At 42.2% G+C, this 286,803-nt stretch overlaps 14 protein-coding genes and 1 long non-coding RNA gene across 47 annotated transcripts; 8 read left to right on the top strand and 7 right to left on the bottom strand.

Annotated features, from left to right (window-relative positions):
• Window positions 1-8,148: 8,148 nt before the first annotated feature.
• Window positions 8,149-13,504, bottom strand: foxj1a (forkhead box J1a). Of its 2 annotated transcripts, none has more exons than XM_023819467.2 (3): window positions 13,305-13,504; window positions 12,016-12,622; window positions 8,149-10,970 (listed from the first exon to the last, which is right to left on the bottom strand). In XM_023819467.2, exons 2-3 carry the CDS (start codon window positions 12,583-12,585, stop codon window positions 10,101-10,103), a joined length of 1,440 nt encoding a protein of 479 aa, XP_023675235.1. In that variant the 5' UTR covers window positions 12,586-12,622; window positions 13,305-13,504; the 3' UTR covers window positions 8,149-10,100. The 2 variants fall into 2 exon arrangements, with proteins under 2 accessions (XP_023675235.1, XP_023675227.1); XM_023819459.2 differs by having other exon boundaries at window positions 12,016-12,657.
• A 1,694-nt stretch (window positions 13,505-15,198) lies between these two features.
• rnf157 (ring finger protein 157) lies at window positions 15,199-35,718 on the bottom strand. Of its 4 annotated transcripts, XM_023820432.2 has the most exons (20): window positions 35,586-35,718; window positions 34,983-35,050; window positions 33,575-33,693; window positions 29,236-29,324; window positions 28,116-28,262; window positions 27,037-27,154; window positions 26,424-26,490; window positions 26,199-26,242; window positions 25,935-25,982; window positions 25,151-25,222; window positions 24,897-25,056; window positions 24,540-24,652; window positions 24,220-24,455; window positions 23,716-23,824; window positions 22,582-22,690; window positions 22,268-22,446; window positions 22,096-22,161; window positions 21,950-21,995; window positions 20,110-20,229; window positions 15,199-17,481 (listed from the first exon to the last, which is right to left on the bottom strand). In XM_023820432.2, exons 3-20 carry the CDS (start codon window positions 33,665-33,667, stop codon window positions 17,354-17,356), a joined length of 1,944 nt encoding a protein of 647 aa, XP_023676200.1. In that variant the 5' UTR covers window positions 33,668-33,693; window positions 34,983-35,050; window positions 35,586-35,718; the 3' UTR covers window positions 15,199-17,353. The 4 variants fall into 4 exon arrangements, with proteins under 4 accessions (XP_023676200.1, XP_023676189.1, XP_023676169.1 ...); XM_023820421.2 differs by lacking the exon at window positions 35,586-35,718 and having other exon boundaries at window positions 22,268-22,347; window positions 34,983-35,577; XM_023820401.2 differs by lacking the exon at window positions 35,586-35,718 and having other exon boundaries at window positions 34,983-35,577.
• Window positions 35,719-36,350: 632 nt separating this feature from the next.
• Window positions 36,351-48,753, top strand: ubald2 (UBA-like domain containing 2). The gene is made up of 3 exons (XM_023820273.2): window positions 36,351-36,675; window positions 40,641-40,697; window positions 43,743-48,753. The coding sequence occupies exons 1-3, from the start codon at window positions 36,556-36,558 to the stop codon at window positions 44,067-44,069; spliced, it is 504 nt and encodes a 167-aa protein (XP_023676041.1). The 5' UTR covers window positions 36,351-36,555; the 3' UTR covers window positions 44,070-48,753.
• A 149-nt stretch (window positions 48,754-48,902) lies between these two features.
• On the bottom strand, window positions 48,903-66,446 carry LOC111848321 (glutamine-rich protein 2-like). 2 transcript variants are annotated; one of them, XM_023820225.2, is made up of 16 exons: window positions 66,017-66,446; window positions 60,286-60,390; window positions 59,616-59,696; window positions 59,367-59,480; window positions 59,016-59,280; window positions 57,846-57,931; window positions 57,269-57,391; window positions 56,733-56,807; window positions 56,052-56,216; window positions 55,224-55,342; window positions 54,782-54,847; window positions 54,592-54,693; window positions 52,929-53,103; window positions 52,688-52,799; window positions 52,120-52,239; window positions 48,903-51,707 (listed from the first exon to the last, which is right to left on the bottom strand). In XM_023820225.2, exons 2-16 carry the CDS (start codon window positions 60,385-60,387, stop codon window positions 51,529-51,531), a joined length of 1,884 nt encoding a protein of 627 aa, XP_023675993.2. In that variant the 5' UTR covers window positions 60,388-60,390; window positions 66,017-66,446; the 3' UTR covers window positions 48,903-51,528. The 2 variants fall into 2 exon arrangements, with proteins under 2 accessions (XP_023675993.2, XP_023675984.2); XM_023820216.2 differs by lacking the exon at window positions 66,017-66,446 and adding an exon at window positions 64,683-65,716.
• A 295-nt stretch (window positions 66,447-66,741) lies between these two features.
• On the top strand, window positions 66,742-70,594 carry LOC111848343 (uncharacterized). 4 transcript variants are annotated; one of them, XR_002839283.2, is made up of 4 exons: window positions 66,743-67,332; window positions 67,912-68,507; window positions 69,578-69,670; window positions 70,182-70,594. XR_002839283.2 is itself a non-coding variant. In XM_023820258.2 (3 exons), exons 1-2 carry the CDS (start codon window positions 67,007-67,009, stop codon window positions 68,495-68,497), a joined length of 912 nt encoding a protein of 303 aa, XP_023676026.1. In that variant the 5' UTR covers window positions 66,742-67,006; the 3' UTR covers window positions 68,498-68,507; window positions 68,991-70,594. The 4 variants fall into 4 exon arrangements, 3 of the variants coding, with proteins under 3 accessions (XP_023676026.1, XP_023676017.1, XP_072568291.1); XM_023820258.2 differs by having other exon boundaries at window positions 66,742-67,332; window positions 68,991-70,594; XM_023820249.2 differs by having other exon boundaries at window positions 69,578-70,594.
• Window positions 70,595-71,602: 1,008 nt separating this feature from the next.
• Window positions 71,603-80,243, top strand: jmjd6 (jumonji domain containing 6, arginine demethylase and lysine hydroxylase). Its single transcript, XM_023820239.2, has 6 exons — window positions 71,603-72,052; window positions 72,544-72,932; window positions 73,020-73,306; window positions 75,123-75,258; window positions 75,847-75,985; window positions 78,740-80,243. The coding sequence occupies exons 1-6, from the start codon at window positions 71,924-71,926 to the stop codon at window positions 78,869-78,871; spliced, it is 1,212 nt and encodes a 403-aa protein (XP_023676007.1). The 5' UTR covers window positions 71,603-71,923; the 3' UTR covers window positions 78,872-80,243.
• Window positions 80,244-80,539: 296 nt separating this feature from the next.
• Window positions 80,540-97,619, top strand: LOC111848274 (uncharacterized). Of its 5 annotated transcripts, none has more exons than XM_023820154.2 (5): window positions 80,543-81,322; window positions 86,639-86,930; window positions 89,104-89,224; window positions 90,676-90,746; window positions 97,436-97,619. In XM_023820154.2, the coding sequence occupies exons 1-4, from the start codon at window positions 80,906-80,908 to the stop codon at window positions 90,707-90,709; spliced, it is 864 nt and encodes a 287-aa protein (XP_023675922.1). In that variant the 5' UTR covers window positions 80,543-80,905; the 3' UTR covers window positions 90,710-90,746; window positions 97,436-97,619. The 5 variants fall into 5 exon arrangements, with proteins under 5 accessions (XP_072568293.1, XP_023675922.1, XP_023675930.1 ...); XM_023820162.2 differs by lacking the exon at window positions 97,436-97,619 and adding an exon at window positions 94,754-95,303; XM_023820143.2 differs by lacking the exon at window positions 97,436-97,619 and adding an exon at window positions 94,749-95,303 and having other exon boundaries at window positions 80,544-81,322.
• Window positions 97,620-97,765: 146 nt separating this feature from the next.
• On the top strand, window positions 97,766-110,045 carry LOC111848248 (alpha-N-acetylgalactosaminide alpha-2,6-sialyltransferase 2-like). Of its 6 annotated transcripts, none has more exons than XM_023820096.2 (11): window positions 97,766-98,072; window positions 98,990-99,060; window positions 99,211-99,359; window positions 100,037-100,445; window positions 100,564-100,726; window positions 101,097-101,256; window positions 105,021-105,159; window positions 105,512-105,615; window positions 109,107-109,190; window positions 109,515-109,614; window positions 109,727-110,045. In XM_023820096.2, the coding sequence occupies exons 3-11, from the start codon at window positions 99,262-99,264 to the stop codon at window positions 109,925-109,927; spliced, it is 1,458 nt and encodes a 485-aa protein (XP_023675864.2). In that variant the 5' UTR covers window positions 97,766-98,072; window positions 98,990-99,060; window positions 99,211-99,261; the 3' UTR covers window positions 109,928-110,045. The 6 variants fall into 6 exon arrangements, with proteins under 6 accessions (XP_023675864.2, XP_023675873.2, XP_023675881.2 ...); XM_023820105.2 differs by having other exon boundaries at window positions 98,990-99,036; window positions 99,167-99,359; XM_023820113.2 differs by having other exon boundaries at window positions 98,990-99,036; window positions 99,200-99,359.
• A 9,014-nt stretch (window positions 110,046-119,059) lies between these two features.
• LOC111848524 (caskin-2-like) lies at window positions 119,060-174,615 on the top strand. 9 transcript variants are annotated; one of them, XM_072712193.1, is made up of 24 exons: window positions 119,060-119,152; window positions 119,237-119,418; window positions 121,358-121,781; window positions 147,061-147,112; window positions 153,745-153,842; window positions 154,392-154,537; window positions 156,591-156,686; window positions 157,196-157,326; window positions 159,720-159,828; window positions 160,055-160,163; window positions 160,364-160,435; window positions 161,249-161,343; window positions 162,920-163,037; window positions 166,843-167,016; window positions 167,248-167,331; window positions 167,895-168,028; window positions 168,223-168,304; window positions 168,526-168,620; window positions 168,826-168,936; window positions 169,152-169,253; window positions 169,427-169,565; window positions 169,687-171,465; window positions 171,729-171,987; window positions 172,182-174,615. In XM_072712193.1, exons 3-24 carry the CDS (start codon window positions 121,688-121,690, stop codon window positions 172,276-172,278), a joined length of 4,176 nt encoding a protein of 1,391 aa, XP_072568294.1. In that variant the 5' UTR covers window positions 119,060-119,152; window positions 119,237-119,418; window positions 121,358-121,687; the 3' UTR covers window positions 172,279-174,615. The 9 variants fall into 9 exon arrangements, with proteins under 9 accessions (XP_072568294.1, XP_072568296.1, XP_072568298.1 ...); XM_072712195.1 differs by having other exon boundaries at window positions 119,098-119,418; window positions 168,226-168,304; XM_072712194.1 differs by lacking the exons at window positions 119,060-119,152; window positions 119,237-119,418 and adding an exon at window positions 121,096-121,182.
• Window positions 174,616-174,714: 99 nt separating this feature from the next.
• On the bottom strand, window positions 174,715-205,402 carry LOC111848569 (Na(+)/H(+) exchange regulatory cofactor NHE-RF1-like). 2 transcript variants are annotated; one of them, XM_023820705.2, is made up of 6 exons: window positions 204,677-205,402; window positions 186,799-186,969; window positions 181,680-181,833; window positions 179,319-179,362; window positions 176,913-177,023; window positions 174,715-176,519 (listed from the first exon to the last, which is right to left on the bottom strand). In XM_023820705.2, exons 1-6 carry the CDS (start codon window positions 205,133-205,135, stop codon window positions 176,343-176,345), a joined length of 1,116 nt encoding a protein of 371 aa, XP_023676473.1. In that variant the 5' UTR covers window positions 205,136-205,402; the 3' UTR covers window positions 174,715-176,342. The 2 variants fall into 2 exon arrangements, with proteins under 2 accessions (XP_023676473.1, XP_023676466.1); XM_023820698.2 differs by having other exon boundaries at window positions 174,715-176,522.
• Window positions 205,403-205,945: 543 nt separating this feature from the next.
• Window positions 205,946-227,399, bottom strand: LOC111848000 (ras-related protein Rab-37). 5 transcript variants are annotated; one of them, XM_072712200.1, is made up of 9 exons: window positions 227,133-227,399; window positions 221,804-221,914; window positions 212,753-212,794; window positions 212,575-212,641; window positions 212,315-212,367; window positions 212,094-212,159; window positions 211,378-211,434; window positions 211,136-211,212; window positions 205,946-207,530 (listed from the first exon to the last, which is right to left on the bottom strand). In XM_072712200.1, the coding sequence occupies exons 1-9, from the start codon at window positions 227,271-227,273 to the stop codon at window positions 207,425-207,427; spliced, it is 720 nt and encodes a 239-aa protein (XP_072568301.1). In that variant the 5' UTR covers window positions 227,274-227,399; the 3' UTR covers window positions 205,946-207,424. The 5 variants fall into 5 exon arrangements, with proteins under 5 accessions (XP_072568301.1, XP_023675449.1, XP_023675429.1 ...); XM_023819681.2 differs by lacking the exons at window positions 221,804-221,914; window positions 227,133-227,399 and adding exons at window positions 217,454-217,564; window positions 218,530-218,840; XM_023819661.2 differs by lacking the exon at window positions 221,804-221,914 and having other exon boundaries at window positions 227,133-227,397.
• Window positions 227,400-229,032: 1,633 nt separating this feature from the next.
• xylt2 (xylosyltransferase II) lies at window positions 229,033-242,987 on the bottom strand. Its single transcript, XM_023819651.2, has 11 exons — window positions 242,643-242,987; window positions 240,524-241,022; window positions 238,762-238,937; window positions 236,986-237,188; window positions 235,958-236,038; window positions 234,256-234,472; window positions 233,273-233,449; window positions 232,760-233,016; window positions 231,858-232,053; window positions 231,418-231,751; window positions 229,033-230,988 (listed from the first exon to the last, which is right to left on the bottom strand). Exons 1-11 carry the CDS (start codon window positions 242,772-242,774, stop codon window positions 230,666-230,668), a joined length of 2,595 nt encoding a protein of 864 aa, XP_023675419.1. The 5' UTR covers window positions 242,775-242,987; the 3' UTR covers window positions 229,033-230,665.
• Window positions 242,988-244,356: 1,369 nt separating this feature from the next.
• Window positions 244,357-248,684, top strand: LOC111847974 (uncharacterized). Of its 3 annotated transcripts, none has more exons than XR_002839200.2 (4): window positions 244,357-244,566; window positions 244,688-247,863; window positions 248,300-248,368; window positions 248,487-248,684. It is a non-coding gene; the product is annotated as an uncharacterized lncRNA (long non-coding RNA). The 3 variants fall into 3 exon arrangements; XR_002839202.2 differs by having other exon boundaries at window positions 244,688-246,094; window positions 247,683-248,368; XR_002839199.2 differs by having other exon boundaries at window positions 244,688-248,368.
• Window positions 248,685-250,208: 1,524 nt separating this feature from the next.
• mrpl27 (mitochondrial ribosomal protein L27) lies at window positions 250,209-251,431 on the bottom strand. Its single transcript, XM_023845121.2, has 4 exons — window positions 251,320-251,431; window positions 250,969-251,097; window positions 250,653-250,720; window positions 250,209-250,567 (listed from the first exon to the last, which is right to left on the bottom strand). Exons 1-4 carry the CDS (start codon window positions 251,354-251,356, stop codon window positions 250,361-250,363), a joined length of 441 nt encoding a protein of 146 aa, XP_023700889.1. The 5' UTR covers window positions 251,357-251,431; the 3' UTR covers window positions 250,209-250,360.
• Window positions 251,432-251,443: 12 nt separating this feature from the next.
• Window positions 251,444-256,619, top strand: eme1 (essential meiotic structure-specific endonuclease 1). The gene is made up of 9 exons (XM_023845119.2): window positions 251,444-251,617; window positions 251,914-252,668; window positions 253,275-253,402; window positions 253,599-253,688; window positions 253,924-254,042; window positions 254,443-254,581; window positions 255,095-255,210; window positions 255,406-255,595; window positions 256,293-256,619. Exons 2-9 carry the CDS (start codon window positions 251,942-251,944, stop codon window positions 256,467-256,469), a joined length of 1,686 nt encoding a protein of 561 aa, XP_023700887.2. The 5' UTR covers window positions 251,444-251,617; window positions 251,914-251,941; the 3' UTR covers window positions 256,470-256,619.
• Window positions 256,620-286,803: the final 30,184 nt, after the last annotated feature.

Consider the following 286,803-nt stretch of genomic DNA (forward strand, 5'->3'; position numbering starts at 1 on the left):
AAGGCACAGGGAGAAGGTAAATGCAGGAAATGTCACGTCCCTGTCTCTTCTTCGTGCTCTCACCTCATCACCTTAACATTCCCGTCCAACCTCATAGGCATCAATGCTCGAGAAATATTTAAAATGGTGAGAAGAATATCGTCTCTAGGTACATTCTTTATTATTTTATATTTAACCTATGAATTTGGTTAGACTTAGCTAGTTAACTTAAACAAATATCAAACAGATTTCCTCAACATATATATATATATGTATATATAAAACAAAAACAGCATCCAGTGTATCCTGGAGAAAATGGCGCAATTTCAGAATTTAAATGAAAATAGATTGTGGATTACATAGCTGAAGGTACCTGAACCTGAAAATACAAAACAGCAGTAGTGCTGGAAAAAAAATCTGGGACACTAAATGCATGTGTAATATAAATGAATGCAGAACTAATGTTGGCAGTGTTGCTCTCGCTGGGGGTTTGCCCTGCATAGTGAGGCTTGGCTCCTGCTTAAACCCAGTGTTACTAACTGTCCATATTAATGAATTGGCCACAATGTGGCTGTGCCTGGACTTGCTCGGAACCATAAAGGAGTAAAATTCCTTTCCTTTTTAGAGAACCAGTTGCCGCTGTCACCCAGGGAACCGGGGCTGCAGCCCGGGGAGATACAACGGAACCGGCGGTAACCCACGCGTTCCTTGTCACAAATTCGATATTGTTTTGATTAATGAGCCCCCCCACCTCCCTTTGCTTTACGGTAAGGTTCTGGTCTGTTTGTTAACGTTGTGATAGCCATATCCACGTTTCTCTTCGAGTCGTTGGGGCTACAGATGATGCTCACTGGTTGATTGATGAGGCAATTGAACGTAACACAGAGTAACGTAAAGAACATAGTGGAACAACTGAATTAAAAAAAAAAAAAAAAAATTCTCAATCAATATGCCTAGTGCAACTGACTTCTTGTAAACAGGTTACCATGACAGAGTTAGTTATAGGTGTATTTCTAAATTATAATTAAATTTAAAGGAATCTTTACTTTTCTTGTATATTGAAACTGTCAGATGTTTAATGGATGCATAATGACAAGGGGAAAGTTAAGCACATTTATGCAGATTGTCTGCCACGAGATTAAAAAATTGTAATAATAATAGAATATTTTCTTAAAACAGTGTACATGCCTTATTCCTTTCGTTTCTTACACTCAGTAAGCTGCTGGTCCAAAAATAATAACATGCATTTGCAAACAAACGTTACATGTATGACCTGCCAGTGGGAGAATTAGATTTTAAGAGAGCAGAATGGCGGGGTCAGAAGAATTCGTCCCACCATGACGGCAATATTCCCGCCCTGCTGGAGAGCTGCTGCATGGCCAGATCCCTGCTGACTCCCGCTTGTTTGCATTCCTTGCAGTTAATAAATGTTTGTCTGATTTCTGACAGGGTCTAACGGTCACCGCAAGTAAACACATGCGAATGCACGAAAAACTCTTGCGCTCCTAACTATGAAAAGAGCCACGGCAGCACATTTGCGCAGTTTCATAAACGAAGCAGCCAACGCCATCCGTCTAGCATGTTAGCTCATAATTATGATATAACTCAAATATTTCAATTTTGGTCTTTCACACTTAAGAGAAAATGGACTAATGATTTGTGTATAAGTATTTTTATGTAGCTTTGTCAAAAAATCATACACGACTCAGTCATCATATTGTAACCCCTGTCACAAAAAGACTTTCAAAATTCATAATACTCAAGGTGTTTTCGTTTTGTTCTGTGATAGGCCTAATATCCAGTTAGACATACAACTCTGGAAAAAAATTAGTACAACAATTTTCAGTTTCATTCATTTCTCAATTTATGTGTATTCGCCTGTGTAAAATATACATATTTTTTTTTTGCAAACTGCAGCCTGGTTCTTCGCTGCTTCTCATTGATGAAGGGCTACTTCCTTGTTTTATGGGTCTGCAGTCCTGCTTCTAAGAGCCTGTTATGAATTGTTCTACCAGTGCACTTCACACCGTTTAATGTTTCCCATTCTTTTTGAAGGTCACTTGAGGTCATCCTCTGATTTATGAGGCACTGCTGGATAAGTTGACGGTCATCTCTGGCATTAGAAAGCTGCTTCTGCCCTCTACCAGGCTGGTTTTTGGTTGTTGCCAGTGTCTCCTGCTTCACCTTGTTCTTGTGTACTGCTGTATTAGAAACTTTGAACCTGGAAGCAGCCTGCCAGACAGTGTAGCCTCTGCCAGCAGAACCAGGATTAAAAAATGCAGATTTTTTAAATATATTTATAGTGGTCTCCATATTCTAATTGCTTATCCATATATGGTCATGGGTAGTGAATAGGTTAGTACATGTTATTGTTATTGCTAGTCTACAAGTAACTTTATTTGTAAACAAGTGAGCATTGTTTGGACTACAATGTACAATGACTACTGCTTGTGGGGGCCTACATGTTCATGACTCTGTTCAGACAGTCCTCTGTTCTCATGCAGGCTGACAGCAGACCGAGCCATAATGCAAATTCCCCCATAAAAGGCCATGAATGAGATCAAAGCACAAGCACTGAATTGACAAAAGACACATAAAAAGAAGTGAAGATGATCACAATTTCCTATGTTTCTGTCACAACTTTGGGGATGAAGGACTCGAGGGCAGGCGTTGTACTAAAACAAAAAGGGCTTATTTGAATTAAAGACTAGAAACATGCTCATCAAGAGGGACCAAAACAAGAGAACTGGACAATAGGAAGGCCACTGGAAACAGGAAGGTTCAACGTCGGTGATTGAACTGGGGAACATCGAAGTGAGAAGCACATATATGGAACTAACGAGGGAACTAACAAGGGAGCTAACGAGAGGCAGCTGGGAGTGACTAACACGAGGGTTAGGAACGAGAGGTAAGATAAATGAGTAACAGGCATGGCTTGTTAGGGCCTCACTAGGGAGGAGACAGGAGTGTCAGCTGGATGTGGCAGGCAGGATGTGACACTTTCTTCATTTTGTCAGGTTTTTGTTTTTTGGTGCACAAAATATAACAAGAAGTGCTATAGTGACAGTAAAACCTGAAAGCCACACTTTTGTGTGCAATAAGTTTGTGCAGGTCACTTGTTCTGTTCGGTACAGTGGTTCGCTCAGCATGAGGACGTGTGAAGCTGGGACTTTTTGAAGTTAGTATCCTCACTCCCATAAAATGCAAGGAAGCTTGAAACAGCAAGACAGAAAAGAATATAAAAAGAAAATAATCGCTCATGATGAATAAGCAAAGCTCTGCCAGGACATCTACTAAAAGCCAAGGGGGGTGAAAAATAAAGGAATAAAATGCTTACTGTGTCCTTATTTGTTTGCAGCGTTTACAATGGTGCAGGGGGGCGACTGGGGGTGTCATGTCAACTCATTGAATCAAGCCAAGTCTTCCTCCTCACTGAGGGCTGCTTAGTTTCAGGATTTGCTTCGTTTACCCCGCCCTCTATTCTCAGGCAGGCCTGAGCTTGCCCACTGAACACACAGATCACAGCGTCAGGCCAGGCCGTTGGTGAACGCGCACAGCTTCGTGACGTTTGTTTACCTCTCATTTCTCAGTTGTCCTCTAGAGCAATGCGGCAGGGCCACATGCCGATGCATTATTCACTCACCTGTGCAGCTGTGAAGGACAGGCTAATTGGTGGCAGTGGGTGTTACAGCCATTTTGGTACCTGTAGCTAGAGACCTGTCTAGAAAGAAGTCAGCTTCTTGAACAATTGCATTGCTCAACGATTTTGGACAGTTATGTTTTTTCAGATTGCTATGACATTAGGACACCATTCTCAATAAAGGGATTATATAAAGTATTCCAGTGGATGTCCAAAGTTCACCTATCTGTGATTTAATGCATGCTGCCAAAAAGGCCGTTCAGAACTTTGAAATGACTAATGGAATTTAAAAAGTACAGTGTACAATGTTAGCGTCACGGAAAACCGGCAGCACGCATTTTGGATGCATACATACACAAAGCCTACTGAATGTCAGACAGGAAGAGAAGAGCTTTAGAAGAAGCTCGTAGACCTTAGGATTCTGGGGAGAATTCAGCATGGTATCTGTGATCACTGCAATATTCATCACACAACCACCCAATGATCTCAGACTTCCTGTCATCACCAGCGCGCCCTGGAGCACCTGATACACCAGAAGAACCTTATCAAATCTCCCGCCTACCTGCTGTCCCTCCTTCCACTGAGTACGAAGGAGGTGACATATGTTTGCAAGGAATTAATGACGCTAGTCACTCACCCACCTGGACTGGGGGGGGGGGGGCAGCAAAGGGGGCTCAAGAAGACATTCAGAGAGGTTCCACTGCCCAGACCTCTCATACAACTCTTTCCGGAATGCCATTGTTATTTCCCAACAAGACTGAGTGTTTGGTTAGATCGGCCAGTAATGGCAAAGTTAAAACAGTGCAGTGTTTCACAGCTCCAGGCAGCTGTTGTGTAGTGGAATTTCACTGAGAGATAGTTGGATAGTGAATTGGGACTTTGAGAAACACAAAGAAAACAGTCATGGTGAACTATAGTTCCCAGAATGGCTTTTTCCCACTTTTATTTCATTTCCAATCATCTGCCCCTAAAAACACTGAGAGCAGAATAATGGACCTTCTCGCCAAGCTGTGCTCACTGGCTGCTTGTTCCCTTTGCCGGTGACGCACATCAGGAAACTTTCTCGCTTCTGTCTCCCAGGAAGACTCGTCAGCTCATGCTGCTGTAATGAGCAGCCTCTCCGCAGCCTCTCCGCCAACCACATCCCAGTGTTGGCTCAAAGGTTCCCAGTGTCCCAACAGGTCACATTCACCACTGTCCCGCAATCAGCTCTGTCACCACGTTTTTCTGTAACTTTGTACGATATCATCACAGATACTGAAAATGCAAGTAATACTTGTTATAAAGACAAAATTCTTTCCAATTATGAGTTAGTGCCTCTGCCAAGGCATGGATACTTACGAATCAGCCGACTTGCCTAAGTTCCCTTTAAAGGCCAATGATAAGATACAGGATTGCATCTTCCTTGATTTATCCTTGGAGATTAATGAAGTTATCTCTCTATGGAGAGTTACTCATTTCATCTATCAGAAACAATGAAGCCATATCCATTGAAATGTCGGTTAATACGTTGATATATATATCTAAAAATTAGGTCTGTTTTTTTTCTATAGCAGTTTTCTTAAATCTCGATAAACGGGTCTAATTATCATTAGGCCTTCACCTCCCGTGGAGCGAAAAGGCCCAGCATATCACAGAGCACTGGAGGATCTAGCTCCCCTGCCTAGTAGCACTTAATGCGGAGGAAGACCTGGCAGCCCCTGCTTGCATCTTGCTGTTGTTTCATTCTATGCAGCACATCGCTTCTTACACCCAAAAACCACAACAAACACATTCCGCGTCTTTGAATCGCCTAGACGGTGTGAGGGGCTTATTCCGGTGTATTATACCAGAAACACACACTGTTTCAAAAACCTACTTTGAATATACCCCTGCTGATTGGGGTTATTAAAAGTTCACTTTGGTGAAGCAAATGCACCTTTACAAAGACGTGCGTGGCGGCTGTAATTAATCTCAACCGCCAGCGACTTCTCCCTCTCCACAGTCACTGTTCCCTCCGCAAGCTACCCTAACCCTCCCGGGCCCAGAGGATCAACAGTGGAGGCTCTCGCATTCTCCTTGCCGTCTACATGACAAAAGGACTGGCAGTTGTCTGGGAGACTGCCTTTCATTAGCCATGTGATAAAAAAGATGGATTCCCTGTTTCCCCTGTGCCTCTCCCCCAGTCCGAGCCTCCCCCCTCCCTTTCTGAAACGTCGGGACAAGCTGAACTCCCGAGGCTTCCAACCACCAGAGGCCTGACCACCCTCCCTGTCTGCGCTCAGGCCAGAATACCAATAGGGTTGTGGGGCAACTGTGAAAAATACGTCCTAAAGGCAGCCTTGTTATTCCTTGGTGACGCCGCCAAGCTAATATTTTCACAAGGCCCGAAAATCCTAAGGATCAGCACGTCACAGTTGGCTGAGCAGACACTCGTGCCTCTCCGGGTCACTTTCTGTCTTGGTCCAGCCCCTCTTGTCTTTTTTTCAATCAGTCGTTGTTTTCTCATTGGGCTCATGGGGGGGGGGGAGGGGTATGGGGGTGCAAGTATGAAGCTGTGCATGAACATATGCTTTGTGTGCTGTTGACAACTTTAATTTATAAAAGTTTCAGAAACAAATGGATGTTTACAGAAGTATATCACATAAAACTAAACTTAAATGCACATGCATCCATCTATCCATCCATCCTCAAACTGCTAATCCTGGACAGGGTCGCAGGGATAAATGCATATCATAAACAGTAATGCAGATCCAAAATGTTATCTGGAACATACAGGAAATCATAGACTTGTTTGTTTCTAAAATACTTCTGTGGACCTTAAAATTTATTTTCTATTAAGTAGCTGGGGAAGGAAAACCTTACTTTTTATAATATGCCACCTGACATAGAAAAGACACAGATGAGAAGTCGCAAGTTTGCAGGGAAATTGAGTTTTCCTTTATTGAAATGGTCCGTTCCGTTTTGTACGCATGTTTGTACCGACATGCGAGTGTCTTTCTGTGCCTGTTATTGATTCAAGCTGTTTCTGAACCGAAAATCAAAGCTCTTCATTTTTGTTATAATTGCACAGCATCAATAACACCACCAAGCATTTCTTTTTCACAGTGTTTCTGAAATGTATCTAAAAAATTCACATGAATATCACAGTATCACACAATAATGTGCTATATCCTGATGTCTAACAAAGCGTGCAGCTTTTAAAGAAATTAAGTAACTTTTTTGCTGACATATTGAGCTTTGAGTCTTAAAGTGTTCCTTGGATGACACGGGCAGGGTTACCACCTAAGCATGGGTATCTCCTTACACAAAGCTGTCAGTGAGGTTGGGAAATAATGCTGGCATCATATTACGGTAGCTTCTCTTCTAACAAACCTACCTAATAATTATAGATCGGTCCTGAGCGTGAGCACTTGCCTGAGAGAAACAGGACATCTTCTCAATAGGTGCGTGTCTACCTAAAGTATGACCTCAGGCTGCTAATGCCGGTCAGCCACCCTATCCGCTTAGAGGACGTCCTCGCAGAGCATGAAGACACAGTTCATCTAATCTCACCTGAAAGCCATTATACCATGTAAGGAGTTCATACATTATTGATAAGGTTCCATGTCAGGCTTAAACTGCTCCCCTCAGCATTAGTTTTTAACTCTAACATTATTTTGCACTTCCTCATTTGTTGCAGCTGCCCAGCAGTCCTTCCCTGAAATCGCCGTGTGAGAGGAGCGTTCGGCAAGAAGGACATTTAATCGCAAACAGAAGTCCACAAGTATTCATCAGAAATCATAAAACACCCCTGCGAAAGGGAATTTGTCCGCGGGAATTTGTCCAAAGTCAAAAAGAGACGTTTCCTATCGACAGGTCCTTGATGTAATGCCACATAAATCCATCACTATAAGTTGTGGGACAATGGAGACACAGAAAGCTGACAGAGAAAGCCCCTAAGGTTGAGTAAGGCTGAACAAAAAGAGACGTCCAAACAGAGTACACATCTATTTAGACCCCACACGGACCCAGCGGGGGGGAGGGGGGGGGAGGCGACCCTGGGAGACAATGATCTGACTGAGCACAGACAAAGGTGGATACAGAAGCACATCCCTGACTACTGAGGCTCACCCGCAGGACACATGACACAGGAAACAGGACATTTTTTAGCAAATACAGGCTAGCTAATAAATAGCACCTTGAAAACATTCCCTTTTACTAACTAATCTCTAAGGAGCAAACCAAAGTACATTATTATTCTTTGGTTTTTCTTTTTATTATTGTTATTATTATTGTTGTTGTTGTCATGTTGTTCTTGTTGTTGTTATTATCATACCTGCGGCATGTTTCAGGAAGTTGTCAGATTTAAGGTAGTCTGGGCTAAATGAACTTTATCTTTATTCACTTATATTTACCCCAGGCTACCTTAAATCCAACAAGTTATCCGGCTAAGCAAGAAACCCTGCTTTGTGGAACTGGCCCCTGGGTAACAACCAATAAACATACTGAGAAAATTAAACACTCGGAGTAAACGAGAAGTAATCGAGAAACACCAAAGAATCACCCAGCAAATTTAAAGAATTTTATTGAAAATAAAACATTAAAACACGACAGGGGTTGTTGCACCAGCACTCCTGAACTGCATATTTCAGCGTCACAAAACAAAAAGTTACAGACAAAGATAAAAAAACAAACACAACACGCTCTCAGGTATTATGTATACAGGACATAGAACAGCAGAGTCTGGTTTGGGCTGCGCTTTAGGGACAAGTTGTTCATAATGGTCCTTTGTGTGTACATACTGAGTCACTAAGAAGGAAAACATCTTTTTATTTTTCTTTAAAATGGAGCTAGAACATTATTCATAATCAACATCAGCTTGGTGACTGCTGATGGTTCCTGAAAGAGACCGCAACTAGTGTGTCATGCAATAACATGTAAAATGAGAAATAAACAATTTCTCCTAAGGAGGTGACTGCGGCTTGTTCTCAAATTTTGCTACCTTTGCCAACAGGAAACAGCAGCCTCTGCACGTCAAAAATTTAAGCACACCTGTTGTTCTATACTCCAAAATAATCCAGATATAACAGTTCTCACTTCTCCTACAGCAATGGATATTACCCAATAAATATAAAACATCCCAAAGACCTAATGATTATATTCCAATACCTTTATCTAAATTCTCCAAAAAATAGCAAAGCTTATATTAATCACTAGAGTCCTAATTTTGGTCTTTGCACCCAAAAAGTAGTTAAATTGTAACATTTTGTATGTGAGCACTTATCTAAGACCACTTCATTAAGGAATTTATCTTTAATTTTATGTTAAACAGATGAGATTATTACAATAAAACTACTGCTCAGTGATCAACAGAAGCTGCCTTGCCGTTTTATGCTTTAATATCTGACATGCGATTATCTGGTCTGAACTTGGAAAAAAAAAGAAAGAAATCAGTACAAACATTTCTGGTAATAAATTTATATTAAAAAAATCCTATTTTCTTCTGTTTTGTGTGCATAGTAGAAGAACAGTGATCATTTGAACCAGTTTACTTCAAAAGCAGGGAAGTCCAAACAAAAACAAGCTTCATGATTAATCCACCTTAAAACTATGATCATTTGGCACATAAGTCTCATCTATTTATTAGAGAGTTTTATATTTTGTTATAGACAAAAACACTTAACCTGTTATCTCCCCAGTTGCCTGTTTGAGTCAGTCTAAGGGATCAGAATTAGCTCCAGTCCGCTAGATGAGAGACAGTTAGGAGTGACGCCTGGTGCTCAGTGATACCCAACTAACAATCAGGTCTTCATAAGACTTACGTATGAAGATCTAGCTTTTAGTGCGTCCTGTTTCTTCTCATTACATGGCCTCTGCTTCCCATTATCTAAGGGATATTGAAGCCCAGAATGAATGATCTGACAGATCAAACACAGCAGAATTGATGTTCATCCATTTTTTTATCGCCTGTGTTTAATTTCTACACAATGCTGTATGATTTTGTTGACTGCTGTCAAGTAGGCATGACTATGAATCATGATCAGAAATTGGAGGTGAATCAACGGTGTCTGAACTGCAAGAAAACTGACTTAGTTGTTAAAAAAAACATGAAACCTTACTGCACATATTTCTAACATAGGATTATTTTCCAAAGTCAGAATTTGATGCTTTTTGTGGAAGCCCTTATTTTAGCATTCACAAAGTCTGACCAAGTGTTAAAGTTTTTAAAAGGTCACATTGCTGTTCTCTGTGGCAGTTTTTGGCCTGTGTTGATGTTGCATTTTGAGATTCCATACAATTTGCTCAATGCTTATTAAGGGTTATTCAAAGAAAGCTACCATTTGACAATATTTCGAACATGACAGTATCATAAAAGGTTCCACACCTCTGCATGCTAGGCCAAAGTTTGGAATGAAAGCTCAATGTCCTTAGAGGTAAAAACAGTCTCCTCACTCTTTAAATGAGTTGATTCTTCCCTAAATCACCTGCTTCCAGCTCAGGAACAGAGAATACACCTTATTCAAAGCATGGATTCGATCTTACTGCTGAGATCACCATTAAGGGAGTCTCCAAGGTCGAATAGCTGGTCGATGTTCACAGCTGAATTGCAGAGAAAGTCAGCCCGCTTGTCCTGCCCCTCTTCATCATCCTGTTCAGGCCAGGGACTCTGCAGGAAAGCGGTGGTCAGAAACGTCCCCTCGTCGAAATCCAAGCTGCTCTCCTGCGTCTCGGATAAAACATGGCTGCTTGAAGCATCACCAGATGTCTCCAGAGGGCTCCACTGCTCCGGACGGCCAATATGTATGCCGTGTATTGTCAGGTCCTCGTCGTGCTCTATGGGGCTCAGCTGGCTGGTGCTGTCCAGGATGAGGTCGCCGGTCAAGGCTGAGTCCAGCAGGGCATCCCAGTCAAAGTCCCCCTTCAGAGATCCCAGCTCCTTCTGCTCGTCAGGAGATAGCAAGGGCGAACTGCAGCGCCGAAGACCTTTAACTCCCGTGATCCTGAGCTGTTGGGCTTGCTTCCTCTTGGAACCACACCTCTTTCCCCTGCCGGATGTAGCAATCTCCCTGTTGGACGGGTCCCAATTCTGGTCCACTGCCGTAGCCGCTTCAAAGTCCCGCAGCAGCTGTTGAGACTCTGGGCTGACCAGCAGCTCGCTGTGTCCAGCAGGGAGGGGGCTCGATAGCCCCAGGGGTGCTGCTCTCACCCTGGCCTGCAGCACGGGGTTGATCTGCACAGGCGGATGCCGATGCTTCTTGTAAACGCCGCTCATCAGTCGGTCTGCATACTGGGGGTCGATCTTCCAGAAGCCTCCTTTTCCAGGTTCATCCTTCTGCCTTGGGACTTTTATGAAGCACTTGTTCAATGACAGGTTGTGCCGGATTGAGTTCTGCAAAGATTCGTTGAGAAAACGCCAATCGATGACAGTAATTAATGCGTTCTTCTGAAGCTCAAAACAGTCAAAATAACTAACAATTAATCATTCTAATCATGAAAGCAAAAATGATTATGAAAGTCAACAGCATATGCAACAGTACAGACTGTTACGTTGCTCCAGCTCACGTTAACTTATAAAGACTATGGTCTTCTTCTACAGGTTAAATATTACTGAACCTGTGCTTTGGTTTAGAAAACCAAAATTGTGTAGGAATGCACCTAATTAGTCTTAGCAAAACGTTACAATAAGGAGGCTAAATAGATTCAGCAATGATTTATCAAGTTCCCTAACCATCTGGATCTGATTGCTTTTAAGTATAAAAACATTCTCTTAACATTAAGCCATCACAATATAACCCTTTGCTTTTTTTAGCCCAATTAACTTTTTTTCCTGTCTGATTATCTCTCTGCTGAAGCAAAAAGGCAACAAAAAAAAATCCAGAATACTTATTAAATATGATGTCAGAAAGTGGTGAATATGGATTGGCTATGACTGGCACAGCTGTGACGGCTGACGTGAATGCACTTGATTACACACAATGCTCCAGTCCTAACACTTCTCAAATATGGCAGCTCGCCCAGAGCTCTCGAAAATATCCAGCCTAACAAAAAAGTCTGACTCCTTCCCTTAAAACAGAACCGTGCCCAGCTGCAACTTGCCCCCCCCCAAAATACACAGAGCTCACCAAGGGCTACATCAACTGCTGCAGGGAGTACTTCCCCGCCTGGCATGTTAAAAAAAACAAGGAAGGAAGAAATGCTGGCATGATTTTGATTCAAAAGAGCTCCAACTTATCAGTTTGACTAACTGCAAGCTTATAGTGTGTAATGGGTGGCCAAATGTATTCTGTCAGATACACACTCAATACTACTGTTCCCTGTCTCTGACTGTATTTGTGTCCACTATCTCTCACAAATATAAAGTAAAACACAGTCAATAAATGACAGCTGTACAGTTCATAAATCCGTATAAATACAACAAAATACATCCCACTCACCTGCCAAGTGGGGTCAGCATATCGGAAGTAGCAGAAATTGTCTGTGATCCACTTGTAGATGCAGGAGAGCGTGATCTTGGTCTTTTTGCTGGCCTGCATCGCCATGCAGATCAGCGTGGCGTAAGAATAGGGTGGCTTAATGTGTGGGTTGGTCTTGTAGTCTACCTCCTCTGGGCTGTGGCCGTACGTGGTAAAAGCGGACGAGGGGAGGCCCCTACAGAAGGCCGCAGCTGTTGGCTTGCCCGGGGTGTGTGGCATGCCCATGGATGCCGGATCTGCTGCCATGGGAGATGCGGGGGCCTCAGATCCCACTAATCGCTGGTGTCCATAGAGGCTGTGGTGCTGGGCGGACAGGGGTGCCACCTGGCCTCCGCTGGCGTTGATGATGGAGAATTCCTGGAGCCACTGCAGGCTGGTCAGGCTGTCGTCCAGGTTGACCGAGCCTCCGCAGCTGCTGCCGGTACGGCCCATGTTCTCATCCCGCTCCTCTGCCTCTGCAGCTGCAGTCACCACCACCTCCTCCAGGCCCATAGAGCCCTCGAGCCAGGAGTCTGCACTGCTCAGAGACATGACCACTTCTCTCTCCTTCCCACCAGCTGTCTAACTGCTGTTGGCAGGTACAATGCAAGAGCTAGCAAAGACCTGACAGCAAAAAAGGACAGTAAGGATTCACATATGGCCATATCTGTAGTATATTTCACTCCTGCCCATCATATATCAGTTACTTATATTAGTAAATTAACTGGGTAAACCGGATCTGTCAAATCTAAAACATTTTTCATTGAAAAGAAATTTTTCATTACGATTATAATTCAAATGCTCAAAACATACACTACTAAGAAACAGAGTCCCGTGACGCCAAGACTGAGGCAGCGTAATATGCAGGACGGTCATAGAACTTTCCTGAAATTCTCGCGGTCGCTCTCAGAAGCTACAGCTGCTCTGTTAATGATTGCGATGGAGTTGCGTGCCGACATCAAGCAACGGAGATGCAGGTACCAATTTATTTATAGGCCTTTTTCAAATAAATTAAATTAGTGATATTTTTGAAAATATCGATAATGATAGTATTCACTACAGAAAAAAAAATATATAATTTATTTTTCGTGTGTGGGTGCGTATTAAAAATTGCAGTACATCATGCATATTAAATGATATGGCAATTTGTACATTTATGTATATTGTATACGAAATGAACGCTGCTTTCACGTTAACATTCAATAATTGCCATGCAAATATTTTTTAGTAGTATTATAATAAAATATTCTTATTAGTACTGAACAACTCACCTTCTCAATACGAAAGAGAATTATAAATATTTTAAATCCTTGACAAAACTCCTGATGCTCTACGTTGATGAAATCCTTGCACATACACCTGCTACCAGCTCTCACTCTCCTGTAAAGAAACCCAAAGTAGGCAGTTTCGACCGCTTCGCAATGTTGTGTCCGGAAATTTGGTATCTTGTCAACGGTGGCAGCAACAGGAAAGCTCTTGGGGGCAGTTTAATACCTGCACCAAGAGGTTTGCCTGAACACCATAGAAACGGCACACCCCCTTGTAAACAGCTTCCTCGTCTCCCATTGGTCGAGGGGTTGCTATAGCATTCCATTTTAATCATTTTCTCACTTCGGGTTTGACTACCTCAAAGTTAATTCAGACTGATAATAGAGAAAGGAGTTGGGGGTGGGGCGGTTTTCAGGGTGAACTTTACCTTTTTTCCATGCAAATCAGTTGGATATGTAGCCTGGCAGTCGGAAGGATCGAAAAAAATATGTAAAATGATGCCTTGTGATGATATACTATAGTAACGTTTTAGACGAGCTCTTTAAATGACTGTCCTCATGATTTCCGCGTGCCATTCTAGATAAACTGGGACTTAAGCCCCACAATGTTGAAAATGCATCTGTCATGAGCGAGACATTTGAAAATATTTGGCTGGATAAACAAATTCGGAGAAAAAAAAAGGATACGTTTTACTGATGTGAACATGGTGGATCACGTAAAAGCTTTTGCTCTCGCAGAAACTATGTCTATCTGTTTATTTGGTATCCATTACTGAACATTTTAGGTGAAAATGTTATCTTAATTAACATACTGCAGGTATCAGCAGTTAAGTAATGTAAATTGGACGATATATTAATAGAGTTTAGCTTGACTTTCATTATCGTTATATTGATCAAAGTACCTGTCAAGTTCAATATCCATAGGCAAAAGGCTATAGAAATTATAACTATGATACCACGTAATTTTTATTTAGTTTGCTACCAGTTTACAATAGATGCACCAAGTGAATAAAGCTGCACAAATAAATAAATAAATCGTTTAAACCCAGGTGACCTATTATTTATTATGTTTTGTGTGCTGTTCAGCAATAAGATTGTAAACAAACCCGCTGAAACGGGAACTACACGAGTCTGGTGAAACAACCTCTTAAACCAAAAATGGTTTTCTTTTGTTTTGATAACACACATTTTAAATGATTTTCATTCCAAACCGCGTATTAATGGAGGCACCTACAGTAGGAGCAGGCGAATATAGCTAGTATATGATTGAAATGTAATTCTTCAGACTACAGTATTCAAACATGTTAAAATCGCAGTCTTCAAAATACCACTTCTAGAGACGCATGTCTGAACAATGTGCATCATTTGCATTAACAAATAACAACGTGATAAATCAAAAGAAGCGTTTTTGCACAATCCGTGATATTTAAGATAGTCCCTATAATTATAAAATGATTTCAAAATTACAGAAAAGCAGAAATCACAATTAGGTAGCTAAAATAATAGTCATTTATGCATCGATGATCAATTTGGCAACGAATTTATACTAGGGGAAAAAAAAGAAAAACGGGCGTTTAAAAAGTTTATTTTGTATCGAAATTGAATAAAATCAACCAATTTCCTATTTCCCTAAAGATAACATGACAGAGACAATTATTCCACTTTAATTGTTCATATAGGATTGTGTTTAAAGACATAACTGGAGAAGGGTATGGCGAACTGCTGTGAATGAGTAGTTGGATTATAGTATAGTGTAACTATAAGACAGCCCTGGATAGGAGACATCCTACTCACTGGACTGGCCTGAACTACCATGCTCACCACACTGGTCACATGCACTACGGTTCTGGCCAAATGAGGAATACTGCACTTGGTATTAGTACTGCATTACCGTTCCTTTAAAGAGGTACACTGCTTTTTATTCATTGTACATATTACCATCCAGTATAATAAACATGTTCAACAGCTAAACACATAACGTCACAATGACAATAGTAACAATAAGTTATGCTAACAAAACATAAAAACTAAAAAGCAAATAATAACTTCACAAATATTTATGAAAATGGGCACAATTCATTCATGTATAATCAGCACAAACATGTAAGAGTGAACTACCTGCACCTTCAGAACAGTCAATGTCTGGTATTTTCTTTTGGATGACAGAGGGGAAAAAAGAAAGGTGCAATTTAACTAAGAGTAAGTATTTGTTGGGTGTCGGGGAGTAGCTTATCTGTGGTGTTGGATAGAAAGATATCCGCGAAGACTTGTCACCTTCATTGTAACAGTACAGGCAGTCCACAGAGCTCTTACGACGTCATATTACACAGCTGATTCATTGACATTTAAATGGCACAAGGAGACCTTGTGAAGGAACCTCACGTTATCCTACAAGTAACATTTTTGGAGCAATAAATACAAAACAGGCATTCTGTGCAATTCCCATACGTCAACGATGCTGATTCAGTGACTCTTTGGCTCCATGTCTACATATGTGAGAAGACAGACAGAGAGCACCATGCATGTTGTCCAAGAACTGTGGAAAGCAGGCACCTATTCCCCTCCAGTCATTTCTCATGTCAACCCTTCTCATTTTTCTGCCATGGGTAGGAAAAGAGGAATGGTCGACATCCATAGCAACACAGCGTGTTCACAATGGGCAGCTGAATTCTCACTGGAATTAACGTTACGATCTGGCATTGCTTTCAGTTTCCTTGGGTATGAGATGCACATCAAACCAGTGCTTAAAAAAAAAAAATAATAATAATAAAAAAAAAAAAACACACACAGAGCCACGTGCAGGATCTCTCGTGATCTTATGAGAGACATTCCAGTTAGCAAGTTCAGGAGAGCACCTCAGACTGCAAAAACCCACTTTGTTGCGAGGGGGGGGGGGTTCTGTACTCAAGTCGACAGCAACAGAGCTATAGAGGATGCAGAGCCTTCTTATTGCTTTAGTGTTTCTTTTGTGTACTGAACTTCTAAAAGCCAGCTAGGAGGCCATAGAGTCACATGAACAGAATGCTGAAAAGTCAATGGCGGAAATGAAACTGGGCAGTAAATTTTCTTTTACCCCTAGTTAGGACTTCGACACCTTGACGTGTCCCATTTTCATGAACAACCTTTCATTTTTCCAGGGTCTTCCAGCCTTTTATATTACATCTCATGTATCAAAAACATAAATAACTTATGTAGTAAATTCAGATGGCGTGGTCAGTTGTAGAGTTGGAGATGCATGCAATTCTCGGTGTAGGTTAGATCCTTGAGATCTATAATATGGACATTATTTAATTGCTTCACATACGCAACTGACAAGGAAAAACAATTTAACGGAAAAGTGTAATACATTAAGTGACTTAATTGAAATGCATTTCCTTGGGTCCCCCACATGTTCTGGGAACATTAAACTTTATCACACAAAGAATAGTCCTTCAAGCCATGATGTCACTGACCAAAAGTTAATAGACTATTGTCTCTCCCACTTTGGGGGCTGGGTAGGAGCAGCCATGCAAGGACTATCATGGAGATAATTCCATGTCTACCTAAGGAAATGACTGAAGACAAAAAGCATGACCATGACCACCATCCTCTTGTCCCTCTGTGGAGGACATCAATCTGTCAAGCCATCATATTTAACTCATTAGTTCCCAGGGCAAAGGCTGATGCATGTCGGTACCCTAAATCAGAGGCCCACAGGGTCGTGGTCTTGGTGGGGGGTCAGACTGGTTGAGGTCAATCCAGAGTAGAAAAGAAAAAAAAGGCAACTGTTCCAGGACTGTTAATGTGGAAAATGGACCAACAGCATTAAAAAAGCCAAGGGCATTGGGTGCTTCTATCATCAACCTCTGATCAAAGAACCTGCCTTTATTTTACACAAACACTTTAAATCTTACACCCTTTTAAAGTTAGCGAGAATACTGTACTTTTTTCCCCTTTGGAACATTTGGCCCAGGTTCCTACCTAAGTAGACACTGTCCATCAATGCTAAAAGGTTGGCCTGTGGGTTTGGGGAGGGGGAGGACTGGGGCTCAGAGGTTGAGAGTCGGGGCGAGTTATATAGCGAGGGGTCCATGACAGGGCGAGCTGTCGGACCCTTTCTCCTCCAGGTTAATGTTGCTCGTGGAGACATGCTGAGTCAGGGCTTGTCGTCCTTGTTGGCTGAATCCCAGGTACAGTAGGCCTGCGGAACATGGGAACCCAGCATGAACCGTGAAGGGAGCAGAGACAGAAAGTGACAGCCTTGTGGCTGATAGCTGCTGCTTTAAGCTTTGCACAGACTGGGCTTTGCACGCATAAATCTGTGGAGATGCTGCAGTACCTTACAGCAAAAGCACCAGTTTGACAGCAGCCTTTATCTCAAATCTTTAAACTCTTCGAGCAGTTCATGATGGAAGCCATTTCACATTGTGGCATTACTGCAATGCTGGCAGGAAAAGTAATATTTTTAACACACAGCAATAATACATCCCGTGGCTGGGAAGTAATAGGATTAACTCAGACTGCTCTCCAAGCAAATAAACCTTTAGCTTTTACATAGCTTATAAAGCAAAGATTATGGTGAAAGAATTTAACTAGTGTCAAAAAGACCTCCACAATAGTAAACCCCTAAGCTACCCCCAGCATTCCTTCCCATTTTGATCAATCATGGTGTGTTTTTCACACAATCAGTTACGGGGTTCAAGTTGTTCAAGTTCATAATTAAAGGTGCAAAAACTATGGACACATTTACAGAATGAGAATAGTGAGAAATCAATTAAATTTTCACATCTCATTACCTTAAAAAACAGGCTATTAATTATGTCTCAGCTGGCATCATACCAGGGGTACCCAATAAAAAAATGCAATGATATGGGCACATAGACACATATCCAAAGCAAATTCTCATATTGCTGTGTGGCTGTTTAAATATTACATAAACACAGATGGAAGAGGGGTATCACATCATGGGGGGAACAGAAGCTCTACTGGCAATGATACATGCAAAATAAACATTCCTAAAGATAAAAGCACCCATCTCATGCACAATTTCTAAGTCTTAACTTCATATTTTCAGGAAAAGTGTGAAATACAATGCAGAGCAGCCCCCGTGACTAAGCACATTTTCTAGTTTGCACATTTTCTTGAGCGCTACAGTGCCATACCTATTCCTCAACGTGAACAGGACACGAGTCCACGGCTGTCCGTCCCCCAGAAAGCAAACGGAGAGAGGGAGGTACACAGAGAGAGCAGAGGAGGACAGAGTGATGAGGTAGAGAGACAAAGGAGATAACACAGCACACTTAGATCACGCACAGGGACAGCCTATTGGTAATGACTGCAGAGTGAAGATTGGTGCAGATCATGGGGGGGGGGGGGGGGGCTGGAATAGAAGGGGCAGCATCTCTGCAGTTAGTTCACACATTTTCACCATGGTGTGCTTCACAGAGGTGAACGATCACCTGCCCTACAGGCCACAGCCAGCCAATCAGTTACTTCCCCACTACTATTAAAGGACGATTCTCAGAATTCATATTTCATCTATTTCCCATGGACGACAAAAAATAAACAAACAGGAAAACTAGGTACATTAAGGAATCTGTAAGGTTGATTGATAAAAATGACAAAAACTACAATAAACACATTAAAAAGCAAACATTAATGGAAATGTGTTAATTTTACACCTAAATTTTAATAAATGTATCAAGGGAAAATTTCAAAATATCATTTGCCGCCTTTTTTTGAATTTGTGTCCTTTAACATCAGATATGTTCCCCAATCACGCCTAACAACACTTAATTTGAATGAAGCATTTTCATTTTTATATAGGGGCTTCTCCAAGGCCCCTCCTCAGAAATTGGAATTATGATGAAATTAAAGTAAGTCACACGTACTTTTTCCACGTTAGTCAACCCGAGCTACTGCGGTCGGGTTGGCGTAAAACCGACTGCTTGCCTCCACTTCACATAAACATTTTATTCTGGGATCACCAGAGACCCGGCTAGAAAAAGTAACAGTTTTATAGGTGAGATTTTCAGGTGGTAAAACTCAGCCGCGCAGCCACTGTGAAGCAGAGCCATTAACGAGTGCGGAAGAAACGTCCTGACAAAGACGGGGCCGCGCGGAGAAAGGAGGCCGCGCATTCCATTCCAGCAGCAACTACAATGAGCCGCCAAGAGCCAGCTCTTTATTGGGAAGGTGAGGGGGGTGGGGGGGGCAGCTGAGAAATAGAGAAATAAAATGCTGAAGGTGGAGCAAAGCCACTTGGAGCTGGCAGACACTGAACATGAACTTGACTCTGGGATGGACCGAACACAGACACCCAGATACAGAAAGTCACACGGAGAACACAAACTTTCAGTAGAGAGGGGTGGGGGAGGGGCACGATACTACAGACTGATTCCTAACGGGGGCAGAAAGATAGCAATGAATAGAAAAATAGGATTTGGGAACACAATGGGTTTTATTTTGCAACAACGTTTATATTTGTAACTTCAAAAATTGATCCCCTTCCCTAATATACCACTTCCCCCCACAAAGGAGTGGATTGAGTACTGAAATTAATGTCAAATTTTCTATGTGGGCTTAGATGACATCAAATATGCAAAACCCCCAATGTTCCTCAGGCTATATCTAAGGTAGATACACACAGCCTCACAGGCACTGAAGGCAATCCAATCAGGAGGGAAGCATATCACATTACACAATGCTTAATTTTTGTAGGGACTAAGTGTTAAATTTATCCTCCCCATTCTACAGTGCAACTCGGCTCTCATCCATCCAGGTTCCCCTTCTTCTCAGGAAAGTCCATGTTCAAGAGGTCGCCACTCACCAGTGAATCGGCTTTCAGGACACTGCTCATTGTCCAGCCCTGTCAAGCAGGGGGTGTCAGACCGGCCCTGATTGTTATTGTCAAACTCTGGACAAGGCATCTCGCTTCTCCTTCGCCCACCTGCAAGCGAGGTCAGAGGTTAAACAAGAGCAGCCGGCCACAGCGGGATGGACGGGGAGGCAGGCAGCACAGAAGAGGCTGAGCGAACACGAGGACAGGTGGGAGGCCAAGACAGACGCACGACATGAGCGGCCACGCAAATGGTGAGGGCACGTGTGTTTGTGTGGCTGAACCAATATCCACATCTACAACTGAGAAAATCCATATCGATTTTCCAGGTAATCGCCATTCTCTCTCCATATGTATAACCTACCGCCCCAAAGGATTAAAAGTCGTCTTTCAAGATACAGTTGGATCCATATAAACAGGTGCATTCAGAAAGGTCACGGGCCTGAATCCCGATCTCGGCGTTTCAAGCAAATGCAATTGTGTGCGTGAGCAAAGCAAAAGGCTGCTGCATGAGCACTACAGCACGGTAAGAGTGTGATTAATGGGGGCGGCAGGGACAAACACTCAATAAGCCTCTTAAAACACCTCAAGCCAATCCCTGAGGCCAGTGTGAGGGGCCTGAAGCAAACCAGGGACGAGCAAGACCGACGCTGCCTCGTGTACCACAGCTGAGCTATGAGGTACTCTGACACGAAAAAGGTGTGCACAGCAAAGTACTCCAGGTAGTACTCTGGTTAGTACTCCAGGTAGTACTCTGGTTAGTACTCTGGTTAGTACTCTGGTTAGTACTCTGGTTAGTTCTCCGGTTAGTACTCCGGTTAACCTGGCCTATGCCGGAGGGTGAGAATAAAGACATACTGCTATGCACACTGAAGTAAACAAATAATTATTTCATCCATTTTAAATTGTTTTTTTGCTGTGAACAGTCTGACACTGCCGGGCATTAGTCCTTGTCACGTCCTCATGATGGTTTGAGGACTATAAGCTTATGTTCAAACGCTGTGGAAAATGCATCCATTTTTGGGAAGGCAGCGCCACCTAGTGAAAGAATAATTAACATGACAGGCCAAAACAGGATTCCAAGGCCATTAATGATGATGTAACCGATTTCACATAATTACGTTATAGGGCATTTTTAATCGGATCATGTGGAACAGTACTCGGTTTCAACAAAGCGTTTTCATTTTCAGTTCAGGGCTTCTCCGAAGGTCTGTAACTGAAGCTATGTTGAAATTCAAGTAAGAGCAAATTCAGAGTCTTTCCCATTTTGAGGAACATAAGCTGTCCTTGGTATAAATCAAACTACTGTGGAGAGCTCACTGAGTTCACACAAACATGTTATTTTGGAATTATCACGGGCAAGACCAGAATAAGTAACAGCATCACACCTGTCATTGCTCTTTTATTTGGTTAAATGACTTGTTTAAATACTTTCCACAGTTTACAAAAACTACATTCTGAAGCCACATGGTAAAAACTTCATGATTGGGAAGGTACTTTTTATTTATTGCATTTTATCTGCAATAAATTGTAATGTCAAAAATAGGGTTTTTCCTGATATAATGACATTTTCTCAACTCCATAATTTGGTGAATGTGTCTCAAAAATTAAACCTCAAATGGTTACATTAAACCTGAAATGGTTACATTAAACCTCGCCCGCTGCCTGGGAATCGATTTAAAAGAAGACAGCAACAGGACATTTGGATGGCCATGGCATGGCCTCGATAATCAGCAGGAAAAAAGAAAAACAAAAGACGAGGCACTGCAAGAGGAATAGTCAGTCTAGCAGGAAGTAAAACAACCAATCACTGATGAAGGTTTATAGTTACCCGGATCCTGGGTGGGTGAGCAGTCTTCTTCTGTGACATCATTACCCTGAGAGAAGCAAATGTCCAATCAGATCAGTCGGTTCTACACAGAAAGCATAAATCCCGATAGCAATAATGGCTGTGAAAAGAATAGGGCTCAGATTTACCTCAGAGTCCTGCTCTTCTGCAAGAGCGGCGGCAAAATTTTGCTCCTTCACATCAAGGGGTGTTTCCTGCATCAGAGCTCACAATGAACTGAACTGTCACAGGAAGTGACGATACGGATGACATGCTGTCCAGAGCTCACAGGCACACAGATGCGTGGCTCCGCCCTCTCACCTCGCCCTCCTGCTGAGATGGCCCCCTGCTCTCACTGGAGTTCTCCAGGGCCTCCGCCTCAGCCCCGGGCAAATAGGAGCCTGATATGGAGGACATGGTGTCGGTGCTGAGCTGGGAGTGCTGGCTCTGTGAGGACGCCATCGACATCACGGACTGGGCCAGACTGCTGCTAACAGGATCTGGGCCCAGAAGAGACAAGCAGCCAAATGGGGCAGGTGGGGTCCACGTGCAGTCTGTGCACCACCACCCCCCACCCCCCAAATATGACCCAGTACCAGTACATTACAGGACTACAGCATGACGCCCAATCATACCTTCAGGGGAGGTGATGGTGGAGGACAGGGGCGTGCCAGTGCAGGACGACCGGTCAATAGCTCCAGAGGACGACAGGGTGAAGTTCTCGCTGTCTGGTGTTACGCCACACTGCACACAACACGGCAAATGCAACAAACCTTCGGTACAGCTGGCTACTAATTTAATTTTGAAGACAAATATAATATAAATACCAGTCATCCATCCATCATCCAACTGCTTATCCTGCTCAGAGTCACTGGGGGTCCTGGAGTCTATCCCAGGCAGCACAGGGCACAGACCTGGGGGGTGGGGGGTTACCCTGAACGGGATGCCATCCCAGAATACACACCCACTATGTGCCCCTAAAAGCCCGGCATTTGATTGAATGTTTTCCTTAGCATTACAGGGATGGCATGGTGGCTCGATAAATATCACTGTTCCTTCTCACCTTCAGGGTTGGGTTTGAATCCCGCCTCTGCTCAGTGTGTGTGGGATTCTTCCCGGATTTCTTACCCTAGTCCAAACACATGCCGTCAGGCTAACCGGAGTTTCTAAACCGCTCATCAAGGCGGCCAGTGCTTAGGCGGCCAGAGGCAGACTGGCATCACTTCAGGTCTCATTATTATCCAATGACATGTTTTGAATCATGAGTGACAGTAGGGGGAGCACTCCAGGGCCAATCAGCTTTCAGCTGGGGCCAGTGCCCCGCCCCTGTATAAACCCTGTGCTGCATGCCACTGGCTCCACGCCACCCTATGATCATGACTAACATAAGCAGTTAGAAGACGACTTTACCACAACACTCCAAAGCAAAAGAGAAAATCTCCTCCATTCAAATTTTGCAAGCTTTTTAGAAGCCGAATTTTCTAAATAAAAACTATACTAAATATTGCATGTGAACAGAAAAGCTTGGCTCAGCAGTCAGCACTTTCACACATAAAGACTTAAAGTTTTACGTTTACTGAATGGACATGTAAAAAAAAAAAACACGGAATCCTGGTTGATTGACAGTGAACAGGCATCTGCAGAACACCTGCAGAACACCTGCAGAACACCTGCAGAACACCTGCAGGGGTAAATCCCAAACAGATGTAATGCTGCGAATGCTACAGCGCGCTCCTGAAGTGGGTCACTGACTCCCGCCATGTCGCTACCTCTTGCTGACCGACCGCCATCTTCCTCCGACACGCCTGCACCTCCGACTCGCTACATGACTTCTCGTCGTCCTCTTCTGGCAGCACAGAGGAATTCTGGGAGAGGGACCTGCCAGGTTCACGGGATACATCAGCACTGGGACCAGCAGGACACGGCTTTGCCAAAATCAGCCTTTATTTGGAGATTTAAGCTAGTTGAAACATTTTCTAAAGTTGTCCTACCCTACTTGCAGGGGCGATTCTAAAATTTAAGATGAAGGGCATAAGGTCAACTAAAATTCATACAGAAGGACCAATCTCATTATTAGCCAATGACATGTTTTGAATCATGAGTGACTGTAGAGGGAGCACTCCGGGGGCCAATCAGCTTTCAGCTGGGGCCAGGACCCCGCCCCTGTATATAACCCTGCCCACTCACTAAAACTCATTTTCCAAGCAGGTATGTTTTTTTCAGATGAATATAAAGTAGGAAACAGAATCAGACAGTGAAGAAGAAAAACTCACTTAGAGCCGCTCTTCTTGAGCTTAAGACCCGGAGTGGGGTCCAGGTATCGCTCAAGGGGGGAGAGGGACCGCGCAGTGGGGGGGTGAGTCTCAGTGCCGTAGGACAGCAAGGTCCCAGAGACGTGGCCCGGGGTCAGATTCGGCAGGGGGGGAGCCGATGTGGAGGGGCTCAGCGGGCCGTTCAGGGCCTCCAGCAGGGATACGGCCTCGTACCCAGGGGGTATGCGCTCCGAGGCCTGGGGACGAGGCACAGTGTCAGACACGGACGTCCTGGGAGCTAGAAGGCACGGTGGTAATGGCACCGCAGAGATGCTGCATACCGAATGCTCCTCCGAGTCAGAGGTCTGGGACGTGATGACAGGATTGAATCCTGTGGGCGACAGCGGACTCAGCTTCTTCCGCATGGCTCGGATCTGCAGCAGAGCTCGGAATGCTGGGACAAAAAAAGGGGGACTGACAATAAGGCCAGGAATGCAAGGGAATCACCATTTTCCAACCGTGGTCATGGCGCTGATTCTTTAGAGCGCTTTGCGCTTCCCGCTTTGGCCGCAAGCCCTGCAACGCCAAGGCGAGGCACGGTGCAGAGCGCAGCCCCGCGGGTGGCGCAGCAGAAGATGCAAAGCGGGCATTTTGCAGGAAGGCGACTGGCAGGAGAGGCCTCTGGCACGGGTCCTTACGCAGTCGACAGATGGGGCAGCAGTTGGCCTGGTAGCGCAGCGTGTCTGCGCAGGCGTTGCAAAGGCACAGGTGTCTGCACGGCAGGATGAGGGTGTCACGCACGTCCGAGAGACACACCACACACTCTGCGCTGTTGTCGCTGATCTCGTCGTCCGCTGCCTGGGAATTGATTTGGAAAAAAGGCAACGGGATATTTGGATGACCGTGACATGGCTTTGACAGTCAGCAGGGGAAAAAAAACAATAGACTTTACCTTGTTTTCATGGCTGTTGTACTTGTTCTCGATGCCATAAATCTCCTGTAGGAGGTAACTGACTCCATCAACCTGGAGATTTCAAAGACGACAGGATAAGGGCCACATAAGTGCATGGTATTTCATTGTGTAGTTATAGTGCTGTTAGAAATAACCAAAAATTTAGCTAAATAAATCCTGTGTCAGGCATGGAAGCTCCAACTTGCACACGCGAATTTCAATATAACTAAATAGGCAGTGGTCCAGGAGGATTCATACATACAGTGCATGAAAAATAAGATTTTATCACTAAAATAAATGAAATTTATTGGCTGCACAAACCATTTATTTAATATCTTTATGCTCCAGAATGACAGCAATCACATGATTAGCCTGGAAAAAGAATTCAAAACAACCCTTTCAAAGGTCATTCTGCTGGATTTAAAAGTAATTGTAAACCATTATAAATTGCTCTCTTCTATTTGGTATATTTCAGATTAGTGGGGATAAATAAAATCCGCCGCGTCGGCATTCCACACAAATTGAATATAAAGCCTCCTCCCAATTTCCTTCGAATGATGTGAAATATTTAGCGCAGCGCACTGGCTGGAGCGGGCTGGCTGAGGTCCTGTTACATTTGCCCCGCTGTCCGTGTCCGCTTCTCGTGTTCAACTTATGTTACTGAAAGGAGACGACAAGCACGGCCGGCATTGAAAGAAGCCGTCGCCGCTGCCTGCATCTCACCGGCCTGACAGCTGCCTACCCAGAATGCACCAGAACAATGACACAAGACTGTGGGACTCACCACTTGTTTCTGCTTCAGGGGTTTCACACAATAGCTGCCATCCATGTGCTGTGGAGAGAATAACTCGCTTTAAAAACAAGTATTAAGGAAAGTTACACTGTTGCCATATTTCTGCTTTTAATCAGCACTAAGGTGTGTTTTTTTTTTTTTTGCTTCACTGAACGTTACACCTCTAAGTCTTACTCAATTTTTTTTAAGCGCTCTCTTTAAACAATTCCTTCATACATGATGCAGTGAACAGCTCCACCACGGCCCACTTCTTACCCTCTCGAAGGAGGCCAGCAGCACATGGGAGTGGCCTAAATGCTCTAAAGAACACAACAAAACAAAGAAAGGGAGCATTAAATGCTGAAGAAGGGCTTCAGCCCCTGCAGGCCACCACTGCTCAGCAGCTGGCTTGCAGAGACGCCGTAACGGCTGTCTCATGGCTGCCTTCTGAAAACGAGAACGATGAGCTTCTCTCTGGGATTAATAACATGTCAAACTCACCTTCGCCTTCATCTACCACGGCCTGCACCACCATGGGGTAGACGTCTCTGTCCATGTCAAAGACAAGCTACAAAACAACAGATTTGGGGCGTCAAACTTACACTGTCAGAATAAAGAGTGCCAATTTGTACCTTAACTTGTTACATGGGGCTGTACCCTTAAGGGTCTGCCAGTTGTACCCTTAGCTGTAGGTAAATGTACCTTTTAAGATACAGAAATGGACTACGAGGAACATTTTTGTACCATTGGGGTACATTAATGTTGTTTGTATCTTGGGGATGTTCCTCAGAGTCCATTTCTGTACCTTAAGTTAGACTAAAAGGTACATTTACCAACAGGTAGGATACAGCTGGCAGACCCTACACTGGGGTACAGCCCCTGTGACAAGCAAAGGCACAAATTGGTGCTCTCTTTTTATGACAGTGCAGCATTTCCTTTTCAGACAGCTATACATGCGTGTAACAGTCCACGCCCCTAAATGTTTCACTTTCTTAAAAAGCGGCAATGAGTAAATGGGCAACCCTTTATCGCTTTTTAGTCAGCACATAGTTCCTGCCTCAATTTCTAGCAGATTCTGCAGCATGAATGATGCACATCCCACAATTCCCTGTACCTCTTCGTCGCTCCACTCTGAGAGGTTGACAGAATGGGAGGGCAGACAGAAATGCTGGCAAACGCCCCTCTTAAAGTGCACCGTCTCAGATTGCAGTGAGCTGTCCTGGGGCAGGTACCTGCATTCAAACAAAACATACACGGATGAACATAATGACAGAAGTCTTCAGTACTACATTAATTTCACACACACCACCTGTTAATTTACATTTATTTCCCGCACAATACTCCATTTGCACTATGTGTCCTGTCTTTGCACTTTGTCTTGCACTATATGTCTGTATCTGTGCACTGTATGTACGTCACTGCTGTGAGTGACAGAATTTCCGCCTGAGATCGATAAAGGACAGCCCAGTAAAAGCCCAGAACGTACAGTCAGGTGTGCTGACGTGTATTGTGAGTGCGTGCCCAGAGATGGACGGACATCATATCCAGGGTCTTCCCTGCCCTACGCCTCATGCTTCCTGGGACAGGCTCCAGTTACATTCGGTTCACGGTGACCCTGAACCGTATTTATGGATAATGGAAGGATATGATAGACTCGGTGTATATTATAGATTACAAGATACACCGGATGGTCAGTGCCCAAACATCAGCAATGAAAACAAACACCGTCCCACATTTCCAGAAATCTATTTATTATAGCTTTAGCTGTTCAGATGTGTTACAATACAACATCATTGCTTACAAATACTGCTTTTGTTTTAAATTGATACCAATTTTAGCCTATAAAATGGGGGGAAACTAACACCCCTAGACAAAGCAACCGACAATCGCTTAATGAAGAATTAACATGACGTGAGGGATGGATAAGCAGGCATGAAGGGACACTTCAGAAGGTCTGAGGATGAGCCCATCTCTCAGTAGCACAATCAGCATAAATAATCAGCACTGGAACTGAATGATACTTAAGGGAAAGACATAAGGATCACAGTGTTTTTCATGGTTCTTTGTATAAAATATGTCTGGCTATAAAACAGAGACAATGGGGGATCTCAGGGGCAGATACAGAGGCTTAGTTATGGTCCTTTTAGGGGCAATAACAAATGAAGAAGTCTAGCTTCTGGTGCCCGTACTCACATGGGAACACCGTTGTGGAACTCCTCGATGGCCTGGTAGAAGATGGTGATGGCGACCTGAGCGTCAGCGTCGAAGGTAAACTCCACGTTGTAGCTGGCGGGACTCTTTCCCTCCTCATCCCGGAGCAGCTTCATGTCCTCGCTGCACCTGCAATTCCGACGATGAACGTCAAATGCCACGCCGTTCAGTACATTACAGCAGTGTTTCCCAATCCGGTTCTTGGGGACCCCGAGGAATTTCACATTTTTGCTCCCTCCCATCCCCCAATGGGGAGCTGCGAAGGAGCCAAAATGTGCACTGTCTGGTAGGGAGCAAAAACATGGACCGTCTCAGGGTCCCCAAGGACTGCGTTGGGAAACACTGCCTTAGAGCATGGATGCACAATGAGAAGCACAATGAAACTTAGAACAACACATTCATTTGTTATATACTGGTTTCATGTGAAATACTTCCTAAACGACGATTTCCGTATCCTACATATTCTACCCTTAATTTTAGTCCTCTTCCACTGTCAGATGGCCTCCTGTGCCATCTGACATCGGCTGCCTGACACTTTCAGCCAACCTGGAAGCGGATGACATCTGACGGGGACCCAGGTGATTCACACCCGTCAAGTCACACCACGCTTTACAAGGTGAGAAACATTTGGAGCAGGAGAGCTCACCACACACTGGAACAGCAGCAAGCAAGTCTGCGAGCGTCTGACAGGTAAATGGAAGCGCTGTGTATAGCAGACAGCCCAAAAAAAACACACTGGGCTATTTTAAACCCTCCTTCTTCAGGAGGATGAAAATCCAATTCTGTTCTGCTTCTAGAGAATGTCTGTCAGAGGCAAGTGCATTGTCCTACTGTAAAAACCAGCCTGTGTAACCCTAATTAATTTTTTTAATACTTCACATTCTTGATTTTTAAATTAACTTAATCTAGTTTATCTTTGCTCCCTAAATATTCATCGCTGGGTAATCACACACATTAAGTTTCATTGTAACTTGTTACAGTGACAATAAAAGCATTCTAGTTCTAATGATTTGCTCGCTATGCTCCTAGATATCGTACATTGCATAGAGGTGCATCTACCCTCTACTGTATCCCTGAGCGAGGAGCAGCCAGCGGCACCCACCTGACTAATCTCAGTGTGTCTTTGCGGATGTTGATGAGGCTGCGGAGAGTCTTCACGGGCTCATGGGGGGGTGGGGCAGCGTACGGGAACTGAGAGCAAAAAGCAGGAAAAAAACAGCAAATAACACTTCGTCATCCAGCTTCCGTCAGAACAGATTAAGGTAATAAAGGCCGGAGGCGGAGGGAGGAACCAACAACGCGCTGATTAAAAGGACACACAAAATGCACATGTTATTGTGTTTGTTTACTCTTCCATTGAAAGAGAACCCGTGAGTAAAGAGGGAATTAATCTCCGGCATGAAATCCAGAGGCAGGAAGTGGTGAAATCAGACCCAGGGCTAAGAGCCGCAGGGAGGGAAGGTGCGGGGTGACCTCAGTGGGGTGACACTCCTGAGGCTTAAAAGCCCAGACACCAGCAGAACTCTAGCCGTGTGAAGAACTCCGTTTGTCACCGTGCCATGGGCCACAGTGTGGCTCAGGCAGTCCTCTGCCACTCCTGTGGCCTGTGTCAGGCTCTCCTTTGTTTAAGGGGAGAGAAGAATGAGCTTTGCAAAAAAAATAAAAACACACCTCGGGAAGGACGGCTTAAATCGCCTAGGAGAGGGAAGCGTTTGACAGGCTAATCCGCCCGTCAGAGAGCGAAGGCAAAGCACCCTGGGAGCGCTAAACTGTTCTAATTTGCCGTAGCAGCAGGCCATGTCCCAGGGTGGTCAGGTGATTAGCATGTTGCTCCGACACTGAGAGGTGCGTAACCGAGGAGACGCAGTCATCCTGCCGCTGTCCCCGCTAACGGGCTAACAGCCCTGCAAAAAGAACACCCACAACTATTCAGATTTATGCAACTCAACCAAACTCAACCAAAACAACAGGAATATCTTACTAAACCCTCTGTAATTAAAATAAACTGCTTCCGCTGCCACTCTGTTCTCAGCTGTCTGTGTTACTGATTAACTCAAGGGTTCAAATTTATAATTTCAAAAAAAAAAAGAAAAAAAAAGCCATACATGACCAGCTCAGGGTACAGGGGCAGCTAGAAGAACCAAGTTCCATTTTTAATGGCCCTGTTTACATATCGCCTTCTTCCTTCCCTTCTCCGCAGTAACGTTTTTCATGGATTTAATTAAAGGACCTAAAGAAATGAGAGGAAATATATAATATAATGTTTGTGCCCTCCATCCTGGGGATGTGGGTACATGGGTATCAGGAAAAGGAGATGTTCAGGCCCATGGTCTAACGAGTGGCGAGTCGTGTATCGACAAGGGAGAGAAACAAACAAGCCTCTGGAGGCCTCAGTGGCAGAAAAGCAGTCAGTCTCTTTCTGACTACAGATCAAAGCGCAGTGAACACCTGCCCTTTTCTGCCGCAGGCTACCCCCCCCTGCCCCCCCCGCCCCCCATACAGAAGCTTAACATGCGAGCTGCGTACAGTCCCACGTAAGCCGAAGCCTAAATCTGAGCCACTAACAAACTGCCTGCTTTAACTGAGAGGAAGCCGATGGGGGAGGTGAAAGCATCCAGGTCTTTCCGTGGCATTTTGTATCCGAGCTAATTGAGCTGCTATGGAAATTAGCAGATAAATGAAGGCCCAGACACACAAGACCTGACATGTAGACCCTTCCCGCTGCTGATGCCGTGCCACTGCTGTACCTAAGAGAGGCATCTGACTCTCCAAATGCTGATGGGGTGGGGTCGGGGGAGTATTCTAGTTTAAACACCAACTCTACGCACAACTGTCTGAATCGTCACTGCCTACCCTCACCTCCACGCAAGAGACTCGGAAAAAACGTGGGATTCCAGGATCCACTGAGCCAAAAGATGACCCGCTGTGCGCAAAGCACATCCAGGCTCTCATTTTGTTTCTTTAAATAGACGACAGCCTTCCCAAAGCATGCAATTTTCTCAGGGTGACAACACCGGGCGAGCCTGGGCACGGGACCGCCATGCCATCGCAGGGCCCGAGACGTCCTTCATGCTCCAGTGCTCCAGTAGCAGGAAAACGGGCTTTCCTAGCAGGTGCCAAAAAAGTTCCTTCAGCTAGTAAATAGCACACATTTCATGGGAGGAATCACAAAAGTAGGTCGATCGCATATTATTTGTTGAATAGGGAGTAGGGAACGGAGATAATTTAATGTAGATTTGGAATGAATACAAAGCACATTAAAAGCTCAAAAGGGGAAAAATTAATTTCACGCGCATTTGCAATGAGCTCTGCTCCCAAACTGAGGTCACTTCTGTTCACCCTCACCTCCCAGTTACTCACTGTTGCAAAAACCTGAATAATTTCAGACCTGGTGTTATGAATGTCACAAAACACAAAGAAAATATGCATGCAGTATAGGAGAGCTAGGCAGCCATGGCATGAGAACTTCAAAAACAAACAAAAAAAATCACTATGAATTGTATTGGGGCAGAATGAGCTGCTGGCAAACAGATCTGTTTGTTTCATTGTGTTAAAAGCCCAGTGCCGACGTCCCACAACAAATCTGAGAATCCCGCATGTCTATATAGCTGGCAGAATTAGAATACAGAGGATGAGATAGCATGGGAGGAGGAAAGTGCCTTTAAAAGCATTGCAACTTTACTGGATGCCAAGGCACCCATTCAGACAGATGCGTCAGCCTCCCATCTAATGGCCTCCTTGATAAAAAAATAATGGGACATTGTTGGGAAAGGATTTTAAATCCTAAACATTTACTAACATCCTTTCTCTAGATTCTATTACACAATAATTCTCCTATATTTCTAAGAGTAATTTATTGTAAAGTCTCTATCAGTCACATGAAAAGGACTTGTGTTCAAAATTATTCTACTGACTGCAACCCTAGGCTGTAGATCAACTCCGGTCCTGGAGAGCTACCGTCCAGTAGGTTTTCTATCCTACCCGGCTTCTGATGAGCCACACCTGTTCTCAGTTAAACACTAGGAACAGGTGTGGCTCATCAGAAGCCAAGTGGGACAGAAAACCTACTGGATAGTAGCTCTCCAGGACCAGACTTGGAGACCCCTGCTGTAGAGACATCCCAATGTTTGGATTTGTATTGTACTATGATCCAGGGCTTGGCAACATCCAGGATATACAAAGAATACAAATATGATCTGCAGGTTTCCCAATATCATACTCACGTCAGTTTCCAATAAGACGTCTCTGTTCACAATTTAACAAATATATCAATTTGAATAGTCTAAGAAAATTACTTTTTTAAAATGGATGGTGACGCAGTGGCTCAGTGGGTGGCACTGCAGGGGCTCGACTCCTGCTTTCCTCCCATGTGCGTAGAGCTGCCATGTTCTCACTATGTAGCATGTGCTTCCACCAGATACATCCCTTGCACCTGTGGGCTTCCTCACTCAGTCCAAAGACGTGCAGTTTGAATAACATCCATCCGTCCGATTTCTATACTTGCTTTCCCTATGCATGATTGTGGGGGTCCGGAACCAACCCCGAACCTTATGGGCTTTGCAAGATGGGGTGCCAACCAGTTTGAATAACAAACTGCCCACTGCCAATGGTTTTGTGTATGGATGTGAGCTCTACAAACGACTGGCATTCTATCCAGGGTGCACCCCTGTTGTGTCTCCTGTGTTACATGGGATAGGCTCCAGGCCCCTCCTATGACCCTCACCAGGATAAGTGGGTGGGTGGGTGGATGGATGGATGGATGTTTAAAACTGAAACATACAATCAGTTGCCGATATACTTCCAGTAAATAAAGAGCTGCTTTTTTCCCTCTAGTACATTTGTATTTGTCATATTCTATGTTCCAATTACTCATTTTGTCATCTGTAATATAGTCAATGGAGTGTGAAGCTTTACAAATCTTTATTAATTTCTTAATCCCTTTACTGAAAAACATCAATATGTCTTTCAGCCAGGCAGCATAATTTCACAGGGCTGTTGCTTTCAGTAACTGAACATTTGTCCTGTGCTGAGACACACACACTGCAGATGCAAACAGCAATGACGCCTATATTGCAACATCCCACGTCTGAGAAAGGCCATTTGTCAACAAGCAGTTGATTGTTACTCTGTAGATGCTCACGTTTACCAAATAACACCCCTGCACTTAATGCACCAGTATGGGAAACACACGAAGAAGGGCTGACTTCTGGAAGAGCAGCACGGGACTGACATCTCATCGATAACATGCGCATGACACTGCTGAAAAAGCCATTAAACTCCACGGCTGACAAATCGATGAATCCTATCACAAAAAGAAAAAAAAATTACACAATCAATCAACTGGAGTATCCTGTCCGTTCGTAACCCCCGCATGGCCTGAGACGACTTGACCCTGATGGAATCAGACAGAATGGCCGACAGGTGAAGGAGCACCTACACACCGCTACTGGTCTGTTGCCAAGGAAATTCAGGTCTGTGTTTTCCCCGAAGAGGTACCCTTCTGGGTGAGTGGAGTCAAACTTTTCTCCTCCCATGATGAAATGGCTGGCAAAGTAACTACCTGTAAAGGAGAGAGAGAGTGGTAAGGACAGTGATCGAGCAAAGAGCATGTAAGGTCATGGTTAAGGACATGTAATTGTATGCTTGGGGTGTATATTTGGGGTACTGTTTCCGGCAGCGTATATTTTTAGTAGCTTTTACGTGCTGCTACATTTCACTCCACCCATGACTTTTCGGCCTCCGTGAATCACCCCTCTTTTGTTACAAGCAAAGCTGTGTGCACTTATAAACTGCATCGAATGTGTTAGTACAAAATAAATAAATGCATAAATAAGACCCTGTTTGTGATCTGTGTATGCAATTGGTCCTGGGTTTACTTTCAGTAGTATTACAATACATTCTGGCACTGCTGCTAGTTCCCCACAGCCTGATAATTGACATCTTATCTGACATAAATGACATAACAACTGACCTAAACGAGCACTACCAGCTATACAAGCCTGTGTCGTAATGAAACTCGTTACTGATCAGTTATGTCACCTAGCATGGCTGCAGTTTTTTTACCCTCCAGACTACCATTCAGCTGTGCACACCTAGCAGGTACCTTTATGTAATCCATAATAGATGGGCCTCTCTGCCATAAGCTTTCCCTTCTGCACAGCTGAATAATTCAGTGCTGAACTCAGGAGGTCAGGCTATCCTGTGCCAGTGGCGCGCTTCACCTGTGCTCAAATGAGCTTAATCTTTAGGGTGAACACATGGAGAACATCTACTTGTTAAGATATAAACCTGCAGAACACAGTAATTAATATTTATATTGTACGAAACATGGTAGATGATTCAGTCACTAAAGCATACTGTCATAATCAATGTTCAATATCATGCATATTCTTTAATATTTTTATTTTGTTTTTTAATTTTGCTGCATCCTCCACACTTACACAAATATTTTATGCGTTACTTATCAATAAGGGGACACCATCCGGGTTTAATTGCTTTTGGTAGACACTGAGATCCTGATCCTACTCTTGATAGGTGGAGACCCTTGAGGGGCTCCCTATCATACCCTGTACAACCAAAACGAATTATTTTACACATGCGATTCATGGTAAGATAACGATTACTATTTTTCAAGCAATATATCCTAAAAATCAATTAACAGCATTCGACTACACAACTGTCACGGTTTCCTTAAAATATCCGTAATGTAACGTAAATGTTATATATGCGTTTACGTACACATGCATGCAGTGACACGAAGCGTAGCGCGAACAAGCAGTAACGTTACGTATATAAAGCAGGTACAGTGCGCTCATATTACGATTCATGCGAGTGCTTGGTCGCACTTACCGGATTTCGGTGGGTATCGGTAGACCGAATTAGAGGGGATGTCGACCTCCTCCACTCCCGCATTTTGTCTACTTGTCAAAGATCCCATTTCCAGATGAATTTGGAAAAATATATCATAAAATCAAGCAAGCATCACCACACCAAGTTCACCATGAGAACCCGTATTTCTTTCCTTCCTTTAATACCACATGCGCCGTAATTTAACTGGTAAAATATTTTGTATTATTACACATTTTGTTTTGCCCTATATTGGTGTTTCTATTAAACCTTATTAAATTTATGGTATCGTAAGCTAACACCTAAACGGCCCTTGCTTACTGTTTTACATAAGGATGTAACACCACCGACAAGCGGCTAAGATATAAACCTGCAGCGGTTTTTACCGCAGGGCTCGAACTGCGTCTTTTTTTTTTCTCTTTAAGCTCTTTATTATCCTTCCTGCACTTGACTGCTCCGCTTTCTGACTCCTTCAGACAAAAGGGGGAAAAAAGCGCACGGCTGCGGGAGAGCTACGGCATCTTGTGAGACCTACTTCCATTAGGTTTGGGTTTCTCGGTACCCTATCACAAGCCCCGGCTGTCACAGAACGCCTCTAATGGCTACCTCTGACGTCAGGTCTCGGTCCAGACTACGGGGTTTTGCGCAGTACGATCCAGCTCCCGCTTTGCTAATATGACCTTCCCATCACTGGCATCGCTCACTGCAGTGCGGGACTTTAACCATGGCCGACAGAGCGCGGTCTGGGCACGGAATCTTCACCCAATGCTTATCATTTATTTTCACTTTTAATATAACAATAAGGTATAGTATTACATAACGGTAACGTTTGGCCACACTGGATTAAAGTTTAATGATTTAAAATATTAATGTGTAGGTATACATTGTCATTATGCATCATTTCCACACACGTTCATTATAAGCTATTCAGTAATAATTATCCTCAACGTTACATAGCGCTAGCTGTCAGTAGCCTGTAACCACGTGAAAATCTGGCAAACTACATAAAAAGTCTTTACAGTCAGCTTTCTATTTCCAATGATTATTACTGACGTCTCAATGGAATTAATCTACAAAAATGTAACCTTCCGATAGCTTCTTATACCCCATCGGACCACTACCCTTTCAAGCCGTAATTGCATAAATTAATTTTTCAAACGAAAAAATAACTACCAATGCAAAGTCGTGTGACTGTTGACCAATGATATATCGCCTTTTAGGTGCCGTGCAGTTAGAGAAACCAATAAGAATAGTTCTAGTTTTTTCCGGTCTCCAATCCAGACTGACTAGTCAATGAGAGTTACGTTTCTTCAGCCTAGGGGACGTTCCCTTGAAGGCCAATGATATTTTCGTGCGTTTGAGTGCTCTTTCACAACTGTCCAATCACTGAGCTTGAACGACTTGGTTGTTGGTGGTGACGCTGGAAAATATTTTTGTTGCTGCTGGAAGGCGAGACGCCTGAGTTGGGAGGATTAATGGGGATTGCATGACCTAGAATTCGCCGATGCGTTAGTGTTTTCTCCTTTTTTTAACCGATCATTAACGTTGAGTGAAATCTACGTGTTTCACGTCGACGATGTCGGTGAACATGGATGAGCTCCGGCACCAAGTGATGATCAACCAGTTTGTTTTGACCGCTGGTTGTGCCGCTGACCAAGCAAAGCAGCTCCTCCAAGCAGCTCACTGGCAGTTCGAGGTATGTTTACATCATGATCGTGAGTGTGCTTGGTGTTAGCTCTGTGCTGCTACTCCACTTAGCTTTGCTTTGTATTATGATGTCGATACAAGCTGCGGACACAATTTCTTCAGCCGGAGTAATCTTGCCAGTATTGTTAGCTACCTAGCTAACAACACTGGGAACGACCATTGGGAAAATAACGTGTCCACAGATCGATTATCTTGGTTCTTATTTTTCATGGTAGTTGTTATATGTATTTTAGTATGATATGCCAGTTAGCCCCTGGTATGGAGTAAACAAATCGTCCAGCGCTAATGGACACGATGTACCCGTGTAACAAGACTGCGGTTTGGCTGCTGACTAGCTAATCCGGAAGACCAGCAACTGGGTGCTATGCTAGGTAGCTCCTTGTCCAACAGAATAATACGCGTTTATTCTTCCGCGTTGGGGGTGCAGTTAGCCATCTAATGCAGGAAACCAGACGTATTTTTTTATTTCATTCGGTATGAGATATGTATACTGTTTGGTGTCTATAGCTAGATAATATGACATCAGGCCGATTCTGATCGTATATGGAGAAGTCCAAGTGCACATTCAAATGTTTAGAAGGTAGTTCGTAGGTGGTTCCTATTATAAGTGAAGTGATATACGTCTGTGCGGCTATCTATCTAATCTCCAATGTTTGTTTACATTCAGTTGCTGGTTACTGGCGGTTTGTAGTAGTATCCGGTCAGTCGTTTTCCGCCACGTTTGTATTGACAAAATGAAAATGCTCAGCAGTTAAGACATGTTTTTTAAGTGGCGATTTTATGATTAAAAGGAAAGTGTTTTTAAACTGTACCTCTAAGTATCCCCTGCTATAATGTGAAACGTATAAACGCTTTAAACATTCCAGTCCCTCATCTTTGGCAGCTTGACGGCGTATTTATGACGAAAAATCGATCTTAAAACTACCAGTGAACCTTAATTGATCGTATTGATTTAGAGCTGAAGAGGTTTGCTATATGTCGCATGTAGCAAATACACGTAAAACAGACTTATTGTGGGTTTTTGAGTAGACAGAAAAATAGATCCCATAGTTTTGCATTTTGTTTGGACTTAGATGTTCTTAAGCACGACCTAAATGTAAACGTTCACATTTTTAAACTTCTCAACAAGACGTTCAGATAATTTTAAATTCATTAACTTTATTTCCAGTTATTTTCTGTGTAACATAATATCCATGCTAGCACAGTGTACATGAACATTTTAATTCGTGTATATGTAAAGTTAGTTATTAATTAGATTCAAGATTCTTTATTTGTCACATGTAGTTATAGCTGGTACAACATACAGTGAAATGTGTTTCCCTGGCTGAACTCCGACTGTGCTAGACGTAGGATAAGTATATAAGTACTAACAGAGGAATTACATCTATGTTTTTTAAATTGGGATGATTTAAGAATCACTCTAAGAATCTGTTTTATTCGGTTAGTTTAGACACTTCCTTAAATTTGTTTTAAAGGAAATGTACAACAGTAATTACAGGAATAACTGGTGTGGCTTGTTTTTCATGTAAACAATACTAAATATTAATGCCCTGTAATATGTAATGAAATACATTTTTGTCAAGATGTATTCAGTATATAACTAATACATTTGCATATAATTACGGGGATTCTCCGTTTAGTAAGGTAATTCAGTGGCATAACAGAATTGTTGCTCTAGTTGAAATCACATGTATCATTCATAAAGATCATGAAGATCTGTTTACGTTCTACCTTGAAACTAAAGCTGTGGTTGAGCCATGAGACTGAATTTCCCCATGAGACATCCCAGGTAATGCTGATCATGATGAGATTTTGCTTGTATAACTAGTGCAAATTGATGTTGTCATCTCAGAATCAAGCTGACGATTGTCATCCCTTTCTGGTACTGGAATAAGGACGACTCAGGTCCAAAACCCAGTTTCTTCACCACTAGACCATCTGTTTCCTTGCGTTTTTTAACAAGACACAATTTATCCTATTAAGCTGTATTTTGTTGGACTCTTGCATAGCACACATTCCCAAACTGGAACCATATATTCCATATATTGTACTTTTACTGCTGGAACACTCATCTTTTCCCAGATGGATAGAATTTTATAGGTTTTGTTTTTTCATGTTAATTTAAAATGAACATATCTTAAGTAGTCCCCAACTTTATATAAGCCAGTATGGTCTCTTTTACCTTTTAATGTAATGTCTCATAAATTTAATTGCATTTTGTGCACCCCATTTTTGTTTTATTTTTTAACAGTCTAAACTGTATTATTGCAACACAGGATGCACTTCCCACAAACTGGCTAAGTAATCTTAACATGCCTTTACAGATGTGAGATACTATCCTTGGTTTGAACAGGAACAGCACACTCCCCCTTCATCTTGCTTAATGACTGAGCGGCATGCAAACATTGTTGAGTCATACTCAGAGGGAGCGCCACATCAGACTTATTGCCATTTCCGATCACAATAGTTCATGTTGAATCATGAATGGTGGATAGTGTCCTGTATACCCAATGCAAACTAAGATTGCTTATGACCCTCCCTTATTTGCTTATTTGGTTTTTCTCCTTTGTTTTTAGTAGCTGACAAGTTTTAGCAGACGACTACATGCTTTATTAAGATGCCTTAATAGTCTTGGGTTTTCGTTAAGCTCAGTTTTGAGAGCTGGGTGCCCCAAGTGATTGAAGTGGTTTTATTGCTGGGGCTTGTCTCTGTGCGCCACTTTTCATGCTTTGTAGTGAAGAGGACCAACAAATCATAGCATTGTTTTCAGGAGCTCTAGGTAGGTCAAAGGAAGCTATTGATTGTTCTGATGAAAACAGAGCTTCAGTAGTCAAATGTATTTTGAGAGGGCAATACTGGCTGTTGCTTGCTGTTGTAATTTCTTCCATCTTCTTTCCCTTTCTTCAACTCTAATCCATAATTTTTCCTTTCTGTTAGTCTTACCTTGGCAGGAAGCCCCAAGATCTGCTTGTATGTTGCACTGTGTTGCCATTGCGGGTCAGTTGCATCATATAGGCTTAACCAAAGGGCCAAAGCGATGATTCCCAGGGGCTGTTTGTCAGGACAGCATGCATTTTCTGAACTCTTTTGGTTCTGCCAAAATTTGTGGGGGTAAAAAGGCACGGCATCAAACACATTTTTAAATACAGAGGAGCCAAGACAAAAGAACTTGTCTGTTTTGTTCCTGTATTGTGTGTACATTTTAAAATTTGGGATCTCTGGTTTGGGTAACTGTTAATCATCCATAGCTTACCAGATTTTTATAGCATTATACTGTGGTGAGTTGTTCTGCCGCCCCCCCCCCCCTAAATAATTTCAAATTCAGTGTAAGTTTTTACACATACGCTAGCAGGCCGAGGCTGTGAGAACTCTGAATTGTAAGTGCGCTGGCTGCATGCGAACAGGGGAATAGTACAAACTCAGTGCCCTCACAGACAATGGGAGTCTGGTGTCTGAACGTTGATATGTGTGTCACGTTTAGCAGTGAGCATTCCTCCACTGCCACCACCACTGTGCGTCGTGGAGGAACGGCCAGGCATTCAGCAAGGGGGGGGGGGGGGGGCAGGGAAACAGAGAGAATGCAGTGGGCTAGTTGGGGGGGGGGCCATAGTGCAGCTCAGGGCCTTTTAATTTCCCTTCATTCAGGCTTGTTACATTGAAGTGCTTGGAAGTCTTTATACATATGTCTTGGCAAAAAAAAGTGTATAATCGTTGCCTTTGTGCCCCTTGAGGTGTAAACAGTAGATGGTACATGGCTGAAATATTAATTTGATGTTCTAGGTAAGCATGATGCAGTCTGAAAGGTATATTTTGTATGCTTATCTAAGTGTGGTATGAAAAAACAGTACTCTGCAGTTTTATTGAAACATACACCGCCTGCAGTCGTTCAGAACTGGACTATAACTCATTGTGCTCATGTGTAACGTGGTTTTGCTCTTTTTCTTTCCCATACAGACTGCTCTAAGCTCCTTTTTTCAAGAAGCCAATGTCCCCAGTCATCACCACCAGATGGTAAGAGCATTTAGTTAACAAAAAAAAAAAGATGGACTGTTTGGAAGATAGAAATTGAAATAGCTGTGGTGGTTTTGGTGTATAAATTTCTGTGCCGCGTCCAGGGGCCGTTGTTAGAGAAGCATCATTGTGAATAGTGTAGATTGTGAGCCGTAATACTCTGTTTTACAACTGCCTGACATGCATATAGTTATGTGTGTTTTCTCGGTGTCTTGGGTGGTACTTGTGCAAGTGTCTCCATGTGAGGGTTTGCTTTTATTTCGGGTGTAGCCATTACATCATTCTGGGGCAGGAAAGGAGAGGGTGGAGAGGTGGGATTTGGGAGGAGGGGTTTCCATGGCAAGCTGGCATCTGCTGATGGTCCATCCCCCCCGCCAACACACACACACACACACACACACACACTTATTCATCACACCTTCTTCTGACAGCATCTATAACTGTTTCACCGCAGTCTCCTTGAGCAGCAGCAGGCATGCAGTACAGTTCTATGGTCGCTTGGTTATTTACGAGTATGTTGAAGTTAATTTGTTTTGTCTGTTTTACTGTTTGTTTAGTCTTCCTTCATTTTGTGATGTGTGAAGTTCTGAATGTTTACTAGTGACTACCCAATGCAGTTGTTTATATTTCATTTTGGCATTTCTCTAAAGCTTGAAATTAATGCCTTTTTTTGTCTAAAGTCTGTCATGGCGGCATTCTGAAAAGGCCCGATCCAGTCAGAGGTGAAACACTATCTTTCGTTCGATTTCGACACAAAGGCATATCTGAGGCTTTCGGCTCTCCCCAGAAGCTGCTGGTGAAAAAGACGTGTGTGGTTTTGTGAGGGTAATTAGGACTTGGTTTAAGTCCTTTGTGGTGATTGTGGCACGTTGGACCAAGTTGTGGGGGCTGTGACCCCTGAGCACTTATCTGAAATCTGTTAGGAGGGACAAGCTTTTTCCTAAATGCCAGACCATGGCATTGAATGCATGTGAATTGCTGAAGTTGGATCTGCATGCCAGTCTATTAAAGACGTAATCTTAAAGTTTTTGAAGTAAGCATGTGTGCCATGAAGTGACTAAAAGGGAAGGATAAAAGAATATAAAACCCATACTCAGTCACATGGTTTTGATTTCTGACAGACCTAATTGTTTAGAGCCCCCCCCCCCCCCAAGTTCCTTGTATTTTCACCCATTTTATTGAAGTTTTTTTTTTTATCCTTGGCTTTGATCTAGCAGCCTGAAGGTTGCAAGTTTATGTACCAAAGCAGGTATACATATAGTACACTGGAGTTCTCATATCAGTGTTGAGAGTACCGAATGGGTTTTGCCTTGCGAACACCCAGTTGAACTGGCCCGTTTGGCTTCAGCCCTAAAGCTACAATGGTGACTGCGACTTCCTGTCTCGTCTGAAAGCAGTGACTCCCATCCCCCTGCCTCTGTCTGTGTTTAAGGTTAACCTCCCCCACATCACAGACATGTCGATTCTTTTCTCTCCCTGCAGTCCCGTTATCCTCCAGTAGAGGTGCACTCTGATGAGGCAGTTTCCTTGGTCCAGTCCTCTTTTTTTTTCAACTGGTCTATCATGTCATACCCAAAAATGAGCAGTTGTTTAAATGCAGTCACATGTTTTTAGGACAATTAGGTTTGGCTGACAGGTCTCTCAGGTTCTGTCTTATCAAGTACGAAAGACGAGAGGGTCTGCAGTTTAGTTTTTCTCTTGATAAACAAACATGCAATCTGGGCCTGTGAAAGACATCTCTGGGGTGTGATATTCTGGCAGTGCGAAGCCGTGTGCACTTCCCCCTCGTACTGAAACATGGAGCTGAACTGTCAGCAGATCCTGTGACACAATCTATGGCTAACATGATCAAGGGGAGGTCTCTATATAAATAGCAAATAAGAAATGATTATGTGTATAACAGAGCTGTACTTCCACAGTACACACAGTTAAATGTGTGAAAAGCCGGAGTCTTGATAAGCATTGTACACTATAATCTTACCTGAAAGTTAGAGATGTTTGCGGTGCTTTTAGCTACACGCTAGAACTTTCTGTGAACTCCTGAATAAACAATCAGCATTCCGGTTTTACACCTCTGTGACCTGTGATTGAACCTTATAGTATTGCTTACAACTGGTTATTATATAGCACAATTTTCTCAGGATAAAAAAAATTATTGCTGAGTAAATGCGATTGGAACAGCGCACAGGGAATGCGGCTGTCTGACTGTAGGATCGTTAATCTGAATCTTTCTGATATATTTCTTGCTCGAATAGATAGGTGTTCTGGCGCTGTTTTCGTTTTGACAGCATCCAAACAGAACGTTCTATACCTTTACTGACAACCATGTGACACAGTCAGCATTGTTCACAAGAACATCTTGCACTCGACTTTTGCACCGATTGCAAAACCACTTCCACCTTTTTCTGCAGTTTTCTCTGTGCTCTTTGAATTGTATGCCCACATTCGGCTCAAAATCAGCAGTGCTTTACATTTAGTCATACAAAGTGGGTTTGTCGGTCGTTTTCATAACTAGAGGTAACGTAAAAGCTGGATGAAAACACATCTATTATGTCATTACACGAGTAGCGAACATAAGAATGAAACTCAAACTTGATTGTACTCATTTCACAATGTAAGTTAGTAATGGAAAAGAATGTATAACGGTAGTACTCTGAGGTAATGGGGGTGTAAGAATAAAACCAGTGGGTGGCATATCTCCTGAATCGTTGCGTTAGTTATCTGAGTCATAAATATAGTTTGAAACCTCAGGTACTACCAGTGTCATGTATGACATGTTGTATGTGTGCTTGATTTTTACCAGTTTCTGGTTTTATTTTGCCTCCTAGTCTTTTGGTTTTTGATGTTAAAAGGATTTGGAATTCTGTGTTCAAGTCTGTCCCAGTGATTTAGTTTCGTTTTGTGTTGATGTGTGGAAACGTGCTCTGCAGCCCAAAGTGTTTAGTGTGTTTACCCTGTTTTTTATACCCAGTGGCAGTCAGGAAGGATCTCTTCATTGTAATTCAGGTTTTGATTCTGCTCTTCCTCTCCTTCTATTCCACGCAGATGTGCACACCGCGAAATACACCAGCCACCCCACCCAACTTCCCAGACGCCATCACCATGTTCTCCAAACTGCGGGCATCCGAATGCAGCGGCGGCAGCGGAAGCACTTCGGCGGTGGGCCCCACGGCCTGCTCCCCGCCTCCCTCATCCTTCTGGGCCTCCTCCCCGCCCAGCCACCAGCCAGTCTGGCTGCCCCCCTCATCCCCCACGGGCCATCACCTACACCATCACCACCACCTGCACCAGTCCCACATGTGGCCACCCGTGTCCCAGCCTGGCAAGACCCAGCAGACGCCCGTTGTGTCTGCGCTGCGCGGTCAGAGATGAGACTTGAGAGCCGGGCAGGAATTCCTGAGGGGATATAGGGGTCGAAGTATTAGCGAAAGCGGATGGTGGCGAGTGACAGAGACCCGTAGTTTTTTTCCATTTCTTGAAAAAAAAATCTTTATTAAAAAATGTTGTTTCCTACATTTTTGTCGGTAATTTAGGTACAAATATCCAAACCTGGGGAGAGACCACTACTAATATAAATCCGAAAATGTCTAAAGTGTCTTTGAAGCAGGTCTCCTAGCGCCTACTTTCAGGCATAGATCACTTTGGGAGGAAAGGCAGTTGCCACAGCAATGCAAACAAGCTTGTGACTAAGCACTGGAAACATTTGCAAGACTCTGAAGGATTTAGGGCAGGGAGGCTATATCCATATGGCCTGACCTGCCTCTGCCTGATGGGGGGAAAAAAGGACCCCTTGTGTTCAGTACCCCAAGTGTAATAAGACCCTGCTGTTGCTTCAGCTGCAGCATTTGTAGGACTGGCAGTGAAAAAAAAGTGATCCTGGAGGCTGCTGAAGGAGCCTTTGTGCTTCGTTTGTGTCGAAGGAGAACAATGTGGACCTTCGGGAACATGAAGCCTTCAAATCGGATCATTGACCCTTTGGGTTCGGTTTTTCTTCTTCATGAAGTAAAGTTGTTTCGCTTGGTTTAAGAACAAATCTATGGATTTAGTGTTTTTTTTTTTTTTTTTGGTGTGTGAACATTTCTGCTGAGCTCAAAAATAATGGAACAAAGGAATTTGACAACAGCCCAGCGTGACTCACTAAAAGGTCCTAGCGGACACGTCAGGATTGGTTGTAGTCCTGTCACTGGTTTTTGTTGACATCTAACAATCTGAGATTGCTTTTTTTATTTCAAGCTGTTTTTATGGAAAAGTTTTGATGAATCCCGTGTCTGACCACAAAGGAAGCAGTATACTAAGTGTTGAATGCATTGTTTTATGTTATCTGCATATTCTGAGTTTTCAGAATAATTTCACAAATGGTTAGTGATTTGTCTTGGGGTGCTTTTCCACCGCACCAGCACCAGCACCAGTACCATACTAATAATGTCAGGCTGGATGATGTGCGACATTAATGCCAACATTGCATGTTATGCGTGTGCGAATCTTACATTGATAGTCAGCAAGATTATGTTCAGGCTTTTTCTTACCTTCAATTCCATACGCACATTATAGCGCAGGGAATTTGTTTCACTAAAACATTTTTACTCTCTCACAGGAAAAAAAACTTGGCAAGTTTTGCAATTTTAATGATTATTCCTTTTCAAGATTATCTAGTATGTTTAAAAAATCAGTTTAAAATTTACCTCCGCTGCTTTTGCATGAGCGCTGCATGCATTCTCTGAGACAATCAATCATTTTCCTCCTTACTGTTTAAATCATTCCTGGACAGTATTGTGAAAAATTTATGTTGAACTCATTTTTTGCTTTATAAATACCCAAATATTTCATACGACAAAATTACATGGCAATATAGGGATATATTATTTTTATTTCTTGTCATGCCATCCTGATTTTGTTGTATCTGATTTTCCAAGCAAATCACAATTAAAGCTTGGGTCTCATTTGTCCTCACATCCATCATTATTACCTTTGTTAACGTTATTTTCTGAGTTTGTAACTTTTTTCAAGACGGCGGTTGTATTGTGTTTCCAGGCAGGGTATTTGCATAACCAATCCACAAAGAAAGTGTTTGCAAGTACCAAAGAAGTACTCCAGCTGGTTTGGTACTTTAGGTACTGGAATTTTTGGTACTGGTACTTGACTGGAAGTCAATGGAAAAGAGAAAGTACCAAAAGTATGGTACCTGGTGCAGTGGAAAAGCGCCCTTGGTCTCTTGCAATGGATGCTGGGAAAACTGAAGCAATTAGTTGATACTGTTCTATAAATCACATTGGAAGGTTAACAATGCAGTCAATACAAGCACTCTTCTACCTCTTCCTGGTGGGAGCAGCATTTTTCATGCACTGAATGTACTGTTGAAAATGGGCACTTGGCAAAGTGTAGAGCTGTGTTGAGCACAAAGTCAGTTGGATGATTTTAATTTATGTGCATCTTTGTCCATTCTCTAGTGGATCATAGCAGTCATTCCACCATTTTTGCTCTGTTCTGTGGCTTTTTACTGATAGAAGAGAGTTAACAGGAGTCCACTGAAATCTGGTGAATATATTTTTGGGATTCTTTTTCTCTCTTCCGTCCCGTAAAACTACTGAAGGTAATTGCCAGCTGAGCGGTGCCTGAGGCAGTGGTTCCCAAGCCGGTCCACAGCGAACCCCAGACAGTCCGAGTCTTTGTCCCTCCCAGCTTCCTGCCAGACGTTCTACATTTTTGCTCAGCTGGGAGAGAGCAAAAACGTGGACTATCTGGCGGTCGCTGTGGACCGGCTTGGGAAACACTGGACTAAGGTGTGTAGGGCCACATCTGGTAATATTTTACGAATAGTGTGTTTTAGGATTAAGATGATCTGGTATGTGAAAAGAGATGGTTGCCCTTGAGGAAGTAAGTTTTAGGTCTGCAAGCGATGGGTTTAAATGGTCTTGTGGTACAGATGTGCTTCTCAACCTCCACAGTGGTTGCATTTATGAATCTAGTAGATTAACAGTAATCTTCGCATGAGAATTAGCAGAACTGACACGCAAGAACATCCAGATCCTCTTCTTATCTGATTTGGGTTGTGTCTTGGCGGGGGGGCTGTGATGCTGATTGGAGATTTAAGTTTGCCTGTGTGTTTGTCATTTCACTTTGTGGCTCATCACAATGGTTTATGTTTCTCGTTGCATGCATTTCACTTCTTATAGAAAGTAAAATGCATTCATTCTTCACAGACATCACATTCGTCAAAAATGGTGTACTGCTTTCTTTTGACTTTTTAAGATTTTGATTCATGGGATGGTGTTTTTTAAAAAAATAATAAATGTGGAATGTCAGGACATCAGGTGGGCATTGGAATGCTGAACATGGTCATGTGATGTGAGTCATGTGAGCAGCTGTGACCCACACCAAAGTTCTGGTCTGTCATTTCAGACCCTGCTACACTAAGCCATTGTACAATCTCTGGGATCGACTTCCATCTCACAGGGACAGTAGGAGCGTGCAAATGAAACACATGCACAACTGCATTGTTCTGCTCAGAAAAGGATAATACATATGCAATGAGAAATGATTTCATTGAAATCCTACCATGACAGGAGTACTTAATTGTTGTATTATATTGATCTGATGCTTAAATCTGACTGGTGAAGTTTGCGTGAAGGCAGCCTTTGGGGATTGCTGGAAACAAGCTGATTTTCTTTTTAGAAACTTCTCATTTGGGATGTTCTTTAGAAGCAATGGGTGTTTGAGCTGGGACTGTGAGTTGTGTGTATACTGAAAAGAACAGTGGAAAAATTTTAACCATATTGTGACCACAATCACAAAATGATGTTGTCCATGGTGAAAATTGTGACTATGCTTTTGAGCAAAATGTTCATTGTTAAATAGAAATTTATACATTTAAAAAGTGAGCAAACTACATGTTGCGGTGCATCCTGGGAAGGTTAATGTGTGAACACGACCTTAGTCACTTTGGAGACGATACACTTTCTGAACCTTAGCAACCTGAAATTTCTTTTTAGCTTGTTTTATATTCCTTTTGCTTTGTACAGTTTTAGCAGCTGCTGGAAAAGGATGTATAACTTTTTTTTTTTTTTTTTTTTTTGTATGGTTAGAAAGCATGCATTGCTCAATTCCGTCATGAGATTTTTCTATCCATGCGTGACATATGTAACTATGATACTTCATATCAAAAAGGAAAACATTTTTTTATGTAGCTAAAAGAAACAGCAAATCAAGTTGTAGTTTTTGGAGTTCTTTAGTATTTTGCTACTTACACAAATACCAGCACAGTGATTTTTAAAAAGTAACAAACAAAAAAAAAAAAAACCGTTAATGATGATCTCATCCACACCAGCTACTCCAGGTTTCTCCAGTGGACTTTTCAGTTTCTCAATCCAGATCCACGTCAACAGATACCTCTCTGATATTCTCCACCACACTGGACCTTTAGTCAGTTTCTGCTTTTTCAGATGAAGCAATAAAGTAGAATCAGGCAGATTTTTTTTCCTGTCTGCGAAAAGACTCTCATGTGGATTTTGTGTGTCTTTGCTCTAGTTGATTTTTGATTAAAAAGAAAAAAGAAAAACATGGATGACTATGCTGTGGTATGATGAAAATATCAAGCAGTTTTGAACAATTTGGTTATTGTGTGATTGATCATTTCTAGCTGCATATAAATATAGCGCTGCATATTCTGTGCCTGATGGATACGCAATGCAGAAATACTGAATAGTTGAGTAGACTTTGAGATGAGTCTCTTAAAACTTAACAGTTTGAAAATATATTGTCAGAGGTAACGTTCTCTAATTTTTAAACCTGATTTTGGTTAAGCAGAGAAATGTGCATTGTTAGAAAGTGGTCAATGAATAAACCGTATGTTATGCCAATTACAATGTGGTTTTGCTATAACAAGGTTTTGATACAAATTGTTTGATCATTATCTAATGAATAAGCAGGAGGCTGTCTGGAGAGTCATCACTTAATAACGTAATTGGATGCTATTTTTTGTAATTTCATTTCTGGTTTTATTTCCCTGGTTGAAATGTGTATTTATACATTTTAAAATAACACGGTACAGTATCATTTATTACCAGTGTTTTGTTTTTATTCCTTAAGAGCAGCTGATTTACTGTCATTGCAAAAATGACAATGGACCCAAAATATGAGTCACGAAGAGCTTGAGGAAGAGAGAAATATGAAACATTTCTACTTACAATAAATAATACACCAGTTAAATTGGTTTTGTATGAATATTTTTAAAATTACACATCACACAAATAAATCAACTAAGGCAATAATAGAAGTTTGGAATTGCAACACATTAGTATCATTAGAATTTTTTTGTGTATTGAGTTTGAATATAAATATTTAAATATTAAGGTCACAGAACAAATTATTAAGACGTAGGATATTTTTGTGCCATCTATAATGAAAACAACGTTACTGCAGTTCAGGTTGTATCCCAGTGTGACCCAGCCACAAAAGCTGCAGTTATGTAGAATTACATATACACTTAATAGTAACAGGAGAAAACATTCATAGAAGGACCTACATGTGCATAACATGCAGCACGCAAGCAGCTAAAACATTGCCTGCAGTTATTTACATCTGAACTTTCATTACTAAATCCTTTTTTAGAGATAATCTAATCTAGGGTGCTCTTTGGTCAAAAAATATCTATGAAATAAATTACTTTGTCCAGTTTCCATTGAATGTATTTGCCTGTGTTTTTCACTGCAGTATTTAGAAACATCTAACATGATGATGCACAAATTATTTTGGTAATTCTCTTATTGATTATATACACACACATACACACAGCCGTGGAAAAAATTGAGACCGACCACTGTATATATTTTGAAACAAGTCTGCATTTTTAAAATCCCGGTTTAATCCTGGTTCTGCTGGCAGAAGGCTACGCTGAGCAGCAGGTTGCTCCAGGTTCAAAATTTCTAAGAGTGCAATACTCAAGAGCAAGGTGAAGCAGGAGACACTGGGAACGACCAGAAACCAGCCAGGTAAAGGGCAGAAGCAACTTTCTAATGCCAGAGATGACTGTTACCTTATTCAACAGTTTCTCATGAATTGTACGATGACTTTAAGTGACCTTCAAAAAGAATGGCAAACATTAAGTGCAGGTGTGTAATGCACTACAAGGATGGTTCGTATTAGGCTCCTAGAAGCAGGACTTAAGTCCCTTAACGCAAAGAAGAAGCCCTTCATTAATGGGAAACAGAGAAGAACCAGGCTGCAGATTGCAAAAAAATAAAAATGTTATTCGCAGACACACACATTGTCCTTTGGTCTCTTAATCTTTTCTGCAGCTGTATGTAATATATATTTGAAGTTTATTCATTTTATATGATGTGATGGAGCAAGATTTGCCCATTCCCCCTTGCAAAATCACTCAAGCTGTGCCAGGGTAAATGGGGAATTCGCTAGACAGCTTTTAGGTCTCGCCACAGATGTTCAATGAGGTTAAGGTCAGCACTCTGCCTGAGCCACTCAAGGACATCAATTTTCTTCATTTTAAGCCACTCCATTGTTGCTAGGGCAGTGTGCTTTGGGTCGGGCTCCTCTCCAGTGTAAGCTTTCTGGCAGAGAGGAGCAAGCTTTGTTTCCGAATCTCTGTATTTTGCAGAGATCCTGATTTTCCATCAATCCTGACCTGGACCCTGCTGTTGAAAAGCATCCCCACACCACGATGCTTCCACCACATATTACAGCGGGGATTGTGTTTCCTGGCTCCTGTGCACTGTTAGATTTACACCACAACACAAATGCTTTGAGTTTAAGCCAAAAGGTTACGCATTAGTCTCATTAACCCACAAGACTTTCTGCCATATCTTTCTAGTGACGTTTTGCAAATTCTTTACAGGCAAGGACATGATTTTTTCTTTTCCTTCCCCAGTCTGGGCAATGCCCAATGTTTGTGCAATGCCTAGGAGATGTGTTGATGTGTGAACTTCATCTCCAATCACGTTCACTGACTTATGCAACTCAGAGTGACAGTAGGTGTCACAGTAGCTTCTCTGACAAGTGCCATTCTTGTTGGTGTCTACAGAGGCAGCCTGGCAGTGTGGCTGTAGTTTTACATTTTCCCCACTTCCATATTACGGACTGCACTGAGCTCTGAGGGATGTTCGGGGCATTTCAGATGACCTACGTTACCCCCCATATCTCTCTCCATAATAATAGCCCCAACTTGTCTTGAAAACTCATTTGTCTTTATTCTGGTCTGCTTTGATGAAAATCCCCATCATACTGTTGGACCTCAGTAAGAAACTGCGTATTTATCTTCATTAATAAGTTGGGAACAGGTAATCCACCCATTTCCTAAACAGGTGGAGACCGTAACCAAATTGAGCGAGTTCATAAGGTAATACACTGCACCTGAGTAAAGTTATCCTCATAGTTACAAAGGTCATACATATTTTTCCTTTTTTTTGCTTTTTTTGTAAATTGTTGAAAGGTTTGTGAATTTGTTTCTTTTGGAATGATTTACACTTTTGTAGATCAGCTTGAAAAACACTGCAAGTGTAGAATCATAGACAAAACAAAAAATAGTTTAGGGTACTGACTACTTTTTCAAGGCGCTGTACAGCTAGATCTTTTCAATAGTGATTTCAAGTGCACATGTCTTTACTGAAGTTAAAAAGTACTAAATTTAGAGATTGTCACACTGTTTATCTGCCAACCTGCCTGGATTCTTATACTTTAGACCTGCACAACCTGCCATCCATGCAGCAATTTGTGTTTATTAAAATTAATGGCTGGATTGTGTGTTAATTCTGGTCTTGCGATCCTGTCATCATAAATGCATGAACCCAGTGAGCAATCAGGACAGCTTTGAGAAAGGAAATTAAGTGCGTTTTCCACCAGTCACTTCTCCCTCTTGGACTTGAAGATGGTCCATGTGAATTTCCAACCTCTGCTGGATCTCATTGGCATTATCTACTGGGAGTGTGGACTGGGACACTGTGGTGTGGGACAGACGTGCTGAGGAGGACGTAGGGCGTCCCCTTCCAGGGCAGGACAAGGCTGCAGAAAAGAAAATCTATAAGGTTTGGGTGAATTTTCATGATTGAGAGTGCAGCTACATGGAAGAGTAACTTAATTAAAAATACTATAAAATATGAAAACTCATTCATTAAGTTTAACCTAAAATATTGAGAACGATAAAATGCTATTTTGTATGGGTAAGCAACAGTGCAAATAAGGAGAACTTTGTGATTTTGATGCTTTGACAAAGGCAACAATTAGATAAAACATTTAGATGTTTTAATAAAGGTATTTCCATAGCCAGGTATTTTTGCTGGAGAAATTCAGGCTAAGTACATTGCTCAAGGGTACTACAGCAGATTTACTTACAGTAGGACTTGCCCTAAGCTACTACAGTACTTCCCACTATCAGCCACTGGAACATTAGGCCTGCACACACTACAAGACTCACCTGATTGGCTGCGATATGTCCTGGCACTGTGAGGACGTGCCATAGTCCTGGACGTTCCCTTGACAAGGTTGAGTTTTTGTGACTGTGACCTGGTCACATTCTCTGTGCCTCTGCAAGTACCTGTGATGACAGAATAAACACAGCCAAGCCCATCATCGATCCAGCTTTTTAACCACACAAAAATACCCCTATCTGTCTCTAATTTAGTAAAATAACTCATAAGTATTATCGCTTAAAGGCTGTCTTCTGTAGAAACCTTGAGTCTAACCTTAATCACTCTGCTTAATACCTGTCAATAGGTGTTTCTTTCTAATTTGACTTGGATATGATTCATGTCAGAGTGAATTGCTTTGAATCCTGTTGGGCTACATCTGTTTCAAAGAAATATATGTTATATTAATGTTTTTTTTTTCCATTTTAAATGCGGCATAAAGTGGCAGCATGACATGTAATGATCAAACTGGAAAATGTTTTTTGACACCTCCGCTAAGCTTTGTTATTTACTCTTTGAGCACCCATGTTGTTGATCTGACATTTCATGAACAGGGCATCCTTCCAAGATAATAACCTTCTTTAGGGATAATGGTTGGCAGCCCGGGATCCATGTTCTTCACTGTTCTTGTAGCCAGACGGCCCTTGTAGACTTGTCCGTTCAGGCCAAGAATATCCACCTCTTCTGCCTGACAGAAAGACACACATTCACAAAAATATCCTCAAAGGCTCGTCATCTGGTATGACAGGAGATTTGAGAGGCTTTAGCCTGAGAACAAAGAGAGTAATGCACGAGTCATGCTGGGGACAACACCCACCTGAGCAGGCAAAGTTGGTCTGGGTGAGGACTGTGCTTCAGATGATGACTGCATGAAATGGGTGATGTGTTGCAAACGGGTGTAGCGCCGGCTGGCTAGAGCGAGGGTGTGGCTGCCGCCGCAGTTTCTGGACACCGGCAGGTAGCTGTAGTCCGCCATCTCAGGAATCCGCTCACTGATGAATGAAGAAAAGAAGCCAGAAGACAGTTCCAGATGTTTACAGCCAAAACACTCTAAGGTTCTGCACTGTCAGAATAAAAGTATCAATTTGTACCTTTGAGGATGCAGAAACTTGTCAGTGGGGCTGTACCCTCAAGGGTCTGCTAATTGTACCCTAGCTTTTAGCCTAATTAATGGTACAGAATATCTCATGTCAGAACTAGCATCAAAAATGTGAAGATCAAAGGGCAGGTAGAACAGATTAATGCAGGTATAGCCCGTGCTCTGACTCTCCTTTCTGGCTTCTAGCTTGGCTGAGTACGAACATGGACTGACTGAGTGTATCAGGATGATTCATCCAGATACTGCCCACGAGCCACTTCCTGCAGACACTTCCTGGCCTGGACCATGTTGAATGCCTTAGATAATTACAGTTACATGGACTTTCTTGTGCTCAATAACTGGGACACTTCCTATGCTTGGACTTACTTGAGTTTATTAACTAGGACAAGTCCCCAACCCACAGCCTCCCACGGGCCACTGGAGCCTGGAAAGAAATTTGTCCATAGCCCAGGGTGTGGATGACAGAGACGTGCGGTGCACACACATGGTAGAGGGCATAGTTATTGCTGCCATTAACTTGAAGAGAGACAGGGGAAGGAGGTTAAGAGAGCCCACATGCTTGGCTTACAAGATCACAACTGTGATTTGGTAAGATACTATTTTAGCTTGCAGATGTCTACAATGGGGAGGCACGGTGGCCCAGGGGTAGGGGTGTAACAATGCACCGTGGTACAAAACTGTGCGTTCTGGTTAACGAAGACAGTATATGAAAAATAGTGGTTCATGCCTCCAATGAAATGCATTAATGTTAACACAAGAGGGTACAATAGTTTTGCCTTGAGATTTTATTTTTGCATTTTGCACTCGTGTCTGCAAAGTAAGGGAAAAAATGCAAGAAAAAAATGGTTTGAATACAGCTTTTTTGTAAATATACACATCTAAAAGGAACAAACAAGAAGCGTGAGATCTTAGCTTGACATCCCCTTGTTTACTTGCGTTTCCCCCAGATATGCTACTTTCATCTGTCCATAAATATGTACTTAGATTAATAGGTAGTGCTAAACTACCTATACTATGAGTAAGTGCCCTGATATGAACAAGCCTCCCATCCTGGATATTTCTGAGTGTTGGGGATTTCAGGTCCAGAAGCTACAATCCAGACCAAGATTTTGATTCTACCAACCAGGTGAGTACTCTGTGACTGTGACTCCTTATGCTCCACTGGTTGGTAGAAACAAAATCTTGGTCTGGATTTGTAACTTCTGAACCTGAAATGTCCAACACTGATGTTTCCTGGGATAGGCTCCAGATCCCCCGCAACCCTGAACAGGACAAGCAGTTACAGATGGGTGGATGGATGGATGGATGGATGGAAAATGGACACAAGAAAAGCCATATTGATTTTGATAGGTCTTGTTGCTTATTTCTCTACAGCTCTCACCTTCGGCAATGCTGACGCACTTGCTCCAGCTCGTATACAGTATACGGCCGGTTGGATTTGTGGGATGGCAGGCCAGGAGCACAGGGAATGCCGATGAGCTGCCTGTGCAGGAAGGACCAGTAAGCGTCAGACAGGAAGCACACTGGTAAAATTGGTGATGGCAGCACAATAACAGTCTGTATGGACTTACGGCCCTGGGGTCAACATGTCAACAGGTCGGTCACAGGAAATACAATGGAATCGCGCCACTAGCTGTCTGCAACAAGGAGAAAGGGAGCCATAAGCTACAAATTACTGGTCATATTCTGTTCTTTACAGCTAATTGTCAGCAAACTGGGTTGCAAGTGTCTCTACAGATGTGCAGAAAAACAGTGACTAGATGTAGACTGTTATCTATCTTTTTTAACTGACAGCTTTTTCTCACACATTTTCTTTTACATCCATTATATTTACTCTCACAGTTGCCTAAAGCCATGTAAAAATTAATTCTGGACATCAAAGTGAAGTAGAAACCCCCTCCTAAGAAAACCTTACACACAAGCACCCAGGAACCGTAAGGAGCACACACAAGTCCCACAGGGTGATTATCTCAGAAGAGGAACGAGGTGCCACTCCCTCAGAGTATTGCTCACTTCCTAAACCCAGCAGCGTCGTCCAGCTCTACCGTGGGCTGGGCCTGCAGCTGCGTCCGAATAGCCTTCCAGCGCTCCTCCAGCTGTGCTTTTAGGGGATCCAGCTCGATGCGGTTCAGCTGTGGGAAGACACGTCTAATGCAGCAGGCCCCATGGTGAGCCGTAAGGGCAATTCTTACGTATTATGCACTATATGTACAGATGGATGCTATCTGTAGTGTAGCAGTGTCTATTTTCAGCATTGCTATATCTAAATTTGTACAAACCACTGTATTTATCACCTACCTTGTGTTCAGGCCTATTTGTCGTGTATCTTATGTCTTGTACTTATTCTCAGTTTGTTTATTGCCTAGAGCAGGGGTCTCCAACTCCGGTCCTGGAGAGCTACTATCCAGTAGGTTTTCTGTCCCACTTGGCTTCTGATGAGCCACACCTGGTCTTGGTATTTACCTGAGAACAGGTGTGGCTCATCAGAAGTCAGGTAGGATAGAAAACCTACTCGATAGTCGCTCTCCAGGACCAGAGTTGGAGACCCCAGGCCTAGAGTTATGGTCTATTATCATGGTGCCTTCAACCACATGTGTGACAATGAATATTCTAATTACGCATGCTAAACTTTAACAGAGAAAGAATGCTTTAAATAAATAAATAAATAGATATCATTTGTTTCTCTTTAAAGAAGATACTTATTCTGCTGCTTAGGATAACAAAAAATAGTCCAAGAAGACATCAGACTGGTGTTTATGTGTTAAATGGGTTAGAGTATCAAGAGCTTCACCAAGTGTTGATGGGGATGTTCTCTCTATGTTACTCGGCTGTAACTCTAACCTTGCTCTCCATCTCAGCAGAGATCTTCTCCACAACATTCTGCCAGTCCTGCTCCTGGCCGGTGACTTTGCCAAGGAGCTCCTGAAACATGGAGCTGAGCTGCTCCGTCATGGTGTCAAACTGCACCCGGCTCACCGTCGACTCCAGGGCCCTCTTGTCTGCTTTCTGCAGGACATACACACATCTACATGGTAGATGACGGCTTCACACCAGTCAACTTTCATTTTCTGGGACCATTTCACAGAAATGAGGCCCACGTTTGGCTGGTCATGCTAGTCAGCAAGCCGTATCTCAATGGGCCTCCTTAGGGGCAGCCCTAGAGATTCTGGAGTCCATGAATCATATCATATCCTCCTGATTCCCCACCCATTCATTCATGTCCAATGTAGTGGACATTTTATTTTTGCATCTATCTTTTCACTGATGTAAGGAAACATATTTATTCCTGTTGTGCACTAAAGAGGACATGCTGTGAAATTAAAAATAAAAATTAATTTGAAAAAATCTAAATTGTAAGATGTCTTATTTCCTCCAAAGACAAATAACCTACAATTGAAGGACACTTTTTTCCTTGGGTCTCAGAAGGATATTGGGCCCCCAACACAGACCAATCCAATCACCCCTGGCCTTCATCACTAGAAACATAGACGGCAAGTGGGCTCACAGTTCTGGGCATCTTACAATGTCAATCTTCATTTCCACAAGGTCCTTGTCTGCTTTCTTCTCTTCCAGATGTTTCAAAGACTTGTGCATTTGCTAAAGAAAGCATAACAAAATACCTGCTGAATTCTTACCCCGAATCTTGTTCATTAATTACTGAATTAGTATGTTTTGATACATGCTGTTATGCATGATAATATACAGCTTTATGGCACAATGTTACTCTGCCTAACTACAGAGTCTATGCATGTACTCCATATGCCTCTCATGAATGTTGCTTCAGTCAAAACTGTCTGCTAAATAAATAAAGCAAATATGAGGATCCCTCCAGTAGGTTTACCAATGACTTATAGATTAATACTCATTGATACTTATAGATCTTGTATCTGACTCACATTTCCAAATATTTATGTAGTTCCATTGCTTTGTTAAGGGACTGACAAAGTATTTTAATGGGATATAAATGATGTAGATCAGGAGAATGATATTCCTTGCCAACCCTGCATCAGTCCCGGAGCACATTATTCCCCAGCTTCCCCCCCCCCCCCACCACTCACATCCATGTTAGTTTGCGTTTGGACCTGATCCTCCACTAGGTGGCAGACTGTGTCGCCTAGCTTCTTGCACTCTTTCTCCAGTTTCAGCATGACCCCTTGCGCAATGCCAATCAGCTCGGAGTTCTGGGAATTAAACAGATAAGAAGGCAGAGACGCCCAGAACTGTCAGGGTGTAATGTTACCATAACGTGTTGATGCGCTTGCTGAGCCGATGGATCCTAGGCCCCATTTAAGAGTTACATCATGCTTTTAACTAGTTTCTATTCTAAGAATAATATAAGAACAGCCACTTACTGATCAATGCTGACAATAAATAGTGGGCTTGTCTGCACTCTACTATCTGTCCTGCCCTAGATAAGTCTTACAAGATCTAATCTTTCCCTCCAGCTTCTCTGTAACAATTTAGCTTCCCTATCTCTGTTCCAGATCGGTTGCTTGCACTGTGACAGAAACAAAAAAAAATATGTTTTTGAGAAGCAGCCAATACATGTCAGTCATCTGTGGTAAAATAGTTCTGCCTTAAAAAAAATCCAAAAATCTCCTTTGCAAACCTCCTTCCTGTGTTTGGGTATCATACCTTCATTCTGTCAGTCATTAATCCATCCACTAGACCCTTCATGTAGTTCAGCTGCTCCAGGAGGTCATCATGTGCATTCTGGTTAACTAAAGGGGTATATAAAATAGGGGTATATAATGCCTCCGTTATAGGTAGCCAGTTACCTAGTCCACCTGTGAATGTCAGGAGTGATCCTACTCCATTGGGCTCTTGAGCAAGGCCCTCTTCTGACAATTGCTTCATCCTAAGCATGACGTTAATCTACATCCAGCCCTGCAAGCAGGTCCTCCAGCTTACAGTTAAAACTTGCACGGTGGTGGCAGGATTGGCACTCACCCTGTTCACCACTGTTCCATTCAGACTAGTGTGGTGCTGAGGTATCATCCGCTGCACTCGGGTTCTCATCCCTGAGGTGGTTAGTCGTGTGGTGGGTGCAGCAAAGCACTGTAATGAGTGCACGCTCCTTACCTGTCTATCTAGTCCTGTGTTTCTCAACCCAGTCCCCAGGAATCCCCAGACAGTCCATGTTTTTGTTCCCTCCCCCGGGAAGGGAGCAAAAATGTGGACTGTCTGACAGGGAGCTGGGAGGGAGCAAAAATGTGGACTGTCTGACAGGGAGCTGGGAGGGAGCAAAAATGTGGACTGTCTGTGGTCCCCAAGGACTGGATTGAGAACCACGGATCTGGTCAAAGTTATGATCTCGTGTTTATAACAGGACCATGTTTTTGGATAGTGGGAAGAAGCCAAAATGCCACAATTAGACATTAACCAAGCTGAGCTAAACAATGCCACTATCTCACTCATGTATCACTAACCTGCCAATGGTCAGGTCATACACAGAGCTTTTTATTCTTGGCAGGTTGTAGCGAATGTTGCCCCATTATATGTCAAGTCAAAGCCAAAGTGTCTTTATCGTGATCTTCAGCGATATGATACGCTGATATGATATTAAGATCCCAATGGTTATGGTGCAAGAAAACAATGATAAATAGAATATAAATATGAATATGAATGACATTTAAAAACTGAGAATTTAAACATGACATACTGAGACATGGACATAAGACAAAGATGGAAAAAATTATCATATATATAGATAAATAAAAATAGTAAAAAAAAAATAAAAAAAGACTTGTGCAAATGGGGATGAGGAGTATGGAGAGGAATGAGCAGGCAAGTGGCCGGCCGTGCCTATGCCTGTGAAGTGATCCCTCAGGTGCTGCAGGTCCGAGCGCTCAGCTTTGTCCTTCTCCACCTGGGCCACTCGTTCCTCCAGGCAGTCATGCTGCTTCTTCAGCTGGCCCACGTGCCTCAGGGCATTCACTGTCTCCGGATAGTGTTCCGCCCCCACGCTAAAGCGAGACTGCAGCCTGGCGTGGGGCTGAGGTGGGCGAGGGGAGAGCCCGTCACCATCACGCAGCGTGCAGTCAGGCGGTTCCGGGGGGGGCCCCAGCGACTGGGCGACAGCAAACATGACCGTGCTGAACACACATGCAGGTCGGGCAGCACTGAAGCGAAATAACAGCAGATAATCCAGGGTACCTTCAACAGCTGCTGGTCCTCCCTCACTAGGGTATCCTGTAGAACATCCCAGGTGATGAAGTGAGTCAGCTCCTCTGGATCAGGGTACAGTCTCACCGTCTCCTGCACCTCCCTCTTGAATGTATGTCGGCACAGAAACTTATTGATTAATACTGTCCTGGGGATAATACTCATCTAAGACAAATATGGCCTCTACAATACTTAGAAACGCGAGCGCTCGAATAAATACCACCAAACAAATGGACGCACCAATACTTTCTCCAAGTCTTCCACTTGGTGGCAGCACTGTTCCAGAATTTTCACTTTTCCCAGCAGTTCATTCATGTTCAACTAGGGGGAAAAAATCATGCATAATGAGCAGATCTGATTTATGAAGTAAGTATATCTGCAAATGTAGATATCATAGGTCATATATGCATATATGCATGTACATATGAATATTCGCCTGAACCCAGAGCTTTATTCAGCTAGACTATGGAGAGAAAAACTAAGTCAATGTGTTCAACCTTGAAATGATAATATCTATATATATAGCAGTATGTGTAGGGTATGTGTACCCTATTAGCCCTTTCAGTTTTCTAATCCTTAATTTCACAGGATTCTTTGTTGCTACAACTGGTTGAGAGAGAAATGCTCAATGTGGCTTCAAAACAACTGCAAGAAACAAAAACAAAACGCAAAAACATCCATCTGTCCATTCTGCAGTCGCTATTTCCTGACGGGGCCCTAAGGGGACCTGGAGCCAATCTCCAAAGTTCCAAGCCCCCACCCAGGGGGTGTGAAGCAGTATGTCCAACGATTGAACCATCATGCCACTCAAAACTCAACGTCTGTAGAAGTAAAGCATAACTGCACCACCTCATTACAATGTGGATTTATCTCAGAAGTCAAGTATGTGTCCGTAATTGTGCATCCTTACCTGTGACAGCTGCCCCTGCAGAGTCCTGACCTCCTCCTGTAAGTGGTTTCTGGATGCCTGAAGTTCACTAATCTCCTTCATTAAGTCCTGCATCAGAGCCATGGACTGATGATAAGCAGAGAAGGCAAAAGGACAGTGTGGTCAGGGGTCTGCTTACACACAGGGGCATTTAAACCTGACACATTCATTAAAACGGAAGCATCTCATGTTTCAGTGCTAAAAAAGAATTTTAAGTACTTTTGCTTTTGTTTTCTTCTTTTATCTGAGAAACGTAAATGCTAAGTAAATGTAGTTCATTGTTCAGTCCAGCATTCCATGGTAAAATCAGGAGTCTTGCAGCTCCTTTAAAATGGTCAAAAATATTTATAATAATACACATATAAAACGGTATAATTGCTATTATTTAGAAAAAAAATCTAAATAACTGAGTATCAAAGAACATCAATTATACGTTTGTAGTTCCACTTTAACACAAAATGCAAGCACTGTTCCACTCTGTGGTGTTGCTAGCCTGATATGACTTTAACTATGATTTCATTCAGCCTGAAAGCTCCTCCATGTCCCTCACCATGACAACAGTAACTCAGGAGTAACAGAGGAGTAACACTTGACTCCAAGGCATATGAAATAGAAAATATTTAACAAACTCCTTTGAAGACTGGCTTTGATCTTGTCATACCAGGAATGGCTCACAAATTAATCTAAAAAAATTATGATGCGCACAACTTCCAATTGCTTGAAGGCCTGGAGCCTATCCTAGTCAGCACAGGACATGAAGGATGCCAACAAACAGTACCTTACAGCTACTTGTAGTAGTGACTTCCCATAATCCAAACACATGACCTCTAAATAATGGGTATAGAATAAATGTGGGTATTAGTGCCCCACAATGGACCGAATTGGCAGGATCTCTTAAAACATTCTCATTAGACTGTGTTTAAAGGTTGTTTTCTGAAAAACATGTAGCACAGAACCAGCAACCTTCTGATCACAGAGAATCCTAACCCACCCATAAGATTAAGAACTACTGAAATATCTTCCATAAAACATCTTTTGCATACTGTACGTCTGCATACGCTAAGTTCTAAGTTTTATGAACTTAGTAGTTGAGTTTTGAGATACATGTGTCACTGCCAAACTGTTTTTGGTCATTTTTATTTTTGTTATTTTACCAGAGCAAGTATATAACTTATTTATAAGATTAGCACAAAAATTAAGTTGAATATTTTATTTTTCTGTCACTATAGTTTCCAGGCATTCAACAATAATACCTTAGAGAGCAATGATTTTATGTTTAAGAACAATACTGTTCCAAACAGAAAAATGAGATGAAGCAGAGAAAATGAGTTTCCGTGCCGGCACCAGCTTACAGTCAGTCATAGCACAGATTAGCTGCTATGTGTACTCTATCCTCCCTACGTCATTAAGAAGCTCCGTGGAAACTCTTCACTCTAAACAGAATTCCACCTCTTTAGTAGATACACTGTCACAGCACCCGTGCCACAATTGTAGTCAATGGCAACAGTGTGTGTCAATAAATATATAATCCTTAGAGGAAATACAACTCAAGCCAAACAGCTTAAGTGTACTACATTGTGACTCCGTTCTTTTTTAATGGAAAAGTTATGGGGGGGGGGGGGTCCTAGTAAGGGTGATTGTTTCCATTACTTTGAAATCCTTTAGCCATTCTGTTAGAATGACTAGTGATCCATTAACTGGCATTAATATTGATGGTTGGGGAATTACGCTCCATGACACGACAACCACAAAGAAGAAGAGTGAACGTGTGGATCATTCCACAACAGGGCGCCAGCCGTTGCAGAATAGTTGGTTACAGCATGAGTCTGCTTAACCTCACAACCATCATAATTAAGTCTCAAGAAAAAAACCCACAAGAAACAATCAAGGTTCTGTGGAAAGGCTGAAATAACCCAAACACAGCAACTCCCCAAGCTATTTCAGAAGATATCAATGAACCATGATAGAAGTATTAATATTTTTTTTTTTTTTTGGTGGACAAACAGGATTTATAAAAAGCAGAGAACCTGGAGTTACAAACCATATTCAAGTCAGAAGCAATGGTGGACATAACAAACCTGCAAGCTTTTCCAAGGTTCTGGAGAGGTTAATCATGCTGGGTCAACTAGGGGAACAAATGACACTGCTGCCCCACCAAAAGCCCAATGTGGACCATCTATTATTAAACAGCCTTTGATAGATGGTCCTATTTTCCTCCAGTCGGCTAACTTTCACATCACCTGAGACTTATTATTCTAGTGACACTGACAACCTGCTCAGGGGGTATTAATTAAAACTTCATATGGAGAATGAGTTGCACAGCACAGGACAGGTCTGGGCTTGAACCAGTAAAGAGGAATGTCATTAGAGCTCTAACTGCCCCAACCCAGTACATACTCGTACTGTACCATATTTTTAACTCTTCCCGTGAAACTCGCCAATATGCAGTACATATCCAGACAGAAACTTATCACACCAAAAAAACAGCAAAATATGGAACTCTGGACCCAAATTGAGAAACCTGAAGAGAGCCTGGGCAAAGTCATCCGAGAAGATAGAAGGCGATGTCCAGGCAGCATCAGCCATTGTCCTTTCCTGGGTTAATTGCCACTGACCTGGGGTTGAGAGGCCCCCCGCTGAGTGAACTAATTAGCTGGTGCTGGAAGGGCAGGGCTGGTAGTGCACCAGAAGATGATGCACGACTCCCTCAGCATCGTGAAGGACAGTAGCACTTTTGGTCCAAAAGTTATGTTGAACTTTTGTCACTTTTGAAATGATAAAAGGCATGTTTTAGTTTGCCAAGTCATTTACACAGATCCTTCAATAGGCTGTTCTTATTGCTAAAATTATGTATTTATATCAGTGTCATTTATTTATATTTCATATATCGCAAATTGTAGGGATAAAAATAAGGGTACAACCAGCCATAACAATTGTGGGTTTTGTTTCTTTGTCTTTTTTTTTTTATTACTATGTTGGGTAATAATTCTCCTGTATGTCGCAGTCAGTGAAGAGAAACAGGCATGAACTTCTAGGAATGGGAAAGTATTAGGGTAATTATTCCCTATTACTCATCATTTTATGAAGTATGGTAAAATTTTCTGAAGGTATATTTTGGGAAGAAAACATTCACTGTTAAAGTCCACTTATCATGTACAATGTTCAGTCAGTGATCAGTGTTGAGCTGTTACTGTAAATACTTCTAGCGACTCAGCTCTGTTCTTGCAAAGGTGTTTTAAGGATATCCTCCTTTCTTCATCCATGTCTGTGGCTAAGCCCTTTAAAGGAACAATGTTTTATTCTGATTACTCAGTTGATGGTCATTATCATAATTTAACCTTATTTTTATAGTTTTGCAGTCACTTTTAGCAAACAGCAGTTGAATGGTGAAGAGCGAACCTGTACTTGGATTTCATTATTTTCAGAGGTGGAGATTTCAGGTCCAGAGAGTACAAATCCAGACCAAGATTTTGTTTCAACCAACCACTGTGTCACTGTGACTCTTTATACTCAACTGAAACAAAATCTTGCGTTGAAACAATGCATTACTAAACTATTACATACCGTGTACATAATTATTACATGCTAAAATATATCACTTCACAAAGCCATTGGCAAACCTATCTATGATAAACAATTTTATATTATTGTATAAAATCTATGAGATTTCAGATACTCTAAGAGTATTTGACAGATATAGACATATGTTTTATAAATGTTGCACATGATATAAGGATGTATTTAGTTAGTTGCAAGCCTGACCAAGTCCTACTCTGAAATGAGTAAGAATACACCCTTTTCATGATGATGACACACACTTTGGTCTGCTTAAGTGGTATTCAGGACTGCAGGTCTGCAGAAGAAGATACTGTTGTTACAGATGCCTATTGTGTGCGGAGTGATTTACTCGTATATATAATGACAATGCTCTGGATAGGGTGCAAATATACCATGGATTGAATCTGGACTCCTTACTGATACTTGGTGAGAAGAGTTGGGTCATCTGGTCATAAAACATGAACTTATCATTCATGGTTTGATGCGAATATCCAAAGCAAATACAATTATTTATAGTCCTGACTAAAACAGGCATAAAGGCAAAGAGCAAGTGTAAATATTAAAAATAGTCCAGTCTATTACAGTGTTATTGATGTTGTATATGTTTTTTCATTCAACATTATTTACAGTAAATCTAGTCTGGCAGATTAACACAAAGAAAAAACAAAGATACCAAATCTGATAAATTGAAATCCTACAAATCTGTTTCGGTGCCTTCATAGAGAAAACGATCTTGCTGTATGTGTGTATCTCAATACGAACATATTATCTTTTATTCTCTAACTATATTGCAGTTGTAAATGTCCCTAGTATGCCGTTACCTTAGACACACCATCTTCGTTGGCTTCAACCCTTCGGCGAAGCTGCATGATCTGCCACATATCGTTGACCGGTGAGACGCCGGTACTGGTACAGGCTATGAGGTCAGCCCCGCTTGGCAGCTTCTCTAACAAGGCTAGCTTGCTCTCGATATCCCGAAGCTTGTTTTCCATGTTATGGTACTCTCTGGATTCTCCATCTGGAGATAATTGCCGCTCGGTCGGGCCATGTCCCCTCGGTTCCTCATGTGTCCACTGCGTGGTCGCATCTTGTATGTCAAGTCGGGTTATGATCGCATGCAGGAGGGTGTGCAGCGCGCTGAAGTTCACGCATCCTGTGTCTGCGATTCCGATTGATAGATTTACCAGGTCAAATAAAGTAATAACTGATGACATGGCAGCTCACAAAATTTACAAACTATAGTGACACAATTCGGAAATTTCCCTTGACTAAAATACAAGTTCAACGGTTCCGTGTTATACAAATGATCTGTTTGTATCGGAATAAATGTATAAAGTTTTCCGTTCCATCCGTTTCATGACAAAAGTACAAATTCGATTTTTTTTTACGTAAATTTTCCAAAAAACAAAGTTGATAGTATTTTGTCTGTCCCATATTATTAAATTAATAGATAAAAAATAAAAGTGATCTCAGTCAGCCTACATTCTACGACTGAAAGAAAACACGAAACGCCTGAGACTTATCGGTAATATGCAGAGCAGCCTCTGTCACTATATTGCTTTCATTTAAGTGACTTCCAAGCTCTGTGCCATCTTCGCTTAGTGAACTGCAAACTTGCGTCTTCTCATAAGGCTTCCTTGTTACCATCCCTATTATTCGGTGATTGGGCAGCCGAACTATCAATCTGTAAATGACCCCTTTATGAGCCATAGCTGGTATAGTCGCTTAGCAATACTCTCTGCAGCTCACTAACAAAGTTATTGCCATTGAGTGGTATGAACGTGCCTGAAATATTGCTTACAAGTGCAAAATACAAAGAAAAAAGAATGCACGAATAAAAGATGAAACCACACATACGTTTGCTTTGATTATATAATTCACACCCTTAACATTACTGATTATCAAAAGCCTGAAACTGAAAGAAAACTCTTTAAAAAAAAAAAAATTATACTATAAATGTCGTACGCCTTGGGCTACAATAAAGAAAGAATATTAAACCTGGAAAAAATGCGTGAACTGTTTAAAATATCTCCTTTATTAGTCCTATGCTGCTTTCATTTTATGATCCAACCAAAGATATACAGTATTTACTAACTACAAGGATTTATTTATAAAGCCCAGTGCCGGAGCCTCTCAGTGCAATATTCAGACTCACTCATGACGTCAAGCCTGGAGTACTCCAGCATCTTCTCCCATTCCATTCATTTGAGTTCGTATCACGTTGTCTTATTCCACTTTAATTTTTTCTTTAAAAAACATTCTGTTGTTCGTATTGTTAACTTGGAATTTCAAAATGTATTAAATTCAACATCTGGGAGTTTTTTTAATGTGCAAATATGTTTTTGTTCTGAATAATTATTGACATATTCTCACGTTGAAAAATGACTAGCGTTTTTCAATGCATATGTTCTTAAATTTTATATTACAGACTTCCGAACCCAACGTTAATCTTATGAACGGTGCCATTCACAAACATGTAGGGATATGCAGGTAGATATCTCGATCAGTATCGATACTTCGACATTCAATAGTTACTGATTTGCCATCGATTTGGCGCCAGCAAACCCAGTACGGGACACTTCTCTTCTACACATATCCACTTTCCCGGCAAACTGCGCCGCCTAGAATTAGCGCTCAGCATAATCAAATTTTATTCGTCCAAACAGACCATGTGATCTTTTCAGCCAATAAGAGTTGGCGACGTATTGTTCCTTGACTAAAACAATTTAACAATAAATAAATAAAAATTTGAGTTTAAGGGCAAACAAGTCGTAATGAATTATGTTTAATGTAACAGTTTTCAACATGATTTATTTGTATAAAATATCCATTCCGTTACAGACCTTACACATTTTAGGACTGCCTCCTGCGTATTATCCGCCATTTTGTGAATATTTGAGAAGCGGTAGTAACCCGGATCAGCTCCCTGGTTAGTATACGGTGCGTCTCGCTGCGTGTGGTTCTTTTAGGTGGCGCAGAGCGACCTAGTCACTTGTTAAGCTTGCAAATCTCAAGTCGATTGTGTGAAACCAACACGCCTCTTAGCATCTTTATGTTTTCAGGACTCGCTGGCTGTTTTCTCCGACTAATTAGCTTAGAGATTTAGGGAACTAAGCAGCAAGCCGAGATCGCACTGTGAGGGAAGATGAGTTACGGCAGGCCTCCGCCCGACGTCGAGGGCATGACTTCCCTGAAAGTGGACAACCTCACGTACCGAACTTCGCCCGAGACTCTACGCCGAGTCTTCGAGAAGTACGGACGGGTCGGCGACGTCTACATCCCGAGGGACCGCTACACTAAGGAGAGCCGCGGCTTCGCCTTTGTGCGCTTCCACGACAAGAGGGACGCCGAGGATGCCATGGACGCCATGGACGGCGCGGTGCTGGACGGGCGGGAACTGCGCGTTCAGATGGCACGCTATGGACGACCGCCGGACTCCTACTATGGTCGCCGCATAGGACCGCCCCGGAGGTACGGGGATATGGCCGACGAAGTCGAAGGTAGGAGCGGAGCGTTAGAGCTCTAGCTCTCATCTTCGCTTGCGTTTAAGCCATTTATCTTTTTTAGGGAGGGAGGGAGGGAGGGAGGGGGGGGCTGGGTGGACTGGCGGTAAACTCTTGCTTGTAGCACATGCGTCACCTGTAGGCCTGAAGCGTATTTTCACCGGCATATTTACAAATTCTTACCCATTTTTCTCGATTCCCAAATAAGAATAAGGAAAGTGAAGTGACAAGGCTTTTGTTAGATTTTGTTGGTCTTGTGTATTCACGAAGAATACGGTGCTTATTTCCGAGACGCGCTGTAACGGGAGCGCACCTCATGGCACACCGCCTTCACTTTTAAGATCGAATTATATCCAGTCAGCGGCTTTACTTTACACTCGGGGCTGATTTTTCGCTGTAGTTCTCTTAATAGGATTTTGTAATCACAACCGTGACTTAAGACCTAGTGTCCGCCTAGCTATTGCGACCGTTTCCCCATCAGACCAGTGGTGAGACGTTTAATGGGGTTTATTCTGATTTTGTACATGTCTGACCTTTCCCCCCTTAGCTATTCTCCTAGCCCAAGGCGGCGAAGGCGGAGTCGGAGCAGGAGCCGATCTCGGTCCCGCAGCCGTTCGCGCTACAGCCGATCCAGATCCCGATCTTACTCCCGGTCTCGTTCCCGTTCCAAGTCTCGTTCGCCCCGACGGGCCTCCAGATCCCGTTCACCCCGAAAGCCCTCGAGGTCCCGCTCTCCTAGACGCAATTCCAGATCCAGGTCTCCCCGAAGAAACTCCAGATCCAGGTCTCCCCGAAGAAACTCCAGATCCGGGTCTCCGCGAAGAAACTCCAAATCTCGCTCTCCTCAAAAGGATTCGAAGTCCCATTCACCAGGCAGAGCCTCAAAGTCCCATTCTCCACGCAAAAGTTCTAAGTCCCGTTCACCCCAGAAGAGCTCAAAGTCTCGTTCCCCTGGCAGGAATTCAAAGTCCCGCACTCCTCGCGGGAGCAAGTCTGCATCCAGATCCCGCTCCAGATCTAAGTCAAAATCCCGATCAAGGAGCCGTACACCCCCTTCTAACAGGGAATCCAAGTCCAGGTCTAGGTCCAAGAGCCCAGCAAAGTCTCCCGAGGCAGAAGGAACAGCTTCCTAATGGAGTGAGAGTGAGTATGTGAATTGAAACTGTTGGATAAATTGATTGTTTAGGGCCAGATCTCAAGCATGCTGAGATTCCACCACTAGTGAATGGTGTGCATAAGATTTGAGAGAAGGTAGGACACAAGTAGTTGGGAAGAGTGAAGGGCTCAAACGGCTTTCTACAAGCTTCAACACGTAATGGTCACTGCTCAAAATAATCAGTCAGTCATTTTTTTATTTAATACACTAATTATATAGTTATTTTTGGAACTACAGTGACCTATGAAAAGTCAGATCCAGCATTACTGGGTTTGACTCCTTTCCTGAGCACGAAAGGTTGCAGAAGGCCGCTGTGTTGCATTCTCACAGTTCTGGTGCTAATGTGTTATGCAGTTTAAACTTCATTTCAGGCTAGTTTTTATGGGGGGAGGTGGGTTGGTGTCTTTTTTGAGTGATTTATTTTTTGGGTTTAAAATATTCACCAAAAATGTGGAATTCTCTCCTCCAAGCTGCTGCTTCCTGTTTGCAAAAATGGAGTTTGGGGGCAGTTTGAGCAGTTAGTGTGTGACCCGCCCATGGGCTGCCTGCTGCTGTTGGGGGTTGCTATGGAGCAGGTCGGTCTCTGTCAGTGTTGAGGTGGTGTTGAGGTACGTCTGCAGGACAATGGACAGAAGCCTTGCACTGTCCTCCCGGGTCATGTGCTCAAACTTAGTGCACAGACTGAAGCAGGAGGGAACCAAGGTTTGTCTGCCTACTTGTCAGTGATTAAAGGACTTGCCTGACAGCTTGCCGTGCTCATTTAGAAGACTACCCCTTTAAAAATGAAGTCAGACACCACTGGATTGTTGCACTAAAACTTGGTTTCCAACTGTGGAAAATGGTACAGACATTGGTACAGTGACTAGAATTATGTTTTGCAATAAATTGGCTCCCACAAGACTGTTTCCAGTTGTAACATGGCAATAGCCAGTTGCCACATTTTATTTGACTTGAAAATATCAAGCAGACTTTAAAATTCTATGGTAATTGATAGAATATTACCAAAGAGGTTTGCTTTGCAATGATAGAATGTTCACATTGTCTTGTCTCTCTCTAGATTTTTCAGGTCGAGACGACACTGAAGACATCACATCAAAAGTAATGGCCTCAAAATGAGGACCCATCGGTTCCTCTTGATATGGATAAAAAGGTTATTATTGTAACTTGGTCTGACTTTTTATGAGTATTATTTTTGGTTTAGAATTAAGGCTTTTTTTTGTGCCATCTTCCAATTTCCTGTAACTCAATAGGATGAACAACATATAATGGACTTGTGTAAATGGGGTAAAGCAAGATTTGCAAAGTGAATGGTACAGTGCTAAGGATTTCCAGTTAATTCATGCAGTGTTCAACTAGATATTCAAACTAAAGTAGGTGATTGGACGAGGCTTAAGACAGACTTGGTAGTACCCGGGGTCTGCTGTGTTTCATTCAGAAAATACAGAGAATCAACGCTTTTGCATGCCTGTGCTGATGTCAAATAAATTTTAGCTTTTGAGGAGTGATTTCAACATTAACTGGTAAGAGGGTGTAGCGTGGTCAGAGCAGTCTTTATCCTGGTTAACTTAGCACTGATTTAAATTGCTTGCTTTATTTGTAAATGGTGGTTTTTGTTTTATTGTGATTCTAATCTCTTCTCTTGTGTATTTTTTGTGCACTAGGCGCAGTTTGTAGCAGTTGAGTATTGCTGGTTAGCTGTTAAAGGTGGCGTGTGGCAGTGCAGAGTGCTTGGCTGTTTCCAGTTTTCTCCTGATTGCTCCTGTTACGATGCCTTGGTGTGCCGATGTGTTTAAATGGCTGCCACAGATTACTTTTGGTAGGACGCCAGCTCTGAATTTCCTGACATATTTTTTTTTCTTCCCAGTACATTGGAATGTATAGTTCAGTGACCACATCTTGCAAGTAGTTACAAACCTCTGCCCCCCCCCCCCCCTTCCCCCATGTTTTGAAATAACTTTGCATTACACTGAAAACATTGTAACCAAATTCTGTAACTTGCTATTGGTGCATTCCTTTACATACTGTACTTGTAACAGCTCATGTGAATGCTAATAAACCTTTTTTTTTGGTGTAATTTGTCTGGTCTTGAAAAATAAGAAGCCCTGGTATTGGTTGACTTTGAACCGATTTGGTTTAGTGTGTGGTGTTTCTGGAAAAACTTAGTTGTTGGTGTGCATTGAAATGAAATTCATTGATGGTGAGTCTCTGAATAAAAGACCCTCGACGTTCCTGATACTAGAAGATGAACCCCATTTTGCGATACGTGAATGAACCTCAGGTAAGCTAAGATTGAAGGACTACCACAGGCAATTGGTCTCACACATGTAGTGCTGCTTTGCCTAACACATTGCTGTGGATTCTTACCATGTCGTTCTGAAACATTTTAATTCCTAGAAGCTGTAATGGGTAAATTACTGTTTGGTTTACAGATGATCTTGTAAAGTCCTGAAACTTTAAGTGTACTAACTATGTGAGGCAGGGGCATTGGTAAAGACTTTGCCCCCTCAAGGGTAGTAGTCAAAATAAGATCCTCTGGATATGTGGTACATCTAAATATCAGCAGTGAAGGGGACAATAACGAAAGTCCTTTTTTGTATGAAGCGTGGTAACCTTCGGCAATATGCATATTTAGTATATGAGCAATTGTCTGATTATTTCTGCTCTATAGTGCTGTCCTGTTCAAATCAGTTTTTGATATGACCTTAACACCCTGCGGCATCATTATCTAAACGCATCAATTCATATTTCATATCCTTTAGGTGTCTCATTACGGACACTTTTCGGTGAACACTGCTAATAGGTGGAACAAAGTATTTCAAATTTGGGCAGCTATCCAAAAAAGCAGAGTCATCGTTTCAGGGTTAGCTATTGAAAAAAATTGCGTATGTCGTTTCATTGTTTTATTTCTGGATTACAATAGAGAAGTGTCGCTCTAATACATTTAGAAATGTAACTCCGAACTATACTATTTCCCTTGACAACCAACCTTGAGTCAGGTAATGGGTTGGGCGGCTTAACATATTTGCTCATTCACTGTCAATAACATCGTTCCCAAAATGTGCGAATCGGAAGGCTCTACGCATCCAGGAGGCGGGGCTTTGGGTTTGGTTGTACCCAGGGAGGAGAACCGCGTGAATCTTCTAGAAATTTAATTAGCTTGTCTTCCTCACATTTTAGTAGGCAATGTTAGCACGTAGCCATCTTAGTTTATTGAGTCCCGAAATCACTGATCGCCACACACTTTAAGTAAAATTAACTGTATATATGTCTTGTTAATTTGATAGTGGCCTAGCAGTAAACCGAAAAAAAAACGTTACCGGTGATTCCCCCTGCGTCACTTCAAGCTAGTTGAGACTAGCAAGTAAAAGTTAGTGGAAGGCAGTTATTTGGGCAAAATCAAACGATGAACCATAAAAGCAAGAAAAGGATTAAAGAGGCGAAACGGAGTGCTAGACCCGAACTGAAGGATTCGTCAGACTGGACGAAACATGATTACTATGAGAATTTTGATTTGTCTCTTCGGACGGTGAAGGTAACTGTTGTACGAGCACGTTCTGTGTCATGCAGAGGCAATGCAGCTAGCTGGTTACATGCTGTGCGCAGTCTAACTAGCACCATGTTAGTAATACTCGATAGATTAACGAACTGTTGCCCGAAGTGGGTTTTCGATAGCAGTGTTTCAGTTAATGGAATGTAATTTAAGTAGCTGGCCGCTATCTTTCTAGGTCTGAAGTTGTGGCTAACGTTAGCATGCTAATATCCAAGAGGTCATTTAACCTGGGCTAAAATCTGAAGATTCTCGCTCAAGCCGGTGGACCCGCGAAGATTTCTCTCTGCTGAGATTCTGTTCTTGTTATAAAACGGTTGTTCTGTTGTATTTTTTTTTCGATGCCGTGATATATAAGGCGAAACGCCGGTTATGTTTCGCCAGCGACGCGGTGCGGTAGCCGTTAGCCGGATTGCGTGTGCTGTGCCGCCGCCAGTCCCTGCCGCTCGTCACAACACGGGTCTGTATATTGCCAGGATAATGTGGAGCGTGTGGACTCCCGTCACCTGAACCTGGAGGAGTTCGCGCAGCGCTACGAGAAGCCCTACAAACCGGTGGTATTGCTTAACTGCCAGGACGGCTGGCCTGCTGGCGAGAAATGGACCTTAGAGCGGCTGAAACGCAAGTACCGCAACCAGAAGTTCAAGTGCGGCGAGGACAACGACGGCTACTCGGTGAAGATGAAGATGAAGTACTACGTGGAGTACATGGAGTCGACGCAAGATGACAGCCCCCTTTATATCTTTGACAGCAGCTATGGGGAGCATGCTAAACGCAGAAAACTGTTAGATGATTATCAGGTTCCAGAATTCTTTCGTGAGGACCTGTTTCAGTTTGCTGGAGAGAAGCGCAGACCCCCTTACAGGTAATGAATACTTTGACAATAAATCGCATCCTTTGTGTCTGCATTGGCCTTCATTTTCAGTTAATTTTACATGTTCCTTCTTTATAGGTGGTTTGTGATGGGGCCCTCTCGTTCCGGAACTGGCATTCACATTGACCCTCTGGGCACCAGTGCGTGGAATGCCCTGGTGCAGGGTCACAAACGCTGGTGCTTGTTTCCCACCCACACTCCGCGGGAGCTCATTAAGGTCACCCGCGATGAGGGAGGCAACCAGCAGGACGAAGCCATCACCTGGTTCAGTGTGATCTATCCCCGGACGCAGCAGCCTACCTGGCCCGCTGAGTTCAAGCCGCTGGAGATCCTGCAGAAGCCAGGGGAGACTGTCTTCATTCCCGGTCAGTTGCGACTTGCTGTGATCTACAAAAGAGCAAGTTGAGGGAGGCGTAAAAACAATTTCCCCACGGGGATTAATAAAGTGTTCATTATTATTATTATTATTATTAATTGGGCAGAGGGGTGTGAAGAGTCAACTAAGATTAAACCGAATTGATCAAGTTATGTTGTGTGGGTTTGTACGAATTAGTACCTTACTAAGAAAGGAAACTAGTGATAGTAAGATATTTGTAAAACTCTTAAATGGGAGTGAACTGTTAGCAGGGGGCTGCTAATGATTTTGGGCCCCATGAAAGCATATTTCATTGGGCGCCCAGATCAGTCGGATTATGTTTCAAATTTTTTAGGGTCACAGTCACTCAGAGGCCCTTGTTATCGTCCTAACTTTCCTCCACTTTACAGCACCCCTGACGTATGGTGTAATTTTTGCTTTTTACCAGCAACAGTTTGGAAATTAGGGTCAGTCACTAGGGAACGATTGAGCTGCTGGCACCCCCGCCCCACCAGCAGTGCAGAAATTGTTAGCACCTCCTGAGCAAATTTGGTCATCTGGGTTGGGCCAGGACTGAGATATAAATATGTACAGGAGTGCATGAGAGATTTTTGAAGGTGGGGGGGGGGACACCAAAGGCTCTCAGCTATTACACTTATCCATCCATACTTGTTGAGGCATTTGGTGTTGTTTGTGATAATGGTTTAATACACGACACCTTTTGATCTGCACTGGCAGACAATTATACACAGTGACTTTGATATCGAGTTACCAATCACCCACAAATGGCCTGTTGGACAAAATCCTAAACAACAAATAGCCTTCTCTTCAATGTGTTGTAGGTTTAAATTCAGTGAACCCAATATACTGTAATGTGTAATGTTACACATCATACGAGGACAGTCATAGGTGTATTGTTTTATTGTAACAATTTGAGATAAGCTCAAACTTGGAGAAAGTTGTTGGCTTTGTTTCAGTAACATCAATTGGTCTATCTGAGGTTTGGCAAAAATGTTGACAATTGCGTTCAACATGTGTTTGGTATAGGTAGGGATGTCCCGATCTGCTTTTTCGGTTACCCCTGTCTGATTCACTCAATATTTATATTTATCTATAATATTTGTATGCCAATTCAGAGTTCCCTTTCAATATTTAAGTATACATAGTCATACAGTTGGTGATGGTGCATTCTGTGTAGGCCTCATGATTTACGAGTTTTCTTTGTTTCTGCAAGTGCCTAATTTGATTTGTAGTATGAAACGATACTCTGTTGCTACCTCCTTTTCAAAGGAAGCCATTATAAACATTGCATGCAATTGTTAGGCTACTTTGAGTTTACAATGTAAACAATTTCCACAAGGCTGACGTCTCAATATTTTGTAGATTCAAACAATGTAGGAAATGTTTTAAATATTTGATCATAATGGTGGCATTTCAAAATGTTGGGGGCTTTTTAAAAATATGTAGTAATTAATGCATAATTTTTCTGTTTTTAATGTGAAATGAGCCCAGATTAAAATGCATACAGGTATCATGACCTTGTGCAAACATGAATAAAAAAAACACATATGCACTATTGCTGTTTCGAGGAGAAGTGTGCCTTCATCTGTGTGTATTAAATACAAATACCATCAGTATGTGAGAGAGAGCAGGGGACAGTCATCCTATTGTGAATATCAGTCATTAAGATTTATAGAATGGAGGGGGCTTTGTTTCATTATATAACTCTTGGAGGCTGGTTTTGTCCATAGCTACTCCTTGAGAAATCTGAGAGCAATATGTAGTTTCTGGGTTGGACTTCATGTCTTCTCGTCTCCTTGGCCCAGGTGGCTGGTGGCACGTCGTACTCAACCTTGACACAACCATGGCCCTAACCCAGAATTTTGCAAGCACCGCCAACTTTCCGGTCGTGTGGCACAAAACTGTGCGTGGTCGACCAAAGCTCTCCAGGAAGTGGTACCGGTATGGATCAGAAATTGTCCATATTTAGAATCAATTGTGGATGCAGTGCTGTACCTGCATTGTGAAGCCTTGTACTTATCAGTATCTTAATATGAAATTTTAGTAATTGTTGGACAATGGAGGCAGTATCTCTGTCACATCACACTGCCAGGACTGTTGGTTTAATTTCCTCCCCAGCTCTTTGTTTGTGAATTTTGGTATTCTCTCCAGGTAATTGGGTCTCTCTTCCATTCAAAGTTCTGTGTACCTGTATTATTTTTTGTGTTTTGGTACACACTTTGATATGGGCTGGCATCCTGTTTGGGGTGTAAACGTCCTTGTGGGACAGGTTGCAGGATGTGCCCATACCTCTATAGAGACACTGGAACCTTGCACTGGATAAGTGGTTATGGATGATTGGTAAAAAATTTAACAAATGAGCAGTAAATGGGAAGGAAAAACTTCAGAAAACTCAGAGCAAATGTATAAAAAAGCTGTTAATTAGCAGTGTCTCCAGTGCCGCACAGACACAAAATGAGGATAATTTAAACACTTGTTCGATAAAAGATTGCTGTAATTGGCTGTGCTTGCTCTCTCTCTCTCTGTTAGGATCTTAAAGCAGGAGCGACCAGAGCTAGCTGCGCTAGCAGATTCTGTAGATTTGCAGGAATCGACAGGCATTGCCTCGGACAGCTCTAGTGATTCCTCATCCTCTTCTTCCTCTAGCTCTTCTGACTCGGACTCAGAGGTGAGACGTGACCCTGGTGTGTTTAAATAACTGTTTTCAGTACTCAAAGCCTTTACTGCCCACAGTTGGACACTTAATTATTTATTTTGGCAGATAGGGCCAATGTTTGATATGGAAGACACAATTGCATCAATTTAAAATGGGTGATTTATTTGCTATACTGTCTTTTAACCATACTGTTTGATGAGCTGGTAGGTGGCTATGCTCTTTTTAAGACCCTTTTTAGGAGCTTCAGTTAGGAGTTCTAATGCTTTAAATACTGCATATCACTCTAAGGAAATGTAGGTTTTTTCTTATGTTAGTGTTGTAGTGTTAATGTGTTTTATCATAGCTCCATTTAAATATTAAATATTTTTAATTATGCAAAGGTTATTTGGGACTATATAACTAACGACTAATAATGATAGTTCACCGTTTGATTTTCGACTTTGGCATTCAATTTAGGATTTAGTCCTGGAGTTATCACTTTGCATAAACCCACTAACTTTGGCACCGAATGACTGCTGTAGTCCTCAGTTCTTGTGTGCATACTGCAGGAAACTGTGAACAGAACTGAGAACCATCATTCCTGGTGTGTGAAAAAGAACAGACCCTCGCTTGCAATAATTTTTCACAGTTGAGTGTGGGTTTGGAGCCCTCCAGTGGTCATAAATAATACCGCACTGTAAGTCCTCAGATCAACTCTTAACCTACTATTTGGATCACCAGAAAACTTTTTGTTGTAGTGAGAAATATTCAAAAAAAAAAAAAAGTGGTATGTTTCAGTTCTGTTATTCTGAATTACTTGAGTGAATAAACATTCACTCTAGCAATATAGAATAGCCATATAGGCAAATATTCAAATTGCTCCTTGATGGTATCTTTTTTTCTTTTGGTGCTTCTGCTGTAAGCGTCCAAATGATACACTTCATTAGGCATACTTGATTTGGCACAACTCATTAGTTTAAACCGCTTGCTCCTCCAAGCAATAAATTGTGGCTGCAGCTGAATACATACAGCATGTAGGATGGTCAAGAAGTTCAGTTTCTGTGTGGCTAAGACATGAACCAGTGCTGCAACAAATATTTGAGATAAACAATAAAGTTTTGAGAAGAAACATTTCCATTCGAATACCTGGTTAATAACTGAAATTCCTGTTCATCTCATATTCTGTCCACATCAGAAAACAATGTACAGCCCTGGTACAGTTTTGTTTCCCAAGGTACAAACAGCATTAATGTACCCGTAATAGTACAAAAATGTTCCTCAGAGTCCATTTCTGTACCTAAAAATGTACGATTACCTACAGCTGTTGGGTATAATTGGAAGACCCATGAGAGTACGGTGATAAGTGATTGTACGCTCAAAGGTACAAATTGGTAATTTTTTTTCTGATAATGTAGCACCAGTACAACTCCTCTTACAAATAACTGATACAGAATATAGGACTAAGTAAACAGGAGAGTTTACCTAATATAGGAAAGCTGCCAACAGGAAACTGGTACGAGTCACGTCTGTCCCCCTAGCGTTGTGAGAGTGTTTTCAAAACGTCTGTAGCATTAATGCTTGAGAAAAATATAACATTTATTTGCGTTGCATCCCTGGTGTGATTTATGTGATTTTAAATATGGTGTGGTTGTTGCCGGAAGTTGTGATTGTAGCATTCCTGAAATGGCCACCTTCCGGAGCTTTTGACACACTATAGTGCCTGGGGTTTACAGAGACTGTTGTGGTAAATTAAAAAGAACATAGTCAGTCAATGGCTTTTCTGTGGCTGAAAACTCCATGTGGACAAGGCTCAGGAAGCTGGGCCCAAGTGCACAAATAATCCTCATTATAACAATGGTGTGCAGAAAAGCTTCTCTGATTGCACAACTCATCCACCTTTGAACTGGTTTGAACACAAAAGAAGTTATTACATGGTACCAAACAAAGTGGTCCTGAGTGTATATTGATGTATTTAAATACTTTTTAATGAGGACTAGGTTTTCATTAGTTTTTCTGTTTGGCATTCCTAGCACAAGGAAACCTAGACTGGCGTTCAGTAGTTTTTGGTCCAGCTACTCTATTTTAAAATTATCATAAATAGCTAAACCTTTAATAATAAGCCAAAAATATAGAGGGGTTGGCTTCACATTTTAAGATCCTAAATCACTTGATTTGCCTCAAAAGTAAATGGCACCCTCCCTCTAGAAATGGTGTTTTGATCAGCTCTCCTCTGTTAAAAGGCTGTGAGACATGAGTTATTTGCAGATAGGGGTCCCCCCTCCTGCGTAGATATTACACTTTTTCTTACAAACAGTTATGGTATCAATACAGGTCCGTTGTATGTATTGCTGTTTACATATTGCAGAACTGTAGAATATATTTAACGTTTAATTTGGAATATGGACTGGAGCCATGAATTAAGAGATGGAGCCCAGTACCTCTGGGGGCTGCGTTTATGTGAAGTGAATCTGTCATGCGGAGTGAACTGTGGCACTTGGGTCTTCTCGCTGTCACTCAGTAACACACCAAGACATTACTTTAAACATCTATATATTTACGTAATGAATTTGCTTACAGTAACTTTAATAAAGGCACCTTGCACAAGGGTACAACAAGTGTAACGACGTCTGCTTGGCTTATAGCTGTTACATTGCGTTTTGAAGATTGTTGGCATCTTAGAGTGCATGTTCTAGATAGGGATGTTTTTTTTTACTCTTGTCTGTTGATATGTCAGTGTTGTGTCCCTCTGGCCTTGCGACTCCCATAATGCCTTATCTTATCTTGCAGGGTGAGTCTGGCTCTGAGGGAGATGCCATGTCGCATCGCAGGAAGAAGAGAAGAACATGCGGCATGATGGGAAATGGCGACAGCACTACACAGGATGACTGCGTGAGCAAGGAACGCAGCTCATCTCGGTGACACACGGATCACCCCTCCCCTCCTTCTTGGTCTGCTCTTCAGGGCAGTTATTCTTCGGATTAGCGGATGCTAAATACGTCATCTTGGTCTCTACCACAATTGTGCTTTTATATATTGATATTTTGCAAGGATACTAAGTAGTATTTACTGCCCCTTAGCTTTTATCTCCTGTTTTGCCCTCAAAAAAATCTTGCTTGCCTGAGTGGATGAATAGCACGGACGATATTTAGTGGCTTTTACAAAGCTGAATTTCAGTTTGGCGCATCTTGCTCTGGGAGTAGGTGGAAAATATGTTCAAATAGGCTGATTTGTTGCCTTTTGCAAGTAGAGGTGCAAAAAGATCAGGCTGAATGAAATTCCCAGGGAGTTGGTGGACATTTTTTGCAGTGCCACTGATGTGTTGCAGGACTTCTATGGGAGTTATGCTGCTTGGTCAGTACTTCTCAAAATGACTGTTTAATAATGAAGTAATTGTTTTCTTGGAAACATCATCAGGATTCGGGTTTAACACTTGCTGCCTTAGTATCTGGGGAACCTAAAAAATGTAATGGTTATAATTATCCTTGAGGACTTAGAATTGCTGAAAAATGTTTAGGCAAACGGTTAGGCAGAGGATGGAGTTGAGTTGGTTTAAAGCTGCCATAGTTTTTTTTCTTAAGATTGCAAGGAAATTTATATAAATTTATGCGCAATATTCCTTATGATGCCCTTAAGGATATTTTTGTACAACATAATGAACTCTCCATTGCATTATATTTAATAAAAAAGTTTTCATACCCATCAAAGTCATGGATGCGCAGAAACCAAGGAAGATGTGCCTAAACATGTAAGGACATGGTAATGTGAATGAACTGTATCCCTGAGCTGTGAGTTTTGTATTGTTGCGGTTGATTGTGTTGTGGTGGCTAAAGTGATGAGAGAAACCATCTCCATAGCCACTTTTAAAATGCAGCCAGTGCTACCAGAGTTGTTTTTGTAAAGGACATAAATGTTATCTTAGGAAAGGAAATGTATTTTAAGCTAAGCTTTGAATACGTGTATGTACATGCCAATGTTTATATTTGGTTTGACGATGTGACGTATGACTGAAATTCATTGAAAGAGGGCAGGTCAGTTGTACCATTTTGGATGGTGCAATGTCTTACAATTTTTAAAGTTGTTACGAGTTTATAGCGCGGCAGCAGAAATTATGACAATGGGACGGCATTTCTGATTTAAGAGGTGCAAAATGCGTACACTCCTATTTTAATTACAGTCCTACAGCGAGCAGTTTCCGCCGTATGTGGGCCTGTCATAAATGTATTCACAGATTTGTATTGTATCAAATTTTGTTCAAATTTGTAGTGAATTAATAAATTTGTATGTTATCACACATGTGACTTGTGCTTTTTAAGTCATGAACTGGGATTTTTTTCCAGCCACATGTATTTCGGTGAACAACAGTGAATGATTTCAGGCGTAATGTTTTCCTCGCAGTTGTAGCGTTAGGCGTCTACAGAAGCAGGACTGTCCCTCACAATGTGACATCCACGTTACTCAAACAGTCAAATTCCTGTTTGTTCATGACTACTTAACGAATATTGGGAGCATATTGCTGCAAATGAATAACGTGTTCGTGCTGTGCGTGTAATTGTTTAATGTTCCCTTTTTATCATATCCGCCTCGTTCCGTATAAAAAAGATCTAACCGACCTGTTCTGAAACGCACAGTGAGGTATATTTAATCATTGTAGACATGGGGTAATATTCGTTGGGGTTATCCCTTTAAAACGAAAGGCCCTCCCGTACTGGACAGAAAAGAAAAAACGCCCTGTTAGGGGCGCAATTCAACTTAAGACGTACGACTCGGTAGGAGGTGTGAGGTCTGTGGGCTCAGCGGAGAAGGTCGCGGAGAGAACCGTCTGCATGCGTTTAGATCAGCAAACAGTTTCTAAAACAGAATCTTATATCTAATAATTAGGTCACCGCAGCCATTGTCTATAAAGTAAAATCGATAAGTATCAGCCAAAACCAGGACGATCGTATTTTAAAGGAAATGGATGTTACCGAAATGTCTTTCGCTTTACCTGCGCTTGTATTCACGCTTCTCGCAATTATTGTAGTAAATGCGATTTTCCGTAAGACGCCTGCGCCCGACTCGCCTGCCCGGGCGAAGGATGCTGATGCTCCCGGGGAGCAGAAGCCGAGCGCAGAGCAGAAGTCCGAGCCAGAAGTGGAGGTGAATGAATCCCGGGCGGTGCATCGGACAGGAGACGACAAGAGTGCCGATGGGCTGAAAATCGTCGGAGGAAAGACAATGGGAGGAGAGGAGCACGCTGTGGAGAAAGCAGGCGCACCTGTCCCAATGCCTTCTGTGGTGGAGGACGTTGGAGTCGCAGGACAGCAGCGTAGAACAGAATTTGTCAATACCCAATTTCCCTCATGTCAACCGGGTCTGGAACCAAGCATCGAGGTAAGAACAGGCAATCCATCCCGTGCATTTGGCTGATCCGCTTCGAGACGTGAATCAAAGCTCAATGTGATGTTAACATACGCGTAGTGTTTCATTTTAACCCGAGTATGTGTCTTTCTAGGCAAAGCACGTTGACAATAAGCTCCCTAGGTGAAACTGGTTTTGTCATGTGTTAACCTCCTGTAATTTTACAAGACAATAATAAACCTTTAGTTTAAATCTTAACCCATTTAAATCCTAAAGTTTATTAATAAACTTTCTATGCGTTATAACAAATTAGTTGGCGTTGTCCATAAAAGAACTGAGCCAATGACCATTTTCACGGGGGACGTTACTTAGTTTCTAGCGCACTGGAAATATATACACATGTATAAATGAGCAAAAGTGGTTTTTAAGGAAGCTTCGATCAAAAGTGGCTAATAAGCAACAGAAACATTCGTTTTACACTATTTGGGCATTAAATTAGATTCATCTACTGTACAGGGCGGCACGGACATGTTATAAAGCTTATAACATGTCGCTCTTTGCGACCCCGTTTCGCGAATTTCTGAAGCCCTGCTGTACGTCACTCTTGGGACAATAAACAGCAGCGCTTCGCTGTGTATGTGCTATCATGGCATGCTGAGAATGAGCATGCGGGCCATTCCTTCCTTAAGTAATCAAGTCCTTTGTTAAACAGCTCAGTGTTCTCACTGACTTTCTGGATTGTTCCCAGATCGCCCGGCTTTAGCTGTACTCCTTCAATCTTCGAGAAAACTACATGGGAAAAGACTCGTTCTCCAGGCATCCGTATTAAGTTGTCTAATCTCACCAGGGTGTACACTTTGTCATTTCCTGATGCTTCCCGTATTGTGTGCGAGTCTGGGTAATTCACTGCTGCTCTTGGATTTTTTTTAATCTTTATTTCATTCAGTCATAGTCTCCTGTCTTGCAAGACAGCTGATCTAGCACTACCTGCTTCTATGGGGATAATTACATGTCTCGCTAAATCAACTTTTGCTCAGGCTCCTGCCATGGTTTTTGGCCCAAAAATGACACTGGTCAATACTTTGCTATTTTTTAAATCTGCCCCAGGTACAGAATGATGGTGGAGGAGATCTGTTAAAGCCAAACACTGAAAGGCTTCTTCTCCGCCACATAAATACAATCATCCCACCGCCGGCGTTTGAATGCCACCCGCAAAATATGTCTTTGGTGTCAGATTTAGCTTTAAACCTTTATATAGCTTCAACTTTTTACTGAGGAAAACCTAGTAAAATCATTTCACATTTGGCTTAAATCATCCATTCAAGAATGTAAGTTATTCACTTGTAATTAACAAAGCCAAGTAACAATTCCACAAATGGATTTTTAAGGAGAACTCTAGAGGTGAAGTATCTACAATGCAGAAGAAGAGATTGGCCTGTTTTAGTAGGCAGTGAACGCCAGAACATTCCTTAGCCATTAGCTGACTTTAGTGTCCTATGTTAATGTCAGCCTGTAATGGTATCTGCAGTGTTCCCTGCTGATTGGTACACCGCCTCTGACCTTGTGTGACTGGAATTTCCTTGAATTCTGCTTCCCTTTCTCTCTCTCTCATGCCAGTTGACTTGGCCCTCTGTGGTTGTACTATAACTATGCAACACCCCAGTAATCAATCTGTTTAGAGACATTGCCCCAAGAGACATTTGACCTTTTCTTATCCTCTGTTCATTTTTAATTAGACCTCGAGCCATTTAAGAAAATAATTTTGATACAACTCCTCATATTTCATTTTAGAGACCTAATTTCTATAAGTAGTATATTTAATTTAAATGTTTGTGAATAAAACTCCAGTGAAGGGAATTATTATGTATGCTTGAGAGGCACAATACATCTGTTCGTACATAGAAATGGTTAATTTTATTCAGGGGACATATTTTAAGCAAATAAATGATGCAGTACATCTGGATCTGAATGTAAGAATTATTTAAGCTGGCGAGATGTTAAAATGGGCTGCTATAAAAGTTTAACCCGTTCCAGTGTTCTAAAAGGGGATCTTTGTGTCATACAGTCTCATTCAGTGTTGATGAACGTCCTCCATAAGTGCTTGGTGGAGACTTGGTCAGCACCACACAAAAAGGGTGAAAGGGTCAGATTCCATTTTTTGCTCAAGATGCAGAAATATAGGAGGTCTTTCGGTGTGCGTAGTACTTTATTCATTATTTTTATATTTTGGTGTATGAACAACGGAAAATAGCTGAAATAATTGTGTCACAAATGAGGTTTAAATCATAAGACGCTGACACTGGATTGCCACACGCCACTGCTAAGTGCCACGAGGTGACTAAAATTCATATATTGCACTGTTTAGTCTTGCACTGCTGTTTTGTTTTGTGATCGCGTCCCCATCGTGTCCCCATGCATTTGTCCCCTGCCCTGTAACTGTGGCAGAAGAATTTCACAGTGTTTTCTTTTTGGAAAACATGTAACAATAAAACTCGAAAACTGAATGTTCATTGGGCTGTACAGGATGTAGCTGGTTTGTGGGTTTTTCTTGTATCTACTAAAGGACATGGATAGCCAAATCACGAAACCACAATTTATATTGTAATTTGCTGTGAAAAATGGTTTTAAAGTGTAAGCACTTAAGTTTTTTATTAACGGAAACATCTGGAAGTGTGTTTTGTTGCAAGAAGTCCTTTGTACAAGATTTAGTTCTATTGCAACTTAACATGCAATAGCATTAGCATATGTTTCATCCATGCCTGGTTCCCTGCTTGCTTTTCCAACCCCCTACTTGTTTTCTTGATCAGGGTCAATGAAATTGCTTTTTTTTCCTGTGAGGAGAGAGTCTAAATGCAGTGACATACCAAGTTATCTGTAGAGTTGTCATGGAATTATTCTTCCATCCATTTTCCATTTTCCTATGTGGGGTGGTGTGCTGGCACAGTGGTTAGTGCTGCTGCTTCACAGCAAGAAGGTCCTGGGTTCTGTCCCGGGTCCTTTCTGTGTGGAGTTCGCACACTTTCCCTGTTTTTGCTGGGAGCTCTGGTTTCCTCCCACGGTCCAAAAGCGTGCAGGATAGGTTGATTGGTGAGTCTAAATTGGCCCTGTAGTTGTGTGAGTGTGCATGTGCATGCCCTGTGGTGTGTTGGCGACCGCCCAGGGTTGGTTCCCGCCTGAGCCCATTGTTCCCAGGATAGGCTCCGGTCCCCCCCGTGACCCCAGTTGGGATTAAGCGGTTTCAGAAAATGGATGGATGGCTTGTGCTATGCAGGGTCAGTTGTAGGATACATGTGTGATTGATCTTATTCATTGACTAATTTTTTTGGTGGGCTCTGCTAATCTAAATCAATGGCACTGCTGGGGAGCATTCGGACGGCGCTGAGTGGTAATGGCATAATGATACGGCTCATCAGTATCGCGCAAAGCCGCAGAGTTCACTCCCACTGAAAATGGGTCAGCTGCACAGATGACTGTTTCTTCCCCTCCTACTGCAGCACGCGTTGGTTCACTCACTGCACGGATGAGCTTTTGGAGTGAGTTTCCTGATGTGAAATGCACTGAACTCAGTCTGGGAGATCTACTGAGCAGTAACACAACAGATATCTGCCGTTTTAACTCAATACTTGTGGCTTTTGAGGTCTCTGGGAAGTCATACAATGGTCGTACGACTGTCTGTCTGTTTTTCAGTGCATCCCCAAAGCCCCTGAAGCTGGAGGAGGACATTACCTTTATTTTATATTTATTTTATTTAGTAGATGCTTTTCTCCAAAGGCAACATACAAGTAAGGCACATAACACATGTAGATAAGCGAAATGGCATTTGCTCGCTAGAGAACAAAAACCACTACTTGTTAACATTGAAAAGGTTTTTTATTTTTCAATATATGGGGGTGGCAAGCTGGTTTGTCCATTCACAGGGAACAGAAACACCACGTTGTCTTCCTGACGTCAGCAGAGATTGTGGGGCTGAGTCGGGCCCCTGTCTGTGTCGAGGGTCTGGCCAACGCAGGGCTCAGGAACTGCCACCACGGTCTGACAGAGAGGGTGTTTCAGCCTGAATGTGGAGCCAGAAGAGGGGGTTTGTGGTACAGTTACAGTAGCCAGCACTGGCCTGACAGGCCATGAGGCCTATTTTACACCCAGTGCATCGGCGCCAGGCACAACCCAAGTGTCTTTGAGGCATGAGCCCAACGCAGTTGTCATTTTCCCATGCAGCACCCATGTCATTTAAATAGCAAATGTACTTGTGCCCTGAGCGCCTAATGGTGTGTCAGTCAGGTGTATTGCTGGCGCACTGCCGTTTCAAGGCAGCGGAAAGTGAGAGCAGAGAAAAGCATTTCTAGCACCTGGCAAATCTGCCGTTATAGTCACAATCCGCCAAGGTGCAAGAACACCAGGCTGTTAAAGGGAATGGAAGATCATACTCTGATTGGTTTATAGCATGTTAGGCCCCAGACACACCCATGATAACCCTTTTGGACCATGCACCTGGCGTAGCGACTATTTTTCCGCTGTTAAACTAGCAGCAGTGGGTTGGCCTTCCCTAAAAGAACTTGCCAAGGCGCTTCAGACCGTGTGTGTGTTTCTGCAGCCTGAGAGTCAGGCCTCAGCACAACTGCTGCAGTCTGGAAGGTTTTCTGTGCAATTACTGTTTAAATAATTTAAAGGACACTTCTTAGAGAGTTTCTACCTTTTCACCTGTCGCTGCTGACATTTCTGTTCATGACACGCAGAGTGCTGAAGTGTAGACCTTAATCTCACTGAAAAATGGCCAGATGTGATCTGCAAGCTTAATAATACTCCACTGTAATGTCTACAGAAAAGAAACAGAGCACAGTTTAACATGATTGAGTTAGATGCATCCATCCATTTTCTATATCTGCTTGATCTCTTCATGGTCACGGGGGTCCAGAGCTTATCCCAGAAACTACAGACACAAGGCAGGGAATAATCCAGGATGGGGAGCCATGTGTGGATGCAAACTGGCAGGTGTGAGGCAATAGTGCCAATGACAATCCCTTAATACCACTGAGGAACTTCTATTACAAGAAATCATGACAGTAGTTTGTCTTGAAGCATGGGGATTGTAGTTTTCCTGTAAATATGTTCCGAATGCATGATTACATATGTGCCAGAATCAAGAGAAATTTGTAATGCTATAAATACATATAAAGTAAGTACTGGAAATTTTAAAGCCAAACAGGAAGATATCTATCAATGTCTTGTGAATCAGTGAATCTCTGTCTTCAGTGACCAGCAGGGAAGATGAATGTCAGGACAGAAGGTAACTGTGGTGAGTCAGTGTGATTCACACACAGGCTTTTTTCCCTATGTCCATTCTAACTACAGGAATGCAGTTCAGAACCCGTGTCTGAAGTCTGCGTACCAAAATCAGTGCCTGGGCCTCAACCAACCGTTTTGAAGATGGTCAGTTCCGAAACAGTCCAGGATACAGAGACCCGAAAACCTACCGATGCGAGCAAAACAACTTCTGACCGGCAGAGGGGCTTTGTTTCGGATCCCACTGGCCATATGCAAGCCCCAGTTATGGAGCCAGAACTTGTGCCTGAAAGGGAGGTAGCCCTGGCCATGCTGGAGGAGAAGCTGGCACAGTACAGCCCAGAGGATGAGGAGGATGAAGGTGTGTACTGTAATGTGAATCTGAAAATTACCCTGTGATCTCTATCCCCTGGGTTCCCCCCTTGATGTTCTTGCAAATTTGTCTAGTCATGTGTCTCATCATCATCTTTACTCAAGTACTAAAGGCTGCACAGGGGTGTGTTATTGTACAACTACTATCACTACACTGCAGTGATCGCTCTCAGAATCTCACTAAACTTTCATGCAACTGATTAGCATCATTAAGATTTTATTTACAGACCTTTCCTGTTGCAGTGAACCTCTGACCTGGAAGTCGCTTTTCTTTAGCTGTGAAATCACCTTCAGCCTTTCCAACAGATTCATGTTTTATTTGTTCAATCTATTGGAGTCTCCTGGGGTAGCACAATCGGGGTGAGGGGCAGTGGCCACTAAAAGGCAGTGAGCTGGAAAATGTTTTTTACTTTTCCATTTTTTGTTGCCCAGATTTAAGATTAATTTTGGATTGATTTCCCCTGTATTTCCTGTAAAGTTAAAATTGGCGAGCAATAGCTTTAATGTGAATAGGAACAAAATGGAGAAATGCATCAAATGCGTGGACTGGGATACTGCAGGGTCACTGGTGCTTTCAGTCGTGCACTGGGAACGTATTACATCCATCGAGCATAACTGCCTCCTCTGAAATGCCTTTTAAGCTTTATGGGATTGCCACCTCACCAGAGACTTAGAATTAATTAAAGAGAGCTATTTTTAGTACTGCCTACATAAATAAACTTTTATTTATACTTTGGTTTATAATATTTATCTCTGTAACTGTGCAGTACAGTAACCGCAGTTCACATACAGTGTCCTCCAGCATTATTGTCACCCTTGGTACATTAATGCGAAATGGGCTGTTAAAAAAGTCTTTTTTGTTTATCCTCTTGGTCTTTCATTCAAAAAATTAACAAAAAATCCAACTGTTAATTGCGGTGAAGTAACTGAAAGGAAATATATATATATATATATCATAAAACAATTGTTTTTCTCAGTGTTATGTAGAACAATTGGCATCCCTAGAAAGTCATAGAAGTAAAATGTTAAAAAAGTATATTTCCGATCATATTTTTTGTTTTTAAGTTACTCTAAGTGATTAGGAACACATTTTGCCATGACCTTGTGTTTCACTGCAGCATACATATAACATGACACATGGGTTAAATTCCCTTAGTCATCCATCACAGACTGGAGAACACGGTAATGATGTGCGACAAAAGGCTGTTGAGCTGCACATATTGAGAAATGCTTATAAAATAGCTAGATGACTATAAATACCCATTTCTGCCATCAAGTCAATAATTAATAAGTGTAAAGCAACTGGAGATGTTAAGATTTGGCCTGCTACATGACTACCCTGTACTGTATTGACCCCATGTACTGTGAAGAGGATGGTTTGAGCAGCCAAAGAATCTTGAACAATGACAGCTGGAGAATTGCAGATGGTAGTTGTGTCTTGGGGTCAGAAGGTCCCCAGAACTATGATTAGATGCCACCTACATGACCTCAAGTTGTTTGGGACATTTGCCAGAAAAAAAGCTTCTGCTGACATCAAACGAACTCAAGTGCCGACACGGTACCAGATATTACTGGAATTTTGAATGGGACAAAGTCCTATGGTCATTTGAGACAGAGTTTTTAGCAATAAACTCTAGATGTGGGTTTGGCATATACAGAATGATCTGCAGAAAAGTACCTCATCCCCTCTATGAAGTATGGTGGTGGATGTTTAATGTTGTGAGGCTGTTTGTCTGCCAAAAGCCCTGGACAACTTGTTAGGTACATGATATCATGGACTTCATCAAGTACCAAAACATATTAAATGAGTACCTGACTTCCTCTGGACTGTGATTGGATCTTCCATCAAAAACCTCAAAATCAGCACAAAAAAATCGCTCAGTGGATCTTGAAACCTGAAAGATCTAGTGAGATTCTGTGTGGAGGAATATGGGCTCATATCCCTTGCTGTGTTCTTTAATCTCATTAAGTATTATAGGAGCATAAGCAGAGGTGTTACCTTGGGGTAACACCTATTATTTTACTTCAATCTGTTATATTTTGAATAAAAAATCAAGAGAATGAGCAATAACGACTTCTTTCATTTCACTGTTATTTATCAAGGGTGCCAGTAATTCTGGGGGACACCGTAATTATGAAAATTGATTTTCTTTCTTTGTTAGATTTAGTGGCAGCAGGTCTGGAAAGTGAGGAGGACCTGCCTCTGAAGTATGCTCTCGGGAAGCTGAGAAGCAGCCAGCTGGAGGAGATGATGACCAAAGAGGAGCTGGAGGAGGAGCGGAGGTCAGTGTGAGCTGCCAGTGCTGAGGGAACAGCCACATGAGTTCAGACGATCATCCTTGCCCTTCTCCTTTCTGTTTTCAGCTGAATTTCTGTGCTGTCTTTCATCTCACCTCTAATGCAAGAACCGAGATTAGGTTGCAAAAGGCGTTTTGCTAACTGGTGCAATTCATGCTGCACATTTCACATTACCTAAGTGTTTCTTTACATGTTAGATGCTGCAGAGCTCCAAGCTAATCTGATGATTTATTGCATCTATTGCTATTTACAAAAAACTTTATTCTGACACGAGAATAGGATCAGTCACTCGAAAGAGACACTGAAGGGACATAATCCCAACAAAATGAGTACATGATTTTTGTCTCATGACCATTGACAAAGATGTCAGATGATTTCTTTGACCTTTAAATACTATGGCGCAAGCAATGTGATCCGGATAAATTCTCCTTTTAAGCTTTGCAACTTCCTCCCTTCCTTTCAGTTATCCTCTTATTTCTATTGCTTTATTAATGTAATTATGAAAACAAATACGAAGTTTTTTTGTGAGTCTGTGTTTACACACAAACCTAGGACAGAGAGTTACTCCTTCAAATGTCTCAGATTTCCTTAGTCAAATTCAAGGGAGAGACCTGGTTATTGTCTTCTGGGAACCCGTATTTGTGTTTGCAAGCTAATGAAGAGACTGGGGTATGATGTACAGACAGATATAGTCAAGCCCTAGTGGCTGGAACATGAGAGAATGATTGGAGCTTAGAACTACCAAGGGAGATTGAATCATGTACCTAAAATAACACCAGCCTTGTTGTGGAGAGGCAAGTAGAAGCCCAAGTAAGGTCAAAAGGGACTGAGCCCTTGTATTTCTGTGGAATTTCTTAATATTAACAAGCTGTGTGATGTCATCACATTTTGCTCAATAGTGGATTTAAATATCTCTTCACAGTTTTCTGCGGTAGTTAGTTAGCTTGCCTTAAATGGGTTGTTTTTCTAATTTCAAGTACAAGTCACAATTTTTGTGCATTTAAGTAGTGTTACTTTATGTGTTATTAGGTAAAAACTTCATGAATCGATTTATTTGGTAATTTGAAGAAGGCTGAAAAATTACATTACCTGATAATTTAAGAACTATCTGTGCTTTGTCCTTTCATCATTGCTGGCTCACGTCCAAGGCCTTCATCTCAACCCCTCCAAAAAGCACAGACAAAATGTCTATTGTGCTCACATTACGTTGACAGAAAGTAGAAAGGTAGAGAGATGAGACTCTTGTTAAGGTGAATTCTGAGTGTTTATATACTGGAAGTTAACATATCCTGCATTAAAGGGTGAATGTACTGTCGCATGTTGATTGGGACAAGAGGACCACTATGTTGGGAATATCTGACACTGAACACCTTCAAGCACGGTGTGACTCCACAGTGTGACCTATGTCATGACCTTTCCCTGCCTTTATTTTTCAGGATAGAGTTCACAACTGATTTTACTTCTCTTTAACCTACAAGGACAAGCAGTGTGTTTTAGAAAGCCCTTGGTAAGGTATACATTTCCTTCAATCCCGATCCTCCACATAGTTACACACTCCCAGCACGGACACTATGCCCTGGTTACCTTCCAAATGCCACCAGCCCCGTCACCCCAGCCCCCTGGCCTGGCACGGACGCTCCCTAACCGCGCTGAGCGCAGTATACTGGAGCCACGCCCATTCTCATACTTACACCATGATTGTGATGTGTCCCCTACAAACAACCAGCTCCTATTAAAACCTCATTTAATACTGCACTTGAATATTCATTTTAGTACCATGCTGGCATGAAGAAACTGCAATTCATGGACAGCGAAAAGCAACCTCTTTCCATATCATTTGGACTGCTGTACTGGACATGGGAATCAGCAGGCAAAAAACCATCCACAGGGTGGACTAGAGAGATCAGACTTGAATCTGAACTACATTCTATTATTGTTTTTCAAAAACTTATATTCCCTTATTTGTTATTTTGGAAAGGTGTTATTTTCTGTCGTGCACCATCTCTACATTAGGGTATTGACTTCTTTTTACAGTCATTTATATAATATAGGCTCTACTGGAATATTGAACTTAATTGCAGACAAATCTTCACTATTCTTGTGCCTATATTTTGATTTTCCGGGTCAAGTAAGACAAATACTGATGCATGTGGTCTGTGTCCAATACCAAGTTCACCAAAGCTGTGTTTCTCACTGCGGTGATGCCAATTCCCTTCTGTACACTGTGGCCTGTAACAGTACAGATCATATCAGCTGAAGTCCAGGGCCTACAGGCCTGGCAGAATATGGGTCAGCGCCTCCATAAACGCTGAAGGCTGTTGGTTGATGACAGGGTCCTTTGGCCTGTTTTCCACTGTCTCAGTTTGACAGCACTCAGCTATTAGGAAAATAACAGCTCAGACATATGTTAAATGCAGCACATTTCTGCTGCATTACCAGCTGCTCTTCCCTGTAGTTCTGTCTCTGGCGGATGAAGCTTTGCTTCAGGTTCCATTCCTCTCCTACTGCCTGCTGTTTTCAGTCCATTTTCAGCTCATTTTCACACTCCTGTAGCTCAGGCTTTTCTTTAAAGTGATATTTAGGCAATTACATATAGTGTGTGAATTTACTTAGCACCTGCAATATTCCCTCAAATTTAAAGTAAAAGATTTATCAAAATCTCTATTGAGTACTTCAGTGGCGTAAATTAAAGTGAGGCTGGAAGATTAAAATGATTTTTTCCTCCAAAAAAATGTGTTTCATGTTTTTACATTATAGTCAGTAATGTAAAATCACCCAACTAGACACTTTTCCAGATACATTCACCATAATATGTAATTCTGTTGCAACAGTAGTAATACACAGTTCCCTAAATATCACAGGCACATATATTACATTAAGTCTATGTAAAATTAATACAGTAGTAACAAATTTAGTGAGCTAGAGAGAAGCCAGAGGTTTCATTATGGCTGCAGGCCAGATTAGTGAACAAAAGTGGTGGTGGTCAGAAAATGTTTAAAATGTACCCTTTGTGAGACTTTTGAGTCCTTTTTCATTGTTGCACGGCCCCCTCTTCAGGCTGATGCTATGTACTGCATGGCCGCTCGTTCCTTGCGCTTTTCCCAGCTTTGATATATTATTCTCAATACTTTTTCCATGTACATATATAACACATATGTGCTTAATGTGTAGAATTAACACATTACACTTACACATGGCTTTTCAATCAGCTTGGCTATGAAATGGGTAAAGTTTTCTCATATATATTGTATAGTATGTTAATCGTTACCAAAAATTCCAGAAGAATTCGTAATCCTTATGAGCTTAGGAGTATAGTGTAAGAAGACACTGCATGATACCTTTGTTGAGAAACATGAGGTGGTACATCATCGTTACTCTGAAGGGAATTGCACATTGGTGTAATTTTTCAGGCAAGAATAGCCAGGCAAGAAACATCAGTAAAGGGCAGGTGAATAATAGCAACGCCGGCCTCCTCCACCCTTACCTGCTGTCAGATAAGCGACCTGGGGAGGGTGCTGATGGATCCTGACATGGGATTTGAGCCCAGCAGCACCATGGCTAACAGGATTTATGGAGGAATATATGCAGTGTGTTGCATTTTTATGCCTTTTCTTTAGCTTCCAGTTAACATTTTCTACTTTCACTTTATGCATCTCCTCTAATAGTCATACATTTTGTGTCCTAGCAGAAAATGCTGTTCAATCCTAAGCGTGGGGGACTTGGCATCAGTCTCTGGTCCCTTTATTTCTTTCATTTGGCTATGACCAGCCTCTCTCCTCCTTAGTCATGTGACTCTGTTAGTCATGTGACTCTGTTCCTAGAGCAGTGGTTCTCTGGTTCTCAGTCCTGTTCCAGGCACCCCACCCCTCCAAATTGTTTGCATTCCAACCCTACCTTAATCAGGTTTATATGATCTGTGTATTTGACTGGTAACCTCCCTATTGACATATATATAGAAACACAATATGTTAGGTTGCTGTATTAACCAGCTTTTATATTACATGATATTTAATTAGATTCTGTACTGTATAAGTGGTTGGAATATGGATTTTATACGGTATATTTTTCACCAAATACTCGTTAGGAAAAAGAAAACTGAGATCACTAATCTTAACCAGCTTTAACTAGTAAAGAGAAAAGATGTACAGCAGGTGGCCAAATGAAACCTGGCAAACTCTTCTGTAATAATAAGTGTATTCAGCCTGAAGGCAAGTGGGAGAGGAGTGTTATAACAGAAAACCACAGCCTCTCCTTATCATTACAAAAAAATGTACCAATCGTTATTAAAACACTGAGTTCTTGATCTGCTCTGGACTCAAGCACGTCAAAAAGAGGAGGGGTTGAAATTTCAGGGGGGCAATACTCTGCAGCTTAAATTAAGAACTATTTTAACATTGGTAAATACTATATTACTTCTGTTTTGAGTTCAGTATAAATCTGGTTAACTCTAGATTTAAACTTCAGTGTAAAATTGTCAGTACCTATGTTCTATAGACACTTTATGCCCTAAAAAAATACTTTCCTTCCAATATCAGAGTCGTTGAGGCCTACAAGTTATTGTGGAAATTAATGTCTGTAGTCTGCAAAGCAATTTGTAAGGCTTTTGTACTTAATAGTGAAACTTCTCAGGAAACTGTCCAATTGGAATAGGAAGTCTCAGAAAGCCATACAGCAACACACATGAATCTGGAGGTCCTGCTTCAGCATTCATGACTGGGAAAGCATCCAGGTTAACATTCATTACTGGGAAAAACTGGACATATATGTCTAGATAGCAAACTAAGAACCACAGCTCACAAATGCTCATTTCAGGTTTGCAAAACACCTGTAGGGCTTGGGAACAATGTCCTATAAAGAGATTAATCAAAAAATTAAGCCTAATTATATCTGGCAACAAAGCACAAATGCTGAATTTTAGAGTAATTGACAAGCAATTTACAGGTTCATCCGCTTTTTTAAAACTGAAAGTGCCAATAACTTTTATCAGCTTTTGTATATACTTGAGTTTTGTTGCTGGGCAGTTAGGAATCTGATGAAAAGTGGAAAAGGGATTTGATGAATAACAATGAAATACACGTACATTTACATGCAAACCTACACAAACTGCCCCAGCTTATGGTTTTCCGTGCTACCAGGCAGAGGCAGAGGAAGCTGAGCTGGTTCTGAGCTCAACCATCACTATTACTGAGGTATATTGCATCCCGCTCTTGTGATGCATGAATGCTCTGGAGATGAAGGTGGGTCTGGCCAGCCTGGGACAGGCATTGCTGACGGGCTGCTGTATTCCACGAAATCCATATACTCACAGCTCACCATTCTTCTGCCATATGACATGGGTAACTCAGCATGTGACACATGCCAGATTGCATTGCAGCCATGCTTGGGATGCCACCATTAACCACACCAGAGTACATTCCTGCCCCTCCATCTGAACTGTATCATTTTTCTGAGCATTTTCTTTTTTTGGTCGAATTCACTAATGCCAAAGATCAATGTTTTTTACTTTCAGAGCAGAAGAGTGAGAAGAAATCAACCAAGAACCTTTTTTTTTTTGAGAACATTTCACCTAAGAAGAACCTTGAGGACTTAAAACAAACCAAGCTCAGAATTTTTCATTGATCATCTGATTACATTCTTTTTCTTTTTTTTTTTAAATGCTGCTTATTAGACTTTTCTTCTATATAGGTGTATAAAGGTTAAGGGACAGTTTTATACATTGGTACTCAAATGACAAGCATTTTGCTGCTTTGTTAGGTAACTCTTCTTTTCCACAATAATATTTGTGGAATATATTTCCACAAAAAGCATCAGACACATGTATCATTGTATGTTAGGTGCACATTTCTGGTTCACACAGAAACATTGTTACAATATTCTGGGACCGCTCTCAGTAGTAAATTAGCAAAAAAGGTTTTAGTGATGTATGTACTGTACCTGAAATATCTCACTTCAGAATTGAGTCTCTTTTACTATTTACTTAAAACTTCAGTCCCTTTTATAAAAAAAAATGACAGAAAAACAAATGTTTCGCTTTTGCAAATACACATTAAAAGTGGTTCTATTAGCTTTTATGTTTTCTTTTTTTCATCTTATGAATTTAATACCTGCCTTGCTTGTCATGGGTAAATGCATCTTCCATTATTAAAACCACAAGACAGTCAAGACATCAGTAATAAACCATAACTGGGTCGTAGATTATAAAAATATTTATACATTTTCACTTCTATCTGGTTGCCAGAATTATTCAGGTTAGAACATCTTTGTGGTTATCAGAATGGATCTCAGTTCAAAATGCAGTCTAACTGTTTATTAGGAGTTTATTATTTAAGTAGTTTATTACATAGTAAATGAAGTACAGTCCTATAGTTAATACTATGTTTTGTATAAATTACATCAGACTTTGAAAGCCGGTGGTCTTTAGAGAAGGATTCGCCATTTACAATGAGAGCCACTTCTAAACAGAAAATAATCTGGGGAACTAGGTGCTTAGTCCAATCCAAAGTTAAATCAGCTGGGGTGGGTGGGAGAGAAGTAAAGGCTGCCAACCTGGGGGAGTTAGCAACAGGTAAAACTTGCCCACCAAATTAATTCTCCTTTCACATCCACTCTGCGACATGTCGCAACGCTCATCGTCCGAAGCAAACTGAAATTCCTTGCAGTGCTTCAATGTATACATATATGAGCAAAATACAAAACCTAAAGAAACATAACTGATCTTATTTCTAAAAAGTGTTCTGCGAGCTACTCATTGGCTCCCTGCGAACAACTGGCAGCTCATGGGCAGCACATTGGCAACAACTGCTTTAGAATATGCAGACTCAAGACAAAGCCTCTAAAAAAGCTACCCGGCCTCTTGGCAATCCAGCAGCGTTAGCAGGGGTCCAGCTGGAATTGCGAGAGATCAGGCTGGAGATCAGTCTTCAGACATGGGAGACCAAGCTTGTATCGTGTGCAAATGAATTCAGGCAGTTCGGGTCCTAGCTGATGTGGCTCCCTAGCCGAGCAGCACCGCCGGGGTCCTCTGTCCAAGGCGAGCTGAACCTGGTAGGCAAGTCGGCACCCCCTCAGAAGTTGGCGTCATAGGTGGCCATCTATGTTGCCTGTAGGATTGACAAGCCCTAAATTCAAGCATGAGCCATGACTGCCTAATATGGAATTTAAGCCCAAACCGGGATTGTTTGTGTGCTACTCTGACGTTTTTGTCAGAAGAAAATACCGCAACGATTTGAAAAAGCCTTTAAACGTTCAAGATGGAAGAAAATATATTTCCATTATAAATAAACTTCACAGTATGTATTGGAATCTTTTAGAAACTTCAGACTGGAAATTCACTCAACTGCTGCAAATGCAAGTTTCCAGTGAAATGGAGTAAATCAAACATAACTGGTCGCCAGCAGTGATACTGTAGAACTCTTGTCCGTTCTAATTGTTCAGTTACTTTTGGACTATAGACACCTGCTTCATACTGTGACATTAATATTTAAAAAACGAGTGTTACAGTGTGATTATTAACATACCATCCACTGCACTTACTCAGTATCATTTATTTAAGTTACATGACTTAACGGATGACCTGAAACCTCTTTGATTGGGTAAGCGCATCATGTAAGACTAGTTAGATTTCACACCAATTTCACTGACCAAAATTAAACGAACTTTGACATATTACATTTTTATAGGTTTGCTCTCATACCATGTCAGGCCCTGATAATGGGTTACATATCATATTTATGGATCTTGGAGTGTAAGAAAGGATAGATTGCCTCATACACCCCATATTCATCCATCTCACATCCCTCTTCCATGGCTGCTTACCTAGAAAGGAGCCTGGATGCAAGTTGCCCATATTCAGCATTAACCATTTATTGCTTAAACCTACCTCATTCATACAATATTACTGTTTGCTATAATTTACACCATTTCTCACATGAGCCATAACACTTCTGTGTCATTATGTGCTTCAATAATGCCTCATGAGGTACAGAATGCAGTTATTCGTTTACATTAATATTTAATTTGTTTCATAGCTATTGATTGTAATTCAATGGGCATGTTGCATGAAGGGAGGAGGTCTACCTCTTTCTCCCAGTGAATGAAAATAGAAATACACAGAGTGTGTGTGGACTTTTGTATTAGTGGTGGGATAAAGAAATTTAATAATAACATAAATGTAAATGATCTCTCTGTGTGTTTCAGGGTGCAGAGAGATCAGCTGGCTGGCATCTTTCAACTGCTGCGACAGAAAATGGAGATCTTTGGTCATGTGACAGAAGGAGACATAGACGAACAGCTCAAACTGTACTCCCTCTAGATACAGTGCAATATAACTTAGGGTTTTTTCTTCATTATGTATAATTATTAAAGTACGGATTTCAGATTTGCTTTTAACCTTTTTATTGATCCTCAAGCAACCTGATCACTATGTTTTTGAATTCAGTTTACAGATATATGTCAAATATAAACATGTTATATAAAAAAACTGCAGGGATCTGCAAAAGTCTAAATATTAAACAAATTTTATAATAAATAAAATCGATAAATACATAATTTTGGTTCTCGTGACTACCATTGTACCCCAGCATAAGCAAACAAGCCTTAAAATTTCCCAGATGGCAACTGAAGGACTACAGATGAAAAGTAGCTATGTTTTATGTTTTATTTCAGGCATGATGAAGAAATGCTAAATGGATACCGTATCGGATGTCACATGTTATGTTCAGTCGACGAATTGATAGAAAAAGACAATGACATTAATTTTCCAGACCAGCAGGTGGCGGCTTCGACTTAATTGATGATTTCTTTGGCAGCGTGGAAAGTTCTGCGTTTTGCGAAGGTAATTTACATGAAATGTTTTACCATTTTTAAAATAGTTTCTCGAATTATGGCAAGATCAACTTAAACGTTTCTTACTAATTACTGAATGTGTTTCAGAAACAGCTTTTTAGGCTTATTTCATAGCTAGGGTTAGCTTGACACTCAGTTGACTTTTTAATCAACTTTTGGAAGTTATTCCAATTACTCTCATATTTTAATGATGCTCTGTATGGAGAATTTAACGTGCGCTGTTTACTTAATATCAAACTGTTGCCAAGTACTTCTCAAAATCTTGTAAATCATATAAAACAAAACCACTGCGAAGATGACAGAAAATAGACCTAGGCCTATAACGAAGGAAAATAAATGACTTTGTAAATAGCTTTTAACGTGCTCTAACATAATAGGTAAATATAAACAGTTCTGTAAGTTTTCGTGAAATATTTAGACAATTTAAGTGTGTTTTATCTTCTAATTCATGCAATACGTGAAAATATGGATTTAGTTCGGATTCAGTTTTCAGTAAGATGGACTTTGTAAAAGACTTAAATTCTTGATTACATACGTGTTTTGTTAGGTAGAACTAAGTTAATATTTAAATTATGTGGCGATTATTTGGTCATTTAAAAAATAGCCATTGTGATGGTATTCTAGGCTGTGTTTAACGTTACTATAATACTATCACAGATGTAGATGGCTTATTCTTAAAGTACAAATAATGTAAATGTAGTTGTCATGGTTTTTGGTTTGGAAATTGATGGCTCTTGAGTCAGAAGTGCTACATCACCGCTGATCTGAAAACTTTGACTCCCTGCCTTTTAGACGCAAAATCCTTAGTACAACAAGCAACACGGTGATTAAACAAGTGCGATACACCATCCGGTGGTATCTGGGCGTATGCTTTCATGGTATCCTCTGTTTATTTTGGCGTTGCAGAAATTCCTGTTTGAACAGTTTTGTTTCTGAGACCCCGAGGAACTCCTGTAAGTGGCACTTGGGATCCCAGGGTATGCAGTGCTTATATGCGCCTGAATGCTTCAACTATACTGCGTAGAATAACCCACGTCGGTTCACCGCGCTCTGCACGGCGACTTGTATTTCTGGTATTTTCAGTATTAAAGCAGGTGAGGAAAGACTGATGTTTAGTTTTTTCCAAGTGGGACTGAAGATCGAAGGAATCGAGTTCACTCTTCCCCTGCACACCTGCAATGACAGCGCGGAAGGTCTTACCTCTGACCTTTGCCGTCCTTATATGCCTCCTTTTATATGCCTTTCTGTGGCAGCACATCACGACTTATAACATCAGGTAAGTTGCCTTATGTGAGTGCAGTATTTTCTATGAATGTTGATAATGCAGAGAATAGTAAAAAAAAAAAAAACAGTCATTAAATTACTTTGAACTGGTATCTGCAACATTATTTTGGTGTCAAAAGTTGGTGATTTTTTTTTCCCCCAGTATCATTCGAATCAATTTTTTCGGTAGGCCTATATGAACATGTTCTACCACATATTTTATTATTGCTTTATATTTTAACTTTATTATAATATTTTGACCTATATTGACCTAATCAAAAGTTAACACCAGTAATTTTAAGATATAAAAAGATGCAACTTATGCAACACAATCTGTATTTCCAAGTGTTATCTATTTTTTTAATAAATAATAGTATCTTGTAGTCTTATAGTTTAGCCATAAGGACAATTTATGTCAAAATCAGGAAATATGTTCTGTAAATACAAAAAAGGAAAAATTTTGTAGGCTGTTTAACAAATTCTAGACAAACTGTTTATTATATCAAAAATTATTAATTGTTTTAGATTAAAATGTGGTGCAACCCACTGAATTCTATTACTGAGAAGTACGAGTTGAGTTCCAAGTGCATGAGATGATCCTCTTACAATGCTATTCAAAAAGGAATTCCACCAGAAAAGTAATGCCAATGGTCAGTAAAAGGTGGTGTTTTTCTATTTTTGTGCACACAGACGACATTTCTACCATGCTGCTCCAGCAACTTCATTTGTTTGGAAATATGACAACCCTGCCTCAGTTACTGAACAAAGTGCCACTTTCATGCGAAGCACATGGAAAGTTGAGTCAGTAATAAAAAAAAATCAGTCTTCCAAAAGTCCTGCTGCGAGACCATCCAAAAGCCGAGGATTCAGATACACCGATACAAATGAGGTCTTTGCAAACCCTTCACTGGGCAGCAAAACTTCCCCTATACAGCAAAATACAATAAGTACAAAACTTTTCTCTAAACAAGGAATTACAGAGGGTCATCAGACGGACAGTGTTTCCCTCCAACGCCTGATGTTTAAGGAAGCTTTTGTGAAAATGCCAAAATGGGAATTTGAGGATCTCTATGTTCGAGATGCTAGCCTCAACCAAACGGTGAGTTTCTCTTTTCATCACGTGCATTACTTTTAAGACATTGTTTTTCTTCCAAAAGCATTTTCAGGAGGCATGAACAATATTACTATGCCTGATTCCTGTTTCTTCCGGCTTCCAGTCTTGCCCAAAATCATTAAGGAAAAACACAGACCCTGAGTTTAAGAAGGCCTTCATTTCCGACGTCCGGCTTTTCATGCAGCCGGAAGACCTAAACAGGAATGTTTGGAACCGGCTGTCACACTTCAACAATCCCTTTGGCTTCATGGGATACATGTACAAGGGTAAGAATGAAAGGAGTAAAATCAAACCAGTTTTTACATTTATTTAGCAGGCATTTTTATCCAAAGTGATGTGCATTTTTTGAGAGATGCCAGGTCTCTTGATTCCTGGAGCAACTGGGGATTGAGGGCCCTGCTCGGTGGACACAATGGTGAAATCACTCGGCCAGTTGTGGGATTCTAGCCAATGACCTGATCACATGCAGAGCATCCTACCTACTGAGCCACACACAAAAGTGTTATCAAGGTTGTTGTGATGTTACTAGAGATTTGGTTGTTTTTTCATAACTCATCAGTCACATAAATGTAGATGAAGTTCAATAAAACCTCAGCCTGGTTTTGCACCTTTAACATGATTCTTTTTTAAATGCAGATGTGAAAGAGGCAGTAGATCTAATCCCCAAGCTGAAAAGCCATCAGCTCCTGCCGGTTCCTAAGTCAGGCTGCATACGTTGTGCAGTCGTGGGTACTTCTGGAATTCTTAACGGTTCCCGGATGGGCCAGGAGATAGATTCTCACGATTATGTGTTTCGGTGAGTAAGAGGGGCTATTTTTGTCTATTTTTATTTGGGTCTGTTGTCTTCATTCAATCTCAGCTATAGCTGCTTGTACGTTTACATTTTTGCACTAAATCATCACGGATTTTAATAAATCTTGACATGATCATTTGGTCATATGATTAACCCATGGAACACTGTCATAAACATCTCCAGAAAATTTAGTCTTTGAGTCGTTGCTGAGATATCATGCCTTATAGGTGACATCACATGGTTTCGCATCACTAATGTGCCCTTTCATATCACTAATGTGCCCTTTCACAACAGCCTTTTTTATGTCATCAGTGACACCTGTGCCTACCGTTCTATTTCATGGCCATTAGTGATATGAAAGCATTTGTGAATTTTCTGGAAAGGTTTGTCATTATAAGCTAACTTTTAGTTAAAAAAAAAAAAAAATTGACCAATTTTAAAATATAGGTTTTTTTGCTATTCGGTTTTTAATATTAAGTCACTCAATAGATCAGATTACATCATTTTGGGGATAGCATATCAACGCAAAATATTGAGCGGATAAAGAGCTTTAAAATGATATGAGAACCATTTCTGTGCAACTTTTATTAAGCGAGATATCGCTAGTCAAAGTCCTAGTCACCCCCAGTAGATTAGCTTAAATCCCCCTTAATATTGATCCAAGGCAAGTACAATTTCAGTTCCATGGGATACTCATTTGACTAAATCAGCATGCCAAATTTAATTAAAATCTGTGATGAGGTCCAAAAGCGCTATGATTTGACATTACCCATGTTATTTGCTTATGGAAGCAAGAGAAGTCAAACGCCATACCCACATGAAGTCAAACACCATACCCACAGACAAATATATATGTCTAAAAACCACATGTATGGTTTTTAGACATATATATTTGTCTGTGGGTATGGTGTTTGACTTCTCTTGCTTTCATAAGCAAATAACAAGGGTGACAGGACAAAATGAAAAAGATATACAGTAGGGATGGCCTGATCCACAATCCGATACCGATACAGATTCGATGCAAAAGCTCTTTTTACTTTTTTGATATAATAAATGTATAAAGAATGTATAAATATGTATACTATATATAGTATTAATGGGTCTCATTCACCAATATTTTCTTAAGAATTCTCTTAAATTTGCGCAGACAGACCTACAGTATTTAAAATCCACATGATTGCCGTTACTACTATGAAATTTTTTTTTTACACTTTTAAATTATTTTTTATATTTTACTTTTATAAATTATTCAAATGCTATCATTTTATCAACTGTAGAATGAACAAAACTGCTATAATCGATTATTCTGAAGAAACTATCAATCAGATGTGCATACGAATGGTCTTGAGTGTGTGTAGATTCTGTTCTTAGCTAAGAACAAATTCAGATAAGGAAACATTGGTGAATGTCAGAATCTTCGTAAAAGAATGTGTACGTGGGGTTTAAGAACAAATTTGTTCGTAAGAACGGTTGGTGAATGAGGCCCAATATTTTTTACTAGTAAAAACGAATGAAAAAATGTATGCCAAAAAAGCTTTCATTAGGCTAGTGGTAACATGCATAACGCACTGTTGTACTTGTACTTGTTCCTGTACAACTTGTTTGAAGCGTTTGAGGCATTTGCAGTTTAATTTGAATATTAAAAAATATATTTTAATTTGAATATATTAGTTACGCAAATGGCGAATGCTTAATGTCCCCAAATTTATTACTATTTTTTTTTTACACAAACATTGCAAACCCTGTTCTACATGTTGTTAAAAGCATAAAATAGTTCCTGCTTATCTGATGTTCTTATGCTCCTCGCACCGCAAAGGGTATGTGAATGACGTCACAGCAGGCGGAAGTCACTGCGCTCACACCCACTGAGTGGCAAATAGACTGAGAGACAGTGTTAGCGTTCAGCTTGAATGTATCTAAAATGGCGAAAGGGCTGGATCGTTCACATATGGTCGATTACTCGTAGGCCTGTCGCGATAAACGATAAATCAATTAATTGCACGATAATTTAAATGAGGTCGATAATTTGGCTGGCATTACCTATAGCTTACGCTAATAGACGTTACTCCCGGACAGTGATAGTGTATGCATTTGGCAATGAAGTAACTATGAACATCCCCAGTCATTCTAGCGGAGAATGTTTAACTTAATATGTTCTATATGTGCTTAAGTACACATTGCGTTAATCTGTATTTGCTATTCTTAGTGTCAAACAGAAACACGGGAACAGGAGAGGTTGCTGCTTCAGATCCATGAAGAAGCACGACAAACATCATAGTGTAAAAGTATGGCAGCACTGGTAATTTGTCAGAGTTCTAATTAAAGCTGTTCAATATTCAGATTTGTGTTATATAGACTCATCAAAGCTTATGATAAACCACCATAAATCGAGTCACGGAGATGATGCAGCGAACGCTTTCAGACAATGTTGTGAAAATACGCTGTATAAATAAAATTGAATATTTAGGTACAGTATTATACTGTATTATATAGCGTATTTTAATTATACAGAGTTCAGTAATTTAATTTGTACAGTACTGTAATTTGAAAAGCGTTTGAAATGGTTGTACTATATTTTGCAATCAAAATTAGTGACGCTGTTCGTTTTATTACCTATTATTCATGTAAGAAATATACACGTGTCAGTTAGACTGAGACATGAAGAAGAAAAAATCGGTTATGATGATCATCTGATTATAATTATCAATTTCACCCAGGCAGACGTGTTCACTGTAAGCGGTAAAGTAAAATGTGGCAATAAATTATATGAAATGTGAGTATAAATATGTTGGATTTGCCGAATTTCCCAGAGATGTGCGTGGAAACTTAAAACTCAATTGTATTTTGAGGACGTGGTGCACTTAGGAAATTATTATTGTTTTTTTAGCTTCTGAAACACAAGTTTATACTTTCTTGAGCTCACAGTTACTCAAACCGGAAGCAAGTGAGCCGTATTTCACACTGGTGGATATGACGTCACAACAACAATATTATTGTTTATAGCAATAATTCCTGGGACAATTTATCGTCGAGCAAAATTTTGTTATCGTGACAGGCCTAATTGCTCAATCAAACTAACAGGTCTAGATCGATACCAATATGAATATTGGGCTTTACGAACGTCCAACTTGCAGACACCTCTAGCATATGAACGAACTGCCATAAAGCATATTAAATTAAACATTTTAATACAATGGTTCGTAACGAACGCACGCACTGCTTTGTGATATTCGTGATAACACTGCGCAGCTTCAGCAGTTCGACAACTCGATGTACAGAACCCTATGTAGTTGCTGTTATTACTGTATAATTATGCACTATATTATTTTTCCGACTTACCTATACATTTGGCTTAAAGACAGACTTAGGGAATGGATCTGGAGACTGCCTGTATAGGGAATTAATTTGAATTGGGCATTTTTAAATTATTTTATTAGCTGAATTAGTCAAAACTAATGTTTTTTTTCATCCAAAGAAAGCGGCGTTGAAACACAATAATTACAGTGTAGGAGGGTGTAATAGCGAACCACTTTACACCAACCCTCTGGCTTAAACATTTTTGGATGTCCAGTTCTACATTTGCACCAGCTCAGTGCATTGCAATTGTTCTGTACAAACTGACAACCTGCGTCGAGTATAGAATAGTGGGAGAAACATTCGGTGTCTTCATGACAACAGTCCACCGCTGTATTTGCACATTTTGCATGTTTGTTGTAGGAAAGATGCATGATAAAAGTCACTGTTGACTTATTTGTTCTTTCCTTTAGAATGAATGGTGCCATTATAAAAGGGTATGAAGGGGATGTAGGAAATAAGACTTCAGTGTATGTCCACACATCACATTCCATTCTTGGTACACTCTATGAGCTGGGGAAGTATGGCTTTACCAGTATCCCTACAGGTGAGGTACGTAAACCGGCAGCAGTGGATATCCCAGGACCTCCACAGGGCTTATTTCTTCATTGATGGTTTTTTTAAAAAACCGTTAGGGCTTAAATTCCAGTTAGACCTTTAATAGTGGCTGGCTGGATTGTGCCTCAGCTTAAAAGATCTATACAATAGTAGATCTGCAGGGTCTCAAGTGAATTGAAATTCTTATCTCTCCTAGAAGTTAATGCTTATGTGTGTCTCACCTGAAGTGTGAAATACACAAGTTTGACTAACATAAAATGAGAATGTATTTTGTATCCAATTTCAGTTTTCATCCAGTTCCATTCCAATCTTAGCCTTGTATTTTTTTTTCACAATTCTTGTGCAGGGCATCAAGTATGTCTTCTTACCAGAGGGGTTGCGAGATTTCCAGTGGCTCCATGGTCTGCTGAATAAGGTGGAGGTGTCCAAGGGGGAATATCAGTATCTAAAGTAAGAGGTCTTTTGCTGATTTTGTTTAGGAAGAGGATGAGAGAGATTCCAAGAGGTTGGAGCATCAAGGGTGGCAGTTTGTAAAGCTAAAACCTCCAACAATGCTTGTCTTGTGTGTTGCAGTGCCTTGAAAACATACTGAACCCCCATTAAAAAAAACCTTAGATTTGCTTAAGATCAAAAAGTAAGAATGGAAATGAACTTATTTGGATGAGCAGACATTTGAGCTTCATTTATACAGAGCTTACAGTTAAAGATCATGTACTCAAGCATATGACACCCAAAACTGACTGTCATTCTTATAATATAAATAACCTAAATTGCAGATTTGTCACAAGTAAAATGTAAGCACACCCATTGTCTCTGGTAAAAAAAAAAAGAAAGTTTTTTTTGGGCCCCATGAAAGCATATCGTAATTTTGCTTGTCCAGATATTTCATTGCCTAGTTCACTATCATTGCTGAGTAAATGAATTATGGATTTTGGTTCACAATTGCCACTTTACTTTTCCGTATCAATGAGAACAAAAAACATGACAATGCTGGGAAGAAGAGGAGCCATTGCTTTAGGTGTGGCCAGAAGTTAAATGTAGTTGGTCAGCAGTATTCTGGCGTCATATATGGCTCAGTGGGTTAGGACTCTGCTTGTGATCAGAAAGTTGCCCTTAACCCAACTTTCTCCAAGGACTGCCTGACTAGAATCTTATTAACGCTACGTTGATCGTAAGTTCTATGTGAAAAGAATGACGTAATAGGGAACGAAGTAACGTTAAGGTTTCAAGAAACCTGGTCCAGGTCATTTCATTTTAATTCAACAAATGGCCTTTGCATCATCATTTTTGATTTAGATGAAACTTGGCATGTGATTTATACCTACCTTCAGAAATGTTTTTTTTTTTTTTTTTTTTAAATAGTGAAATATACGTAACACTCTTCTGTACTCTGGATAGCAAAATCATGAGTTTGTTTTTGATCACAGCTGCATGGCTCGTTTAGCTCACTGGAAATAATAAAAAAAAGTACTTTTCATGGCATGTACAAAGAAAAGGACTGCTTGTCAGTGAGGAGGGAGGATTGTGAAAAAAACATTCACAAGATCAATTTGTATGACCTGGAAGAACAATTCCAGGCTTTTAAAGGAAGATTTTCTGAAATGAAAATAGGATTTTCAAAATTTGCCATATCATATATTCTGAAATATTTACGGTTGACTGTCTACTGTAACTTAAAATGACACACGCATATTTTGTGAAAACTAAAGTTTTTTAAGATAAACATTTACATCCTAAGGTTCTTCAATATTGGTTAAAAATACTTAAATTATCTAAACACATTCTGAGGTGAACAGAATAGCATCTTAAAACTGGCACAGTACCTAATCTGGCAGCTGATACTCATTCCTGCAGAGACGAACCTGGGCTCATTACAACATGCATACACCTGTTGGCAGTTCTAGTGAAGCATGATTGGAAATGTCATATAATCACTAAGGTGTGAAGACAGTTGTTGCAACACGTCACCCACTAACATAACCTAGGTACATTGTAAGCTATTTTTATGAAGAAAGAAAATTACATTTAGTGGACAAGTCATTCCATTTTAAACGACATTAAGATTAGTCTGTCATTTCAGTGAATTTCAGAGTCTCGTGACTCCTACATCCGTTTGAATAACGGCATTGTTTTTCATTTGAAAGCAGGTACAGTTATTAAAGGGTACAGTTATTAAATTCTAATGTGTGTTCATAATATAAACTTTTTGGGAGTCAAAACAAGATAAACTACGAGTGATTTGACCACTCCGTGACGCTTCAGGATTACATTATGATACAAACATTTTATATACTTGCGAAAATAAATGGTTCCATTTTACTTCTGATCTGAACAGTTCTTGCATCAGACAGGATATGAAATTTCAGCTGAAAGGAGTACTGCACATTTTCTGTCAACGGGATTAGAAGTGCCAGTGTGGCTTAAAAGCGCGGTACTCACTTCGCGATTCACTGTGGTGTTTACGCATGCTGCCAGTGTTTAGGCATGCTGCCAGTGTTTACATTTTGTTTTGTTGTCATGATTGAGTTGGTGTTGTCGCCGTACAGTCTGCATACCTGTCATAGCAAGGATTATCAGTTCCGTATCGCACAGTGTGATCGGTAATGATTTTATTAGATTGCTGAAATCACACAATGTGTACCGGTCATTACACTTTAGAAGTATGGTGTGGCACGCTGAAGGTAGGCATGCCTTCCCTGCCTTGTTTAATATGACTGTTTGCAGTTACGGTAAGCTGCACTTATCTCTAGATGTTTCCTTAAGTTGAACATGGACTGTTTAGGTGTCGACAACATCTTTAGAGCCGATAAACACGCACTGCATTGCACAGTTAAATTTGTGCATTTTCCCGTAATATATCGGAAATGTTTTTTTTTTTATATATTTCCAGCAATGGAATGCATTCCTTTCCTTGTCTGCTATTGCCTGCAACAGAAACTCAGACCGCTCAGGCAAGTTAATTAGCAGAATTGGCGCTGCAAGTGTGGACGCGAGAGGATAACCAATCAGAAGCATCGAATAGTTTCAATCTTTCGGCTGTGGAGGGAAATAGCAAAGGAGGATGTTTTGCATAAGAAAAACACGAAAAGCAATAAAAAATACTGTTATTAAAGATATTAGCAAGGTCTTTCATACAATCTTATGACGTAACTAAAATTGTAATCATGAATATTTCCATAAGTAACTGTAATTACACTTTTTTCTCTAGTAACTGTAACGGATTACAATTAAATTTTTTTTGTAATTAAATTACGTATCGCGGTTACATGTAACTCGTTACTCCCCAACACTGTTAGTAATATTATTATTATTGTTTTTTGTTGTTTACTATTATCACCATTATTAGTATTGTTATAGATAAAAGCAATAAATAATTTAAAATTAGTGTCAATTAAGTATCAGTATCTTATTTTTATTATTATTATACCTTTTATATTTGTATCCTATTTTGGTGCCTTCAGCCATTGAAGTGACGTGCAACCATGCAAACAACAGTTTCCATATCTTGTGGAGTGAGGGGGACTGAAGAGGCCGGGTGTAAACAGCCAAACCGATGGGCTGGTTCGATCCTGCTGCAGAGAGTCACTCCATTTTTTTTAAATAAACGCAGTGTAAAATACAATTCTCAAGGTGAACTTTTGACCTTGATATAAGAAAGTTAAATAAACTTTAAATTAAATTTGCCACAAAAATGTAAGGTAAACCATGCTGCTATAATAGTTACAGATCATAAGAAAGCACTATGAATTATAATTTGTGGCAGTGTGACGGTGCTATATCTTTTTTTTTTTTTTTTTTAACCAAAACGTTTCTGAGCTGTGGAAAGTAGGAGTAATTCACATGCTAAGATTCATCAAAATAAAAAATGGTGATGGACAATCTTTCTTGGTAATTTATAAATAAATGCATACTTCTCAAATTTTTCTCCACCTGATTTCTAGACCCTGGATGTACTACCCTAACTCACTGGATTTGAATCGATTCTATGTCCTGCACCCAGATTTTCTCAGATATGTAAAGAACAGGTGAGAACATGAAAGCTATGTTTAATGTTCTAAAAGCAAAGTAGGTTATTCGGGTGAGAAGTACATTTTCACTGGGGCTGTTGCATGGCTCGGCGAGTAAGGACTCTGTGCCTGTGATCAGAGGGTCATTGGTTCAAATCCCATGCGTGGCACAGTGATTTAACCATTGGGCCCTTTAGCAAGACCCTTAACCCCATTTTCATGAGTAACTGGCAGACCTTGCTTTCCTTCTTTCTATGTCACATTAGTGAATGTCAGTGATTAATCAGTATAATTTGTTAAATGGATTTAGGGTGCCTGCATCTGCTGTTTGTTCAATCACAGGTTCATGAGGTCTGCTCAGCTGGAGACTACTTACTGGCACTTCTACCGACCCACTAATGGAGCGTTCACCCTGTTTCTGGCCCTGCAGACATGCGATGTGGTGAGGGCACCTGCTTCTCCCCCATGCCTCGCATTGGTCAGAGCCGACCCCAGCATGGTGCCTTTCTTTGTGAGCACAAATATCTTTCTCTCTCTCTCTCTCTCTCTTTCAGGTGGATGCATATGGATTCATTACAGCCAACCACAGTCAATATCCAAACTACTATTTTGAAAAGATAAGATCATCCATTGTTTTTTATATCAACCATGATTATAATTTGGAGATTAAATTATGGGAGAAATTACATGATGCCAAGGTCATTAGATTGTATAAAAGGAAAGAAAAGGACAATACTACAGACCAGTTCTATTGAAATTGCAAAATATTTTTTTCCTTCATATGTGTTCTGTTGTTTGTGTAAATGTTTTGTAATTTTTCCTTATCCTGAGCAAGGTTTGTCTGTTTTCAATTAAATTATACTTTCAACAATACTACATTGTGTGTCAGTGTTGTCATTCCTTTTTTTCCCCTGCTTGTCCTGCCTATTTATGCACTTTATGTAGGACTACAGTCCTGGGAACATTATTTCGCATCACCATTTGCAGTGTAGCTACTGAATATGGTAGCTGTGACAATAAAACTCCATTTGACTCTTGAGCATTGAAATTCAGTTTGTAGTGAATTTATACGTCACAAGTTGGTTAAACCATTAAACAAATATTACAATGTTGTCCTTTTGTGTTAATTCTACATTAATTTGGGGACTGAATGTGTAAATATTTATATCTCGAAACTTTGAGTCCAAAGGAAATTTACGCATCCAGTAGCTTATATAAAACGCCACAATGCAAAATAATAGAAAGAAGAGATACGGAACATGCATTGAGTACAGTGCGTTGCTGCATCCACCACACGACAAACCACCTCAGGGATGAGTGCAGCTGTGTAGCGGGGTGATGCCTCAGCACCACACTAGTCCAAGTGGACCAGTGTGAGTTTTTCTTTTCAGTGGCTCGGGTGCCAATCCTGCCACCAACCCTGTAAGTTGGAGGACCTCCTTATAGGGCTGGAGGAAACCACTGTAGGGTAAGGGCCTTGCTCAAGATCCCAATGGAGTAAAATCACTCCAGGCATTCAAACCAGCAACCTTCCGAGTGACAGCACAGATCCCTATCCTCAGAGCCATCACTTCACCCAAGGAGGAAGACGAATAAAGAATAATAAGATTGACTAAACTGGCAATAGTAACAATAATTAACGATGATGATGATGAAAGGTACTAAGAATACTAATCATTACAAAGTAACTATTTAGTAGTACAGCATTTGCCGGTGGATGCAGTGGTAGTGTAGGTGCAAAGGGATGTGCACGGAATATAATTTAATTTATGGCATACTGTAAATATAAAAGTTATAATAATGCTAAGACTAATATAAATACCATAAATGCTTTAAAACTGTAAATACTATAAATACATTACACTCTCCTCAGCAGCCGGTCCAGCTGTGTAGCATCAGTCTTCTTAATGCTGCCTCCCCAGAAGACCACAGTATAGAGGAGAACACTGGTAACAACAGACTGGTAGAACATCGGCAAGATCTTCCTACAGATGTTGCTACATTAGTTTTGCACTGAAGTTTTAATGTTAGGTGGGATACTTACGATTTATCAATGAGAACTCCTTTTTTTTAATGCATCCTATGCCTTTATATATAGGGGCATAATATGATTTTAAATTGCACAATATAGCTAGAAGCAACCAGTTTGTCCTACTTCATTCCAAAATCAAGAGAATTAGCTTCTACTCTTCAAGGAAGGCTTTCCCCTGGATGTTGGAAGGTTGCTGGTGGAATTTGTTGCCATTCCGCTTAGTTATTGTCTTTTGTGATCAAGTCCCTTTATATAAGCAATTGAATTTGCTCACGGACATTTTCGCTTCACAATCATTTCACTTGTAGTTGATCAGTGCAGCTCAAGCAGTGAAGAAATTTGCTGAACTGGCTTGTTGGAGATTTTATTACTGTGTGCTTAATTATGCACCTGTATCAACAATGGCTACGGCTATGGACATCTTGATCAATTGACTTTCCCTACCAGCCCCAGGAGGATGAGCTCCTCCTCTGAGGCTGGTTCCTCCTAAGGTTTCTTCCTTCTAGGACAGGGGTGTCAAACTCCAGTCCTGGAGGGCTGGAGCCCCGCACATTTATGGATTTCCCCTCATTTAGCACATTCCTTGTGCTAATTACCACACTGCTCTTGAGTGGAATCATTTGTGGTGGAACTGGTAAAGTGCTAAGCTACACAGGGCTCCGGCCCTCCCGGACTGCAGTTTGACTCCCCTGGTATATGACATGTCATAACCGATTGTATATGTCATGACTGTTAGGTTGTGTAATCATTTTAAATGACTATTTGTCTACAGTATGATATGTTATTAAATAACATTGTAAACCATGATCTTCACTAGGAAAACTGATACAAGCTGGACTGAGATTGTTGGAATCACTAAACACAAATATTGTTTAAAATTTTGTTTTACAATGTAAAGTGTATAACAAACCTTATCAAATTAAATTCCATAAAATTTTATGCAGGAAAAAGTTCATATCAAGCAAAACCTCTTACCAACAAATATACAACCTCGTGCTTTTTAGTTTTTCCACATTTGGAAGAATAACCTTTTTACCATATTTTTCACTCACCATCTAATTTTTCTTTACAAAATTTGCAACAAACAAATAAGCTTCCATTGCAGATTTTCATACTTGTTTTTTCACAAGCTAGAACGAAATGATAAAACCACACTGGACAGTGTAAGACTTTGCACCTTCCTAAAGTATTCCTTAAAGTCAGTATTCCTGTTGGATAGATAAAATAAATAGCCGGCCGATTTATTGGTCACGAGAATTCAAGTCGTGCTTGTGTGTTTTTTGAATGTTAGATACGGAGGCTGAACAGAACCACACACACAGCAAATATTTAACCTAGTCATTGGTGTGTTCAGAGGCAAATATGGGAAGGATGCCTAATCACTCCCATTGGTTTTTCCTTATTGTTAAATATAAGTTGTAAATTATAAATTATATGAGAAATTATATGAGGCTAGTGGATGATGATATGGGTCATGCCATATTTGCCAGGTGTTTTAATCTCTTGGCATCTCATTGACATAATTCATTTAAAGCAAATCAGATCGAAAGCAGAGATGGTAAATCATCTGCATTAAGATGTGTGCTTAGTCACAGTGCTGGTCAAGACCCAAGGCTTCACTCCTACAGTAAACATATAGCTCCTCCTTTTTTTCAACTACATCGTTGTGCTGTGTTCTCTCTCTGTATTGTTTCTAATCTATCTATAGTTGTCGACCATTGTCCTACTACTATAAATAAATGAATGGCGTAAAATTTATGATGTAAGTCAAAGCATGAAATTTCCAACATAGAAACGGATTGCTTTCTGTAATCCAGCACCAAACTGGCAAGGCACCTGGCACCTGCAGTTCAAGCACAGAGCAGAAAAAAACTATGACTGACCTTTGTACAATATTGTCAATGGGACTAGCCATTTGCAAACAATTTCTATTGATGCCTGTCTTCAAGGATTGTTAAGTTACATTATATTTTTATAATCAGAAATATGGTTGTGATGATCTGAGGACAATTGTTGGCATTATGTAACAACTAATTAAATTAATAAAATAAAACGTTACTGTGTGCTTAAATAAAATTATTTTTTCTGTTATAAACTCAAAAACACTTCCTTCTGGTGCTGAAGTGCTGTTATTGCAGCCAGTTAATACAATTAATGGGTGAGGATAAAAACAAAATGGTAAACCATAGGCAGGGGCACCGTAAAAGGGAGGAGGGGGGCAGTTAGGACGGTTCCAAGGGCCCTTGTAGGTCAGGGGCCCTAAAAAATATGGAATATAATATGATTGGTCTGGGTGAGGGGGCCAGTATGATATGCTTTCATGGGGCCCGAAATGTACACCCCTGACCATGAATATAATTTTTGGTGATTTTACCAGGGATCCTTTTCCACCAGAGATATTATGTTCCATGTTCGTAGAGCCAGTTTCAGTAGCCGAGGAGGCTCTTATCTTCGACTGCCACTTGATCCACAAATTATCCAACACTCATGGTCCCCCTGCAGATGGTGGGCCTACAGGAGGGTGGGCCTACAGGAGGGTGGGCCTACAGGAGGGTGGACCTATATGGCTCTTTCGAGCTTTTCCCGATTGGGCTCCATAGGTAGAGACCCAAACCACTAGGCACTTGTCTGTGACCTCCCCCCCAGGCCTACTGATCCAGTCAAGGTTACATAGTCGAAAGGAACCAGTTGAGGTGGTTCAGGCATCTATCTAGGATGCTTCCTGGATGCCTATGTGGGGAGGTGTTTCGGACATGTCCAACTGGGAGGAAACCCCAGTGCAGACCCAGGACACGCTAGAGAGATTATAACTCTAGACTGGCCTGGGAATCAAATCAAATCAAAAAACTTTATTTGTCCCCGAGGCCAAACGCCTTGGTACTCCCCCGGAGATGCTGGAGGAAGTGGCCTGGAAGAGAGAATCCCTGCTTAGACTGCTCCCCCCACAACCAGACCCCAGATAAGTGGCAGAAAATGGATGGATGGATGGATGGTATTTGCTATTCATTTTATTTTAACAAATGTACATGTGTATCTTAGTGTGGCATAGCCTGTAATGAATGACTGGTTGGGCTTTCTCACCTTGCACCTCCTGAGAGGAACATACTCTCTCCCCTCATCGGAGAGGAGCAACCTGCTATTTTGGAAGAGCACTATGGCTTCAGATTTGGATATATTGATTCATGTCCCAACAGATCTTTCCAACACTGCTTCCTGGTATGAAAGGTTGAGGAGTTCCTCAATGTGTTCCTTCCACTGGTCAACACTACTCCACACTGGCTGCAGCCTTCCTGGCCTGTCAGCTTTCTCAGGTGACCCTGGTACACATATTGCCCTGAAGGCCTCCTCCTTCAACTCGACAGCTTTCTTCACCAGAGCTGTCCACCAGCGGGTTCTAGGGTTACTGCCAAAACAGGCAGCAACTACCTTCTGGCCACAACTCTTTGCAGCTGCTGAAACAAATGACTCCTTGAACATGGTCCATTCAGATGCAATTGACATGCACAAAAATACACTCAAGAGTTTCCATCGCTGCAACTCACAATCCACCAGGAGAAACTCCAACTGCACAGCACTTGTGAGTATCCCCACTTCGACTTGTGGTCTTTCACCATGGGGAACTCTAGAGTAGGACAGACGCCACCCCAGATTAAGACATCTGGTTCCAGAGCCCACAATGAGAGTATAAGTTGTATAGCCAATGTCTTCATATATCCAGCACTAACTCTGGCCCCTTACCCCTCAAAGAAGTAATATTCCACATTGTCCACTGGTAAGATCTAATCCATCTGTATCCTTTCTGATCATGCCTGCCGCCCCAATGACACTTCACACTGAATCCACAAGATGGCGTCATGCAGTAATTTCAGCTGAGCTCAGCCAGGTTATGCAGGTGGCCTGGCCACCAGGCATTTGCTGGCAAACATCTCCCCCAATCCCTGGCTCCAGGAATAGGCCCCAGTACAGGGTAGAGCAGGGTACACCTTTTGGTATCTTTCATTGGGCATCTGTGCTAGATTGTAGCTTTGCCTCTCCCCACATATCTGTTCACCAATGGAGGCCCTACAAGCTTCAGGTGCACAAACAAAGGTAATGATCTTTCAAAGAGAATGGATATCATACGGAGTACAGTTAATCATAAGAAGCCATTTTAAGGATTATATAATTTAGATTTTATATCCTCTTGTTTCTCGCACATTCTTCTCTATGCAATTTGTCAATGCCCAGCTACAAGACGCTTGCGTAATTTATAGTCTAATAAAAAATAAATAAATAAACATGAGAATGTTGTTTAAACTGATAAGTTGATAACTTCAAATCCTCCCGGATACCTCATTTTTTATCTTTACCTTTCTATGTGAGTTACATTTATCTAACCTAACAAGCAAATAAGCCAGTTTGCGGGGGCTTAGTCCCTTGGGAAAAATAAGGGCAAAAGTAGGAATTTAAAAAAAACAAACGCTTAGATATTTATGAGCCTATCGTTGAATGGCCTGATAGTTCATTTGATGCCATTGTGTTTTGCACTTTAATTTGAAGCAACTTTTACTGACGCAGCTGGTCCTCTTAGTAGAAGCAGATTGTAATATCTTGTGCAGGAGAACCACAGCAGACCATTTCTTAGGATTCAAGTCAGAAACCCTCAGATTACAAGCCTGAGTCCTTTATCACTGCGGTACTTTCCACCATGGTGGAGTTACATGTTTGTTCTTTCTTGTATCCATTCTAGAAGTTTTTATCCTCTCGATGATTTTTGGAAGAGACCCCATAGTCTCTGGTGGAATGTGAACAGACCACTCATCTTTCACCCACATCAGACCAAACTGTTTTGTATTGCCTCCGTCAAAAGTGGTATTAATGATTGGCATAAGAATGGGGATATAGGGTTACCACTAAAGACCTCTCTCTGAAACTGATGCACAAAACAATTGATTTTGAGCTTTTATGTCATAAAGGCTTTGACGTTAATTACAGATGCTTCTGACGCATGATTCAGCCATCAATGACGCTCAATGAAGACTAGTTGCGGGCAAAAAATGTGTTTGATTTGTTGTAAAGTGCATAGTTACTATTGACATTGCCTATTGTATGTAGGTTGTGGCATTATGTTTAAGCTACATGGGACAGCAAACTTCATTTTATATTGTTAGGTGATATTTGCATATCTCTTCAATCAGGGGAGGTGCACTATTGTTAACTGTTGCAGCAGATAAGCACACAGTAACGTTATTTTAATAGATATATTTGGTTGATTTATTGTTTCAGTCAGTATTATGTTCATTGCTGAGTTAAAATTCTTTAAGAACAAGCACATAAACACTTATTATATGTCCACGTGTTCATATCTAGACAAAACTTGTTGTAAGATATAGCTAAGTGCTTGTTTTAAAATATAAAAATCACCAACGACTAATGACAAAATTACTTCATATAGTGTGACTCGTCCCTCTACTTGTAAAATGTCAGCAAGCAAAAATATTTTAAAATGTCATAAAAACCACAGAATGACCAAGTTTCAGCTGAAGCTTGGGATAGTGTCTATCATTTGTAAATAAAAATAATTACATTTGAAAAACCCAGATTAGGTTAAGGCCTTACAGTTCAGTCTTGTTTTTATGTTAAAACTTTTTAGCATTAGAAAACCTTCTCATTTCCTCAGGAATGTTTAAGCAGAGTATGTAACAGAAGTAACTGTTCCATGTATAGAATTTTTCCTCTACCATGTGCCACACAGTTAAAACTTCTTTATATTTGTTGGATATATTCATATTATTCGCACATGTTTCAGAAATATAAAACATTCTTTCCAGTTTTTATGGCAAAGACTCAAAAGGGCAATACTTACCCAAAGCATATTATATAATAACTACAGGACATAAAAACAGTATTTATGTGTTATGCTTACTCTGAGGTTGTGTTTGCCATTTACAATAGTTTTGAGAAACATCTCTCCCTCAAGGAAAAGCACCACAGATTTGTAATATTTTATTTCCAAAAACAGAACAAAAAAATTCTGAGATAGACTGCTTCATGTGTTTTGAAGAGCTTCATCCATTTGTGAATTGTTTTTGCACCTGTCTGTTAGCTAAAGGTTGGAGAAAATTTAGAGCCAAAGAATCACTCTCATGAGCCAGATCATTTTTCATCCTTATCTTTTTTTTTGGTGAAGACAGTTCGCAAAATAAACACCACAGGCTATAGTTTTATGGCCACATCTGTAGTTTTCCTGTAGCTATTCCCCAACAGTGAATGTTTTTTTCCAGAAAAAAATCTTTATCCCAAAGACCATCTAAAAAGAAAAAAAAAATTAGTGATCTTCGTTACCGTTGTTTGTTCAGCTTTCCTTGTTCAAATATTGAAGAATGCTTGTGTGAATAAACAAGAAGCTTGTCATAAACTATTTAAGTCAGTTACTCCATCAATTCATTTTCCATTACCCACTGATACTATATTGGGTAGTAGTGATCTTGAAGCCCACCTCAGAAAACACAGCCAAGAAAGTGGACACCCTGTATGAGATGCCAGTCCATTATATATAAGGCATTCAGTCACACACTAATCAAGACACTAGATCACATAAAGCACATGTTTTGTACCAAGGCTGAAGCTGGAATACAGGAAAAAAAACTGTGTGATCACTGGGAGAACATGCAAACTCTGCAAATTCTACTTAAATACACAGAACCAAGACAGAAATTTAACCCACAGACCTGGAGGTGTGAGGCCACATGGCCATATTTTCCAGTACATTTTTCCTGGAAATGATGGTTCAGTGATTTAAGTCAGGGAACATAATCCAAGTATATAGTTATTAGACCCCAAAAGCACTATGGAGATGCATGTTTGTAAGAACCGCAGTGTTCAGAATGGTGGCCCAGCCAGTACAGTAGTCCAAAAGTTCAGCACATTATAAAAATGCAGAAAAAAATACACGCACAAAACTCAAAAACATTGAGAAAAAGTATTTTTTCTTTCTTTCGATAAAAGTACCGCGCAGCATAGTGGTTCAGTGGGTAGTGCAGCTGCCTGGATTGGGGATTCAAATCCCACCTCTGTTCTGTTTGTGTGGAGTTTGTTATCCCTGTATTGTGCAAGTTTCTTGTGGATGCTCTGGTTTCTTCCCCACAGCCCAATAACATGCAATGGCTGGGTGCCCCCCAGCTGTATGCCCTATTTTTATTTTCATTATTATCTTGATATACTGGATACCTAAATTACAAATACTGCCCGCCCCGCATGTGCTCTGTATGCTGTCTCGCCATATTGTGTTGGTTATATTCTGAAGTCTTAAAACTAATTGACGTCGCTATTTTTCTTCCGCGTCTCAGACTTTAGTCCATTGCAATTGCTGACAAGATTTGGAGTTAACCGCGATAAACATTCATCTATACCACGCAAAAACGAAACTAAAAGGCAACGATGCTGATTAACCACTAGATGTCACCAAAAGGATAGTTTCCTACATTTACTGCAAGAGATCAACTAGAATCCAACACTTTAACATAAATTATCTTGAAGTTGTTTGTTAGGTATTAATTTAGCATCAGCCTACTCAACAAAAGAAATAGTGATACAAGAATACAGAAGAATACAGAAGAAAACCTACATAGACTGCGAACTTTTGTAAATTATACCATGACAGTTAAATTTTAGGTTCATTTTTCATAGTCGCAGGCAACAAAGGGACGCTCAAGGCAGGTAGACTAACATGAAAATGTATCAAATTTCATGATATTAGAAATATCCCAAGGAATTCGATGCAGATCAAAACAGCACAACAGACAGTCCGTCAGAAAGCCCAGCTTTTACTTTTGTCAAGGTATGCCCTCTTCTTCGGGCGGAGGGGGCGGGACCTAACGGAGGGGACGCGCCTCTCTGATTGGAGGAGATACCGGGCCGGTGGCCGCTCCTGGGGTTGAACTCGGAGTTTCATCACGGCGAAGTCGTGGTTGGTTGTTGCCACTTTGTCAAATTTAATAGTTTACGGAAAAAAACGGACCTGTGATTAACGGTGTGATATTTTTTGCGTCAGAAATGATGTGACTGAACTTCCATGGATTGTTTGCGAAGCGAGCTCGCCAGAAAGCCGACCGCAGCGATTAACGAACTTGTCTCGAGCGGACGGGACGGTCCTGAAAAGCACCTTGACGCGCCTGTCTACCTTGTTAGCTCGCCGGCTAATCGGCATTTTGAAATGTCCCAGCCGACAGGAAGGTGAGACTTTCAAACAACATCTCGGGGTAGAAAACCAACGTGGCTTAAGCTTTATCCAGTGTGGACTGTACTTGTGTTGTTTTTTTAGTCGTTAAATCCCTTGGCGTTACTCTTTGAGCTAGCTGGCCGTTTTGGTGTCCACAGTCGTACTAGGGATTGCCTATGTAGACTTTTCCTTACTGCAGAAGGATGGAAAGTGTCCAAAACAGTGACTGTGACTCATTTAGTTGTTTAACAAGGTCCATAATTTTGTTCTGGATAACTTTCTCCAGGTAAAGGCTGATCTCTTCATTGGTACGCTCAGCATCTGTCGGTCCAGAAAAGCACAGTATGTTTTGTGCACATTTAGTCGCTGGAGTATGATGGATTCATATAAAAGGGTTTACATTAGCTTTGGTTTTATGGACATAAATCTTGTGGGTCACGCGGCTTTTAATTTTCTTCCCACCTGTTTGTTTGTAGTTAATTATCTCACACGTCTTGTACAGGTGATTTATAAGTTACGATACATTTACTCGTGTGGTGATTGCGACTATGATGGAAAATGAATGACATCGCTAACCAAAAATGATTTCTAATGAATCAATGTTCATTACACAGTAAATATCTGATCGTGAGCTGCATTGCAGTGTGAAGGAAGACTGCCTTCCTACTTTTATGTCTGTTTTTTCTGAGAGACTACTGTAGTCTGCTTCATTGAAAGTTACATATGATTTATTAGCAAAATGTAGCTCGGTACTAAAATCAAAACGGCAACTCTTGGTCCGATGCGTTGTGAACCTTTTTTTATAAAAGTTTTTCTTTGGTTTTTCATTTACGAAGTCGTGCACAAAATATACCAGGAACAAATACTTCAAGTAACTAACCGAAAGAACGGGGTATTATGTCCTTTTCTAACCTGTTAAATAAATAAATAAATTATATATAAAATATATTACATGAGTTTGAGCTTACTTATAAACATGCACACAATGAACGACTATATGTTAGCACTCACTACGTAGGGCATCTTTATCATGTAAATATTACAGAAAGAGGGGTAGTATTTACTCAAGGAAAGGTGGAACACAGGACTACTGTTGCTGGAAAAATTACCGATCTGGTTTTATACACTCTTTGTTCTTTTATGGGTGTGTAAGCAGACGCTGACAAGTTATATAATGTGGTAGCAGGAGATTACAAAGTGCAGCTGAGTGCAGACGCCCCGGACAGCTCCTTTTAAGTGCATAGTTAGGTCAGGCTTGATGAGCCCCATGCATCTTTGAAAAACAGAAGTCAGAGTTGTCTTGGGGCTGACTGTTGTCTGTTTTCTACTGGCTGAATGCAGGAAACTCCCAGTGAGTGACCTCCCTATATCTCCCAAAGTACTCAGGCAGTTTGTAATAGTCTTGTTTTTGAATATGTGAACTCCTGTTTTGATAGATAGGCGTGGAGGATCTGGTTCCTCCAGACCCCTGTTGCCGTGAGAACTTGATGGAGACCTTCATTTGATCTTTGATCATCTCTCTACACTAATTTGCTGACAGAATGTTGGAAACTTCAGCAGGATATTATTCTCGAACACTTTGTTCATGTTCCCCACAGTGAACAATTGAGGCTGAGTGAACTGGTCACTGCAGCGGGCTTCCTGCAGGAAAGGAGAGTGCTCTGTGCGAATGCTGGGCATGATGCCAACTTCCTTTTACAGTGATGATTACTCCTTCGGTCAATTTCCAAACAGATTGGGCAAATAGGATGGAAGTTAGCTGTGAACATGATTTCTGGGTAGTTTTTTCCCCGTTATAGTTCATGGTATTTTTAGACATTGTTTAACCTTTCATTCCATATTACAGTGGTGGAAGACATTGCAATGACTGCTGTCTGGTTCACTGCTGGTCTCATTGCTGATGTTGGATTTATGGCATTGCATTGATGGCTCTTTTTGTTTCTTTTTCTTTAGGTTTTGCCATGGATATTAAACTGCCTTGAAGGTGAGCTGAAGCAACAGTCTGGAAAGAGAAAGAAACTGAGGCCAAATCAGCATCTTTACAGTGTTATCCACATAACAGGAGGACTGAGAGCTGGCATCCACTGCTGATGTGACAGGGTGATTTCAGGCTCCACCGTCACATCCATTACAAGCTCCTCGGCAGCTGTTCTGCGATCCATAGGCGTAGTTGCCAGGCCCCGCTTCTCTGGATTTAATGAGGGGCCTATGCAAGATGGCCTCTTGAGGTGACGAGAGGGGCATCACACAACTGTGATTAGTGACCTTCAGGGAACGGGAACCATGGGCAAGGAGCAGGAGCTCCTGCAGGCGGTCAAGAATGGAGACCTGCCCTCCGCCCAGAAGCTGGTGGCAAAGGTGAAGGCCAGTCGCAGCAGTGAGTCTTCATGCTTCTTATTTTCAAAAGGAAATGACTGTTAACTTATTGGGCTATTTTGTCGTGGAAGTTTATCTTACTCTATCACATATGATAACTTTAATAGCAAGGGAATAGATTAATGTCAAAACACTTAGTTAAAGACATGTGTCCAAGACAACTAAATGAAGGACTGGACTGTTTTTACCTCTTTATTATTCTGTTCGTGCTCTTGACCTAGTTAAAACTTAGAGTGACAGAAAGTATACTAATTCCATAGTCCTGAACTAAAATCAATCTTAACTACCAGAAAGTTAATTGAATGTTGGGCGTTTGGCAGTGATTAGATATGAGATGTGTTGATTTATCACAGTGCAGACAGGTGGTCTATGTGTGGAATGTCATGCCTGCCAACTTAAATCTCTTCTGTTTGTATCCTAGGTGTATCAATACTCTTAAATCCATGTGTGAATACTTTCATTTTGTTAATTAGGCTCCTCAAGGGAAACTATAATACTCTTCCTGACAACGTTTGTCACTCATCATTGTCATGTCAGAAGTTGAGTAATGAATGTTCAGTGGGCTGCACATAAATACTTTGACAAGAGCATCTGAAATGAATGATTATGAACGTACACATGAGCAACCTAGACTGTAAATGTGAAATATTTATTCAACTTTCTATTCTCGAAAATCAGCGCGAGATTTGTGATTGGAGCCAGCCAGCCAGCAGGCATGGGGTTCCTCTTCTCGGAAACTGAGGTTGTCCTCTATCCTTTAACCTCTGATGTGCTAGCCTCGGGGAGGGCTGGACTAGGAGGGGAGTGTCCCATTTACACCACCCAGTTCCCTGAAAGGGTCGGTGGCTCTGATTGTTGCGGACTACCCTTTGATCTGCTGGTGAGGGACAGGACCCTTTATGCTCTTTGCTCACTGGCTATTGGACGGCCCCCACACACATCTGCTCCACACCCACTAGTGCAATCATCATTCCCATTCTTAAGTATACAGGGATATGCAGGATTAGAGACCTTGGTGGGATCTACATGTGTGCGCAGGAAAAGCAATTCCTGCATTATTTATGTGCCAAGGATGTGAAATTTGATAATGGTGCAAATTTATTATTAAAATCTGTAATATTACTTGTAACAATTTGATACTGACAGATTCAACAGATAGTACTGTCTGGTGTTATCTAAAAGACAAATCTCAATTTAAACTTGTATAAACTCTGAAAAGTGGCCAGATTATCAATAAATAGATGGCTGAATCCTTATCTTTGTTCTAGAAGCTTTTTTGGTTTTTGTGCCTCTGCGCTCTTCTTTCATTCTGCACTCAGAAGTTGTTCTTTTCTCAGTGTGGAGTGTTAAAGGTTAGCCATGGTCATGTGGGGAGGGGGAAAATAATCTTACTTTATTGAAGTAAGTGTTTGTAAACTCAGGTTTGCCTTTGAGCAATCATTTCCAAGGCTCCCACTTTAGAAAGCACTTAAAGTGATCTGAGTTGAGAATAAAGGCTACAAACTGGAGTATTGGTGAAAGAGGGAGTCTGAGTTTATTTTGGCAGTTGTTTCTCCATACCTGAACCAATTCCCCCACTTATGTCTCCACCTTCTGAAGGGTGCTGGTATCGTAAATGGTTGTCAGTGGCATTTGGCGCATGGCATTAAAGCCTAGTGACGGAGCAAGCAGCACTGGGGTGGGTCTGCCACCCTCAGCTATGGCCTAGGCTGAACACCTGCTGTTTGCTATTCTCAGCCTTGTAGCTGTGCCAGCTGCCCCCCTCCATCCTAACCCCCCACTTGGCCAGATGAAGGCTGATTGACAACCCAGATGAGAGGGGAAAGCAGGGGATGCAAAGAGCTAGCTTGACAAGTAGTCCTACGTGAAGTTTGTGGAAGGGGGTATCAGGTCATGAGTGGTCCTTTAAAAAGTCATTGTTTAGGGTTGGTATCTGTAATGAACTGAGGTTAATGTAGGATGACCTGCAAAAAGCTCTGCTGGAGGCCTGCCATCATGCAGCCAAAATGGGTCTGCGAGTAAAAACTAAGCCCCATGAGAAAAGTGGCCATTCAGAGGCACTGAAACCTCATCAGCAGTTAGAACCTCCACTGCAAACTGTTCTGCCATGTGTGAATGATAACTGTTTGCTGAGAAAGCACATTTTAATCCAGGATATATCACATACACTCAGTGACCACTTCATTAGATATCCTAGGGTAGGGCCACTTTCTGTCTCCAGATCCAAGCTTTGCATTTGGAGATGCCTTTCTGCACACTACTGCTGTAGTGAGTTGTTATTTTTGGACATTTGACCTTCTGTGGACAATTCTGTGGAAACACTTTAGTGGGTGAACATACTAAGGGGGTGGCTGTTTCTAAGATGCTGGAACCACCACGTGTGGCAACAATGATCACACCACAGAAATCATTTGGATCACGTCTTAGCTGAGCTAATGTATACTAACATAGTTGAACACTTCTGAAGTGTTTAACCCTGTCTGCATACTTTGTGTATATTCAATTGTAATGGCATGGTTTACCATTTGAGTTAATGAGCAGGTGCACCTAATAAAGTGGCCAATGAGTGTACAGTATGTTTATTTAGCTTTAACAATGTAAGTTCACTTGTTCCCTCACTAAGACACTGTTGCATATATTTTGATTTAGTTTAACATATTAGGAGATGGAGCTAACCCACTGCTGTTTCAATAGTCTAGTCTTGCTGCTATCAGTGTGTAACTGTATGCTTAAGATGGTTACAAAGGTCATTTGGAAAAACAACACCTGGAGGGTCTCTGCAAATAATGACTGAGCCCAGTCTTTATATCTGTCATAATTCTATATACTAACCACATATTGTGTGCCCTGCGTCATGCAATGGGTCAGCTAATGGGCACTATTTTTAACTATCCCCTTTACATTGAACACATGAAAAATATATTTTCTTAAGTGGAACTCCAAGAATGCTCATGGATTCCTTTAAATATATAAGCATCTCATATATATTTTTTTCTCTCCGTTCTCTGTAAGGTACCTGCAGTCTGACTTTAACCACCCCTCCATCTTTGTAGAGTCCCATGTTCTGATGAGAATCAGTCTGTGGTTTCATTTCAGTGTTTTGTCACACACACACACACACACACACACACACACACACACACACACACACACACACACACACACACACACACACACACACACACTCTAGATCTGCCCTGACAGTAGGAAGCCTGGCTTCTCACTTAGCCCCTTGCTCGCCCTCTCTTGGTCTCTGGAGGTCAACTCTGTTTACACCCCATGATGGACCATTATATCTCATCCAGTGAATTGCCTGACTGCTCTTCCAGTATGTCTGACACACTCTTGGCATGCTTTGTCTCCCCAACCCTCATAATCTTATCATTTATTTTGTCTAAGTCCTTGTAGAAATGATCTGATAGGACACTTAGGATGCTGGATATTGAAATTAACATGCACACTGAATATAACAGTGATCTGGCTATATATTTTTTTCTGCGAAATCAATATTCGATTACAAAACGATTCCTTTCAAAAAATTGCAAATTTCAAATGGGAGTAGTATAATTGTGTTATTTATGCAAATAAACTTTCACATTTGGATACATCATGCCTTGTTTAATGTTGTCATGGCTGTGCCCTGAATCCCAGGTGAAACTCCAGTATTACATTTTAACAGGTGAGCATAAAGCTTAGCTAATTAGTGAGGTTCATTTTATGGCCTGTTTTTAAGTTTGATGCCTTGTGTTAAGTTGCTTTTGAGTTCTGTGCTATTGACCATATTGATGTTTACTATTGGTTTGGAAGGTTAAAGCAATTGAAGTCTGGCTGATGCAGGCCACCTGGGGTCCACTTAAATATTCACATATATGCCAAAAGCTGGCCTTTCTTGCAGCTGGTGCAGGAGTTGACCTCCAGATGCAGGAATCTGCAAAAAGGTTAAAGCTTGATAAAGCTTTTGGAATCCAGCATTACTCCCCTTTTGATAAAGTCCCCAGACATAAAATGCCACAAATCCCATTGTTTTTAAATGTACACAGTAGTTTCCACACCCTGAAATTGTTTGTTGTTCTGTGAGAACAATAGCCAAATCTCAAAGGTAACAAAATGTGGAAACAAGGGCTGAGAACTTGGCACCTGACCTCACAAAAATGGAATCTTTAGTTGAAACAGAACCTACTGAAACGAAACACTAAGTTTTCCTGACATTTTCTCTGTAGCCGCAGGCTCTCGTGTCTCGCTTATATTTCTCAGACTGAAAAAGGATCCTAGTAACTTTGCACCAGCTGTTGTCATACCAATGAGCTGGTCAGAGGTGGTGCTTGCTAAAGTTTGTAAATTAGTATCATTTTTAAAAAAGTATGCCATCAAGGACAGATCATATTAAAAAGACTAGGCCAGCAATTCCGGATGCTCACCTTTCTCATAGTTCAAAAACCAAACAAATGTGATTGATGTGGTGTTGAATTGTTTTTTTTGCATGTTTTTCCCCCTAAGATACCCAGGGGTGTCTAAGGAGGGGTTTGTGAACCACTACAAAGTGTGAAGAAACAGCCTTATTGCTTCCTCAAGTTAGTGAAAAGTTTTGTGAAAATTTGATTAGGACAAGCCCTTCCATGTGTTCTTCAATAAACATAGAAGTAAGACTTAAAAAAGCTGTTATTGAGTGCTTAACTGGTTAGTGTTGTTGATCAAGGCTAATTATTTTTAGAGCCCTGAGGGAATGAGGCCCGCAAGGCCTTAGACTGTGGACTGTTGCTCCCGAGCAAGTTTTCTTGCTTTGTGGTCAGGTCTCAGAGTGATGAGTACTCACTACACCTGATTTAGTTTCTGCTCTGGTGCTGTTCGTTTCCAGCACTTTTGAACGAGATCTGCCAAGCGGACCCACCCTGCTGCTTTGCATACCTCCAGGTGCTGTTCCGGTCAGTGCCGTTGGTTATGTAATTGCAGGTATGGAGTTTTTTATGTTTAACACCATTAAAAACGGCAAGTGTAGCAGTGTGTAATTTGGCACACCCCGCATGGTCATGGCACCGCTCGTCCCCTATCCCTGGGGTGCCGTGCCAATTTCATATGAGAGCGTCCAGCAGAGTGTGGCACCGATTCCTTTATTATTAAGCACTGATGTTTAGACAGCGCTTGGACAAAGAGCTCCCTATTAATGGCTCATTAGATGCCTGTTGTGTTCCTGCGAAAGGTGGATGGTGCTGGGCTCTGCCCGGCTTTGTGTTGCTGTCCTGGGCGGGGCAGCTGCGAGATGGCTGGGCCACTGACAGGCTCAATGGCTATGAGAGCCCTTGTAAGTGCCAGTGCAGTGACCAGCCCCCCCCACCGCCGCCATTTAATTATTCATTGGTTTAGTAAGGTCTTGTTTAAGCAGTGCAGCACCCCCTTGTGCAAACTTAGCCGACACTAACCTTTGGCAAGCCCTCCGCCCCCTACTCTCTTTGTCTCCCCATCTCTGCAGCTGGCACACCTAGGGTCAGCTTTGGGTTACAAGTTCACGGTTTTCCCAGTCTGTCCAGAAGCAGTTTTAATGCTGTAAACCAGAAATAGGCTTGACGACATTTAAAATGGTACCCTCCTCCTTTTATTCTCAACACTCTACCCCCCTGACGTGGCACCCCCAGGTTTCTTCTCTGATCTCTTTTAGTGTTTCTCTGTAAATGCTTCCCACCATCACTCCATCTTCTCGAGTGAGTGGGACACTGCTGCAGAACACATTAAGTACACCTAAGATCAGGCTCTGTTTATTCATGATAACGCATGCGGTCGCCAGATCAGAATGCTTCCCATTCCCAAACTCTTGTGGAGTACAGTGAGCAAGGAGAGTTTGAAGGCCCACTGTTCTTGTTTACATATTTAATGGTCAGTGAACATGTTTAATGGACTTCTCCTTTTTTAACCAGTTTTTTTTCTTCTCTGTGTGGGAAAAAAATTAACTTCAAGTACTGGCCCCTTGCTTAGCCACTCTCTAGAGCAGAACTGACATTACATGTAAAGGTGAAAGGTGAAATAATTTTATATTTATGCTTTTCTTGAATACTCATGTTGATGTTTTAGACACTGATGTAAAAATGTTGTTTAGTGACTTTCGGTAATTGAATAAGATGATTAATCTCCCCTAAAGTTTATTTTGTACTTTTTTCATAAAGAAAACTATTTTTATTTAGATTATTTTCAGTCATCTAAACTGGTATCCACTAAGCTGAATGGTGCATTTCACTTCAGTCTCATGTAGAAACTTCACAACTGAAACACTAGACGTCTCTGAGGATGTCCAAATATGCAAATTTATTTCTCAGAACAGTAATCATATGAATGGTTATACATTTAATTTTATTTCCATATTTCATTATATTTTCCATTTTATTTCAAGATGACTAATTTATCATAGGAGCTGAAGGAAGGGTTCTCCCTATTTAACCCCATTGAGCCACTCTGCTTTTCTGGGGAGCACAGTAGCGGGCAGATGCCAACAGTGTGGGGTCTTGGATACTTTCATTATGTGCTCCCCCCTCCACCCACACACGGCCACATGCCAGATGAAGAACGGTTAATCAGTGGCAGAATTATTCTCCACTGAAGAAATTGCCTGCGATTGAGTTAAAGTCTTTATCATTAAACCACTATGGAGCTTACAACGCGAGTTATTTATTTATATGTGTATTTAATTAAAGATCTGGCAAACTCTGGATTTACAATGACTATTGTTAAAAGTGCTATATAAATACAATTGAATTGAATTGATAATTAAATGTACAGGAGTCATTCCATATCAAATCACCCAGTTTGAGAAAAAATATCCCAGGTCACCCTCTCAGATTCCCCTGAAAAAATTCACAGGTGCTCCTTATATTCATGGAGAAACCCCAAACATTAGGTCTGTATCTCTAATTATTTTGAAACTTCAGTCTTTTGATATTTTAGTTTTATGCATTTTGCCTACTCAACGTTTTGGGTCAGCTTCCAAAATTCATAGCTCCTTCAAATGCCATGTACAGCTTTGAAGCTTTGTAAATAGGCCTAACTTTCTGTAGAATTCAAAAATTCTGAAACTGAACTATGTAATATTTGTGCTTTAGTTGAATTTGTACGGAAGCAAGAGGATGACAACTCATTGGAAGCTTAGCAACAACAAATTTTTGTCAGATCATCTTTAGATATATAAGTATGCATAGTAAAAATATGAAAATGGTGGTCAAATGAGGACATGAAAATGGGCAATTTTGAAAATCAAACACATTTAAAAAAATTGTGACACTCCTGTAAAAGTAATACATATGGTTACTGCATATGCATGGCCCAATATGTGAGGAAAGAAACTGAGGGCTTTATCTAGCATTCTGTATGAACGGGAAGCTCTTAAAAGTGGTGTTGTTTTGAATTTTCAGCCATGTTCAGTGCCATGTTCAGGAGGAGAAGTACATAGGATACAGCTGATTAAATTTTTAATTTCTATTGTTAGCCATATTTGCAAAGCTTCAACTCTGTACATACTAGGGATGTCCCGATCCGATATTGATATCGGAAATAGGTCCGATATCAGCCCAAAAAAATTATATTGGATTATATCGGACTGCGTTAAAAACCTCGGATATAAGCAGTCCGTTCCGCTCTAAACTCCGTTACAGCTATTCTATCCAGCAGCGTCCAGAGCCAGCGTGCAAAGCCCACGTGATCACAACACTGCTTGCTAGCGAAGTAGCAAAGAAAAAGACTGATGTCGGCCGTGTGGCAGTATTTTTCATTAAAGTCCGAAAAAGACAGTGTGGCTCAGTGCAACACTTGTCATGCACAAGTTTCCCGTGGTGGAACAGAACCGGGAAAGTTGAATACGTCCAACCTCATCGTGCATCATACATTCCACACACCGAAATGGCTAAAAGTATTCATGATTTGTGCTGATTATTGTATCGGATTTGTATCGGTATCGGTTAGTACTGAAGGCTGCAATATCGATATCGTATCAGAAGTTAAAACGTTGTATCGGGCCATCCCTAGTACATACCATATCAAGGGAGCTATGAATCACAGTCACAGAGTACTCAACTGGTACCTGAACTATCTCCCTCTGCCCAAAATACAGTCAACAAAATGTAGAAAATTAAATACATTTTTAAAAGTCTGTGTTTTCAAAACTATTACAGATGCAGACTTAATGTTTAAGATTTCTGCATGAGATCTGTGCACCTGTGATATTTTTTTCCAGGGAAATCTAAGAGGGTGACCTAGGACCCTATGGGTGATGTGATATATGAAATGACCCACGGGTTTTAAATTCAGTAGTTCTATCTTTTTATCGTGATGCCTGAATGTCATGGTTCTTTCACAGTTTACATTTGTTTACTAGTTTTTCACTTTTGTTTTATTTTCTTCACTCTGAAGTGAATGATTGTTTTTGCAGGTATTGGAAGAGGGAGAACTTTGCCCTAATGACATGTCATCAAAGTCGTACGTTACAAACAAATTTAGATATGCATAATCTCTCCTTGTGTTCAGTCACAATCTTGTGAGAGAGAGGCCTATTTCCACAGATGTTCAAATGTATTAAGACAGGTCTGTGTGTCCTAGGAAGTTTCCATCTTCAGTGGAGGGTTTGTTTACTATAGAGCTCATGTCTGAAACTTGGGCGGTGTGTGAAATTCTGCATCTAGTTCAGTCACTGGGGTGTGAGTTCAGAACCTGATGCATGAAATGCCTCAGTTACCAGTTAAACAGTCTGGTGGTATATCTTAGTACAAGGGTCACCTTTTTCTTAAAAAAATAAAAAATAAAATTAAAAAAATGCAAAAGACTGGCAGCGTTTCATAAGCAGCTTATGCTGGTCAGGTGTGAAACCAGACTCGTTCTGGAAGAATTTTCAAACTTTGTAAAATAAAATATTAACCTTTGTTTCTTTGGAGTGATAAGTTTGTAATTCTTACCTTGTTTATTGTGAAATTTGTTAGATGGTAAGGAACGTGGAACACATTTAAGTTAATCTTCAGGAAACTTGTGTGAGCAACATGACTTCAGGTTAGTCTTCATTCATATGGTCCTTTTTTCAGCGTTTAGATCTTTTTGTGAAATGTCAAACCAGAAGACAAGCATTCACGTTTTGGGAAAAGCTTGGGTGAAGCAGCATCACAAGTGGATTTCAGAAGTAGATTGTGTGCATGCCATAGATTTGCACAATTTGTTCTGCTTGGTAGAGCAGACAGTTCTGCTTGGGAGCACTTGGAAGTGATATTGTGAACTTGGTCATCTCTGTTCTTCTGTATAGGAGTATATTCTGACTGAGGCCGGTTCCCAGCAGGCCGTTCACGCTGCTATTAATGGGCTTCTTAAGATCTGCTTTTCTTTGTGTGTGTTTTTAATATTTATCTCAGCTGCTTGGCTTTTGCTGCTTCAGTTACTTTGGAAGTATTTTTATTATTTTATGACTATATACAAAACAAGGATTTTAGTAAGTTTTACGAGAGTCTAAGTCGTATTTCTATGGGAATTCCAGCTGGAAATAATTTAATTTCAAAGTCCGATAGACTTTACAGTCAGTGTGTTTTAAGATAAGGTTTGAATTCTCATGAATTCCGCACAGGCATACACTCACGCATGTACCACACAGACGTCACTCTGCCACATAAAGAGAGGTTCACTGCCTTCTCTTATTTAACTGCCTATACATTTTTGCTTCAGCTCTAACTGGCTTTGGCTTGATCATGTTTTCTGTCTTCATGGCTTTTTGTTCTTGAAATTTTGTGGGTATGCATTGAAAATACTCAAATTTTGAAACTGGGAATATGGAATGTTCTAGAAGAAATACCTTTCTCTGCACAGAATTATGAGTTATGAAAATCCTTATAGTTATTCTTATTAAAAGCTAATACATATTATTTAAGCATTTTGCTGCATGAATTACTTCATTATCAGCCTCTACTGGGTAAGCCAATGATAGATGGATGGATGGGCTGGATACATATTGTATTTATTTTTTAAACTTAGGTAATGATTTTGATTCCCAAAATATAAAGAATGACCAAGGAAAGCAAATTTTAGTGGGGGGAAAATTAGTTTTTATGTCTGATCCCATAGCTGTTTCTTGAAAAGAGGGAATTTTCCTGTCACGCTGATTTCTCCACAGAAAAAGCCTGGAATCCTATTTCTAGTGTAATGTAATTTTGCACAGCAGGGAGACCATTACAAAGCAAAGACTACCATGAGAAAAAAGTCTGTTGTTATTATAATTAAAAAAAAAAAAAAAAAAAAAACCTCAAAGCCCTCATGGTAGCTCCCTGGTTCGCAGGTTTGAACTTTTTAAGTTCAGATTCTCTTTCACAGGCCACCTTCCAGATCATTGTTATCCTGTCCTGCAGACTGCCTGAATGGCCATATACTGTCGCAAAGGTACTTTTGAGTTGCTCTGAGAGTGGGAGGGCCAGTGTGTCAAAAGTATTCCACCTGATCTTGCTGTGTTGTGTTGGCCTGCATGCCGTGTTCAGGGGGTGAACAAGTACACCAAAAGTTGATAAAGCAAGAAGAAGTAGAAGAATGGAAGAGATTGATTCTGTGCTCCGGGTCGGTGGGAGTGCGTGTGTCTCTTTCCGCCGTCTGTACTCTCGGCTGTCCCCTGGAGCCATGGCTCAGGCGGTAGCCCCACGGAGGGTGCTGCATCACGCTGAATGAGTGCTTCCTCCCCGATCCCACGCCTTGCCAGTCCAAGGCTGGGCCAGTGCTGGCAGACAAAAGGAGAAGGGCCAGATAAGGAGAGAGGCCTGATGCCATCCCCTCTCCTTTGTGCGGCTCAAAAAAAAAGACAGGGTTTCACTGTGTCTGACCCGGGGAATTGATTTCATGTTTGTGGGTGTCACTGGGGATTATTCTTAGGTGAGAGGAACTTGGTGTAGGATCAGTAGATTGTTGGTTGGCTGGTCCATGCATCCTTGTTTAACTCCACCCTCTTTAGTCACTGGGACACTGGGCCAGCAAAACACCTTACAAATGAATCAAAACATAAGGCAGCTGCCGGCACAAAAGACATCTTTCGATCACCTGACCGTGTTTTCATCAGCTGATTGTTGAGGACATCAGAGGTCAGCTTCGATGAGCCAGGATTAGGCCTGCATTCTCAGGACCTGGGTTTTCCCTGAAACTGCCAGTCAGCTCCCCTGCCTTCCTGCTGCCGGCCACACTGTTGAGGAGGGGGCTGTCTGCAGTGTTCCACTGTTAGCATAAACCAACCTCCCTCAGCCTCCAGCAGCTGGATCAACACCACAGCCGCCAGCTCTGCCCTTCCCGTAGTTTGTCTTCACATCAGCAGCCTAGTAGGCAGCAGATAGATTCCCACCAGTTTTCCAGATATGTTAGTGACTTTGGAGCTGGCTTCCGAAATGCCATTCCTTTTTGGCAGGGCCTCTGAAGTTCCTCAGCTGGCATATTATTCTGTTCTCATGGTCCAGAAGCTCCCTGGAAGCTCTTTTTAGGAAAGAGTGATTGTTGTGCTTTGATATGAATACTGTGAGCCCATGAAGAGTCTGCACTGTTTTCCTAGCTATTGTTCACTTTTTGCTTTAGCAGGCATTCATATTCACAGTGATGTACTGTTCTGCTACAGGATAGTACTGAAGTTAATATTGACCTTTTTACTTAAGTACCAGGCTACTGTGTCGCCTATCAAAATGGGTGCAGCAGAGCCAAATTGGCACCATTGATGCAGAACATACTGCAAAATGCAGAGGCTCTACTTGGAACGAGCACTAGTCTAGCTGCAGCGCATCTTTCACGCTGCCAAGAAGTGGTTAGTAACCTGAACCAACGTTCTGGCAAAGTTTGAGAAGAGAGTGAAACAAAAGACCCGAAGAGACGGGGGCCCTTCTGTGATGAGAAGGTCCGCTTCAGTAAGGCTGTTAGGGTGAAAGTGGGAGGGCTTGATGATGACTTTCCTGAAGCGCAGAGAGGCAGCTTTCACCTCATTGCACACTGAGCTGGGTTCCCAATTTCCCACAGAAGAGGATGTTTATAAAAGCAGGGGAGAGGCTGTATTCTAAGGTGAAGTGGTGTTAAGGCAGGACATGCATGACTGCAGGAGAGGATGGTCTTCACTTCATAGAAGCAGTGAGATGGCAAAGGGGTTGAGGAGGCAGACAGATGAAGGTGGATGGGGTTGTGAAGATGGGCCGTGTGGTGGCTGCGGAAAGCCCAGGCTGGACGGGCTTTCTGTGAAAGGAGTTTGCTGCACGTGAGCGCTGTGTGCGTGTGGTGGGAGTTTGGTCGGGGGGGTGGGGGGGTACAACGTCTTCACAAGGCTGCTATTGTGCTCCCTGGCATTTGCGACTGAGCCTAATTGCTGCGCTCGGCATTCGGCTCCAGCAGCGTCCCCGCGGAGATTTAGGCCGGTGGAAGCTGCAACGCGTGACGGCACAACAGCATGCGCACCCCTCATGTCTGATGACAGGGATGCTGAGTTTTAAGTCATTATTTAAAAAATACCTGATTAAATTGACAATTTTTACAATAGTAGTAATGTCTGAAAATAAGTTTGGTTTTGCCAGTCATTTAGCCAGGACTGGCGCATGGTTGGCATCTGTGGCTGGAAGCACCAGGCATGGTATTGTGCTTGATGAATGTAGCAGGCGGAGAAGGAAGTCACATTACGACCGCAGAGGTCAGTGGGTACAAATAATATTTGTGTGAGGAAATTAGCTTCTAGCTAAGGTTGTGTCTTGGGGGGGCGGGGGGTGCAGAAAGTGCCTTGTAATATTTGTCTGATTAACCGCAGAAAAAGCAGGTGAAGTGACCTGTGACCCATATAATTACTTGGGACTGAGACGGCCTGCATTAGCACACCCCCTGGTGTATTTTCCTGTCTGAGATGACATGTATCTCATATTGCCGCATTTGTCCCGTGCAAGATTAAATATCTAATTTCCCCCCTGGGGCCAGCTGTGACAGACTGGCGTGAGGAAACCGCAGGCTCACCAGGATTGGTGGGCCCCAGTGTTCATGCAGATTCCCCCCTGGGCAGGGCCCTAGACAGACCAGTGGACGAGCAAAGTGGGCCAATGAGCTTGAGGGCCAGATTGACCTTCCTGTCTCCCTCGCTACTTCCTGTAGTTTTCCCATTCAGATCACTCTTTCTTTACTCTTCCCCAATCAGCAGTGTTTTTTTTTTTAATCTATAATAGTCTTCTCACTAAACTCTGTCAGTCACTGCCGCGAGTGTCTCCCTGACAGTCAGTGAGTCTGTCTCTGTCATTTTTGGAGCCCCTGCACCTCACAGTTGGGTGACCTGGGTCTGCAGTATGTAAAGGATTTTCCTTCAGATGGCTGCGCTAATCCAAACTCTTTGCCAGGTTTCTGGGGTTAGCATCAAAACATCATCACTCTCTCATTAACTGACAGATCTGCATTGGTCTCATACAAAGGGGAAAAAATTCCTTTTAGTTTTGCTATTTCTTTGCCAGTTGTTCTCTCAAGGAGAAATGGAATATGGTTATGAAATTACTGCATGATCATTTCTGCTTTGGTTTGGCCCTGGTCACTTTGGGTTTTGTCTGCTGTCTACCGGCATACCGATCGCATCACAAATGGAGATGCCTAGCATTTCATTTGCTCTGTTTTGCTGGACTCCTGCTTTTATTATCTTTGCTTCAAGATGGATCATCTTCTAATTAGGAGCCACAGACCAAGAAAAATGTTTCCATCATAAGTCTGTTGCATTTAGTGTGTTTTGACTGTGGAGATTTAATAATCTATTATCAGTCCTGGAATTCTGGAAGGCTTACTTTGAAAGAAATGTGCCCTGGTCATGTGTATTTTAATTTAATCTTATTTTGAGTTTGTTAATAGGTTAATAGGAGTCGGTTTAAGGGGTAAGAAGATGTTTTTCTTCCGATTTTTAACGCCGCCAAAGTTCAGTAAACACCGTTGCTGACACAGGCACAGATGACACGAGTTGTCGTGAAAGCGGTAAGGGGTGAGCTCCTCTGGGACTGTTACTCTAGTCAAGCAGCTGTCGGGTTGTGTCTGTAGGCGCCAGCATTAAGGTTGTTTCCCACTTTCTCCTTCTCTTTCTTGGAGCTACTTGTACGGATATGGGTTGTCATGGATGTGTCTGTCAGCTGTGGTTAATGCAGAACAGCATCTGTTTTTCTTTTTTTCTCTCTCTCTGAACACAGCTTTCTGTGGTCAGATGTTTTGGTACACTTAAGATGTTTTCATGTTTAGGATGCTGATCTTAATTTTAGACCATAGTCCCTTTAATTGAGTGCCGTGCTTTGAGAACTATTTTGCATTCGCTTATGCTTAATGATTTTAAATTGTGCAGGAGCTCCTAGTTTGTATTTCAAGGGGAGTTATTTTTGTTGCAGATGTTTGTTGCAGAGGTTTTAACCCCCCCCCCCCCCCCCCTCCATGGGATTGTTTTGACAGAGAAAAGTAAGTAGTAACAGTTACTGCAAATTCAGGCAGTTTTAGGTGTGTGATCTTAATATTAAACAGAGCAAGAACTGTGGCCATGGTTACATTAAATTACCTTATATAATGGTAATAATAATAATATAGTTTTAAATAGAAGGATTGGTCTAATTGTTATGATTCATTATATATGGTTTTGTACTTGGATCCAGATCTTTATGTAAGTATTAGAAAAATTGGATTGCTTTTTTAAGCCGTCTTCAGTCCCACTCTGGCTTTTTTGCTGAGGCAATATTAAAAACTTCATGTTGCTTTCATTAAACTGCTTACATTAAATTACACTAAGTCTGAATAGTGCAAGGTTATCCTAGGTTCCAATATATGCTGTATAACAGCAATAGAGCTTTTCCTCTTATTAGATGAGAACTATTTGTGATGCATCTTTTCTAATCACGAAGAATAGAGGGCCTTTATTAGTTGTGGATCAGAGTGTTCTTGTTTGAAAAGATATTAGATATAAAGCCTGTTGGAAAGACTGAGTTTGGAGCCGGAGAATGTAGATGCAGTCTGCAGTACACTGCTTTGCTGCATCAGGTATGATGTATGGACCTGTTGTCTTTAGTTATCTCCTGTTCAATACCGAGGTTGCTTGTTCTATATTATGTTCAAGGATTTCCGCTTTGATTTGAATCAGTTTTCTTATACCAAATATATATTATCTATGAGGAGTTTCTTTTGCCATATACATCTTCGCACAGTGCTTATATATCAGATTCCAACTACAAGTTTGCCTTTTCTCATGATAAATGTGACATTATCTGTGTTTTATTAGCAGGTGCTGATAGATTTTTGCAACCTTAATATCAACTAGGCAATGTGTAGGTTGTACCCTAGTTTGGAATAAGCAATATTTAAAAAAAAAAAAAGAAAGGAATAAGCATGTTCTCCTATAGGGGTGTGTGTGGTGGTTCAGGGTGTACCCTATATCATGCTCTGTACTTGCTGAGACAGGCACTGTCTGTAGAAATGTGGCTAAGAACAGCAGCTTATTAGTATTCTTGTGCAGTTAGTAGTAACTGCATTCACATCTGTGTGTTTTCTGGTTTTTATCATAACCGCCACTTAATAACACTTGGCATGTTTCTCATTTGTGATCAAAGAATTATAATTATAAGCACATTTAAATTAAGACAGAATTAAATAAATGTGCCAGCTGCTCTCATGACAAATGTATTTGCAGTGGACAGGCCTACAGACTAACTTTTTGCATTGGTTGCACTGGTGCGCATTATGGTGCTCCACCTCAAAATGTACCCAAATGGGTGCACAAAGTGCACCCATTTTTATCACAGCGACTTTGGCCCACAATAATACATTTTAAGGGTTACCTTTTTGTTATTTCCTGTACACACTGGTAGTTATGGAAATGATTGTAAACAGGAATTAAGGTGCGGGTAAATGTCTTTATTTGAGATATACATTTATAAACCTTGTTATTACTTTATTGGTTATGCTTCCTAGCATGTGTTTATGTATCTTAGACTAATGAAGATCCTTTATCTGCACTCTTACTTTCTTCTGGATGAATATGCTTGTGTAAAACAGCCCTCCGGGCATTCACTGGCATTCAGAAACCAACATTCATGCATGTCTTGAATTAAAAACAGAATTATGTAGCCTTCCAGACCTTGTCTTTTTTTACTGTAAGTCTTTCAACAGCCAATAAACAGGAATGCAGACATTCCACTGACAGCTTAAATTGTAGGTAATGGGGGTGTTGTTATTATCCTGAGAGATTAATCTGATCATTGTGTACTGCATCTGAATTTTGAATCTTAAGTTTATACCTCTTTATATAGACTTTGCATGGTTGTTGGGAAAAAGTGTTGAAATTGTTAGGGACACACACACACACACACACACACACACATATGCTCCCTGTGTTACGATGGTCCATGTTGCGATATTTCGATTTTTCAATGGGTAAATGTTTTTCACTCTTAGTATGTAATTCAATTAATTGCATAAGATATTCAACACTTTTTTTTTTTTTAAATAAGACTTTGTCTTTGACTTAATGATTTTGCCCAACTGTAGGCTAATGTTCTAAGTCTTCTAAGCATGTTTAAGGTAGGCTGGGCTAGGCTGTGATGTTTGTTAGGTAAGATGTACTGTATTAAAATGCATATTCGCCTTACGATACGTTTGTCGGAACGTAACCCCATCGTGACCCAGGGAGAGGCCATATAATGATTCTGTAATGATACTGGTGTAATGTAATGAGACTTACACATCCCAGTTTATTTCCACTTCGATACAACTGGATGGATGATGAAACCATTCATTTTTTAAAATTTAATCAACTTCCAGCCAAGTGGCAAAATTGACTTTTGTTAAGTTGCTGCTTTTTTAAGGCTGTTACGCAGATTTTATCATAACTGCCTGCTGCAGGTGAAAAATGTGCTTGTTTTCTCATACAATTCACAGATGACTTTGGAAAGATTTTTTATAGTCAAAAGTAATGTCTTTAGGCAATTTTTTTTGTATGTGGTTCTTGTTCTAGGGGGTGGGGATGGTGAACAGTGAAGGGCTTGTAAATTAATAGCAAAATTTTAGAAGGGTGGAAACTAAGTATGTAATATGAACTGAGACCTTTTGAAGTTGGAAGCGTTTCCTATTTATGTTAACTACTGCTTTAACTGCTACCTTTGATTGTTTGACTGCTGTTTGGCCTATTCGTTTGCATCCTTTTTGTGCTGGGGGGGGGGGGGGGGGTGTTAAATGTGCCCTGGCTTTTGGTTGAAAGTGACCTGTGAAGCTGGGCTGTCAGTATGTGTTCCTTTCTGTCCAGGGGAAATGCAGTACAAATGGAAACGGTCACTGCTCACGTCAAACAGACCAAAATGATTTTGTCTGAATGCAGTGAAGTGTGCAAGGATAGAGTTTCTGCATCTGCAGAGACATGGCTCGTATGTGCTGTGCCATGCCGGAGTCACCCCTCATGCTCACTGTGTGCTTTCACTGAAGTCTGTGAAGCTTCAGAATTAAGGAATGTGCTTGTGTGGCATTGAAAATGGATGGTTTAACCCCTGCACCTTGAAATCACAGGTACTCATGTTAGCGGTTTTGATATCAGGAGAGTGAAGGTAGCGTCTTGAGACGAGTGCTCGTAGAACAGAGGACCCGCGTTGGTGAGGAGAAAGAGCCGCTTGTTGACGGAAGGGGGGTGGGAGTGGGAAGGGGATGGGGGACAGGGGCAGTAGGCGAGCTATGCCGGGAATGTTGGCTCATGTTGTAACTTGAACTCTTGAAAGGCCCACAACAACCATTTCATCACTACTGATTCTTGCCCCGTTGTAATTTGTAAAGTTTCAGCCTTGTCTGGCCTGGCGCCCAACTCCTCCGTGCCGCGGCATGTGAAGGAAGTAAGTACCTTTTGTGTGGTAGCTCTGTCGAAGTACAGCGGGATCTCCGTTTGGGGGGAGGGTCATGGGCAGGAGGGACATTAGAGGGACACTGGGACGTGATTATGCAATTCTTCCCAGAATTATGTCTATGTGATCACATCCTTCAGTCACATCAAAGTTGTGTTGGCTTGGTCCCATCCTTCTGAGTTATATCATGTGAACCGTCTCCATCTCTTGGAGTCAGGTTGGCGTGATCCTGTCTATCGGAGTCGCATCAGCATGATTCCCTCCCCGTCCCTTGGAGTCGCATCGGCATGATTCCCTCCCCGTCCCTCGGAGTCGCGTCGGCATGATTCCCTCCCCGTCCCTCTGAGTCGCGCTGGCATCGTCTCGTCTCTCGGAATCGCGTCGCCGTGGTCCCGTCCCCATCCCTCGAAGTCGCGTCAATGTGGTCAGCATAGTCCCGTCCCTCAGAGTCACGTCGCCGTGGTCCCATCCCTTGGAGTCGCGTCGACGTGGTCAGCATAATCTTGTCCCTCAGAGTCGCCTCAGCATGATCCCGTCCTCATTCAGTCTGAAAGTCATCCATTCAGCCATCCATTTAGCCTGAAAGGTCACTGAGGACGCTGTTAGCATTTTAGTCTCCTTTCCTCCTTAAAATTTAGAGATGATAAAATGGCTCAATGTTGTGGAGAAGTGCCACCAGCATGAATGGGCTTCCGATTTGGCCAGATGCCAAAATGGAACTATATGCTATAAGCTAAGTATGAAACAAAACACAGATGCGTGGCAGACCTGCTCTTCTGGGTTGTTCTGTTAGGCTTGGCTCTACTCCATGTGTCTCATGTCCCTGAGATTGCTAATTGGTACACTATTTTTTTTTCTTTACCCCCCCCCCCCCCCACGCAAGTTATGAATATAAGAACCCAGTGTATCAAAGAATGACACATGCAGAAAATATTTTAGCTGGAAAATGGCTGTTTTACCATTGGTACTGAATGTTTCCTTGTTATGATACTCATTTGATTTTTACTATTGCCTTATTTTTTAACAGTACTTTTTATATGTTATCAGAAAATAAAGTGCTTAATTGTCAATAAACTGTACTTCACTTCTCATTGCAACTGAAATCTGACTCAAAACAATTACTTTTAACATACTGGAAAAGGGCAAAGTAAAGATGAGAAATACTGGCCATACCCAGGTCCTCTGGTGGTAAAAACATGCATACAAAATAGGTAAGCAGTAAAAGGGGAAAAAAGCCACAGCTGTCAAGAATTACAGGTTCCTGTAATCGTCACTTTTGTCTGTAATCCTCCTGACAGCAACACCTGTCTGGTCCTAAGCTCCTGTCACTGTAGCGTACGGTTCTAACTCTAAGACAGAAGATACCAGAAAGATGCTGCTTTGCCACTGCCTATGTTGCAGCAACATATGAGTGCCAATAAAGTTTTAATATCCTGATTTGCACCAAAACCAAAAGACTGAATCACTCACATGGTTTCACTCACAGTGCTGCTGTATTTATTTATTTTCAGCTGTCCTCGCTTTATTTATTTGTTTATTTATTTTGCTTGCTTTCAGTTCCATTACAGTTTGAATGTGGTTTGTTCTCCATGGTCTCTGGTTTTTCCAGAATGTCAGAATTAAAAACTTGGGGCCAGTGATAATCTGTAGAATGCTGTTATGCCTGCTTGTTATACCTACACTTGTTTTCCTAATGGTTGAATACGGTGCATGTAGTTTTTGTTTGTAATGCACTGAAAATTGGTTGCCTTGACAACCTTTTTACGGGAGAAACAGTCTGAAACAGAAGTGACAAATAGTTCATCAGACACCAGAAAGAGCTTTATGCCAGTGTCTGGGTTGATGAACAAACTAATTTGAGAATGATAAAATACACCCCCCCATCTCAGCAGAATATGGTAGGTGGGTAGAGGGGATTGTAAAAAGAACAGCATTGTTGCAGCATTTGATAGCTGTGCCTTTGGCCCGCTTGGATGTCTATTATTGTGTGCGTTGGAAGGTATTTTACTAGTTGACAGATTTTTTTGTGTGCTTCTTGCCATGTGTGTGCCTGTATGTATATATACATCTGTGTCTGAAGAATAGGCCATGTGCATGAGGTGTCATCTGGATGTGGAATGACGACTGGGCAAAGTGACCTGGATGAGGTGGATGTGGTGATGGCATGGTGGAGACATGGGACAGGTGGCTCTGTGCCTGCAGGCCGGCGAGTTGTTGTGTACTGGGAAAAGATGATGTGCACACTCTGATGTGGGAGAGAGCTAGGTGGTTTGACACAGATATTCAGGCTTAGAATGGCATCCTGTGCTTAGTTTTATCTGTTCGAATTTTGTTCAGAAGTGAGACGCTGACCATGTCACAGCTGCGAACAGCTGCAGAATGGAGCTTTCAGGGGTCTCCTTTGTCTCACTTCCTGAAATCAATTAGGGTGCAGATCAGATGTGAAACATGAGGAACATCGAGCAAATGTAGAGTAGCAGATTATTCATGCGCAAGTCTAATTACTAATACAGAAGGCAGCTTACTGCTCTGTCTTAATTATGTCTATGTGATCGCATCCTTCAGTCACATCAAAGTTGCGTTGGCTTGGTCCCGTCCTTCTGAGTTATATCATGTGAACGGCATGATTCCCTCCCCGTCCCTCGGAGTCGCGTCGGCATGATTCCCTCCCCGTCCCTCGGAGTTGCGTCGTCTCGTCTCCTGCTTTGTATGAGAGAAAGTGCTTAATGTTTTTCTGCTGCATTGGATTTCTAGTCATTGTACTTGAGTCAGCAGATGAAATTTTGTTTCTAGTCTTTATTTGGACTCTGTGGTTTTATTGCATTTGATTACTTCAGAAGAAATAAGCACAACGTGTATAAGTTTGGAATCTGGTTGATAAATTTATTCTTGGTATAATTGGTTGCTCCAGAATATTTTGATATACATGTAATAAATAACTTGAAATGCTTTAAAAGAATGAGGTTGTTCCTGCTTGCCAGCCTGAACACACTCTTGGTCATCAGTCGTTGTATTATGTCCGAAGCTCAGGCATGACACTGTCAGCTCACTTTGAGTACTCATTAGTCTTTTTTGACTTAAACAACACATGACTTAGTCTCTCTTTAATAGTTGTAGTTATTGCTAGTGGACTTTTTCATAAAGGTGGAAATGTCAGTTCCACTTCGCACTGTGGTTGTTTTTACAGGCCAGGCATCTTCACTGAAGCCGCTGGCGATCGATTGCTTTCTTTGTGGTGTTTGAACCTGCAACTCTTTGGTGCTCATCCAGCAGCCCTCTGCTGCCTGTTGATGAAATGCCCTCGGCTCTGCATGCCATCTGAATCCCCTTTAGCCCTCCTCTTTTGCCAAACTGGCTGCCATCCAGGTTATCTCCTCTGGGAATCAATTGACCTTAATTGCATGGCTGCCCTGTTGTCTACAGTATGTGTTAGAGCAGTAGAATTTGTTTTGTCTTTATAAGCGAATAAACATTTATCCAGCAGCACAAATTTGTCAATGACACCTGCATTTCATGAATAATGTGAATCTGGAGAAAATGGCTCCCTTTGAAAATTGTATTGCAGTTCCAGTGATTATTTTTGAAGATGTGGTCTGAGATCATTCTGCAGTGATCTACTTCATAGTGCCAATTAGCTGGAGATCATTTTAATTGTGATTTACATTATTTATGCATTAGCAAATTTCTTTGCTACCAATATACTGACTTTAAGTTAAGGCTTCAATTTTTCCTTTGCTTATACAGTGGTACCTCGGTTCTCGAACTTAATCTGTTCCAGACTCCGGATCGAATCCTAAAAAGTTCGAGTTCTGATCAAATTTTTCCCATAAGAAATAATGGAAAACCAATTAATTGGTTCCCGGTCCCCCAAAATTACACCTAAATATGTTTTCCGCTCCTTCCGTGTGCCACGCCGCCTCGTTAACCTCGTGTGGGATCCCCATGTGATCAGCTGTTTCTGGTTGTTGTCATTAGTCCTCTGTATTAAGTCCGCGTTTCAGTTTGTTTCCCCAGTCTGGTTATTGGCTGCGTTCGACTTGCTTACAGCGCTGGCTTAAAGCAACGCATTCTGATCCTGAGGCAATGCATTACGGTTAGATGCATTGCGACCTCTCACCCGGCTGCACAAACTGGAACCGCCTCCGTGACGACACACCTTTGTCCTTATTGGCTGAAGAGTTTAGTTACATGCATGACGTTTGTATCCCAGGCAGTTCCGATGCGTAATCTGCTATTTCTCCCGAATATCACGTAAAGCAGTGAGAACTGGTTTTCAGTTAATTTACCTGGTAAAATAAAGTTTAATTAAATGACATAAATGCTCTGATAGTACACGTAAGTTAGTGGTTTATTTATTGTTAGTTGCTGTAATGTTGCGCTGCTTTATTTGGTTAATCGTTGGTTGAGTTCAAGGTCAAACTGGTTTGTTCGACTTTCAAGAAATTCGAGTTCTAGTGAGTTCGAGAACCGAGGTACCACTGTACTCAAGTCTGTTTTTAGTGTAATATTTAATATTAAAGGAAAGATGCATTAGTTGTAATATTTAGTCATTTTGTGTGGTTCTGTGTTCCGCATTACCTGATGAAATGTAATATAATTTTTTTTCTTATTTTAGTTTTTAATATTAGTAATTAGTAGTTTTTTTATTACATTAGGTCTTTGGCTGGATAAGAGTTTTATGCTTTACACCAGAAACAACTTATATGTACAGAACTCCAACAGGATGATTGATAGGAATTCCTAATATAGCTTTTGTGATTCAAAACTCAGCTGTAGTCTAGTCTTGTACATGTGAGACATGGCAGAGCAGAGATAAAGCTTGTTTGCTAGACACGTTAGTGGTAAATAGATTGTTCTTATGTCTTTTTTTCATGCTGTGAGTGGCCATGCAGTCTGTTCTGTGATGCCCCCCTCAGCCTCTGTGACCTTTGACATTTTAACCTTATAACCTTTCCCACTTTAACAAAGACAGGGCAGAGCAATCAGAATGCAGTCTGAAAGCTGGCCTACTTTTTGATATGTTATCCTTTGCCTTAAAAGTGTCACTATGTGTTCTTTGCTTGTCTTTGGTTGCAAAGATAATGCAGACCTTCCAAATGACTGAATGTTACCAAAGTGCCCACGTAGGGCAGATCTGTCAGCACCAAGTCGGCCACTCAGAGGTCACCTTATCAGAATCGCTGCCGGCACTCAAGTGTAAACGTTTATTGGCCTCCACTGTGAGGGCTTCGAGGTGCTTTACTGTGCTAATGTGGTAATGTCTGCAGATGTATAGTGCTGTACTATAAAAGGGCTTCAGGGAGACACATTCTAAATAAGCCCAGGCACCTGCTTGGCCAGTTTGGAGAGCACTTTGGGGCTGATGATAATGTCAGTGAGCTGTCCCTGGAGCAGAGCTCATACAAAGCTCTGGTGATACGTTTGATTTTGTAGTAAGCCTGACACAAGCTATTATTCGCAGCATGGGGCCAAGGGCATCATTCTCTTCGGGATTGTAGGGCTGTGTCTAAGATCGCTGGATGTAAGTGGGTGGCTTTAGTAAAATGTATCAAATGGCATATCTGCAGGTACCTATACACTAGCTTTCCCCCATGGGCCAAGCTGTTCAGGTTTAAAGGGCTCCAGCGATCAGGAAGCTTTAGGGCAGTAGGTGGTGTGGTGGTTAAGGGGTTAAGGTTTGTCAAAGTCGTTAGGGGATCCTCAACTTAGTGGTCCTGAGCGTGCTAACGAAAGCATCAGGCTGTGTAAATCCGAACAGGCTGGGAAAATATGACCTGAGACACCCAAATCAAATGTCCAGTTGCAGTGTGTAAGTGATTAAAAATGCCTGCTAAGCAAATAATATAAATGAGTGAATAATGACAAGAAAGCTGATGCAGGATATGCTGTGAACTGCTCTTTTAACACTGATGATGGGCCATGTGGGGGGGGGAGGGGGGGTATTCAGAGAGATTATTCAGCTGCTATGCCACACAGCTGATATTTCATTTTAAGAGCCATGGTAGGGTGTAAACATGCCCCCTAAATGCACTGTGTCAGGGGTGAGTCGGAGGAGCCATGTCTGAGTGCTTGTCACCTGACATGCTTGGAGTCTTTAGCAAGCTGTGGTTTCAGGGCTTCACTGGGGACTCCCAGTGACAACATTGTCTTTAAAGCCGCGAGGGTCTGATGGATCGCAGGCATAATTGCGAAAGTTCACAGGGCAAAAGCAGCCTCCTTTAAATGTCCACCCTCCCCTCCTCTCGGTTCCCGAGTCAACCCTTTAATGTCCTCTGACCTTACTGCTGAGGTTGACCTAGGGTCTGGAGGTTAATGAACTGCCCTGTGGGATGGAGCGAGAAAGGGAGAGATTTATGATGCTGGGGTGGGGGGTGCCAGGCTCCTACCGTCTTACAGGTTAGTGTGGTGTTATTACAGTTTGGGTTTTCTTGTGGGAAAACCAAACTTTCAGCTACCCTTACTCTGTCTTTGTCTACCATGGACACAGAAAGGGCAGTTTAGAAAACTTGACATTGTTGTGTTTATTTTATGAATCATCGTTTGCTGTTTGAGACCTTAAGAGTTTACATTTGCTTCCTTTTCAGGTATGTGGTTACGGAAGGTTGGGTGTTGTAAAACACAATGGATTTTCCCTAGTGACTTTGTGATTGTTTACAAACGTACATTCAGACCCCTTTTACGGGTTTCACCCCAGTGCACAAAGCTAAATGAAAATGAAATTGGTGTATTCACCTCCAGTTTGCGATAATGCATCTGATATTTGTTAGATGCTTTGTGAACAGATCTCTGCATGAAAAGTGTTTAATTACTCTGAGATGTCTCTGTTCTGTGACTGTGTGGAACACAGGACCTGGTATTCATGTTAGGGTGAATGGTCCCAAAGGAGTGATTTGTCTGTAACTAGCTCAATTGGGGCTGGAACGCTAAAGTGACAAGACAGCTGAAGCCCCATTTACTCCATGAATATGAGAGTGCAGTTATTCAAGGGCATCATTCAGTTTGGTGCGCTCTGCATATTCGCCCAATTTCCAGAGCTGACTATAAGAGTCATCCGGGGTCATAATTAGCTTTTATATTTCAAAATGAATGTGTAGCTTGTTTTGACACCTTGTAGATGTCAGCATATCTTTGGCTTGTGGGGCCAAGACTTGTAGTTACAAGGAATATTGAAATATTAATGATGTGCTGCATTGGTTTAACCGTTTTTGACCACTTTGTGTTTGCAAAGTATACAAACCTGGGTAAAATTCCAAGGTGTACTGACAGTGTTTCTTTGAAGAACCTGAGGGCATTCTTAAGATATCTATGACACAAAAGATTGCAGAAGGACACAGACGCAGAACAGAGGCAGCATCCTTATTATGAAAGCAGAAGGTAATCTGTTGCAGAAGTGGGCAGACTGGCATAAAAAGGGATGTATAGAATAACGTTTCTCTTTTTATATCTTTGCAGAATTGTTGGGCTCCACAAAGAGGCTGAATGTTAACTACCAGGACTCAGATGGGTGAGTAACACCTTGACTTTGAAGGTCTTTTGACTTCTGTATGCTTCTGAGTTTTCTGACCCGCTGTTGATGATAATGCTGTGATTGTTACAACCCTCTGGTCTAGGTCAGGGGTGAACGGGTTGCATAAGTGAGATGAGCATGACTGTTGTCCTCAGTCTCCTATTGGTTGCACCACGACCCAAACAACATGCTCAGAGACTCAAATAGACCACATACAGAAAGTTTACTTGCAGTATAAAAAAGACAAGTTTTTCCAGTGAAGACCGCAATATACCGAACCACTATGGAAGGGAAGCTGGACGGTGCCAAAAGGAAAGAACAAAACGGAAAAATAGGTCTTCACCTGACTGTGTGCTTGCTCCATTTCAGACTCATTCACTGTCCCCATCCTTCTTTATTTGCATCAAGGCTATTCCCACTTCGATAACACTTTTTAACGGTTTTTACAGTCACACTTGTGACTGTTCCAGCACAAAAGTGATGTGCATTTAAAATAAATGTTCCTCTCAGGCAAAGTCAATTAACTATATCCCCCCCACCCCTGCAGAAATAAAACATTATTTGTTGAAATGATTTAATGTCTGTTGGTACTTAATACAACAGCCCCTCTGTTGGATAGCGGGGGGGTGGGGGGCGGTTATTGTTTGAGGATGTGGACCAGCCTCGTTAAGGAGGCCGTGGGCTATGTGTGTGATGTGATGCGTAGAGAGAGAGGGAGAGAGGGAATCGAAGCGGGATTAACACAGGCAAAGTGAATGACTTAACACAGCCCCAAGCATCACACAGCTATGTCCCATGCAGCACCCACAGCTCTTAATGAGGCCAAACTTCGGAGTTCTTCCAAACATACTCCCTAAAGGTTGCTTCCTACAGCTTGGAAAATGACCTCAGAATCTTCCCCTCGTTAATGAATTCAATTCATGTCATTATTTTACTGTTATCTTTTCATCTTTTGAAATGCAGTATGAAGAGGCTTGCCGGATGAGACATGAATGTTAAGGTTAGCTCAGGTTAATTGTCATCCTCTTAAGTAGAAATTTGATCCAACGTGACAGATTGTGTGCCTCTTACGTGAGAGAGCTGTATTTTCTGTACTTTGCTTCCTGGAAAGAAATGCACCGATGATTTCACTTGTAACTTAGCTTTAAATAGAATGATTTGGGGATTGCCATTAATGCAGCCTGTGAATTGTTACTGTTTTTATGATCTTAAGTTCAATTCTGCTGCATAGAAGGCAAATTGGCAATGTTCTGTATAATGAGGAAACTGAATGCAAAAGATTTCTTCAAAATGTCTTTGCCACTGTGAATGTGACAAGCATGAAGTTGTTTTGTGGTGGAATTCCCCTTTAAGAGATACAATGCACTCATTGTACATGTGCTAGTATCTCTCTCAGTCCTCAGAATCACTGGGTTCCCTGTAGCCCCTTCAGATATTTTTTCACACCCCTCTCTCAGTCCTCAGAATCACTGGGTTCCCTGTAGCCCCTTCAGATGCTTTTCACTCCCTTCTCAGGCCTCAGAATCACTGGGTTCCCTGTAGCCCCTTCAGATGCTTTTCATTCCCCTCTCTGTCCTCAGAATCACTGGGTTCCCTGTAGCCCCTTCAGATGCTTTTCATTCCCCTCTCTGTCCTCAGAATCACTGGGTTCCCTGTAGCCCCTTCAGATGCTTTTCACTCCCCTCTCTGTCCTCAGAATCACTGGGTTCCCTGTAGCCCCTTCAGATGCTTTTCACTCCCCTCTCTGTCCTCAGAATCACTGGGTTCCCTGTAGCCCCTTCAGATGCTTTTCACTCCCCTCTCTGTCCTCAGAATCACTGGGTTCCCTGTAGCCCCTTCAGATGCTTTTCATTCCCCTCTCTGTCCTCAGAATCACTGGGTTCCCTGTAGCCCCTTCAGATGCTTTTCATTCCCCTCTCTGTCCTCAGAATCACTGGGTTCCCTGTAGCCCCTTCAGATGCTTTTCATTCCCCTCTCTGTCCTCAGAATCACTGGGTTCCCTGTAGCCCCTTCAGATGCTTTTCACTCCCCTCTCTGTCCTCAGAATCACTGGGTTCCCTGTAGCCCCTTCAGATGCTTTTCATTCCCCTCTCTGTCCTCAGAATCACTGGGTTCCCTATAGCTCCTTCGGATGCTTTTTTTATGCCTCTCAGTCCACAGAGCCAGAATCACATTCTGGCATCTGACTGAGCTGTCTGGTGGCATCTGTGTCCTCCATAGTGCTGGGGGGGGGGAGGGGGGAGTCTAGGCTTATCAGACTCTTGGCTATGTTGTGTGTGTTGTTTTTGTTGTCTTTTGCCTTTTGTGAACAGCAGAGTTCAGTGGTAGGCCAGAACAGATCTGGGTTGGGGGGGTGTGATGCCACTGATGATGTTAAAGATTATAAAATGTGAGGGAGTGGACTATGGCCAGTCAGATAAGAGCATCTATGATACCCGCATGGCACACGTTGCTGTGGTGATGACTCTACCGTTAGAGGTGAAAGAAAGCAAATGGCTGAAAATCCCAGCTTGCTGAGGGTTGCCCTAAACATTAACATGTCGTAGTGCTAATTTGGGCTTTTGCATACGTGGATTGGGAGCCCGGGAGCTGGAGCAGTTCCTCTACTAGGCTCTGCCGCTGCTGGCGGCACACGCCATCCCATGCTGTGCATGGGTGTGAGACTGCACAGGAATGTTCGCGAACACGCAGCTGGCCGTCTGCTTATCAGAACTAGAGACGCATGGTACAAAACGAACAGGAGCACTGCTCTCCTCCTCAAGCCGGTTACTGTGCATCTGTAGCGTGACTCAAGTCACACTCCTGGGCAACATGACAAACTTTTTTCTGAGCTATCTGACTCGTCATCTCTTGTTTATCGTAAACCAGTAATGCAGCATATGGAGAGATACAGGATACACACTCTTCTGTTCCTTTTAAACCTCAACATCTTAAAATCTGAACCAGAGGAGTTTAGGGTTGGCTTGACTTTAAGCTGTGCTGAACATTGCTTCTCTCAGGCAGTCGGGAATATAAATGAACTCTGTCATCTCTAAAAAAACTATGCTGAGTTTTCAACATGTTGATTATTTCTGAAATGGCGCGTCTTACCTGGAAGTTTAAGTATTGAGAAATACCCAGGAGCCAAATCTATTTTAATTAACAAATGACATAGTGCTGCTACAGTTTAAATGATCTCCTCGCGTCATATGTTTTGCCTCCTGCAGCCCAAAGACATGCAGTTGCACTTCAAATAAGAATAAGTACTGGCAGTCAGGTGAAGACTTGCACAGAGGGAGTATCTGCAGGAAACACACCTGATTCATGTGTCACGTGTGCTTATAATGTCTGTGTGTGTGTGTGTGTGGTCCAGGTATACCTTACCTTGTAGGGACCAAATATCCCAATAACGTGATGAATACCTGTTTTTTTTGGGGGGGGGGGGGGGTTTACCTTATGGGGACCAGTTTTATTTTATTTCATAAAAATCTGTGACTGCAATGAAAAAACTAAAAATGCAAAAACCCTTGTATTTTGTTTGGTTACTTATGGTTATGGTTAGGGCAGGGTAGGAGTTATGGTTGTCATAGTTAGCATTAGCATTTTCCCCAAAGAAATGAATGAGGTGTCCCCAAAAAGATATGATTACACGACTGTGTGTGTGTGTGTGTGTGTGTGTGTGTGTGTGTGTGTGTTGTTAGCCCCTCTCCCAGAGGCCTGTCATTTAGCTTGCCTCCAGCATTGCCCTTACAGTGCACTGTGTGTGTGTGTGTGTGTGTGTGTGTGTGTGTGTGTGTGTGTGTGTGTGTGTGTGTGTGTGTGTGTGTGTGTGTTTTTAAACCCTCCTCCCAGAGGCCTGTCATTTACCTCCAGCATTGTCCTCATGATGCCTCTGATGCCAGACGGTTACTCTGGAGACCTGGGGAGGCCTGGCTCTGCTCACAGCATTTTTTTTTCTTTTTCCAGAGCTGTTTCACAAAACGGCGCTGTGTGTGCCAGCACCAAATGGCTACACCTCTGTGACCGTTGCAATTGGCAAAGGGTGTGCTGTGTTGCCATGGCGAATGCCTGTGGAACGCCGCAAACTTGACGCTGACCTTTTGTCTGCGGAGGCTGAGTAGTGGGCTTGTGAACACCTCCCTTTCTGAGGAATATGTGGAAATCACCAACTGACGCTGATCTTCAAATTGGGCTCAATGCTTTTCTGTCTTTTTTTTTATTTTTTATTTTCCAGTTTTATGCTGAGCTAGCTGAGTGTCAATGACAAGATGCTGTGAGATTCTTTTCTTTGTTTGTTTTGTTTTCGCTCTGCGAAGAGCGTCCTCCTCGTTCCGGGTGTTTATGTACGCCTTCAGGGGACGCTGCGGGACTCTGTTGGTGGCAGGCCTCCAATGAAATGTCTGAGTCCCCGTCTGCACGCACTGATCTGAATTTTCGACTGGCAGGTGACGACAGGGACACAACGAGCAGGAATGTGACAGCACAAGCCCTCCCTATCTTATACTTGTTGGAGGGGCAGAATTTCTCGGATCTTGTTTCTGCGATTATGCTGACAGATTCCCAGTCGCTGCATTCCCCCGTCGCCATCCCAGAGGCGGGCTGTTGGTGCTGTTATTGAGCCTGCAGTGAGAGCATGTAGCCCTGCAGCCCTCCAGAGCTGTGGGTGCTTCCTTCCTTATGTACCTGATCGCATGCCATGCAGCAACCTTATCTCTCCGGGAAGCCTCTCGATAAGACGTCAGAGAGCCAGCTGGGTGCAGCGCGGGTGGGGGGGGCGGGAGGCGGAGCGTTACGGGGGCCATTGAGTGTGGCCACTTCAGCCTCACTGCCCTGGGCATCCGGTCCCCGTCATCACCTGCTTTATCCCCACAGTAAACGCAGCTGCTATCAGGCTTCACAATCAGCCCACGCTTATTTTTTTCAGTTCATACATAATTGAAAATGCCTTTTTCAAGGCCAGTGTTTTATGTTTGCCCTCTCTTCTTGTGCCGGGCTGCAGCTGCTGGCACATCATGAAACAGAACGGCATTTCCCGTCCTGTCCAGTGTGCCGGTTGGGAAGGAGTTTGGCTGCCTCGCCGCTCCTGATAAGCCCCCTCCTGCCGCCGTTGAGGAGCATGGGCCTTACCGATCGCCGTGCAGGAATGTTGCTGTGTTGTGTCTACACGTGTGCGAGCGCAGCATGCATCAGCCATGCGTGTTTCTGCACGCTGTGGCACCCACGATTGCGACTGAAACACAACGATTGATGAAGATAACGCAGGCAAAAAGCATAATAAGAAAAGCCTGATAAACCAGATCTTCCCCCTCGGCCTCTGTGCTCTGTTCTTAGGCGTGTAATCAATACTTTCGCTTCCTAAACCCAAGACCAGCTGCAGGTCCATGCAGTCTTGGTCTCAGTCTGTTTGGACTTATGACATAGTTGCACTTTGGACTGAATTACTGCCTGTTGCTGCCCCGTCATACAGCAGTTTTTCTCTCTGTCTATTGCCCTATGTTCGTCCCCATATATACTCATATCCAAAAAATCTTGTTCAGAAAGGACACATACGTTGGTAACACACAAAAATTCAGAGGGCAGTACAGTGCATGTATTGCATACGCGGAATTGGTTCTGTCCCAAATCTCCCACAAGACAAAAAGGGTTCTGAATTTTTTTACACAGATATGAATTCGATGAATGTAACAGTGTGTCTTTTTTATTCTTTCTTCCTTCACACTTGAATGCTTTGGAAAACATGCCTGTTGATTAGAGCTCTTTCACAGTGTCTTTCCACAACAGCAGCCGAATGAAGCATGTCTCGCATGTATACTCCGGCATGCCGCTGTGCTTCGCGTGAGAGTGGGCTTGTCGGACAGTGGGCATTGCCCAAACCCGACTCCATTCCAAAATCCCACGAGTGGAACTTCCAAGCTCCAGTTTCACTGTGCTTCCGTGGAGGCTGAGGGGGTGGGGGGGGAAGAACCATGTGCCCCCACCCCCCAAGCCTGCATCATTTTCTGGATGATTTGGATTTTGAGAGATGATTTACTGCTTTCTTTCATTTCTCCGTATGGACATTTCCTTAGCAGCATGGGTTTTGAGTTATGGGTTACCCCCTTCCTGCTGACATGAGGGTATGTGTATTTCGGGCCTGAATCAGGGAGATTTATGTGCTGGGGCTGAGGCCCCCAGCTGGAGCCTTTGACTTATCCGCCTGTTGAGACCGACACGCTAGGATGGGACTGTCTGTTGGTCGCTGTCTCACTCCGGGCCGCTGGCTGTAAGCCGCTGCTCTGGGAGCCAAAGGATCTCCCACATGGCCATTTACGCTTTTTGTTTTGGCCCCTGGTGGGATTCTTGAGTCAGCCAGACATTTCCTTAGCCCCAGGTGAACAGCAGCATACCGCGAGTAACTGCTGTCTGAGGTATTAAACTGAGAACTTTGTCGCTCATAATGCTGTTACGCTCAGCTTCACACTTAGCCTGAACCTAAAGGTGACCTTGAACGTGAAGCCGTCTTTTTCACGTCACAACATGGGCCCTGTTGGGGTTAAACAGTTGTGTCGGTGGCACTTGGGCCCCCCTAGTGGTGGAGCATGTACACAGCAGACCCCCCCCCCTCTCCCAAGTTTGGCTTCTCCTCATGTCCCCGTCTCACTCCCACACAGATTTTCGGCTCTTCACCACGCTGCTCTTACCGGCACCATAGACCTCATGTCGCTGCTGTTGGAGGCCCAAGCCACGGTGGACATCAAGGACAGCAACGGTGAGCCAGGCTGCCGATACCCATCATAACCCCCAGCCAGGAGCCACCAGCCTCTGAGCGAACTCTGTGTTTGGAGCTCTCCCGCAGACCATAATGCAAAAAACAGAGAGCAGCTGCAAAAACCTGTATGAAGTGCTTTGCTGTGCCAGAAATGAACACATAATGTTTTGTTTTCTTCCTGTTGACATGGGGACAAATTCTTTAGAGTAGATGTTACCATAACTGCACTTAAAGATATTTTTAAATGGAAGTGGGGGACAAACTGTTCAGGAAAATTAGTAGAAGACATTCCCTCGTTAGAGTTAATTATTATTTTTAGCAGTTTTATTGTGTTGACTCTCAGAGTGGAATTTCCCTGAAAGAGTTTTGGCTGGTGCCGCTACACACGTATACACAGGGGTAAATGTTTTACTGGAAATTATTGGGTGGAAATCCAGCCTCCTTCTGGAAGAGAACAAACCAGGAAGCAGAGTTCATGTGTCAGTGTGCTCGTCTGTGCTGGACTGTGCTGTACCTTTTGTGACGGCATCTGTGCCCCCTGGCCCGCAGGCATGCGGCCTCTGCATTACGCCGCTTGGCAGGGCAAGGCCGACTCTGTGCTGATGCTGCTTCGCTCCGGGGCCTCGGTCAACGGTGCCTCGCTGGACGGGCAGATTCCACTGCACCTGGCTGCCCAGTACGGCCACTACGAGGTGGTGAGTATGCCGCCATCACACTATCCCCCCCACTTGATCTCCATGCGTCTTCCTAATACTTTGCCAAGAAAGCCAGTGTGAACTCTCTGAGCGTTCCCATGGGGATTTTGCTCAATGCACGCATTCTTTTACTCATGGCTTTAATCCGCTCCAGCATTTTGCATTTCAGACAGTCCTCACTTATCAGCCGTTTAATAGGACGCAGGTGTTTTTGGAGACCCACTATTGGGTTTCCACTCTTCTCTCTCAGCGTAGTGTGGCCTGAGCAGGGTGCAGTATGAAAAGCTCCGCTGGGTACACCGAGAAGGGGCTCCGTGTTTAACGGATGGTGCCCTACGGATCCAGCAGGTGTGAAAGGTTGCTCAGCTGTCAGGCCCACGCTGTAGAGGAGGATTCAGAATCAGCTCCTAGCCGGCTGTGTAATGTCACCTCAGTCTGACATTAAAGGGACAGTTCACCCCAAAACTTTACTGCAATCTATCCATCTAGGTTGTTCTGCTAGGAGTTGGTCCACACATCAATTTTATCATTGTGCAGAAAAGATTGCCAGGGTGGTTGCACATGTATCTTCCACGCAGTGATACAATTGGTGTGTGACGTTCAGTGGAAGAAAATACTTTGTACATTAAACTGCTCACTACACTTCTGGTGTTTTAATCACCAGAGAAAGAATGCCATTCACTCCCATTATATTCGAGGGAGGCCCGACATTTCTACGGCTGATATCTCCAAAACTGGGCAACTCCCAGTAGAATGACCTAGATAAAGGGGTAAAAAGGGGTAAAGCCCCTCTTTTTCATATCTTTTTTCAGTTTTGGGGGGAACTGCCCCTTTAAATGATGCCTTTATGTTACAGCTTCCATGGCCAAGGATTCACTATCATTCTGTGTAGTAATATTCTGTGTACACACTTCCATCTTGGGCATTCCATTGAATTTTGCATGATTGTTTTGTGAACTCTAGGTTCACATAGGTCATATTAGTGTAAAGAAACAGAGGAGCATACATTAAAGAAATCCAGATAAATCTGCATTGAAGAAGCAAACCACAAGTGTGAAAGTGGTTGGGGGTTGTTAACACAGCATGTGAAATCCGTATGCATATGTATGCCAGCTTGGCGTAGTGACTGGGCAGGAACCGGGTCAGTTTCTTAGATAGAGCATCTCGGGGGGTCATGGGGAATGAGGATGAGGTGAACATGGCGTTAAGACTGATCTGCCATTGGGCTGCACTCTTCCTCTGAGCTCAGTGACTATCTTCAGGGGCTTTGTGAGTGCTCTCTGGAGATAAGGAAGCAAGAGGTCTTTTGAAGTTTAACCCCCGACACTCTCTTTGATCCACTCCAGCCTGGCCGCCCCAGAGGATCTGGCTGCATAGTCTCTGTCTGCTCTGTATGGGGCGTCCATCCACCGCGACCCCTCCAGTTGTCTGGTACGAGGCAGGATCAGGGCACTGAGTGGAGGTTCAGAGAGATCAGAGCAGGATCAGAAGCCTCCCTGTCTCCATCCAGTTTGTCCTGCTGGGCAATTCCTTCGGATCTGCATGTGCTGGTGCTGGAAAGATGGATTGAAGTGGTCTTATGGTCTCACCGAGAAGCTTAGGAGTAGGCGGGTTTCCATGGTGGTGTCTCAAATCCAAACAAATGGGAGCTGGGAGAACCTTCCTCAGGGTGTTACTGAAACACATGGGTTTGGTTTCCTCACAGTGCACAAGGCATTGAGGTGTGTTACCCATTTCACAAAGGCCTGCCCAAACAATGCGTTCATGAGCTCGTCCGCCTGGCAAGTCTGTGCTCAGACATGGGAATCCGTCCGTTGTGTAGTATTCTTTTACATGGCTTTCAGCTGCTATACAATTCTGCACATTTCTCTTGGCCCTCCTTTCACTTGCTCAGTCTTGCCCCCTTAACCCCCTGGAAGTGCGATGGCATGAAATACAATCTGTATAACAGCACCTGGCGTCATGAACCCAATACGGGCCCCGTGTGCTTAGCCCTGCTGGGGGACTGTGTGTGTGGTTATGTGACCGTTTGTCTCCTGTGCTCCTCCACTAGTCTGAGATGCTACTTCAGCACCAGTCGAACCCGTGCTTGGTCAACAAGGTTAAGAAGACCCCCCTGGACCTCGCCTGTGAGTTCGGTAGGCTGAAGGTGAGTTTTCTGTTCTATCTGACATGTATTTATTTATTAGCCAAAGTGATGGTGCAGTGATGTATCATAGCTGCCGTCTGGAACAGTGTGCTGAGAATCCATAGTGTACTCAGATAAACCATAGTCTCATAAATCAGATGTTTAAAATCGGTAATCTCTGTGCGCTGTGGGGGAGTAATGAGCTTAGCCTGGCGTCTGCGGCACGCCGGGGCGTATCATGAATGTGCTCTGAATATGGGGGGATGTGTAGTATCTGCTGTGAACTATCTGCTCTCTGCTTGGAGTTTCCAAGGTTAGCTGTGGGCATCTAACCTCTGACCCCTACATAGTTTCTCTCTGTTTGGGGGGTGGGGGGTGTCCCTGCATTGGTAAGGTGACAGGTGTTTTGAGGGGGGGGGGTTGGTTGTACATGGCACTGAGACCCAGTGGGAATTTCACCTGTGATAGCTCCCCCTTTCTGGAGATCAGCTAAGTATGTCCTCACCCCCCCCCCCCCCCCCCCCCCCCAGGTCACCCAACTGCTCCTTAACAGTAACATGATCGGGGCCCTTTTGGAAGGAGAGAGGAGGGATGACTCAGAGTCCTCTGCCAACACGCCCCTGCACCTGGCTGCCCGCAATGGACACAAAGACATCATCAGGTACGGCCGCGTGCCCCGCTGCCCCCATGCCACCCTCTCCTGCGGTACGAGGCTGGGGCGCCTGTAGCTGAGCAGCAGCCGGGGAGACTCCCATCATGCATGCGGCCCTGTGGTGCCCCGGGAGAGTCTGACTGCTGATTGAGAGCAGCTGGCTGATTGGAGAGCAGCCCGCTGGTGTCCTTTTGACCTGCGTGGCACCGCTGGCGTTCTGTTCACTCGCGACCTCTCGGCCTGGGATGCTAATTCAGAGGCCGTGCAGCCCGGTCTGTGACTGACGCACCACCTTACAGGTTAGGCTGGGCTGAGCAACTAGAGATAAAAGGAGGAAGTCGGACATGGTGGAGCCTGGGCTCAGCGGGCGCTGCAGCAGTGGGGTGTTCCTTTTTCCATGGCCCCCCACTCGTGGGCATGTCATCCCTGCGGAAGTAGTTACTTGGCAGTTCCGATCGGGATGGCAGATTTGCCCAAACAGCGCTCAGCGCGGTCTCTGCCCGCAGTGTCTCTGATGAGCTGGACCGCTGCTCGACACGGGACAGAGGAGGGGCGCCTGGCAGCCATCTTTAATAATGGTGTTGCTTTCCAGTTTCAGCTGCTGGAATTCCATTACGGGATGGGTTTTAAATGCTGGGTATGACTGCTGGAAATCTTGCTGGCTTCACACTTTCCCTCACATTGCTTTAAGGCAGTAGCTGTGCTCAGTGTTTTTATTACATACATTCACACGGTATTATAACTTGAACGCTGCTGGTCAAAGAATCCAGCTGTGCCGGTGAGTGAGACTGTTTGGATAAAGGCGTCAGCTTGGCAGGGCCATAATGGCAGGGGTTTTGCTGACGGGATTTTGAAGGATTGAAGTTAAATGCCACTTTCTGGCTCCTCTTCACTTTCTCCTGTTGTTGTGAGTCATTGCTGTCGGCCTGTGAGTCATTGCTGTCGGCCTGTGAGTCATTGCTGTCGGCCTGTGAGTCAGTGGTGTCGGCCTGTCCTGGTGGGGTCTCCTGTTGTAGAGGAGCCTGGGCTGGTGCTCCAACCTGCGATGGTGAGGCTTTGCTCTTCCTAATGAGGGCGTCGCCCCCATACCACACGTACCCCCAGCACAGCTGTCTGTGGCTGCTGCCCTCAGGGTATTTCTGCACCCCAGGGATACAGCCCTGGAGCTCTGTTTAACCTCATCCCTGGGGGTGTTTTTTTTTAATTTTTAATTTTTTTTTATGAAAAGCCAACATTATATACATGTGTCATTTGTACACGTATGTGTGTGGATGATCTGATCACATGAAGACAGGAGAAAATATACATGCAAATACTCATGTATAAAGACAGAAGAGTGTCTGACTCTTGCACAGGCCTGCATTTGTTAGAAAAAGGTGTGAAGGAGAGGGTAGGGCGTCTCCCTGAAGGCCAGGTTGCACGAAGAGCTTCATCAGGCTACTTTCTTCACATTCCCCCATTGATGAGAATGTGGCAGCTGTCCGCTGAGTCAGAGGGACGTTAGCATACTGTCAGACACCGATGGCTTCACTCCTTCCATTAATTCCTGGGGGCTTTCTGTCCTGTTCGGACTTTTTAAAACATGCAAACCACTTTGTGGTGTTTAAATTCTAGTGATAAGCCCATAGACAGAGGAGTGAATCATCATTGTCAAGGCTGACTGCCCAAGGTTGAGTATGTCATACCACTGAGCCAGGTGTGTAGCCGGAGCCGCTTCAGTCAACGGTCGACGCTGGCAGAGTGTAAGACGTGTAAAAAGAAGTGCGAGCATGAGAGCATCTCAATGGAGGGATGGCAAATGACTGCTTGGAGAGGAGTGGACATAGAACAGCAGGTTTTCTTTTAAAAGCTGTTCTTGTGCATCACCGCCAAACATAACATCAGGTAAAGAGAGGACAGGGACCACAGAGCAGGTGAGAGATACCAACACATGCTCAGTATTGGTATAGTTATAGGTCATGCGTGGTCACCTAACTCTGAAGATGATCTCGCCATCCCAGAGCTCAGTGTCTGAGGATCATCTCGGTGCTCCTTTGAATGGTAATTGACACGCCTCATGTTTGAATATGGCACCCGGGGGCTTGGGTTGCGATGCATCACACAGGAATGCGGCTGTCACTTGGTCGAGGACGTCTGTCCTGGCAGCAGAGACGTGGAGCTGGGAGGCTGTACCCCCAAGGGCTGCTCTCTCTCTTCTCTCTCTCTTTTTTTTCTCTTTTCTCCTGACTTTCATCTGCAGTGCTCTACAATTGAGAGCTTCTTTCCTGACATAATTTGTAACCGAATATTTTTTTATTAGTTATTGATTCATGGCTCTCTGGTTACTTATTTAATGATATTTTAACTATTGACTGGTCTGTCAATGCAAAGGTTGTAAAGGTTCTTCACTCTGCTCCGCCCAGGATGCTCCTGAAAGCAGGCATTGACATTAACAGGACCACCAAGGCTGGCACCGCTTTGCATGAGGCCGCCCTCTATGGGAAGACTGAAGTAGTGCGGCTGCTGCTGGATGTAAGTTAAACTGGAGCTTTTGTGGAAGGCCTTCGTGTTAAATAGTGCTGAACTCTGTACTTGGCATGTGCAGGTGAAGTGAATTGTACATTTGCTAGCCCTCTGAGAAGCTAAGTTCACTTAGATTCCTTTAACTGCCATTGTACAAATATAAAATGAAATTCTGTTCTTCACACTGCTAATGAACACTTGAACCTCCCGCTTGAGCGTGTCGTTGTCCTGGCAGGCCGGAATTGACGTCAACATCCGGAATACCTACAACCAGACGGCGCTGGACATCGTCAACCAGTTCACCACCTCGCATGCCAGCAAGGACATCAAGCAGCTCCTCCGAGGTGAGCTTCAGCCCCTCCCCTGGCCGGTGGGAGACGCCTTTGCATGTCCGCCATGTCATTGAGGAACCCAGGGTCCTCCTCACCCACTTCATTCTCTTTCTTTCCACCCTTTCCTGTGATCATCCATTATGTCATCTTTTTTTTTGTCTTCCTTTCTGTCCTTCACCCATCCACAATATCTTCTTGCCGGCTGTCTGAAGCAGGGGCCTGTTGTTTGGTGTATCTGTTTCCCCTGCACTCTTGGAGTGGGGGGATGCTGGTCGAGCCTGAGGGTGAGACCCTCTCTTCTGTGTGTGTGTGTGTGTGTGTGTGTGTGTGTGCGTGTGCGTGTGCGTGCGTGCGCGTGCGAGCGGGTTTACCTATCCTTATGGGGGACATAATGTCCCCATAGCGTGATAAATATCTGTTTTTTTTCCCTAAAAAATAAACTCTATTTTATAAAAATCGGTGACTGCTATGAAAAAACTAAAAATGCAAAAACTCTTGTATTTTGTTAGGTTATTTATGGTTATGGTTAGGGCAGGGTACGGGTTAAGGTTGTCATAGTTAGCGTTAGCATTTTTCCCATTGAAATGAATGAGCGGTCCCCATAAGGATATGTATACCCTACGTGTGTGTGTGTGTGTGTGTGTGTGTGTGTGTAGGATAAAGGTGTCCGTGGTCGGTGCTATCTTCCCTGTAATTTAGCAGATTCTGTCTTTGATCTGGCTTTTGATATGAGGACTGAAAAGGGATAATCGGTGCTTGTAAAGAGAGCCCTTTGGAGACGGAGATTTTCAAAGCACCTTAAAAGCTCACAAACCCCTCTGTGAGCCCCTGCTTTGTGCAGCACTTTGGTCCCATTAGCGAGTTATTCTTTAGGACAGCGGGTTGGGTGCTCATGCACCTGCACTCAAACACCTGATAGTTTCTCAGTGTTGACCTCGTTTATTACTGGACTCTGCTGTTAGCTGCAAGACCCCTAACTTACCCAGACTGCATGCTTTGTGAAGCTGATCTGAAAATGCATGTCTGTCTGCCGCTGTCCTTTATTGATGTGCGGGTTTCTCTCCCTCCGCCCCCTCCCGCCATCGCCGCACTGTTAGACGCTACTGGCTTCCTGCAGGTGAGAGCACTGAAAGACTTCTGGAATCTACACGACCCCACGGCCCTCAACATCCGAGCTGGGGACATTATCATGGTAGGCCGCAGGGAGAAATGCAAATAAGCCATTATCTTTGCCTCATGCTTTGAATGTTGTTTTGAATGGTAAATTTGCTGCCATTTTCAATTTCCTGAGGGGTGTTGGAAAAGAGGTGTGAATGACGTGTCTGGAAAGGAAATGACATCACGGTTTACTGTACCCGGTAGCATAGGTACATTACCGTACTTCGTGCCCCTCCCCATTTTCTTTTGGTCATCTCTCCTATAGGGAATGAACTACATAGGGCAGCCTGTGCAGTCTTGTTAGTGAGCATGAGTTCTCAGATGCTTGAGTTTGTGTAGCTGACTCCTGCCCATCTGGGACTGGCTGTCAACATTTTGAACGCATGCCGTTCACGTTGACTTGCCGTCCGCTTCATGCCTGAGCCCACGGGCCTGTCGATGCTTGAATGGGCGTTAAAAGACACGAGGCATGATCTTCGGCACGTGTTTGAATCTTGGTGTGTTCGTGCGTATTCGTGTTTGTTTTGGATGCTCCACTTGCCACTCCCACACCTGTCTCGGTTCACTTCAGTCTGCCTCCTGTTGAGCTTTACGTCTTAGATAATCATGAGGTGTCCCTCAAACGTGCTGCTGGACTGAAAATTACTTGCATATTTAATTGTACCTTCATGAGGCCACCCTCTGGATTTCTCAAAGTGGGATAAGCTTGTAGGTTTGGTATAGGTCATGTTTTGTTGTTGTCACAAATTACAGTTTCCTTAGGAAAATGCTTTTCTGATGAGTGTTGGTCATAAAAGCTGAGCGGCAAGCAGAGACAGGCAGAATGACTCGCCAGCTCAAGTTAATTAGAAACTCGAGATCGTACAACACGATATGAACTCTGTCCAGGGGTTACTTGCCTTTGCCCTATACTGCTTGTCTTGTCTGGACTCCATTGACCAAGCTGTTTACTCCCTTGCTGCTCTTCAGAAGTGCAATCTAAGGGGCTCTTCTGAACATCTCAGACCCCTCCGAGTCTGGTCTCCCGGTAACCTCGAGCTTGTTTGGTTCGTCTGAGAGTACAGGAGCTGGCAGGGAGCTTGTGTGTTAGTTTTTCCTTTGGGTCGGGACACGTGTGTCGTGGAGCCGGCATTGCATAGTGCAGAGCACGGCAGCTTTCCTCCTCCTGCTGTCGTTCACATGGCTGGGCCCTTGAGGGCCTGTTCTCTCCTAGGTAGGCTAATGTAGCAATACAGCTACATAAATAAATAAAGCTTCACCAGCTGTCACTGACTTTACGTCTTAACTGAATAACAGCGCTCTATTCTGTCCAAGTTTTTTATGTGTCAGTCCTGAACTGTGAAAGTCTACACAGCGGATAATTGTTTCATGCATTGTGAAAACTGCGACGACAGGAATATTTGGGGAACCCTGTGCTTATGGTGAAATTGGCCCGGTTACTATCTAAAGAATGTAAGTCTGAAATCCAGCTTATGTTGTGTCACTGCAGGAAAGAGAACTGAGCATCGCAAACCAAAAAGATAATTCAGAATAAGAATAGAGCAGGCATGAGCTGACGTTCTGCATTGAAGCACATTAAGGCTTTATTGTGACTGTTAACCGTTAAACAGGTGCTGGAGCAGCACATGGACGGCCGCTGGAAGGGGCACATCCACGACAGCCAGAGGGGCACCGACCGTGTCGGCTACTTCCCCCCCTCCATCGTCGAGGTTATCAGCCGGCGTGCAGGTCAGCCGCTGCCTTTCCCTTTGCTGGGTGACTGTTCATTTTTACGACTGCCTCCCTGTGCCCTTTGACACGCCTCTGGTGATATGCACGCTGACTTTGCAGCTGGTCTTCGATAAGTTGACTTGTACGTGCCACATGCCCTGCCACATGTCGGTCACTTTTGCATTATGATGTAGATAGAAGCGGCGACCTCTGTGTGCTTTGCTGTGACGTCAGCAGGGAGAGCCGGTGTCACCAGGCCGGTGTTTACGGTACAGCTGCCCTGCCTGTGAGTGGCATCTGTGAGGCTGAAACACTTAACGGGGCAGGAATCTCACAACCGTGACCCCTTTGCTCTCTTCAGGGTAGACCATGTGACTCCGCAGGCTGCCGCACATGTCACTTTAGTAACTTCTTCCCTGCTGTAATGAAGATCAGAGCTGTACATTATACAGAATCTGAGACATGCCTACCCTGCAGCACAGTGCTGCCCCAGGGCAGTGCTCTGTCATACTGATCATCAATCATGTTTCCAGCTCACTGCTGCGTGAGAAGGTGAATGGCCAAAAAACAAAACAGCCATGAATAAACTCTGAGTCGGCTCATTGTGTAAAGTAGACGGGCCCTATCTCTTGTCCCGTCATGTCTGGGTGGAGTTTTGGCCTGTGCTGGTGTAAGCATTTCCTGTTGGGGAGCACTTCCTCCTGGCGTGCCTAGGCTCCTGCTGCACAGCCCACCGCCTACCTCTGTTAGTGAATGTATCTCTGTGCACCATCAGATGTGCACGAGGGCTGCCGTCTGGCTGCTGATGGCGTGGTGACCAGGTTTGACTGAGGATAGGGGCGTGGCTGCCTGGAGCTGACCTCCGAATGGGCACTACCAAGCATTCACTTCCAACCCTGTAGTGACTGACCAAGAGCATCTCCTACCCCATGTAGTAGCTTATCCTGCTCACCCAGGTGTCCATGTTGACTAGAGGTGGGCAATTTGACCTAAAATTATTATCACGGTATTTTCTCCTTTTTGGACAGTGACAGTACAGTGGTACCTCAGTTCTCGAACTTAATCCGTTCAGAACTCTGGATCAAATCCTAAAAAGTTTGTGTTCCGATCGAATTTTCCCCATAAGAAATAATGGAAAAACAATTAATTGGTTCCCGGCCCCAAAAAATTACACCTAAATATGTTTTTTTTTTTAGCATTTAAACACAAAATGAACTGGATAAAACAAGAAGAGTATATACTGCACTAAACACATCTAAGCACATGTATCAAAACAGTAATTTGTAAAGTAAGAAAGCCATGCCCCCTTGTTAACCCCGTGTGGAATCCCCGTGTGATCAGCTGTTTCTGGTTGTTGTCATTAGTCCTCTGTATTTCGTCCGCGTTTCAGTTTGTTTCCCCAGTCCGGTCATTGTATTGTCCATCTGCGTTTTGCCTGCCTTACCTGTAACTACACCCCGTATTCCCCGATATCCTGACATCTGCGCCTTTATCTCCGTTCCGTCCCCGCTGGGTACGACAATATTATTATAATTAAATGTATTAATGGTTTATTTTTAATATAAAAATAATTAATAAGAAATCTTTATTTAAAATGTATTTTATTATATAATAATAATTATTGTTACTGTCTATCATTGTTTAAATATATTTTTACTGTCTCAATATATGTATTCAGCTAGTGTAAACATGCACGATGCTATCACAGCGAATGCGAGGCTGAGACTGAAGCGTTACCCTATGTTTCTGCTGAGAGACGTGCCGCGTGACCCATTTCCCCGCGCGTACAAGTTATCTTAGGTCGGCGTTCATGGTTTGACTTCTGAGATTCAGATCGAGTACTAGGTAATTTTTTTCCGAACGGGTTGGTTCGACCTTTAAGAAATTCGAGTTCTAATGAGTTCGAGAACTGAGGTACCACTGTATTGTATCGCGGTACTACTTTTTTCCATGTTTTGGGAGGAGTAGTATGTACTGTCCCTTTATACAAATTAAAATTTTATAATATACTAAGTACAGTTTAATTGCTATTACAGTTTCGTATGGACAATTTTATTTAGACAAGATAGAAAGGTGATATTTTGTCATATTTCTTTTATAATTGTCAGAGTAACAACGCAAAGGGAATGACAAGCCGTGTCAGCCGAAAACAGTGCATTTTACTTTTTATTTCAAATAAAACGCAGGGTTGCCATCTTTGATCAGCTGTCTGTAGTGAGATTTTCAATTCCAGACAAGTCTGCACACTCACGCACATGCATTTACATGTATGTCACAGTTTTATTACCTTGTAAATAGTTTTTAGGGCTTGGAAACTACCCCAATGCTTTGATGTAGCTAATTTTAGGTTTATGTAGATTTGCCGTAAGATTTCTTGCGTGAGCATGCAAGTCTGAAAGCATGAGTGTCACACCAGATGCGTGAGAGCTGACAACCCTGTAAATGTACATGTTTTAATTGTTTCTCCTGAGTTGATTTGTATAAGAAATAACTTTATACCGTTGTTAAATAACGCAAACTTTGATGAACATGAAGTCACCAATAAACTGCGTCTATTTATCCAACAATATAAAATACATAATGCGTCTGAAAAATTTTAAGCTTTACAATTTCAGGCCACTCAGTTAGGAACCCTACGGCTTTTTGATTAAGGGTGTTGGATTCGCTGCTGTTATTAATACACGGCACATTAGCGCAAACAAAAGGGCTGCATAAGCCGAAGTGTGTCTTGCTTAGCGGTTAAATAAGTTTGATGTTCATTGATATGGGAAAGGGGTGGTTCTAGTGTCAACTAGGTAGCTGTGTCTACCTTGCATGATTGTGGCACATATATATGCTAATGTAGCGAATATGTTGTACTCTGTAATTTGCTACTATACATATATGTAACTAGGTTATTGTTTAATGTGAATAATCACGTCCCACCCCTATTGTTGACTCCCCTCACCACACCACATGGTCACTGATGTCCCCCTAGTGGCGAGTGGAACAGCGGCATCACTTTGAGCTTTACTCACTCTCACCCGCTCACACACTGGGGTCCGCCCCCAAACCGGGGTCCATCACATCGCCTCAAACCAGGCGCTTTCTACACTTATTTTTAGGTTTTCTAAGTCCCACTCTGAGTGGGATGAACATTTCCTGGTTGTGACAAAACAGACACGGTTTGTGCTCTGTGCCTGCTGTGAGCTGCTTCCTCCGTAAAAGGAAAAAATAACCTGCTGTTTGTCCATGTGGCCAACAGGGGGCATAATGCTATGGAAAATGACACTGTCACTAGAAATGTTTAAATCATCGGAAGGGGAAGTTTTTGAGCAGCATTCCTAATAGGGATCTCATGTACAAGAATTGGTATGAGATCAGTGTAAGCTATGCTTAAGCAATTAAGTAAAACGTTTTGGGAAGTCCAGCTCTTGCCTTCAGTACATAGGCTACATGTGTGTGTATGATGCTGTCTGGTACTGGCATGAAGAGTTAATTCATGATATTGACAAAACATATTTTCCAGCATGATGATCATTTTCTAGTCTTCCCAGTCAAGAGAGAATCTGCAAAAGGAGCCCATTGTGTCCAGGCTGTTGGCAGACGGTGCCTCTGTGCCCCTCCAGCTGCCCCCAGTCCGCCCCAGTCTGCTCCAGCCCGCTCCAGCGCTTTCTAACCATTGACCTCCCATCCTCTTTTCTTTACATTTTCCTTCTGTCATTTGCTTTCCTTTACCATAAACCATCCTCTGTAATGATCTCACCCAGCCCTGTGTCATCATTCCATTCCTTTGTACTAAAAGCAGCTGCCATCTCGCCCTCTGTGATCTTTCCACCTGCAGGGGGCACCCTCTCCAGGCACGCCTCCCTACCCAACCAGCGCCAGCTGTTCCTATCCAGAACACCCCTTGCCACCAGTCTGAGCTCCGCCCCCCAGTCTGATGACTCCTACATGTTGTACGCAACCCCCTCTCACCTCACCTTGCCCCGCACCAACGGCCTGGATGACAATGCAGGTAGAGTAGGCAGGGCGGTTGATGTTCTCTGTCTCTGTCTCTCACATGCAAAACTCTTCTGGGCAAAGCAGGCAGTCATTCCTCACATACCCCCTCACGCCGTCGTCCGTGTGTGGTGAGGTCATGCAGTGCGCAGTGGGCTCCTCCCACAACGGGCCCATCCCCCCAGCCTCCTCCACCCTGGGGTACGGAGCACCGCTCCATGGCCCACGAAGTGTTTGTGTTTGCTAGGTATGCGAGCCGGCAGCCCCGCCCTCCTCTCTGAGCCGGCTTGTCCCAGTGAGGACATATGGGTCCTCAGAAACTCAGTCGCTGGTAAGAGTCACCCCAAAACCTATGGGCCCTCCATAACCCCCCTCCTCACCCCGCTGGCCGCATTCATCCTCCAGTGCGCTTGTCATTGCCCGTTCTCTTATGCTGCCCGTTGCCATGACAGTGATGGGAATCCTGGGTATACCTGGAGTAGCCTTAAAGAGAAGAGCTTCTTTTCACTCGATCCCCGCCCCCCTAATGGTTATACCGCCCCCCCCCCCCCAGTCCTGCTGCCCACCTGCTCTAGCCCCCCACCCATTTTCTGTACAGGTATACTGATAGCGCTTCCGCAGCCTACACGTATCAGTGCCCTCCCCCAGTTCCCAAAAATAAACCTCTGTGTCTCAGAAGACACTGGATGCCTTAATGCCCGCTTGCTCGTGGAGGCCCAGAGCCCCGCAGTGCTTTGCCGCTCTCTCTGCGTTTTTCCTCCGTTTCATTTTCCACTGATATATGGTAAGTGACGACTCCTGTGGGCCGAGGCTCGGTCCAGCTCTGAACAGGGTCACAGGCAGCCAGGTGACCCCTCCCTGTGTCTGTCTCCCCTTTGACTCCCCTCCCCACAGCTGGGGACAGGAACAGCGTGGGCAGTACGGGCAGTGTGGGAAGCACTCGCAGTGCCGGAAGCGGGCAGAGCACGGAGAGCAGCCACGCCCCCAACGGCGCGCAGCACGCCGCCGGAGCCGGCGACCTCAGCAAGGTGCCGTACGCGACCTGACTCCGCTCACTTTCATATGGTTTCATTCAGTGCCTGTGATACTTTAATCTGCACCTTTACATATATATGGTGTTTATTATCGCTGCCAGCCAACAAAATGGGATCGGTGGTATCTAAGACCTTGGGAAAGTGCTGGTAGCCTAACACCCAGTGCCATGTGACGTTTTTGTATGCAGCAGCTTCCCCCTGTCTGTGATCAGATGGTACAGAAGCTCAGCTCAGGATCTGACCCAGTCAAGCAACCCGACCCGCTTCAAGGTCAGTTGTCCGTCTTCTCCTTCCTGCTGTCTTAGCATCCACATAATTTCTTTGCAGTATCTCCTTCCAGGAATCAAAGACAGACGTGGTAATGCTCATGCCTGATTGCCAGATGCCTCATAAATATGGGGGCTCCTCGCACTGAGGGGGTCCTGACGCTGTGTCACTGTGAATGCAGAGATATCTGACTCGCCCTTCTGCTTTGCCCTTCTGGGGTTTAGGTGGCTCACGGCGACAGAACCTGAACAGCCTGAGAGCTGTGGAGCAGGGCTTCACCCAGCAGTTTGTCCGTCCTGAGCAGCTCCTCGAGGGCAGGGTGAGGAGTCCATATCCAGAAGGCTCTTGCTTAAAATCCCATATCTGGCAGAATATAATCTTTCTTGAGCAAGGCCTTAAACCCCAACTTCTCCAGGGACACTAACTGAACCTACTTTCCCCAAGTTTTCTTCACTTGTCCATTGCTTTGGACTGGTAGGATTAAGGTGTCTGGTGAGTGAAAGCATTTTTTTTCCTTTTTTCAGGATGCAGAGGCCATCTACCAGTGGCTGAGTGAGTTTCAGTTGGAGCAGTACACAGGCAACTTCCTCAGCGCTGGCTACGACGTGCCCACCATCAGCCGCATGACGCCTGAGGTAGGGCTGCTTACCAGGGTTGTCCCAGTCACACCATCTCACCTGTGTGCTTTCCGTTCCTGCTCCCGTTGGTACTCTTTATGTGTCTCGTGAAGTTGTGTTTTCTCCGTGATCTTGGGATGTTTAATTGGGTGGATGAAATTTGACTTGGTGCTGTGTGTGTATCTTTGTTTTGTGCAGCTGCTGTGTTCTAACGGAAATCTGGTTTCTTTCAGGACCTTACTGCCATCGGGGTGACCAAACCAGGCCATCGCAAGAAGATCTCCATAGAGATCGGAAACCTGAGCATCCCAGAGTGGCTGCCGGACTACATGCCGGTGAGATGCCCTTTGAGGGGGTGATTTGCATGGGAGCTAATCTCATCTCGTATTCCTGCCATATATCTAATAACTACAAGGTACCGCAGAGTTCTGCCGGTAGTCCTGTAAGACCAGGCTTTTGCCCCCCTTGATGTATTGGTCTTGACTATTGCTGTTTCCCCTTTTTTTAGTCGGACCTCACTGAGTGGCTCAGCGCCATCGGGCTGCCTCAGTACCACAAGAAGCTGTCAGAGAATGGCTATGACTCCATCAGCATCGTGAAGGACATCACCTGGGAGGACTTGCAGGAGATTGGCATCACCAAGCTGGGTGAGCGCACGTGATCCCCAGCCAGCCTTCTCGCTGTCCCATGGGGTCTGTGTCCGAGATCCAGAGGCCGTCATGCCGGTGTCCTAATCTAACTGCCGTTGCTCTGCTTACATCTCCTCAGGCCACCAGAAGAAGATAATGCTGGCAGTGAAGAGGCTGTCTGACATCCAGAAAGCCCACAGCCAGGCAGAGGCGGGCCAGGGAACGCTGCGCCGGAAGCTGCCCGCTGCGCTGGACTTGGTGGCCATTGAGTCCCTGGAGAGCGGGGAGTGTCCCTCACCCCACACGCCCAAGATGCTGACTTTCCAGGACAGCGAGCTGAGTGCCGAGCTGCAGAGCGCCATGTGCGGCTCCTACAGCGGCTGTCAGGACGGATTAGCCATGCGGAGCGTGGCGGCCATGTCCGTCAGCCAGGAGAGCATCGGCACGCGCTCGCGGGGCTCGGGACACTCCCAGGAGCCACCGGCCTCGGGGGCCACACGCAGCCGCTCTCAGGAGAGCCTGGGCAGTGGGGACAGCGGGGGCAGCCGCTCGAATGGCAGCCCGGGGAAGGAGCGCAACATTCCTGAAGGCCGGGACCAGCGGCAGGCCCTGCAGCCCAAGATGGAGCTTTTTCAGCAGACCGCCCCCAGTGCGACGCCTCCCCACACCCCCAGCAAGGCGCCGGGGTTCATATACCCATCCATACCGGCGAAGCCCATGTCCGGCGGCTCTTTGGCCCTGGCTTACCAGGGCACCTCCCAGGGCCCCACTGCTAAGAAGGCCTTCAGCTACCTGCAGTCCCACTGTGGCAGCTCTGACGCACCGGGGGCACCCAGGCTGCCAGTGAACGGTGACTCCCTGAGGCCCAAGAAGCGCACCCAGAGCCTGACGCGCTACGCGCTGTCGGACGGCGAGCCCGATGACGATGAGCTGCCGGCTACGCCCTCGGGGACCCTAGCATCCTACGCCACCCTGACACGGCGGCCGGGCCGCAGCCAGCTAGCCCGCCTGCACTCCACCCCAGAGGGCACCGTCGGCCGCAGTCAGTCGTTTGCCATCCGAGCGCGGCGGAAGGGACCTCCCCCACCTCCGCCGAAACGACTGAGCTCGGTGAGTGGCGGGACCAGCTCTGAAACGCCCGCAGCAGTGCCCTCCAGTGGAGTGGAGGTGGATAGTGCAGGCAGCGTGAAAAGCATATCGGCCATGCTGGACCCCACGGGTTCCCGTGTGGGAACAACCCCGGTGCCCTGCAGACTGGACAAGCCAGGGCCAACAAAGGAACTCGCGGCTACCCCGAAACCTGCCTCCCCGGTGCCGCCTCCAAAGCCAGCGCTACCAGCAGAGCTGAGGGAGCCAGCAGGAGGCCGGAGGCGGACGGTGAGCGAGCCGGCAGCGTGTGAGACCAACGAGGGCAGGGCCGACAGCGGCGTGCACTCCGACATGGAGGAGGACAGCAGGGTTGGGCCGGACATGGAGAGCTCCTCATCGCCTCAGCACAGCTCCAGCGAGTGCATCCCCTTTGCTGAGGAGGGCAACCTCACCATCAAGCAGCGGCCCAAGACCGGTGGGCCCCTGAAGCCGGATTCCACTAGTAAAGATCCTGAGAAGGCCCAGGTGGTCAAGACCCCCGACGTCCCCGAGTTCAATCTGAAGGAGTCGGACACGGTCAAGCGGCGCCATAAGGCCAAAGACAAGGATCCCCCAAAGGAGGAGGCGCCACCTGCTGGCCAGCCTAGCGGGGCACATCCAGAGAGTGACGACGCGGTCAGCCGGAGGATCGCCGAGATCGAGAAGAGCCTTCTCAGCTTAGAGAAGGGGAGTTCGGCTGGACGGCCGGAAAAGCCCCCCCTCTCCCCGAAACCCGCCAGTCCTGAGAAACCCCCTTCTGTGCCTCTTCAGGTCCCTGCGTCACCCTCAGGTAGCGCCACTGCATGCACACCACTAAGTTTTTATTTTATATTTTTAATAAATATCAGATTTGTTGTCATGGGTTGCTTCCCCATCCTGGGTTATTCCCTGCCTTATACTGATAGCTTCTGGGATAGGCTCCATACCCCTGTCCCTGTATAGGACAGGCAGGTAGAGAAAATGGATGGATAAAATAATTTGCACATGCCCTCCTTAATTTTTTCTGTGCTGTCTGTCCTGTCACTGTCTGAACTTCTGATTTGCTCCCAAAAGCTCGAGTCCCCAATGTGACCCTCAGCGTGGTGCAGAGCGTGGCCTTCGTGGCCTCCTCACCTGAGCCCGGCCTTTCCCACCTGCTGAGCCCTCACGACTCGGCCCCGGTGACAGGGAGGGTGGGTGTGTCTCTGGGCCGGCAGCCGGGCCCGACCTCCAGCACGGTGGTGGTGAAGCGCCTGGAGCAGACCAGCAGCTCCCTGGAAGCGGCACTGAAGGCCGTAGAGAGGAAGCTGACACTAGAGGGCAGCACTGACAGGTGAGGGACGCCTCTGCCGCCAAAGGCCTCGCGTGACTCTGCCAAAAGCAAGGCAGCATATAAGCAACTGTGCTGTGTTTCTGCTTCAAAGACACCTTTTCTTGGTGTCCAGTAAATGCTGTAATGGTCTGTAGATTTACATGCAGATGAGGTTTATAACTCTGATGTCTGTCCTACAATGTCAACCCACACAGTTCTGCCAGCATGGCGAAGTCCGCTGGAAACATCCTGGATGACATTGGGAACATGTTTGACGACCTGGCTGACCAGCTGGATGCCATGCTGGACTGAGCTGCACCCTGTCACAGACCCTCCTAGGCTTTTCAGCCTTGAAACTCTAAACTTCACCACCCAGCTGTCAGTTTGGGCTCTTTGTGATTTTTTTATTTTTTTTTTGTTTTAGTATATATATTTTTTTTAAATGCACCATCGGGACACTAATGCTATGGTGTCACAACGGAAGCACTTAAAATGCTGCTGTCTGCTGGGCCTAGAGGCGCCACGTGAGAGCTGTACTGCTGTGTAGGGACGCGAGGTGGGGGGGGGGGGGGCTAAAAGCAAGCGGAACTGAGGACTGAGGTGGAGCGGAGATGTGGGCTGACGGGGACTCGGGCAGAGAGATGGGGGGTGGGGGGGGCACGCCAAAGATGGGCAGCTATATGAGCCCCCCACCCAGCATTGGGACTCTCTTGTCACTTTGCATGAATCTCTCTTTCCTGCCTCCTCATTTTCCCAGCAGCACCTGGAGCCGGTCTGATTAACAGAGCTGTTTAAAATGCTCCATCACTTTACAAACACAGGTGGGGTGCAGGTAAAAATGCTCTATATTTCTTGTTCTGCCAGCTTAAAAGCCTTAGACATACTGCAGTATTAGGAAGTATTTTTCATAGTAAAAAAAATCATAATATAAAACATTAATGTATAATTAAGTGTTTTTTATATCCTTGCTTATTTTCTCGTTACCTCATGCTGATTGGAATGCCTTTATTAAGGGCCTGAGAGAAATCTCCACCCAGGCCAGACCAAAACTCAACTGTGGGACGAAGGAACATAGAAGCACATAGAAGATGATTCCATGTTCCTGTTCTGTAAAATATTTACATAATGGTGTTTTTATTTTTATTTTTAAACTAAGGGAGCATCAGTTTTTTGTTTTTTTTTACAACTGTTAACAAGACTTTATGAAATTATGGAGTTTAAATGGAAAAAAATATTCAGTGGCTAATTACTATAATATTAGTAATATTAACTATTTTGTCTAATTTAGAATTAGTATATATTTTAACTAAGCCCTCTGTGTATAATATGTATATGAAATATTACCCATATGTACTTCCTTCATATGTTGCTAAGAAGGTGAATGTAGTTTACCAAAGTCCTTTGCAGAACCTTTCCTCTAAATGGTGCATACTTTAGCATTTCAACAAGTAAAAACAGGTTTATTGTTGTCACAGAGAGCACTATTTTGTGAGAGATAGGCACAATTATTCAGCCATAACTGAGAGGGAAGTGGAGTCATCACTCCCAGAAACTTCATTAGTGAACACTAATGTATGACCACATCAGGCCACATGGTAAGTGATAGTATCTGCCAGTGTTTCTCTGTCCTGGTCCCTACGGCCCACTCTGTGCTGATGTGCCATTCAGCTGAGTGTGGCTTTAGTGTAAGACTGCAAGATTTGATTCACAATACTAAATAATATTATAGTTCAGGAGTTCATTTAAAAAAAAAAAAAAAAAAAGTTTCATGCAGGCGCTAGTAAATGTCAGAATTTGAGAAACTTAAAGCCTGTACTTAATTATCAAGTTGATAATCAAGTAATTCTTCATAAATTCATTCATTTTAAGGGGAAAAAGCTATAGTTAGAACTTTATTTCAGACAATTTACTATGTGACTGGAAAATTAAAACAATTTAAGCATTTTAGCATTTGGAGAAATGATTTTAATTTACTCAATGAATTAAGCTTTATCAGTAAATAAATCACAAGGAGCAGGACTGAGAAATACTGATACTGAAATATAGCAAATTATAGAGAAATTTATAGCTAGCGCATCGTTGCATTATATCTGTTTTGTCATAAATTCCACATTTTATTACTGTACATTTCTTAAACTGTGGTGACTGTGGTTATATCATGGTTTTCTGTGTAATTCACAGGCCCCGTGTGCAAGAACGTCACTGTGAGTGGTGATGATCAGGGTTTTCTCCAGTCCATCTTGACAGAATACTGGCTTATTAGTTGCATTCAGACTGATCTGTTTTGCGTTTAACTCGCAGTTGAGTTTCAAACATATTTTGAAAAGTGATTACAGTTCACTTGTGAGCACATAATTTAATACAAAAAATAGCTTTTTTAGGGTTGTGGAACCTACATGATGTATGTTTTTGACTTGCTTTTGCTGTATAGTTTTCCATAGTGTCAGCATACTGTACTTGTTCCCTAACCATGAGCTGCTTCATTCCTACAGTTAACTAGCATATGCTCTGACTAACTGGTTTCAGTTGTGCTGAAACAGGTTAAGGCCAGTTTTAAGGAGCTGATGCCTGGCTGCTTGTATGCAGCTGAAGCACCTTATGACAACTGGTCAAAATGCAATTCAATAAATTCTGATAGAATTATACAAATTGGTATATACAGCCTTTCTTCTTGACATTACACACACAGTGCTGGGACCCAGCATCACCCCCATGTCTCTGATGACAGCACTGACAATTCTTCAAAGCTGCAGTGAAAATCAGCGTATTTATTTCTGAACAGTTTTCTTTGAGTAAGATGGATGGCCAGTGAGGGGGAAAATTACTGTACTAAAACTGATTACACGACTCATTTTGAATAAACACAAATTTAAAATCCCAACATGCTCATCCTGTAGACACAGGTATACTTGGTCCTGTCCTTGCAGTTTAACAGAATCAATACAACATTTAAAACATGACTGTAGACTATTATACATACAGAGTTTACAAAATTAAGTATTGATATTGGTTAAAACAAAAAGAAATGTGGAGATGTGATTCGGGGAGCAGCGGCACACTGGTTAACCCTGGTTGCCTCAGATCTCTAGGACCGGAGTTTGAATCTCCACCCCGACTGTGTGTGTGTATGCAGTTTCCATGATCTCCCCATGTTGAGGTGGGGTTTCCTCCCACAGTCCAGAAACATACTAAATTGAATGAGTTGCCAAATTTTTGATAGATATGAATTGTGTGTGTTCCCTGCAATGGGTTGGGGCCCCATCCTGGGTTATTCCTTACCCAATGCCCATAGATTCCGGGATAGGCTCTGGACCCTGAATAGGACAAGCATGTACAGAAGATGAATGATCCATGGAAGAAGTGGTACAATAGTACTATTAAGAGCAACAATGAAAGGTTAAATATTACTCCTTTCACATTTTTCAGCCATGTTTTGGCTGATGTAGAATATTCAGTCTTAATGCATCAAAATTCAGCTCAACAAATGCACTGTGTGGCCTGTTTGGTCAAATGAAGGAGGTTTAGGTACAAAGTCCTGATAAGGATTAGCCAAGTGGAAAACGAGCCCTGAAGGGTTCTAACATTTCCATGAAAGGGGAGCAGAGTTCAGTAATTAACATATTTGTCTTACCTAAACAGTGTGCTGGTGGAATAAACCACACGTTACCATGAAATATGCATGCTATCAATTCGACATCACCTTAAGAGGATCTTTATCCATTTTTTTAAATATTTTTTTATTCCTTCCCAGACACCTTCCTAGTCCTGAAGCTATATTCTGCTCTTCAGATTCAGTGCCTGCAAACTCCTCCTTGAATCATTTGAACTCAGGCTAACAAAGCCGGCATTGGAAGAAGGGAAAAACAGTAAAGTTATTAGTGCTAAGAAAAGGCAGTGGCTCAGTTTTATAAAAAATTAACTTAAGAAACAATTATCTGTACCATAGAGGAATGTAAAGGTTCCACAGGCAAGATGTGAAAATTAAAAGACAAAAGAATAAAATTATTGCCCTGTTTGCCAAAGATTTTACAGTTTAAATTAAGACAGAAAATACCCCTTTAAAAGTAAGGGTGAATCATGAAATTAAAAAAAAAAAAAACAAACATTCAAACCTTCTTAAACAACATGCTCTATCAAGCCTTGATAAATCACACATCAGCACTCAATTCACTAATTTCAAATAAATTTCCCTCTACAAAGAGGGTTTCCTACTCTTTTAAACACTGGATACAAATATAAAGATTATGGTCCCTACTATAGAAATATAGTGTCTTTCATTCTTACTGGCAGCTTGTATTTTAGCTGACTGGGCAATACATTTGTTACACAGTGGAAATCACAGCAGGTGGGGCCATCCTGCTTCCCCTGCAGCTGTCCTATAGGTTGCTGAAGAGCTCGTTCCTCTTGCTCCAGTCCATGGGTGGGGCTCTCTTGTTGGAACGTTTCTGACGCGCTCGTTCCTTGGCCTGCTGGAGGGACAGAGTCAGGGCTGGGGCTGCGTCGTCCACCTTTGTTTCCTGAGGCACATGCACTGGCTGGGGACTTGGGATGGGCTGCTGAAAACAATTCGAGGGAGACAATGGAATTTTAGGTATGGTGTTTAAATAGTTAACAGTACATGACCATGTGCTCAAAAAAGAAATCATGATCATTATTATGGTTATTCTAATGAGGACACCAAAACACACCCCTGATTTTTTTAAACACTGATATTTATATATTTTAAGCAATTTCCCTCCTGGGATCAGTAGTTTTTTTTCCTGATTCTTTTTAAAGAGAACTAGTTTTTGTTATCAAATTTAATCTGTTTTCTTGGCTTGACTTCAGGAATCAAAGTGGGAAGCTTACAGACCATTGCCGATGTGTATGGGTGTGTGAGAGTGTATGCGTGTGTGTGAGAGTGTATGCGTGTGTGCGAGAGTGTATGCGTGTGTGCGACAGCTCACCGCTGGGGCCTCGGCACTCTGCTGCTGTGTCTCTCTAACAGCAGCACTGGAGATGATACTACTTGGATGGCTAACTGTGGTGTCCAGCTCTTTGGCCATTTTCCCATTAACCTGAAAAGTCCCAAGAAAGGAGGATCAATACGATGCTCAGGGTATGAGCAGCTGGCAAACAAAATGCTGTTGTTAAATGCATGTCTGTTAAATTATTTTTCAAAGAGGGGAAAAAAACATGGTTTAGAGCAGGGGCGGCCAATCTTATCCAGAAATGGTCGCTGTATATGTGGGTTTTTTACAACTCCCCAATTAGGTTACTAATTAGAGAACCGATTGGCTGAAGAGTCCTCACGTCTGGGCTTGAACACCTGACCTAAAGGTTATCCAAAAACCTGCATACACACTGGCCCTTTGCAGATAAGATTGGCCACCGCTGGTTTAGGACATTAAAATTCCACTAGGGGGCAGGCTTGACCATAAAACTCTACATATCTACTATCATTCCACTGAACATTGTGAGCAAGAAGTGGGACTCGTTTTCAATAGCAGGAGTTGAAGCAGCTACTATTCGTCATTGTCCTGTTGACAGTCCACCTCACCACTGGAGGCCACAATGCCAATCATCAGTGTTATTGTAAGCAGAGATAAATTATGGCTCCTTTAAACTGATTTACAAAGATTTTACACTCAAAAATAAGGATGATACTTTCAGAAGTATAAACCAATTGTCAAACTCTGGGTAATGGAAACCACAACAGTAATGAAATTCACTTTATTAACCCATATAGGCCCGCTTTCCTTTCATGTCCTTACTAATCACAAAATCCAAAGCACAACCATTTTGAACTTCTACTACACTGAAGAATTAAACAGTCTGTAAAATGTCAAGTCCAATGAGACCTTGAGTTTGAGTTCTATGGCTCATGCTGTGAGTCGACTGAGGATTAAATTTTAATAACGTATACTTGCTGCCGTATTAAATGTTTCTAGATCATTTTTTCCCATTTTACCATGCGACACAGGCTTTTATGACATTGAGATAATCCACCATGCAGCTCCAGCCTACCCACCATGCTGAACAACATCGGTCAAAGCCTTTCCGTCTTCTCCAATGCCTTATTAATTGCACGCTGAAATGCTCTTCCTTAGCAGCGAACACTTGGTGCCTTTCTAGTAACAGGTGGCCCCAGAGAGCTCATCTTCCCACCTAATTCACTGAGATTACCTCGGCTTACGGGGCCCGACTGAAAGCCCCAAGTGGTTTGAACCAGTGTGTGCACTGTGACGTTACATTAAAGAGAGGGACAAAGAAACAGGGTAACTGCTATATTAGCATACCCCACTAAATTTCATATTCTAGTAACTAGACTCATATTTGAAGCTACATATTTTACTTTCTAGTACCTTGTGTTTTAAACAAGAGAGAGGTAAGTGTCCCCATGTGACAAACCACCTCAGGGCTGAGCACCTAAGTGGAGCCTTGTGACCTTCCAGTTACTGGCACAGATCCCTAGCCTCAGAGCCACCACTCTACCCTCACGCAACCCCAACATTTTTCCAAGCAAAGATCTGTTTTGCGTGGATAGTTTTAGCCCTGTGCGCAACTGTGGTTCTAAAGACAAATTAAGGATCTTATCCAACAGGCCACACATCTGAGGTGTGGTATGAGAAGAAGCATACAAGCCTTATCTCAAAGGTATGGTTGGGGTGTTTCTGTAGAAATGAGATTTATCTCCTTTTGCCGGTCTGGAATGCAAAAGTCAAGCATTGAGCTAAGCTGCAGAGACATGCATGGAAAACTCACAAAATAGAGGAGTGTCCTCTGCCAACTCCACTGGAATAGGTTTCTATCTGCAGTCGATTCCATTACCCTTACACTCTTACTTGCCATTATAGGATATAACCCAATTCTGAAAACAAGAAAATCCTTGCATGCTTGTCCTCCATACTCTTTCCACTGGCAAATTCCCAACTTTCTACATACATCATTAGTCAAGCATCTAGTTTATTTAGCAGAAACAGTTTCAGGTGAAACAAAGTATCAGCAGATTTGATCTAATCTGTAGGTCTGTCAGTCCAAGTAAGCAAGAAGCCTGTGAAGAGCTGTAAACTTTGGGCACAAGCGCCCTGATGTGGGACCCCACCCATGGCCTCCCAAAGGGACCCCCCCCCCCCGCTTTTGGGATGCCTCCAGTTCCTTTGTTTCTTTACAGAACAAAAGGTCCCATCAGGACCATGTCTGCCATCAGTACAACACAGGCAGACAGACGATCCCCAACGTATAAACAAATTGTCCCATTCCAGCCAAGGGTCTCCACTTTGCACAGTTTGTGTCACTTTTTCACAAATATTTGTTGTCTGGGCTTTTGTGGGTCTTTTCTGGGAAAAAAAATATACAATAAATTTACTCACCATGTCCTCCGTCTCTCCATTGGTCACAGGCTCAGGCAGAGGTCCTGAAACAACAAAAGCAAAGATGGGTTATTCTTTATTGGGAACCGAAATCTCCCAGCACAGCACATGCATCAGTTCATCTATCCATATGTGTTCCATGGACCACAAGCCTAACATTTTTACTGCTTTAAAGGCTACTCCTACATTTAGCACAGATTGGCATAATGAGGGTGGACTGCTAAGCAATAATACCCAAACTAAAATAAAGCTTTAAGCAGAAGGTTACCCACTACTTTCAGCTGTCTCCTCTGGTTAGACTCAGAAGCCAGTAGACGAGAAACCCAGAAATCACTGGCCAAGAGATCAAAATTAGTGTGTGAGAATCATCTCAGCAGTACATATTTGCGAGACTGGATTTGCTAGACTATAATATATTATAAAATTGGAGCAAACTATACATAGAATTGTCTGTTACTACGAGTGAACAAACAAATAGGAGACACCAGAATACAGCTGCCGGGATTAGTCGACGTAGTCGATGATGTCAACGCATGGGCTTGCTGGGACCAGTGTTATTATCGTAAAATAAAACTGAGAGGAAAATGGAAACTTATTTTAAAAAATTGTTAACTGAAATAAATCAGCAAAAAGTACCGCCACGCCATCAGCGTCTTTTTGCCTAGTCTAACCACAATATCTCCCTCTTTTAAAAGATGTAGTTGCTAAGCTAGGCCTTTCTTCACCGCGACATTAGTACTTACTTCTTCCAAAACAGTAGCATGTGGGGCTCCGCTAACCGAATTTAATAAGCATAAAGATACGACAAATTTATACAGATTACTATCTTCTGGTCATTACAATACGTATATCATTTATATTTTAGGCATACAACTAATCTGCTTATCGAATTGTGGGGGATTTACGTCCGTATATTGCCGAAAAGCGGGCGTCTATCTAAAGCCCTGCAAAGACATATAGTTTATTGTTGTCAAATAACATTAACTTAAATTAAAACGGTCAATTTGATTTTCTGGAACAAAATTAATCGTTTAGGTAAATCGACCAATCGGTAAAATATTCGATAGATGAATCCATAGAAAAATAGCCCTACACCAGAACACAAAAAATGCTACATATTTTGCCTATAATAGTTGTACTTATCTAGAAGTGCATCACTCAGTGTAGCTCATCAATAACCAGAGAAACACAAACCAGGCAGAGGCAAAAGGCAGCACTTATTAGGAAGAGACACACAATATGGAGATATTACAGGGGGTGGGCATGCTGTGCTCCAGACATGGCACACAGACATTGGAGGAGATGACAGAGCTGGACAGCCAATCAACAGGAAGGAAGCACATTCTGTGCCAAGTCTGGGGGGGGTGCTGTGACCACACAATTAATAACTTCTAAGCCAGCAGCCAGACACAGTGATAAACATTTCTCCTTAGTTAATGTGTAACTTACAAAGTTAACACACCTTAAAAAAAATGGAATTGCACTAAATGAACTTCAGAATACCTTCAACCATCCCACTCAGCTTGGCTATGACTGATTGCAAGCCAAAGAGTGACTTTCTCCTCAAAACAACTCCAGCCTCTGAATAACAGGAAGACTTGGGAACTGGGAGGTACCATGAGCTAACTGAAAGAGTCTGGCTCAATCTACTCATTACATCCTGTTCATTCAGACTTTCCAGAAAAATAAACACTTCCAAGCACAATATGGCTTCTGATCGGTTACATTATAACTGCGTTAACATTAAATATAATACTGTTTAATTTTCTGTCAGGGATAAAAACAGATTCTTATAACAGATTCCCAAAACCAAACATATGAAACATCTTCTCTCAGGGTGTTTCCTACACACTGTCTGTCGCTATGGCCACAGCTGGCATGTCTTATCCGTGCAAGCAGATTGTTGTTGAAAAATATTCTGCAGCGTTTCAGCAGAAAGGTTTAAAATTTAACCACAGCTTGAGGTTTCTCCGGAGAGGTTACCCTGCTGAGTTCTTCATGAGCAGCGGGGAACAGTTACTGTGCCACTGAAGCTGAGAATGAAGCTGGCGAAATATCCGGAAACAGAGAGAGACACATGCTCAGTGTCCCTTCTAGGATTCTTCCTATTAGATCCTTACTACTGACAGCCCCAAGGGTAAAGTAAGGGAAGCAGCCCTTCAGGACAGAAGATATTTCAAGTGGTTCAACGCTTCAATAATGCGAATGGCTTCAAAATGTATTCAGTAAGATCTTTTTCATATGAAGATATAAAAAAGGCCGCAGAATAGAAACCTAGACCAATTTGATTTGGAAGCATTTTTAACACAATAAGTGTAAAACACGGCAGCGTGGGCTCTGTGCCTCTCCCCGTAAGCACACCTGTCAGATGCTTCTCTGTGGGGGTGGTCTTGCAGCTCTTGAAGAAGTTGTCCGTCTCGGAGTCTACCACCAGCAGACTGGTCTCGTTGCCCCCAGCCTTGATGGCTGCGACTACGTCCGAGTGCTGCTTCCCTTCCATAGACATTTCATTTACCTGGATGGGGCAGAGTCAGAAAACAGTCAATGAGTTATCCAATGTCACCTAATGGCCTACTCTCGCGCCAAATAAGAAACTAAAGGCCGCTCTGGCAGGATTTAATCATTCTTCCACTGCAATCAGGAATCGAGACACTGACTTAGGTCATGAGGAAGTTATAAATATTATTCACTAACACATAAGTCACTGAAAAAAAGTCTTAATACAAAACAGTAATATTTAGCCGTGTTACTAAAATTGAAAAAACACTCAGGGTAAACAGAGCCTTTGGCTGCAAACAGAGGACACGGTTTCTGTCAAAAATTATAGTAGCATCCATTGGATAAATCTGAAATGGATACGTGATCCATGCAAATAATGTTCGTAAAATGAAAAAAATTCAAAGATTTTAACAAAATATCCAAACAAAATTTAACCAATGTCAGAATGTCTGAAAGTAGTCTTGGACCCTGAGGACTAACAGAAAACTTCAGCATAAGACCATAATGGACACAGTCAGCTTTGTGGAATGGCCTGGTAGGGAAGAACATTATAAAAGGTCCCTGTTGTCTCCTAGAAGACTCAGCTAGTATTTCTCCATGGACATTGTCCATTCACTTCACCTGAGCATTAGCTAAAGGAATTTATCTACAAATGCTAGTTATTGTTATCTGTTGCCAGTAGTTTATATCTGCCGATATGAGACTATTCCAAGTTAGATGTTTGCCACATTTATCATGGAGGCAATAGATCATTCTGTTTATTGTACTATTATAACAAACCAGTAATATGGGAGATGTCCGGGATTATCTGCAGTTCAGCTAAGAAACAGACAAATACACTTACTGAAGGATGACCTTTGGTTAGCATCTCTCAGTTTATAAAATTGTTGTTCTAGCATGTCCAAATTATTACATCAGGTTCCATTTTGCCTTAACACCGCCCAGAATGACAACAGAAAATTATGCATTCTTAAAGACGCAAATTGTGTGGTTAAAATCCTATTAAAGACAACACAAGTAGGGCTATTTCTGTCATGTTAACCAAACACTAACAACTGTAACACACAGTTTCTCAGGCACAGATACAGATATTATACTGAGCCAAAGACAGCTAATAATAAGCATAAGCTGGGCTGACAGCGAGCACGCAAACTGAGCGATAACCGCTAAGCTAATCAGTGCCGCTGTAAAAGAGAGAAACATTGGCCTTGGACTCCGCAGCAGCAGACAAAGGACACAGGCAAAGTTCCCCAATGTCAGGATTCATTCGTCATCATTATCAATCCCCGCTCCTGCACGTCCAAGAAGGAAACCCTGCGTCTACTTTATTAACCACAGAAAGGCACACCCACACTCACCAACACCAGCAAAAAAAAACCGTCTTCAGGAAATCCGTGTTGGGGGGGCGGGCGTGTAGGGGAAAGACTAAGGGTTCTAAATCACTGTGGAATGGCTGGATCAGAGTGCTATTTTTGTCAGTGTAAGACCAGCACGGCCGGGAGGGCGAGGCTGCGGTACAGGGCGCCGACGTGTCTCCGCTCCGCTACTGAGGTGGGCTTCCGGAATGCCTCACAGGCCATTCTGAGAGACGGAGACGGCGCGCTCCCTGTGCGCTCGAAGGGAGCACCAGAGCCACCTGCAGATGCTCCATTACGTGCCTCGGCTGTTTGTGAGTGACACGTCATTCGTATGTAGAGCTCGTCTGCTCAGTGGACGCCCCCGTATACACACATGGCTCACTGAAGCCGTCACCGACTGTAAATGATCTTCCTGACATTTCACCTAGCCTGCATATTACAATAGCATGTGTGCGTGTGTATGAACGGGTACAGACTGAAAACAAACGATAAAACCCACTAGCAAAGCTCTGTATGTTGACACAGTAAAACTTCACAAAAAACAATGGTGGACACATCACGATATGACTGATGACAAATATTTAAAGAGTTTAAAACTTTATGACGACAACTGCTAATGGTGGTGCTTCATTAACTAAAATGTCAACCTAGCATTCAGGAAGTACTATTACCATCACAGCAGTAGTGCAATAACAGGCACAGATGCCTATAAAAAGTGTTTATCGGGCTGTTCTTTCAGCTAATGCTAGGAAGAACCCCTAGATAACAGGTTTTAAACCAAAGAAAATGGCCTAGATGATCATTATGCTCTTATTTAAAAACCTTAGGCTAAGGAATTAATATGGTGATACAATGTAATCAATTAATAATTTAAGTCTGTTGAAGTATGAACCCAACATAAATTAATGAACCCTACAGCACTGAGTACAGGATAAATACACTTTTAACCAGGTCCTATTTACTCCTAGATGATAAAATATGGTGCTCCAGTCCAGGGGTGCCACCCTCCTATTTTACATTTTACTTGTGTGCACAACTATTCCCAGTTACACATCTGCTATGTAGACATAGTCATTACTCACACGAGAGGACTCAGTAGGGAACCTGATGTTTTGTACATGTACGCATTCTTGTGGAGTGGGTCTCTGAAGCAGGAGGACTTCCTGCGTGTAGGAGAGCCCGGGGGCGGAGGGGGGAGTAGGGTGTGCCCCCGGCTCAAGCCAGCCATGCAGCGGAAACTCAACAATGCAAGTCGTGTAAACACGGCGACGTCGACAAAGTCATTTTATGCAAAAGCCGAAAGGTGCGGGGGGGGGTACAGGCAAGGCCGTCGCAGCTTCCATTCGTGCGTCGGGAATTAGATACAGCTGCGATCCGACGCTAGTTTCATGGCACACAGCTCTGCCTTTTTTGTGGATTCCTGCATGCAACAATGAAGAGGTATTTTCTTAATGATCCAGCAGGAACTTCAGCCTGAGTCAGTAACAGCCTGTGGTGTTTGTATGGAGAACCAGGTCTGAAGGCTTTGTTACCTTCCACTGAGACTAAAGAATCCTGCCTATACACCGCCACAGCTGCAGGTTTCGTTTGGCCTTTTTAAGGCCCAACTATGTTCAAATGTAGGTGAACTGGAAAGAATGCATCATTATTACTGATCTATCGCTTCACACAGCACTCTAGATATTCGGTGGATTTGTTGGGCATATGCATATGCAACCCCATTTCCAGAAAGGCTGGGACACTGTGCAAAATGTGAATAAAAGCAGAACGCAATGATCTGCAAATCATATAAACCCATATTTAAATTTAGGGAATTTGGTTGTTTTATAAGAAATATATGCTCAATTTGGAATGTGATACCAGCAACACATTTCAAAAAAGTTGGGACAGGGCAACAAAAGACTGGAAAAGTTGTGTGATGCCAAAAAACAAAACACCTGGTTTAATATCCCACAACTAATTAGGTTAATTGGCAATAGGCCAGTAAGATGATTGGGTATAAAAAGAGCCTCCCAGAGCGGCAGAGTCTCTGTGCAGTGAAGCTGGGGAGAGGTTCACCACTCTGGAAAAGTCACAAAATAGTGCAACAATTTAAGAATAATGTTCCTCGATATAAAATTGCAAAGAATTTAGGATTTTTTTTCTTTCTTATATGGTACATAATATCATTAAAATATTCAGCGAATCCGTAGAAATCTCTGTAAGGGACAAGGCTGAAAACTAGTATTGGATAGCCGTGATCTTCGGGTGCTCAGGCTGAACTGCCTTAGAAACAGACATTTCTATAGTGGAAATCACTGCATGGGCTCAGGAACACTTCCGAAGGCCACTGTTTGTGAACACAGTTCATTGCTGAATCCACAAATGCAGGATGAAACTTTACCATTCAAAGAAGAAACCATATCTAAACATGATCCAGAAACGCCGCTGACTTCTCTGGGGCCGAGCTCATTTAAGGAGGCAAAATGGAAAACTGTCCTGTGGTCTGATGAATCAAGATTTCAAATTCTTTTTGGAAATGATGGATGCTGCATTTTCTGGGCTAAAGAGGAGAGGGACCATCCAGCTTGTTATCAGTGGTCAGTTCAAAAGTCAGCATCCATGATGGTGTGGGGGTGCATTATTGCCCATGGCTTGGGTAGCTTGCATGTCTGGGAAAGCACCATTAATGCTGAATGATATATACAGGTTTTGGAGCAACATATGCTGCCATACAGATAATGTCTTTTTTAGAGAAGGCTTTGTATATTTCAGCAAGACGATGCCAAACCACATCCTGTGAGTATTACAACAGCATAGTTCCATAGTAGAAGAGTCCGAGTACTAGACTGGCCTGCATGCAGTCCAAACCTGTCATCCATTGAAAATGGTTTTCTGCATCATAAATCGAAACATATGACAAAAGAAGACCCTGGACTGTTCAGCAGCTGAAATCCTATATCAGGCAAGAACGGGACAATATTTCACTTTCAAAACTCCAGCAACTGGTCTCCTCAGTTCCCAAACGCTTAATGATGATAATAATAATAAAAAATCAATACTTTATTAATCCCCATTGGGAAACTGTCTTTACACCCACCTCAACCGGCTCTTTGTAGAGTACCGGTGACCTTGTGATTACAGGCACACAGGTTTAGCCCACTGAGCCACACGCCGCTTACAGTGTTGTTTAAAGAGAGCAACACAGTGGTAAACATGCCCCAGTACTAACTTCTTTGTAACGTGTTGCTGGCATCAAATTCAGATTGAACATACATTTGTCATAAAACAATAACATTTCTCAGTTTCAACAACTGACATGTTGTCTTTGTTCAATTTTCAATGAAATATGGGTTTATATGATTTGCAAATCATTACATTCTGTTTATATTTATGTGTTACACAGCATGCTAACTTTTAACTTGGAAAGCGTCTGATATGTTACATACGTACATGCTGCTGATGTGTGGACAGATGGTACCATGGCGATCCATTCATGGGTACAGTGTAATTATTACCACGCAAAATGGAACTGTCGTTAGAACAGAGAACACTGGACACTAACAGCACCTGTGATTGCTAAGATAACCAGAGGACGACTAGAAGACAGAGGGGCAGAGCACTTGTGACAGGAGCTTCTGTACCTGCACGATCCTGTCCTGGGGACGAAGGCCAGCTTTCATGGCCGGAGAGTCCTCATCCACTGCCCGGACGTACTGTCCTGGCTTGGACTTCTCGCTGTGCAGGTTGAATCCATAGCCATTGGTCCCCTTCTTGATGGTACAGAGACGAGGACGCAGCTCTTTTTGAGGTTCCTGTGGATGTACAGCAGCACCGATCAAAACAGCCCTTTCGACAGAATCACTGTATTTATTCATCCATTTCGATTCATTAACGTCACACATGCACCTATGAACATGCTACAGAAAAACAACATGTGCTGGTTGACTGCCTGGCTAAGGTTTGGTTGCATACCAGCAAAAATGCCACCCTTATGAGCAGTTTCCTCACATGTGGCACCTCCCTAGCAACAGGGAAAGAATGCAGAGGGTGGTGGACTGTGGAGGTGTCTTCAAACGAAACGGCATGACCTTCTGCTGTCCTCCCACTACTCTTGGAAGGTTTAATCACTGGAAATGCATTCTGTCGGCTGAATAAGTCACACAGAATGATTGATGTAGATATTCCATTTTTAAAATTCTCCCGTATCACTTAAAAACTTTCCTGTGGATGTTACTTCACTGTAATGACTGCACTCATATTCATATTCAGTTTCTGGAACTTTTCCAAGGCAATCCAAAAAAAAGAAAAACAAAAAAAAAAAAAACCAAGCAGCAGAGGCAACGACAAGTTGATGTGTCAGGCACCATGCTGGCTGCTCTGGATTAAATATTTTAGATATTTCACTAGAGCCGTCCACTTCGGACCAGGACACAGCACGCAGTGTGTCATAATACTAACTGACAAATAACTGCAGTGGTCCTTTGCATTTATTCAATAGCCAGCTCTGTAAGCCTGTGAATATAGCTGGGTGTTAACATGCAGGAATTCGGGGGATTATGGACAGAGAGCACAGGGCTGTGGAGTAGGTCTATTCAGATGAGCAGCTTGTTATGCTGCCTTGTACGCTCCAAGTATGCGAACTATCCCCTCAAGGAAGCCTCCCACACATCACTACAATGCCAGCCTCCACTACAGGAGAAATAATGCAAAACGAAAAACACAAACAAACACAATGGTATCTGTGTAAAACAAAAACGAAAATCATACCTCTGACAAATGAACGTCCCTGCTGAGAGTGAACACTAAGCCTTCCCCGGGCATGCTTTCCACATGAGGCCGTGCGTTCAAAGCTATACGAAAACAAGGGGCTCCGTCGGGCTGGCATGCCTCAAGGGACGGACTCCTGCAAGCGAACGGGCTGGGGCGCAGCTGAGCAAACGTCACGGCGATAAAGTCAATTCGGCACGGCGCGTTTACAGACAGGGCGCACTTGTTGAAGATCTCAGGCAGCTCAACGGGTCTAACTGCCTACTAGTGAGGTAAGGCTGTGATCAACAAAAAAAATAAATAAAATAATAAAATTCGGTGGAGTATCCCCATTCATAACTGCTGAAGGTCACCTCTAGGATGCCTCACTGCAAAGGGCCCACAGCATATGCTGCTGCAACAAAACGGAGCCCTGAGACAAGAAGTCTTCCAAGGCTATTTGGGGACAGAGCTGGCTACACAGAACCCTTATTCTCACTCAGCCCATACCGCTGAAGCTTCGTTTTCCAGTTAATGTGCCAAAATGGCCATTAGCACCCCAGCCATCCAGGCAGATATACCCACAAGCGGTTCAACAGTCTGAAAACTCAGATTAGGTTACGTTATAGCAACTGTAAAACTAAACTGCAATTTGCGAATGCAAAAAATCTGTTATTCGCATTCTTTATTCTAAAAACAACAGAGCTGTGCATAAACTGAAGAAAAAAAAAGAATTTCCGATAAGACACTTGCAAAATTAAACACCACCCAAAATAACAGGTGTCACCATCGTCTGTATTAGACTGACGTTTAAGTGAGACCTTCATCCGAGGACATGACAGCTGAAGGGCCTTACACACACGCGGGCTCATGCAGCCTAAACCACTGCACTGCTGGATGGATTCAAATAAACGCAGAAAGATGAAAGAAAACATACTTACAGTGGTCACTATTACAGCCAGTGCCCTTCTTAGCACCCCCAGCCCGACATGGAGACTCTGCAAAACCTCTACAGCGATGGATCAGCTGTTCCTCCGTCGGCTGTTTTAGTAGATTTACAACACGGTGCAGTGGTACAGTATAAGTGTCTCCGCACCCCAGTGGTGTTGCGTTTCTCACACCGACAGAAAGAGGAACATGGGGGAGTACCACAGTTCATTTTCAGGAAGAGCAGTCATGTCTCGATAATACTGCACAATCCAAACCATAAAAACACAATGTTTGGCCTTAGTGATTCTCACATCACATGGTTACTGATATTACAGTGTCATTATTAATGCCATAAAAAACTGTAACAATAACTAATTATTATTCGGCATTCTGCGACACTTAGCATGGAAAATATGACAGCTACCCTGCTGGTGTTGGCATCTCCTGCCGCTGACGGGCATTTGGCTAATGCCGGCTCGCATCCCCCAGGCACCGGGGCCAAACGGTACCACCAAGGAACAGAGTGCCGGGTCAGACTGATAAAGGATGAACGTTTAGAGAAGAAAAAAAGCTCAAACACCTCAGGGATAGCAAAATCCTAATTAGTGCTTCTCTCATTCCGTTTTCTTTCTTTTATGCACATTTTTCCTTTTTTGTAATTTAAATGGCATCCGACTGACTGAAACATCCCTAATTACAGATGCTGACAAAGCAAAAATGTTATTGTACAATGTGCTTAGTCTGACCAAAAAAAAAAACAGGTTTCCTGCAGATGTTTGTTGACAAGGTGAAAGTTGTACCATGTTTCATCAGGGGAACAGCAAGTTTCTACACACACAAAACACAGGCTATCCAGATTAACAAGGTCACATTACAGTAAGACTTCACACATGGCAAGAGGTCAAACACGCAAGACCAGAAACCCTGACTTGGCAGAGGCTCATGGAAGGATTCAGAAAATGGAGCAGCCAAAAAAAAGTCAGACTCTGCCTTGATGTCCATTGTCTGTCCCAGCAGGGAAGGCCACAGGAGCTGGCCTCAAACCTGCAGGATCCAGGCCCATGTGGAGCGTTCGGTCGACTGAGCTGAATCGCAACAGGTACCCGAAGGGGACAAGGGCATGAACAGGGGCAATCTGGGAAAGCTAACCCCCCCCCAACAGAGTTTAATTTTTCCAGCATGTCCCCCTGAGACCCCACCCATTCATTTATGTCCATTGTAGTGGACATTTTGTTTTTGCATCTCTTTTCACTGAGATAGTAGGAGACGTATTTATTCCTGTTGTACACTAAAGAGGACATGCTGTGAAATTAAAAATAAATTTGAAAAAAATCTAAATTGTAAGATGTCTCATTTCCCCCAAAGACAAATAACCTAAAATTGAAGGACCCTTCTTTCCTTGGGTCTCAGGAGGATATGCCATCCAGATCAGCTGCCCCAAGCTAAATGAAAGTGAGGCTTGTACAGAAACCACCCCCAGCCCTCTTCACGTATCAATCCCTAGCAAAATCTCAACCATGCTAAACCAGGCTCACATTAGTCACAGCTGTCTCCCTCGTCCCCAATGCTCCTCAGCACAGGTGACTGAACCATGGGGTTTTTCATCCTTCGGTTGCAGTCATGGGTGATTAAAAAAAAACCAAGTGACACTTTAGTGCTCAGTAATAAAGATTCCTGAAGAACAGTCTGCGATTTATTCCCTCCCTCAGTTTATATTTCATTGGTTAACCACTAATCACCATCAGGAGATATGTTTAACAAATTATTAACAAATAATTTGACGATTATGGAAAGGCTTTAAGGCTGCTTTTATGAGCTCACCCAAGCTGAGCTGCATGGTTGTTAACCTCTTCCTTGGACTACATACCCCATGGAGAACAGACATAGGAGAACATGCTACGGGCCAATCGTGACCTACTTCCTGAAATGATGCACCTTTACAGTCTTTGTAGTTCCACTACATTCAGCTGAAGCAATCCAGCATAGGTAGGAATTGAGAGTCATGTTTAATTCCACTGCCCATGTTCGAAGGACTGAAAGCAGGCAGGGAGCTTTCGGTTATTCAAGCCAGCGCTGAAGGCTGCAAGCCCAGGGCCAACACACAGCCAACTGCACTGCCAGAGCCCCCCCCCCCCCCAGTCCTGATGAATAGGCAACTAATCCTATGCGACTGAATCTGACTTTATCCAATTTGCACAGTAAGAGGGGAGGAGATTCCCAGTTCTGGGTAGGGAGAAATGGAGACAAGAAGATGCTGGAGCAGCCAGAGTGCCCAGTATGCAACGTCATGCTGTTTAACCACATACGGTACATTTAGAATTGCAAATATAGCGACTAAAGACCCGTCTGCACAGAGGGAACCTCCCGGAAGCCGTGTGGACGGCTCGTTGCACCGCTCTCTCACGGCTCCCTGGGAACCGATCTGACAAAGGGCCGCTTTGTCAGCTCACGCCAACCCAGGGCCCTCCTGGGATCAGAAGGAATGACGGCATGGGCTTGATGATGGGCTTTGTTTTAGGGTCACAGTCAGCAGAACGGAAAGGAAAGTGCGTTACCTGGGACAGGGGCAGCCAGGGTCCTACACAGTAAGTCTTTGTTACAGCATCAGCCTGCTTTCTGAGTTTCATACAAATTCATCAGCAACAACAAGAATCACAGGAATTTCAAAGCCCTCAACGTCAACTTAGTTAATGGCAAGACATTGTCAATACAACCACAAAGAAGTAACATCATATAGTTTGTTAAAGAATTAAACAGGGAAAATGCAAAAATGCCCTCAACCAGCATAAGTTTCAAATACTAGGCATCTATCTGCACAATTAAACATTAACAAGATCCTCTTTGATTGATGATGGTTATAGATTAGACTAACACAGAGTACATCAGAGTCAAACCAATGTGCAGCCTAGAATCCACACCAGACAGCAGAGATTTCCTAAAGAGCAGCTGGATCACAAGGCCTGAGCTCAGTGGTAGATGCACTTCTGCCCTAGAGAACACACTAATGTCCCAGTAGACGCACTTCTGCCCTAGAGAACACACTAATGTCCCAGTAGACGCACTTCTGCCCTAGAGAACACACTAATGTCCCAGTAGACGCACTTCTGCCCTAGAGAACACACTAATGTCCCAGTAGACGCACTTCTGCCCTAGAGAACACACTAATGTCCCAGTAGACGCACTTCTGCCCTAGAGAACACACTAATGTCCCAGTAGACGCACTTCTGCCCTAGAGAACACGCTAATGTCCCAGTAGACGCACTTCTGCCCTAGAGAACACACTAATGTCCCAGTAGACGCACTTCTGCCCTAGAGAACACGCTAATGTCCCAGTAGACGCACTTCTGCCCTAGAGAACACACTAATGTCCCAGTAGACGCACTTCTGCCCTAGAGAACACACTAATGTCCCAGTAGACGCACTTCTGCCCTAGAGAACACACTAATGTCCCAGTAGACGCACTTCTGCCCTAGAGAACACGCTAATGTCCCAGTAGACGCACTTCTGCCCTAGAGAACACACTAATGTCCCAGTAGACGCACTTCTGCCCTAGAGAACACGCTAATGTCCCAGTAGACGCACTTCTGCCCTAGAGAACACACTAATGTCCCAGTAGACGCACTTCTGCCCTAGAGAACACACTAATGTCCCAGTAGACGCACTTCTGCCCTAGAGAACACACTAATGTCCCAGTAGACGCACTTCTGCCCTAGAGAACACACTAATGTCCCAGTAGACGCACTTCTGCCCTAGAGAACACACTAATGTCCCAGTAGACGCACTTCTGCCCTAGAGAACACGCTAATGTCCCAGTAGACGCACTTCTGCCCTAGAGAACACACTAATGTCCCAGTAGACGCACTTCTGCCCTAGAGAACACGCTAATGTCCCAGTAGACGCACTTCTGCCCTAGAGAACACACTAATGTCCCAGTAGACGCACTTCTGCCCTAGAGAACACGCTAATGTCCCAGTAGACGCACTTCTGCCCTAGAGAACACACTAATGTCCCAGTAGACGCACTTCTGCCCTAGAGAACACACTAATGTCCCAGTAGACGCACTTCTGCCCTAGAGAACACACTAATGTCCCAGTAGACGCACTTCTGCCCTAGAGAACACACTAATGTCCCCTGCCCAGAAAGGTAACTGCGCATGACATAACATTTAATGGCAAAGCTGTGTCATTAAGCTAAACACTCCTAACATAAATTACGCCTCGGGTCAATGGAATGGGGAAGAAAAACAGACTCAGGAGACGGAAAACAAGACAGAGAGCTGCAAGCTAGATAAATGAACATCACACAAGGGCCCCGGGGGAGTAAAGCTGCCAGGAGTACTTTAGGTTGGTGACATACTGCCATTTGATACTAAAAGCTGCTTCACTTGTCAGCGTCTGCTGGGTGGTTTTCCTGTTCCTTATCTAACGTAACAAGAATCCTTCTCACAATAAAAAAAATACAGGAACACTTTTCACTTTTAAAATAATGTGACTATCAGCCAGAAGAGAAAAAGCTCACAGCCTAATGTGAAGATATTATTAGCGACTTAAACAAAACTGTCAAGTCTTAGAAGAAAAATTTTACAGATATCTTAAATGACATAATTGAAAATGAGTTTTTGTCAGCCATAAAACCATGACAGCAATTCAGTTTAAAGAAACCGTTTGAAAGAACAACTGATGGCACTGACAGCTCTTCATATCCTGCTTTGTGACATTTCATTCAACATTTAGCGCGTAGCCGCTAGCGGGGCGATTTGCATTTGAATGAGTGACTAAGACTGTGGAGCCTAACAGGCTGCCATGTTTCCGTCCTACAGATGACGCCTAAGTAAACAGGCAGTGGGCACAGAAGCAATCAGCCCTAAAAAGCTTCACCAGAAGCTATAAAAGGTCCAGTATCTTTAAAGCAGGAGGATAAAAACATGGATTGCAGTTTCACCCATTTATACAGAAGGATATTTATGGAACGATCTCAGGATACAGTTGGGGGCATACGACCGGCTGGTAAAATTAAGAGGTGTGGGAACGTAGGGAAACATCAGCAGACAGGGAATTAAACAACAAGGTTGAGTATGGGTTACTCCATTTTAATAGGGCAAATGGGCTTTGAATCACCGTTTTTGATGAAACTTAACGTGTCCTTCCCTTTTGAAATGTAGCACATTTCCTACACTTAACATAGCAAAAACAAAAAGTGGCAACTTTTTTACTATTACTATTACTATTATAGCCACAAGGCCCGTCTGAAAGCTCAAAGGGGACTTTTTCATGGTATGGTCAAATTCAACTTTTGCATTAGTCCAAGTTTATTTTTTCATAGTCAAAGTTCATCTTGCAATCTGCATTTTTTTACTAGTATTGGTTAAAAAAAAACCAAAAAAAACAATGAGGCTTGGACTGAAGTAACTGGAGTCATGCAGCAGGCTTCAAGCTCAAGGGTTAGAAAAGACAAAGGGCAGAAATCTGAACAGAAGAGCAATGGGGATTAGACTGGAAACACACGTCAATCTCATATCACTTTCACCACAAGCCTGACTGTGTAACCATACCTCAATCAGGACCATAGCCAGCTATGAGGTCACCGAGGTCCGGGCCGCGGTAATTATTTAAAGAGCTAAAAATAAAAGTGAAATATTTAGCTGAATTAAAATAAATAAATAAAAATCAGCAGTTGAAAATATCTCCAGGCCAAGTGCATTCTTAAGTCAGTTCAAATGTGTTATTAGGAGTGTCTGCTGTGTGTGTGAGAGAGAGCTAGAGCATTCAGTCTCAGCGTGGTAGAGGATGCATGACTTGGGAACTGCACTTCACTGAAAGCAGGTCGAATTCACATTGTGTGTGTGTGGCCCTGCAGTATTGTGAGGGAGGGTGCAAAGGCAGCGAATCATTCACTAAGACAAAACAATAATCATTATTAAGGGCCTTGCTCAAGGACCCACAAACATGTGACTGTTCTGCCAAGACTTGAACCAACAACCTACTGATCATGAGAACAGAGGCTCAGCCTGCTGAGCCACTCCCCTCCCCTGCAGAGTATGAAACATGTTAAATATAAAAGTAAGCTAGGCTACTCTGGCCATGTTTCACGTAACGTCATTAATTAAAAAAAATAATAAAACCGCTTACGAAGGGGATGATATCAGCAATAGTGTCCATAGAAACATTTCAAAGCCAAATTTGGATACAAACAAGTGTATTTGATGTTAGCTTGTAATGGCATATTAATATCAAACATTTCTCTTTCATTTTTATGTTTATATATGGTTACAAATAACTTTAAATTATATACTTCATACCCACAGTATTTTACTGCTCTATAATGTTCTTATGACGTAGGCCTATATTCATTCAGTAAGCCACATTCATATAATCACATAGCTTGCTGTAACCTAAACTATCCATTCATTGATATAAAATATATAAAATCTATTTCATTGATATAAAATCTATTTCAACACTGGAACTGGAATACAGCAGGGAGGAGAGCAATACAGAGGAGGAGGAGGAGGACAGAGAGCAGAGGGACAGAGAGGTGCAGTACAGAGAGGAGAGCCGTACAGAGGAGGAGGACAGAGAGCAGAGGGACAGAGAGGTGCAGTACAGAGAGGAGAGCCATACAGAGGAGGAGGACAGAGAGCAGAGGGACAGAGGTGCAGTACAGAGAGGAGAGCCATACAGAGGAGGAGGACAGAGAGCAGAGGGGCAGAGAGGTGCAGTACAGAGAGGAGAGCCGTACAGAGGAGGAGGACAGAGAGCAGAGGGGCAGAGAGGTGGAATACAGCAGGGAGGAGAGCCGTACAGAGGAGGAGGACAGAGAGCAGAGGGGCAGAGAGGTGCAGTACAGAGAGGAGAGCCATACAGAGGAGGAGGACAGAGAGCAGAGGGACAGAGAGGTGGAATACAGCAGGGAGGAGAGCCGTACAGAGGAGGAGGACAGAGCAGAGGGACAGAGAGGTGGAATACAGAGAGGAGAGCCATACAGAGGAGGAGGACAGAGAGCAGAGGGACAGAGAGGTGGAATACAGCAGGGAGGAGGGACAGAACAGAGACGCAGAGAAAATAAGGCTTCACTCTACATGCCAGTTGATCTGAGAGGATGAATAATAAAACCATTCAGGGTGAAGCACTTATAGATGGAGACAGAGCAGACTTATTTATAATAGAATAGCTATCCCCATCGGATATTTGGAGGAAAGCAGCTGAACAATGCCCAGTGGGAGAAAAAATATTTTTTTTGCAAATAGAAGTGCACTTATATATTCTAAAATCCATTTCTTGCAAACAGAAACAGTGTGAATGACGAGACCTACCCACACCAACCCCAGGGTCAAATCCTGGCTACAGCCCTGACCTCAAGATAAGATCATTCAGCGGCAGGACAAACCACAAGCCCTTTCATATCATATACTTTCATAGCATACAGACCCCCCTGCCTCAGTCACGACATCCTGAAATGACACCCATGCACATTATTACTCAGCTGCTGACCCCATCCAGTTATGGGAAATGATCATCAGAGATGGAGGCCAAAAAATAAAAAGATCCATTAAAATACATTTTTTACTTTAAAATTTATTTGACTAACATTTTTCAGTGCTGACTGAGTTTCTAAATAACCTCAATAAAACTATTATGACTAATCTGTTCTAAACTTTGCCCTTCAACTTCGGGCACTGGAATTTCACCATCAGCAAAGATAGTTCAGAGTTTTGTTTCTCTATTGCCACACTAAATCTGCGGAGGGCCTCTCTCTCTGCACTGCACAGTGGGGACTGTATGAAACTTAGACAAAACAGTTTTTGGGGACTATATGAGATTATAAACACACGATTAAAAAAATGACATTGGTATTATAAGCATGTCACTTGCTTGTAACTGAAGAATTTCAGGTATGGAACATTGTCCAGGTGATAAAATAGTCTTATCTTCTACAATTTAGAACTGAGTGAAGTCACTCACTGCTTCAGTTACAGCTTTGCATAGTTTGAAACAACACTGACAATGAGATATGTAAACTATCCTTGTACTTTTATTGGTATTCATGCGATTATCATCACCATTAATCTGAAGTCAGATAATAAAACAGAACGACTATAAGTTTATATGTTAGTGCAGTATTACACAACCAGCTGCTTTACATAACCTTTTCAAACAGATCCTGCTGTGCACCTTTCTGTGACAGAATGCGATCAATCATTTATTTATTCATCATTCATTTACTTACACGTACATCATGTGCTTACAATTAAGTTCACCCAGTACAAAGACTGGTGACAGGACAGGAGTTCACTGGATTACGAGTGTTGCAAACTGGATCAGGGTTCATAACAAAAAGAGGGATAATGAGAGGAGTTCTAGGCCTAAGAAATGGGAATTTTACATAGAGTGAGAGCATACTCAAATTCTACACGGAAATTGGTCAGATTGCTCAAAAAACAAATGTCAGTTCAACAACAAAGATCTGTTCAAGCGAACTGAATGCCGCTCCGGAACAGTTCCCAGCACCCAATGAGCCAGACAGAGGAAGGCAAGGGAGGGAGAGAGAGAGCAGAGAGAGTCCCTCCAACCCCTCCAAACAAGTCTTTTATTCTCCTGTGTGTGACCAAATCTGAATGCCAATAGTGACCAGGAATACCTGAGCAAAAACGCAGAAAAAAGAAAATAAGCAAACAGATGGCAAAATATATACAGAATATGCATAGGGATATAACAGTAGGAAGGCCATTTTAAACTGCTTTAAAATTCTTGGCTGTTCTAGATGTCCAGTACTCCCATGTCAGACAGGGTCTACTAAAGCCTTCAGTCCTGTTACTTTGGTTTTATCTTTAAAATGAGAACTGACAAGGCATAGATTGTGGGTCATAATGATATTACCTCCCAATGATGATAACTTCAATTATATGCATATTCATGCTTTTCCTCCATAAGTCTCAACACAATTCAGTTTGCTACAACACAAAATGTTTCTGACCTCCCATTCCATTCAAGCAATACTTACAAGATCATTCTCTTATACACCAAGTTAATTAATTTTAATTACAGAAAATGGTGCACTGTACAATAAAGCTACCCATATAAAGCGTTTATGAATGGTTCATAATCTGGTTATTAATTAGGTTGCAACACTTCGTAAATTATTAAGACATTTTTAAACACGTTATAACACAGTTTTCTTTTTATTCATGAGTTACTACCATTTACAAGTGGCAAAAGGGAGCCTTATTGTAAAGTGGTGCCCAGAAAAAGTATTCAATACACATTTAATCAAAATTCAGTGAACTGCGTAACAGTTTTCTCCAAATACCAATAATGTTTTATTATTTTATCAATAAATACATGGGAAGGTGGTTTTAAATATCATTATGGATACTGCAGACACTCTACTGTACATATACCCTCTACAAAAGGGTCAGATCTAACTAGGAAATCGCTCTTCAAATTTTACGGAATTTTATGTTTCCATGCGATTAACTTCTTTACAATCGTCACATTTTGTAAATAATACCATACTGACAGTCAGCATCCTTTTCCGGGTCATTAGAAGCGGGTTTGTCTGAGAGAAAGATGAAGGGACATTGTTATAGTCTTTTCAGGCACACAGGGAGACACAATGGGACAATCTGAGCCTTGTCTTGCATCCCATGAAAGATGACAACATGAGATCCCCTTTAAAGGCTTCGTGCTCCATTGACTTCATCACTGGCTAATTCTCTCCAGACAAAGACATCAGAGTTTAGGAAGTGGTCTGCAAGATGTCACGATGTGGTTAGAACGGCACATCAGTATAAGTTTTTCTTTATGTATTTGCATGTGGAACTTCTCAGAGAAAGGCTGAAGGTTACTAACTAACTGACCAAAAACATTTGTCTGTGTGTGTGTGTGTGTGTGTGTCTGTGTTTGGGGTGGGGGAAAGATGTAGCTTTGCAATTGTTCTGCACAGTACTGCCTACACAATTATTCTTTAGTAGCAAAAGACTGAGTAGCAAAGTATCTGGTGAGCTATTCATTGAAAAATGTGCATGTGCAGAAGTTAATAGGCAAGTAGCTCCAGGAATCTGACCGGTGCACTGCCATCTGAACGAGGTGAACCAGCTTCAAGGCACGACTCCAAGTCACTGACACAGCAGCAGAAACTCACTGGTCACACCCCGATGAGCATGCAGATATTGCAGGTTAAAGAAGATACGCACATAGGAGCCAACCTTCCCCTCACACACACACCCCTGCCTAAAAATAAATTTCCTCTGGAATGCACAGATCAACAATCCAGGGGACATTAAGGGAAGGGTGGGTCACACCCACTCCCAAGCTTTGAAAATATCAGCATGGCGGGGGGGGTGGGGGGGTTGTGGACAGTGTCACAGAAGAGAGGAAGGCACTACTTAATTTTCACTATTACCAGATAGCTGGTGTGTCGAAATGGATTTGGCTGACAAAACAACTGTAGATGTGTATATGAGCCATAGAACTACAACTGACAGGATCTCTCTGCGTCGTGAAGACATTTTAATCATTAACAATCTAATATCGCCAAATTGCACACCCCGACCTCTGTCTTGTGCTGTAACATCTCCTAACACATGGAAATTATGCCCTGTTTGTTTGCAGTTCTTCCATATAATCCATTAGAGTATCATTTTCACAAAACTGAGACTGTTAAAGATTATGCCCATACTACACTATATGGTCAGTATTTTTGGCACAGTTTCTCAGCGTCATTGCAAAAAGCATCAAAAGACTGAATCAGAGCTCTGTCACATCTCCTGGACCTGACTGTGCAGGTTCACCTGCAGCTGTTGTTGTAAGTGTGAATTTTCCAGGGTGGGGCTTCCTTTGATAGACAAACTCATCATGAGATGACAGACAGCCCATTCCACCCTTTCCCCCAAATAACTTACAGATGAATACAGGCAAATGCTGAATTGTAATTTTAAGCCCAAAACTTCAAAAGAATTTCGTTATTTTCATCTGTCCTTCCACTCTGCCTCCAATACAAAGAATATAAAATATGCAAATTTTTCACACACATATCTCATGTGTATAATGCAGAAAGAGCAGGACTACAACTCTAATTTGCTTCCTTCAGACCACAAGCGGCTCACATGTCAGGGTCGCTGTGGATTCTGCCGTTTCCTTAAGCGACAGCAGCGAGAGGTGCCAGACACTGAAGGAAAGCAGACACCCCGAGTTACACAACCTCTGTCACTCGGCCTTTGCCATTAAAAATGCACACGCACACAATTACCGGACATGACAAGCTGGCAAGGTCTCAGGACAACATCCTCCAAAAACAAGTGCTCATTTGTTCTTAACAGATTTGCTTTAAAGAGATGTTACATATACATCTACATGTAACATTTACACCCCTCCACCAAGCAGAGTTAAATTAAAAAAATATATATATTAGCCAAGGTCTGTCAAGAAGGATTTTATTGTGGAAATGTAGAAGCCTATGAATAACAAACAACAGTTGGCAAATGGCTGGGGGGTGGAGTTGTGCAGCTTCCAAAACTGTTTCCCCTGAATTTTTCATGCAGGGACACACACACACGGTTTAGAATAGATATGAAAAAGACTAGAGTCGACAGAGAGGACGTATTAAAATTTATTCCCATACAAATACAAACAAATGAGAAATTCTTACCAAAGCAGCTTAAACCCTGGTACAAAAAGTCTCTGTACAACATTTCTATACCACACCTCAAAAAGCCCGAACAACCGTATATCAAATAAATTTGTAAAAGTTAACTTTAAACTGACACAAAAAAAACAGAAGTGCTACATAAGAGAGGATACGCTTAAAAATATAACTGACTAGTTGTAACACTGAAAAAGCCCAGTCTGGACACAAAAACGTTATAATATTTTACAAAATCACAATGACTGCTTAGGATATCACCGGCCACTCTCTAAATTAATAATCACACAAGTATCATTACAAAATTTCAGCAGTCAAACATAAACGCACAAGTCATGAGTTTATGTGGGATGGAAATGCTTAATCAGTACTAGAGGCTGGAAAAGAGTAACTCACGATGCGAACATAAACGCCAGTGGGCTGGTAGGAGATGTCACACAAGGCAATAATTAATTTAAAAACAACTGGTCCCTATTTTTCAAACTGATGACAGATTTCCACGAATGTTAAGCATTTCTCGAGTTAAGTATTCTTACTCTCCTAACTCTTTAATGAAGTAGAATACATTCCATTATAAACCACTACTTAACGCGAGTATACAACTTTTCAGTTAAACACTTAAACAGACGTACGTGTGGATACAGACTCGCATTAGTGCCAGATTCTCCTCTGGACAAGAGGTGGGGAAGAGTCCAGGAGCTGGGAGAGGTTTCCCAGGGGAGCTGGGAGGGGTTTCCCATGGGAGCTGGGAGGGGTTTCCCAGGGGAGCTGCAAGGCTCCTGCTTCCCCTATTGGCCTCTCCTTTTTTTTTGTAATCCACAGGCACACAAAACATACAGAATACACACATCCTTTCCATCTGACTGTCGCCACGGCAACCTTAAAGCAGTCTCCTGTGGCAGCAGCTAAATCAGTCATTCCGGAAAAAGGCGTAACAGGGGAGTCGTCCCCAGCTATGCTGTACAGCTTACACCTCGTGGGATATTTTTCAGAACAGGGCTGCCCAAAAGTTGGCTTAACCACATTGCAAAAAAATAAAAAAATAAAAAAATAATAATAAAAAAAATACTTTCAAAAAAAGAACAAGAAAGTTTTGGCATTACCACACACCATGTTCTGTCATCACTGAGGAATGCAATGCGGCAAAACATGTTACCTGATGATTGTGTCAAACCCACACCTCGCACTGCAGTTTCCCTGTAAATAGGCTTTGGTTTTTCTGGATGAGAAGCAGGGTGCTGGGCACAGTAGCCTCAATCACTATGAACTGGAATCTCACAGTCTCGTCTGGAGGTGCTTGCAGCACCATCAAGCAGGAGGCACCAAAAATTCAAACGTGAGGTGTGGGGCCACATCCTCATCAAGCACAGGATGACACTGGGGAGCGTATGTGTGACATACCACACACACAAGCAACCACCATCACATCATATATAGTATTATAATAAATGTGGCATCCAACATGCATATACAGACAGTGTAGGAAAGTCTCCCGTTCCATTTTATTATGTAAAGAAGCAGGAGATTTTTTACAACATGATGTTTAAAAACAGCTTATCTATGCAGAACCTTGTGCTGTCCTGACGTGAACATCAAACACAAGCCCAGGTGTGTGACCCACAGGCCATGAATGTGCCCAAAGCATCTCAGCTTTTGTAAAGGCCGGTGGAGGCAGATGGAAGCCAACAAACCACAGATTCATTCACAGCTCACGGCTCTCTAAGGCAATACAGGCCCGAGCCCTGGTTTCACCATTGTTTTTTTTTTTTTTCTCATTTCAATTGTGTGTGTAACCCAACCATAAGCAGGGAGATGCTTCCCTCCTTACAACACTGCAATACTGCCATGTTTTAAAATATTTTTTAATTTAAATTGCTTAGACAGTGTCACCCAACATGTTGCTGTAAACTTCTACCACATGCCAATTTAATATTTACTAATTAATTTACAAGTAAATGAATCTAAGCAATTAGTATCTTAAACAACAACCAGTTGCTTTCATTGTTTAACCAATGCTCTCCTAGTTGCCCTACCCTGTATGACTACCTAGAAGCACATGGTAGTAGGGCGAGTAAGGCTGATCGGGACGCTACGCAGAATCAGACACTCCAGCATAATTCACCTCTAAGCTGAGGAGCTCAGGGGCTGCATCCTCTTACAGCCCATAATAATCTGGGGGGGGGGGGGGGGGGGGAGGGTGGTAGACACACAATCAGATCAGCCAAGGAGAAGGTTGCAAAGATTGAAGATTAGGCCAGGAATTTCAATTACATTTTAACTTTAAAATTAATATTTTAGTGCAGCAAGTGTAGACATGGTTTGTGCGAGGGTAGCGGTGCTTACAACCATGAGCATAGGAAAAGACATGATAGCAACCACTTGGCTAAAAGAGAGGTTTGTGTTTCTCTGCACTAGGCACCACCTGAGTGATTCGTTAAAAAAATCACCTCCTGGGGTTCTTTGGAAAATTACAATGTTTTAAATTATCAAATGGAATAACAAATTCCAGTATTCAACATCATTCGCAGACAGGTTACAAGCACAGCCTGCAGTTCACAACAGGTCTCTGTATGGGAACAGCAGCTTGTAAGTCTTGCGAAACATGACTCGGTTAGTATGGTAAGACACTTCCAGAAAGATTTAAATAAAAAAAAGAAAAACTAGCTTCCTCACTAGCTGTGCTGCACTTCCACCAGCAAGGCTCCCTTTGCAGAAAGCAAAAACAGCCTGCCTGCCAAGGTCAAGGATCATTTCACTTTCCTTAAACAAAGCAGTTCATACAAAGATAGAAACATGCAGTCATTTTCTCTTTGTGTCAAAATTAAAAGACACGATTGCATCGTCTCTTTGAACTCATACTATACAGTGATTGACCAATAGAAATTACTTTTGCAGGATTGCCTATATTCCAATGTAGATTTTTATTTTAAAAAAATATACAGAGCATCTGAAGAAAGGGTATGTGATTAAAGGTATCTGGAATCCCTTAACCCATACATTCTAAGCAGAGAGGCACGATATACTGGATAACACATCGGTATTGTCTGATATTAAATAAAAATCACGATATCAGCATCGGTCTCATGTGTCTTAGCCAATATTTAAACTATTTCAATATTCAAAGTTAGCAGCACCAGAGCTAGAGACTTAACTACTAAAATACTGGCAATGACTGCATTGGACTATCAGCCATTTCCATAGTGGAGGATGAGGGATTTCGTCAGCTATCCTCCCCACTTGGAAGAGGTCTCAAAGTTAGTTACTTCATAATAAAATCTGGCTTGCAGGTGGAAATTTCATTTTCCACAGGAAAAAACCACGCAAATGTAAGAATATTCTTACATAAATATTCATATTGGGAATATTATTATAATATGAATAGCTCAAAACTAAATCATCATTTATAGATGCTAAAGCTATGTGGCATGTAGTAGTTGAGCAAATTCTGAGTGTCACTACAGAAAAATGAGTAGAAGCTGGACCACTTTCAAAAGTTTCAACAGCAAATAAAACCTCAACCATATGTAGCATCACAAGTCATCTTCATTAAGAACAAAAGAGGATTTTTCAACAAAAATGCAGATCTATGTCAGGCAGTGAAACAACTCAAAGGAGAACCAACATTTAACATTTCTTTCACCCAAGATGGAAAGGGGGGAAAAAAAGAGACATTCCTAATCTACTGCCACTAAGTTTTATATCAGCAGGGCCAAGGAAAAACCATATGCTCCATAAGTTGACCTGAACTGCTTGTCGTTGGAATGTGGGAGGGTGCCATACAGGCTGTGCACATGGAGAGCTCCGCTGGATCCAAGCCTGGATCCCTGCTTGGAGTGATAAAGTGATAGCCTGTCTTAAAGGGTCAATGGTTTGCTATCTTTGCATACTCCTGCATACTTCTGGGTTCCATCTCAAAAACACGCTCACTCTACTGTGATATGGATGGCGACCGAATGAGTGAAGTGAATGAAGAATTAGACTTATGGCCAAGATGCTGCATGTTCAAGCTAGGCACTGCTGTAAACGCATACTGTATCACAGAAACGAAAAAAATTAATCAAAACAGCAGTCTGCCAACAAAATCAACACAAACCCTTTCGGCAAATTTGAAACCTTGAAGAATCGGTTAATTCACTTTTCAAAGCAACACGAGTAACTACATCATGCTATCTATGGGTGATGCATTTGAAAGTTGCTGCTCACCTTGTCCGAGCTTACACTGAGCTTCTTCTCCAGGGGGACCGCTCCATTCTCCTCGGGGACCGGCGTCGACTCCCTCGGGGTGCTGTTCTGGGCATCAGTCCCGTCATCGGAGCCGTTACCCGGCAGCGGAATTCCTTCGGTCACGTACTCTATAAGGCACTTCAGGTCGTGCTTTGTCAGCAGCTCGTCGGTATCCTTGTCCACCACGATGAGCTCCAGCCTATCCGCTGCAGCCCGTATCCGGGACACGACTTGCTGGTGGCTCTCCGTCTCTACGTTCTCACCACCGACGAACACAAGTCTGTCCCCAGCACGTAAACCCGAGGCTTCCGCTGGAGAGTCTGGTTCGACCAGGCGAATGAACTGCCCGGACTTTGATTTTTCTCCGTGGAGATGAAAGCCGTAGCCATTGGCCCCCTTTTCTAAAATACACTGTCTGGGACGCAGCGCACTAGACATACTTACTTTCGGTAAAGTGTCCCCAAGCGGTAGAAACTACCCCGGAGAGATGTGAAAGTGCCAAAAGAAATGTTTCAAGTCCAACTGAGAAGAGAAAAAAATTAACAAAAAGAACCCTTATTCGTAAATCAACTTTCTGCTGCACATTAAACCGAAACTCACTTCCAAGCAGCACAGCAGTCTGTCGCAATCTCATTTAATAATGGCTATGAACGCGCAGCGAGCACCCAGCTGTCCCAACCCACCAAACGCGAGACTGCCCGCTCTGGTTAGTTTATAAAACATCGTGACGTCACTGGGTTGACAGGTGACGCGCCAATCAGCGGTCCGCACGAGAAGGACGCCGTTCCACGCTTTAGGTCACTTACAGTACGTGAGCCCCAATCATAGAAGTGTATGCTACGACACCTCTCGTTTTGAAAGATGTATTGGTTTCATTGGAAGGGATTAGTTTTTTTCTTTTAAGAAGTATGAAACGTTCAAACAATGTATTTCACCTGACAAAAACGTCAGGATATAACTTACTAAGTAATCGTAAGGCTGAAATGGAGAAATAGCAGAATTAATGAAATTATAGTCAAGAAATTAAAGTGTATGTGTGATTTACATTTTTTTTTTCTTGCGTGTTTTTGTAATTGGTTGCCCCAGCAGGCGATTCAGCTGCAGAAATATATGGTATTCATTCAATATTGTGTTTTCGCTGGTGGCTTTCCCTGGGTAATAAAAACCAGTTAGTAACTACAGTGCACGTACTGTAAAAACGGCATGTCAAATTCAAAAGGTCACATAAAACAAAAACAGCACAAATAGTAATGGCCAATATTTTAATAGCACAAAATACATGAAAATTACTTGGTGTTCATGCCACCACTTAACGGTTCCCACTGTGCAGTAGTGCACTGGGAGCAGTGGGAGATACATACAGATCACGCTCTATAGGTCAATGACATTCAAATACCTGAGAACCACCAGCATAAACTCACAGGTAAAAGAGTACATAACAAGGCAGATACCTATATCAGTCTCAATGAAAAACAGATGTTAATAAAATATAAATCTGTTTCTCATAGAGCTTTGTAAACATTTCTTGTCATTGTCATATGTAATTGGAAACCTGGGCTCCAGTGAACTGAACAGGGATGAACTATTGCAGGAACAGGATTAATACATAATTAAAATGAAAACAAGGGCACACCTACACCCCCAACGTTGTCAAAAGGTTTAACGGAACATAATTTCAAAGGTGAATCAGTTTCAATCATATACATAAATGTATGGTAAATTTTAAATATGCAACTGATTTATAAAAATGGGTTTCGAACATGCTATGTTAATAAGAAAAAAAATCCTGAAGGGAAAAAAACATGATGCTCGAACTGAAATATGCATGTTTCAAACTAGAATTTTACAGGTACTTAATATTTTTACTTATGATTCTCCTCAGTTACTGTAGGATTTCTTTGGCACCATCAGTGTACCAGGTCCTGTCATACTGGCACACTGGATGTTACTCTATAATTTTCATTGTTAAACAACAGAATGTGTTAAAATTAGCGTAATATGAATGTAGCTTCTTACCACAAACAACTACAATACGAATCTACAACTGTAAAACAAAAGAAAACCGTTTCAACAAAGACAAGCCACTTTCATTTAATCTCCATCTTACAAGCTCAGGCAAAAGAATTGTGTGCATTACGAAAATCAGCAATACAGTTTTAGCTGATGAACATGTGTGGCGAAAACAATGACTAACACGTTATGGGTCACTGGTATTCTTCATTTGCAAGTTCACTGTAAAGCAAATATGAATCTCTAATGTGTGGCAACTCAAGAGAGGTGGGTGTTTATCAAATTCAGGTTGTGTAAGAGTGCATTCTCGAAGAAAAAGATGAAAAACTTTTTCCTCTAAATACAACAAATTACAAAACCTATTAATAATACTTTCTGGCTGGTGACCACATCCATCTTACTTGGCAAATTAAGCCCAAGATTTATTCAGATAAATTCTTAGTGAATCAGGTAGCAGTATGGCATGCTCCCCGTGTCTGCATTACGGGGGGGTCAGGCAGACACAGGATCATGCACTGCAATCTCTCACATCCATAATGTGTCAGACCAGACTAGGGAGCAAGCAGGTGACACCCCCCCCCCTCCCCTGCTTGAGCCACACCGGCAAAGCTGCCCCCCAACCCCATCTGAACGTCTGTCCTTATGGTGGCACAGGCCCTTCCCGGCAGTCCTCCAGTTCCCCCAGGCCCACTCGAGCGAGGCCATCCCGGGGCGGCTCTACATGAAGCCACAGCACCCCGACTTCTGCTTCTGAGATTCGATGTAGTCGTGAATCTGGAACTTGGGCTCGTTGGGCTGCTGGCTTACCCTCTGCTTCAGCTCCCTGGGCAACAGAAAGGAAGACCGATAACGGGGGGAAAGGGGGAAACAGGGAGTTTAGCAGAAGCAAGGCAGAGAAGGAGAAAAGGGTAGGAAACAGCAAAGAAATAGTGGCAGTATTGGCCCCGGTAGGTATCACAGTTGCCTCCACAATCCCACCTCTGCTCTGTTTGTGGGTTTGCATGTGTCCCACAGTCCAAAGACAAGCAGTCATGATAACTGGCTTCTTTAAATTTCCCATTAAAAAACCCACCTTTAAAAACAATACCTTACTTAATTCCACACTCACCATCCATTAACCTGGTAACCTAATAAAGAATGGAGCATTTTCCGTTTCGCACTATGTAAATAATTAATACTGTTTTTTTTTTTTGTAAATAAACATGTTTTCAAAATGATATTAAAAATAAATATTTAATGATAAGGTATGACAATAACATGTTCAAATGACGAGTCAGATTGTAAGACCAGTGTTTTTGTTCCTCTGAATAGAAGTCAGTGTAGATGTTTTTTTATCCTTGATTCAGAACTTACCAGAAACTAAAGAAAGAATGAATTCAGATATATTAATTTCATATTCTATTTTTCAGTATATAACTTTTATTTGTGTGCTATGTAATTTTAAAAATTTGTTTGCACTACATTTACTTGTTTGTGCTATGTGTACTATTGTTACACCTTGTTTGTTTGGCATCAACAGTCATACTGTTGTCAACATGACTAACAGTATGAGGTGATGAGCTGGGTGGGGATCGGTGTCATTGGCTTTGGATACACTGAGGCGTCAGTGCTGTCACTCTGGCTCTACACTAGAGTGCTGATGTTCAGGGAGTCCCCATGCCTGTGTTCCCGCCTGTCTCTCCCTCTTTCTCATGCTGCTATACTCAGATCTGCCGGAGCCTAGACGAATATTGCACTCGATCATTTTGCTTGCACTACCTCTGATTTCCTCAACTCTGGCTAATACACAATTATTCTTACTTCCTCCCTCACCCCTTCTGGGGTGTGCTCCATGGAGCACAATGTCGTTGAAGAGTTTATGCCTCTGCGGCCTGCAAGACAACTACCTCCACCTCCGGCAACTACCCTCCAACCTGCCTGCCCTTGGCTCAACACGATGCCTCGCCATCCACCCTGCGGCTGTGTGTCTATTAATCCTGCCATCGTGCATCAAGCACCACGAGCCTGCACCGGTCGGCCGCTGCATTGAGACATATATTTCAACCCCTGTATTAGCTTAGTCATTTCATCTTGTCTGTATTAGCTTAGTCATTTCATCTTGTTTGTTTGACTCATCTGCCGGCCCCTGGAGGATGGGCTCCCCCTTTGGGTCTGGTTCCTCCCAAGGTTTCTTCCTCTTAGGGAGTTTTTCCTTGCCACCGTTGCCTTTGGCTTACTCAATGGGGGGTCCTTACGAGGCAGAAATGTAAAGCGCATTGAGACAATGTAATGTTGTGATAATGCGCTATATAAATAAAATTGAATTGAATTGAATATATATGTTCATCCCTGCAATTAGGGCTGTGCGATATAATGATTACATATCAGATTATGAAACTAAAACATCTATCATTTAATGTTATGCTCTAGTGTGCATTGTCCCCTATAGTTTAATGTTTAAAACACACTTAACTGGACATGTCTGTATCGTTTAGGTTTATACTTATTAATCCGTTAATTCTATATTTTCTACTCTGTCTATTTAGGGATCGCGTTACATTTATGACCTTGCTCCTTTTTATTTGCAGATTTTTGTCCAATTCCTACCATAGCTGATCTGTTGAAAAAAATCCATAAATACGAGATGCAGCCGAGATATATAACGATATTGGGATATGAGATGACTTGTATCGGGATAGGAGATTTTGGTCATATGGCACAGCTCTACCTGCAATATGTTATTGCTGCTGAATACACCAGAATTTTCCTCTGAGATCAATAAAGTTCGCCTTCAAATTAATATGTACTTTTACTGAACAATAACTTACAATCACCATTTCCAAAAAAGTTCGGATATTTTATAAAATGCAATAAAAACGAAACTGTGATATTTTAATTCACGCGAACCTTTATTTAACTGACAAAAGCACAAACAAAAGATTTTCAACAGTTGTACTGACCAACTTAATTGTATTTTGTAAATATAGAATTATATGGCTGCAACACACTCAACAAAAGTTAAAATTAAAATAAGACCGACAAGTGCACCGAATATCCAGTGATACCGGTTTGGAAGACTCCACATTAACCAGCCTAATCGTTAGCATGTGAGGTATCATGATTGGGTGTAAAAGTAGCATCCATCAAAGGCTCAGTCTTTGCAAGCAAGGATGGGTCATGGCTCACCCCTTTGTGCAAAAATTCGTGAGAGAATTGTTAGTCAGGTCAAAAGGAACATTCCTCAACACAAGATTGTGGACTTTTTCGGTTTTGCAATATCTACAGTACATAATATTGTGAAAAGATTCAGAGAATGCAGAGACGTTTCAGTGCGCAAAAAAGGGCAAGGTCGGTTGAATGTGTTTATCTTCGAGCCCTCAGGTTTGTGAGTACTTCAGAAAATGACTGTCACTTAATGCAGTCCGTCACTAATGTAAAGCCGTACATTAACCCTATACACAAACGCTGGCGAGTTCTCTGGGCCTGAGCTCATCTCAGATGGACTGAAAGACTGTGTAACCATTTGCTGTGGTCAGATGAGTCCACATTTCAACTTGTTTTTGGTAAGAACTAGCATTGAGTTCCCTATGCCAAAGATGAAACCGACCATCCAGATTGCCATCAGCGAAAGGTGCAAAAGCCAGCATCTGTGATGGTTTGAGAGTGTAGCAGTGCCCACGGCATGGGTGAGTCACATGCATGTGAAGGTACCATTAACCACAAGCCATACATTAGGACTTTAGAGAGAGATACGTTGCCATCAAGGCGACATCTCTTCCCGGGACGTCCATGCTTATTTCAGTAAGCCAATGCCAGACCACATCCTGTACGGGCTACAACAGCGTGGTTTCGTAGACACAGAGTGTGTGTGCTTGACTTGTCTGCTGTCAGTCCAGAACTATCTCCTACTGAAAATGTATGGTGCATCATGAAGAGGAGAATCAGACAACAGCAGTCATGGACTGCTGAGCAGTGAAATCTTACATCATGCAAGAATGGACAAAATTTCCAATAGCAAAATTACTACAATTAGCATCCTCATTTCCAAAACAATTAAAAGGTGTTGTTAAAGGAAAGATGATGGAATACAATGGTAAATATGCCTCTGTCCCAACTATTGAGTGTGTTGCAGCCATCAAATTCTACCTTTGCATATATTTACAAAATACAATTTAGCTGGTCAGTACAACTGTTGAAAATCTTTCCTTTGTACTTTTCCCAGTTAAATAAAGGTTCACGTGAATTGATGAATCACAGATTTGTTTTTAATTGTATTTTAGAAAATATCCCAACTTTTCAGGAAATAGGGTTCGTACATCATTAAATAAATAATAGGTAGAAATCGAAAAAAACGATAGCATCAATATGAATAAATTATAAAATATTTCTATTTTGTTCTAAGAGTATCATCGTTAAAACATCGGTAGAATTAAGAGCTACATGACTTACTTGGCCACTGCTAGGAAGGCCAGTTCCACATTGATTCCAGTCTTGGCACTTGTCTCCATAAAGGGAACTCCATATTCCTGAATGACAACCAAGAATCTGAAATTAACACCCGAGAACACCAAGCACCCATAGTTACTGTTAGCACATCCAACAAGATTTTCATAAGGCCTACCCTGTAATTCGATCACTTTTTATCAGTTTGCACATCTTTAGCTACGCAAAACTGAAAGAATTCCCCTCACCCTGGCAAGTCTTTGTCCTTCCTCCTGCTTGATGACCCTTTCGTGGACCATATCGGACTGTACAAAAAGTACAAAATGCATCATCAAAAAAAGGGGATTTGGCACCCACTTAATTGTATTTCTGAATATTTAAATAACTAAAACTTAGAATTATGTAAATTCTTAATTTTAAAAAGTTGTTTAAAATGGATCTCCCACTGTGATGAATTGGCACTGCGAGAATGTCACCTTGAACCACATAGCTCAAAAGAATAAGATTAAAAAATTAATGGATGCGTGATGGTTAGCCTAAATTATCTAGTCACCACTAGATGGTGTAAATGCTTTTCCTGCAAATGCATCATGAACAAGGAGTTCAATATGTTTATTTTTCATGTGATGAACTATGCTGTGCATGCAACATGTATTTGAAATGTTTTCTGCACAATATTAACAGTAATATTGCATTTGCACTACAAGAAAATATCCTGGTTATGTATTGGCATGGGCGTTAAATATGTATATCAGAAACAGGAACCAGTCAATAAACAATGTTTTTTTTCTGTGGTATTAAGTTTGGAAATACTGAGCAAATAATGTATGATCTGCAACATAGTAGGGGTGGAGTACTTGTGTCTATAAAATGATGTGGTCAACAATATTCGGGCTGAAAGAAACCAGAATTTTATTTCCTCCTGGTGGGTGGATATGGTATTATAGCAGGAAGTCGTCCTTACCTTGTTGCCCAGCAACATGATGACCACATCCTTTTGTGCGTATTCGTGAATTTCTGTTAGCCAAGCCTACATGGAGATGTAAACATGATTACGTAGGACAACCAAAGACGACAAAAGATTTGAGGTCACAACTGATGTCAGTAAAGAATTACAAATATCTGACGAAATGTAACAAGTGTATCTATTTTGGTCCTCCAAGACCTAGTGGGGGAAGCATTTACCCTAATGTTGTCAAAGGAAGACTTGCTGGTGATATCATACAAAAGAAGCAGAGCTAGAAGAATGACAGAGACAAGTGACTGGTATTATTAGAGCATAAAGGGCAAAGAATTCAGATTAAACAAATCCCTCTGACTCAGACAGACGAAACAAAAAAGAGGCACGTCATTCAGCATGTCTGCTCATTCAACACTTGGCCTCTTAGTTTCTCTTCAGGCTGATGGACGCAGTAGAAAGGCAGAGGAATGGGGGAGGGGCTTACCTTGGGCGTCTCTGTAGTAGGCATGGGTAACACTGCGGAACCTCTCCTGTCCTGCCGTGTCCCATATCTGAGGGCCAAGCATAAACTCCGCATCACATCTATTGAAGCCATCATACAGAAAGTGTACATGTGAACATGTTCTGCAACATATACTAAAAAAAAAAAAATTTTTACTCACCTGCAATTTTACCTTCAAATTATCCACCGTAACCACTTTGTTCTGGGGAAATGGGAACATCAGTAACAAAAGAGGTGAAATAATGCTATGTTACATAAAATGGTCTGTAAAGTACAATGAGAATAACTCACTACTGGATTTGGGTTTAGAGGATTCACCGAGAAGAATGTGCATAACAAACAGGTGGCCAATCCATTTGATACACCTCTAATATGAGTTTGCACTTAGTCATTCACATCTTCTCACCATGACCTTCAGATTATCACACAACTGAAAAAAAAATATTTCATATACAGCCCTCCAGTTAACTTCCTTTTAGAAACTCATAACTTTGTGACATCCTGTGTTGCAAGACCTGCGCAAAAGAGTGAAAGACTCATCTGCAGTAATAACGGCTCACACTGAGCTGCATGCTGTCCCATATCAAAACAAATTATAAACAAAATACTTTCAGAAATCCACATATCAAAGCAATCCATTTATTAAAATATACAATTTTAACTTAATGGCAATAGCAACACATTCATTTGCAATATCATCTTTATCAGAATATTTATTGCCATCTGAGGCTGGTGGAAATTTTTGTTGGCACAGTTTGCTACAGACAATTAACAATTATGGACAGAACGACACAATGGCAAGGAGTATACACAAGGTGTCTAATAAACACAGTGCTTTGTGCAAATTTAAGTAGTGCAACGCTGAAATTTAACACAGGTATAATACAGTACTAGATCATTCTCATACTTTCCTTTTATGCTATCATTCATTCATTACCTACTAATTCAAACGGAACCATGTTACAGTGCCATCAGAAAAAATATATATATAGTTAAACACACACTCAAAAATATCTCATTTCACACTTGCTTTTCACACTTTGATTTTGTTTTTCTTTTTTGGCTTAACTACTTCATCAAACACAGCTTTATCTTCTTCTGATTTTTCCAGCAAAACAATGGGAAAACAGACTGGAGAATAAGACCGAGAGAGCTGTTGTGCGGACACCGCCAGTGCACCCCGAAGGCTTGCTTTCTGTGTATTCCACTCTACCATCTGTGTTTTAATGCCAGCATCACACAGGAATATGTCTGTAATACCAGAAAAGCAAATGCAGCCTGTATAGTAAAAATTACAGCTAAATCAAATCTAAAACCTGTATAGCTAACGTCCTTTTAGAAAAGGAAAGATATACACTATAAATAATAACAGCCATAACATCACTACAGCAGTAATTCCATTCACACAATTCGCTCTGATAACACTGTCTTTTTGCGCTATAATGCATACTCCCCAAAAGAGAAAACACCGCTTGGAGAAAATAAGGTTCTGATATTATGTGAATTTTACAGTGCCTCCAGAGGTCATGAGCAGTCTGTAATGGGCACGACCTTTTCAGTTTTTCAGAAGCTATTCCCAACCCGGTTTCACTTAGGGAAGGGAGTCCCTGCCTAGATGAGTCACATTGACCACAGGTGTTTTGAAGAAAGACCTCAAGCAGTGGAGATGACCTGCACTTTCGACCTTCACACAGACAAGAGGGGAAGTGAATCTTGTGACCATGATAACCAGGAAAACAGCTGTGTGTTACACATCAGCCATTGTCCCAGGCACCAAAACATTTTCTCCCTTTATATTATTCCTGCATTCCGTACCATGATTTCCAATAGGAGACGTGAATACCAAAACTGAGATACCTAGGCAACAGTGTTAATTGAAAATGAAATAGACACAGAACAATTATTTTTTTTTAATCTGCCCAATTCAGAACACACTGCAAGCAGTTCACAATCTCCCTCAATTCTACAATAGCTTCAAATCTGCTTTTTTTTTGCATGCATTTGATAGAATTTTTCAAATAACCTGCAGGAACCTTAAACTCCAGATTTCCCTAGTGATTCATGTCAGGTGCATCTCTGGAAACACTGCTGAGACCATCAGAGTTGCCACAGCAACAGGGTACAATGTCTTTTACCAGCACTGCAACAAGGCTTTCCTATCGAAAGTGAACAAGGGCGTAGGAATCCGAGCAAAAGCAAAGCAGAGGCATCACTGCAAGAAATATTTACTTTAATAGTGAGCTCATAGTTTGACATGTTATTGCCCAAAATCAAAGCAATCAGGAATTATTAAATACCACAATGAATGAAACATTGTACTTCAAAAAGCACAGTAGAAATGGTTTTTGAATTACCATTTAGTTGTTTAGGTTCTAATATATGAAATATGTGTACACATATATCCCCTGGAATTGTACACGTTAACATACTCTAAGCTTCCGCTCAAAGTATTTTAAACTTGAACGTAATGCTAATATAGCTTATATTATTATCAAACTGTATGACGACACCTAAAATTCAGATCATTCATTTCTTACTATAAATGGGAGTCAGAGGGGGTATTTCACTGCCATTGCCATACAAATTCATATTGTGTCCTCCTAGTTATGCTAAGAGGTGATGTGGTTAGTGTCACCACTGACAGTGTGGGAGACCTGGATTTGAAACAAAAAGGCTACAGTCATAATCCAAGCACCAGCACAAGGGATTTTATAGAAATATCCATTATTTTAAAACAATTCAGTACATATGTACATAAAATTAATTTTCAAAGATATATACCCACACACACACACCATATATTGCTGAAGAAATAAAGCCCAATGTTCCCACGAGACTTCTAGAAAGGAAGTAGTAAGTGTTGAGAGAAACCTGTAGGTGGGATGATATTTTTGTACAATGTGAAAGTATAACGGCTCGCATGTCGGCGCCTCAGTGAAGAAAATAAAAAAACACCAAGTTATAGTATATTGATGGGTAGAAGCTAATTTGTTTTATTTAAATTAAATGCCTGGGGTCAACTAAAACACAAAGGGACTCAAGTTTCATTTCAGAAGCTAGTTTGTAATAGTACAACACAGGTACCCATCAACTTACATCCTATCGAGTAACGTCCAACCTCATTTACATCCGAGGTAAATAATACAAACTGCTCGAGAGACGTCTGAAAGCAGGCAGGGTAGGACATTAGCAGGTGTATCACATTTTATTATAAAGCGCTGTGATTTACATTATTATTTGCTGTAGGATGCTGTGCGTGTATTGCAGTACTGTATTGTACTTTTGTAGTACTGAATTGCAATACTATATTGCGTGTATTGTACTTTTGTAGTACTGAATTGCAATACTATATTGCGTGTATTGTACTTTTGTAGTACTGAATTGCAATACTATATTGAGTGTATTGTACTTTTGTAGTACTGAATTGCAATACTATATTGCGTGTATTGTACTTTTGTAGTACTGAATTGCAATACTATATTGCGTGTATTGTACTTTTGCCTCTCCCCTGATATGTATGATATGTAAGATATGTACAAATTGACTTGAGTCTGGAGGTCCAGGTCCCGAATGTGGAAGGAAATTGACAGATGCCTGCAGTTTCTTGTACAGGTAATTTTGGTGATTTTTGGGTAAGGCAACTAAGAACATCTCACACCAAAAGACCCACCAAGTATTATGCATCTTAGAGCCTTTCCTTGCTCAGACCTATGATGCTGCACACACACAAATCTTCTTCCACTGCATGATAGGCAGCAAGAAGGGTAGATAGTGGCATGATGGTGTAAAAACCGAGGACACAGTGTACTCCTTCCAGCTAACTGCGACTCGCAGTTTGTCGGCACATGACATCCAACACAAGCTGGAAGGCTTACTCTCCGTCTCCAGGCAAACAAAATGGAGGTTTATGTGGTGTGCATCCAAAGTGGCATGGTCAAATGAGGTCCTCCCCTCCCTGCAGGCAGTGCAGAGTGCCTCTGTCTGTAGACCTGCCCTTAAAATTAAACTCTTAGCACAGTGCAAACTCAAACCGTGGTGATAGCCACAGCACTCTGGATGAGCATTTTTCCTTATGAGCTCCTGTGTTGTGCTTAGCTATTTAGATAAAACAGCCACAAGCAAAAGCCCACAACAAACACCAGCAAAAATATACAAGATTAACAGGCAGCAGTCACCCAACATATGTAGCATATCCTTTTAGAGGTGACACTGCCATTTATTAACAGTAAACATTCCCCACTGCTATTTTTTTGAATGTTTACAATAATTAAGGAACAAAAATGACACAACTTCCTCCCTAAATGTTTATTTGCTTGTTTGTTCATTTACTCACTCTTCTATAATCTAAAGCTTTGCATTTCACATGAGTAAATTGCACCAGTTAGTTTGTAAGATGCCAGTTCAACATATATGCGAATGTAAATGTTCTCACTCTGAAAGCTGATCAACAACAAAAAGCAAATCAATCTCTGAAACAGAAGAGCCTGGAGTATTGGCTATGTTTATCTGCATTGTTCAGGTATCCTACACTGCTTGGAAATTAGATTTTTATAGGTTTTCTATGAATGACACAGGGTGGTCCAAGAGTGAAATGACCCATATTTAATTCTTTAAAAAACATTTTTCTTTCTACACCACTTAATGTGTAGAATAACAAATAAAAATTTTGACGTGATAAAATGGCAAACGGGACAACCTGTATGTGGCATTGCAGGTACACACGAAAGTGTGAAAGGAAGTCGTGTTACAGTATGTCACTGTTCACTTGTTTTTTTTTTATGGTGAGAAACACAGCTGCGTGAATGTTCGGTAGGTCCATGGACCATGAATACGCTCAGCATCATTCAAGTCAAAATCTCACCCTATAGTCAATTCCCACGGTGGCAATAAAATTGCCGGCAAGAAAGGTACCATCTTTAAACTGGACCAGGAAGCATGTCTTCCCCACAGCGGAGTCTCCCAGCAGCATGACCTGCAGAAGTTTCAGCACAGTCGAGTTAGGACAGGAACTGCTGGCTGTTTTTCAACTTCAGCCCTGAAGAGTCAACAGAGCAGAAGCCATTTAACAGGAAGAGGTTTATCTCCGAGGGATACAAATGAAAGCAACGATTACCAACCTGGCTAGTCAGAGCCCCATCTCAGAGTAACATCTAACCAACCATAATAAACTTCCTCTATGTGCCTTAGTATCAAAACAGTCACCTTTACTCAAACTTCCTGCTGATCTTACAAAACGGGTTTCATTGGATGAATTATCATATCACACTCCTTTGGATAACATTCACAGTCTAATAAAAACCGATTCAAATACATGTAACTGTCAGTCGGCACGCTGATATATTAACTAACAGCATATTACAACTGGCTTTTCTGATGCCTTTTACCAATACTAACATTGATATATTTCCTAGCGTGGATATATGTCCTGCTGTGAAACATTTGCCTTAGGGGCATGCCGTCCTTCGGCAAATATTTTCCAGCCACTTAGGAGGAGATCTGAGCAAACAATTAGCACGAAATTTTCACACAGCAGAATATTAAATACATTTCAGGAGGGACACGTATTAAAATGATCCCTACAAGCAGCGGACGCAGATGAAACTTCTCATCAGCCGTTATGATGCAAATGAACAAATTTAACTTTACGGTTCTCCAAAAATCGCACACTAACACATATGTTTTTTTACCCTGCTACCTCGAAATCACTTTATATTCATCTAACCGTCTTTCTCACGCTCGTTTGCTCAATCCATTATATACATTAGTCGACTATTTAAATGTAAAGAGATTTCCACCTGTTGTAAAGATAAACTGCTACAATATGCACACGCCTTTCACAACTTTGACCGCCGGTAACACTGTACAAATCAATCACGATAATCACCTGTTAAAGGTAGCAATATAAACATCACGAATTTTATCAACATCAATACACACCTTGAATGCAATATCGAAATATTCATTAGTCGAAGGGCACCTTTCCAGAAGCGGGTTTTTCCCGTTTTTAGAATCCTTTCTCAAAACCGATACCCTTTTCGTAGACATCACGGCGAGCTGCAAGATGTCTTGCGTGAACGATTGCTGCAATCTGATAAATCCGGCACCAGGAAATGTGAAATCGTAGGCGACTCGGCACCTCCTGGCTTTAGCTACGATCAGAAACGCATTTTAAATCGATAAAGCCACTAAGTAGCGACCATGCAGGAAGTTAAGCAGAAGCGAACCCCTGCTGAAGCGCCTGGTCGCGATCGACGAGCTCCGGGGGAAGCTGGACGTGGCGAAACGTCATCTTGTTGATATGACTTATATCCTACATTCAAACATTTTGCTATGTGCTTGTAAACTCCTCTGCATGGAGGGATTTATTAAAGAGTGGTTCAAGATTGTGGGAAACGATGTGACCGCAAAGACATCGCGTCCTCGGGAGGACCGAGGGGGCATTAAAGATAAGAAGCTGCTTGCAAGAAATAACCTAAGAGCACTAGATCCTGTCATAGCGACATTTGCTCTGCCGTGTGGCAGACGACGCATCAGATACGGAAGGTGGCGTGCGATGAAAGAGACCAAGCAAGACGATGGCAATGCATCAGCATGCAAACTGCTCAACATGCAGTCGTCTGTTTTGACTTTATCTTGCATATAATCACCATTGTTATCGCACTGTTGTTGCTTTTCACCTTGTTCATAATACAGAAATGAACAAAACCCTTCCGTAAACAGATAATGGTCAAATGTCTGGACATTCCTGTCTTTAATGCACATGTCTTTGTTTTAGCTGCTATTCACTTTATAGTAAAAGGCCTTCAGGCAATTAAGAAATACGCATCAAGTATTGCAACAAACTAGAGAAAGATTCAACATTTCTGTTTTGGACTCTTCAAAATAGCCCCCTTTTGCTTCCATAACACCTTGTAGACTCTTGGCATTCTTTCAACCAGCTTGCAGATGTAGCCACCTGGAACGCTTCTCCAAAAGTCCTGAAGGAGTTTCCACAAGTTCTGGACACAGGTTGGCCACCTTGCTCTTACTCATCGATCCGACGCAGCCCAAACCAGCTCTATAGGGTTTAGGTGGGGGGAATTGTGGAGGCCAGGTAATATTTACTACATAACCTCAAGGTGAGCTTAGGGTCATTATCTTGTTGAAATGGAATTGATTTTCAGTAAGTGTATCCAGACCTACCACTGCTTTAAGTTTTTCTTCTGATATTTTACTGTACGATATATAATAGTATCTGCTTAACTGTTGTCGTTTTCTTCTTTAACTAGGATTAATTACCAGCACCAGAACTGCAAAAACTGACTTGTGAATATAGTACATTCTGTACACCATATTAGCACTTTGTCAAAGTATTACTTGGCTTTTCATGTGGAAGACATGAAGATAGATTGTCTTTGCCTCCCCCTAGTGGTCAGTACCACATCTGTGGCATGGTCTACTATGGTAACGATTCTCAACTCGTGGGTCGCGACCCAAGTTCTGAAAGGCAGAGTTGGAAATGTAAGCATTTTAAAACCAGCCAGCTCCTATGCTGATCCACGATCAGATTTCCCAGCCCCAGTCCTAGAATTAACCTATATAAATGGGTCTTGGGTCTGCAACTGTTTAGCGCAAAACTAGTGAACGCTCAACCAATCCAAGAAGGAAAACCACAGATGCTTAATTTAAAATTCACTGGCACATCCAATCAGTTTTGTGCGACAGGCATTAATTGGCTTAAATTGCAGAGTGCACTGTGCATTTCATTATAGCGTTTATTTAGACCAATATTTGATATAGGGTCGTGCCTCAGCTGGCACGGTATAAATTGGGTTGCTGTGCAAGAAAGGTTGAGAACCGCTGGTCTATGGCAAGGTTGGGGAACCTGATCCATGGAGAGTTTACAGGGATTTAGGATGACCTCTTAATCAGTCAGTTACAGGGGGTCCCCAGGACTGAGTTGAGAACCACTTTTTTATTATTAGCTGATTGAGAATCCATCCCAAAAACCCGGCAACACATGGAGAATATGCAGACTCACACACGCACACACACACACACACACACACACAGGAGGGCTACATACTGAGCCAATGTGTTACCCAGTCTAGCCTGGTGGTCACAAACAGGTTTATTATAGAGTGTGTGTGTGTGTATGTATGTGTATATATATATATATATATATATATATATATACATACACAGTATACACTAGGTGACTTCAGAAATAGGGTAGGTCCTGCTGGTCCTTAAGAGTAGAGATGCTTCTTGTTACACTGAAACAGTTTAATTTTTGCATATAAAATGGCTCAGGTAATCAGGCATACTTGTTTGCTATGGCAAAATATAGTATGAAAAGTGAGCAGTGTGTCTGAATCCTCAGTAAGAATGAGACAGTAGTGTGCAACCTATGAATGCTACGCTAACCCACAAGGCCAGAACTGCAGCCAGAGAAGAGCATCACTTGCTGAGAAATTTTTGTCAAGACGCCAGAGGAAGTGCCATCTCTGTGCAAATTTAAGTAGAAGACAATGTCTGGTTACATTAAAAACTATCAATGAAAAAAATAATTAAGTTTTTACAAGCTACATCTTTGGAACATATCTGAGTCAGGTAATATGTAAGACGGTGACCTCAGTATGTCTGAATGCATGCACATTGTTCTCATGCATACATACAGTATGTACTACATTAAGTAGTAGGTTTCTAACAAAATTCAGTACCTAGTGTGTAAGAATGCGATTTCAGACACACCCTGAGAAAACCCACAGGGACTATGGCCTGGAACACATTAATATAAGAATTCAGATGCAGAATTCAGATCATCCTCCTCTATCGTTAATCTACTTCTGCATTATTAGACAAGGTTTCTGATTATACTCTATCACATAAGCACAAAGAACGGTTTCCTGTAGGCAAATATGAGAAAAATCTAATAATGCCATGCTATCAATCAGCCAGTCGGTTCCCTATGCCAGTGTTTCCGAACCCAGTCCTTGGGGATCCCCAGATGTTTTTCTCCCTCCCAGCTCCCTGCTAGACAGTCCAAACAGGACTGGGTTCGCAAACACTGTCCTATTCCACACAATGGAATAAACCATTTGTTTTTTCCTCCACTATTGAGTCAGATACATACAGACAATGCTCTCAGCAGGACTCTGGTGCTCTTCTGAAGAAACTGAGCACTGTCACCAAGGACATGCCACTATGGGGTGCGGGCAGAGTGACTTACTGTGAAACCTATGCCAACCGTTGCAGAAAAGGATCCAGGGATGAACTTGCCCTGGTCAAACTGCACTAGGAGTGACGTCTTTCCCACCCCGCTGTCTCCCACCAGGATCGTCTGTAGTCAAGGAGAGAGATTCATCCAATGAATACGCAGTTTATCCATGCAGGAGGTACGTGTGGCTGCAAGTACAATGTGAGAACAAATGGATTATTTCCCAAGTGATGCCCAAAAAAGATTTACATCGAGGGTGTAGATTTGGGTATGGATTGTAGGGACATGTGCCTACCAAAAAGGGGGGAGGGCCATTTGTGTTTATGGGGGTGGGGGGTTTGGGCTTGACTTAGCCCCTACCAATGCTGAAACCAAACCAACACCCTTGGCTTGCAATGCCTAACATCAGCATGATCAATATGTCAATCAACATTTCACATTCTTGGTCTAGCTATACAGAATATTTTTTTTTACAACTTTGCACTATTCTGGTATTAATCTTCCTGTGAATGAAAATATAGCATCTGTGTGTCGCGTGTAATAATTCAGAGTTTTTGAAAGACTTCTTTTAAGCATGACACTTAAAATGAGCTTGACTGTGAGATTCTATTGCAAGACAGCAGACATGTTGCATCCCTTAGGTAGACTTCACTTAAAAGATTCTAACACTTTGACCATGATGTTGAACCAGGGACTTGTACCACAAAGCAGGATTTCTTGCTTAACCAGATTACTTGTCGGATTTAACCACAGTTTAAATGGACATTATCTTTATTTACTTACATTTAGCCCAGACTACCTTAAATCCAACAAAATATCCGGCAAAGCAAGAAATCCGGCTTTGTGATACAGGCCTCTAACATAATACTCTGTCATTCATGATTATTTTACAGGAATTAGGGATTGTTGAAAAATGGCTCTGTTACTTTTTCTTGCAAGAACTCACCACGTTACTGACACTGGAACAGGCAAGACATGAAATCAGTGAGGGGGAAGAGCGCATACTGTTGTTGCTGTGGCAACGCAGCTATTTGTGCAGCAGAAGTCCCACCCTCTTCCTAGTAGATTCAATTAAGTGGAGTCGCCAGTTTTATTTATTTATTTATTTATTTGGAATTTCACATTTAGTGTTCCTACTAAACACCAGCGTGTGTTAGCCGGCTCTTTAAAGAGCGGAAGTTGACTGTCTCCCTGATGAGTCACTCCACAGTAAGAAGTAAGACTCTGCGAATAGCGACACATCCGGCCCATACGTTCCATTCACAACTGAATGATTATTACTATTCTCTCACTGCTACAAAAGAGAACAAAGAATGAATTATCGGGGTGTGATAGTGTGAGTAGCTTGGATAAAATGGGACGCAATTTTCTGAAGCCCATATTTTTTTATCAGCACTGATAGGAGAATTAAAATCACATTCAACTATTTTTTTTCACAAGGATTTACAGATATGCATGCAGGTAAAGGGAGGCAAGGTTTGACAAAGTACCAGGTTTGAGGTGTTTAATTACGCATTACTTATAGAAAGCGTAAGGGGCCTGACAGAAATATGAAAAGGTGATGAGAAGTATCAGTGTTAAAATAAAATGTGTAGATGTTCTGAATTCCATATTTCTCAAACTAATTTGCACATGCCTTTTAATAAAATCCACCTAACCAGTCCTCCACCCATTCTTCTTTCTCAGTGACTGCCTACCCAGTTTGACCCACAGCGATCTGGAGCCAGTCCCAGGAAACAGAGGGCGTAAGGCAGAATGCAGCCTGGCACACATACAGATTTATCCGAGCCCCTCCGCAGCTCTGTCCGGTACGAGTGTTCAGACAAAGGGTGGGTACATCTAACCGCGATTATGAAATATTATACACTAGATATCCACAATAGTTATGTCTGAGATGTGTGAACTTCATTTATCACCTTCTGTTCTGTAAACTTCCAATCCAATACAAATGCATTAACAGGCTTCAGTGAGTTGCAAAACTACTGCAATTCTTGCACATTACACAGTTAACAAAAACACCCTATTAAAAATGTTAATTCTGAACTCCTCTAAAGTGACATATTTCTTTATTCCAGAGCAAACAGACCAGAGAGAAAACTGACATATTTCATAATTTTCCCTGATGCCAGAACTCATAATATAGTTTAAGCTAAAGTACCATTTGCTTTAATAAGCCCTCAGTGTGCTGGAAGATCCAGTGTTTACTGGATTTAATAAAGGTCAGTTTGAGCTTTATAACCTTTTTCCTTTACACTGCATCGTCTTTTTTTTGCACAGATTATGAACACTGGCACAGAGCAGATTGTGTGGGCCAATGACGTCAGAACTATTGCGGCCGGCCAGGGACTTTATGAGTGTGTCACTGCTGCACTGCCTGGGGAGGGGACGATGACATCAGCACGACTCAGTCAGGATGCATACGATCCACAGAGCTCGCAGTCAGGCGCGGGTGATGTCGGGACGAAGGTGTGGTGGAAAAAAAATCCCCTTTCCTGTTCTGTCTACGCTGTTTCTCAGCAGCAGCTCTCTCACAGCTATCTGCGGGGATGTACCAGCATTTCCAGACCTGTTACATCTGTTCAGATCAAAGGAAATATACAATGACATGAAAGTATATATATATATATATATATCTCAGCCCTTGTTTTGTGCCAAAATGGAAACAATTCAGATTAATGTCATTAATGCTGAAAGAAATGAAGCTGAATGATCATTCAGATAGCTATTCACTATTTAATTAATGCCCCCCCCCCAACTGGGATAAATGGATGGGTAGATATTTACTATTTAAATATATTGTGATATCCTAATCTTGTTAAATATTTATAAATCATTTCCTTATGAATGCATCCAACCCAGATCTTATTAACACATCTAAATGGATATCAAGATATCTTGATGCTATTTTCAGAGAAAGATGCTTAAGTTATTTATTTGTTATTTATAGATTTTAAAATTTATACTTTAATTAAAATCCTTAAGAAAAAAAAGACACCTTTATTTAAAAACATCTTTATAAAGACATGTAACAATTCCATTTAATTCTAGTTAGAAAAATAAGACCTTTATCCATGGTGCCAATTTCACCCACAGATGGATCTCTCGCTGGAGCATTTCAGTCTAAATACCTTAATCTCTAAACCACCTGCTGTCCTGATCAGTATAGTATATATCAAGTATTATCACATAATGAATTCTAAGACAGTTTTGGAAATCTTTCATTCAGTATTACACACTGTCAAAAATGAGTACCAATTTGTACCTTTGCTTGTCAATGGGGCTGTACCCACAAGGGTCTGCCAGCTGTACCATGGGTATAGGTAAATGTACCTTATAATCTAATTTAAGGTACAGAAATGGACAGAAATTGAACATCCCCAAGGTACAAACAACATTAATGTACCATCAATGATACAAAAATGTTCCAAGTAGTCCAATACTGTATCTTAAAAGGTACAATTACCTACAGCTAAGGTACGGTTGGCAAAGCCCCAGTGACAAGCCAAAGCACAAAAATATTGTTTCTGACAGGGGATATATAAATATCATCTAAACATTGAATAGATATGGTTTGGGGATACTTTTTAGTAACACATAAGGAGAAAAACAAAGTGAAGGTATGTAAGATATCTTGAAAGAGAATAATTAAAACAAATAACATTTAGGCTTGACATGTCCATAATACTGTCCATTGTACCCTGAGTCTGCCCTGGGGTCTCAGCTCAGTTGGACATGTCCAGTATAGTATATTTCCATCTGGCCTGGGAGCACCTCCTTTATCCTCCTGGAGGAGGTGGCTGGGGAGAGGGGGGTCTGGGCATCTCTGCTCAGACAGCTGCCCTGCGACCTGGACCCGGATAAGCAGTGGAGAATGGGTGGATAGGTGTTATAATACTCTAACACTCATAAAGGTCACAGTGAAGATATTGTCCATACTGATCTTTGCAGGGTCTATCCCATAAGCAACAGGTACATGGCAGGGAATAACCCAGAACAGGGCACCGACCCATCTCAGGGCACACACACCAGTGGTCAACTGGGCAACTAATTGACCTTAATCTATTTTGGGACTGTGGAGGGAAACCCCTCGACAACATGGGGAGAGCATGGAAACGCAACACACGGGGCCAAGGCAGACACTCGAACCTTGGTTCCAAAGGTGTGAGGCATCAGTGCTGTCCACTACACTTACATAATATAAAAAGACAGATTAGTCATGATTGAGCAGCAGTGTCTAACCTTATTTTAAGTAACAGTAAGTAGTGTTGGACTGGCCCTCAAAGGACAGACAATATTACTCCAACAGAGTATATTTAGTATTGATAGTTATACTGCTAAACTGACAAAGCATCAAGTATTAAAGTGTACCAATAGCAGTACCAATGCACCTGAATCATGATATTGCTTAGATTTCACTCTTCTCAGTCTCTATGTTAGCTATGAGCAGTAACAATAGCAATAACTTTGCCGTTCAGGTTATGAAACACACCTGCTTGGCAATATAGACCTTAATAAAAAACAAGTTTTGCAACTGAAGAAGGGGCCATCATAAATCTGAGTTTGCATCAGATACCGATTCCATTCAGGAAGAAGTTCAGCAAAGGATCTTCCTGCCTGTGCCACTGTATCCACTTTTCATTCAAGCAAAAAAAAATGTTTACTGTTACTTAACAACAGTGTTAAGTGCCTGTGCCATCCAAACAAAGGTTTTCACCATTATCTAACTATCTATCCATCCATCCATCCAGCCATCTTCCCGAAACCACGGGGGGTCCTTGCCTATCCCGGAGGCTACGGGCGCAAGGCAGGGAACAACCCAGAACGGGGCTTTCCCCATTATTTGAGCAACAAAATTATAATAAGGAAAATAGAAAATAAATGGAAAGAAGGAAATGGGAAGAACTGCTGGAAGCGGACTGATGGAAATCACTGCCTAGGAAAGAGGTGGGGTATTTACAACACACATACTCTGTAAGTCCATCCGCCGTCACACTCCATGGTTATAACTTTCAGTAACAGGAAAGTGATTCAACGCAGTTAACGACAAAATGCTTCGCATATTAACGCATCGAAATTCCACCTCATTTACTTCTGATTAATGTATTTGGTTAGAATGCATATCGACAGTCAATTTATCAACGTTTCATTAACCGCACAATGCAATAACGCTAAATGGACTTTCATGACAGTAAGGTATAGGCCAGAACTCTGGAAGTGTTCATATGACAAAGAGATGAAAAACGGTTTTCAAGTTTCATGCATCAGCTCCATTGTGCGTTTTAACTCAGGAAACCTACAGCAAAGAATTAGTAGCGCTGATTTATGGCTAAGGCTTAATTACCTTGTGCATTAAGTTTTCATCGTAGGGAAGAGCTGCCGCGGAGCTGTAGTACCCTTCCTCAGCGTCCGTGTCCATGGCAGGGGAGCCATAGGCGCTTTCCGCGCAGAGGATTTCACTTTGATACTGGGGATCGGGCTCCATCGCGTCGCTCTGTTCGGTCCGCTTTTGTGGCTGCAGAGATCCAGCCCTTAAAAGCACAGGAGCCGGCGCTGCGCGCGCCCTCCCCCCTCTTTTTCTCCCCCTGCTTCTCTCTTTCTCACGCTGTCGTTTGCGGCTTCTGACAGCAATGCTTAAAAAAAGAAAAGAAAAACCCAGCTGCAGAAGCTTATTATCTCAAGAGAAACTGATGATCGTTTAAAAATCCATTTGGAGGTGGACTAGCTAAACCAAGTAAATGCAGCCGCAACAATATTACTTACAGAAATGATTTTCAGTACTCCGGAGAGCTCCTTATTGCAAATAAATAAATAATAAACCAAAAAGCCACTTCTCAGTCTCACAATATAGAATATAAGGCGTCACATACATCTGTAGTAAAAATTTAGCCTATAATTATACAATGGACAATTATAATAATAATAATAAAAAACAAATTGGGCTTCAGGGTAGGATAATAAAGTAATTCGTTATATAGGCTAGGTATCTGTATACCCTGGCAGTTTCGTATTTCTGTAGATGTAGCCTACGCTAATATTGCTCACACCGTTAAAAACAAAAGAGATCTGAAGAAACAGGCGCAAAACCTTTGGTCTTTGGTGGCCATGCATGTCATCATAGCTGACCGCCGATAAGGCGACGCCCAGGCTGCTAAACAGTGATCGAAATACATCTCCGGCTGGCCTTATTGGACAATTTGTATATTAATACATTGATTCTTTCTGCTCATTAATACCAAATATTTATCGCGAAAGATATACAAATTACATTTTTCTATCGCTTAATCGTTGTATAACATGGGTGGAGGGATCTGAATACAATAGTACGTTACATGATGGAAATGGACGTTACTGGGTTTTTTTTTGGGGGGGGGCGGTGTAATGAAATCGAATAAGTAGTGTGGTCACGGGAGGTTATGAATCGAACCTAAGTCGTGTCGGTTTATGTATCAGGACGGACGGGGCTTGAGTAATTTCACAGAAAATGTAATTTGTTAGATAGATGCGACGCCAGGATTTAGCGACTCAGCCCCGCGACCGCCCTCTGCTGTCGGGTGGCAACATTGACGGCACCAGCTCGCACCCGCCTTCACGGAGCTCCTGCCATGTCTGCCGCTAAACACCGACAAGTTTTCGATCCGTTTCCATGGAAACACTTAATAACTTCGCACCATATTCACAAGGAACAGCGTTATAAAATAAGGAGGCATCCAATTTAGTTTCAATTAAAATTAATGTAATTCCGTGCAGACCTTCCAAAACATATTACAATAATAATAATAGCATAACATAAGAAGGACATTTTGGGAAGCAGCCTTGATTCGTTTTAATTTGGTGGGTGTTATGCTTGGGCTGTAGTCTACTAGTACCCCAGTTTCTTCCTGCAGTACATTATTGTGAAACGGTAAAGTTTTCTTTAGTATGTGACTGCGCCAAGTGTTGGACTGGTATCCATTTTAGCGTGTCCCCTGCAATTACAACAATTACAAATTATAATCTAAAGCACAAATCAGGATGGATACTATCTTGACCTGCTGTTTGTCACAACATACCAAAATGTTCAGAAGCCATTACAAATAGTTGCATAACAATTACCCAAAAGGCACCTTTCCAATGACAATCTTCAGGCAGCTAGACTTCATTAAATTAGCAAAGATAAAGAACCATTTATCATAAAACTAGTGAAATACAATACAAACAAAAGGTGAACCATCACTGACAGAGAAAATGAAGATGAAAACGAGTTAGTTTTTTTTTTTTTTTACTAAACAGATAGGCCACATAGAACCATTCGCTTGTTGTTTAACATTTAATAGTCACATGATTGAAATGACTGTATATTAGAGGCCTGTTTCTAAAGCTCCACCTTATTCCAGTAAAAAGGCTGAGGGAAGCTCTTAAGATCACTGGTAAAGCCACTAGCTTGACCACTGGTTTACACTGACTGAACGTCAAATGAGAGATCACCCATATTCAGAGAATTCACGCTTTACAAAGCAAAGGATTTGTTAACACCCAACATAATCTGAGTGTCCGTCTTTGTGAACCCACCACTTACATTAGGTGATTTTTTTTTTTTTAAACTAAGTTGTTAATATAGTTTTGGCTTCACAGAAGCAACCATCATTTTTAATTCATGCAGATTTTTAAAGGGGATTTATGCAAATCAGTTTGCTTAGTCAACTGAAATCATAAGAATGCAGAAATATGGTACATTGTCACATTCCGAAAAAACATACAAAATTCTACAGCACTGAACATGATTGAAATCAATGCAAGTAGTTCAACTTGTGATTGTTTTCTGATGACAGTTCTAAGCTTTTAGGAAAACTATTTTTTTCATATAAAACACTTGAGAAAGTGAAAAAGTAAAATCAAAATTCTTGTATAGAACTGTTAAGTAGGCATAGCGTGAAACTTTCCCTAATTCTGCTTTCTCACCTGTAACAACTAGACAACTAAGAGACATTATTGTAAGTTCAGAAACTGATCCTTCAAGAAGTGATTTACTCCTAATTACAAAATTTCAAACATACACATAATTGGTTCAAAGGAAGGCACTTCCTTTATGCTAAACTTCTAGTAGTTTCACAATGGATAGTTAAGTTATTCAGGAAAAGGAGGGGAAAAAACAGATTGCCTATTAATGAAACCCTTAAGAGTCCATTTCTGTACCTTAAATTAGACTGAAGTGGAAAAGACCAGGTCAAAATTTACCAGTTGAAATCTAAAAGGGGAACAAAACATTGTTCATCGTAGTGCTCGTCTTTTTGAGTTAGTATGACGGGACAGAGTCCAGCAATTCCCCAGCACAAATGAGGGCTAAACAAATAAACCGTGGTTTTAAAAAAGGCAGCTACAGTTCAGTGAAATGAGCTTAGCCATGATGTTCTTCCTTGCCGAAAGTCTTCACTCAGGGAAAACGGACCCTTCCCGCTAAAGTGCACTTTTCTGTCCATTGGCTGACAATCCTTAAACAATCGACATGTGGAAAACTAAAAACAAATGACCCATAAAACATTAAACGGCATGGAGGTAAAAATCTGGCCACAGTTATCTAGGAACCAAACGTCCGATGGCCATTTCATGTTTATGACGTATGTCTTTAAAAAGAACAGTTTTATACATGTGCAGTGAAATGAGAGAAACCTGCGATAAACGTAATCGAAACAAAGTCCAAATTGTTATGTGCAAAGTATGTCAACGCTTTCTTCAGCTCCCTATACGGAATGCTGCCGACCTAAACAGCAGCATCCTTAAAAGAAACATCATCACCATCTAAGACCCATTAGCACAATTTAACGACAGCCCCCTGAGTCATGAACTTGAACTCAAAGATGATTCCCACCAAGTCCGTCCTGCTTCCCAGGCTTGGGGCTACCGGATACGACCGTCACTTTTGACAGGCCCAAGTTCAGACTTGGGGTCCGGAGAAAGGGAACTCCAGGTGGACTTGAGGCAGAGGCCCAAGGACGGGCAGGGTGAGGAACGAGCAGCACACAGGTCACCAGTCAACCAAAAGGCTCTGACGCTGCGGTCCACCCAGTCTTCCAGAGCCTTGCCCACCAGCAGGGAGTTCCTGTGGGACAGTTCCAGGGCGGCATCTCCACTGGGCAGCTTCAGAACCTGGTTCAGCTGCTGGAAGCCCTGTTCCATGTAGAGGTTCCCAGGGGGACCAGCGTGAAGCCAGCTGTCCTCTTCTGGAAAGACAACATTGAAGGAAGGTCATCAACTAACAAAGAGTGACAACATTGGGAGAGAAAGAACAGGTCCCTGCCTTGTAAATCAGTGGAATTACATCAAATTTAATGGGTATCAAATCATGTGCTACATCCTTTAAGCGTTTACTGAAATGTGTGGAGTTGTGCATGTCCCTTCTGGTACAGCCGTCTCCTCTAGCACTCCAAAAAAAAGTGCTTAGGCAAACAAGTGTGTCTTGATTGCCAAAGTGCAAGTGTTTTGGTGTGTGTGCCCTGTGACAGACTGCCATCTCCCCTGCTGCGTTCCCTGCGCTTTTCTGCACTGGATAAGAGCATAAAGGAAGGCGGATGGATTCCCATATTTCTCCAGCACTAATTAGGGTAGACGTGCAAAGAGTACAAAAGTGAAAATGTCAGGAGGCGACTGACCTTTCTGTAATGGCCGCCCTCCTTTAAATGACAGGGGCATTACAAGGAACTGGATCTGAGCCACGCGCCCCCACAGGCGAAGGACCCTCACTGTCCAGGTCCCGGGGCGGAGGGGGCGCTGTAAAGGTGGCTTGTACTGCGTGAATTCTGCATCGACGTCCACGCTGATGTCATAGGAAGCCGCCACCACCTGGGCCGGATCGATCCAGACTATAGTGGCCGTCAGGTTGGGCCCTCTCGCCCACTTCTGGACTGCCACAGGCTCGTCTAGGGGGCCCAGAATCCCCCCGAAATTGCGGAAAATCCTCTCCTTGGGGTCCCAACGTGTCCCTACCTGATAGTGGCACACACAGTGTTAGCATGGCTGGGGTGAAGTACAGCGGCATGCATACAGTCAGGGCGTCCAAAAAGGGCCACACCCTTATCAAGGCCATTCACACCTCCAGGTACTTGAGCCTCTCAAACTCCTGTAGGTTGCTCTCCAGCTGCAGGGTGCTCTGGGGCACGGCCCAGATCTCCAGAACCTCCTTGGTTCTCATGACGACATTCTGCACTTCCTGTCTGACCAGGTAGCCCTGGAAACGGTCATCGTAGAAGTACAGCTGCACAGATGTGGGATGGCCGAGAGGTTCATACCTAAAGAAAAATGCAAAGGAATCAAACAAAAAGGCAAATAAGAACAACGTATCAAAAATTATCCAGTTAAATGGCTAAATCGTGTTAATTCTACTACACTACTCATCAGTTTGCTTCGCTAAACATTTTCCCAGTTATAGCCCTGACATACTCTATTCTTTAGATCAGCAAAATATATGGAAACTGAAGATAGCACAGAATTAACATATTTAGCTGACATTACAGAGGAGAACTGGTCTAACAGGTTTTTGGAGTCAAAAAACAGAAGGTAAGGTCATTTACTGCAGTATTCTCAAACTGCCGTTGTCCTTGTAAGTTTTTTCTCTTTAATCTGGCAGACTTCGTGGACAGAAGGCCTGTGAATCTTTCCTTACTCAGTGTTAGCAGCTTACATATTAAATAATAACACTTCATGTGTAAGCAGTTACATTATTACATTATTGTTTGCCTGGCAGGCACCTTTACACACTGACTTTTTTGATTTGACATTTAACCCGACAAGGCCAGAGAGCCGGCCTCCTACGTACCACATACACTTGCAGAAATAAGTACATACAGGAACCTTTATTTTTTCCTCCAAATGACCCCTACATCTCAGTTTTCTCTCTATAGAACACTGAGTGACATGTTTTCTGCAGTAAACAGAGCCACATTTAGTGCTAAGACTCGTGCGAGAGAGCGCCAACAGCCGCGTCAGGCCGCTCACCGGCAGGCTTTGCTGCCTCCGTGGGTGGCCTCCAGGCTGCGGAGGCCCAAGCGAAAAAATGAGGAGTAGGAGGTGAGGGCCACGTCGCTGAGCGCGCTGAGGCCATCTGCCTCCTCGAAGACGCTCTCCCAGTAGGCTTTGAGCGCCGGCGTGCCGGGGGCGTAATGCCCGTACAGATGGGCGTCCAGTATGTCTATGGCCTCCTGATTCACCGTCGACTCAAATTTGCGGGCAAAGAACGTCGGGCGACTCAGTTGCTGTAACAGAGGAGAGTCAGCAAGAGCACAGGTGTCCTTGTCAGTTATAGAGCAAACAAAAAAAATTATATTTTATAAGCACATAAATAATAGATTGCAGGGCAAACAGGACAACATTAGTTATAGAGCAAGCAAAAAAAAATAAAACTAATATTCCTATGACATCCATGGATATTCATGATCATCTTGGGCTAATGAGGACAATGGAGACATCCTGAATCCGGGAGAAGCCGACCGGCTCGGGTCAGCGACAGACCTGGATCCGGATCAGGTCCGAGGGCTTGAAGTCGTTGGGCGAGCAGCCGCACCAGTCCACGATGTGCTTGTACTGGCACTTGCAGCCCAGTTTGCGATTCCAGTTGGTGACGCGAAGGTTGTTGTCGACCAGCGTGTCACACATGTGACTGTTGCCCAGGACCGTGTGGAAGAAAGACTGGGGGTTGGAGCAGAGGGGTAACCATTAAAACCCCCAAGTCTAGTCCATTATTATAGCAATATTACATCAATTAAAATAGTAATTAAATGCATAGTCGTAAGTGCTAATCTTAACTGAAACAAATATTTGTTCATGTTTATCTATATCTCTAATCTCTTCAGCCCTAAAAATCGATTTCAAAAACAGTCAACAACACGGTGCTCAGCGTCTTGGGACGCTTGCTTAATTCTGCAAAAAATGCTGCAATTTTACTGGTTTCATAACAAAAGTACACCGACAAGCAATGTTTAACATATCTGCACAAGCATTTTCTATTTAGTAAGTGTCAGAATTTAACTGACTCATTCATTTCTTTTCTTACTATTTTACTATTAATTGCAATTGTAGTCACTGCTTCCCAAAGGGACACGGAACATAATTTTTTGGTGTTATGTTATTGCAAAGGTGCTACTTTTTAAAAAGCACCCAGTGAGACCGTTTGTCAATGAACATTTTATTCATTTCTTTTAGAACTAATATTTGGGTTTTAATTAATGTTTTACTTAAAACTACCAGCTGTTTCTCATGTGTTATTTTGAAAATGAATAAACAAATGCTTTTTGTTATAAAAATAAACAATCTGCAATATTCTTACTGAATTAAGGATGCATCCCTAGACTTTCTGTAAGCATTGTATATAATTTCATCAAAATCAGTAATGAATCAGTTATCGATTGATTTTCATTGTTGTTCCTGTTACATCACATGGCCAAATCTCACTCAGCATCCAATCAGGTGACCCAGTGTGATGTACGGTACCTTACCTCAGCCGGGAGTAAGGTGTAGCTGTAGAACTGCTTCAGGCCCGACACTAGTGCGTCCTGGGAGTTGATGACGTACTCCACGAAACGGCGCGTAAGGGAAAACCAGTCAGAGCCACCGGAAACTTCCAGGCCCTCTGGTATCACTCTGTCTCCAAGCCGCCACATGTGGGAGTCGCACTCGTGGAAGAGGCGGTCCAAGCCTTGCTTCTTGATGAACCTGCCACGGCGATAACGAGTCACTTAGCACTCAACACTTCCAACAAATCATGACCGAATAGCACAGGCTTATCAGCTAAGAATATGTAGTTATTAACCTCAGTCATTACCTTACACCCTTGTGCAAATTAACTGAAACATGTTGCTGCATCTATATGCAGACAGACTGACCACAGTTAAGACGCACATCACAGTCATATTAATTCATGCTTATCGCCTTCGCACACACACCGTGACTATGGGGAACTCCAATTAAACGTAGCATGTTTTTGGACTGTGGAGGGAAACCAGAACACCCGGAGAATACACCCCCCCTTCACTTAAAACATACATGGATGGCTAAAACACAGACATAGCAGTCTGTGGGCACAGTGTCTCCTCTCTCCATCCACCCAGCTCTAACCCCACCCGAGCAGGCCTGCCAGTCTGTGGGCACAGTGCCTCCTCTCTCCATCCACCCAGCTCTAACCCCACCCGCGCAGGCCTGCCAGTCTGTGGGCACAGTGCCTCCTCTCTCCATCCATTCAGCTCTAACCCCACCCACGCAGGCCTGCCAGTCTGTGGGCACAGTGCCTCCTCTCTCCATCCACCCAGCTCTAACCCCACCCGAGCAGGCCTGCCAGTCTGTGGGCACAGTGCCTCCTCTCCCCATCCACCCAGCTCTAACTCCACCCGAGCAGGCCTGCCAGTCTGTGGGCACAGTGCCTCCTCTCCCCATCCACTCAGCTCTGACCCCACCCGAGCAGGCCTGCCAGTCTGTGGGCACAGTGCCTCCTCTCTCCATCCACCCAGCTCTAACCCCACCCGAGCAGGCCTGCCAGTCTGTGGGCACAGTGCCTCCTCTCTCCATCCACCCAGCTCTAACCCCACCCGCGCAGGCCTGCCAGTCTGTGGGCACAGTGCCTCCTCTCTCCATCCACCCAGCATACTCTCTGCCCAGTTGGCTGTGCAAACCAGCAGGTCCCAGGCCACTGCATGCATGTCTGTGTGACAACTTGTTTCAATTAATTTGCACAAGGGTGTACATGTAATAGCATTTAATTTAATTTATTCCAGTTTAATTAATGTCTCCCATCAAAATGTGTAATAAAATAGTTGCAATAAAAGGTTTAGTTCAACACCAAATTAGACCAGTGCTGCTTACGGTCTGCTTTCACACTGGCTTTCATCCACTGGAGCTCCTAATTAGCTCCAACATTGCATTACTCTTTCTAAGGAGTAAAAATAAAACAGAGAAATATGCTTGCTTTTATACTTTTAATCCTCTATGAAGGAAAAATCAATTAATAGTACTGAAAGAAAGGATGATGAATCTTCAATTAGCCACATAAAAGGCTAATTAACGAGGAGCTCAGTTGAATCAACAAACCTCGCTTACAATGGGTCACCTGAGGCTGAGCAAAAACCACTCAGAGGGGACTTTGACCTAACACATTGATAACTGGGTGCAATGTTACATGTGCTTGACCGACTGAGGTTGTGGTACCTTGTGTTTTCCCTTCCGTGAGACTTGAGGAAATTCTTGTCTCTGTTCTGAGAAAGAAAAGCCACCAGTTCCTCATTGGTCCTATGTTGAAATGACACAGAACAGTCAGCCAAACAAATGGGAGGCAAGAAAATGGTTGTGCAATTATCAACTGTAGCAGATTCTCTGCATTAAATAATATGTTTTAACCCAAAAAAATTGAAATGAGTTGAACTTAAATCAGCTTTTATTTTAAATGGTACGGCCTTTTATTTTATTTTCAGAATCTTTGTTTTTAGCCTACAAGTCCCCTTTAAACCTGATTTAATTTACTTGAATTTGACCTTTATCTAAACTGTCTCAGGTGAATGCCAGATTTCACTGCAAATTGTACCAGTATAACGGAGCATATGACGACAAAAGAAAAAAAAAATCTTGATCTCTTAAATCTTTATTAAGGCCCCCAAAGCAACACTGAGAAACTATAACTGACATTAGTCCCATAATATTAATAAAATAATAATTAAATGCCCAATAACATTAATATACATTTAATAAAAGACAGATCTACTCTATAACAGGAGCAAATCATTAGACAATAACAAAGCGACAGCTTTTTCACAGACAACCTAGGATGTAAGGAGAGTTTTGTGTGAATATTTGTACAAAACCCAAAGTAATTCTGTATAAATAGTTTATCCTACAGATAAACCATCAGACCATAAAAAAAGCTATGGGACACATATAAATGCACAAATAAAAGTGTCACCTTCCTGCTGCAGTAACGGTGTTAAACTGCACCAATGCATTATTAAACAATGCAACCAGTTTAGAATTTATTGTGAATTATTATGATTTTGTGCATGAAGGTATGAATGTGCCAGGGCTTGATTTATGTAATGTGATTTAAGGCCTTTCGGCGCTGCAATAGCTTATACCGCGAGTATTAAAGGCGCTTAAAAAAGGCTGATAAAAAAGGCACTTCAGGCAGGTAAGACTGAGCATCAGTGCCATGTGCATGCGCTCGTCTGCAAGCCGGCTGCAGGCACCTGGTGGGGAAGTCTGTGGCACTCAGATTGATGAAAAAGTCCCACTTCCACTCCCTCATGGCCAGCAGGTCCTGCATGCTGCGCAGGTACGTCTTGAGAAGACTGGCCCCGCCCCAGATGGTCACCATCCGCCAGGGCGTGACACGCACGTTGGGGTAGCGCTCGGCGATCAGCAGCACCTCGCGGTGCAGGTAGTTGGAGCGCTGCTCGAGGGAGAGAGGAGAGGCTGAGAGGGGAGTCGGGGTGGAGAGCAAGGGGCAGTCGGGGTGGAGAGCAAGGGGGAGACGGGGAGGAGAGCAAGAGGGAGACGGGGAGGAGAGCAAGGGGGAGACGGGGAGGAGAGCAAGGGGGAGACGGGGAGGAGAGCAAGGGAGAGTCGGTGGCCGTGGTAGCAGCCGAACATTAATGCCGTCAATAGCGGAGTGAGCAGGGGTGCAGGGGGGGCATCGCAGCAACACTGGCAAATGACGAGATGGCTTCTTTAGGGGAGAACATCACCCTTTCATTAAGTACTGAAAAGGACTAATGCAGGCACCCAACAATCACCAAACCCAAATATAACAGGAAAACATAGGGAGGTTATACAGTGGACGGTAATGCTCACGCATGGTGGGTGATTTACACAATACTAAAGATCTGCGAGGATCATACAGGGTTCACGCAAGACACGGGCAAACACACGAGCAAGAGGGAAACACAACACAAGCATTTACACTAACAAATACATACAAGGGGCTATTTACAAGGGCTATCAGCATGCTCAGCACACTTACTGGGCTGCACTACGCGAGAAAGTAAGAAAGAAAGCTTAAAATGTATAAAGTTATCTGTAATGTAGTGATTTTACAGTCAGCTACAGGATGGGATTCTTTTAATTAATCTGTGCAAAAACAGCACTTTCATAATGTTGTTCTTTAAGTAAAATGCCACACCCATTCCCAATTTCATTTTCAGTCCATGGCATATCAACCCAGACACTTCTTACGGATCAACAACTGATGATTGCATATTGTCACTGTGGCCTTAACATAGGTTCAACAAAAGGTATGATCTGCAACCATAATTCTGTTGAATACTGACATAACTGAATACAGATTATAACTGTCAGAGTCCTGATCAGCTATTTTCCCCAGGAAATATATACAAACATACCGTACGCAGGAGACCGAAACGGGATATTAAAGCTCGCTTTCACATGGATTAATTCAAATCAATAAAGAAACAAAGTTTGCACTGTTGCCTAAATTCATGCTGCCTCCTGAAGATTTTTCTTCATAATAAAGTGCATATAAGGTTAAAGGTAACCTAAATTTAAATTATTTGCGCTACAATTTAGGTGAGTATGCTTTAAATATCATTTAACAGTCGCCAATATTCTAATATTAATATGTAACGTATAAAGATTACAGATAAATAGATGTAAACTCGCATTAAATACAGCCTAGATCTCATTCCTAATCTCAGCTGCAGTTCACTTCAGCTGTTTTGTGGCGCCATGAGGACATCAGCACGTTAACTTGGGGGGAAAAATAAAGAGCAAGCGTCACTCACAGCAAGCACTCGTCTACGCGGGCAATTCTTTCGCTCCTCCATTCAAGTCAATTTCTCTCTCCCCACTGTGCCTTTCATAGGAGATTTCCAGAGAGCATTACGGAGCCTGTACAAGGCGCGACACTAGGAGCAAACGAACGCGGCGGTTCACGGAAGTGGCGGGAATCGGAGTCGGTCTCTCCACCCTCTGTGACCTCGTGCCCCCGCACGCCCCGGGCACCGTACCTTGTCCACGTGTATGTAGTAGAAGTGCTCCCGGTGATATATGGCTTTGATGAGGCGCTTGAGCTGCTGGATGGCACGGCCGTGGACCACCAGCACGAATGCCACACGCACCGGATTATCCACCTTGCCCCGTTCGTCGTCCAGGTCATTGCTCTGAAGCACGGGACTGGACAGACCTGTGGGAGCACAGTCGGGAAAGGAGGAAGCAGGCAGGCTTATAAGTAAGCACTGCCTGACAAGCTGCTACTTTCTATAAATAGACTTAACCAGGTTAGAAGACACCTAGCTCAATTACAGCTGAAAAAACTAAATAAGGGAAAGCAACATTCTCCGTAGGTTTAGCTTACGGCTACTTTTTGTTTATGGAAACGGTTCGTTTGCAATGTGTTGCACCAAATGGTACAGGAGCGTCTGCCAGCAGCAGCTGCATATGATGAAAGCAAAAATTCTATTTTTATGTGGCAAATGTTCCCTTTTTATGAATCGCTGCTACACCCACTTTAAAAGAGCTCACCCGTTAAAGGGCCGGCTGGCACCTTTCCGAGCACATGGTCCCTTCCTGCCAACATGATCTGGATGAATATCTGTACCCAGAGCCTTTATTCTCACCTTTAATTTTTAGAGGCGCGGCCCTTTCGTCTGGTTACTTTTATGCATCTGAACTGAAATTCTGACGCAGTACAACAATGTAAACATTAACCCATGCATAAGCTATACTTGCGGTGAAAGAGGAGGAGTTCTCCAACACACAGTTTGGATGACTTAAGTATTTTAAGTAAATGAAAAAACATTACATCGTTCTTTAATGTGTGTGAGGGTGAAGTGATTAGGAATGAGATCTAGGCTGTATTTAATGCGAGTTTACATCTATTTATCTGTAATCTTTATACGTTACATATTAATATTAGAATATTGGCGACTGTTAAATGATATTTAAAGCATACTCACCTAAATTGTAGCGCAAATAATTTAAATTTAGGTTACCTTTAACCTTATATGCACTTTATTATGAAGAAAAATCTTCAGGAGGCAGCATGAATTTAGGCAACAGTGCAAACTTTGTTTCTTTATTGATTTGAATTAATCCATGTGAAAGCGAGCTTTAATATCCCGTTTCGGTCTCCTGCGTACGGTATGTTTGTATATATTTCCTGGGGAAAATAGCTGATCAGGACTCTGACAGTTATAATCTGTATTCAGTTATGTCAGTAGGGCCAGTTTCAAAGATTTGCAGAAACATTGAACATAAAACAGACAGCATTTAAAAAAAAAAATCCAACATTATTTACAGTCGGGGGGGGGACTGAGCACCTGCCTATTTGCCTTAAGTATTAAAAGTGCCTCCCATTGAACCACCCCTCCCCACAAGAACTTTTAACGCTGAGCAACCTGCCCCCCAAAGTCTTTGCACCGTCCTGCTAGTATGCTCTATATCAGGTGCGAGGATCCTGATCCATGGAGAGCCGGTGCGGGTTTTTGGGATGGCCTCTCAATCAGCCAATAATAAAGCAGTGGTTCTCAACTCCAGTCCTGGGAACCTACTGTCATTGGCTGATTGAGAGGCCAACCACAAAAACCCGCACCGGCCCTCCATGGATCAGGCTCCCCACCCTTGCTCTATACTGAGTGCCTCCTGCATTTACAAATCAGTAAACAAAGTCAAAAACAGCCTATAGGCTGAACTCCAGCAATAAATAATAATAAAACCTCGTGTGTGATTTCTTGGACAAGTGCGTCATTTTTTTTTTTTTTTAAGGCTCACCGTGTTGCTGCGGGCAGAACTGTGGGAACGACTGCGGCATAAGCTTTCCCTCATGATGCTGGCACACGACGTTGGCGATCTCCTGCCTGCACTGGCGGGAGCTGGCACGGTGCAGGGCAGACAGAGCGTCCTTGCCCACTATGTCGCACTTGGGCACAAAGTCACTGCTGAGGGCCGGAGGGGCACCCCCCACACTGCCGACGTCACCCTGCTGGGCCGGCAGGACGTGCCCCATCCCCTCCTCCACCTTCTGCTCCGTAAAGTTGCGGCTGCTGGAGGGCACCCCCTCCGCTGTACCTCCGCGCCTCCTGCCGGCCCTTTTGTGCTGCCCTGGCTCCTGAATCGGGACCCGGGATGCCGCGCCCCCGAGCCGGTCCCTTCCGACCCGCCAGCGGCTGCGATTTCTCCCCAGTGCCCCATGCTGTCCCTCCCATACGGAAGCAGCCCGCCTGGAATCGTGGCTGTTGTTGTCAGGGAGCTTCGACCTTCGGTGCTTCTTCTGGGGGAAGAGCGACAACAGTGATCAACGGTTTTAATTTTTAATTCTTTAGGTGCTTTATTCAGAAGGATGCATTTACATAACAATTAAATGAACTAGTTTCCCATGACACCATAAGTATCATCAGAATCAGAATCAGAAAAACTTTATTGATCCTGGAGGAAAATGCTCATGTTACTACTAAGCGGTTACACAGAGACACAAGACAAGAACATAAAAAAGAATATCAGATATAAGAATAAGAAACTGAAATAAAATTATAAAAGAGAGACTGCACTATATACACCATGATATATACATGAGAAACAGAAATACAATATATATATAAATAGAATAAATTCTGTTAAGTGTAGTAATACAGGTAAATTACAAGATGAAAATTGCACATCTGAATAGCAGCAGGTTTATTGAACAGGCTAAAGTATGGGTGTGTGGCGGGATGGAGTTTATATTTATATTTATAGTCAAGTAAGGATTTGCAGAGTGTGTACAGTAAGGAAGACACCTATTAAATCCCAACACAGTATTACACTGATTTTAAACTAGCTTAGTTTTCTATGTAGGGGGACAGAATATCCACACTGGGATAATGGGATAACCAAACATTTGCAATGAATATATTTTCAAAATAATTCTGGACAGACTGCAGCATGCACTTCCTTTTTTTTGCAGAACAGCTTGATTGTATGACAGTTTATTGTGAAACTAAAACTGGAGGTTGTAGCAATACTTGATCTGCTTAACCCCAGTGGGTTGTAAGGTGTATACTAAAATGAACCCCTTCCTGGTTGAAGAAATGTAACAATGTCACAGAAACTACACATCGTTTATATACAGCAGCGAGTTATTAGTCAACAGTATAAGAGAATATATCCAACGAAGTTGAACTTAACTAGGCCCCCCGTAGTAATGCCGGTGATCTCAGTTAACGCTTCAAATAAATCATAGCCTTTTTAGCGATTCTGCTTTAGGTCTATTAAGTTTTTCCAATCTAACACCACTGGAAAATTATGGTTTTAAATCGAAACTCGCCGCCTAGACAGTAAAGCAGCTGCCATTAGATACTATTCGCAGTATACATTTATTATCAGAGAGAAGAAAAGGAAGGAAAGGGAGTTTCTGACCAAATTAACAATACATTTAGTTCAACGAAACGTTACAGAAATTAGCACCCATGGTAAGGTAGTGTCTGTGCAAAGGCACGCAGGCTGTTTCATTGTTTACAATGCCACCCCTGCAATTCACCGCACTGTGCCAGAGCCACGATCCAGCAAGGAAACACTGAACATGGTGGAAAATGTAAATAAAACGAGCAGAAAAGGCGATCAAACTGAAAAATGGCGCTGATATAAATAACAAGCGCTCCGAGACCACCACGCCTGTTTATAGAGCCGGACCTTCGCGTCCGCGACTCGCCCGAAGTAAACAAGGCGAGCGAGGTTAACTAGCCGTAACGCATTAATTGCTATAAACAAGCAGCTAGTTGTTGAATCGAGTTAAACGGACAGACGATCAGGTAAAATACACCCGCTATGGGGGTGCTGTCATGTCTCAGCGAATGATCGGTACGAGTGTATGGTCGAATTATCGCTAGCTTGCCCACTACATTTGGCTACTTACTTCCACTTCTCCTTCTTCAAGGCTCCTCAGGCTCCACACCACAAGCCCCTGAATGAGGAGGACGACCAGGGCCGCCACGATCGCCGGCTTGTACCGCCAGAGCAGCTTCTGCACCCGAGCGCTTGCCACCATCTTTTCCGGTTGCCGGCCTCGGCTCTGGCATGGGGCAGCAGGACAGGGACTATGGGCTGGAAACACAATCGCATCCGGAAGGAAAGCGAGCTAGAGTTTCACAGGGGAAAGATGGTGGATGGATATAAGTGACAGAGCTTGCGCTTCTGCGAGAGGAATGGAGGGGAGGGGAGGGGAGGGGGGTCTGCCTTGGGAAGGGCCAGCATGGCTCGGTGACGTGGGGAGGAACCGGGCTCCGCCATTGCGGCGGACGCCTTTCTGCCAGAAACCAGACCCAGATCCGCCGTCCACACCCCCAAAAGGGGGGGAAATAAATGCAATATGGGGGTCAACATCCTCACTTCGTATAAACCGCATCTTTTTCTTCGGATTGAAGTTCGTACCTCATATTAAACAAACAAACAAAAGATCGTAAGCTTATTTAGGTCTAATTGTGTTTTTATCTGTATGAAGGTCACAGAGATGCCACAGCTACAGGTGCTTCCTGAGACAGCTGCATGAAAGTTACAAATACAAAATGTTGTTTTAATTTAATTTGGTTTATGCATGCTCATGGAAATATAACTGAACAATTTTGCAAGTAAGTGGCTTAGGCAAGCTTAATAAAACGGTCAAATACTTGACTGCACAAGTATAAACATGCAGCTCTAGGACAAAAATATCAGTGACCACCCTACATTTCATTTGGGGATATTGCACAATACGGCTGTGCAAAGACAGGTTCGCTGCTTCTGACCTTGGACTGGACAAGACATAATAACAACTGGCAGGCGAACTTTATGTAATAATAAATCTTTCTCTGGGCTTTCATCCCAGCGATTAAGTTTCCATTGGCTTTTAATTTCTATGTAATCTGACCGCAATGTCAGGTGTCTAATATCTCCCAGTTACCGAAGTAACCCTAACCCTACCACCCAAAGGGATCACCACTGAAATCTCTTATATTCTGCCTTAAATGTAAATACTTAAAAGTTCACACATAAAATGAACAAAACTACTTAGCAACCCAGCTAACATAACTACTTAATAAGACCGATCCGATCCCTGCATGTGTTAATGTTAATTTTCATGGTGTGCAGGGAGTTACAGTGGAACTCGATATACAAATTATATATATATATATATAGACCTACCTCTGTTAAAATGCTGAGGACCACAATGAAGTACGACATTTTATTTCCAGATAAACTAGAACATACATTTTCTAAATGCACGAGGAGGCAAGCATTGTTAACGGGCAGTCTTACTCAGTCTAAGACTATAGATTATAGGTCTGCTTTATGGCGTACGATTGTTTGATAGGTAACCGCGCTACAAAATATTAACTAGGCCTATGTGCTGCTAAAGTAACGTCTAGTGAAGCTCGCCCTTCTGTGCAGCTCCCAGTACATTGGTATCGCGTTGGGAAGGCGGGGCAGAGTTAACCTGAGGTCCTCTTGGTGTTTTTTAATTTGCAAAGGCGACACTTCATTTACACACCCCCAAGATCGCTGGTGTGAGGAGTCCGCGCTGCTCCACTCGGTTCGGACGCCCGTGTGAATACAGGTGGTTTGTTTAAAGTTCCTGGAGATCTACGGCTTGTTTCTGGACTCTTGTAGTGAGACAAGAAAAGATGGAGACTTACTGCAAACATTTGCCTTAAGCTCTTTAATGCACGTTAAAATTTAAGTGCATATAGACTGTAAGTACAATCTGTTTGTAGAAGACATGGCCACATTGCCAATCACTACACAGATACCGCCCACATTCTCACAGTTATCATCGCATCAACTGACCGTAATATTGGCTTCAAGTGAGTATTGATCATTTGAATTATTTTCAAAACTTTTAAAATGTATAATCGAAGATTTTACACTGTATATTGATACAGTAAAATCTACCTTTTTGAAACTGTATTACTCTGCTCCCTTTAGTCTCCTGTCTGGTGTTTTTTTGTGGCGATCCTGGTGCTGCTGTCCATCCTCTTTCAGAGACACTCGTTTTGCCGCAAAATCAGGACTAATCAGGATTCTCGTCAATACCCCGTAAGCCCCCTCGGGCGTGATCAAGTATGGAAAGACGGACTGAATTAAGTTTATTTTCAAATTAAATAAAGTCTGTAATCGTTATGGTGAATTTTCTCTGCATGAAAAGTTAAAAAACTTTTAAGGCAAAGTTTTACGCCTTTTTCAGAGCAGTAATGCAGAAAAGCTACCGTGACAAATTCAGGTCACTGAAGACATGTATTTCATGCAAAAGATATAACGTCTATGAAACTTGAAGCTATGATGTAAGCTTACATACGTAATGTAATAAAATACACTCGTGCTTAAGCAGGCAGTTGAAAGTAAGTTGCCTGCATTTCTGGCTGAAGTGAAAGTTAGATTTTAAACATGAGTCAAAAATGTGCTTTTATTTTTTGTATTTTAAAGTATATGTACATGATATTTAAAAGTCTGATGGTGGCAAGAGTTTGCATGCTAGGTCTACGATAAGACTACTCATTACTTTATTATTTCCCTAGATATTTATATTTAGTGTACTGCAACACCAGAAAAAATGGTGCAAGGGGAATGAAGATTGATTATGTAGTTATATTTGGTATATAAATGTACATGTACTATATACATATATTGTTAGCTTTGGGATAAAGTTAATGTTTTTAGAGTAGATGTTTTTCAGTAGAACACAGTGAGTGTATAAAAATGCTAAAGTTACAATGAAACGAGGCACCAACCTATACAAGCATTTTATGGGGAAAGAATGGGAATTACATTATTGTTCAGATTTCTGAAAGATTTGCTGAATCAAGGGTATTTCCACAAGTTAATTTTTCAGTTATATCGTGAGTCAATACATTTTTTAATTTTTTTTTTAGAAAATTAAACATTTTTCTGGTGGTTTGTTGCTAGGATACATTACAAAGTGTAAGGACAGGGGATCTTTCAATACCAAGGCTCTTATTTAGTTGCTATGCTGTCACTGATTTCAATGGGGATCTTAAGATTCTTAAAGTTACTACAATAAGACTTCACTGAGGTGGGAGTGGGTGGAGAAGAAAGTATTACTATTCAGCATTTTGTAAGACCCAAATCAAATGGGCTGGTATATAAGGAGACAATCCAAAATTTGAAACTGTGGAAAAAATAGGGAATTGGTCTCAGGATATTAAATATGACTCTATAATTAATATGAGGGTAACGTTTGTAAATTTTCAACACTGACACTATGTTTTGATTTATGGATACTCTGCCCCACTATTACAACAGTAGGCACTCATTATGGCTCCCCGCTATAATGAACAAGGTTCAGTGATGGCCTATGACAATGCAGTGACCCAGGTAAGGAGTCTGTCTAAACATCTAATCCTTGCAAAGAATCCCATCACTTTTAGTCATCCCAGTGACCAAGTCAACTACTCTGTTTCATCAAGTGTTGAAAAAATGCAGAGATGTGCCTTTCTCTGGAGGGTTAAGTTAGCCCGATTCCTTTCACCAGCCCGTACAGCTGTTTCTCGCCGGGCAGCCAAGCAACTACCAGTGGCAGACATTGGAAACCTCTCTGCCTTATCTCCCATCCTACATGAGCGTTCGCAAAAAGGACCGGCAACAGCAGATCCACACGATGACTGTGGAGCGGTTCGGCCTCAGTAGCCCTGTTCCAGACAAGATGAGCAGCTGCACAATCAAAGGGCTTCCTGCTTGCAAATATTGATACAACAAGACAGCTTCACTGGAAGGCATGTCTCTGTTCAGGGCATCATTAGACGATCATCTGCAATTAATCAGTGTTTCTTTTCTTCTTCTTCAATGACTCAGGCTTGTAGACAATTAACCCTCCCTAGCTGTCTGATTCTTTTGCAATTAATTGCAGAACTAGTGTGCTACCTCTGTGGGGGAAACGATATTTAGCTTTCCCAGAGCAAAGAGATGTTTTATGTTTTCATTTTGCCTTGAAAAGAAAGGAGGGTGTCCCTATTACCATGGGGCATCAGAGTAATTAACAGATAAGGGATACAAAGTAAGGGCGCAAACACAAGTGGAAGGCGTTGTCAGGACTGAGCTTTAAACAGGCATGTTATGCAAATAAATGCTACGTTATTTCTGGTTGATTAATCCCGGCCTGTCATGAGGAACGGATTGTGGAACCCTGGTTTAATTGTATAGTCCCGATAAACAGCAGCCAAACCACAGTTAATGGGGTCTAACACTGAGATTCCTCACACATGCAATCAATAGAACAAAGCAGCTTGTAGATAATTGTGGGGAAACATCTGATGTTCATCTGACTTTCAAACGAACCCATTTTCTTTTTTCCAGACGATAATGGTGGGCTTTAACCATTTCTTCTTTCCTATCTAAATTTAACTTCTGCATGTCTGAAAATGAGTAGTTATTTGTAATTAATTGTATGGTAGTCTATTATATGACAACCCTTCTATTACTGTAAATACTTAAAAAAATAAATGCCTTTTAACAATAGAATAAATTATACTTTATTATTCTCTGTGGGGAAATTCTCTGTAGACCTCCCCCAGCTTGCTCTCTATAGGTAAGAGCCAGCTGGCCATAAAGGCACCCAGGGAGCTGGGGGCTAAGGGCCTCGCTCAAGGACTCACAGACGTGGCAAATCCAGGCTCAAACCAGCGCCCTCGTGATCACAGGCACAGAGGCTTAGTCACACACTGGCATGTCAAAGTCTCTAGACTTTTCACAAGAAAAAGAACAGGATAAAACCACAAGACTGGTATTATTTGACTATAAGAATTTATAATTGAAGTCTCAAGGGTATATCCTAAAAATAACAAGAGATCATCAGCATTTTGTTTTCTTGTGTGAATGTTGTGGATACTTGCTGTTCTAATATAGGACTGTGTTTGTCACCACACTCTATTACAAATGAATGTTCTGTTTGCTGCTTTCTTTTCAGTCGCCCCCGACTTATGAGGAATCCATTGGCCAGTGTGTCACGGTCCCCTGCAGGCTTGGGGAACCCGATACTGCCTCGCCCTCTCTTGCTGACTCTCACCATAGCGAAGCCTCCGCTGAGGTGAGAGGCAGTCTCAGAGCAGCATTCCACTCCAGATGCCCGCTGTGCCCCTTTGCCTACAGTATGTAGAGCCTTCTTGCCACCCCGCCCCCTTTCCCAAAAGGCTCTGTAAGATCAAGGCACACTTCAGCTCTTCTCATAAGTGTAACAGAAACATAAAACGCAGATAACATTGTCCCAGTTAAGAAGTCAGTGGATTTGGGCCAAAGGCTGAATATCAGTGTCAACTGGCTAAACATCAGTGCCAAAAGGCAGACACAGTTATACAGCTGGATTTTGCCACTGTGTCTTTCCGAACCTTTACCCTCAACGCAGGGATGCCTATGATGCCTTATCGATGGAGACTTTGTTTTTCACTAAACAGGAAAATGCCCTGTTCTTTGAACTTGAGCCTGTTTTTTTAAATGACTCAGGATGAAATAAAAATCATCCGTGGCTATTTAGGATTTTCTGATTTGTCTGTTACTTATTTAAACGGCTTCTGGCCGACTTTAAAGGAACACGTAACACCTGATATCTGGGAGCAGTTCTGAAGTGGACCTTGTCGCAGGGAGTCATTAACCTCAGTAAGTATTTCAGTTAAGTTACTCATTTCTCATGGTTTCTTTTTTAACTTAGGTCAAACATTTCCCCCTTATGCTGTATAATCTTTTGTCTGCAATTCTGTCAACCAATTTTATATAGGACAATTCATTCTGGCGTTGGTGGAAAACGGGAAGAGCAAGCTACTGCAAAAGCACACTCTACAATTGCTTACATTAATGTTAATGGATGCAAACAGTCGTATAAAAACATTTCACTCATTTCTGGCACCAGTTAGCCTGTGTTCCAAGTGTATAAAGATGTATAAAGTAAAATGTATTGTTCAGAAGAAATAATGAAGAATAAAGATCTCAGTCTATTCTGACAGTACTGTATGCACAGTTTATAAAACTTTGTAAGTTAAGTAACAATTTTACATTTCTTTCATGCTATAACTTGGTCAGTGCTTTGCCTGATTATTATAGCAAATACATTAGCAAACACACAAGCTCATCAAAAGTAGACAATTGTGGCTTCATGTGGGTTTCATTCCTGTCAGTGGAATTTTCCTGTTCCGTCTTACTTTTCATGGGTTTCCTTGTGAACCAAACCTACCATTTTGCTGAAAATCTGGTAAATTGTTCAACATGTTTCCCCTGTACTACCTAGGATATACTGTAGGCTTGCTGCGACCAATCATGGGAAGTATATTCTATATTCCTACCAGATTCCAGCAGAAACCTGCATTTGATACAGTCCATAAATCCATAATTGCTTCAACCGTGGTTCTAGAAAGTTTGCTTTAATTAAGTCAGCCATGTGCGCTGTGAAGAGACCTAGATCGCAGGGCACACAGGACACAAGGAAGGGGAACACCCTGAATACAGTCCGTTCTGCTACGACGACATATCTGACTGCAAATCTGTTCTAACACGATTGATTTATTAGTACTCAAGTCCAATACAATGCGGAATCACATTCATATTTGCGCAATTTTCAGTTGGACAGAAAAGCACTACGCAACCTACAACGGGTTATGGTGAGAAACACTACTTGCATGCAAAAACAGCTATCGAAGTGAACAATAGTGATGTCAAATTTGTGAACGAATCATTATTTTGAACAGATTCTTTTCAGTAAATGAATCTAACTTGTTTTCAAATCTAAAAGAACTGAAATTCTTGTATATGCTCACATTGCACAGGTCTTAGATTCTAAACATCTAAAAATATTTAACAATTTTCATATAAAAACACAGCATTGTTTTTAATCTCACTTACATTTGCTTTTCGTCATGTTGCCTTCAGTGCCCCTCCGCATACCGTGATCCAGGCACAATCATTTTCTCTTATGGATCCCACAGGAGAGCTACTGTAGCATAAATTGCTGAAAAAGTTAATGCTGGATTTGATAGAAAGGTGTCAGAACACACAGTGAATAGCAGCTATCTGCATATGGGGCTGTGTAGCCACAGACAGATCAGAGCCCTTGTTGACCCCTGTCCACCACCGAAAATGTCTACAATGGGCACCTCAGCATCAGAACCGGATCAGTGGAAGAAGGTGGTCTGGTCTGATGAGTCACATTTTCTGTTACATATTTACCTGAGGAAGAGATGGTACCAGGATGCACTATGGGAAGAAGGCATACCAGCAGAGGCACTGTGATGCTCTGGGCGATGTTCTGCTGGGAAGCCTTGGGTCCTGGCATATTCATGTGGATGTTACACTGACACATGCCACCAACCCAAACACTGCTGCAGACCAAGTACACCCCTTCATGGCAAAAGTATTCCACAATACGCATTATGATTTTATGAAATTCGTCAATTTTTCCCCCCAAGAATTTTAAAGTGCTATAAGACCGAAAGCTACGTAAAACAAGTTTAAAGCATGAAAAATTATTTATTGGAGTACCTGCATTTAGCATTAGTCAACCAATAACACCATCCGACAAGTGTCCCCCCCTTTTAAAAAAACAAAAACAATAAATACATAAAGTTCTCCAGCTGACATATAGGAATTTAGAGTCCGTTCTCAGAGCATTCCCACAAGTCTGAATTTGCCCTCTTGCTTGACTGGCACCACATTGATGAAGGTCTTGTAGAGGACCGCACCCTTGGGGAGCTTTCGAATGAGTTTGACCGCTTCCACGCTCCGGGGGCTGGGAATATACACCTCCTTGGTGAATCTCACAGTGCCATCTTCAAGGGCAAACAATGTTTTGTTGGTCCCAATTCCAACCTTGGAATAAACAGACACAGGATTTATGCATCCAGATCATCAAGCTCCATAGTAATTTAAAATACAAAAATGTAAAATGTCTTACATGCGCTCCTGGATGCCAGCGAATGCCTCGCTGGGTGGCGAGGATGTTGCCGGCGTGGACAAAACTTCCTGTACAGAGATAATAAGGCATCAAATACCAGGTTATAGACACGTTGTAACTAATTCGCTAATATAACTGTATCGGAAACAGTTTTTTTTTGCTTTGTACAATGTATAGCTTCGTTTAATTTTGCAGGTCTTCCATATTGAATTCCATTAAATTACTGCAAGTTGTAAGCTAATGCAGACGAGTTAGTTTCCATACATGGTAGTACTCTTGTAACTGGAATAATTTTTAAAATGAGGAGTAAATGCACCATCCATCTTCTTGTATCCGTATCTCCGGCCGGGGCTGCCCGATCCATAATTCTTGCTGCTTCCCCCTGACTTCTTAGAAGCAAACCTTGCAAAGACCGCCAGTGGGCTGTAACACGGTGCGAAGACACCTGAAGTAAAGATGAAAAATAAAGACAATCGACGGCTGCAAGTCAGAAAGGGAGATGCTAGTGCTTCCCCTAAGTAAGGGAGACACACAGTATGCAGCATTTAACACGTGAAGGCTAGCCAGATCAGTGCAAAAACTAAGCACGTACGAAGATACATAGTAAAAGCACATAAATCCGCATGATCGTAATGAATTATTGCAGCGAATCACTGCATTTTGTTACCCGCTCTGGCCGACAGCGTGAAGGACAGGGCGGCCATGCTGAGCTCCACAGACACGCACTCCGACCCCTCACCCGGAAGTACAAGCTGACGTCCTCCGGGCAACAAAAGCGGGCGATTCAATCCGAAGGGGCACCCGTGTAATCCGGTTGACGATAAGAACAGTCCGTATTATCGTACATTACTGAAATAAGAGGATAGATGCTAGTTTAAAAGACCACGTGGAGAGTATTAGCGGCACTGCCGAAGATCCCTGATCTCTATCTATATAGAGAGTAAGGTCGGTAGGCAGATAAGTAGGTAAGAAAAACGTATTTTACAAATTTATTGTTACATATCTGAGACATATAACATTTTAGTGGGAGCTTTTCTTAAGTCCGATCTCTCTCATTTCATAGGATCATTGTTAGTAGCCAGTCAGAATGGTACTATACCGCTATCCAACTTAAGTTTACTGCATAATTTTTATGGTATTTTTTTCCCGGAGATCGCGAAATTTTTGGAATGTATATAAGTATAGTATGAGTACATTTCAGATTATGGAAAGTATATTTTTATGTTTACCTTGTTTGTTGACGTAAAATTGTTCCACATAGTACTGGCTGAACTTTGGACAGAATCGGCATGGGAGGCAGCAGACTGGATGACCAATCTACCGACTCCAGCGATACGGAGGACCTACCCAGCTGTGCCTTCCTGAACCTCCGACCTAACCAGTCAGCTCCTTCTCGAGCAAAGCAGACGGATGTTACTGCTCCGCTGCCCCACGCCTCCTGCCCAGAACCCTACACAGAGGGATTAGGCAAACCCAGGGATGTAGTGATGATCAGCAGTGAGAGTGATGAAGAAGAGATCACCGTTCCCCTTGCTATAAGACTAAAGCAGCGCTTGGCAGGCTCGACGTCATCTGTCCCTGCTGTGACACCCCCTCTCCCAGCCTCCGTGTTCCAGGCTGGCAGCTCAGTTCTGCGGCATCGAGCCAAAGCAGACTCCGGTTCAGTCAGCCAACACCGTGCCCTGCTCCCTCTCTGCTCCGAAGAATGCGGAAAAGCCCCAGACTTCACACGGGTCGCCGTGGGCTCCTCAGCCTCCGGATCATTGGAGGAACCCGGAGCACTGACGGACATTGGCGGCTCTTCTTCGGCTGGGGGGGCCGCCAAGCGCAGTGCGACGGCGATCAGGGCGTCGAGGGAGGATGCCCTGAAGAGGAGGGAGGCCCGGGAGAAGAATCAGGCTGTCCGCAAACTCGAGCTGGAGAGGCAGAGAGCTGAGAAGAAGGCTTTCGCTGATGCTGTTAAGGCTCTACGGCCAGAAGAGTGTATCAAACACATGGTGGTGTGTGTGGATCCAGGTGAATGTCTCCTTAAGAGTGTAATAGTCTACAGCCAGAGAGAATCAGTAGACGGTATATTTCAAGCCAGCAATGTATCCTCAGAAGCACATATGGTGATTTTACTACTTGAATGGTACACTAAGCACTACTCACTCAGTGAAATTTTTTGGCGTGCCAGCGTATATTTCACACTTGGCGGGCCCCTGTTTTTAAGTGCTGTGGCAAAGCCTGAAATGATCAGACCAGTGTGCAGTGCTGACTGGGAAAGCTTTCAGTCCCCTTTAGAGAGATGACTGTCTTAAAGAGAGAGCTAGATTTTTTATATTCAGGATAACATCTCGATTAAATGTTCAGCTGGAACTAAAAAATTCATTTTGGCAATTTTTCAGTGCTTGAGAATATTTTGCGTGCTGCTCCATCCATAATTATGTATCTCATTAAACTTTTTTTTTTTTTTAATCTTTCTAAATGGCTTTTGAGTAATTGCTTAGGATAGATATCAGGCTACAGAATATCTCTCTAAGATCATTGAAGCAGAGTGTGCTTATAGGGCTACTGGGCTTCAAATGTGATAAAGATCACCAAGATAGCCCGGTTCTGTGTTTTTTTTTTATTCCCCCACAGCTCTGCTGCAGCTCGAGGGTGGGGGGGCACTCCTGACATCACTCCAGGCACTGGGTTGCAGTTGCGCTATTGAGAGACGGGCCCTTCCCAGAAGCATCACATGGGCTAGGAGGGCCCCGGAACCACAGGCCAGTCCTGCTGATTGCACACATTTACTAAACCCCCTTGACCCGACTAAGACCAAACACACTGTAATTCCAAGCACTTAAAGGTCGGCATTCCTACTGGTTTTTTTCTAAAGCTTGTACCTGGACGTAGGTATTTATTTGTAAATTACTATATTTCTTCCTGCGCTATTCAGTCCCTTTGTTATTTGACGGGCAGATTGGCGAGGCGCGGTGTGTCCCAGAATCCCATGTGGTGATTCACGTGCCACTCAGTGATTTCATCACAATGGTCAGCAACTACAGTCAGGTAAGACCATAGGGTTGTAGCACTGACGCTAATGCTAGCACAATAGAATGGCCAGCTTTGATTAATGTCACATTAGCCACTTGTGTTTCGTGTCACATCTGTTTTTAGGTTGTCAGGTTCAATTGCCTCTGGCATTCACAAATACAAATAAAAGTTTATATTAACATTATCTTGATCATTTGATTTTGTGGGTATGGAGAATACTTACATCATTACTTTTCCACTCTTTGGCCAGGAACAGAGAGGTTTTTTTGACAATAGCCAGACTCTGACTGGATGGACAAGCAGAGTCCTGGCTCAGAGTTCAGGCCAAATGCCCAGTCTGGCTGTCATCGGCATAGAAGACTACTTCCGGTGAGCGAGGGAGCCGATCTCCACAAACCTGCTGTCCCTTAAACATTGGCAGTGCCTTGGTGTGTAAAACTGTGGGAATCCAGAACCATGTGACATGGGGACCGGGCACTGAGCAGGGTTCCCATGGACAAGGTAGGGGCAGTGTCAACACAGCAAGAGTAAAAGTAAAATTTATTTTGGATGTGGGCATCAGGGTATATCAGAACAGGATTACCGGGAGGAAGAAAACAACAGGTGTAATTGGCAAGACGCAAGCAGAAAGTGTTCTTCCTGACATGGCCACGCCCCCTTCATCATTTCAGATGGCGATACACTGCTACAGCACAGATACCCAGTTGGTGCAGTGGCAGACCAGTAGGTGGCATGCTTAACAGCTGGAGTCATCCTTCTCCGTATTTAGGTCACAGAAGGCGCAGAGCCAGAAGAAGTATCGTGAGGCCGTGCTGGGGAATGAAGCAGTGGCTGCTCTCGGGAAAGCCAGGAAGCGGAAGGAGGCGGGAGAGAAGCTTCCGGAGATCTCCCATGTTGTGCTGGAGGAGGTATGCTGGCTTTCTTTGGCTAGGGATGATGCTTTTATTAGGGACCCCTAACGGGAGCTGGTGGTCCCTGGGGACTGGGTTGGGAAAAATATTGGGCTGTCTGGTGGTGCCTGAGGACTGGGTTGGGAAAAATATTGGGCTGTCTGGTGGTCCCTGAGGACTGGGTTGGGAAAAATATTGGGCTGTCTGGTGGTCCCTGAGGACTGGGTTGGGAAAAATATTGGGCTGTCTGGTGGTGCCTGAGGACTGGGTTGGGAAAAATATTGGGCTGTCTGGTGGTCCCTGAGGACTGGGTTGGGAAAAATATTGGGCTGTCTGGTGGTCCCTGAGGACTGGGTTGGGAAACACTGCTCTAGAGAATAGGACACGAGACAGGGCCCTGTGTTCACTGCAGCTTGTGATATCGTAGATGAAATAAACTCCTAGTGTTTGGCTGTTGGTATCTCTGGTAGCGCTGTCGTTTAATCTTGTCTCCATTATCCGTTCCTTTATCCACCTTTCTCCTATCTCCAGGCCCTGGTGGACCTGCAGTTACACACAGGGGTCCAAGTGCACTTCCTGGCAAGCTGGAAGGACTTCTCCGATTATATCGCCATGTCAACCAAAGCAGTGGCAGAGGCACCGTTTAAGTGAGCTGGTTACACGTGTGACATGTCCAAGTCTGTGCCGATTGGTGTGCTGGGTGGTGCTGGGGGCGGGTCTTTGGGTCTCCTCTGCAAATGACAGGATTTGTTTGAAACCTGTAGTGGGGGGCAGCTGGACAGCATGCATTTGCTTGCGGACGCTTGTCTTTTTTTCTTTTTTTCCTTCTTTCCTCTTTCCAGACGGGAGCGGGAGCAGACAGGCTTCAGCTTCTGCCTGGAGCGCGAGTGGGCGGGAGGTCAGCGGGTGGACAGGGACGGCAAGGGCCTGCTGCAGGTGTGGAGACGGCAGATCCAGCAGCTGAATCGGGTCAGCCCTGACATAGCCAACGCCATTCTCGCTGCCTACCCTTCCCCGCAGCTGCTAGCTCAGGTGAACTAAGCCTCCCTTGCGTGTATGTATGTATGTGTGTGTGTGTGTGTGTGTAGATACCCGGAGCTTGTGCGCATGCCTGTGAAATACTGAGCCCGCCTGCACAGATATGCAAATGCAGAAATCTGTGATAACAGGAGGAGGAACAGCAATGCAGGGTCCCACCTACGTGCATAAATCATTTCTGAAAGCCTTCATGAGTTCACCGCAGTTATGTTACTGTTAAAGACCGCAGGGTCTTTGTCTAAGTATCTCCGAATGTGTTTTTACATTTTTTTTTCTCTCCTCATTGTAAGTAAACCAAATATCCCAGTAAAAATATCAAGGCCAGATGACGAATGTGTATACAGGGAAAAACAATAGGAATCTAATGAATCGCATTTAGTATTCATTTCTGCAAGTCAGCACGGGTCTGTGCTGTTTGGGAAAACGGTAATTTTTTAGGGGGGAGAAAATCCTTAAGATTCTGATTAACTTTATAAGGAATGTTTCATGACAATTAATCAGTGTGGTCCCTAGACAGATGCTGACAATAATGTACTTGGAAATGTTTACTCAGAGTATAAACTGTATTTTATTCAACTTCTCTGTGTAACAGGGCATGGTTCTCTGTGCTCTGTAGTAAATATTCTGTTTGGTGTTTGAGGTGTCATTGGACGACCTTGAAAAGGTTCTCGGTTCATGTGTATTCGTACAGGCGTACGCCGGGTGCTGCTCCGAGCGTGAGAAACTGTCCCTCCTTTCGGACTTGCTGATTCGCCGCGGGGAGGGTGTGACCTCTACGACTCGCAGGGTTGGTCCAGAGCTCTCGAAGCGCCTCTTTCTGCTAATGACATCATCAAACCCCCATCAGACTCTTGACTCCAAGGGCTGAGTGCAGCTGGATACCTGGGAGGGGAGAAGGGAGCTTCAGATATTATAAATGTAAAAAACGTGCAGCTGAATCTGCTGTCTGGCCTTTCAAGTAGCATTTTTCCTGTTGTTCTGCATTGATTTTTTTTATTAAAGTATATTATTGAAAGTCTGTTGTTTAATTTGATTTGTTTTACTGCTGTTTGCCAAAAGCAGTAATTTAAAATACTGAATTTCTTCAGAACAGTTTTTCTTTGTAACAAGAACATGAATGTGTCTGGCTGTGTATAAACACTTGAATCGGGAGTTCTCAGTGGGAGAAGCTGGACTCTGTTTCCCCCCTCCAGTGCATTGTTCTGCAGCCCTTTTTTTCTCTGAAATTGCAAAGACGTGGCTTTGTTTGTTGCAACAAAGGCTTATTAGTTTCTTGACCCTTCACAGTGGAGATGAGAAGGAACTGTCTTGGAGAAAGAACTTACATCGATAACATAAATACAGTGGTGATATCCAATTCTCGTGCTTGTTGAGTCACTTGTCACAGTCATATTTGGTATTCTGGAATATTCCGCTGAGAAATGCCTAACCCTCACATCGTCTGGCTGTTCTGTACTCATTGAGAACATTCAGTGTAGTCTGTGCTCTTAAATCTTATGCTATTGTTTGACCGCATGTTGCTATTCAGCATGAATTCAGGTAGCCTGTTATTTCCCAATCAAGCTCAGTCTATTTCGAATCCTGGGTGTTACACTGTAGCCTGTCTGGTTGGGAAACCTCTACAGTGGGTTTCCTTAAACTCAGCCTTCAATCTGTTACAGCAATGTCCAAGCTCTCCGCAGCCACCTCTGTAATTTCCCCCAGTGCATTTCCTGCAGCCCAGAAATGCAAGTTCCCCAGCCATTAGCCGCAAAAAAAAAAATACATCTCTCTTCCCTGTACCCAATTCTCTGGTCACCTCGCCCCCGATGATGGTAGGCGCGCTTGAGGCCGTGATGCAGCAGTTTCTGTTCCCGCCGAGCATCGACGGCCTTTGATTTAAAATGTGCACCGCTTACGGCTCATCTCCGACACATTAGCGAAGTGGCACCTGACCAAGAAGGGTCCGCGTGGCTGAAATGAAAAGGTGGGTAACGAGCCGTTAAATGTGCTTAAGAGATGAGTCTCATATCAGGCCTGTGTTTCTGAAGGCAGCACATTATTGCACCCCGTAAGTGAAGCGGGGTAGGTGGAAATTGGGGCTAAGTGGTTCACTCCGCCCTCCCCCATTCAAAGTACGCCGTAAGCCAGTCGGTAGAGCGAGCCGCGGTAAATGAGCGCAGACATGGGCAGGGAGAATGTGGGTGGCCTGTTCGTTGTTGTCCTTCAAATTTCATCCGTCAAGGATGTTCAGCACGGGCTTTGAATATGACGTATATGTCTTCGGACGCATCAATATTTTAAAAGCGCCTACGCCACGGTCTCTGAGCGAATGACGCATCTCTCCCGCAGAATCAGAATAACTGAAATGCTCTGTGAAGGGGGGAATTCAAATTCCAGATGCTTCGGCAGTAAAGAGACTGAAGGGCCAGTACCATTTGCTGTTTGGTATTTCTAAAGGAGATCCGAAGTGTTGCCTTTTGCAATCTGTTTGAGAAAACACCCCAATCTATGTAGCACTGCCTTCCAATGTCATTCCAAAATCAAACATTATAAATAATGACACCTCTCATATGCCTGCCTTTAGCAAAGCATTAAGATTTTTAGCAGCTCGGGCAAAATGCTGAATGTTTTCAGCACTGTTTTTCAGTACTTCATACCTCTTCATACCTCCCTACTTCTCCCTACTGCCATTTATGATGAGCTCCCATTTTAGGGGAAATTCTTAGTATTTATACCCCTGCAGACAATGGAAAAAATGTTTGAAAATTTCCAGAAGCAGAGTTGAAAGCAAATGTATGGTGTTTGTGTTCCTCCATTAGACACAGGCAGCCTCTGGTCTTTCTCAGTTGCCCCCTTATTTTTACACTGTGCTGCCCAGCAGCATCAGAATCCGCGTCTGGTAAATGATCATTGTTACAGTTCTGAGGACAGCTAATTTTTTTGCTTGGGGGAGGGTGGGGGGGGGGGGTTGGAATTACTAGGGTACTGGTGGAGTTTATAAAGTAACCACAGGGGGGCAGACTTGTGTTACGCTGGTATATTTAGTTTGAAATGAAGAGCATGGCATGTGAAATTTAAATACCAGACATAAAGGCATTAGAAATGAAAAATTAAAAATGTGTGTAAAAATGTCTGGAATAGAACCTATTTAAGTAGAAACCAAGGTTTTTTATAATGGAGGTGCATGCAAATGTATAAGTATATTCATACATGCAATCTCCTTGTCAGTTTTTCCTCTGTGAAGGGGCTTTTTAAATAAACAGGCTTATGCTTGCGATACATACAGATAACAGAAAAAGACCTTGATGATTAATCACCAAAGAGAAGGGACTGTCATGCTCTACTACTCACTTATTTGTACATTGGAAAAATATGCATATTTATGCATGTATTTTTGTTGATATTCTATTCAGTAAATTCGGCTTAGTATCTGAGAATGCCGGTAAAGCACTGGGATGTGCTTTGACTTGGAGGGAAGATATGGTGTCTGCATGTGTATGTGTGTGCATCCGTGTCTTAGCTTTGGAATCTGTGCAGAAATCTACGTGCCAAATGCTGGAGGTGTGGAGACCTTGCTGGGGAACATCACCGACTGTAGCCTTTATTTTTCAGAACATTCTGATTCTAGTGGCTCTTCTGCCCGGGCAGCCGTTAGATATCAGGATGCCCTTTATGCTCTGTGTTTACACACACAGTCCTAAGGGTCACCTGACTGACAGGGTCTGTCTTGTTTTGCTGAGCTGCAGTCAGCTTGGGAGAATAGCGTTCACTGAGCAATGATGGCCTGACCACTTTTTGGTGAGGATGTTGGTGTAGATACATTCTAAAATATGCCCTTCTTTACCTCCCCCCCCCCACTCTCCCCTATTCTCTTTTCTGTCATTTATTCTGTTCTACTCCCTACTCCTGCTCTCTTTGTCTCAATTTCCTATGCTCTAGTTTCTATCTCACCCTTGAAGGGTTTTGTTGCAACACACGCACACGTTGCTCAAGCTTAAAAAAAAAAAAAAAGTCAGTCCAATATTCATGCCAATCTCTGTACATCACATGCTGGAGGGCAGTTTTTTTTCAAGCTAGCCTTTTTTTTTTTCCACAGAAACTCCACTTCAGTCACGTCGCCTCTACTAAAGTGGCTTCAAAATGCAACTAAGTTTACATTTTTCGTCTGCTTGGTGTTATATGTTTTCCCCCCATCTACAGCGAAACAGTGTTACTTTAACGAAAGCACTCGCCTCTATTGACTAAGCACTCCCGACAAGCGGCCGACACAAAGCACGGGGGTAAATGCAATCTCACCAGCTAGGATTGGCGGGAGCCCCGGTTTGCCCTGTGTTAGCCTGCGTCGGCCCGCGTTGGCCTGTGTTAGCCTGTGTAGCAGCCCGCGCTCCACGTGCCGGCACCAGGTGAGCGTAGCGTCTGGAGCGCCGTCGTTCAATATTCATAACACGCCATCGCCCTCAAGGGCTTTTTATTAACATTCTGATCAGCGCTCTGCCAGATTGCTTGATCCGCAGAAACAAATTGGGAATAGTCTTTGATAAGAGAATAAAAAAAATAAAAAACCCGAGAGGGTGTGTGCCAGAATACACACGTCTCTGCTCACCAGGAAGAACGGCACAGACATACAATTGGCGTTCGCTCATTAATGGGGTGTTTGGGATAGCATTTGGCCCTTTACGACGCCGCTGTCCGGGTACGTCTTTCGTACGGACTGCCTCACTCACTGCGCTGTCATAAACCACGAAGTGTAACATTTCCCACAGGGAACATACTTCAAGCATCCAAGGTTGCTGTCCTCTGACTTAGCTTTTCCCGGGTCGGCGTGGTTATTTTTCTCACCTCCACAGAGTGATGTCACCTCCGCAGCAGTGGCTGTCTACAAAACATGGAGTTTACTCGCACAAAGGATCTGTGTGATATAGGAGCATAAGAACGACAGAAGGTGCAATTCATCATGTCTTTTTTCACTGGCTTGACATAGTGCCTCGTTAAAAACTTCCCCCCTGATGCCAGAATGAGACACAATGAGAAGTCTGTATTGCATTACCATCTCATTGGTCAATGCATAGTTACATATAAATGTTTTTACCATTTACAGATAGAATTTTAGTCCATAATCTGCTTACAACATACAATCAATCAATCACTGTTTCCATTCAATAAACTAAACTAAAAAAAGGTCAATGCAATGAAAAGTTTTGGCAGTTGTACATATAACTGTATGTTTTTTTTGTTTTTCAATACAGGGTATTGCACTATCACACCATAGGCTGACAGAGTTCACAGCAGAGAAGCTACATGTTGTTTTCTATCATAATATTTATTCCGTAACATGAATATCAGTGTATTGCTTGACAAGGAATGCATCCCTTTTACAATAGAGCCTTGATCTTCTTTTTTTCCCATTTATTTATCCATTTATTTATTTATAACCCTACCCCCACCCCATACGGCTTGCACTTGGGGCTATGCCTTTCTCTCTCTGCAGCTGACGTGTATGACATTCATATAATTATCAGGGTTGGGGTCATTACGGAATGCATTCATCAATTCCAATACAAATCAGGAAATGGGACTGGAGTCCGGATCGGGAAAAAAAAACTATGGGGAACAGAACTGGAACTGAATTAGAATTTCAGGGAGGTTTAAATTCCAATTCCAGTTCTATTTCCTGATTTGGATTGGAATTGATTAATGCATTCCAGAATGGCCCCAAACCTGATAATTATGTACCTTTTGAGTTTTGCTTTTCTTAAAATTAATTTTCAGCAGCCGGTGTCTGTGAGCATAATAGACCTGTGGCTGTGAGGGCTTTTCTAGGAACAAGAACAAAAATAATGAAAAGCAAAACCAGAATTCACTTATTTGAACTTACTATGTTACATATACTGTCTATATAACAGATGGCCTTTAACTTAATAAATTGTCAATATCCATTAAGCTTTTTGTTCTCGGAATAAGTTCCACCTTCCTGGTTTTCAGAAACTTTGATCCAATAACACAGTGCAATAAGAGCACAGTATGTAAATTAGCAGTGCATCTTTTTTCGTTTGTTTTCATTGCGTTTTCATTACAGCGCAGTATTGTGTCTGTATGTTTTTGTGGGGACAAGAGGGGTCCCATGGAGCTGACTTGCCAGGAAGAAAGAGATTTGCCTGCCGGTGCCTCTATACTCTATACGAGCTAAATATTTCATCGAGCCTTTTAATAAAAACTCTCTTTATTTCCAGATTTTTTTTCACCTTTCCTGTTTCTACCAGCTATAGATCCTGAGCACTTTTTCTGCTTTATTGTAACTGGGGAAGGAACCAACGCCTGCAGCAAAGACACCATGATCTGTCTTTGCAGATGCTGTTTTTGGGCAGGGGTTTGCAGTGTCATCCCCAGTGCAAATCTTCACCATGGAGGACTGGTCGATTGATACAGTTTGGGAAGGGCCTGCAGAATGCGTCACCTGTGTGGACGGCGTCATGCTCCTCTTGGCGAGGTTTACCTACCAAGTCCTACTCACAGGAGGCAGGCTTACCGCTGCTGGAGTTTCGTCCTTGTTAATACAGGCCCTTGCCTGATATCTTGTTCCCACCTTCCTGTCTTTGGTTGCTGTAGGCAGAGGAGAAGGTGATTTATGTTTTCTCAAACATTTCCAGAAGATATGAACAGGAAGAGAAGGATGAATATTAAACCCACAAACAACTTGAGTGTTGTGGGTGGCAAAAACCGTCAAATAAATGTAAAACATTAACAACTGAGCCGATTCAACAAATCCATTAGTTTATCAGTCTGACATACATTACATAGTTAAAAGTATGTGGACACCAGCTTGCCCGACATCTCAATCTGAAACCAAGGGGTTTAATATGAAAGTGGTCACTCTTTGTTGCCATAATAGCCTCTACTCTTCTGGGAAGGCGTAAGATTTGATCTTAGAACATTGCTGGTGGGATCTGCTGTCATTCACGTTGGGTATTGATGTTGAGTTATCAGGTCTCTCTGTGCGTGGCCCACCACCGCAACTGAACTAAACCAGATGTGTCCACTTCACCCTCAGTTAATTTGTAGTTGACCAGGCTAACTACAGCAGGCCAGAAGTTCAACAAACTGACTAGCTTGAAGGATGGCACCCTATGATGGTGTATGAAGTAGGGAAGTCAGTAGCCTCTTGTTTAGGTCACCCATGTGTGTCAGCAATGGGTGTGGCTTAATCAGTCAACTCTTCTAGTTCTGAGGGGTGCCCATATACTTCTGGCCGTACAGAGCAATCTAAGTACATAGTGTATAACTTACAAAACTGTCAGAAATTCAACAGGCTATAACTGAAGACTGCCTAAAAAAGAATGACATTGTTACGAACTAATTGAAGATCAAATTTATTCAAGAGGTTGAAGGAGTACAAGCCATCTTCAAACCTCCTTGATAATTTGACTTTTGGAGCACACATCTGGGGGCTTATAGAAGATACAAGATATACGTGATACCTGTTGTGGTATTTGAAGAGGTCCAGCAGAAGTCCAGGTACTTCAGTCATGAAGTATATTCCATTACATTATGCATGTTCTCATGGATTGTTCTCCGGACTGCCTTGATCGAGATTTCGAAGATAAGCACGGCATATCCCCAGGACTGAGCACTGCCAAGATGAATTTAAAAAACAAAAATGCACAAATTTAGACAGAATCAAAACTGAATTTTACCAAGGATTCGGGGATATCCTAAAGGAGAATGTGGGAGAGGTAGGGCCCTGTGCGTGGGGTAAGTAGGTTAGTTTTGTTTGTGTAAAATCATTGCTCTTAAGCATTAGGTCCAGAGATAACTTCCACTATATTTATAATGTCGCAATTCATTCAGAGGAGTGTAGCTTCTTCTTGGCTGTAACAGAACATCTTCTGCTGCCATACTAATAGTCTTAATAATAACTTGACAGCCCTTTCCCATTAGGTCCTTGGTGAAAAAGGGATGTCGGCGAGTATCTGGACCCTTTTCACCAAGAAAACTAGCACGATGATAACATATTAACAAATTTGTCCAGGTCAGACTGGAAAAAGGCTGTTACTTGTCATCACATATTTTTGTTTCTTCACACAAGGAGGAGACCATTCTTCATACTAAGTGCAAGCTAGCCAGCCCACAAGCACAAAACCCTATCCATGGAATCCCAAGGACTAGCATGCTGTTGTCCTTGCAAAATATCTGCCTTCATGCATGGATACAGATGCTCAGAACACAGACTCTGGTAGTGCTCTCTGCTTACACCATCAGCCTGGGGCCTTCATGCTAACTGCGCCTCCCTGAGGAGTTTGACGCCAAGGTCTCTCCTGAGTGCTGACGGCACTATCCTCGGTCCAGCTGAGGAATGTAACACACATGCATTCCAGCTTGGGATGAGATGAGCATCTTTAAGTAGGTCAAACGGGAGGCAAGGCGCATTGTAGTTACGCCAAAATTCCCATGCTGTTTATCCTTTTATAAAATATATTTCACATGTTACGTTTTATATATTAGATATATTTACAAATTGAAAATGTGACCGAGGCATGAGCTAGGGTTCCACTGTAAGCCTCTCCTTCTCCAGAAAGGGAATTTTAATACTATTTGGCAGGGAATCAAAGCTTTTGAAAAGTCCTTCATGAAAAGTCTTTCAAATGTGGCTAAAATTTTGCGAGCTTAACAGCTTGCAAGCAGGAGTAGACTAACCAAAGGAGCTGCCGAGCAGGAGAAAGCGTGAAGTCTAAACGGTGAAAATGGAATCGGCAGGAGCTTTTTCCAAAAATGAGCACTGGGAGCTGTCAGTTGGCTTCCTGATAAAATGAAGACACACCTCCAATTAGTGCAGCGCCCCAGGAACTGGCAAAATCCCAGGTGCACTGGAAATCTGAGGGTCCAGAAGCGCACTGACTTTCAGTGACTAGAAGGATCCTTAACAGTTATGCTCTGCATTGTAAGATAAACTGCATATATACTACATAACCACCTATAACCCGTGTTTACTACACTGAGAATTATTCATATAACTTTAATAGAAGAAAAGCGAATTACGTTTATAATGCTTACAAAGTATATGTTTTGAAATTAAAAACAAAAGTGCATAGGAGCATTTGTGTAGAATATGTGTTTAGGCTCTGTTTACAAGAGCTGTGTTTTACAACAATTACCTGTTGTAGGTACTATGATACTCTACATAAATGCCTCTGTTTACTTTGGAACACTTTGTGGACAAAACTATTGGGACACACTTCTTAACCATTGAATTCTGGTATTTCATTCAGACCTGTTGCCACAGGTGTATAAAATGAAACACCTAGTTATGCAGCTTTACAGACATTTGTGAAAGAATGGGTCGTTGAAGAGCTCAGTGAATTCAAGCATGGTACTATTATAGGATGCCACCTTTGCAGTGAGTCAGTTTGTAAAATTTCTTCCCTGCTCGATATTACATGGTCAACTGCAAGTGGTATTACTGCAAAGTGGAAGCATTTAGGAACAACAGAAACCCAGCCACAAAATGGCAGACCACATAAAGTAACAGGGCGGGGTCGCCAAGTGTTGAGTGTAAAAGTCACTAATGCTCTGTTGACTCAGTAACTGCAGAGTTCCCAACTTCCTCTGGCATTAATCCCAGCATAAAAACTGCACCGGCAGCTTCATGGGATGGGCTTCCATGGCCCAGCAGCTGCATGGAAGCCTCACATCACTAAACGCAAAGATAAGTGTCGGATGCAGTGGTGTAAAGCACACCACCACTGGATTCTTGAGCTGTGGAAACGTGTTCTGTGGAGTGAGGAATCATGCTTCTCTGTCTGGCAGTCTGATGGATGAGTCTGGATTTGGCAGATGCCAGGAGAACGTAAGGCTCTTCTCTGTCCCAGCATGACTGTGCCAGAGTGCGCAAAGCAAGGTCCAGAAAGACATGGTTGACTGAGTTTTGTGCAGAGGAACTTGACTGGCCTGCACAGAGCCCTGACCTCAAACCCATGAAGCACCTTTGGGATGAATTGCCAGCCAGACCTTCACGTCCAACATCAGTGCCTGACCTCACAAACGCTCTTCTGGATGAATAGGCAAAAATTCCCACAGATACACTCCAAAATCTTGAGAGTGGCAGCTGTTATAGGTTCAAAGAGGGGACCGACTCCATACTGATGTCTATGCATTTAGAATGCAATGTCATAAAAGCTCCTGTAGGTGTAATGGCCAAGTGTCTCAATACTTTTGTCCATATACTGTATATGCTACATTCTTCTCCCCAGGCTATTTTTCACGTTTAAGGTGATCATGGGGATACTGTCAACCTTGCATTTGAAAAATACTATAGATGTATTCATATAGTTTTACCTGCTTTATAAGCATTGTATTTTGGACAGTTATACAAGCTTTTTTAATTGTTTGACTGTAATACGCAGAACAAGGTCATATTATGGAAAATCTGGTTGCATTTTGAAATTTGGGCTTAATGAAGCCTTTATTTTTATTTTTCCCACATACGCTCAATATTTCATTGAAAGCTCTCCTCAACTTTATTACATTATACATGATGGAGTAGCACTGGCAGAGTTTTTGGTTCATCCATCATGGGTTTCAAGGTTATTTAATGTTGATGCGTGTAAATAACACAGGATAAGGAACGAACATTATGTTTTGGACACTCTGGGATTTATTTCATTTTCGATAGATATAATAATGATTGATAGGAAGATAATGAGGTAATTATCCAAATGAGACGTTGGTGCACGACCATTAAACTGGGTAATGTTGCTTTCGTCCTTCTGGATTTCAGCTTGTTGCTAATTTTACATTTTTACCCAATTTGTTAAAGAGCAATGTTGAAATTCTTTTTCTTGTGGGGCATTTTGTTTATGCAGATTTTGTATATTTTGGTGTGATTTTGTGCATGTTTGGTGTCTTTTGAAAGTAAATTTAATATGAATTGATAGGATTGTTAAAATAACCCCTGTTATAATCCTTTTGTATCTAATAATTACTGTAAATGTATTAAAAATCTGCTCATATTATAAATGCTTCAACTACAAACGGAATTCAAGGATGGATCCAAAATATTTATGACATAAAAAACAATACTTTACTTCATAATGAGCACAAAATTCTACTTAAAATTTCTCCAGTCTGTGGAGCAGAGGTGGTAAGTTCAGGTACAGAAAAAAAAAATCCAGACCAAGATTTTGTTTCAACCAACCAGCTGAGTAATCTGTGACTGTGGCTCTGTATGCTCAATAGGTTGGTTGAAACAAAATCTTGGTCTGGATTTTTACTTTCTGAACCTGAACTATCCACCTCAGTTATGGAGTTTGTAGTGTATTGTTGTGGAAATTACACTGAAAGTGTAACAATAAAATAAAAGAATGGAAAAAAAAAACCCATAGTCACTGTTATCCTGATAGTTTGTAGTGAAAATACCATTCTTCCTGAAACATGTTAGGATAATGAGTAGAGAAATGATGACTGAATACATATACATAGTATAGACTGCTGGCTACAGTTGGATTTGTTTAAAAACTCCATTGTCTAATTATATTAGTTTGTGGTCTAATAAAATGATTCCTAACCGGGATTTGAAACTCAAACACCAACACCAATTTAAACGAAATATAGGTTTCACAAAAGATGACAAAAGCCTAAGATTAAAAAAATAGAATATACAAGGGGCATACATTTAAATTAATTGCTATAGGTTAACTTAAATGTCAATAAAAAAAAGCTTCACAATGATGGAGATAGACAAATATAATGAACACGGTTGTTAATTAATGGGCGGGCCTTCGTATTTTTAATTAGTGGAGGTAGCTGCTTAATAGTTCTAGGTTGATAAGCCATCCAATGGATCACTAGATCAAGCCACCTAGCCTTTAATCACAGTCCAAATCATTGTGTTACAAAGTTTACTTGATTCAGAGTTGTTGTGCTCCCAGCTATCTACAACAGGAGGCTATGGTCATTGATTTAATTGCAGTTGTATCTCTCTACAATTACAAGATAACTAGAGTGGAAAAAACATTATTAAATAGCATGGAAGACTAGGTTTAATGAGCTGAGGATCAACCATGCATATAAGGTGCAATATTTAGTTTTAAAATTTATAATAGATATTTTTCTTATGTGCAATTGAAGCTTGCAATTCCTATATGACATACAAGGTATATTCACCTTAATAATGTTTTGTGGCTGATGACATGAGCAGTGAATATGACCTGCTTTATTAATGAATTCCAGTATTGCACCAAAGTGTATACATATTGCAAATATACAGGGTCTATATTACAAAATTCTAGTAAGGGAGATATTGTACACATCAATGTTCTGACTGGTTGTTTTTAAGCAGAGGATAAAAGAAAAGAGTCACAGTCTTGATGCATCTAGTTAGTTTATGTCATTGGAAGTCATTGGAAGTGTTTGGGATGTATGGATGGATGGATGTTTGGTGGTTTACTTTATGACTTCCAGGGCAAAACTCAAGTAGTTTGGGGCACATCAAATTGCAATCGAGTGAGAAGGAATACATCTCTGAAAGCTATTCTAAAAACATAAAACAGCAAGTGCAACTATATAGTTATACTAGTCTGTCCTCTTTCCTCGGTGTGCCTTGACCAAAACGCTTGCTCAAAAACAGAAGCTAGTGCTTAGAAAATGAGAGATGGCTCGACAACAAGACAAATAGCACAATGACATAGGGCTAAGATGCAAGACAGCACTGAGGCAATCCTTCATCATCCCATAATAACCAGCGACTCGGGCAACCCGGCGACTTGCACAAGCATCACTGCGATATCACCACAAGAGGGAAACCTACAGCATTGGCCTTGAGGTGTTAGTGAGCTCTATCAGAACTGAGTGATGTTCTGGAGATGGACTATTTATCAGGGCTGAAAAAAGACTCATTTAAAAAGCAGCCATGTCCCTCAGTCCTGCTTCAGCAGAACAAAGAAAAGTGCTGAATTTGCAAATAGCACCGGGGAAGAGATAGTACCCCTTCAGGTATCTCTATAAAATGAAAGTGAAATGAGGCAAAAGACAAAGAAACTTGTATCTTATATTCAGTTTTACAGACAAGCCATTTTAATGTATAAGGTATTAAACTACTTTATTTTACCAACAAGATGTCTGTAAGCAATATGTTGTAAATATTAATATACTGAGCATCTACCTGTAATACAAAATGGTTCTTTTTTGACTAACGTTGGCTCAGTTTTTAGCACTGTGGGCTCACAACAACAGCCATCCCTGCATAAGTGCAGGTTTGGAGTATCCATATTATCCATGTATTTGTGGTGGTTTTTATTTGGTTCCTCTCTCTGTGACACAGGGAGGGTGTGGATGTTTCATGGGGGGGGGGGGGGGCGGTCAAGCCTTTCCTTTGTGTGGGAAGAGAGGGACTGGGAGTAGAGATCATGCTTTGGGGAGTTTTTTGGATTATTTGTTTTTTGTTAGACAGAAGAAATGTTATTTTTATGCTTGCTACCTGTTTGTACTCCAAAGGTGCCAAAATAATTCCCTCTTCCATCCTGCAGCGCCCATGTCTCCGAGATGTGTTCAGAGGGGGATTTTGCACATTTTGATTTCCTCCCACAGTCCATAAACATGTTGTTATGTAAATGTGGATCTCTAAATGTCGCATGGCACATAATGATGTGTGTATGTTTGAGTGTGCGCCCTGAGAGGGACCTGAATGTCAGCTGGGGTCTCCCTATGCCTCCTTGGGTATGTTCTAGGTTCACCAGGATCCTATACCGCAGTGTTTCCCAACCTGGCCCATAGGGACCCCCAGACAGTCCACGTTCTTGTTCCCTCCCAGCTCCCTGTCTGAGTCCACATTTTTGCTTCCTCTCAAGTCTTATGGACTGTCTGGGGACCTCGAGGAACGGTTTGGGAAACACTGCTCTACTGGATAAGTGGTTATGGGGTAGATGGATGAATATAGCTATTATTCTAACTTTTATTTTTTCAATTATTTATGACAAAGTATTGAGCTGAAAAATGCAGAAATGCCTCAAGTCTCAAAAACTGAAAAGTGATAATAACACAACCCAAACCAAGAATATTTAATTCAAGAACTTATTGACTGCCCTTTCTGTTCATTGATTGGACATTTAGACCCGTAAAGCTAAAACACAACATGGACAAATTACTCCCTAGCAGTGAATTTCCATGATGTCCTCCCTTTGGAAAGGTTACTTCTACACTGTGGTTCGGCAGTTCGGTATGACACTGTCATTCTGAGCACACAAAATGTATTATTTAATTATTTTACCAGGGAATATCAAAGAAAATGAAAGGCTCCTAATTTGTGTTCTCCTACAGACTGGAATTTGATTCAGCGGCAGTCTTACAAAGAGCAAAATATTTTCCATTCACTTAAAAAAAGAAACAATAAATAAATAAAAAATGGACTGAAATGATTCTATGATAAATTCTTTTGGTTATTTCGTGCATTTGAAATGGTCAGGAAACCCACTTCTGATCCTTACCTGATCCTAATGTTATGATAGACTACTGGTGAGGTTGCCTGCCTGCAATCGAGACACTATCTTTGCCAGTAGAATTAGTAGTAATAACACTAAAATAGCATGGAGTGCTTTTGTCTTTACATCAGCTGCATTAAATAATTAATGATTGAGCATAAACAAAATGTAAGAATGTTTGTGCTCTTTTTGGGTTTATTAATCTACATTGAGGGTATTATTATCGATTTAAAGAAATATTTCTGAGATTATCTAATAGTTTCTGTTCCCTGCATAATTAACTAATTAATAAGTGATTTATCCTCATGAATTAATTTGAATGATAATTAGTGCTGTCAAACGATTAAATTTTTTAATCAGATTAATCACAGGGTTGCTGTGGATTAATTTCGATTAATCACGATTAAATATCATTCATTTTTAATCTATATTAATCACATTTAATTTTGCATGAGCAAACAGATTAAAAAAAAAGGGAATATATATGCACTTAACATGTTTATTGAACATTTTGAACATGAGTCGGATGCATTCCATCTGCCACAGAAGTGCAATACCATGGACCCATATCAAAAAGCAAGATTTTTTGCTTAGCCGGACAACTTGTCGGATTTAAGGTACCTCAGTTTAAATGGTCTTTATCTTCATTCGCTTACAATTAGCACGAACTACCGTAAATCCGACAAATAATCCAACTAATCATGAAGTCCAATTCTAGCCCGGTTAATTGCCATTGTTAGCAATATCAGTTGATAACACATTATGCACGGTGCTTTACATATAAAACTCTGTAGCAATACATCCACAGATAAGTTGGACGGTATAGCGTGTGCGACCGATTTAATGAGCCACAAATGAGAAGAAGTGCTTAAACAGTATAAAACTAAAACTTTCCCTTCTGTTGATAAAGGGCGCAGCCATCTAGGATTCTGAACTCAGGATCCTCTGTGCTGCTCCGAGATATTTCTCGGATCTCCGAGAAACGGGAGCGCATGTCATCACTTCCGGCTTCAAAACTCCGGAATCCGACTCAGAATACGAGTTCAGAGGGCAAATGGAACACACTAAAACTGCCCGAAATGGGTTGACAGAGACATTTCAGGGATTTTGAATCATTCTGCGCTGCAGATGGGTTAATTGAGTTAAAAATTTTAATCAGATTAATCATGATGATGGATTAATCCGCGTTAACCCGTTAATTTTGACAGCCCTAATGATAATATGTTCTGTTCTTTAAAGTAAAACTGGCAGCAATCAAGTTAAAGCAATACATTCAAGTATTTATTTATGTATGCAAATAACCCTGTAACAACAAATGTATTCCATATAAGTATCTATAAGTATCTATCTAATTATTTTGCAAATTCCATAAAATCTAATTAATCAAAGTGCTGATTGTGCAACAAAGTCCGGGAACCATATTTTCACTCCACACTTTTTGCTGCAAGCAATTTGCTATAAAAGCAAACTAGATCTTTAAAATAATTGTGAATAATGTACATATCCATTCAAATTCATCAAAAACATGAAAAAACATAACTTACTATTTGGATAAATTTGACTTTATTTTGTTTCTTAATGACACTTTAAATACTTCAAACCCTTTCGTAGACTGATCCTATTTAGAGTCTTGATTTTTTTAATTGGAGGTAGGTCAGATAATCAGAAATGTTATATGAGATGGGCGAAGCTGTCTCATGCTCTTTCAATTATCTTTGCTTTCCTATTGGATAAGGGAACCCAGGCTAGAATGATACATCCCATGATACTTTAGAACAGCAGGAACCCTTTTCTGCTGAAACCCATCACTAACAGACTGCTGTCATTTTTATAACAGATATACATTCATCGATAAGATAAAGGTGTAGAAGGACTCACCAGACCATGATACTCTCCTTCACTGCTCAAACAACCATGGTCTGTGTCCCTCTGGACCTGTAAACAGAGTTTTCCAGACTTTATCTGCAATTTGTGTCTATCAGTTTGTTTATAGAATGGACCACTATGAAGCTGAACTCCTGTCCTCATTTACTCATTCAATTTGGTCAACATTGTTCTGTTTTGCCTGATGGTCTAAGCTAATCCCCCTTTCAAACATCCCCATTTTAAAATACATGCTCCCTATCATTGTGCCTCAACCTTGTTTTTGCTCTAAACGAGCTACTTTATAGGCTGTCATTATGGTTAAGATGGTTCTTCCTCAGTTTCCATATTCTTTGTATTATGCGTGCCAAACATTTTCAGTTATTGGACGATCATTAACTCAGCCGACTGAGAAATTCTGCTTTGTGGAACTCCCACCCATTCTGATGCACTGACATCGGTTAGCTATACTAGCTTATATTATAGTGCTTGAGGTGGTGCCCACATATGTAATCAGGGTTAAAGGAATGCTGGAGATATATGCAGAGGCAGGATAGTCAAATTGTAAATCCCTGGTTCAGATTCAGCCCCAGCATGGTGCTGTTTGCTCATTCTCTGTATTTATTTTCAGTTTACTTTGATAAAGTTTGAGAAGAGAAGGATTTTCCCTAGATCATGTCACATACTATAGGAGTCTACATTGCATATGTTACAGAACTCATGAATCTTAGGACAGTCTTATCACGGACCTGTAGTAGTGTGATCTTTATTGAGATCCCCTAGTTTGTCGTTTCTTCAGGAATAAATGCTGTAGGAGGGGTAATGTTTATTAGCGCGTAAGAGTGACAAAAACGTCACATGAAATCAAAGGCAGACACTTATAAACACTTCACAAGATGAATGCATTGACAAGTACAGTGGAAAAGTACAGCATATTGCGTCAAATTCACTTGATACCACGACAGATGTTTTTTGCAGCTTTAATCTATGACCTGGTCTTACACAAGGAGACTACCGAGCTGTGTGCAGCAGGGTGTCTGATCCAATCTATCAAAGCTGTTCCATCTTGTGTATACGTGCTGATTTGTGAGTTACTGACCTGCAACTGCAGAAAGTCATACAATTCATATGGATTCACAGGTAAATGATCAGGTCTGCTGTATATCTACTGTGAAAACAGCTTCTATCTATCTATCTATCTATCTATCTATCTATCTATCTATCTATCTATCTATCTATCTGTCTGTCTATCTATCTATCTATCTATCTATCTATCTATCTATCTATCTATCTATCTATTACTTGTTCTCCGTGTTGTACAGCATATAGAAATCCAACATAAGTTTATTCATTTTTTGTACTTCTACTGTACAAACTGTGCATTGCTCTCAGAATGGTGAAGAACATAACATCAAATATGATTATATCTTCAGCTGAAACAATGCACAGTTACGACATTGAGCTGAAATAATTTCTACTGATTACTGACAGCATTTTTGCAGCATTTATGAAAGGAAATATGCACAAAATCCTACGGCGTTCAACTCATCTCTGTCCTGATTGTTTTATATGGTGGATTCAACTGAATGCATAGAACTTTTAACCTTTGGTGAAAGTCCATTCACTGAAAAAAAATGTAAATTTAGTTGCTAACTTTATCAGGTGGCTGTCAATATCTGTGATTTAGAATAGTTATCTTCAGACAAACCAAATATGTAATGTTCATTTAAAAAAAAAAAAATCATTACGGTCATCACAGCCTTGCTTTCTATTTTGAATACCTTTAGAACACCCAATATGCCTATATGTTGTCAATATTAAAATACCATTTTTGATGCTATTTAAAGTTATTGAGCACTGGACTTCCGACCGGCTCATTTTGACATGCCTGTAAACATTATCCTTGGAGTATTTGATGCATTGGCCTCGTCACCAACCATCGCTTCACTGGCTGTCATGTCCTGTCTCGTCTTCCTATGTTCAAATGTTTCATGGGACCCGTAAGGAGAGGGAATCTGGAGCATGTGAGGCAGCTTTCCTTCATGCACCAAGTGTTTCGGCAAATACTGCCAGACCGACCTCCTTAGGAGACTTTTGATGGATGGTACTGCTGCTCAGACAAACTAAGAAGGAGGAACTCCATCGCATTTAATTTTCTCTACAACATGCATTTGTTTACAAACTAATAAAACACAAGAAATATATAAACTGAAGAAGCCTGGACTATATGTTTAAGTGATCATATTTATTTCACTTTTGAAAATAGCTATGTGTCCTACACTAAGACTGCAGTGGATTAATGCTACTGGAAATGTATAAGTGAAACAAAACAATATGCAGTATTCTGAGGGGCTAATGAAGCAATGCTACCTAATGGTTAGGGAAGCATACTTGTGATCGTAAGGTTGCTGGTTCGAATCCCTATCCACTAAGGCACCCTGAGCCCCTACAAACTGCGCTCTGGGTGCTAAATAATTGCTGCCTTCTGCTGTGTCACATACAGGTTAAATGCAGAGGACAGATTTGGCTGTTGTGCCCTGTGTGCTGTGGTGTGTCAACAGTGACAATTAATCACTTTCACTATGTCACTAATGAATGACAGCTACAGGGGATCATTCCATTTGGCTTGATTGTCCATGTGCATATGTATGACTTCATGATGTGTCCTGAATGAATCAGCTACTTACAGCTTAGGTGTTTTGGTTCCCTGAAGTAAAGAAACATATGAGCTTTATTTATGTGTGAATAATTGTTGCTTTAATATTTTTTTTGAGTACCACAGTGCCAGATAGGCAAATTAGTCTTCTTGTGGGATATAGTATATAATATACAATACACCATTAAAAAAAATTGCAGAACAACCTACAAAATATGCACATTGCAAACCAGGAGGGTTTAAAAGGCTCACTGGTCCTACATTCTACTACCTAATGCTCCTCAGACTCCATTGCTGTACCTTAAAAGGTACAATCACCTACAGCTAAGGGTACAATTGGCAAACCGGTGAGGGTACAGCCCCAGTCACCAGCAAAGGTACAAATGTTTTCCCTATTTCCTGAGATTATACATGAGTAGCTGGCTATGGTGTAGTGAGTGTCTTAAAATAGTCCTGTCAGTGCAACACACCCCGGGAAACAGCCTACACTGTCAAACTCCACCCCCTCCTGTCCAAATGACACCCTGCCAGACAGCAGCTCCACCTCCTGCAACATTAACCTTTTTTTGATGTCCCGAAGTTTTGTAAAAGATTCAAAGTGAACAGTTTAATAAAAGTTCAGTTTTGCACCAAAAATCATGTTTTTTCCTCTTTAATGTTAATTTTCATTAATAGCTCTGATCAGACATTCATGTCTTGAGTGGATGATGCATTGATTTCTGTCTCCTGTTTTAGTATTTTGACTTATTCTGCTTACCATGATGTTGCCAAAAAAGGACTGGATTCTATCTAGACTTTGTTAGAGGTAAGATGCGAGTTAGAAGCATTTTCACAAGGACATTATGAATGAATAAACAAGAATATTATTTGTAGTGATAACCCTTTTTGATGCATTTTAAAGTTTTATTTACAAGTTACATTTCAAAAATTTCAAGTACTCTTTAACCATGCGATACGTACAATACCCAATAGGGCTTGTACAAACTAGTCAACACGGCAACGTTACTGCTCTGTGACGACGTGTTAAGCTTCATGTCGACTAGTCGCTGATCATGTGATTATGACACTAACAACATGGACATCTAATATAAGTTACATTTAAATGGAATAATTATGACAGTGAGGAGCAGGCTTACAGGTTGGATCTTGTGTGAGTTTTGTTTTCCTCCCCAAGCGTTATACCAACATTTCAATCTTTCTTCTTTGCATGGAAGTTGCAGCATACAAGTGTTATTGTTGTATAAATTGTCACTGCTGAATTGCAACCTGTTGTTGTTTCTGTTTCTTTCTGCCACGTACAAGATGTGTATGAGATGTCTGTTGTCAACATATGCATTGTTTTGCAAATGCAGATTGTCGCATATCACAAAGCATTCCGTTCCACAATCGTTTTATTAATGACGTCATCAGCGATTAGTCAGCATCAAGTCAACTTTTATGACATAACTTTCGACTTTAAAATATCGTATATTGTGAAGCCCCTAATACCCAATAAATCTATTTTGTATTGCATTAAAGTGGCAATACAACATGCCGACAAATGAACATACTGCGTCTCTGTAAGTACCAAGACTCTCCCTCCTTTCTGATTCTGATGTAAACCCTGTTCACCAGTATAGTAAAGCATTTGGTTCAGGAAATGCAGCAACAGATTTCACCAGGCTGGGAGAAAATAGGGCCTGAAAACATCAATGCTGAGTAAAACCATGCTGGAATATAATTCAATGCCCTGTTCCTAAAGTGGAGCTTCAATTAGCCTCCAACCAGGGCTCAGCAGGACTAGGGAACAGAGTATCAGGCAAAAACAAGCACAAATCCTCTTCTCTCAGCTAATAATTACTGTTGTCTAAACAACACCTTCTCCTCCACTGTGCCCCACGGTGCATCGGTTTTAAGACTCCCCCAGCACTTTTGAAGTATATAATCAACTACTTATGAAACTATAATATCAAGTTCAATCACAAACTAATTGCCAAGGGTCAAGCGTTTAAGATAATCAACTTCATTTTGATTAAGTTAATCAAAAATGAAAAGCCTGTGGTCGGACTAATGTTGAAGGGGTTAAAAAGAACTATGTGGCAGAAATAAGGAAAAGGCATTTGATCGTGATTTTTCAGCCTTAGCGCAATATCACATACCCACAATGCAGTCTTTCATATTTTGCTGGCAAAAGGTATCAGATGAAGCTCCTTGTTCTTGGAACCTTTGGAAATATTCTCACGTAAGATTGTATATGAACTGCATTTCAGGCTGTACTGTAGCATCTTTAAACAGGAATTCTAGGGGTGGAATATTCAAGTGATGCTTATGACAAATTAGGTGCCCAAACCCAAGAACTGGACCAAACACATTACAGCTAGAATCTAGAGGCACTGCACTGCACACAGCATATTTGATAGTCGCATGCAGACACTTTAATAATAAACATCGATAATACCTAAATCCCTGGAATTCAAGCACACACATTTCAGTCAGAAGTTTCCCTATAAACCTATTTCATTTAACCATACCAAAAATCACATTTTCCAAACGTATTGTTAAGCTCTTTTGAGGAGTTAGAGCCCTTTGCCAATTTTTGAGAAATGGAAATTTCTAGTGCATCTTCAGTAAACATAACAAATAGTATCTTCAAACGGGGACTATAATAAAATATTTAAGGATTAGTCATAAGACTTGAAGAAACAGCTCTGTGAGTTGAGTCTTCAGTCTATTTGCCAAGCAAACCAAGCAAATGAAGAACAGTTACTCAGACCTTATGCTAGTTCAACGTAAGAAGGTATCTTCAACTGGTGATTTCTGTGGTTTTTAAATGAGTTGCTTCATGCAAAATAAATGTATGACTCTTTTTTTTTTAATGTGAGCAAGGTTATTGCTTTTAAAACAATGCATGATAAATTGTGACTACTTTTGAGTTATTTTTAAATATTTTAAAGTCCTGTATTTTGGAAATGGATGGTGAAAGACTGTTCTTGGAGATTCCAGTCATATGTGAGCTTTTACTGTGGGTACTGCTACATCTTTGGTGATGAAATGTTAAACCTTGTGTCTTAGCTCCAAGCTCGGGCCAGAGACTCTGAATTAATCTGTAAGTGTAGTGGGCAGTGTGGGGGTGGTTAGGGTTGTTTGAAAGGGGGGGATATCTTTGCTTTTGATGAAACAGTGACCTCCCCAAGTAAAAAAAAAGATGGCTGTAGATGCTGATTCCTTAGAAATTCTCCTTCTCACAGTTCTGAACGGAGGCCCAGGCTCAAGCTACCTCACCGACAAGCCTCGAGAATCCTGAGCACTGGCAGTGCAGTGCAGCAACACAACGCCATACCAGCTGGGGAGGACACTGCACATCTTCCCCTAAAGCATGTGCATCTTTTTACTATGTAACTGCACTACTTTTGACCACTAGGAACTGTGATTACAGTCTGACGGATGTGTTTGAAGCCCAGCAAGGCAGCCTCATCGGTGCGCCTTCCATCCTCCTCACTCTCCATTTTGTTTCCCAGACACCATATGTTGTCAGAGTGAGTTGCGATGCATTATTAATAAGCAGATGGGTACAACAAACAACCGGCACTCTTTTGGATTGTGAAGACGAGTCGGAGCCTAGCTAGCACGAAAGACCCTGTGCTGTTTTCTAATACTGTAGTTCTTTCAAGAAACACTCAAGTGATGAAACTGGTGAATATTTGTTAATATTTCAGGGAGGCTGATAAACTGGGTCCATTGAGTTCTGCTCACACTGATGTGCAGAACCTGACTGAGAAAGCAGGAAATAAGATATTAAAAGTAAAAAGTGATGACACATTTTATACCCCTAACTAATCACTCTTTGGCACATCAAAAAACTGTTTTGATGTCCTCTGAAGTCAATTCTTTATTAAATTAAAAAATAAAAAAAAAACAGGAAGAGAAGCAGGTTTCCTGGTTGATGTATTACTTGAGTGCTGCATTAACACAGTAATGCAGCTTGGATTACTGTAACTGACTTTGATTTTTACATAGGGAACAGGAAGCTGAGTATGGATGATTATATGCGCTGTTTAAGATGCACACGGTGATGCAGATAGGTGGAGATCTGGGGATGAGCTGATATTGATCTCTGTCTGCTCGCATGAGAGGAAACATCATCTGTGCACTGTTTCTTGCCTTAGTAGTTAGCTCAGATTGGCGATAGACCTCGGCCGTAAAATTAAAAACGCACTCCCCATCATGTGTGTTTTATAAGGTCAGTTTTGATTGCATGCTCCATTTTCGACAAAATAGCTTCATCGTTGTTTCAAAATCCCCTTACAGAAGTCCCAAACACTCTATTCCGAAAACTGAAACCTAAGGAGGAGAATATATCATTAATCATATTATTTTTAGAAACCTGAAATCGTTTCAAACTTGATGTGTGTACAATAATGGTAATCAAAAGAGTATAAAGCCTGACACAAGTAACTTTACGATCCTGTACCTTAGGGTTTCTGTAAAATGAGATTCGAATGACAGTGAATATAATTATACGGAGCGTAACTCATTGATACCATTTATGTATGACTTGAAGGATACTATATATCTCAGCAGACTCTACACTGATGCTGGAATTACTCTTTAAAATGATGGTTCATTCTAGGTAAGGTAGTGTAGCTCATCACCACAAAACGTCCTAGATATCCAAAAGAAAATATGACCCTTTCACATTGCCAGAAGATATTTTAATTTGTGTTTTATTTTAGTTTGAAGTTGAAAGAGAGTAAAACTTACATGTTCTGTGAATTGTCAGTATCAGTCTTCACCCACTGCATCTATTTCTGGTTTGGATTCTCTGTCTTCTTGAAATGATAGTTTTGCATTGTAATAATTGTATTATATGAGTCTACTGTATCCCTTTCTGGTGTTAATACGTAAAATTCCATGAAACGCTGGCAATATGAAAAAAGAAACAAGCAGGAAACAAGTGTCCACTGGGAAGTCTATGAAACTGCCAGGCACAGACTGTGATCAACACTGCAGGAAAGGAAACAATATTACTTACAAACAAGCATATAAGTGCTGTTTGGTATGTGTTCCTACTCAATAAACTAAATGCAGAACATTTATTACATTTTGATAGGATTCTCCTTTAAGCTAAGATAGCGTTATTATAAAAATCCCAAAGCACAAAAAGTTTGATATAAACATTGTTCTCTAACTGTATGCTAATGATGATTTTTTGGACAATATTTTTATAATTAAAGGGACTACAAAACTCATGCCTTTAGGTCCCATGTAACCAAACAAAAACAAAAGTGCACTATATACCTTGGCTAAAGTTCACATCACAGAAGATCCTTTAGCAAATATTTTTTTGTTCTTCTTGAGTACTGTCACCTTGGTTAAAATGTTCTCAGCACCCACACTTTTAGCTTTTAACGGTGTGTTGGCTGCTTTTGGCCTTAATGATAGCTACAAGTCAAAGACTTTCTAATAGTTTGCAGGGTAAATCTGATGGTGTTTCACTCTGCTGCTCCTTCAAAGCATTAGCAAGCTGCATCAATGAAGAACGCGGCCTTTACTTTGCCCGTCTTCTTTCCTCTCGTTTATCCCAATTGTGTCCTGTCAGGTTTGATGCTTCTACCTTTCCTTTCTACCATCTAAAGCACTTGCATATTTTGTACACAGACACACACACACACACACACACACACACACACCAAACAAAACATGAGACTTTTGGCAGTTTTAGTTTTTTGATTGCATTCTCAGATCTTTGGGGGGACCTGAAAGATTTTCAACATTGCCAAAATAACAGGTTTTTATTGTATTGTGGGGGACATTTGGTCCCCCACAATATAACAGAAACAAATTTTGCAAACACACACACACGCACACACACACAAACACTTTTATGGGGACCGCACATTCACACACACGCACGCACAATCAGGAATGTATGTACTGATGAGCCTGGTGCATCAGGCATAGAGCTAGGACCGTAGAGTGAAGTAGAGGTGCTCCATGAATATTCCAGTGATGAAGCAGCTTGGATTAACCTTTGAAAACAACTGAAAGTTTTCTCTCCTTTTGCCACATTTTCACTTTCTTTAACAAATAAAACGAACATTGGGAAAGATCACATTCATGTGTTTCATTTTATGATATTTCAAAGCTTGTCTTCCCTCAGGCGATGTTCCTGCCCCAACTTTCTCTTTAGGTAATAATCCTCCCTCAAATCTTTATAGCCCGTCCATTTCATGATATTGCAAGGACATAAAGTGTTAATCACAAAGACCACAAAACTGCTTCTAACATTGTACTTTTTTGCCTTATATAAACAGCTACATTGGCTACTCATACTCTGCTTGTCACATGCAATGCAGTGTCCTCCAGTGCAGATTCGGGAGTTTGCTGAATATTCCCACTGCAGTGCATAAATGGAAATTTCACAATTCTGAGAGCACCCCCGCTGATGAAAGATGAAAGCACCTTAACACAACATCTCAGGCAGCCATCTAACATGTTACTTAGTGAATGATAGCTCTGGGGAACTGAATGATAACAATGATGCCTAATGAAAGGTATCAGGGAAAAGCTGTATGTGTAAGCCAGGGGACTTGTGTGTCTGTGTAACTTCTGTATCTAAATATTTACTGATCAATTATTCAGTGATGTCATTAGCCAACTAGCTGTGTACATCAGTACTTGTGGGGCTATGAATGCAGAATACATTCCAGTCGTTGAACTGATTGCTTACACTCCATTCATGAATATACTTTAGATAAAGAAATAATATGTAGACCTTAGAGAATACCGACATTAACAGACAAAAGGAATTGCAAGGGAATGCTGGTCAAGTTATATAACCAGAATGGAACATTATAGATAATCAGGGCATATATTAATGTATATTGCAACCTGTCATTTTCATTGGAATATTCAAACGCTTCTGTTGTCGGCTTGAATATTAACAGCAAATGCCTACAGTCAGCAACTTCTAGTGCAATAACAGCTGTTCTGTAAGCTTCATTACTAAATTTTTATATTTTAACTGCATTTTCCTTAACTTTTCTCCCTAGAGAAGGAACATATGACAATTAAGCGCCTCTGGTGTTAATTGCAAATAATTCTTGTATAATTCTAATGACCACTTTCAGAACATTATTATAATGATTTGTGTGCATCAAAATGAAATTGGCTTCAGTCAGCATGTGAACAAATTGAATGTTACTCAGCACGTGTGTTGTGACCATACATCATGTTACAAGGTGACAGGTACCAGGAAAGTGCCTGTTTACTCAGTTGATGACAAACACAACCTGCTTTATCAAACATAAATCCGCTGTTACACCCCAGAGTGGCCGTGCAAAAGTAGCGTGTATGTGTTATTGTGCTAATACACCATGGATTGGTTACTTTAGGGTTTAAGTAGGCGTTTTATGTGCATTTGAGAGGGCAGTAAAACCGCGTTCTGCTGTCTGTACTCCAGGCTCATCACAGACCTCTCGAGAAGAAGCGAGCACTGAGGCTGGCTCAATACTGATCGATTGCAGAGCTACCAGCAGGAAAGATCATTATGCTTTTATGGATAATTGCTGTACTTTGATCTTCAGTGTTTTACGCAAAGCTTTGTTACCATCTGATAATAGTGATATTAAATACATGGGGTATGGTTTCAAAAAGTTCACAGCTGCAAATTTCAGCTTTCTGTACCACCCTGCCATCCATTCATCTTCCATGCCATTTACGTTTTATTTATTGGCCAGATGCTTTTAACCAAAGTGACATATAATTGAGAAGGCAACAATTGGGGGTTAGGGTCTTGCTCGGGGGCCAAACAGTGACATCACTCTGCCAACCACAGGATTTTTGCTCAGGGGCTCAATCACAGGCACAGCATTCTAACTAACTGAACCAATATACCAATATTTGAGAAAGTTGTTGCAGTGAAACTGGATGCATGGCAGTGTATACACACACACACACACACACACACACACACACACACAGCCTTAGCTTAGTGGCATCCATATTGCACAATCCATAATTCTACATAGTCATCCATACCAGCTTCCTCCAGACAATCACGGCGTGTATAATATTAATGATTGTGTCAGTGTAAATGTCCTCTGTTGTAAAGGCCCCTGCACCCATCAGCGAGCAGAAGTGGACTGTCTGGTCACTGATATAGTACTGGGGTGCCACAGGCCAGCCTCCCTGACTTAATTCATATTTTATACTCAAAGGGGACAGGGAATTATATAACGTGGCTCGTCAGGAGCTGCCCCATGCTGACTGAGTATATTGTAGGTGAATAACAGCGTCCCCTCAGGGGCTGGGGGGTGCGAGGATGGTAGGAAGAGGGTGAATTAAGGTGAGAAGTGAGCTTCTTTCTCGCAGCCAGACTGTCACGGCAGGGCAGCTCAGCTGTGCATCCGGTCCTCAGGTCGGTCACGTTTAATGAAATGGTCAATAGCGGGCAATTGCTCACCACCGCCACCCGGAACGTCATGAAAGTCACCGAGGCTGAAATGAGCCTTAAATACAGGTGTTCAGTGTTAGTACAGCCGTAAAACTTCATTTGACAGCCAGCTGTACTTATGTTGTAAACAGAGTGTACATTTTGTGCGATAGTTGGTGACAGAGGGCACAGTTACTTGATGTACAAAGTTACTGTTATGAGAAACGTGACAACAACACAGCATTTAAGGGTTGGACGGCTGCTGTGAAGGATGGAATATCAACCTATAAACCACCATATGAAAAGTGATTCATAAAAACATAGAACATCTATAAACCCTATGCTCTGCACTGCCTTATTTATTAATGAGATTTTAAGTGAGTTTGTTAGTTACCTTGAGAACAGGCATGTATGGGACTGGTATGGTAGTCTAATATAACAAATCATGTGGATTCCACCCCTGGTGTAAACGTATGTACAGCCGTGCTGTTATGTATTTGCATTATTAATGTATTTGATTGAAGTGAAAATGAATTGTCCATCAACAAGATAACAAGAAGGTTATTAATTTAAGATTCTCAGCTTAAACTGGTAAGATGGGATGCCATGAAATATTGATTAGGTAAAGTCCCTTTTAACTACAACACTTTGAAAAAAAAATATCTGATTACAGGCATCTGATCTGCTTCACTAATGTGAGATCAAATTGTATGCCCCACACTGGAAATAGCTACGTCTCTTTAACAGGCATCTGGGCAATCCAGTGACGAAACGTTACATTTTAATTGCAGATAAATATTGACTATTTCCTTTAATGCTTTCTGCCTAGTTGGTTTGAGAAAATATGAAAATTCTGTGCAGTTAACCTAATCTACCTGCATATTTTCCACATTCAGCTTCTAAAAACCACTTGCTGTTTTATTAGTGCTGGGAGGCATTTGTCAAGCACAAATATCTATCCATTCATCTTCTAACTGCTTATCTAGTACAGGATTGTGGGGAGAAGCACTGATATTTCTAGTATATTTTTGGTTAAGGCTGATGCTGATTACGGCTTTAACACCATAATATTTTGTCCTCATATTTAAGTAAGTAAGGGTGCCAGCCAGCTAGCATCTGGATTGCATTAGCTTACAGGTTGTTTACAGCGATATTTGATGCCAGTCTCTCCATTTTGCATCAACACCTGCCAGGCCTGATGTTGCATGTTATCATCTCCTGTTTATTAACCATGCCAGTTCAAATAAAGACACACTTCACACTGACTGTATGCAAATCTTTCTACAAAAGAAATGAAATAATGTTCACTATGCATCAATTTTAATCAATGTAAACACATAAAATGTTCATCTGATATGTAGCATCATCAGCAGGGATGACGATCATTAGAAAAAAATTATTAACATACAAAGTTGACAGTGGTCATGAAAAAATAACATAAGACTTGTAAAGGATGCAGAGGCACTAATACTTTGACGTAGATTAATTTTACCCGAATCCTTATAATTTAATCAGCGTAATCATTCTTAAAGCGATATTGAATATAGCTTTTGAGCAAATAAACTATTTTTACTTTAAACAACTAACAATATGAAAAATCCTAATACTGAAACCGCAAAAAGAACTTACACAAAAGTGGATAAATAAAACAATTGCATGTTCACTAGTAAATGATGATGGACTGCTATTCTAAAAAGCACAGTTTGAAGAGTACAAAAGTACACTTCTTCCCAATAATTTACCTTTTCTCATAGCTTTGGACAGACCAGAATGTCATGTGACCTCTAGGCAAGGATGTAATTCCCAACAGATAAACCACTTTGACAGTTCAATCTCAATCTCCTCATTTACCCTCCATATCCTTAATCACTGGAGCAAACTGCCAATCCCCAGAATGGGTCCTTCCATTCCTCACCCAATATTCAAATGGCATTTTAAGGATGAGAGCAGGATTTGGTTCCTGTTTTGGAGCAAGATTAATCAAGTGGGCAGTGATTTCTCGCTTAGTGCACGGTGGTGAAGGTCACATCTGGCCCTCGCAGCAAACTGGCAGAAAAGCGAAAGGAGCAGCATCTTTCAGCCACTCAGCCACAGCCACTTGGCAGAAGGAGTGGCAAACTCAAGCAGGTACATTCCTGTAGGGCTATTTCTGTCACACCTGCACTTGAACACGGGAATGATAAACAAAGGTTTTCCTGTCTTCCATGTGAGAGCAGAGGGTACAACACATCTCATTCTACTGATGCCTTCATTAGGAGATGCTGTTTTGCACATCAATTTCATAAAAGCTTTTATCACTTAAAATGCAGTTTTTAAATTCATGTTAATACCACAAAGAGACCACATTATGCTACATTTGCAGAAATTAATCTCATGAAAATGTACTAATCAAATCTAAATGTTTTCAGTGCTTATAAATCTTATGTAAAACACTCAATAATAACTTTATTTCGTTTAACAGTGTCATTGGATTAGTTTGCATCATCTTTTAAGTAGACAAATATAAATTAAAATGCATTTATTATTAACAACAACAAGAACTAGAAAGGGCATTTCCTGAATAAAATATGTGATTGCTGTGTACATGAAAGCTCAATTGTATTCAACCAACTTTCATCTGTTTAATCCTCCTTCATCTTTTCTTTTTCATCCCTCTATTTTCTATTTTATTATTGGGAAAATTTTGATTTAAAGAGGGATGAAAAAGAGGGATGTGGGTGCAATATCAGAAAGTGAAATACAAGCACACTTCTCTTTAATGAGTGGAACATTTGAGAGGTGGAACGGCGTTTCCAAGTGAAAAACTGTAGGAGGAGAAAAATGAATTCAAGTCAATGGGAGGAAAATGGAAGGATGAACAAGAAAGGATGAAGGAGGGTTAAATGGATGAAAGATAGTTGAGTACTTCTGAGCTGCACACTGGGTGTCTTGAGCAGGTTTGGAGGTTTTATATTGAAGGTTGACTGGATGGGAGCTGTTTGAAAAATTTCCCCATACAGGTGTATGGGAAAAATTTGATGGAAAGAGGGATGAAAAGAGGGATGTGGGTGGAATATCGAAAAGAAAAATAGAAGCACGCTTCTTCTTAATGGGTGGAACATTTGAGGGGTGGAATAGTTTCTAGGTGAAAAACTGTAGGAGGAGACAGGTGCCAAAATGTTAATAATAATAATGTTAATAATAATAATAATAATAATAATAATTATTATTATTATTATTATTATGTGTAACATTATACTGTAGGAAAAGTTCTCTTTCTTAATGACCAAACTTCCTGTATTGTACATGCGTATAAATGTCTTACTGAGGTTTGTCAGAGAGTTTTGTTTAACTTTTGAGGAATCCAATAGAAAGGCAATCGGGAGTAAGAAAACTTGTGAAACCGTACCACAAATGTCAAACAGGGATTATAGTTTAATTTCGAACTTGCCACTCATAAGGCTGCAGGGCTCGTGGTAAACACAACTAATCACAGGAGAAAACAGCCAACTCACCTGTTGCCCCACATTTACAAATAAGTATGACACTAACTGATGCTTATGTAAGCCTTTGTGTTTGTCTGACAGAGTGCCTCTCATTACCTGTCATTATTTATTTCTCCCTGAAGTCCTTCAGTTTGGTTTACCTATATTGCGCAGATGTTTCTTGGGTGTCTCTGTACACTGGTCCTTAAAGGAGACAGCAGCGTAAAACTGCCCATGTTTTTGGCCAATGCAGCATAATTTGTGGTCACATTATTGACTCGCAAAAACATCACATATCTTAAATTTGATACCTTTCATCACAAATGTATATGAATGCTTCAGTAACTAGAAAACAC

The sequence above is a fragment of the Paramormyrops kingsleyae genome, chromosome 5 (assembly GCF_048594095.1).
Source record: "Paramormyrops kingsleyae isolate MSU_618 chromosome 5, PKINGS_0.4, whole genome shotgun sequence".
In the NCBI taxonomy this organism is placed as follows: domain Eukaryota; kingdom Metazoa; phylum Chordata; class Actinopteri; order Osteoglossiformes; family Mormyridae; genus Paramormyrops; species Paramormyrops kingsleyae.

Bases quoted from the DNA above. Each gene is read 5' to 3' on its own strand.
- LOC111848343 (XM_023820258.2), top strand. From the start codon at position 67,007: ATGAGTTACGGCAGGCCTCCGCCCGACGTCGAGGGCATGACTTCCCTG. The intron at 67,333-67,911 runs GTACGGGGATAT...TTCCCCCCTTAG, and splicing joins CGCATAGGACCGCCCCGGAG to CTATTCTCCTAGCCCAAGGC.
- LOC111848248 (XM_023820096.2), top strand. From the start codon at position 99,262: ATGACAGCGCGGAAGGTCTTACCTCTGACCTTTGCCGTCCTTATATGC. The intron at 100,446-100,563 runs GTGAGTTTCTCT...TCCGGCTTCCAG, and splicing joins ATGCTAGCCTCAACCAAACG to TCTTGCCCAAAATCATTAAG. The intron at 105,616-109,106 runs GTAAGAGGTCTT...CCTGATTTCTAG, and splicing joins GGGGAATATCAGTATCTAAA to ACCCTGGATGTACTACCCTA.
- LOC111848569 (XM_023820698.2), bottom strand. From the start codon at position 205,135: ATGTCTAGTGCGCTGCGTCCCAGACAGTGTATTTTAGAAAAGGGGGCC. The intron at 181,834-186,798 runs GTACAGAAGCTC...TGCCCCATCCAG, and splicing joins CCCAGGACAGGATCGTGCAG to GTAAATGAAATGTCTATGGA. The intron at 176,523-176,912 runs GTGAGCTGTCGC...AATTGTTTTCAG, and splicing joins AGAGTGCCGAGGCCCCAGCG to CAGCCCATCCCAAGTCCCCA.
- xylt2 (XM_023819651.2), bottom strand. From the start codon at position 242,774: ATGGTGGCAAGCGCTCGGGTGCAGAAGCTGCTCTGGCGGTACAAGCCG. The intron at 236,039-236,985 runs GTGCCTGCAGCC...ATTTCAACATAG, and splicing joins GCCACAGACTTCCCCACCAG to GACCAATGAGGAACTGGTGG. The intron at 233,450-234,255 runs GTAAGGTACCGT...TCCAACCCCCAG, and splicing joins ACACCTTACTCCCGGCTGAG to TCTTTCTTCCACACGGTCCT.
- LOC111848274 (XM_072712192.1), top strand. From the start codon at position 80,906: ATGGATGTTACCGAAATGTCTTTCGCTTTACCTGCGCTTGTATTCACG. The intron at 81,323-86,638 runs GTAAGAACAGGC...TTCTAACTACAG, and splicing joins GTCTGGAACCAAGCATCGAG to GAATGCAGTTCAGAACCCGT. The intron at 86,931-89,103 runs GTGTGTACTGTA...TTTCTTTGTTAG, and splicing joins AGAGGATGAGGAGGATGAAG to ATTTAGTGGCAGCAGGTCTG.
- ubald2 (XM_023820273.2), top strand. From the start codon at position 36,556: ATGTCGGTGAACATGGATGAGCTCCGGCACCAAGTGATGATCAACCAG. The intron at 36,676-40,640 runs GTATGTTTACAT...TTTCCCATACAG, and splicing joins CAGCTCACTGGCAGTTCGAG to ACTGCTCTAAGCTCCTTTTT. The intron at 40,698-43,742 runs GTAAGAGCATTT...TATTCCACGCAG, and splicing joins CCAGTCATCACCACCAGATG to ATGTGCACACCGCGAAATAC.
- LOC111848000 (XM_072712200.1), bottom strand. From the start codon at position 227,273: ATGGAGCCCGATCCCCAGTATCAAAGTGAAATCCTCTGCGCGGAAAGC. The intron at 212,160-212,314 runs GTAAATGCTTCC...ATCTCCATGTAG, and splicing joins CTTCCTTTGACAACATTAGG to GCTTGGCTAACAGAAATTCA. The intron at 207,531-211,135 runs GTAAGTCATGTA...TCTGTTGCCCAG, and splicing joins GCCTTCCTAGCAGTGGCCAA to GGAGCTGAAGCAGAGGGTAA.
- LOC111848321 (XM_023820216.2), bottom strand. From the start codon at position 65,075: ATGTCATCAGTTATTACTTTATTTGACCTGGTAAATCTATCAATCGGA. The intron at 60,391-64,682 runs GTAACGGCATAC...GCTTATCATCAG, and splicing joins ACGAAGATGGTGTGTCTAAG to TCCATGGCTCTGATGCAGGA. The intron at 56,808-57,268 runs GTGAGTGGTGGG...TGCTTTCTTTAG, and splicing joins AAACGCAAACTAACATGGAT to CAAATGCACAAGTCTTTGAA.
- LOC111848524 (XM_072712193.1), top strand. From the start codon at position 121,688: ATGGGCAAGGAGCAGGAGCTCCTGCAGGCGGTCAAGAATGGAGACCTG. The intron at 154,538-156,590 runs GTGAGTATGCCG...CTCCTCCACTAG, and splicing joins AGTACGGCCACTACGAGGTG to TCTGAGATGCTACTTCAGCA. The intron at 167,017-167,247 runs GTAGAGTAGGCA...TGTGTTTGCTAG, and splicing joins CGGCCTGGATGACAATGCAG to GTATGCGAGCCGGCAGCCCC.
- jmjd6 (XM_023820239.2), top strand. From the start codon at position 71,924: ATGAACCATAAAAGCAAGAAAAGGATTAAAGAGGCGAAACGGAGTGCT. The intron at 72,933-73,019 runs GTAATGAATACT...CCTTCTTTATAG, and splicing joins AAGCGCAGACCCCCTTACAG to GTGGTTTGTGATGGGGCCCT. The intron at 75,259-75,846 runs GTATGGATCAGA...TCTCTCTGTTAG, and splicing joins CTCTCCAGGAAGTGGTACCG to GATCTTAAAGCAGGAGCGAC.
- foxj1a (XM_023819467.2), bottom strand. From the start codon at position 12,585: ATGTCTCTGAGCAGTGCAGACTCCTGGCTCGAGGGCTCTATGGGCCTG. The intron at 10,971-12,015 runs GTGAGTGGGATG...GAATCTTTGCAG, and splicing joins ATGCTGACCCCACTTGGCAG to AACTCAATCCGGCACAACCT.
- mrpl27 (XM_023845121.2), bottom strand. From the start codon at position 251,356: ATGGCCGCCCTGTCCTTCACGCTGTCGGCCAGAGCGG. The intron at 251,098-251,319 runs GTAACAAAATGC...TCTTTACTTCAG, and splicing joins CACGCTGTCGGCCAGAGCGG to GTGTCTTCGCACCGTGTTAC. The intron at 250,721-250,968 runs GTGCATTTACTC...ATCTCTGTACAG, and splicing joins CGGATACAAGAAGATGGATG to GAAGTTTTGTCCACGCCGGC.
- eme1 (XM_023845119.2), top strand. From the start codon at position 251,942: ATGGGAGGCAGCAGACTGGATGACCAATCTACCGACTCCAGCGATACG. The intron at 254,582-255,094 runs GTATGCTGGCTT...TCCTATCTCCAG, and splicing joins CCCATGTTGTGCTGGAGGAG to GCCCTGGTGGACCTGCAGTT. The intron at 255,211-255,405 runs GTGAGCTGGTTA...TCCTCTTTCCAG, and splicing joins GTGGCAGAGGCACCGTTTAA to ACGGGAGCGGGAGCAGACAG.
- rnf157 (XM_023820401.2), bottom strand. From the start codon at position 35,070: ATGGGATCTTTGACAAGTAGACAAAATGCGGGAGTGGAGGAGGTCGAC. The intron at 27,155-28,115 runs GTGAGTACGGGC...GTTTGAATGCAG, and splicing joins TTCCACAACGGTGTTCCCAT to GTACCTGCCCCAGGACAGCT. The intron at 21,996-22,095 runs GTAAATCTGAGC...TGCTTCTCTCAG, and splicing joins CAGAAGAGCAGGACTCTGAG to GGTAATGATGTCACAGAAGA.